The sequence below is a fragment of the Gopherus flavomarginatus genome, chromosome 22, assembly GCF_025201925.1.
Source record: "Gopherus flavomarginatus isolate rGopFla2 chromosome 22, rGopFla2.mat.asm, whole genome shotgun sequence".
In the NCBI taxonomy this organism is placed as follows: domain Eukaryota; kingdom Metazoa; phylum Chordata; order Testudines; family Testudinidae; genus Gopherus; species Gopherus flavomarginatus.
Window position 1 is genome coordinate 3,800,490 of NC_066638.1, and position 233,252 is coordinate 4,033,741.

Here is a 233,252-nt window from a genome sequence, read left to right on the forward strand (position 1 = left end):
GCATTCCATAATTATGGATTAAACCCTACACATGGATTATACAGCCCTGCTGTATGGTAGGTAAGACAGCTCCATTTACTACTAAATAAACTGAAGCACAGCTAGATTAATTGACAGCCATGGGTCACATGGTGTATCAGTGACAGTACCAGGAATCGAACCCAGACGTCTTAATTCCCAATCCCCTGCTCTAGCCAACAGATAACACTGTTTCTAGCCCTATGCTATCCCTGATAAACTAATATGCTTTTGGGGGAGTTTTTGATCAGACTCAAGAGTGTAAAGGTCTGAATTCTATCCCCGTCTCTAATGTAGATGGGCTGTGTAACTTAGAGAGACTCACAACTGCTCTGAGCCTGTTTCCCCATCTACAAAAACTGGTCATGTCTATGTTGCACGACTATTCACATGATACTGCCTGTCCTGGTGGGCACTAGATTCTGCGTAAAATCTGGGAAGGATCCACTGGGGTGGCCTTTGTTAAAGGCTTTGTGATCTACAAATGTAAAAAGTGCTAGAGAAGTGCTCAGTATTACTATTACACCCTGATGTGCGCTATTGCTCACAGGTCTCTTCTGGGATAGCTAGACAGCTGATGGACAGACACTATGGGAAAGACTGCAATCTGATCAGGTTAACTGTTTGCTTGTTGGGTAAGTGTACCAATAACAACTGTAATATTGGGTGGACAACTTGTGAAGGGATAAAAAACGAGCTGCTGGAAAAAACAGTGTATGACTCCATGGACACTATCTTTTTCCAGTTGTTGGTGGAAAGACTTGTCCATGTTTGGCTCTCGGCTGGGGCAATCAGCACCTAGTAAACAGATTTTTATTCCTCCCTTTTCCCCTGCAAATGCCATCTTAAATTAGTAAATACGGGTTTTTGCCCACGTCAGTGGAAGAAGACAAAAGGGCACTCTCTGGGCCAGATCCACAGCTGGTGAAAATCAGAATTGTTCTGCTGGAGCCTTCCTCATATGTGGATCTGCGTTGCATGTTCTTTTTACTGACATTTACTGGTTTATAGCTTTTCCAGTAAAGTCAAATATCCTATCCACCTTGGTGTAGAAGACAACACTACAGTTTTTCATCCTAGCCTACCTTTCTACCCACATTTCACACGTTACACTGATTTATTATTGTAAAGTTCCTTGTCAAAGTTATTGTAGGGTAGCCCTGGTTTGTAATTGCAGGATAGCTCATAAAACCAAGCTGATTTGTTATCATGTAATTACTTGTGAGGGCTAGGTACACACACAGGTTTGTTGAGTCATTCATGATCGCTAAGTCAGTCACACACACACAGGGTTTTTTTTATTGTTGGATTCCTTATAAGAGCAAAGCCGCATGCAGCGCTTCTTACTGGTGCTAGCCTGGACCCAGGAGAGACAAGGTTAAATTCCCTCCTCTGCCACAGACTCCCTGTATGACATAGGGTAAGTCACTTAATCTCTTTGTGTCTCAGTTCCCCATCCCTCCCATGGAGATAATAGCTATTCCCTACCTCACAGGGGTGCTGGGAGGCTAAATACATTAAAAGAATGTGAGACGCTCAGATTCTACATCAGTGGGAAACCAGGTAAGTACCTAAGATATCTACATAGATAGCTGCATATAAATTTTGGACTATTTACAACACCCCTAAAATAAAATAAAAATCCTAAAATATTTGGCTAGAAAATAAAATAAAATCTGCAAATAAGTATAAGGAACAAAATCCAGCCATTCAAATCTTAAAACACACAGTGGCCCTGATAGTGTCCATTTAATTACTGGAGACCTCCATTTCCCAAGTATTCCTTGGCACAAATGCACCATTGTCTTTATCACACCACTACAATTGTTTCTGAAATGCCTTAGCCCCAGAAAGGGATCATAGAATATCAGGATTGGAAGGGACCTCAGGAGGTCATCTAGTCCAACTCCCTGCTCAAAGCAGGACTAATCCCCAGATGCTTAAATGGCCCCCTCAAGGATTGAGCTCACAACCCTGGGTTTAGCAGGCCAATGCCCAAACCACTGAGCTATACCTCCCCCCATGTGAACGTGTGAAGCCTCCATATAGTCCACATACAGGGGAAATAATTATGCAAGGGCAGACATATCACCAATGTGTCAATGAGGCAAGGGCGTGCAAACCCACTGCAGGACAGAGATGATGGTGCAGTGTGTTGGGGCAGCGACAGAGCTGTAGGTATGTAGTGTAGGTATGTGCCTCCTAAACAGGAAAATTCAATCTGTCAAGAAAATTCAATAACAATCTCAACATTTAATTGCACCCAAGGGCACAATAAAAATCAACAAGGATGGTAGTTGTTGATTTTTTGTTAACCTTCTTTAAAAAAACCCCCAAACCTGCTAAGTTAAACCAGGTGGCTGTGTGTATATGTGCAATATGTATAGATACCTATAGGGAAAAATGTTTTTAAAACTTCAAATTGGATCCACACAGGAAAACACTTAAAAACTGGCACAGAGCTTTGCCATTGTTAGGTAAAAGGAAACATCCTGTTTTGATTTATGCACACAGCACTCAATTTAACAAGTGTAGCTATGGGCAATTGGAAAACAGTCAAAATGGTGAATTTGCTGCTTACTCTCATTTATACTTTCCTAAAGACAATTCGCTGTTGCTTTTTGGCATGGTTGGAATTTTTTTAACCCACAAGGACAATGTCCAGTTCTCATCACTGAATGTGAATGTGTTGGCCTAGCTGCAGTCAGGTATATGCCATGCAGCACAGCGTCCGGTATTTTATTTCCTGGGGCAGTTTTCCTTATGGTGACCGGTATGGTGACTAGTGATGGGGTTTTGAAGCGTCAGTGGGCCGGTTCACTAATGGACTGCAAAATATTTATGGAACCACTCTTAGGCTTTGTCTACACTGGCACTTCGTCAGCAAAACTTTTGTCGTTCAAGGGTGTTAAAAAACCACACACACACCCGAGCAACAAAAGATTTACAGATGAAAAGCACCAGTGTGGATAGCGCTTTGTGCGGGGGTAGAAGTTTTTTGTTGTCAGGTCTGCTCTCTCCTGCCGATAAACAGCAGCTACACTGCATGCCTTTTCGAGGCACAGCCATGTCACTTAAAGCCTTGTAGTGTAGCCATAGCCTCAGAGAGCATAATAGATGAGGTCTCAACCTATGGTGGAGTCTAATCAATAAAATAAGTGCCAGTGGGGGTTATTCTGCATGACAAGTCAGTGACTGCTTTTCAGTGGCCAGACAGTTAGAACATTGGTAGTTGTTGTTATTAGTATTAATTATTTATATTACTGTAGCACCTGGAGCCGCCCACGTGCTGGGTGTTGTACAGCCACATAATAAGAGACAGTTTTTGGCCTGAGGAGCTTACAATTTAAATAGACGAAGGGTGGGAGAAAGACAGGAAATATTACGTGGGGTACAATGGAAATTGTCACTTGCTGAAGATCAGCTGTGGCTTTACTTACGGAAACTCAAGCTCAAGCCAATGGAGTGAAACCGACAAATAACCGTCACAGGAGGAAATGTCGCTGGCTCCATCAGTAAACTGTTCAAGTCCATGATCAATAGGAAGCAGACCAGATGCTTTTGACATCTCAAGTTCAGGAGCTTTCCCCTGGTGTCTGGTTTCTGACTCTGACAGAATAATTCTGCAGGAAAATAAAGTTTTGATGAACAACCGGATGGGTCAAAATTTAGGGCCTGTTCCATTCAATCCAAAGGAAACATTACCATTGACTTAAATGAGATCAGGATCAGACCATTATTATATGGACTGTATAATATGGGCTGCTCCGAAAGGTTCCGGGGCTGGGGGGGGGGGAAGAGACGTGTTACTGGGGTCAGATGGGGAGAGTGGCTGACTATCTGAATACACATTTTCAGTTGCTTGCTACATCTCATTCAGCACTCTCACTACTGACTATGCTGAGAGTCACTAAGAGACATGTGCAGACACCTCTAGCTCGGCTCCTGCGTGCAGCTGGCATTGCTGGCTATTTCAGATACAAAGCTGAGCAATAGATAAATTACTCCGTCACTCCTGGAATGATTTCACTGGCTCTCTTCACAGTTCAGTTCCTTTTGACTACAAAGACTGGAGGCTGTGGGGGCAGCAGTCATTTCTTTCAGAAGGAATTCATGCCCAAAGAACTTTTACCTTACAAACAGGGTTCATAATTTTCCTTTCTATTTGGAGTATCAAAAAGCTTCACTAGAAAGTAGGTCTAGTCACTCTCATTAATTGTTTCTAGTAGAGATGACCAAACCTCTTCAGTTTTATGTTGCTAGAAGGGCTGGCAACTCTATATTCGCAGGGAGCAGTGATGTTTAGACAGCACAAATTCAATCACCTCTCTTCTCCTTCTGAGTTTTGCTTTGAGGTTTGTACATTTATACCCCAAAATGCTTGGGGTCAAAGCAACAAGATTTACACAATTTTCATCTTAAACATTAAATCCTTGGGGTTCTCCTGGTACTAAGGCCAGGTTTGCCTGAAAGGTGCATTAGCTTCAGGGCATATATCAGTTATCCTGGACAAGGCTTCAGGTCCACAGCAAAACCAGATACCAGGGGAATTAACTGGTTTTCTATTTCATTCACACAGATCTGCTCCTGACGCAAAAACATTTTCTTCAACGCCACCCTCAGAAAACCTTTGAACATCTTAGAATTTCAGTGTGCCTGGGAGCCTGACCTCAAAGACAGGAAAAGAAATCAGGGAGATATTGAGGCAAATTTACTATTCAGGAATTTAGACACACTCGTCAACATATCACACAACCCACACGTTGATCAACACATCCACCAAAGTGGTCCTTGGACAAAATCTCTTTGCCCTACAGCAAACTGTACACCTGTTAGTTGCCATCCTCCCATCCCAGCCCTTTGGGATGAAAAGTGTTATTAGTGAGAAAAGACAGTCTTGTGGCTTTAGACTGGGACTCAAGAGATCTAGGCTTGGTTCTTGGTTCCACCACAGACACTTTGGGTAAGTCACTTATTCTCTGTCTCAGTTCCCCATCTGTAAAAGAGGTATAATTCTACTCCCTTTGTCTAATTAGTACCTAGCACGATGGGGCCTCGAGCTGCTACATTTATACGAATAATAACAGAAGTGATTTAAAAAAATGTAATTTCCATGAAAAATGATATGGGGGGGAATCACTTTTTCCCCCCAACCAGTTCTAAGTGGTGTGTAAATGTAAGATATTTTATTAAAGTTAAGAGTTGAGTCATTATTGTGAAAAATGCTTCCCTGACCCGGCCTCTTCTATAATTGGAGTCATAATCACTATTTTTTTTTCCAGGATTATCTTGATTTTTGACAAAGTAATTCTATCTCTTGCCTTCAGATCCTGCTGAGCTGACAGCTAGAAACCAAAAAACAAGCTGGGGGCTATCCTGTCTCACATATCACAAAAATTGTCTGCAAGTTTTAATTGCAGTCTTCATTTCTCGGGATGATGTAGGAGACAAACTGAAGAGACACTCAGATCCCAGTTTTCTGCTGTCTTTTTTTTTTTTTCCCAGTGGGAAAAATCTTTTGACTTGTAACCATTGCACATTTGATCTGTAATCACCAAGGGAATCAATAGGGAACGTCACAGTGTGATTTTGTACCTTTTAGAGTATAAGTACACCTCAGCATGACATAGATTTGGCCACATCAGGGACTAGCACTTGACGATGGCATGAGAAGACAGTCGCATACCTGCATGCATAACAGTGTTTAGGGTTACTTGGAAGTTGTGTCTAACTTTATTTAGTGTCCTCATTGTTATGGGTTCCCCTGGGTTCCCTCCCCCGTCCCAGGGTGCTGTCTGGACCTGGGATACCACTAAGCCCGCCTGACCCATCAGCCTGGGCTACTTTTTCACTGTACTGCTGTGACAGGCTCTCAAGCCCCTTCCAGCACACATACAGTCAGGGACACACCCAGCTGCAGGTTCACACAGATCCTGAGATTAGCTCTGCATGGGAAGGCTCAGCTAAGTAACTGCCTAGTTACTCAGGTGCACCCCCACCTTTGAAGGGCAAACCCAAAATTATACCATCTTGCACTGCACAAGGAACTGTACAGCGTAAGCTCATGAAATTCACCCCCTCCCTCAATGTGGAGGAAGATACGCAACAGCTTTCTGCCCCCAATTAGGATTTCCACACACTCGTTTTAGACAAATCAAAACCCAGTTTAACTACAAAAGATAGATTTTAAGTGACTATAAGTGACAGCAAATAGATCAAAGCAGATTACCTTAGTAAATAAACAAAACCACAAACTGAGCTTAACACACTAAATAGATAGGATATGAATTAACAAATTCTCATCCTGAGTGATAAACAGGCTGGCAGATTCTTAAGGCACAAGCTACGTTGGCTTTTCAAGCCTAGGTTTTCCAGGTTTTCATACACAGGCTAGAAATCCCTCTAGCCTGGGACTATCATTTCCCCCAGTTCCATCTTTGTTCCTCAGGTGTTTCCAGGTGTGTTGTTGTAGGGGGAGTGAGGTATCATCATGATGTCATTGTCCCCCCTTTATATCTTCTTCCCACTTGCTGGAAAGCTCTTTTCCTGTGACCTGGGTCAAACAGTTCCCATTGTGCAGTGCTATCTCTGAGAGGTTTCTATTGTACCCAGTTTCTGGGGTAATGCTTGTGCTTGTGTGCATTTTCTCAATGAGCCAGTAACATTGTTTGGCCTTTTTACCGTTGTACCCGAAAGACTGCTTATGGGTGTTTTCAACCTAACATGTTTCAGTAACACATACATAGCTAAACTTCATAACTTCACATATGATAGCACATGCAGTCCAACGAGATATTAATGTCTAGCAGATCAAGATTTTTAGAATGATACCTCACACGGCATACTTTGTACAAAACATATCCTAATTACATGAGAGCAGTGAATATTGGGGTTCCAGGGTGTCACACTGACCAGATTAGTGTGACGTAGGAAAAGATTATTGAGTGGCTATTTCTCCTTTCAGGCTGTGATTGCAGAATACTTTCCTGACCTGAACAGAGTACTCCAGGCTGGCATACAACCGCTGCAGGAAGTGTATTGTTCAGATAAGTTCATAGAGCATAGGTCCATCAATGGGTATTAGCCAAGATGGTCAAAGACATAACCACATGCTCGGAGGTAAACCTCCAACGTCCAGAAAATAGAACTGGACAACTGGGGATGGATCATGCAATAAATTCCCTCGTCTGTACATTCCATATGAAAAACCTGGCACTGGCCAGTGTCGGAAGACAGGATCCTGAGCAAGACGGACGATTGGTCTGACCCAGTCTAGACGTTCTTATTCTCAGAGCAACAGGAGTTTAGTCTAGTGGCTGACTGGGGTGTTGAATGTGGAAATAGGGAGCTGAGATGCCTGCTCAGTATAGGGGATGAGTAGGTGAACGCGATGCCCTCCTAGTCCTGCCACCACGAGCCTGCTTGAAGGAAACCCCTTCGGGTAGGTGCTCCTCCCGGCCTGCCAGGCACCGCCCCGGGGCCCACTGGGAGCCAACACTCCGCAGCCAGCCTGCACCCGAGCCAGGTGCTCAGACACTGCGCGGGGGGATTCGGGGAAGCAAGGGGCCCCCCCGGGCAGGGGACCCAGGCCTCTGTCTCCCGGGGGGAGGGGCGGGCGCAGCAGCACGGAAGCACAGAGACACGGCAGGAAAAAAGGAAAGGCCGGCGGGGGGGGGGGGGAAGTGCAGGCGGAAGAAGGGCAGAAGCCCCAGACCCAGGGTAAAAGGCGGGGTCAGAGGTCGCTGCCTGGAGCGTCTGTGGTCACGTGGCGCGCGTGTGGGCGGGACTCTCGCGAGAGCGGGCGACTGCGTCATCCCCCTGCGCCGGCCGTGCCGCCTCGCTGTGTCACGTCGCGCTGCGGAGGGGGGGGAAGCTGCCGGCGGCCCGGGCCTGAGGAGGAACCGCGCGCGCACCCTCCCACCCACCCCCGCGCCGTAACGCCCCGGCCATGGAGTATCTGATCGGCATCCAGGGCCCCGACTACATCCTGGTGGCTTCCGACACGGTGGCGGCCTCCAGCATCGTCCAGATGAAGCGCGGTGAGAGGCGGGGCCGGGGGCGGTGTGGGGCCGGGGCAGTAGCTGAGGGAGGGGGCAGCTGCTCGGCGGGCGGGGGATGCAAGGATCTCTTTCCCTGCCCCAGGGGTCTGGTAGCTGTCTGCAGCCCGCTGGGAGAGTCCTGCCCCCTTGACTGCGGTTTTCTTTGTGCCCCTGCTGCTGTGTCTCCGTTCACTGTTTATGCACCTTTGCCCCGGGAAACAGAGCCCGAAGGAGCTTGCGTTTTTATTTAAAAAACGAGCTGTTCATCAAGCTGTGTGGTGGCGTGTTGTGAAACCACCCAGGGGCCCTGATGAGAATCAGGGTTCCATTATGCTGCATGCAGTGCAGCCCCCCAGGAGGGCCTGGCCTCTGCCCCAAAAAGTGTATTGTGTAGCTGCCAACTGCCCACTGGAAAGGTATTTTCACAGTGTAGCAAACTTGGCAGAGGGGAAAAGTTTTCAAAAAGCAATTTATCTCCTATTTTCTATACTGTGACTTTAGATATTTTTATTTATTCTCTAGTGGTTCTACAGTGAATTCATGAATTTGTCACCTCAGTCTTTTGCGATAGAGCTTAGAGACCCAGGTTAGGGTTCCCTTGTGCTTGGCACTGCACACGTTTATAAAAGAAAACTCTATCCCAGCACCATAGAGTATTTAAATGCAAGGTGTGTAGGCAACTGGTGGAGAAAAAGAAGCAGCAGGGAGGTCAAGGAATCAGTGAAATTATCATGGTTGGTATAATAAGCAATAGTCACCCTATACCCACTGTTTAGCCATTGTTGAGCATTGCGTAGGCATCACAGCAAAGATGCGTTTTAAGGAGAGATTTAATGGCTAACGTTGTAGTGGTTTTTCTGACTTCTTTTGGCTCTCCTCCCTTCCATGAGGGGCAGCATAGAAGTGAAAAGATACTTGAGAGCTGTTCAGGAAAAATGAGCATCTGTAAAGTGTTAGCTCTTGGCTCTTACATCTTCCAAGAGCTAAGTTGTCAGCCCATTTCCAAGTTTCTTCAACTAGAAAAATCTCCGTAACTGCTCATGTGAGAGAGTTGAGTGAGACCAGAAGAGTTAACTTTGTGTCTCAGATTGTGCATACGTAACAACCAAAGATGAAAAGATATTACAGGGAGCTTTTGCTGATCTTCAGGTTCTATAAAGCACCCATTATTTTGGTCTTTTCACTTTTTTAACTTTTTTCATTATTAAAAAATGTTGCTAGAGTGCTGCGCCAGCTGAACAATAACAGTTACCCAAACATGTGTATCTTCTTATCTACTCAAGTGTTGGAGAATAGTACAGATACTACATTTTCCCAGGTTTTACTTTCTTTCTGAGCCTTTATCCAAAGGAAATTTACTATGTCTACACTTGAAAAATTTATACAATATTTCCCCCAGCAATTACACAGTTTCATTTGAACCAGTGGGGCCCAAGGTTTCCATGGGTGGACCTGTTTTTACTATTGTTTTAGTTAACCCTATTAAAAAGTAAGCCTAACTGAAGGGGGTAGAAAACAAGGGTCCAGACAGAAATCTTCTATACATTAGGGTTTCTACCAACTTTAACTGTGGTTCAGTTGAACTAGTGTTACAGCTGGTGGTGGGGACTCTTTAAAATTTCCCCACTGCACAATGGATTTCAGGGCCTGATCCTGCAAGCACTTACATGTAGTCAGTGGAACTACTCGCATGCACAAAGCTACGCACATGTTTGTGGGACTGAGTTCTACATTAGCAAAGTAAAACAAGTACAGTCAGCTGTTCATGTTCCACATATAATTTTTTCCTCTTAAAAAGTTGTACTAAATCTGTGTTGTCAGCCACAAGCCTGGAGAAGAAGGCCCCCAAAACCATGAGATGAAAAAAAAAAAGTTTTTAATTTGACTTTGGGTTTCAGCCTTCATGTTCACATATGAGCCTTTATGTTAATGCAATTCCACTTCCAAGTGTTTTTCTTCCACGAGGAGGATTAAACTTCCTGTCTTTAAAAATGTATATTCTCACATAATCACATGAATCCAGCGGCTGGGACTTTAAAAATAAAGCAAACTAAACACCACACCTTCCCCCCAAATATTGGGAGCATTTCAATAAAATTGCAAAGGTTGGCTATGCTGCTAGATGAATCTGACCATTATATCTTACTTCATGTCTACAAAAATGAACAGAGGTGGTATTCTTGTTTCATAAACAGGACACCAAGTTAGGGAGAAATCGCTGTAATAAATTGCAGTTTTTACTCTAAATATTACCAAATACAGATAACGTTTTAAAAAAGTTTATTTTTGTAAACTAGCCATGTTTAATCCCTGTTGGAATTTATTTAATCTATTCAGGCAAACATAGTGACATGGGATTTATTAATCCTAATTTGAAAAACAGTAAGATATAGGTATCAGAGTAGCAGCCTTGTTAGGCTGTATCCGCAAAAAGAACAGGAGTAGTTGTGGCACCTTAGAGACTAACACATTTATTTGAGCATAAGCTTTTGTGGGCTAAAATCCACTTCCTTGGATGCCTGCAGTGGAAAATACAGAAGGAAGATATATATATCTATATATCTCTATATATATGTATATATATGTATGTATTAGAGACACACATACATACATACATACGTACACACTCAGAGAACATAAAACAATGAGTGTTTCCATACACACTCTAACGAGAGTGATCGGTTAAGATGAGCTATTACCACCAGGAGAGGGAAAAAAACTTCTTGTAGTGGTAATCAAAATGGCCCATTTCCAGAAGTTGAGAAGAAAGTGTGAGGAACTGTACAGGGGGTAAATAAACATGGGGAAATAGTTTTACTTTGTAATAACAATATTCATATAAAATATTGGTATTTGGTAGTTTTTTTTCCTTCAAATTGTAAACAAATTACAGAGATCAATCTGAATAGCAATCCCTGAACACTCAGAAGCAACTTTTAAAGTATTTAACAACTGCATAATACTCTCCAAATCCTATTAAAGGATTGTGACATTTCAGAAGCTTTCAAGCATGTCTTCCAGGGAAGATTATTCAGCAGTATTTAGTAAATTGAAAGTGAAAGTGAGATTCAGATATGGAGATTTCTGACTGTTGTTCTGTAGATGAAGCCTGAATATGGAGAAGCAGTTTTCCTTAGGCACTAACATCTGCTTGAATATTTATCTATCTTATCTAGTTAAAGCGGACTGGTGGTCAGATAAGATTACAGTATTAGGAGTAGTACAAAATTGTGTTCCTATGGTTTTGTTGTCATAGCTGAGATTTGAAAAATACCTCAGAAAATTACAGTTTTAAAGTTTTGATTTCCAGGACAGAATTCTGGTTTACAATTTAATGATTTTGTTGCTTTTCAATGGGCTATTTTTGCAATTTGTAATTGATATTTATTATTTTTTCTTATTACCAGTGTTCTGATAGAGTTCAGTCATGACACTGACTACCCCTGTATTTTAAATGTGGATTTGCTTGTCAAGCGTTGTCTGTCCAAATTACTCCCTTCTGAAATAGCTGTTAGTGGATCTGGGTATTCTAGGAAAAGGAAGTCTTTTGACATATACTTTGATCCTACATTTTTCATAATTTCTCTTTGCTTAATGTGTTCACATGTTTCAACTCTAACCAGAATTACACTTGCCTTGACACATCATGTATTTATATAAAGTAAAAGCTAATAGCTTATCAAGCAAAATTCTTGAATATTTTATTGATGAGTAAATAATAGAATGAAAGAGCTAATACTTAATTTTTTTAAATGTATTGTTCTGTATTTGTGCAGTTTTAACCAACATTGGTACATGAGTAACACCTTGCATTTCTGTGGCATCTTCCTCCTGAAGAATATCAAAGCACTTATTTTGTCCCAGATTCTGCTCTTGGATCTGCACATGTGGACCCTGGTGTCGAGCTCCATTGTCTCCATGAGTGCTCCCTGTAGGTGCTGGGGCTGTCAGCATGGATCCCATTGCACAACTGGGAACATATACTGATTCAAAGTAGATGTAGGGTGCTATGTTAACCACTGGAATGCACTCACCTCTGAAGTGTGACAGCTTTTAACAGCATATAGGAACACTATGCAACAGATTAAATTGGAAGACTGAGAGAAGCTGAATATTCTAATTTAGTTGGGATGCTTTGATTAGCATAATTGAGTGATTAAAATCCTTTAATTTGGTACTTATTAAATAAATTGTGAAACTACTATGGTATTGGCAGAATAGCATATTCTTGCTGATGACTGTAGTGTTTGTTCTTGTCTCGTTGCCTAGACCATGATAAGATGTTTAAAATGAGTGAGAAGATCTTGCTGTTGTGTGTGGGAGAAGCTGGAGACACTGTGCAGTTTGCAGAGTACATCCAGAAGAATGTTCAGCTCTATAAAATGAGAAATGGTAAGTACAAAACCAGAACTCAGAACAGCTCCTTACTAGGTTTGTTTTAAAGTGTAGTAAGAACAAGAGGTCATGTTTTATAATTATATGAATGAGAACTAATATGCCTGCTTGTTGTTAGAGGCTCAGTATCCTTGATATTGAGAGTTTAAAGGACAGCTGGAAATTTTGTGTGTGCGTTTTTTTTTAATAAAATATATGTGTGAGTATTACACTGTCCCTTAATGACCATGCCAGTTTTTGTGGGTTTATAGTTTATTGCAAACCTTTTTTTAGAAGACCTTTCCTGTTGCTGTGTGAAGAACTGGCACAAACAGGAAAAACTAATAAACAGATTCTCTACAAGGGAAACAGTAAAACTTATATAAAAAGTACTGTGAAATATACTAATTTTTTTAGTTTTAGTAATTTTAGGAGTTGCTTCTAACAAGTAGTTAAAAAAATATTCAGACACAAGGAGTGAGTCTTAATAAAGTTGTTGTCCCTTTAAAGATAACTGTTAGATTATTTCTGGTTGGTGTTGGTGGGGGGGCCTATACTTCATTTTCTTAAAGTCTGTCTAGTTTGTGGGTTTCTGCCTTTTACGGGCTCAGGTAAATATGGTGATGAGGGTAGGATAGGTAGTTAGGGGCTTGAATACTTGGCATTGAATCCACTCAGGTTTATATATTCATAAAAAGTTAATTCCTGCTTTTTTAAATTTCCCTTCCCTATCAACAATATGCCCCAGTATACTTACACACCAGAATTTGTACACTTTGGTCTGTACAAAACAGGGAGGATAGCCTAGCTGTTAGAAAGGGGATAGCTCAGGCTTCAGCTCGAACCCAGATGTCTACATAGCAATTTTATAGCCCCACAGTCCGAGTCAGCTAACCTGGGTCAGCTGTGAATGGTTAATTGGTGTGTAGGCATACCCTGTGATTTAGAGAAATGCAGGAACTTTCCATCTATCTTCAAATCCTGGGTGAAAAACATCTTCTCTATTCCTCTTCGTGTCTCTCCTATTTAACTCCACACCATTTTTGGGATACAGTTTGTGTGAAAAAATATTCAGAATACAGATGTGTAATATTCTGCACTTTTCTAGGGTTTTGTATTTTGAATCCCTGTACAGATATGAGTAATTTGAATCCTTAGCACCCTATTGATATAGGTCAGTATAATTATTTCCAGTTAACATAGGGAAAATGTAGACAGAGGTAAAGGGAACATAATAAATAGGTTGCCAGAGGCAGAATAAGAACTTGGAATTGCCCTCAATCATGTTGCCTTTCGATTTTATTATGAAACGAATAGTGAAAGTATATCAGGAAGAATGATGCATTTGCACTCCAGTTTCCTCATAAATGCATTTGTTTCTTATATAAGGGTATGAGTTGTCTCCTACTGCAGCAGCAAACTTTACACGCAGAAACTTGGCTGACTACCTACGCAGTCGGGTAAGTAATAACTGAGGCATACTAGCAATGACCGGAGTTACTAAGGCCTTCTTGCAAAAATCTAACAATATGTTTGCCCATTTTCCCTCCCTTCGTCCCTTTCTACTGCAACTGCTTTTTTTTCTCAGCAATATTTTTGTTTCACTTTTTCCCCTCGGGTTCACAATTTAAACATGTGCTTACACATGACTGAATGCTTGAGGGCAGAAAACACAAAATAAAAATGAAAATAACATGTGACTGGCCAAGTTTGTCTCTCTTCTTCTGAAACAAGCAAATGATTTGAGTATGGTCTGAGTTAGTGAAGCCACAGACTCCCCACAGTGAGTAGTGAGGAACTGAGACCCTTGAGAGCAGTCAGGTTTTGTTGCTACAAAAGGGGTGGAGAAGACATTTCCCTTTTTTATCAGTTTTTTATATAGTTCACTTTCACTTAGTAATTCCGTGCTCTCTTCTTACGCTTGGTGCAGATCATTTTTAGCTAATTTCTCATTTAGCGTCACTAGATTTTTTACTTCACAGTTGCTTGATGTAACTTGTGTATAGTCAAACCTGATTTTTTTCTTAAACCCAAATTTCTGAAATGCCTTATCTGAAAAATATAAACCTCACAAAGTACCTTAAAAACTACTGCTATTATGAGATACATGTGTTAAGCTCCACCCTGGTGGTTCCTGTATCTTAATTATACAACTGTGCTATATTATGCCCTAAATAATTTCAGTGGTATGAATAAAGAATTACTGTACAACAGTAGTGCCTCCTGTTGTCCATTTTTGTCTGCTTGTGTTTGTTGTTTCATGTTCTCTTTTTAAAAAACCCCTATTGGTTTGGGGACCCTGGAGACATTTGGCAAATTAAAGTTCTCCTGAATTACTAGTTTATAATAGCTACAATAACATTGTGTTCAGTTTTAAGGAGATGACATTGACAACTATTTCCTGTAAAGTGTTATCTGTGAAAGGACTTTTACCTATTTTTATAATAGGCTTGTTTGTGTTTTCATGTTAAGGATACTAAAAACATTAAGTATCATTTAATATCTTTCCCCAAATGGCTACTGTGTTAGCCCTGCTACTATTTATTTTGATTATCTATATCTATGTATTTCCAAATGGAAAATAGATAGAAGCAATATAATGGGGGGTGGGGAGTTTTCAGCTGTGACAAACTTCAGATATTGTTTTGATCATGATCTGATTAATAGTCTTCAAAGCGTGGCATAGGAGTTGGGATATAGCCCAGAATCCAGGGTCTTAGTGACGACCAAATGTCTTCTAACTACCCACTGTGAATTACTGGAGAATCACTTTCACTTGCAGATGGATGAACACTGTAATTGAGAGGTCTCTTCTTTCTTTAACTATGGTTTTTCCTCATCAAAGTGGTCTGTTTTATGGAAATTGTAAGCTATGGTTTGCTTTTTTTTTTTTTTAAGTGCCTGTCACCTCACTTATTGGAAACTAATACAACTACAGTGTTAAGATTCCAGCTTTGGGCCCAGTAAACATTTTGTCATAAATACCAGACAACTAAGTGAATTAAGCCCCTTTAAAATCTAGATAAGACAATCACTTCTCATGCAAATGCATTGAATCCGTTTAATCTTCTCCCAAAATGATTTAATAGAGCAAAGCTATTTGATGTACTTAGCAAAACAAGCCCCTTTTGTAAACAGGAACATGAAGCTTTCAGTAAATATCAAAACCAAGTTGAAGCTGTTTTTTCGAATTAGCAGAATTTAATGACTGACTGACGTAAGGTAATATTTCAGAGCATTGCTAATACGTGCTGTCTTCTCATTCATCATTCAGATGCCTTATATAAGTGCCCTTTGTTGCTTGGCAGTTATAGTGAGGAAGTCAGGACTTCTGGGTTCTACACTTGCTGTTGGCTTGCCATGTGACATGTTTAAGGTCAAATAGCCACCACTATGCCTCACTTTTCCCCAGTTATAAAATGGGTATTGAGTAGAAATATGTAATCCTTGGGTACCTCATAAGGAGAGGAGGCTTAATTCACTGCTTATAAAGTGCTTTAAAATTCTTCACTGGAAGTTGTTACAGAAGGGCAAAGTGATATCTAAATATACAAGTTTAAGGATTTCAACAGTCCTCTTCCTGGCACATGTATATTCTCCACACAAAAGAAAAGACGAAAACAAGAGAATTGATGCTGTGAATTAAGTTGAACAAATACGTTTGTATGGGGAGGAACAGGGGATGAGATATGTTTATTGCTAGGACATTTTATAGAAATTTCCCAGGGAACCTTTTTCAAGCTTGCAATCAGTGTTTATTATTTGTATTAGGGTAGTACCTATGGGCCCCAACCCAGATCAGAGCCCTGTTGTTAGGCCCCGTATGTACATAGAGCCTTCCCCGAAGAGCTTTCTGTCTAAATGAACAAGACAAAAGAGGGGTGGAAGAAGGGGAGACCTGAGGCTCAGCACGGTTTTAACTAGCCCAAGTTCATACAGAGTTGGGAATAAAATACAGGAGTCCTGACTCCCAGTCCTCTGTTTAAACCACACCTCATTTTGTTTAGAAATGAATGTAATATACCTCCTGCAAATTAAATGGATACAAACTGGACTGTAGATGTTAGTTCTATAAAAATTATACTTACTTTAACTTTCATTCAGATGTTCACATTTTGAAAGGCTAGTATGTTTGCATGGAGCTGTTCTGAGTTTCCATGAGTGACATTAGAAGCAGTATTGTCATTCTCCTCCTTCCATTGTGCATATACAGCCTTGTCTGTCAGTTGCGTAAGAGGCTGATTACTTGTCTCAAGGTCACAGGACCCTCATAGCAGATGGCATAGGTGAAATTGACTTTGAACGTCCTGCCTGCTTAAGCACAGACAGCCATTTGTTACATATGATAAAAATATCACTAACGAGGGTAATAATTTAACATGCTTTTTGGCAAATGCGGTTAGCAGGATGTGATATGATGCGGCACTGTCTTCTTCCTCTATGTGCCATATCCCTTGAGGCCTGATCCTCTCTGCATCCCCCCCTCCTCCCTGTGCCTGGGCTTGCCTTCCAGCTCACCTGCTCCAGATGGGCAGCACAGTGGGGAGGACACTGGCAAAGGCAGATGTGTTTATTTACCGGAGACAAAATGTTGTGCTGCTGCAGATGGCAGTGCCCCCGAGCAAACGGCGCACTTTGACACCACTGTCACACTACAGGGATCTCTGTACTGTAGGGAGAACACTATCATCTTTTGAAACTTAGCACTTAGTGCTTGTATGAAAGTGCGGAGCTTTCAATACGAAGCTACAAACATTGGCATCAGAAAGTTATATTCTTTGCTCAATCACTTAGAAGATATCTGTTATATTTCTGTACCTGTTCTGACCCAATTAGAATCAATAAAAATATAGCCAGTAGTGCTTTGTACATAGAAATCATTCACATAGGACTCTGGAAGTCTATTAATCTAATACTGTTGGATATATTATGTTTTATGGCTATATATGCCAAGCTAAATTATACTTTTGTGGGGAAGGGAAGAGGAGGGGACTAGGTTGTTTACCTACAGGTTTAAGTATGTATTTTCATCTTGATGCATAGCATGGTGTGGAAAGTTCCCTGCAAGTTGAGTTGAGCCTAGACCCTTGGCTAATAGCTAATACTTGGCCTGGCCAATATGAAAAGGTTTTTTCAGGTAGCCAAGAATGGAATGTGTAAACCAATTTGCTTTGCCCAACCCCAATTTATTTCTTAACACTGTATTTTGGAAAGTCACTTATGACTGAACCTGAGTCGCATGTGGCTTCTGCTCTGTACTGACATAAGTGGACACTTCAAACTCGGGATCAGGTATCTGCACAGATTATGTAGGTCTGGCAATGGGAAATGTTACCTTAGTGGGCTGAACACCTGAAACTAGAATTTTATAAAGGATGATGACCCTACTAATCTCTGATTATTCCCCTAATTTTGGGGGCAGGGGAGCAGGCAAGTTAGAAAACATCCCCTAATTTGTGTATTGGTATTACCTTACTCCAACTTTTGGGTGTAGTTCATCCATGATCCCTTCTGCCTTTTCCTTCACTTGTACCCTCAAAAGCCTTACCTTTTATGTTGGGCTGGCCTTTAGGAAGAGCCAGGCTATAGAATCACTCTCCTGTTTCAGTAATGCTGTTGGAGGTTGTAGTCTGAGCTATGCTGGTTTAAATTAACTAGAATTTTTTTTAACTTGCTGTTTTGCCCATCACAGCGCTGATACAGTTAGGAGTTTTCAGGTGTAAATCCTCTCTCTCAGGAGGATTGTATGTGAGAAGGTGTTGCTTTCTCACTCCTAGAGAGTGTGTGCTACCCAGTTAGGTGCCTGCTGAGATCAGAAATCCCTGTTTCTGTGCTAAATAGTCCCTTTGGAAGTATAGTGGTTTTATATGAAAGATTTTGGCTTTGAAAAAGACCCTGTAGGTCTACTCGATCCCTAATTTTTCTGAATATCTACTTATTAAGGAGTTTCACACTAACCCCTCACAACTGTCTTAAATCTATAGCTTCAGCTCTAAAACCAGTAGATACACTGATTAGAAAAATTATCTTCAGAATAAACATTATTTGTTTTAGTTATTGAGAATCTGATAATGGAAACTGTCGTAATACCTATGATTTGGCATTGGTAAGTTAAATCCCGAACACTTCTCAACACTGTCTTTCCAAATAGGTTGCGAACTGGCTTCGTGCCGAAAGGTGGTTGGGCCTCATTCACATGTATCTGGGACACCTCAATTATTGGGTTTATTCTGGCTAACCAGTGTTACAAGGTATAAGTCTGAACAGGAAGAAAGTTGAGTATGAGCAGGACTTTTGGGTGTTTAGTCATTAATATGCAGTAGCCTTTAAATCACTTCAGTGGGTTACAAAATCTAGAAGAGTTTACTATATCTGAGCTTGAGCTGTGTGCGTCTGCTGTTTAAGAAACACTTGGTGCTGCTTTGTTGTTGAAGTCTTGGTCTAACTTTATGACAATACTTTGCATCCTCCCAGGGATTTCAGATCACTTTAGGAAGGTGAATAAATAATATCTCCATTTTACAAAAATGGGCAAACTGAGGCACAGAGCAGTGAAGCAACTTGCCCAAGGTCATGGAGTAGTGTCAGTCAGAAATGCAACACAGGGATCCAACTCTCGGTTTCCTGTTATAATTAGTAATTGACACTCCTTCGTGTGGAAAGTAATGGAGGTGGGGGGTAAAACTCACAGAATAGTCCCCTGGGACTGGATATGTGGTTCAACTGTATTCTCCCACTCCCTACTTTGAGGGACCCATAGGTGTTGTATTGCAAGCAGAGGAAAGACAAGAAAATTTCCAGGAGGTCGTTCACTTGTGGAATGCCTTAGTCCCAAAATGCCCTGGCCATAGAAACTCTCCCTGTGTGCTCCATTCAGTTGTTGTTGTTGTTCACAACCCACTCCCCCATGGCAGTTGGTATTGGCAGCTTTTGTGCTCTGACCTGTTCTGTTGGGGTTGCAGATCACAGAGGAGCTGCATTAACGAATCTTCGGTTTGGGGTCCTTTAGTGTGTGGAGGGGGTGGAGCTTGCTGGTTAGGTGGTTGCCCTCCTTTCTGGCCCCTCCCCCTTTTTGCTGAGAGTGTGTTTACAGAAGTGCCAGATGCGGAGGAGAGAGGGGACATCTCATATAATCTTTTCACTTCATAGCTGTTTCCTGGTTTTGTGGCTGTCCATGTTACACAGTGAAGGCAATACAGAGGCCTTGATGTTTTGCACTGGGTCTACTTCAGTGAAATTTCACCAACTGAAATAGATATTTTGATCTTTGTGTGTTATATTGAAACAATATTCTGCAGGATATTTGAGTGTTACAGCTCAACCCAAACTGAGGCATGTTCTACGCTATTAACCACCATCTGTGTCCTTCACCACTTCAGCTAGCTTGAATTCATTGTCTATCTCTGTGAATGATCCAGCATTAATGTAATGCTCTGCAGTCATAGTTATTCATATTTCTAGCACTCGCTGAGTGTTTAGCATTCATAACTTGCTACATTTACCTTGCAGCATGTAATTCTCCTTCAACGTGTAGAGTCTGCTCCAGAATATTGAATATTGCCTGAATTCCCCTTAAAACCACTACTGATTAGCAAACACAGGGGTTACATTTTGCCATTGGACAGTCAGTGATTTTATCTGTGAGTTTTATTTGCTGGGTAGAGACAGCGTTTTGGATTAGCAAGTGAAATGAATGGAGAAAACAAATACTGTGTTAACTAGCTGGTATAATAAGGCATCTGTGCCATGTTACATTTTAAGTCATTAAATTTTGAAACCCCTCTAATTACAATATGGCTGCACCTTTAACAAGAAAGCAGGCAAACTTGGAGCTGCTGCTGGAGTATAAAATCATGTGTAGCAACAAGGAAATGGTCCACCTCTTTGCAGATGGACAACAGCTAATGTTAATTTAAGTCAAGTTTGTGGTGTTGCACTGCAGTCCTGAAGATGCACAGCAATATCTATAACTGGTACTTTTTCAACTCTATAAACCTTACACTCTGACACTTAATAGATTGCAATTAGACTTGGGGCTTGTCTACATGTGCATTTGTGCTGTTTTAGTTTCAGGTGTGATTTAAAAAAAAATCAGTTTCAATTGGGTTAATACTTTGTAGATGCTCTTATTTTGTTTTTAAACCAGGCTTCTCTTGGTTTAGTTTAATTCTGTTAGAAACAGCTGAACTAAGCCATTTTTAAACCAAAATAAGAACCTCCACCTGGGTTTACACCAGTTTAACTAAATGGTGTAAAACTGTGTCTAGACAAGGCCTTAGTTTTCTGTATGGAATGTGAAAATGAAGCCAAATATATCTACACTGCAAAAAAAGGAAAGTGTTCTTAACTCAGGTTAATATAGCAGTGAAGACATGGCAAGTCAGGTTAGCAACTCGAGTTGAATCGTATAGCTTCCCCCACCTCACCCCATCCCAGTGTGGACATACCCTTAGCTTATGGGAGGGGGTCCATGATTTATTTCTGGTGGAACTCTGCCTAAGCTCAGAGTAGAAAGTCAGACTTTCCACTGGGATCATAGAACCTGATTCTTATTTACGGGAAGGGCTCCTCACACTACTCTGGCAATGTTCACTCACTTGAAGGCCCCTTTACATCCCAGGGAGGAGACAAAGGGCTTTATTGTATATGTCTCCCAGGCTGAACTGTTGGCACTGTACTGGTTAGGGAAGTGTTTAATTCCGATTGATCACTTCTGATGTGCAGCACTCCTCATACTGGGTATACACCCTCGCAGGTGAGTACCCACTTTGCCATGATCAGTGTATTTTTTGTGTGTGTCTGAAAAGACCTTTTGTCAGTTCCTGTTTGGCTGCTGCAGCACAAATATACATACATACATCTCTGGTACCATTTTTTAATGGTGCAGAAATTATTGCTATGTTTCATTTCTCAACCTACTGCCTTCCCCAACCTCCCAGATGACTTACCTGCTGGGAATGCCAGTGCCAAGATTGGTACACTTACTAAGTTGCAGCACATTGTTTAAATTAAAAAACCCCAAATTCTAAAGTGCAGCTTCTTATTGTGATGTTATGTTTAATTATAGGTGGCAGGGTCTGGACTGAGTACAAAGGAAGACTGTCAATTCCTCTCTTGCTGTCCACGCTTGGCAGGATGCTTCCTCACGCCCACCTCTCTCCCCCTTGCTGTGACTTTGGCTTCCGCCAGATGTCACACCGCTGCTTGTCGCCGCCCAGCCTCCCGTCACTGATCTTGTTGTTTCAATGTATTTCTCACAACTGTTCTCTTCAGCTGTAAATTCTGAAGAATTTCACGCTCTTCTTAATCACTGCAGTTATTTTAAATCCAACGGCATAGAGTGCAAAGCTAGATGGGGATGGAAAATATTTCCTTTAACTGAAGGGAAAGCTTGTATTTTTTGAGAGATGAAAAAATGCATTGTTTTGACTCAGTCCCAAAGTGTTAGCCCAACATCTCTCATGTTAAACCTTTGTAATCACAGTTGTAATCTAAAAAGTTCAAAGCCCTTGCTCATGGTAATTAGCAACAAAATTCCATGCCTAGTTTGAAATTGATAAACATCCTGCTATTAAAGTTCAATATGGAGAGTATTTAACAAATGTCTGACTTGGTGCTTTTCTGCTCGAAACCTCAGAGTTGGAAGACCAGGCATAGAAGAATTGAGAGTGCAAGAGGACCCGGGTACTAGACTAGCAAGGTTGTTGCTGGTCCATGTTAAAATGCAGCGATGATCTGTTGTAGGGGAAGCTTCCACCATGCCTGCCCATGCTCTGAAAGATTAGAACCATGCACTTTAAAAAGCTTAACATTAATGCTCATATGAAGGTTTTGTTGGGGTTTTGTAATGCTGCCCTTCGCCATAGTATCTGTGGCCTTAATTTTTCCATAGAAAGTGCAAAGTTCCTAGTGAACTTCTGGAGTCTCTGGATCCTCCTCCCTTTTGGGGGTAAATACTATTAGATTTTATTTGTGTGGCTGGTGCTTCTGGTAAATGGGAGTGTCAGCTTGTTGGATACTGGAAAGCTCATTTTGCATGATATTTGCAGCATAACTGAAAAAAGAGTAGGACAAATTTGATTTTAGTATTGTGGGGTTGATGGGTCAGAAGCACATAATTCAACAGATGTGGAGTTTGGTATTTCCTTGTGGTCCAGTGTTTTTAGAAGTTGGTTCCTTAAGCCTTCACAGCAGGAAAAAATTTGCAGTACCTGGTATTAAGAGCACAGCACTTGGGTTAGTGTTTTACCTTTTGCTCCAACTACCAATGCAATTAAAATATTTTAAGGTTAATCAACTTAAACCATTTTAACTTCCATATATGAAAATATATATTTGTTTTAAAACCAGTAAAGTGTTGTGACAAAACAATTCCCCATTAGAGTGCTGCATTCCAAAACGTAGCCTTGCTGGGACCTTGGATTCAAGTCCTGAACTGCTAGATTTGAAACAAATCTTGGCATACTTTAAAATTCTAGCAGTAGGTGAGTGTCGTGGACACTGCAGTGGGAAGCAGAGATAACTTTAGATATCAAGAGAAGATGTAGCTTGAAAAGAGAGCTCTTCCATGGAAGACGTGAATTTTACTCCCCAAAATGTATGAAAATGCCCCTTTAGTATTGCATTTCTTTGTAAGCATAGACTCTGAAACAGGTCAGGAACTATATGCATCCCAAAGGGTGTTAATCAGTTAGAAAGGATGTAGAAATAGTAAATAAAATGTGAAAATAATTATCTAATGTTTGAGCCTCACCTTCCTCGAGTAGTAAACTAGCATAAGATAACTTATTTACATTTGAAATTTTTAAAAAAGCACAAAGAAAAGATGTTTCATGGAGCTTCTGCAGAAGAATTTCAGACACTGCAAGTTGTTACCCAGCTGTATTGATTTAATTAGTCTGTGACACCACTTATTTGTGCTTAAGCTTCTCACACATGCAAAAGTTGGTAATTCGAAGTAGCACAATAATTTGTGAGTTGTCTTCTGTGCTGCGTGTCATGGCTTTTAAATGACAACTTTGGTGTGCATGTGCGATGTTTAAGCATAAATAAATGATAATACACACGCTAATTAAACTAATACATTTGTGTAGCAACTTGATTCTAGAATGACTGAAACAATCTTTCATGAAATATCTTTCAGTAACACTTTTTAAAAGTTTATATTTTTGAGGTAAATGAGGCTGTCTTTTGTTGTCTGTCCTTACTTTTCCTAAAGAAAGGGGAAACCAAAAAGCCTTGTAAAGATATGGTGTGTTGCAGTATTTGGATGCAGCTGGCCCTGTTAAGCTTGAGATGAGCTTGTCTTTGTTAGTTTGATGAACCCTTAAAATGTATATAATAAAAGCAATGAAGTGAAATAAAATGTCCAAAAACAGTCAGTGAATTAATTTGCTAAACTGTTTTATGAGGATATGTTGGTACATGAAGTGGGAAAGATCAGCACCCTGTTCAGTTCCTTTTGTGAGGAGGGCATTCAAACTATAGCACTATAATTTCATTTGAAAAACTATTTCAACTCAAGGTTTTTTGTAATACTTGCATCCAGTGAGGTCCTTTACTGTCACGGTTTTGTGGTCTCAACTTAATGTTATCCCAACCATGTAATACTAATCTATTATTTTGTTAAAAGATTTTTAATAAGTTCTCATTGAAGGAATCAGTGTGACGGAATAACTACAGATAGCAACCTGGGAAGGATGTGTTGGAAGTAATCAGTTTTGCTCCTAAGGATTTAATCACTTTCTAGTTTACATTCTCAATTATATAAGAAACAAGCTCCTACCAACTGCACGGTATCCCAGACTTTCAAAATGAGTTTGCTCTCTGCTCTGGCGCTGGTAGTAGGTGTCATTCTTCCTTACTCTGGCTGGCTGGTTTGTTTGATCTAAACTTTCTGAAAATCTAACGAACACACTGTTTGCAATGACAGTTTCTTATTAATGCTAAGTATTAAAATCAGTATGGAACTACTAAAAGTGTAAAAGTGTTGAGCAGGCAAATGGTGATTCCATGTACTCCTTCTATGAGCCTGTGCTATGCAAACTGGTAATTGTGTGTGTGTGCGCGCGTGCGCAGTATGGAATCATATATAATGTGTTCACATGTGTTTGGAATATCTATAGCTATGTGCTTACACAACCACTTCCCCACTGTGGAAAATGCAATAAGAATACACGGGTTTTTAAAGAAAATGATAACCCATATAAAACATGATGCAGACTCCTGGGGCTTTGCAGAATTACTAGATCTGTATTTATAACCTAGTAAAAGGCACGGTTGTATTAGTGGAAATGGGTGGTCTGTCTTGGCTAAAGAATAAACATGAAAACATCTTTATTTAATGGATTGTGTTTAAAGTCTTAAACAAGAATAGGGAGGAAAGAATTAAACTGGAGCAGACTAACACTTAATTCTCTGCATCTGTCAAACCATTTCTGAAACCTAAAGGACAAAAGTGAAAATATTTATTTCTTAAATGTTTGTGACGGTGGGGGGAAGGGAACTTTGATTATCTTGATCTTACAATAACAAGAAAATGGGCCAGTCTGCAATCTTCGATGGAAGCAAATTTGTTCAGGTTAGCTTAGTGATTTTTAAGTTAAACTTGGTAATAGAATAAAAGTCTAATTGGCAATTAATGTTACAATGTAACATTATATATAAAACTGTTGACACTGTATTCTATTTTCATACTGGCTTAAAATGCTGCATGGTTAACTCAGTGTAACTAAACAAACAGCATATTAAATTAACAAACTTTGTACCAGCCAAAAAAGTCCACATTGTGCTTGCATGATGATAGTCAAAAATTCAAGCATTTTGTTGAGATGAAGGTGGGTGGCTTGAAAGTATTTTAATTATGATTTGTCCCCATAAGATTGAAACACTAACAGTGAAAGGGTCCCAAGGAGTAGATTGAAGGAAAAAAGTAAGAGTCTTACACTTTTGAAAGGAATGCAGTGGGCAAAGAAGTTTGCTTCCCAACAACAAAAAAATTTCAGCCACTCTGGGGTTTTGAATTCAGATGTGTTCCTCAGAAGCGATTTACACAGTTGCTAGAAACACTTTGTGTCCAAAGGAGCACATTGAAACGGGCTGGATTACCGGTCTCTACGTGTTATGGGGGACAGTAGAGGGGAGGCTGGTTAGTATTGCTACATTAATCAAAATTCTGTGTTTCTGGTTGCAGACCCCTTACCATGTCAATCTTCTTTTGGCCGGCTATGATGAACACGAAGGCCCTGCCCTTTATTATATGGATTACCTTGCAGCCCTGGCTAAAGCTCCCTTCGCAGCACATGGATATGGTGCATTCCTAACCCTGAGCATTCTTGACCGCTATTACAAGCCAAGTAAGTATGAAGCCTATGACAAAGAAACAATTCTCTTTCTACTGACTAGTAAATCAGAGGCTTAATAAAGTGGGATCTTGGATTTGTGAATCATATTGAGTCACTCTGCCTGGTTCTGTTGCTGTAGTAGGCACAGAGATTAGATATTCAGGAGTTAAGATCTAAAAATCTATAGATTAGTTTTTCAGCAGAAATGGAGGCTGCAGTGACACTAGACTTTTTTCACGTGCTTGCAGTTCCTGTTTTAAAGTTAGGAAGTTAGATTTTTTTTAATCTGAATTACTGACTTGTTAGTTCCTGGCCATCTTCATCTAATGAATGTTTTGATGGCTTGACTGCAGTATTTTGGGTACTATTGACTTTTTACCCCAGGTGTTGCGCTGATAATTTACTACTTCGTCTCTTGGTATCTGAAGATAGAAATGCTAACAAATGGTAGTTAAATCACGGTGTTCAAAAGTAAAAAGTGAGGCAGGAAGATGTGTTTAACTAGACTCTGCCTCTATAAGCTATAGTTCAAATCTCTCTGCTCCTGCTCTATGTTACCTGGTTTGCTGGCTATGATGTGCATACAACTATCTCCCGAAGGGTCCCTCTTCAGAGTGCAGCCATGTTTCCCGTTTGTCCATAACTTGCATCAGCTCAATTCATAGCATATTAAAAAGACAGAGAAATAAAACGGCACTCTTTTCTAATGTGTTTATCTCATCCTTTTGCAGGTCTGGTGTATGGGGATGCTTTGTTTTGAGTGCTTTGCAGCCTTTTCTGATGTAAACACTAAACAGCAGGAATAATTCATTGCACATCTGTAGCTCTCAGAGCTTTAAAAACATTCAAACTTAGCCTCTCTGATTGCCAGGAGACATTATCCCCATTTTACAGATGAGGAAACTTGAAACACAACTGAAATGACTTGTCCACATTGGAAGTCTGCAGGGCTGGGGATAGAGTTAAGCTTTTTCTGACTTCCTTGTACTTTAGCCACAAAAGCACCTTACCCATTGACAGCAACATTTTGTGTGCAAAGTTTAATTTACTGACTCATAGCAGAGACCTTCCTTTAGCAGTATTTCTGTCTGCCTCCTGCAATCCGTGCAGCAGGAATCTGGCAGTTCTCTTCTAATTGGAGCTCCACCTGAGCAGCAGGTGTGAGATGGAAACAAAAGCCCTTGAACCAAGTAGGCTGCATGCTAAACATGCATCTCTGTAATGTTTTCATTACTTGCATCTCCTGGAAGCGATGCTGCCTTTCTTCTCTTTCCCCACCCCTTCCAAAAGGAAAAAATGAAGTACAATATGTTGTCACAGTTGGCCATCCCCACTGAATGCTGATTTTTTTTATCTTAATGTGTGAGAATAGCAGGAGCATCACACACGTGCCTTTCCCATTATTAAAGCTCAGACCCAGCAGGGAATGTAGCGCTAAAACCAGTCCCCGCCCACTTTCATTGACTTGCAGCCGGCTGTGGACAGATGGAGCTGATTTAAAACTGTAATAAACTCGAGAGAGAGAGACGGCTGGTCTTCACCGAAGCCCAGTCCCTGGCCATGGGAGGCAAAATTCCGTCATGCTTCCCATTGGTATAACAAATCGATTCTCAATGGCTTGTTTGCAGCGCGAGTGCTTCAGTGCAGGGCATCCTCAGTACATATGGAATGTGTTTTCTGTGAACTGGAAAGGAGGGTTTTTTTGGTGCTCAGCTGAAGTTTAAATTTAATAAAAAGATTGACTTGAGAGAGATGGCCTCTAACTAAAGCAATCTGTGGGTGTTTTCTCCTTCAGGTATCACACGCGAGGAGGCAATGGAGCTCCTTAAGAAATGTCTAGAGGAGGTGAGTCGCTAAAGACTTGGGCCTGTGTGATCTTGAGAAAGGAATGTTTGTTTGCCTTCATTTGCTGATATTTTTCCTGTTCCTCTGTCATGTTTTTTTCCTGCCTTTGCCAGAAGGGGTAATAAATATACATTGGCCAGATGTGTATCCAGCTACTGAGGAAAAGGATTTGTGGGTACTTACGTTGTCTTAGCATGGTTCATGTCCTCCAGAATGTAAACTTTAAGCTTAATTGCTTTTCTTTACTTCTGGTCCAACCATACTTAACATAATATTGATGTAGACAGCCCTTGACTTTTGTCTTTTTATGTTATTTCTGCCTAAAATGTTTTTATCCTTCTGATACTTACCCTGTGCTTGTGGTAAGTTTATTTTTCTATTACACATTTTGAAACTGCTTTCACCCCTTAGTTCATAAGTTAAATAACCAAGTTTAACTCTGATAATAACTTGACCTCAGGCACTGAAGTGGTTGATCAGCAACTTTAGCAAAAATATCCTTTTCACACCATAAATCTTTATAAGAGCAGTACTCGGTGCCATTGGCTCTTGGAGGTTAAAGAGTTAAACTGGTGTTACTGGGGAGAAGTCTGCTGCAGAGGGCCTTACAAGCATTTTGGTGATATGTAAGGTTTTTAGTAGATTATTAGCTTTATTGTCAATTGTGGTGTCTAATAGTTAGCAAAATATTTTACAAATTACTTGGGTGTGTGCTGCCCAGCCCTATCCTGACAGAGGTTGTGTTGTATAGTTCTCTGACCATTACATGTCTTACAGCTAGTGAGTTGAAAGGATAGTCTCGCATGGTAACTCAGTAGCTAGATAAGTACACACTAGCTTTGCTGCTGTCGTATGCTGTTGAGCTCATGGTTTCTGGGACGCAACAAAAACTACCAAGTTCAACTAATTTGCTTAACTTTGGATGCCATTGTAAATGTGCTTAAGAAATGTGCATAAATCTAGGGATCCTGCCTTGAATATACCTCAAGAACTGCAGGACCAGTTCTTCTAGAAGTTGGCCTGCTAAGTAACTGTTTGTAAACCAAGAACACACTTGGGGCATGTGAAGAATCATCTTAAAAGAAGGCTAGTCTATTACCATACAGTGCTAGATGGGGCAGGATCTGCTGACATTTTGCCCTCCATGTCTTATTTCAGTCAGTGACCTCAGGATCTCCAATTATCACTACTACTAAAAACGTTAAAACCAAGAATGTCACAAGTGCTCACTATATTTGTGCACCCTTAGTAATCAATGCATGTAACCCAAAAATTCAAAACATACAAATAAACTATAAAAGAAAATAACGTGACAGCAGGGCCTCTTTACTCAATGCAGTTCATCCTAATACAAGGAACAAACAATACCACGTTGTATTTTCTGTAATCAAGGCATCCTGCTCTCAAGCAAGGCAAGAAGTGGTGTTATCCTCCGTATATCAAACTGGCCATTTATTATGAGTTCATAAGTGTCTTACCCTAAAGGTGACTTCAGCATTTGCCTAAGAAGGGGTTTGACCTTAACTCATATGTGTTGGTTATTGGGTGGGGAAGTTTACAAATGTAAATACATCACAAGCAGAGGAGCTCAGGCCCCTCTAAAATGTTTGCCTGTTTGTATCTAAGTGTAATGTAGAAAATGATTGTAGTCTTCTCCACTTTAACTTGAATGAAAAATCTTGTTAGAGAAGGGAGGTAATTCACTCTGAAATAAGAGGCACTGTGGGAGAGGGAGCCCATGCTGCCAGTGTCTCATGCGTGATTGACAAGTTTATATCCCAAGCAGTGCGTACAGTGGGGACCTGTTAAATACTTAGCCCTGGCACACAGTCAAGTGAATTTTTCAACAGAGTTATTCTCTTGTTAGGTACGAGTTTAAGACAAATTCTTTAAGATGTACAACAAGATAAATTTGGGCATGACAAGTTTGTTCTCTTATCGAGTCTAACATATTACGTCACTGGGCGTGCAAGCTCCTTGTTCAGATCCCAAGTCCTGCTTCAAATTTGTTCAAAAGGAATTTTAGATAAATACTAAAACTCATAAGAGCAGAATAAAATATATTTATTTGCTTATGCAAGTTGGTAAGCTTAAAATGTTGCTGCTTGTGGTTTTTTTCCACTTGTAAAATCCATGTAATTCTTTAAGGTGACTATTCAAACCCTCCCATTTCTATTTAATTTCCAAACTGACTTCCACAGAGAACACAGTCAGTTCTAGCTCTCCAGGGTTCCTGAATGTGAAAGGCACTTCTTAGTTTTGGTGTCCGGAAATGTTACAGAAACAAAATGGAAGCAGGACAGAAATTGGAGGACAGAAACTAATGCTTTTAGGACATGCAACAATGTCTCTCTCAAAGACAAGACATGTTTTTCACTTAAGCCTTGAACAAATCTTTCCCCTCTCTCTGTCTGTTAAACAGCTTCAGAAACGCTTCATCCTGAACCTGCCTTCTTTCAGCGTCCGGTTCATTGACAAAGACGGCATCCACGAAGTGGACAACATACCCTTTCCGAAAGTGTCATCCTAACCCCTGGGATCTTTCCTGAGCAGTCTTTCAGTTCATTTTTGGTTTTTTCTACTCTGTTGATGTACACAATTAATGTACTGCACTTGGAGACGTCAAATAAAGATTGACATTGGCTATATCAGTCTTATCACTTTATTCCATTAACCCTTTTCTCCCAAAGTAAATTAAATTGTCATCACTCTGCAGATGGGATTCTGGGATTGTCAATCCATGACTGTGCAGACAGCAACTTCCTTGCTTGCTGTTCTGCGTTCTTATCAGTGGGTCTCTGTGCTTTCTTAGCTTGTTCCAGTTTTGCTGCTCCAATTGTTTTCCCCTTTAAATTCTTGTTTGAATATTAATTTTCCCTTTCAGCAGTTCAGTATCCATCATTTCAGTACATGCTGCAGTCCAGCAAGCAGCTGGTAGAACTTTCCATTTGTCTTAGACAGCTTAACTTGATCTATAGAATAATTACAATAATTTATCCTATTTTATTTTATAGTAAAGGGGTCAACTATGAGAACATCTTAATATACTTCTCTTGGTCTCTTAGTTTTTGTTGTTTAGGCCAAGTTGAAGTTGAGGGAAGAGGTTTTTTGGGAAAAAGTATATGTAGGGGTAGAAAATGAGTATCTGCAGAAACTAGTACCCTTTATGGCTCAGTGGTTGAGGAAGAAATCCAGTTTCTGAAAAGTAATGTTTTGCTTGCCAGTTGGATCTTAGCCATCCTTTAACAGTATAATTTAACAGAATAATTATTTTAGTATGAATCATGAATTAGGAGAGTACCACAAGTCAGGCTGTCCAAAAGAACGTGTGCTAAGCTGCATCCATTTTTAACACTTCTTTTGAATTGGGCTTAATATAATATGCTCAGTAGGAAACTTTTACATGTTACTTGTGCCTCTCATTTATCTTCTGTGACCTATTCCATGCTACATAAAGAGCCTTTCTCATTCCATGAAAACAATCACTAACCTGCCTAGGGTAAGATGGTGCTTCCGTTCTAAAAGCCCCCTATTATCTGTCATGTAACTGCCTCAAATAATTGCCATATAGTGGCTGACATTTGTTCATTCTTGGCCTAGAATTGAACTTTTTTAAAGGCTCAGACTTCACTCAGAAATGTGAGTTACCTGGATCTGGGGCTGAAGCAGTTTTCAGCCATTTCATATGTTCTGTTCAGATGCTTGTTTTGTGCTTGGATAATTAAATACTTTATTAAAATCTTCAGATGGTGCATGTGAGATGTGCTTTTTTTTTTTCAGAAATAAAGGTGAGCATGTGAAAAATTCTTTACAGTGCATAGTATTTTCAGCACTGTGTACCCGTCATGGTCTAGTTCCCAAGTAGAGATATTTGATCCTTCTGAGTGGCTTAGACTTGGCAATCTTAACTTCCAAAGCATTCTTGATCTCCTACAGAAGTGTCCTTTTATGGACATATTTGTATTTCCAGTATGACCTAGAGGGCCTACCTGAGATTGGGGCCTCATCATGGGTGCTCCGCATATGCTTTGGGTGAAATTCTGACTCTATTGAAGTCAATGGCAAAACTTCCAGTGGGGCTAGGATTTCACATTGTGGCAGTGATTCAAAGAGTTCAGTCTAAACAGACAACAGAGAGAGTATTCAATCCCTATCCTTGCATATAGAGAACTTGAGACTTGTCCATGGTCACACAGAGAATCTGTGGCAGAGTTTGAGTCCCAGTCCAGTGCCTTAACCAGGAAACAATTCTTCCTTTCTAGGCCATCCTTAGTTGTATCTAATTTTGACCTCTGGGTTTGCTAGTCTGCACTTATTTATCAGTTTTTTATCATAGTTGTGGCAGCAGCAGCTTTTATTTTTAAGCCAGTGGCTCATACTTTTCTGAAACAATCTTATTCTGAGTTAAGCTCAGCACTTTAAAAAAAACTTTTCATACTTCGTACATTGTAAAGAAACAAGATCTCAACAAAATTATTTTCTCTTGGCAGGTCACATTTAGTGTGATCAGAGGAACCTTAACTTGGAATGTCCTGACTTTTTGGTAGTTGAAATCTCACCCTTACTGTGTTGCATTAATGTCTTTTTTAGCTTTTAGTAAGCAGCATCTCTAATTTATTTTACCACCAATCTTGAATGTTTTTGCATGTTTCCTGTTTGTTTTAGAAGACATCGTTACAGATTGGCTTAGCTGGTATGAGGTTTTCTTCACTGCATACCAAATAGAAAAAGTGTTTAACTATCCCCTGATAGGAGGCTCACTGTTTTAACAGACACCAAAATATGGGTGTGGGGGTTGTGCCATTAAAGCCCTGTTATGTCCTGGCAAAGGATCTGCCTTGAGTTTTTTTTATTACTGGCACCCATCTGCATGCAGGTGATTAATAAACATAAAACAATTATTCCATTCCAAACAGCCTTGGTGGAGTCAGGTTAGAGTGGAACATATGTTTTGCCTGAGGGCAGGGACCAAGCTTTGAATCCCCACTAACTCAGGGATACAAGGAGTTGCATCAAGAGCCAACAGAGCGGCAACTTCCAGTAATAAATATGGACTTCCATTACCCACAAAGCAATTGAAAAGAATCTGCAGAAATTTTTAAAATGCTCCTTCGACTCTGTAATGAAGCACTTCACCCTTCTTGGGGCATCTTAGTTTTACATTTTATAAGGACTCTTACTTTGAAGGAGAGTCATACTGTTTGCTGGATATTTTTCCTATGGTTATGTAGCATTTAACCAGTCATTGCCACCTATCTGAAAGCCAGGCCTAACATTTAATCCCCTAGAACCAAGTGATAACCAAGTCCTAATATAATATACCCCTCATTGAACAAGCCCCGTGTTCATGTCCCAAGGAGAATTGCACCAAGTATATATAAGCACCTGATTTTTCCTACATTTATTTCCAGTTTCCATATGTAGGATTTGATTTCTAAAGCAAATTGAAATTTGTCCTTTCATTAAAAGAATGTGTCCAAAGGTCTGTTTAAAGATCTGCTGGAATGTTTTTAGATTTATATGAATGCTGCAGCTGTAAATCTCTTGATGGTCTTAGCGAATTTCAAGTTGTGAATTGGTCAGTAATGCTTTGGATAGAGTGGATGGAAGGCAAAGATCTCCCACCCCAGTTGTGTGCTGAAAAGGGAAAAAACGAAACTTTTGCATATAAATACTGTCAACTTTAGCTCCAAAGCCCGTGAAACTTCATTTATAAAAAATATCCTAGAGCCTATATTCTTTGACGAAATTAAACTATTGTAGAATAAAATGGTTTCCATTAAAAATGAAAACCTTGATATAAAGAGAAATTATAACGTTGTGACCAGGTTAAAGTATTTCTAACTTATTGCAACATCTACATTGAGCTGTTTGCTTTGCTTTGGCTAATAATCCTGACCATATGTTTTATTACCAAAGCCTCAGGGCCTAAAGAGTTAACAAGGCACTCTTCTCATTTTAGATTTCCTGTTTAAAGATGGTCTTTTCCTGAGGACTGCGTGCATGTAACAGATCAGTGCACCAGCTCATCTCTTTGTGAGCCTAGAGTTTGCCTTAAGATCAGTTTACAAGGGAACTGAATCTGTGCCTTAGGCCATGTCTACACTGAGTGCTTGGGATATGTATATAGATACGCTATACCAGCAGAGCACTCCTCGTGTGGATACAGATTATACTGCCAAAGCTGCTTTTGATCGTATCGTTTATTTCACTCAAAGGGATGGGAATAAGATGTACTTGCAAAAGTGTAGTTTTGTCAGTATAAACTGTATCCACTCTAGGAGCTGCTTCTAGCACAACTGTGTGAGTCAGAGCTAACACCCTGACCCATGTAGCTATGCTGGCAGAAGTTTGTAGTGTAGACATGGCCTTAGGACCATTTTCCTGCCTCGAAAATCACTGGGAGCCCTTCTTTAGTAATAGATTTGTGCATGTGGAATGGGGTATGGCAGTATCTCAGTGACCAGTGGACATACAACAGCTTAGGACAAGTGATAAAAAAGATTCTTACTTAAGTGAAACTATGGTAAGTACCACTTCAAAAGTTATTTTTCCTCCCTTGGTATCCTGCTGTTAATTGAATTATCTCGGTAGACTGACCTCACACTTGGTAAGGCAACTCCCATCCTTTCATGAATTTATACCTGCCCCTGTATTTTCCACTCCGTGCACCTGATGAAGTGGGTTCTAGCCCACTAAAGTTTATGCCCAAATAAATTTGTTAGTCCCTAAGGTGCCACAAGGACTCCTGGTTGGTTTAGGGTAAATAACATAGCTTGTTGTACATTATCATTGAAAATGATGTAGCTGCCCCGTCTTCTGTGCACAGCCATCAAGCTGATTACTGATGGCAAGGCGAGAGTACCACTAAAGGCATCACCAAGGTACTTCATGCAAGTTTTCTGTGGGCCTATCCTATCCAAGTGTTTACTCTGTCTAGCTTGTTAAATACCGTGGGTTCACAGTTCAAACACCTGTGCCTGCAGGTATTGATAACATGGTTTTTAGCTGCACATTAGGAGTAGACAAGGATCCACTATCAACAGGAGCATATACAATAGAACCTCAGAGTTACAAACACTTCGGGAATGGAGGTTGTTTGTAACTGAAATGCTCAGAACTCTGAGCTAAACATTATGGTTGGTCTTTTTAAAAGTTTACAACTGAACATTGACTTAATACAGCTTTGAAACTTCTATGCAGAAGAAAAATGCTGCTTTTAACCATCTTAATTCAAATGAAACAAGTACAGAAACAGTTTCCTTGTCACATCTGTTTTTTACACTTTCCCTTTATTTTTTAGTAGTTTACATTTAACAGAACATGGTACTGTATTTGCTTTTTTTTTTTTTTTTTGGTCTCTGCCACTGCCTGATTGTATACTTCCAGTTCCAAATGAGGCATGTGGTTGACTGGTCTGCTTGTAACTCTGTTGTTTGTAACTCTGAGGTTTACTGTATACAAATCAGCTGGCCTATATAAGGGAATCTGGAACAATCTGATCAAAGTCAAAGAGAATTTGAGAGGTATTGTAATAAAGTGATTTTGGTGCCAGTTCTCATCGAAGGAAAAGAGTGATCCTGGTAATTACTGTCCAACTTCTATCCCTAGTAAAACACTGGACTGTATACTGAAAGATCCTAACATGTCTGGTACACAGTGGAACCATCAGCAATTAGCTTCAGAAGGTAGAAAACAAGGGTAAAGAATGGCAATAGCATCTCTCAAATGCACACAGCTAGGTTTGTTCAGTCACTTCAGTTTCTTGAAAACAAAATGAAGACTAGTTTCTGTAACGTACTAACAGAAGGCAGTGCAATATGCTGCTAGGTAGGACCTGGAGCTAGGGCAGGTGTGTTCTGCTGCTTGTTTTGCCACAGACTTTGTGACTTGGGGCAAGATGCTTCAGCTGTCTGAGGATCAGTTTCCCTAGCTGCAGGGCCGGCGCTTCCATTTAGGCAGCCTAGGCAATTGCCTAGGGCGCCAGGATTATTGGGGGGTGGCATGTTGCCAGGGAGGGGGAGGGCGGCGGCTCCGATGGACCTGCCGCAGTCATGCCTGCGGAGGGTCCCCTGGTCCCGCGGCTCCAGTGGACCTGCCGTAGGCATTCCTGCGGATGGTCCGCTGCTCCAGCAGCTCCGGTGGACCTCCTGCAGGTACGCCTGCGGCAGCTCCACCAAAGCCGCGAACCACCGGACTCTCTCCGCAGGCACGACTGTGGCAGCTCCACCAGAGCCGCGGACCACCGGACTCTCCACAGGCACGACTGCAGCAGGTCCACCGGAGCTGCGGGAGCAGCGCGCGGGGCAGCGAAATGGCTATGTGCCTAGGGTGCTAAAAACACTAGCACCAGTCCTGCCTAGCTGCAGCATGGAGATAAAACTCCCCTTTGTAAAATGTTTTGAGATGTAGGAAATGAAAGGTGCTACATCAGTGCAAAGTCCTATTACTACACATGTGGTGGCTGGGGAGCACATTTCAATCTAGTTGTAAAAATAAGTTTAATCTTTCAAAATGTCATGCGTAATTCCCTCTTCCTACAAGGGTTTAACCGTGTACTGAGGTTCCATGTGTCCTTATCAATCAATGCAATCAACAGTAACTAAGTTCAGGAAATTCACATAGAAGCACCAGTCAAGCTAAACTGAGGGTTTAGTCACTTCAGCAGACTTTTTTTTTTTTAATGGAAATGTGAGTGATGAAATAAAAAAAATCCTATTCCTCTTTCTGCTCTGTTCTACTGACTAGTTTGGGTTTGAACCCCTGCATCCCAATGACCCTCTGTGGACTATGTTAATAATTAAAACAGTTAGTCATCTTGAAAATGTAAAGTGACATTTTAAGGGTTTGGGTTCCGTGCTAATGTGCCATTAGGTAGTTATCCAATAAGCTTATTCATGTAGTCTAACTCAAGACAGCTGTGGAAGGAGCATAGAAAACTCTTTACTGTTTAAGAAGGGTAAGGGGAAAGGAGTGTTTTAGAAGGATCTGTTTTGGAATTATTAGTAAGTGCTTTTCCTTCAGTAAAGTATTATATCATTAAAGATTAGTATCAGTTTAAAAAAAACCACTGTGCTAAATCTATTTCTGCGTAGCGGTGAAACTAAAATATCTTCTGAGTCTGAGCACCCCTAAATGTGGTGGGAGATTGGGCTGATTCTTAACTATAATGGGATGATTACAACTTGGGTACATCTATGAGGTGGCCTGGTTGGGCTGGACTATGAAGAAACTCCTCTTAGTATCTGGCTGAAGGCTGTTGTAGGTTCATTTGTTGTCCTGTATCTTCCTCTTCTTCTGTTTTGCAGCCCAGCTAAACAACTCCGATCTGCAAAAATCTGTAGTTTACAGGGCTCATTTGGCCATTGCCAGATTGTGCTGCTGTCCTAATGATCCCTTTGATCAGATGTAGTGTTGTGTTATAAATCTGACGCATGGACACCATAATGATGGGTGCGTAAGAATAGGTTTGGGCTTGATTCTGATGAGTACCCAGCCAGCGTTAGGGAAGCACAGCCATTTTGCAGGATTGGACACTTTGATAAAGAAGGAAAGGCACAGGCAGCAAGGATTCCTGGAGAAAGCACAGGCACTGTCCTATTGGAATGGAAAACGAAAAGCTTCAAATAGAAGTGATTCAGGTTTGCCTGTTAATATTTGGTTTTATATTTTATTTTAAATAGAAAAATGCAGTTTTGTACTCTGGAAATTTCCTTTGTGTTATTTTTTCAGTCACATTTCTCCCTCCCCTGGGCCAGCTGGTGGTGGGCACAGAACAGTCTGCAATGTGACAGGCTGGAGTCCAATGGCAGAGGTGGCATCTCCAGACTCTTGCTAGGGGAGGCAGGGAAAGTCACTTGAGGGAAAGCATTTATCATAGTTCTGCAGAGGTGGCTGCACTAGTCTTGAGGTCTCTAGCAAGTAATCGGCTGTAGGAGAGCAGGCATCTTGATGTAGTGCAGACTTTCGTGACAGTGGTGGTCTGAGAAGAAAAACAGCTCCCCTCCTATTGCATGATTGCTGCGGGGAGTGGTGGGATATTCCCTGTGAACCACTGGAGTTCTGCTGCAAGAAGTATAATAATTAAATGACTTTTTGGGGGGAGGATGCAGAGATGTTTCCAGAAAGGTCAGTGAAACTAGATAAAACCTTTCAGATTGCTGATTGGCAGGCCTGTAGCATCCTTCCGAAAGCAGCCTCAATGGTGGTAAATATTGAGCAAAGAAACTTCCTCTGTAGCTGGCATACTTTATTAAATAGAAATAAAATGTGAGATCTGATTTATTTTATGGAATTCAAGTACTGATTCTGCTGTCACTCTGGTGTCAAACAGGAGTAACTCATTGCAGACAATAGCATTATGCTGTTGTAAAGATCACAATCAGGACCCTTACAGTGTGCACTTTATTTGCTATTCTGATTGACAAACAGAGCAGAGACCTTCAAACAGAAGTAAAATCAGCAGTCCATCATTAACATACAAGTTGAATAGCATTTTGAAACTATGTAATCGTCTCATTTATATAAGATATCCGGATATTATTTCTATAACAAGTTAAATTTAAAAAAAATCCTGCCTGATCATTTGTCATCTGCCATCTCTTATTAGAATTTTAACAGGGATATGGACCGTTTGATGTCACAGCACCATTAAGCACTGGTGGGCTTGACTGATGCTTTGGTCTCCTGTTGCTAAAAGTGTTTCACTTGAAATGTAACATATGACACTTCCATTCTGTCAGCACGTTTGACTTTGGCTTCACTAGCTCACCCAGCAGAAAGAACCCATCTGCAGCCATGCCTGTTGCGTTCCACAGAGGGGGGTGATCAGACACATGCCCCACCTAGTCTATTACACTCAGAGCTTGTACAGATGATCTGTGGTTCACAGGAATTCAGTCTGACGCCCAAGGCCCTATCTATAATAATCCATTGCCAAATAATTGGGAATTAGAGTTTTTTCTCTTGAATAATTCTCAAGTAATTTTCTTGATTTTTGCAACATTAAGTTGTGCCATAAAGTGGGTAAGAATTATCCCCCTTTTACAGAGAGTTTCTCAGCCTCAGTTTCCCTAAGTGACTTGCCAAACTCAACAAAGGGAGTCATTTTCAGAGCTGGGATCAGGAGTTCCTGGCTACCAGGCCTGCACTTAGACCACTGGACCAAAACAGTCATTTCATTACACAGATGCAACTTACTCAAAACAAAGCCCCTAACCCAAGCCTCTAAAAGCAGGAACAGTTAGTAGAATTATCTTAAGCACAATGTCACGATTCTGAACAGATCTCTATATTCCAACAAGAAGAGATCAAGGATCCATCCTGTTACAGTGCCATAAAGCTACTGGAAGGGAACCTCTGAACAGCATCAGGGTATTGTATAGAAGTAATGGCCAGACAGCAGTGAAGAATGACCTTAATCCTAAAATATCTCAGACGATACCAAACCTACAGATTTTGTGCATAATAGAGTTGGGGATGGGGAGGGGGTTACATTGTACCTCAATTGTGGCAGTTGAAAGAGGCATGAGGAAAGGAAACCCTGTCTAGAACTTGACGGCTTCTGGAACTGAACCTTTGATGTAGGCCCTGCCTACACAGCAAATTCAACCATATCAGGGAACCTGATTGCAACTTGGTTACAAATGCTGGTGGATCCACATACGCAGAACCTTATGGAGTCCCATTGCAGGAGCAGGACCATGGTTACAGTTTGTGCTGTAAACTGGACCTCAGCTCTGTTTCATACCCAAATTAAAGCTTTATTTGACCAAGTGGAGAACTCCTATGTGAATGTATAATAGTGCTTTCTTGGAGCCTGTCTTGTTGATGTAAAACACGAGGGTGGAGTTTTTGGTGCTACAGGAAGTGTGGAACATGGTCATTTATGTTATTCCAGGTAAGGCTGCTCATACAATTGTACACAGTGTATCTGGAAGCATCTCAGAAATGACAGCATCAAGGTTTGAGACAAAGAGAGAAAGAAGAGTTTGCTTTTTGAGAATATACTCCACATTGCAAACGAAGGGACAAGGCCCCAGGGGAACGCTGGCATCGCTCTATGGATCTGTCTAGGATGGAGAACTAGAGTTGGGCTGTATCCTTGTTACATGGGTCAGCTGCCGCAATAATCACTAACTCGCAATGGATTTCAGGGGGAGGGTTGCAGGGCCTATGCGCTGAACAGGAGGTAAGTGAGCAGCATCATATGGCAGGAAACCCCAGGGACTGTTGAAAAATTAGTGACCTAATTGGAAAATTCAGAATTAATATACACGTTGGCAGCAAGGTAATAAAAAAGGAGCCAACCGTAACGATCTCGTAGAAGGCTAGGTGGCATTGGCAGGCATCAAATGTAACTACGCTGGCAAAGATGAATGGTAAAAGGATTTCTGACTCAAGAATTCCATCACGATGTGTCTCGTACTCAGCGGCAGTTTCTGCACCAGTTAGTTCAGCCACAGTGAAAAAATACTGAGCACTTCAGAGCCAAGTCGGCAATGATTAGAGGTAGGACCCTACCCAATTCCCGGCCATGAAAAACATGTCACGGACCGTGAAATCTGGTCTCCCGAGAAACCTAGTCTTTTGTGTGCTTTTCCCCTGTACTATCCAGATTTCACAGGGGAGACCAGCATTTCTCAAATTGGGGATCCTGACCCAAAAGGGAGTTGTGGGGGGGGGGGTCACAGGGTTATTTGGAGGGGGGGGACGGTATTGTCATCCTTCTGCGCTGCCTTAAGAGCTGGGTTGCCAGAGAGCGGCTGCTGTTGTCCAGGTGCTCAGCTCGGAAGGCAGCGCCCCGCCAGCAGCAGTGCAGCTGTAAGGGTAGCAGTACCACAGCCCTCCCTACAATAAGCTTGTGACCCCACCCCGCAGCTCCTTTTTGAGTCAGGACCCCTACAATTACAACACCGTGAAATTTCAGACTTAAATAGCTGAAATCGTGAAACTTATGATTTTTAAAATCCTATGACTGTGAAATTGACCAAAATGGACTGCGAATTTGGTAGAGCCCTAGTCAGAGGTGGAGCTGGTCACCTTAATGCTAGGCAGTGCTATCCCCTGCTTTTCATTATAAGACCCTGTTTTCAGTTGCTTGTAACTTTGCCAGGCTTTAATGGTTTGGGCTGAAATTTTCCATACTTGATATCTGCCTTAGGCTAAATTTTTGGGGGAGGAGGGCAGGAGATGGGGGGAAACTTTCAACTAAAATGGTTCAGCTGTTTCCGAGAACCCGGTTAGGAAAAACACAGTGTCTTGCTAATATTAACAAATGTTTTGCAACTGTTTCATTAAGAAGATCTAGCACCTCCGTGCTTTGATATAGGGACTTGAAATTTGGCATGGGAGGCGTTGCCCTGGTGGCAGGGATGTGCCTTTTGCTGTTCCTGTGAAAAACTTCAGCATGGAGTGTTGTCACTGTTCATCTTCAATGATGTTGCCACGGTACTCCAGCAAAGAAGGAGGGCTTGATGTTTTAAAGTAACCACAGATGCATCTGAGCGTGGTATAGGAGCAGTGCTCATGCAGGAAGCAACAGATCACAACTTCCATCCTGTCATGTTTCTCAGCAAGAAACTGTCTGAGAGGGAAAGTCACTGGTCAGTCAGTGAAAAGGAATGCTATGCCATTGTGTACGCCCTGGAAAAGCTACGCCCATATGTTTGGGGACGGCGGTTCCAACTACAAACTGACCTTGCTGCACTAAAGTGGCTTCATACTGCCAAGGGGAACAACAACAAACTTCTTCGTTGGAGTTTAGCTCTCCAAGATTTTGATTTTAAAATTCAACACATCACAGGAGCTTCTAACAAAGTTGCTGATGCACTCTCCCGAGAGAGTTTCCCAGATTTCAGTAGTTAAAAAGTGTTCTTAAAATGTAGAAGTCTGTTAGTTATATACTTAGTGGTATATGTAAAGGTGCATGTGTTGTATTAATCTGTTTATTTTCAAGTTCTAGAAGGAAATCGCCGCCAGTGAGCTTCCCCACTGTCTGCAATTTGGGGGGCGTGTCATAAACAGATAGCTAAGGGTTAATGTCTCTTTCACCTGAAGCACCTGACCAGAGGACCAATCAGGAAACCGGATTTTTTCAACTCTGGGTGGAGGGAAGTTGGTGTCTGAGTCTTTTGTCTGTCTGCCTGCTTTCTCTGAGCTTTGGAGAAGTAGTTTCTACTTTCTAGTCTTCTGTTTCTAAGTGTAAGGACAAAGAGATCAGATAGTAAGTTATATGGTTTCTTTTCTTTGGTATTTGCATGAATATAAGTGCTGGAGTGCTTTGATTTGTATTCTTTTTGAATAAGGCTGTTTACTCAATATTCTTTTAAGCAATTGACCCTGTATTGTATCATCTTAATACAGAGAGACCATTTGTATGTATTTTTCTTTCTTTTTATATAAAGCTTTCTTTTAAGACCTGTGGAGTTTTTCTTTACTTCAGGGAAATTGAGTCTGTACTCACCAGGGAATTGGTGGGAGGAAGAAATTAGGGGGAGATCTGTGTGTGTTGGATTTGTTAGCCTGATTTTGCATTCCCTCTGGGTGAAGAGGAAAGTACTTTTTGTTTCCAGGATTGGAAACAGAGAGGGGGAGTCACTCTGTGTAGTTTCACAGAGCTTGTGTCTGTGTATCTCTCCAGGAGCACCTGGAGGGGGGAAGGGAAAAAGGATTATTTCCCTTTGTTGTGAGACTCAAGGGATTTGGGTCTTGGGGTCCCCAGGGAAGGTTTTTCAGGGGGACCAGAGTGCCCCAAAACAGTCATAACCTTAGTCCCAGATTTGGACCTTAGCGTCCAAAATATGGGGGTTAGCATGAAAACCTCCAAGCTTAGTTACCAGCTTGGACCTGGTACCTGCTGCCACCACCCAAAAAATTAGAGTGTTTTGGGGGCACTCTGGTCCCCCTGAAAAACCTTCCCTGGGGACCCCAAGACCCAAATCCCTTGAGTCTCACAACAAAGGGAAATAATCCTTTTTCCCTTCCCCCCCTCCAGGTGCTCCTGGAGAGATACACAGACACAAGCTCTGTGAAACTACACAGAGTGACTCCCCCTCTCTGTTTCCAATCCTGGAAACAAAAAGTACTTTCCTCTTCACCCAGAGGGAATGCAAAATCAGGCTAACAAATCCAACACACACAGATCTCCCCCTAATTTCTTCCTCCCACCAATTCCCTGGTGAGTACAGACTCAATTTCCCTGAAGTAAAGAAAAACTCCACAGGTCTTAAAAGAAAGAAAAATACATACAAATGGTCTCTCTGTATTAAGATGATACAATACAGGGTCAATTGCTTAAAAGAATATTGAATAAACAGCCTTATTCAAAAAGAATACAAATCAAAGCACTCCAGCACTTATATTCATGCAAATACCAAAGAAAAGAAACCATATAACTTACTATCTGATCTCTTTGTCCTTACACTTAGAAACAGAAGACTAGAAAGTAGAAACTACTTCTCCAAAGCTCAGAGAAAGCAGGCAGACAGACAAAAGACTCAGACACCAACTTCCCTCCACCCAGAGTTGAAAAAATCCGGTTTCCTGATTGGTCCTCTGGTCAGGTGCTTCAGGTGAAAGAGACATTAACCCTTAGCTATCTGTTTATGACAGGCATATATTTTAAAAGTATGTAGATAAAAACAGTACACACCTTACATGAAGGAATTTTGGATTTTTAAACTGTGTATGTTCATATATTAATGTGTGTGTATAAAAATCCAACCGATAATTGGTCTATGAAGGTCCTTTCCAGAAGAAATCATTATGATAAAGTTTTGTCAGAAAAAGGATTCGACGTTTATATGTGTAGTGAGACTATCTCCAGTTAGCTTACATAGCGTTTTTAAGAAACCAAAATTTGGAAGGGCTGTAAACTCCCCTGATTTGGGGCATAAATGAATGTCTAACTCATGGATGTTAGGAAGAAACTTCCCATATGGTAAATTATTCCACACATGTCAATGGTAGCGTTTCTTGCAACATTTTCTGAAGCATCTAGTAGTGAGCACAGTCAAAGTTAGGATACAGGACGAGTTAGACCAGGAGTCTGATCCATTTCTTTGTTCCTCATGAAGAATCAATAAAGTTCAAAATCTATTTTCTTAAATTTTGCTTTACAATTCATTCTTTTTAAAAAAAAAAAATCTGATTTTGCCCCTTTAAAATCCAGTTACAATTGTTTTCTTTGTAAATCACATGCGTTTTATACTGTTCATGACAGAAAAACATAAAGAAACTCGTCCAAACCCTCTCACTTAGAGTTTTGGTCTGAGTGCATCTGATACAAAAACATTAAGTATTAGTATTTACCTTTGTATTTGTTGCCCACGCTTCAATGGAACATCAGGAAAGCTGGCTGTGAGAATGCTGGCAGGGGTCAGCTTGGCTTCAGCTCTGAAATGTTTACATGAGCTGGCCAAAGACTTGAGGTTAACCTCTGCTCATGTATTTAGGAACTATGAAGCCGTTTGGTTTTCTTTTTTGGTTTCTAGGTGGGTTCTAAAAACTTCAGAGAGCTAAACTAAAAGGCCCTTTATGTTCAAAAGCTGTGAAAAAGATGGCTTTCTTCTATCCCAGAGTAGTACTCACTAAACAAGGTGCATGGTGTTAACAGGGGAAAAAAATTGGACAAAACTGAACTGCACTATTTTCCTTGCTTGTCCTAAGCCCAAATGCTCCTGTAGTTCAGCAGATTCAAAGAGGCTGTGATTGGCGACTTCTAAATAAGAATGGACGTCTCCATACCCGCACAGGAAAAAAAAAAATTTCATCATCCCCAATGCATTCTAGAAGATCTACCAGGAGTAATATACATGGGATTCCTGTGGTGGGGTTAGCAGGTGGACTGCAATTTTTGTGATATTTTCCCCTTTCCATGCCCCCCCCCCCCCCGTGCATGTGCCCTGCAAGGGAAGCTGGCTGCTCCTTCTGTGACTTGGAAAATACCCACCCTACTCTCACAAGAGGGTTTGAGCTACAACCATAATAGGGCTAGCTACGCTGGCCAGAGGCTGCACTGGAGGCAGTGAGGGTACTGTAAATCTCAGATGGGCTTCTGGCTTAAACTCTGCTAGCACCGGTCAGAGAGAGAGGGTACTAAGCTAGTGGACTGCTGGTCTGATCCAGTCTGGCAATTCCTATGCCCTGCTAAAGGCAACCTGTGATGGAAGAGAGCAGAAAGCAGTGAGGTATGTGTTCATTATGGGGGTGGGGTTTTTTAGGGGGGACGGGGAAATGAAATGGAAAATGGGAAGCTGGCTGGAGGGCTAGGCTTGAATTAAAGCAGTCCCTTGTGCTGCTGGAAACTCCAACACAGCAGCAGCCCTGGGAGAACCAAAACAGTGACACTGTCCAGAAATGGGAAATAAAAGTGCCCTGTCTGTGTTCATTGTCCAAAAGGCAGAAAAAGGCAAGAAAAATAAATGAGATGTGTGACTTTCCCTTCCACTTGAATCATCTCTAGCAGTGTTTCTCATAGTAAAGGCCGAGCAGCCTTACACTCAGTCCCTCTGAGCTGCAGGTGTATCACCTTCATAATTTGAGTCAGTGTAGTTACAAGAGAGTCTTATTTTGATACTGTTCTTAAACCAACTCATTTATCACCTGCTTGAAGTCTGTTTCACTAGTGATCCGTGCATCACAGTCTGAAAATCTCTGATCTACAGTGTTATTTGTCACAACAGCAGGTTTCTGAGTTTTATACTGACAGTGAAGGTGAAAATCAGCCTAAATTAAAATGTTTCCTGTGGATAAACAATATCTGTTTGCAAGTATTTTATTGGAACACAAAGGTTCCAAGTTCAGTTACACATGGGTATTACTCATTCTCCTGAAACAGCCTCTGCTGTCAGCCAACTCATCATACTCGTCATTTGCCCATGTACCGATTATCAGAATGAGACTTTTTAAAAACATAAATATTTCTTTGATGATTAGGGATCAGCAATGAATTGAAACATTCTATCTTAACAGGAAATAGAGCTTCCAGCTGTAAAATGTGGATAATAATCTTTCCTTTGTATTGTCTATTTAGACTACAAGTTTTCAGGGAAGGACTATCTCTTATTGTGTATTTGTACAGCACCTAACACAATAGGGCCCCAATCTCTGCTGGGACCTCGAGGTACTACTGGAATATGAATAAATAATCACTGAAAAATAAGTTGCTGTGCAGAGAAATTGACAATATTGATAGCTTAGCTGAAAGTATTTCAAATGCAAAGAGGAAATGTATTGTATGTATCTATATTAGATGTTTTCTGCATGCACAGATGTAAAAATGTCCAAATAAATAAAAAGAGAGAAGTCATCTGAGGATGATATAATCTGCCCAGGAAATACAGCAACGACTCTGTTCACAGTTCCACTTACCTTTCAGAATTAATAAGGCCTCCAAGATTTTTAGTAGCAGCTCTTTCTGTTAAGCAGCCTGGCACATTCCACCATGCAAAAGCAAGAAAGTTCAGCCAAAAATGTCCTCGGCATCTCAAAAAAGTGTTTGTGAAATACTTCACATAAAACTTCTATTTAAAGGGGGTAGCAGGGTGTGGCATATGCCATGGCTAGTCTGCTCCTGCACCACCACTACTAAGCATTTTGAAGGGCTGATATGGCCATAACGGACATTTTCTTATTCAACATATAGCTCCTTGTGCCTCTAGCTCAGACTGGCCCAGTAGTACTCCTGCTAGCCCTGAAAACATTCTCATCACTACTTGAGAGTGAGCTGGATCCTGGTCCTTCGTGTCCATCATCAAGGTGCGAGCTGAGTTCTGGATGCAGGATTTTCTTTGCCTTGGGGGATGCAGATAGACGGGATAACAGGATTTTTCAGAGCCCAGCTTCAGTTTCCAGCACCAGCTAATAGAGGAAGCATCCTCATACAAACCAAGACTATTTTATCTGGACAGCCCCAAGAGAGAGTTAGGTATTGGAAGCCACCAGTTTTCGCCTGACAGTTTTCTCTAATGTAATCCCCTATAAAAGCCATTTAAAAATATTAATGAATCTTGTGGAAAATTTTGCTTCCTGACCCTACGGAGATCCATGCATGATTTTTGCATTTTGGTCAAGAAAACATGAAGGGTACGGTGGGCCATTTTCTCACATGGTGTAAATCAGCATAGCTGTATTGTCTTCTATCAATGTTTCTTGAGACACTTATCTCTGAGGTTGGCACAAAGCAGATCATAAAGAAACTAAAGCTGACTACTTCTCAGTAGGATGAAAGTCCACTGCAACTTTTTAGAAATGCTTCTCCCCAAATTAGGCTGAAATTCACCCCTGTGCAGAGAACCAGCAAAAGGCTCAATGCATTACTGAACCTTAATTATGTCCATAACATGGGACTTAGTGAGGAATTTGGCCATTGGCAGGCCATTAGTAATGCGGGTGATTCACCCTTTAGAGCATAAATTTGAGAAGGGGTAGTTTAAATGAATTTGAGATGCTGCAACAGAATTGGCTGAAGTCTATCTAAAATGCATGGAGCAGGAATGAAATGAGCAGGAGCACACAAGTCACCTGAAATTTTGGACATGGAAAAAAATTGGCAGAGGAACCATTCTATCTGTTTGCAGAATATGGGTCCCAAGACAACTGAGTCATGGCAAGAAAACTTTGCCTGTTGAAGATTCCCAAGTCAGTTTCAGACTGTGCAGTAGAAGATACACTGGGCACACTCCAGTTGTTACCTGTTTGATTTGGAGCAATACTTTGATCTCATTTGACCTCAGCCCTACCATCAAAAGGGAGTGGATAGTTATCTGCATTCAACCAGGCCTTTATGTATGACATCTGCTATATCCTATGCTGCTAAACTGAACGGCATTTTTAAGAGTACACAACTGTATTCCAGGATATGTCTTCAGACTCCTGCTTGCTAGGAAAAATCAAGCAGAAATATCCTGGAGGCATCAGAATAAATATGCTAAGGCTCAGTTTACGGTAAGGAGCTATCAGCTTCATTGAACACCTTCCCCCTAGTAGTGGGGGATAAAGTCTAGGGGTTGGTTTAAAAATATTATTCTCACTTACAGCACCAAGAGTCCCTGGTGGCCCAAGTGATAATGTTTGTGGTATGTACGAAGTCAAACAAGATGATCATAACGGTGCGTCCTGGCTTTAAAATCTATTAAATCTAACTAAACTTCCCCAAAGAGTCCTGATCCCGTGTAGTAAAGGATGAATTCTTCAGGTTTGGTTCTCCAAAAATCTTGAGTCAGGAACAAATACAATTGGGGTGGAACTATGTCTAGGATATTATGCTGTCTAGGCCACTTCCTCCAATTACTTTCCCCCTGAGCTTATTGGTTATATTTGATTATTTTGTTACCACTGGAAGGAGATTTTGGTCCTGCAATTTCACCACATAGATTTGAAGGTGACTCACTCCCCTCCCCCCACCACATCTGATTCAAATCCCATTAAAGTCAACAGAAAGACTCCCATTGATTACTGACTGTCTGACTCCTTTGTGCTCTATCTGTTAAATTGGAGCTTTAAAGACTCTCATAAATGAAAGAACACACCAGGCACAAGTCAGCAACTTGCAAATGTCTATTTATTGTGCTGTTGTACTACAGAATGAGATTACCATCCTGCCATGTTTAAGGTATCTTATTAAGGTGAATTATTCATTCTATTCAAAGCCATGCGGAATAGCAACACATAACTACCGCCTGTTCTTTATGTTAATGATAAAATACAGAGTTGCAGTTCAGTGTTAACCATAGTTAACCCCTGAGATATCTCAGTATTAGGGAACTTAAGAGTCTTAGTCTACGTCACTTTCACTTTTCATGTCAGGGACTGTCTTGCGGTTTCTCTAGATTTGTTGTTTGTACAAAATTAATTCAAACAAGATTTTAGATTGAAATTCCAGAGTGTCCTATAACGGGTAGAAAACATGAGCCGGAATCTATTATGAAATATGCTTTGCCAATGGTAATGTCACATATTTTCCCACGATGATCTATGTAGTCAGCATGGGAACTTATACAAGGGGAGGTCCTGGATTGAGGAAAGGACCCTTGTGGCGTCTCATGATGGGAAGGTGGAGAAAATAACAAGGGGGCCCTACAGGACAGGAGTCCTGGCAGGTGAATTCTAGCACTAATGGGATACTGAATAAATAGAATCCTCCTGACAAACACTTATCTTTTGGATTGCTCTGAGTTGCTGCGCTTGCCTGGGAAAGACATGCCAATGGAGTGAAGTGAAAAGAGAGATGCCAACAGTAAGCACCCAACTGTCACATGTTTTGGGGTGAACACCTTGATTTTATTAGCAAGGTGTAATAGCTTAAGGGAGAGGCATATAACTAAACATTCTCTGTTCTGTGGAGATCAATGAGTTAAAACGGTATTTTCTGTATGTCTAGATATTTATATCGCCCCATCACCAAGTATTTATGGGTTTATCGTCACCCCCACTTCACCCCCAAAGAGGCTGAGAGGTATTACACCCAGTTTCCTGATGTGCCACTGAAGCACAGAAATATTACAGAGGCGTTGAGCGCCGACCTGCCCCATTGATTTCTGCTGCAGTTGTGGGACTCAGGCCTGACTTTTCACAAGTGGTTACTGATTTTAGGTGCCTCCATTTCTGGGTGCCCAACTTGAGGCCATCTTAGGGGCCCTATTTGAAGACTGTGCTGGACATCTGCCTTTTATAAACCAGGCTCTTTTTAGATGTCAAGCTGGGCACCCAAAATCACTAGTCCCTTTGAAAAATGTAGGTCTGGGTGCTTCTGAAAACCAGACCTTGGCTACGTCTAGACTACCTGCCGTATCGGCGGGTTAAAATCGATTGCTCGGGGATCAATATATCGCGTCTCATCTAGATGCGATATATCGATCCCCGAGCGCGTTTATATCGATTCCAGAACTCCACCAACCCCAACGGAGTTGCGGAATCGACAGGGGGAGCCGTGGACATCGATCCCGCACGGTGAGGATGGGTGAGTAATCCGATCTTAGATATTCGACTTCAGCTACGTTATTCACGTAGCTGAAGTTGCGTATCTAAGATCGATTTCCCCCCGTAGTGTAGACCAGCCCCTTATGTGATTTACCCAAAGGCAGCCAGGAAGTCTGGGGCAGAGCCCACAACCTCCCACCCACTTTGCAAAGAAGCAGTTCCCACCTGAGACATTAGCGAGCCAGGCTTTGGCTCATGAAACTTTCAGAGGACTTACCAGCAGCCCAAAGGGGAAAACAGTGGGGGAGGTAGTTTTTCTCCTTGACAAACTGAATAATTACTGTACATTATACCCCAATGTTCATGCTGTCTAATGTATCTCACTGTTGCATTTCAAGAACACTCACCAGAATTAGTTGGTCTATGCAAAGAGTGGCCTATTCATATAAGCAACCCCTGTATAACTATGACTATGAAATGACTTCTCACTCCCCCTATACTCACCTTTGCATGTTTATAGATTATAATTATATATCAGCATCCATATTATATTGTTCTGATACCATGCAGCAGATGCGCCTCCAGTACCCCCAACCAGTTCTTGTAGATTTCCTGTTCTGAAGTCTCTCTCTTAACACGGGCAAGATGATGCAAAGAATGGGACAAAGTCAGGACTCTTTTGGTTTTGCAAAGCGTTGTTTAGGGATTAGTTTTGCAAACTACAAACTCAGTGCTGTTTCTGCTCCACTTTCCATTTGATGTGAATGCCGAACGTTTTGCAGGGATGAGGATTTGGATAAATGGTTCCAGTTTTGGCCCATCTCTAGAGGATTTAAAAAAAAAATCACGTTTCCTTTTAAATTGCCAAACATCTCCCTTTCAAGGGTGTTTGTGTTTGGATCATTTGAGGGTTTCCCTACACTTTCCATCAGTCTCTGCTATGCTCCTAAGGGAAAACTATATGTACAAAGCAGACATAGGCCTGAACCAAGACACCTGAGCCAAAACTCCAGAGTCGAAACACCCTAGAATTTTGCAAGTGTGTGCATAAAATCTGAACCCCAATTCCAGGCTGAATTTCACAATAGTCTTTGTCTCCTGAATCCAAAATCTGGCTCCAAACACCCCAGAACTTTGAGGGGTTCTGGATCCAGATCCTTATTTTGTGAACCCATCTCTGCTCTATTGTCTTCAGTAAAATCAGAGACTTCAATCCTGCAACTGTCTCTGTGCTCTTTGCAGGATCAGGGCATAAATCCTAGCTCCAGTAACTCTCAGTTCATTTCTATTAATCCATAGCTTATTTCAGTCAAATGTCAGCTACACAAAAAAAACAAAAGGGGGTGGGGGACTTCCCCCCCTGGATTTATAGAACTTTTCCTTCTGGCAGCCACAGAAACAGGAGAATCCGAGTGTCACAGAGAACATGAAGGTGTTTTCTTCAAATAAAAAGAGGTTTATTAAGATAATGAGAATGACACTGTGGTGTGTTGTACATCGATTGCAGCTTTCAGAGAAACAACAGCAAGTACAAAACCCTGCAGAACTTCTGTAGTCATTATCATCACAGTCTGTTGCCCATGCTACAGTTTTGTGACTCCAAAACTTCATTCCCATTTCTAATGGCAGAAAATCCAAAGACTTTCCTCTTTCCAAAAGAAAAAAAAATCCCAATTCAATTAGATATAAATAACTTGCACTGGACATTTTAAAACTTTCGGATTTAATTACACATAAATAAATATGTACAGATTTAGAACAGTTCAGTTCAATTTGGCCTGCTTCAAGTTCTGCTCCTTGTGCTTTATTAATTATTAATTATTATTATTAATTTTAGAAACCTGTGTGCTGTTATTTGTAGGTCATGGAGTTTTATTTAGTCCCAGGTGTAACTTAACCTGCTTGACCCCATTGGCTTGCATGTAACATCCCAGAAGGTTCTCGTTGATCAGTTCCCATCGTGGAAAGAAGTCTGAGTGTAAGATTGTTCTCCTGACTTGGCTCAGGGTTCCATAGGCCCTGCAGAAAATCTGTAGTGAGTGTCAGTTTGTTGCAAACTGTAAACAGAGTCTTGAAACCTCTTGAAAATCAAGGCAGGAACGCTGGGGATTTTCCTCTTGTCTTGGGCATAGGACTATTGTGTAGGTGGCATCATTGGAGGATTCCCTGTCTGCCTGTTGAAGGCAGGTTATACATCCAGATCTGCCTGCAATACAAAAAAATCCCACCTGACTTACTTCTGCCTCAGTTTCAAAAACATGTTGAGTGGCTACGGCCTTTCCTCTCTCTTGATTTTTCGGTGTTTCAGTTTGAACAGACTCCTGGAGCACTTCAGTATTTTGTTGTGGGTTAAAAAACAAAACAAAATAAAATTGCACATGACTTGGCTTCCTGCATCCACAATTAAAATAAACAAAAGCCATCAGCCTGTCTTATTCTCTCGATCTCAGTGATATCCATTAAGGTTCTTTTCTTCTTCTTCTTCTTAAATTCTTTAAATCATCTTGTTTATTTGTTTGCTTTAAGAGTTGCGTCCCAAGTTCAAACATTGTAGTTCGGAAAACATTTTGCACTGGGTCTTAATATTTTTTTTCCAACACCAATAAGATCAGACCTCCTATCATGAGCTGGGAAGAGCTCCCCCCAGGGGAGGGGTAGGGAGGCAGCATGTTATTTCCGATGCTTCACTTCTTTCTCTGATGTTTTAGAGTCTCCAGCTGCATGCCCATTCCCTGTGCTGTTCATGAACATTTTATCCAACCCCTTGAGGGACTCCACCAGGTAGTTCTGGAAGGCTGTGAGTGCTGCGCAGATAGCTGGGCCCCCAAAGCCGTGGGTTATCAGGCTGAAGTGAGTCAAGCAGCTTTGGACACCTGGCTCTAAGATGAGAGACGGGCGGCTGTTCCCAAGTGGAGAACGATCCTGGGCCATCAAGTCTGCAAACTCTTTACAAATTTGCCTACAAGAGAAAGGAAGTCATTATGTTTTTAAAGAGCTGGAAATCTATGGTCCTACATTTCCGTTTGTGCTCTGTTTCTGTAATTTATTTAATCTGTTATCACTGGGGGGACTGGCTGAGCCCTGAGCTGATGGGGATTGAAGGTTATTTCCATTGGACAGCTGTTTGCTAGCCTGGACAAGATGAGTTTGATGGGTCTCCAATTTGATTCCCTGTGCATCATTAAGAAGCCCCAGTAAGAATCATGTTTGCACAGGTGTCACTGAGGGCATGATCTGAAAGCAGTGGGGTTGCACAGGTATTACTTAGGGCATAATTTAGCCTGCAGAATCTTTATGATTGGTGATGATGTCCGAGAAGGAAAGAACCTGGCTCGAAGCTCAGATCCCAGGAGGAGTTTGCAGGACTGGCAGTTAAATAAAACTCTCTTTTACTTGTAAACTACGTGAAATGATCTGAAAGTCTCTGAGGCCCAAGAAGCAAGGAACCCCAAGGAATCACTGTTCAGAGCAAAACATCACTTGAAAACAGTTAGCTTAAAACAATCCAACAACAAAAAATCAGAGGAAAGTGTCCGGTGAAGTGATGCATTATCCCCACGGGAGATGTCATGAAAGGCAAACATAAGCCAAATGCATGCAGACTCAGTGAGCATGTCCTTTCAATGTTCATGTTCGTCCTTCCCATGTGAGTGCATGAGGCATTTCACTGTGTTGTGTATCCATTGGATATGAGTGTGTGCAGCACATTCCCGTGAGTGTGTCCTCCTTGCGAGACTAGAGCTCTTTGGGGCAGAGACTCTCTTTCCATGATATGTATATGCAGTGCCTAGCACAAGGGGGCCTCGATGCTGCTGGGGATTCATACTCACTTGGTAGCCAGAAGCATGTTTTTCCGGGTGTGGAGTTCGCTGGGATCGGAGTGCTGACGGCACAGGTATTCCGCTGCTGCCTTCGCTGGGAACTCTGTTTCACACACGTAACCAAAATCCCGGGCCAGGTGAACCGCTTCGCCTAGAAGGAGGACAAATTAATGAGCTGGGTCTGTACTTGTGTAACAACAAGGGAGCATTTTCTGCAGAAGTCTCCACATATCTTATTGGGATACCTGGCTCATTTCTGTTGGGGCTGGATGCCCTTTTTCTCAGATCTCTAGGAAAGGGGAGAACAACTCTGGACTCTTCATGGTTGGCTCTAGCATTCTGGGAGTAGCTGTGTCACACAGTGGCTAACCCCTGTGAAGTAGGTCCAGCTCTCCTGTGCCAGGACAAGTGCTCGCATTTGGCCAATTAAGAAGGCAGGGCACCACTAGGGGCTATAAAGGACCAGGGAGGATCAGAGACAGAAGGGGAGTGAGGGATGCTCCCCTGGTAAAGGTGATCTCCCAGCGGAGAGGCTGTGGGGTCTCTGCTGGGAAGAGTGGAGCTGTTCTCTGGATGTGGAAGGGCTGCACTGGCTGTCGTGGTACAAGGACAGGTGCGGACTGGGCTGGAGAGCTGGGACATGAGGAGGGATGCTAGGGCAATATGTTGTGGGTGCTGTTTTGGATTATGCTGGGGAAGTTCTAGACTAAGGTTGTGGCACTTTGTTAAGGTTTACATGCATAGGACTTCTGTAATAAATGGAACCCACAAGGGCTATATTTATACTTGGGAAGATGCTTTGGACTCTTTCTGGAGATGCTCCAGGAGGGAAACTGAGGCAGACAGGCCTGTCACGTTGCATCTGCCACAAGGGGGCCCTTCTGGAGGTGCTGTGCTATGTCAAGCTCCCACCGAAAGCAATGGGAGTTTTTCATACCCTGCTGTGGTAGAATCATGCCTCAGGAGTCCTGACTGACAGTGCCTGGCTCTAAGAACAAAATCCCTCCCTCCCTCCCTCCCTTCTTTGCTGGCTCAGAAAATAACACGCCAAAGTCAATGTGGCTGAAGGTATATCTGGGTGGAATCTGCTCCATTGTGCTGTGTTCTTGAAGGAGGAAGAGTAACAGAGACATCTCTGTCCCTCCCATCTCCCCCATCCTCTCTCTCTTTCTCTCATCTGTTTTCTCCTGCTATCTTTTCCTACTAGCTCTCCTATTTCAGAATCAGAGTATGATCCCATTGCATTAGGGAACCACGCTGCCTTACCACAAACCCAGTCTATCAAAGAGGACTGACTTCTTTTTTGGCAGGGGGACACCCTAAGATGGTGATTACTCCAGAACAGGGGAAGGGGGGAAGCACAGGAGGAATAGAAGGAAGATAGGTTCTTGTTTGTATCCCTCCTCACTGAACCGAAAGGCCTAAGGGGAGAGTGCTCAGCCTGGGTATCCATCATTCCATGGAACTGCCCTCTCATTGATGAAATTGATCCATCTTCAGGCATCCCCATGGAAATAATCAGAGCTGATAGCAATTGATCATGCCCAAACCCCCGGTTAGGCAGACAGAGCTAATTTGATTCTCCCCCCGCTGTTCATACGTATTCGGCCATCCATCCTAATAGCATTAACCTAGTTCCCATAGCTGCCACCCCAGCTCCGAGAATCATGCAGTGAAGCCTTGTTTGGGCTTCCCGTATGAAGCTTCTCAATTTCCTTTCCCTCCTCACTCCTTCAGCCATAATTATATAATGAAATGCTAGGAAATTAGAGTTGGGGCAGTTTTGTGTGGGTGGGCGCATGGGCGCAACATGAATGAAAATATATTCACTTCTGTGGAACAGGGAGACGGTGGCTATGAAAGGGGGGTGTAACAAAGGACTGGAAGTTGGGACTTCTTGGCTCTGTCCTTGGTGCTTGGTGGAAGCATGGGCTAGTGGCTAAAGCTCAGTGTTTTGAAGGTGACTAGTGATTTGGGTGCCCAACTTGAGATATTGTAAAGGGGCTTGACTCGAGGGTCAGTACTCATAACATTCTTCACATGTTTTTAAAGTGCTTTGCCGACTCAGGGCCTGGTGGAGCAGGGGCTTCCTTACCTGTTGTAATGAAATAGACTGGGGCACCAGCAGGCCGGTGTGGCGCAAGAGGGCACATGGCAGAGATGGCCATGAAGGAGAGCTGTCAAGTGACTTTACACAGGTAATGCCCTAATTCAGCTGACATTTCACCCCGTGTGTTTCTTTCAGTGCCTGAGCAGTTCCAGTAAAGTCTTTGGGCCAGAAGCCTGCATTAGCCACATTCTTTTCACACATCTCTTTTCTGGAGTATTTGAGAGTGTTTTGAAAGTTGGAATGTGCCCTGGTATCTTGTGCAGAATTAAGACCAAATTCATCCCTGGTGTAACCCCAGTAAAGCCTGCACCCAACACGCCAGAGTGCAGACCGCCAAAAATCCCATGAAAAATTCCAAACACCAATTTCTATTTCTACCAACTTGCCCATGTGACTCTCTCAGATATTTCTAACGTGTCTATCATTGCAATATCTAAGTACTAAATATTGTCATTGGGATTTGCATAGTATATTCATGGAGGACATCACGGTAGCTTCTGCTCTTCCCTTTCCCCTGTTTCTAGCATACCTTGCTTCTTTTTTATAAGAAGATAATAAGACTGGCACATGAGACTCAAAAGAGACAAATCTTAAAAACTGGCTGAACCTTAGCACAGGAGAAGCAGCGTGTGAGTTCTACCTGAAGCAAAGCTCTGGAAGCAAACAAACTGTCCACTAAGCACTGGAGACATCCCTCCAGTTCAGCCTTACGTGACTAATGTTCTTCTTTTGCTATTTTAGGTGATGCTTTTTGTTCCCCTGTCTCATTTACCCACAGACACCAGTTCTCCCTCCATCTATATTTATGAACAGCTGTGCGTCAATATAAAAATATAATTAACTCTAAAAAACACCCAGTAATAAATTAAAAAATGGATAAATAAAAAGTACAGAGGCTGAAGAGTCAAAGGGGAGCAAACAGATTAAAATAAGACAGCAAATGTCCAAGCAAAAAGGGCCTGAGGCATAGCAGGGCAAGCTAGTTTCTGTCTGCTGAAAAATTGCAAAGCAATAGCACCTTCCCCTGGGTGAACCATCTTCCAATACCATAACACTGCGTTTCAAGAGGAAACCATATCCATCAAGCACACATGGCACCACTCTTCTATTTACTATGAGCCATTAAGCAACAACCAAAAAGTCAGCAGCTTCGTGAAATCAAAATGTATATTTCTTCCTTTCTTCCATTCTTTTCTTTCTTTTCTTCTAATGGAAATCAGCCTGTCATTCAGCACGCACCGACTGCCCTTGGTAACAACCTCAGCCTAATGAAGCGGGTCATTTAATTTGCTGGCAACAATGGAGACGATTTTCTATTCAAAAACTGCAGGCAGCTGCCTCCAACACGCTGGGCGCAAATACAATGGATTCCGAAGCTGGAAGGGAGTTGAAGCCACCATTTCATTTGTCTCCTTCCTGTCTCCTTTGGTCCATAGATGCGGTAGCGACATCATCATTGCCACAGTGTGAAGGCTGGGAGTAGAACTACTAAACATGCAGCTTTAAGCAAGGGGACTTCATGCTTGAAGGCAAGTTATATGTTGAATATGGAGGCCCTTCATAGCATGTTTCCCATAGCCTCACTCAGCATCCACCACATTCACAGATCAGCCACTACAGACTATCTCCCTCCACACTCCCTTGAAGGCTGTGTTTCCTCCAGCTTCTCTTTTGGGAATTGAACCTTTCTGTCTCACACGGCAGAGCCACTGAGTCAACCTCAAGCATATTTTTATGGACTGTACAGAGCACTAGTGTATCATGGATCCATACATGGGGGCAGCTAGGACTGGAAGTGCATTTGACCTATTTCAAAGGCAAGTCAAGGGAACATGTGGAGATCTACACAAGTCTGAGTCCCAACAAAATAGGTCTGTTTGGGCCAAGGACACAACATTTTCAGTAGTGCAGTAAGTTTACAATAGAAGTGAGTTCATATTTGTGAATCGGTTGCTGAATATTTGTGATAATTTCTTAATGAGTTTGCTTTGACCACGTTCCTGCTCCTTTTGTGTTTTCTTTCTGTGAATCTTCATGTGAGTGAGTTTTACTTGTAATAATTCACAAAAGTGAATTTTAAGCTCAAATAGTCATTGATAGCACATTTCAAACTTGTGCTGCAAATTTGGTTAGGAGAGTTAAGCTCATGCAATGAGGGAGCAGAAAGAATAAAATGTGACTTATGTGAACCACACATAGCTAAGCAACACAGGTTGGGTTTCAGATTTCAGTGGTTCTAAATTCTAGATCCCATGATGTTCTAAAGGACCCAAAAGCATTGGTTGCCATGTGTAAGCACTGCAACATTTGGTCTGACAGGTCTGCAGCTACAGAGTCCTACCTCGTTCCGATTGCGAGTGCCTTCTCCAAACTATGCTCTTGTTAGCCCAGCAGAAGACGTGCTTGGGCCAAGATGGAGAATTACATGCACACCCTACTCTGGATTAATGGTGGCTGCTGCATAATCTGGTCTGTTTTAGGCCCTCTGGCAAATTGCAAATGGAGGATTTAGAATGAGCAAAGATTGGGAACCCTAGTCTGATGTTAAATCACAGAATGACTTACCTTCCACCAATGACGTCAGCAAAGTGACATTGGCAGCTTTACGCCTTCCTGCAGGTAGATTTAAGCCTATTTTCTCTAATCTTTCCCTTAAACACCTTCCGCCATTTTTTGATTTTGCCCTGCAAGAGGGAAACAAGGAGGGAAAAAGTTTTAGTTGAAAGGAAAGAAAAAGAAGCACACAAACTGCTGTTTCTCAGCCCGTTGTAACTGAGCAGTCTCTTGATCTGGCATAAAATATACAATGAGCGTCACAAATCTTAATTGTAAGGAGGACTGATAACAGAATATAAAGTTTGTTAAAATCAATTTCTATATTCCAAATGACGTGGTAGTCCTGGATTTTTTTATAGCCATGAAAAGAACTGCTGTTCAGTGAATGAAACAGATATGAGAATAAAAAAAACCTTCATCCAGTCACTAGTTTTATTGTTTCAAATTCTCAACAATAGCAATCCTCAGTGATGCCTTTGTTCCAACAAACAGCAGCTCATCTAAGTTTGTGCAGGAGACTCGCAAATTCATTAACAAAGAAGCATTTGGGCTGCAAGCTTGTAGGAACTTGCAAGGCGATGTGCTGTATTGCAAAAATACCCATGTGCCCAGGAGTGCACAGAGACCTGCTGGGCTTTAATGTTGTTCTTAGGGAGTCCCACCTCCAAAAGATGGGTCTTACTGGAGTGACAACAGCAACAGCCAACCAGTGAGCTTCCCATGCAGAAAACATCATTGCAGGTTTGGGGCAGAATCTCTGCAAAAAGTAATAAAATTGACTATCACCCAGAGCAGCAGCAAAACACATGGCCTGTTACTGGAATAATTTAATCCAGCACCTTTGCAGCCTTTGCTATTCTGAGATAAACATCCTGGACTGGGACTTCTCTATCCGATGACAAGTTATAAGAATAACCACTTGGTAGAGCTGAACAAAGCACTCGCAATGGATCCCAGAACTAGGGCACAAGCTGCAAAATTCATACTTGGATCCAGATATTGAGCACCCCTGAAGTTTGGCAAGGAGTTTGGGACAGGGCTTTGGCTTGGCCTGTTACAGACTTAGGGGGCAGCTGCTCAATTTGGATCAGGATTTGAACTTTCCCAGATTCAGATCTAGGGGGTTGAAATTGTAACCAGACCTGTACATCACACCAAATCGGAAGGACCCGCAGGTGCCATCTGAAGTCAGTGGGACGGTCACAAGGGCATTCCCTAGACTGTAAGCTGTTTGGGACAGGGTTTATCTTTTTGTTCTGTGTTTGACTGGGGCTCCTAGGCTCTACTACATGCAGATAATTAATAATGACAAGGGTTCATCACTGGAAAATAGCACAGATACTTTGACCTGAAGGAAGCAGAGGAGAGACAAAATCAGAAAAAGATAAATATGGTGTGATGCCTACCTTCTGAGGACTCCTCCGAGAAGAGAGGCATTGAGACACTCTGGTGGGGAGAGCCTTCTCTGCACCTCCCCGACGGTCACCTTGTACTTAGAGGTGGAGCTGAGAAGGGAGAGCCGGCCAGGCACGGAGCAGAAGACCTCGTTGGGATTTGTCACCCCACCAATCAAACTGTCTTTGTTCATCGACAGGGCAGAGATGGTGGTGCCGTTTGCCTTTGAGGGGATGGGCACTGGAAGGAAAAGCAGCACCAGAGAAAGAATGTCACTGGAAAGGGTCTAAAGCAGAGGAAGCAGATACCTGGTGATGCTCGGGGCCACTCTGGCAACATTCCAGGAGCTCAATGCACAGGCATTTCCATTGTAAGAAGTAAACAGACATGACCATGGTGTTTCCCTTGGTCTTGTATGTTTCTTAATGGAGAAAGAGAAACTGCCTGAGGGGTGGTTTGAAAACCAGGCAAGATGCAGATCTGTAACTTATCCCTCCAAATTCAGGGGTGCTAGGACCCGGGGTTCCTGTTTGGCCTCTAGGAAAGGACCAGGTACATAATTTTGACCAGATCCCCAATCCCGCCTTCCTCTGTCTGCCTTAGGGGTGCTTAGGGATCCAAGATTTTGGTTTGGCCTGTCACAGAGAAAGGGGCCATTTGCAAAATTCAGATCTGAATCCTGTTTCAAGATTTCCAGCGCTGCTGATTTTTTGAGGGGTTTTGGATTTGGGATTTTCATTGGGGCCCATGTTCACACAGCACCATTAAGGAGGAACAAAAGTCCTGGATTCTGTTCCTAGCACTCTGCTATCTGAGACTCAGCGAACCCCAGGGGAGCTAAGGGCTGTGTGTGTGGACATGGAAAAACTCCCATTAACTTCATCTGGCTTTGGATCAGGCCCACAGCAAGTGGGAGCTCCACACTTGGGTCAGCCTGGTCTAAAGTTAACTGAAAAGATCAGTTCACCAAACAACCCAGAACAAACTGCCTTGTACTTAATGGGGAAAATGCCAATTAAAAGCAGAACGGTGGTGAACAGCAGACACCACACAGGGCCCGTGGTCTTACACCAGGAGTGAAACTGGCTTATTTTCCCCCACTAAGAAACCTCTTTGGACACAATAAAGGTTTCTCAGTTAGAGCCATGGCAGAGGCTTGTGCCAAGTGACTTTGGGTTTTATATTTTGAAATTAATACCCAACTTAACTCTGAATCCATGGTTTTCAAAGACTCCATAGCTAACTGCAAATGCAATCACTCCAGATTGTTTAAACCCTGGCATTCTTTGTGGTTACTGAGTAATGGTCACTCCATGATGTACATTCAAACGCTACACGTCTAATACTTAGAGCAACAAATAACAGGGTGAGATCCAGGTTTTATAAAGGAAATAAACATGCCCAAAATGAAACGGCAAACCCAACAGTTAATCGGAAAGGGCAAGTACACTGAGCCCATTAAGGGGGTCTGACAATCAGCATATTGTAAATACAGCTCAACAACTTGTTAGCATGGCAATAAAAGAGCAGCACATGTTACATAAAAATGGCTAATGTGTTAGGGCTCAAAGATGAATGGAAATAAGCTCAGGTCTATTAAATTCCCTCTCAGTGTGAAACTCTGACAGTGTTGGGGACTGGAGGACACGTTGCATGGGGTTTCCCTTCGGAACTGACTAGCAAAGGGGAAAGTTCTGACACTTGTGACACTTGAGATTGTGGCTGATTAAGAGGTTCTAAGGGAAGAACAGAGGCTAAAAGATTCAAGAACATCACCGTATGGGCTAGGAAAGCAGAGCTGCTTCCAGACAGCAGCGACGTCAGGGCTTTCTTTCACATTCCCAGGATGGTTAATATTTATCCCTTGGCACATTCCTAAAATAAAAAGCCAGAGCATGTTTTTAAAATGTCCACGTATCACTGCAAAGATATGTCTCACTGCAGATCCATGCATTCTTACATTTTTGGACATCATTGAGACATCCATCCATGCATCCATGCAGTCCCATGCATCCCTGGAGAGCTGTGTATGTCTTGTGGTTTCGTGTGTTTTGTTCATCACTGTGTATCCATGTGTTTTCATGCATTCATGTGTCAGTGAAGAGCTGTGCATTACTTGTAGGTTCATACTTCATCACGCATTTGGGCATCCCTGTGGATTCATGCATCAATGTGTATTCATGCTTCCACGTACCACTTGGCAGCTATGTATCTGTGTGTCTGACTACATAACCATGCAACATGGTCGAACCATGCAGCACCATTCATCCACATGTCACAGCAATTAGTTTCCCCTGGTCCTGGATGAGAGAGCGAATCCATTTGGACTTGGTGTGGTGTAATGCTAGACACTGTTGGAAAGCTCACCTTGCAGACCAAAAAGGTAAAATGCAGACATGTGTTTGGGAGGCATTCCATGCCGTGACAGAGTGCTGGGCAGCCAGGCGCTGTGGTGCATAGCAGCAGAGTGAAGGGCAGATGAACAGGGCATGATGAGGCACTGACACATGGTGTGTCACTATGACAGTTTTAAAACATGTGCTGACTTTTTTTTAGGAATATGCACACTGCAGAAAACCAATCCACCTAGAGAAGACTAAACTAGTCCCTGCCACTCCCAGAGCCACAGTCCAGAACCAGTTAGGCAGTCTCTATTACATATAATGACTTTCTGAATTTTATAGGTGCTGTGACAAGGAGAACCCATAGCAGACAATTTATTTGAATAATGATCTGGATTTCAGTAGTACCTAGAAACCCCAACTGAGACCAGGGCCCTATTGTGCTAGGTGCTGTACATACACAGAAGGAGAGAGAGTCCTGTCCCAAAGTGTTTGCAATCTAAATAGACAAGAAGGTGGAAGGGGAAACAGAGGCACAGAGAGGGGAAATAACTTGTCCAAGGTCACAGAGCAGGCCAATGATAGCACTGGGAATAGACTCCAAATCTCCTGACTCGAAGATCACTACCTTATCCACTAGATCAGGCTACCTCAATCCAATCAGACAGTCAAACATAACTACATGAACCATTTTCTTTTTGGCGTTGCTTTCTGTTTGCCTGGTCTGATCTGCAGCTTTTTTACCAATAAACCTGCTGCAAGTCAGAGACAAAACTATCATCAGAGACTGGGAGTTTGGTTTCTTTGGCTTTTTCGGAACCAAAATTGGCTCTTGCCATGAGCAAACCAAAATGTCCCCCTGATCTGCAGAACAGCTGCTTTCCTGTTCCCTCAAGAGGCGATCAGAACACCTGAGCCAGCCTGCAGGCAAGACTAGCACAAGACTATCGGAGGTTTGCCTAATACTCAGCAGGCAAAACGAAACCCTGCCTGCACTAGTGCTGGGTTTGCTTTGTTTCCGATGCAGTTTGAAAGAGCAGAGTCTCACTTTCCAGGCCATGTTGGTGCTTCCAGATGACTGACCCTCTGGGAAGTGCTGAGTTGGTCTAAGCAAAGAACATTTCTGAGATTTAGATCTGGGCCCCAGAGCAGCAGGAAGAACTACTATAGCAAGATTTAAAGTTACATACCGGGGACAAGGTTTTCATGGCAAAATGGCTGGACTTCAGGCCGTTGGATGGTTCTCAGCAGGAAACGTTCCGTTACTCCATGTGCTAAGCAAAGAGGGCAGTGGGATGCACGATTTGTAGACAAGTCTAGATCGGAACATTTGCAGTGTTCAGGGGCGTTTGCCTCCAGAGTTAAGGCTGTGATATAAAAATTTAAGCAGGCTGTATTGTACTGGGCTTTCTCTTCTAAAGTCTCCTTGGTTTAGGCCACCTGAGATGTCCTGTCTGGGGTTTGACCCACCTTTGAACACTGGGGGTATTGCCTTCCCATCGGTGGGCTTATTCTTCCATTAGGCTAGATGAGAAATAGATGTGTATATCAAAGGATGAATTGACCCTACCGCAGATGGATAACCCTAGAAATATAGGACCCTAGTTAGGAATTTTGGTGAGCTGAGCCATCTGTCCTTGTATTATATGGAGACTGTACTGTCAGCGTGAATATTACAGGGACACGCCCAAGGTACTGCTCCTCTGTGTAACGGTGACTATAAACCCAGTCACTGGGTGGCAAAGGAGGAGTTAAATACTCTCCTGGATGCAGAACTCACCACAGGTGTTTCTCTCCTCACTGCAGGGATTGCCAGGCAGCCAGGCTGGGGAGGAGAGGTAATTGGATAGGGCTCAGCTGGAGGGAGTTACTCCAGGAGGAGGGCTACAAAAGGATGCAGCAAGAAGTGGTGGGTTTCTCTTTCTCTGTGTGTCTCTGTTTGTGTTGAGCTGAGCTCGGGGAGCGGCAAGGGATCTGATTTAAGTTAGTGAGCATCATCTCCACCTGCCAGAGCTACAGAACTCAGTGGGCTGGGGAGAATAGGGAAGATGATAAAATACGGCTAGGTGGCACTGTCTGCTTAGCGTAGCTTAGTTTAGCTTCTGTGGATTTAAGTCCTTGCCCTCTTGACTCACCTGCCCCTCCCCAGTCATATTTAAAATGATACTTTTATTGCGTGTTTTTAGTAACTGCCTGGAGAACTTGAAACCTGTTTCTCTCCTGATGCTTTCTGCTTCACTATGCACAATTATTATTACTTAATTATTTCTATGGAAACAGTTACCCAGATCAGAGACCCATTTAGCTCCAGCATTGAAAGACAGCCCCTGCCCCGGAGAGTTTACAGACTATGCAATAGCTGAATAATCAGCTCAGACAAGGGGAGGACCTGGAAGCATTAAAGATGTGGCTTGGGGGGTGTTCCCAGAGGTCGGCAGTTGCAGGGAGCCTACAGTCCAGGCAGTGCTAGAAAACAGGGCTTTGCAAAGCAAAAGGGGGTTTAAGGAGGGATTTAAAAGATGTGGCTTGTGTGCTGGGTGACTGGCGCTGGTTTATTTTTAAGCAAGGAACATTGAGTTCCCATTTTGGGGGGGAAGCTCACGGAGTCTGCAGACAGTTTTAGGCAGATGGATGGATTGTGTTTTGGGGCTACCTATCTTTAGCTCTGTCCCTTTGGAAATCCCAAGTTAAACCAGGGGCTTAAAGACTATAAATGGCAGGGTGTCATTAATGAATAGCATTTACTTGTGTTGTGGTTGTGCCAAAAGGCCCTGATTGAGAAGCAGGGCCCATAGTATTGAGTGCTGAACAGACACATAGTGAGAGGCAGTCCCTGCCCCAAGGAAATTACAGCAAAAATAGACAAGGAGTATTATCTCCATTTTATAGCTGGAGAACCAAGGCCCAGCTTCACAAAGGTACTTAGACATCTAGCTCCTACTGAAATAAATGGGAGTCGGGTGAATCTAGCCCTACAGACTTGCCCATGGTTTGAAATGCTTTGAACTTGCTTTGAAATGGCGTCCTGAAATATCAGGGGATTTTTTCACATAGTCTCTGATCTGTTATCCTCTCTCATATAATAAATTTAGCCATTAAAAATACTGCAGTGTCAGTAATAAATGTGCAAGTAGTGGGCGGATGTTGGAAGGGAAGTTGCCTCTGTGTTTCTGCAATATCGTGTTGCCAGGTGCGTTTCCATCAGGCAGAGCTCGGGATCTCACTGTCTGGTTTACCCTCCCAGGGGAGGCACTGGTTGCTACATGTTACACGTTTTGTGTGTGCTGAACAGCAGTGTAAATGGGGACCTAAAATCCCCTGGGAGCATCCAGCCATGGTGCTAGAGGGCACATGCTGTTTTGTCTTCTCTTTGAACGAGAGAAACGTGTGATTTCCAACCAAAAATGCCGCGTGTGTGTGTGGTGTGTTGACTTGAATCTCTTTTGTCCGCTGCACACACCTTGGGCGTAGCTGTCTAAGATGGTGAAACTCACACGCTGAGACAGAACTCAATTAATCTGAGAGAGGGACTTTCACACAAGGGCAGAGAGAGATTTCAAAATGAGTCCCAGTTTCTAAGAACAGACAGCCACGTGGCTGTTCTGTGTACCTTTGCTCACGGCTTTCAACAGGGTTGGGCTAGCTTTTATCACCCCACGCTCATCATGCTGGATCATGCAGTGGAGCTGCTATAAACCCACAAATGCTGCGGGGTGGCCTGGTGGTAAGAGCTGAAAGACTGGGAGTCAGGACTCTGGGCACTATTCCAGCTCTGCTCTGGACATACTTTGTGTCATTTCTTCTCTGTGTGCCTGGGTTTCATCATCTGCAAAAGGGGGATAAAGATACCTTGGAGGAATGTTGTGATGTTTAATTAAAGCTTGTCAAGTGCTTTGAGATCCTTGGATGAAAGATCCCATAGGTGAAAGTGCTGGGATGGTAGATGTAGCCAGGGGGAGTAGATACAGTGCCTAGATAGGAGACTGATTGATGCTTTGTAGATAGACAGAAGGGAGCTGAAAGACCAACCTGGGAGGGGCCTGGCATTTCCAGTGTGATGCTGCAGTTTTCTCAAAATATAATAAAAGGTAGGTGCCCGGGTTCTGTGCTGCATCTCAAGCGATATAGCCCAGGATGGTGAGGGGAAAGATGGCTTTAAGCCATCTCTGTACTCCCTGGATTCTGGGTTCGGGGGGGCTGCACAGCCCCCTCTTTAAGTTAGGTCCAAGGGATGTTCTAACGTGTGGCCGTTCTACAGCCCAGATTAACTGGAGTGCAGAGCTCCCTGGCCACATCCCCTCCTCCCATCAGGATGCCCTGGTGCCAGAGGCTGCTCAGGGAGACTGCCCAGAGTCCTTTTGCCAGCTCTAGGCCATCTCTGCCTGCTATCTACCCCCGACCTCATATTACAAACACAGCCCCAGCCAGAGCAGAGGGAAATGAGAGCTCCACCAGATCCACTTTTGCCTACAGTTTGCTGGAAAAAAAAATCTTTACACATTTACTCCGGTATCAAAATCCTTCCTTGGAAAGCATCTGCACCCAGCACTTGACTTTCCCCAAGCAGCTGCCTCAGCCCCCCATAATAAATGGTACATCACACTCCCTGCAACTGAGAGCTTTAATTGTCACCTTACAATCTGCAAACTGATTATTCCCGGCAGCACTGAGAGCTTGGCTGGAGGAGGGTTTCTCTTTTGCTCCCTTGGAAGAATAATGCATTGGCTGCTACCAATGGCCCTGATTCTGATCTCACTTATCCTGAGACCTCCATGGGCTTCGCTGCAGTCCCCTCTGACTCACTCAGGGTGCGTGAGAGCAGGGCCAAGGTTTGAAAATGTACAGATCGGTGTTTACAAAATATAGCAGAAGAAAGGAAGCTTGGAGTTTGGGTTTGGTTCTGGTTTGGGGAAGCATCCAAACTCCTGGTCATTTTTCTGAATGTCTTGGGACTGGTTCTCACCGACAATTGACATCAGTGTAAATCAGGAGTCACTCCACTGAGCCAATGGAACTAGATGGGTGTAAAACCAGTGCCAGGGAGAACAGAGTAAGGCCTGTTTCTGTAGAACTGGGCTGGAGATCTCCCAAGACTAGGAAGCGTAAGCAGGAGGTTTCTAGCACGTTTGCTCCTAGTCCCAGCTAGGAGTCCCCTGCGCACAGAAGCCTTTGCTTTGGATTCAGTTTCCAGGTGCAGAGAGAAACCAGAAAGGGAAGGGGAAATGTATCCAAGAGGTTCCTCTCAAAAAGTGAGGAAGGGCTTGGGGAGTTTCCTATTTGTCCCTGTCTGGTTTGTCCCATCCCACTCAACCTCAGTGTCTGTTAGAAAGCAGACACCTCTGTATCCCCAGCTCCCACTGTACATCAAGCAGAATAAGCTTTCATCTGTCCGGAATGGGTTCGGATTGCAGCACTGACAGATTTGTAACCCTATGGTGCTGTTGCCTCTGGAGATACCCTCCACCCTTTGTCCTGAGTGTTTGGTGTTTTGGTGGCAATGACATTCCACCTCCAGGCATCCATGGTGCTGTCTTTGCAACAGGTGGATATTCGAGCTTGTGAATGTATAAAAACTCGCAGTGCTGGGATCTCCAAACTCTACTGTCCAAATACTGTCCTTAGAGACTAGTCAATTGGTTCCTGATGTACATTTGAAAATGGTGACTCTCTTCCCTGTTCTTTCATTAGAAAATTGCATTCTTAGCCCCTGGCACCCACCAGTATGTAGCAAAGAGAGCTTTAAAAGGAAATTGGACTGGATGGAGGGAGTCTTGTAGCCCTTGGCTTTGGTATTTCTGAGGCTTAAATGTTTCATCTTGTTCCCTGCAGCTGGCTTTATTCCCACTGACATGCCAACCTGATGAGGAGGGGTTAAGAATCACTGAATTTTGCTAGAAGAAGTTTCAAACACGATCTGGATGTAAATCAGGAAAGAAGCCCTCTGCAAATCTTCATTTGAATTCAAAAGTGAATTTCAATTCTGCTGTGTTTGCAATACGCTTGCGTTTGATTTCCACAAACATCTGAGCCTTCAAGCTTCTGTAGGTGACTTGTAAACAGCAATTTTTAAGCAGGAATATTCACCACAAGCAAACTTTGAAGCGTTTGTTTAATTGACAAATTAGCAGTGTGCACAGTGGTGGTCAGGTACTGTACATATGGCATCCAATCAAATTACAGGAAAAATACCGTGTGATTTTTGTAGCTAGCCACCAGCCACTCCGATACCATGATGAGGAGCATGATGGACACATTTTGAGGTTCAAATATTGGCTCTTCACAGTTAACTGTTCTTACAGGAGAAAATATTTTACAACAAAAATGTGCACATGCTTTTTCATTTGAGGAATGTTTTATTCAGCTTTATTTCCAACTCAATCACTGGGCATGGTGAAGAAGAAACAAGTCCACAGGGAGTATGTAGATCAATAAACTTCACCCTTCCTACCAGCCTGTTTTTGCCTTCTCTCTGACACATGCCTGTCGAACCCTAGACCCCAGCTACACCAAACCTGTGTGTAATGCAGCTGTTATAGCAACAGATCTTCAGGAAGTCAGAATGTTAACACTTGGCTGGGTGTTTTAAAGAGGTATTCAGTGAAACCTGTATAGGAGACCAACCCTATAAAACAGTCTCGAGTCTTAAGATACAGCCCCCAGAAGTATCCTTAGGCACACTGGTCCTGGTTCTTTCTCCTCTCACTGGTTACACACTGGTGTCAGCTCCACTGAGTTTAATGGAGTCACTCTAGATTTATAACCAGTTCTGCTCCACCTTTAAAAGGACACCTGCACTGAATAATCTATTTTTGTCAGTCCTTTGAAAGGTTGCTTAAAAGACAAGTTTCACTGTGTGTGACAGAATTCTAGATGCTAGCACAAAGGAACCTTTTGTGTAAGCTAGTCCAGCCCCTTGCAGCGGAAACAGCAATGCCTAGTGATTAGAGCAGGGGACAGCCAGGGAATCAAGATTCCTGGATTCGATTCCTTGGCACAAAGTGGGATGTTGGGTATATCACTTAAGCTCTCTCTGCCTCATTTTGCTCACTGGTAAGATGTATTTATGTAGACAGGGTTGAGAGGCTTTAGTTAATTAATGTTTGTAAACATTAAGAAGGGCAAAGGATTATCATCATCCATCAAGGAGGACTAATCTAACCTCAGTTTGAATGTCTCCAGTTGTAAATTACATACTGTAGATACCCAGATATACAAGAAGTGACTGTGTATGGGTGTGAGCGAGAGGCAGTGGCTCCTACTGTACCTTTGAAAGCCCTTCTTTTCAATCAGATTGTACTTCAGAGTTCAGATTGTTCAATTTCCTGGTGTTTCAGCAGGGAGGTATTTATTGATGGTCCTGGGAAGGAGGTCAGTGCCATCAGCTATATTTCAAACCTGCAGTCTGTAATTATCCTTTCTTCCCAGAGGGGATTATACAGGTATTTTCCTTATCTTAAATGCACAACCTGAACCAAGTCCCCAAGTCAATGAGTCTCTCTAGGAAACGCTGCAATCTGCTTACAGGCCTTTTCAAATGGAAGGATCGAAAGAATCTTGTTTTTATCTTTCGGCTTTCAAGATTCCTGGATGCTGATCGGTAAATGGAACTTAGAATCTCAAAGCGAAAATGGAGTACAGGGCAGAAGCCTCCAGACTGTTCCCACGAGATCGTTAACACGAAGAGACCCTGTGCTTAGGCAAGATCTTTATACTAAAATTTTCTTTCCAAATGCAAATTACTATAGCAGATTATGCCCCAAAGCTGACCAGTTACATATATTTGACCAAAGTCATACTGGAGTAGTTTGAAGGAATCCCTCTCACTTGAGGTTTTTAAGAGCATATTACACAACACCTGTCAGGTATGGTGTAGGTATACTTGGTCTTGCCTCAGCCCAGGGGCTGGACTACATGACCTTGCAAAGACCCTGCCAGCCCTATATTTCTATGCGATTCTACATTCAACCCACTTATATTTGCCCTGTGATTTCTGTTGAATATAGATTCTTTACTTCCCACTCAAACTGTTGTCTACTGTTGCTGTGAATCATTAAACATATCCTGTGTTTAATTCGAAAGGTATCTGAATGTCTGTGGTGGGTTTCATGATCAGCTTATAACATTTATGAGAGCAGTTGAGTATTCTTTGGACTGAAAGATGCTAGTTAAGTTAAAAATGAAACCTGAATACTGTATTGTCTCCTTAGAAAACAGACAATCAATAGGATAACAAAAACTATTCAAACACATGAACATAAAGTCTTTTCATTTTCAGGTTTGGGAAAGAGAAGAGAGCAAGTAATTTTCAATTAATAATTGTATTGAATTAATTTTGCCTTCTTTAATGTTCATGAATTGTCTACAAAAGGATCACAAAATGCTCAAATGTATTTGTTATTCAGAATCGTTCATGCATTTCTGCAGCTAATACACAAACAATTCATTGTGAATATTCACAATATGCACAGTCTTGGTTAGTTTCATAAATCACATGGAATTGTTTCAGTTCTCTGATTGGATGACTTAGGTAACAGCCTGAATTGCAAATTGTGCAATTCAAAATTAGCAAATATTCAAGGTTAAAATTCACTCTTTGCTATTGAAATTCAAACGATCACAGAAAGTGAATACAAATAGGTCACACACACAGTCCCTTAGAAATGTGCTTTCGAATTTCAATTAATATTTCTGATATTTTTTTCCACCATTCACTCAGCCCTAGAAATAACTATCCACGTAACGCTCTCCACAATGCTGTCTGTTGTCTATAGTGAACAACATTGCAATGTTTATTTTCAGCTTTATATCTCTGTTGAAAAGGTAGGGTTTATTACAACAATTTAGCTCCTTCCATTTTTCCTTCCTAATTAAACATAGTCTTCCTTTAAGTCATGAAACTGAACCCTTTCTTCATGCCTATATTAGCAAAAATAAAATAAAATATAACAATAAATAAAATCCTTAATTCATTTATTACCAGCTCACTATAATTCAATAGCTACTGTCCATTTTCATAAATAATGTTTTCGCTTCACATTAATTTAGAAAAATAGATAGTTGGAAGGGTGTGTAAAGGATAATAAAATGGAGAGTGGAAAAGAATGAAAAGATAAATGAAGGTTTGTGAGTTTCCTAAAGTTTAAATGAAAGGAATTTGAAATGAGTTCGGTGCCAATGACAAAGAAAGTTTCTTAATATCAAACTAGATCAGCCCAGTTTCAGATGTGTAACACAGTAGCAAACTCTTACACACACACACACACACACACACACACACACACACACACACACACACACACACACCATTCTGCCCTGTAACATTAAGCATCACAGGTTTATTCATTTAGCAGCACAAACTCCTATTACTTTTTGGCAACGGGTATATGGGATCTTTATGTGTTTAATCCATTTTATAGTAATATGCTTGAGAGGTTTTCACTGTATTTCCTATAGAAATGCCTGAATTTGTGTGGCTTGGATCTACATAATCTAAAAGGAGAGAACAAAGATGCAGTGTCTTTTAGAAATGGCTGTGGATCCTATATAAGCCATGTTAATGTTGCTATCAATTTGTTAAAATGTATTTAGATTACAGAAGGGCGAAAGACCCTTCAGCAAAGATTAGACTGGAATAGTAATACAAAAAAATACTTCTCTTTGTGTAGAACTTGCTGCCAATCCACAGAACATTTGGGGAGGGCTTTAATTTGAGCTTCAAACCACAGTCATGTAAATATGCCAGTCCACCTGCCATTTTGGAGTTGGTGGGTAGCTTGGAGATACCTCTAGGGGAAAGACACCAGTACCACTGATCTCCATCAGACACCAGTGTCACAATGGAAAGAGCCCTGATTTTTCTAGTTCAAAAGCCTGCACACTGGCAAAATCACATAGGATGCCAGGCATTTTTCAGTATAATTGAAACCTTACTTAAAGGAGCAATGGGCATTTTCTACAGGGCTAAGCTGCCACGGTTTTCATGGGTGGGATTCTAGACATCTCATACAAATGGATACACTGCAAAAATCTTTTATCGTAGGCCCACCATGCTTTAGAAACTGCTTTAAGATGAATCCCTTATAAGAGCCTGATTCTGGAACTCTGCACCCATGCAGAGCGCTCCTTTGACATCAGTGGGGCTCTGCACAGACATAGGGGATTTGCTCACATGGGTCCTTGCTGGACTGGGGTCTTGCTCCAGACGAGGGGGGAGTTGGCAGATCTGTGTGTAATACTGACATGTGTTAAGATAAATTGTTTTGCTGAACAACCAATCTCAAGAAATTGATTCCTTCTGGTATTTTTGGTGGCAATTATTAATCAATTAGATCTGACTGAAAAACGTCCATCCACATGGTTTTTTAGTATAAAATGGCTTTTCAGCAAAACAGGAACATTCATAGAAAAAAAATCCATTTTCCTCAACATTTTCTACAAGAGAAAAAAAATCCCAACCAGCTCTAATAATAAGTGTCAGATTGAATCCAATGCTCCACATGGAACGGGGAGTTATCCTTACGAAAGAGTTATTTTAACTGTAGCTGTTAACGTAGCTATACATTCTTGTTACTTTTATAATTGTTCTGATCACTTCTTGATTTGAATGGCCCTTCCTGTTTGTGACAATGAGTCGTGCGCTTAGAGCAATCCTGAATATTTTTGGGAAAAGACAGGCAGTGTCTCCTGCTAATACCACACAAAGTTCCGCTTTCTCTCACATGTTGCATGCAGCATTGTCAAAATCTCTACCTTTGGTATTTGCCAAGCACAGAAAATTTAGCAGGGATTTTTATGCATCTGATTACTGTCTATCTGTAATGAGCCTGCAGGGAGTCAATGGTGTCTAGTGGTTAGAGGAGGAGACTGCAGATCAGGAGGCCTGAGTTCTGTTGCCAGCTATCATTGGCTCACTGAATGACTTTGAGCAACTCTCTTAACCAGCTACTTTACTCTCCATCTCTGCTACTTATGTGGTCTCAACAACACAGTATCTGAGCGCTTCCCAGTCTTTAATGGATTTATCCTCACAACACTCCTCTAAGGCAGGGAAGAGGTGTTATTTCCATTGCTCAGATGGGAAATTGAGGCACAAAGAGACTAGGGCCTGGATCCACAAAGGTATTTAGGCCCCTAGATTCCATTGATTTCAGTGGGAGTTAGGAGCCTAAATACCCTTGAGGATCTGGCCCTAAGTGACTCACTCAAGGTCAGAGAGTAAGTCTGTGGCAGAGCTGGGAATTAAATGGACATCTCCCAAGTCCCAGGCTAGTACTCTAACCTGTCCTCTCTGTGCCTCTGTTTTCCCATCTGTAAAGTTGGGACTTTCTGATCTTTTGCAAACCCCAAGGGGCTCACTAGATGAGATGAGATCTTTGGCTGCCATGTATTGTTCTCATTTACACGCAGTTCATCAGAAGCAATTTTTGCTTTTGTTTTTAGAGGATATCGTGCTAAATAAAACCAGTGTGAGCTTTTAGCCAGACATGAAAAAATCCCTCTGGTCACTGCTCAGAAAGGAAATCGGGTCAGTGCAATACTGAAGCAGTCCAGAACAAGACAAGAGAAAATGTATCTGAGTGGTGGGGGAGTGTCTGATCACGGCTAGTGGAGACTGTGGAACATGAAGCACCAGAGAGATGAGAATTGCCTGGAAGGATGTGTCTCCATCTAGTCATCTCCCATTTGGAGACGGAGCTCATGCAGCTCAGGACCCGTCCAGTTCATCCGGATGGAACAAGGACTGACCGGATCCTTCATAACCCAGCCCCTAAGTACTCTGGGGACTGCGGCTAGATAAATAGCTGAGATAGAGCAGGGGAGGATTCAAACCAAACCAGAATTCCAAGCAAGCTGGATGTTGGATACGTCTGGCAAGGAACTGAAGCTGCAGAGTTCAGCTCCAGGGCTGACTGCTCGTGTACCCCGCCATCCAGCAATAGACCTGACCCCTCAGGAACCCTGATATCCTACTCTAGACTTGCCGTCAGTTACAGGGATTTCATTTGGGTTCATCTCTAGCAATTTATTGTGCTTCTCCACCCTGGGCAAGCCTGAGGGACACATCAACTGGCACTTGCTTGGTCAAAGCCTCTTCCCAGTGGGCATGTATGACCCCTCTCACCATGGAGAATGAACCTGGAGCTCAGATTGCCCCAGACCTACCGTGACTGATCCCCCTCCCCACCCACCCCTAAACCTGCTCTACCTGTTCCCAAAGCTTCTGCCTGAGGCCCTTTCACCTCTCACTGACTCCAGGGCCCTGCAAGTGTCAGCTCTGCCTACGCGTCCTGGTTTTGTCTTGGGGTTGCAAAGCCCAAATAGCCTGGGAGAGGCTCTTTAAAGTATGCCCAGTTGAGCCCAGGTGTTCTCAAGGGCCCTCCAGCCCAGCTGTGCAGGTCCTGGCAATGCAGAGGAGTATCCTGGCTTTTTGGAGTTTCACTGAACTGAACTTTATGGGCAAATGTAGACCTGGTCCTAAGATCCTAAGATCAAGAGTGTCTGGCATCAGGGTATTGGTTTGGTCCGCTCTGCACAGCAGGTCATGAAGCCAGACACTGAGAAGAAAGAACCTTTGCAAATCTACTCAAGCATGTGGATTCTTTTTCCAGCAGGAACTCTCTCTCTGGGTGATTCAGAGCCTCTATTGGATCCATTTGAGCCAACACTGGTACCCAGATGCCGCAGGGATTGAGGTGGTAAAAGAATCTGAATAGAGTAGAATTTAGCACAGAGCATCTCCAAAGCATTTTACCCACTTTGGCTAATTAATCTCCATTTTAAAAAGAAAAAAAAACCCCTGAGGTACAGAGAGATCAAGGTCCACATCCTCAAACGCATTTAGGCCCCTAACTTCCATTGATTTCCTTTGATTTCAGTGGGAGCTAGGAGTCTAAATACCTTTGAGGATCTGGGCCTAAGAGATCCGCCAAAGGTCGCAGAGGAAGAGGAGAGATGGGCCAGCGGTTAGGGAACAATCTGTGACTCAAAGACCTGGGATCTTTAGGTAATTAAGGCTTTGTACATTTTCATCTGAGACTGGGGATCTTGGATTATCACTTAGCAAGCAAGTGATGAAGGAGGAAGGAGGGTCTAGTGGTTAGGGAGATTTGGGCTGTGGAGACCTGGGTTTGATTCCCAGCTCTGCCAAAGATGTCCTGTGTGACCTTGGGTAAGTAACATAGCCTCACTGTGCCTCAGTTCTCCATCTTACAATAGGGATAACAGCAATACCTAGGCAGTATGAAGAGAATACGTTAAATATTGTGAGGCATCCAGATACTACAGGGAGGGGGCCAGATAAGTACCTAGATCAAAAGCAAGTCAGTAGCTGAGCCAGGAATAGAACCTGGGATTTCCTGGCTCCCTCTGCTAGATGTTGCTGCCTGTCTGCTGAGATAGAGCAAAGAGCAGAATTTTGCTTCAAGGCTCTGAGTACTAATGTCAGTAGAGCTGGGCGGTCTGGGGAGGTTAAATGACTCTTGTGAAACAAAGCCAAGCATGCAGGGCAAGACGACGCTTGGAGTAGGCAAATCTGGCCTGCTGTAGCTGAGGAAGTTTCCCAGGCATGTGTGTTTCCAGATAAGTATCATTTCTGAGCTGAGTGCCAGCATCCTGGGTATTTGCAGCACGAGGACGTTACTGAGCTCCCCAGGTTTATGACTGTGCAGATATGCTGACAATCTCATTATGTTCCAGTTGGGGCGGCAGCTTCTTAGAGCACATAGCAAGGGGATATTACACCAGAAATATACCGTGGCAAGACCTTTTGCTAGGTAAAACAAGTGCTCCTGGCAGTGAGGACATGCCTGACCTGAGAGCACCCAGCCTGCTGCCTACAGCACCACACAGCAAAATTCCGGTGCGTAATGGGATGCTGGGGTTTGTTAAACTGCATTTCGGTACTCGGCGTTCTCTGCCAGTTCCCGGCTGCTAGGGTCTGAGCTCTGCTGGGAACAGGCTGCAAAGGCTTGGCTGGGCTCGCGGGCACTTGACGTACTTTCCAGCCTGCCTTTCTCTTGTATTTAGTCTCTGGGCATGTATGGAGGGTGAGACAGACATACAGAAAACTGTCATTCAGAAGTTGGTTTTGCAGAGCGTGTGGATTTGAATGGCTGTTCTTAAGCATTTTCATAGATTCCAAGGCCAGAAGGGACCACTGTGATCATCTAGTTAGCTCTCCTGTACAACACAGGCCAGAGAACTTCCCAAATTAATTCCCAGAGCAGATCTGTTAGAAAAACAGCCAATCTTGATTTAAAAATTGTCAGTGATGGAGAATCCACCAGGACCCTTGGTAAATTGTTCCGATGGTTAATGAGTCTCTCTGTTAAAAATGTGCACCTTATTTCCACTCTGAATTTGTCTAGCTTCAACGTGCAGCCATTGGATCATGTTGTACCTTTCTCTGCTAGACTGAAGAGCCCTCTATTAAATATTTGTTCTCCATAGCCTGTACTCATATCACCCCTTAACCTTCTCTTTATTAAGGTAAATAGATTGAGCTCCTTGAGTCTATCACTATAAAGCAGGTTTCTAACCCTGTAATCATTCTGTGGCTCTTCTCTGAATCTCCTCCAATTTATCAACATCCTTCTTGAATTGTGGGCACCAGAACTGGACACAGGACTCCAGCAGTGGTTGCACCATTGCTCAATGCAGATGGAAAATAACCTCCTCGCTCCTACTTGAGATTACTGTTTATGTTTATTTTGGGTGTCTTACTCATGAATAGGAATAGCCAGACTGGATCAGATCAGGGCTCTTGGTAGTCCAGTGTCCTGTCTCCAGCAGTGACCAAAACTGGTTATTTCAGAGACAAATGCAAGGCACTTCACAATAAAATAAGCTGCCTATAGGGGAAGTTTCCTCCTACACTCAGGCAGGTAGCAGTTGGCTTCTGCCCTGAAGTGTAAGAGCATTTATAACCCACATATTTCTATCCTGTATAATGTAACTCTGGTTGTTCTCATTAGCCATGTAAGCATCTGTTCCTTTTTTGAATCCTGATAAACTCTTGGAATCAAAGCTATCTAGTGGCAATGAGATCCACAGGCTGACTATGTGCTATGTTAAAAAAAAGCTTTTAATTGGTTTAAAATTTGCTGCCTATTCGTCCCCTTGAGAAAGGGTAAATACAGCCTGATTTATGTTCTCTATACCATCCATTAGTTTGTAAACTTCTCTCACGTCTCCTCTCTGACCAGTCTGTCTTTTCAGTCTCTCCTCGTAAGGGAGTCTTTCTTTCCATGTATCTAATAATTTTCCCTACCCATCTCTGCATCCCCTCTATTTTGGCTGTATCCTTTTTTGGAGATGGAGCAACCAGACCTGGACTCCAGGTGAAAACGTCCAAATGAGTCCCAGAATGGTGTTAGAGTGTTCTCAGCTCCACCCTGTTGCTTGTGCATCATAACATTTAGCTTGCTTTGGGGGCTGCTGCTGGGCTGTTCATAGAGGTTCTCATGGAGTTGCCCAGGACACCACTCAAGTCATTTCAGGTTTTTGTTCATGGCCTTGTCCCGTTGGAGTGTGGATACGTTTGTGGAGGGAGGATGTGGTTTATCAATGAGTTTGTTATTAAAACTGCATTTAATTTAAACTCATCTAAGCAGATCCTCACTGCTGCCAGCAATTCACAGGCAGAATTCACAATGGAGTCAACAGATGGGCTGGGTGCAGACTGTCAGCATGTTCAGGAAACTCTAATGAACTAACCTCAAATCCTGCCCTCTCCTCCTTGGACACAGTGGGACTTGTGTGGCTAAACTGCACCAGGAGCAGAGGCAGGACCAGGGTGGAGGCAGGGAGCCCCAGCATGCCACCAAACCAAGCTTCTTGGGGCACCTTCCCAACCACCACTGAGGGACCATAGAGGGGATCTGGTGGTCAGAGGAAAGGCTTGTGGACTCTTGGCTTTAAAGATCTGTAAACCATTCTCCCTTGACAAAGGGATGTGCATCTGCGCTGGAGGCTAGTGCAAGGATAAGGTGGCAGTAGCCCCCACTGAGCACATCACATCCTAGGGCAGGGACATTCTGTACCTTACCAAGCTCAGTTACTCAGAGGGAAGGTCTGTGCCCCATAAGCAATGAAGTTTTGCCCACTAAGCTTGTTAGCTCCATGTCAGGCACTTAAAGAAGAGTTTGTCATTAGCAAGAATAGTCAATTAACAGCATAAATGTGTTAATAATTTTTTTTAAAAGCTTGTATCAAGTTCATGTTGCTGCTGTGAACTGAGCTTGCCTGGTGGCTTTCTTGGTTTGTTTAGATTTATTCACACACACACAGAGTTCCCGCTCCATGGGCTGTGGGAGCCCCTGCCTTGACGTAACTAGAACTGCAGTCTTTAATTCAAAAATTGTTTTTGATGAAAAATGGCCTTTGATAAAAAAGAAAACAAGAAAATTGTTTGGATTTAAAAAAAAATTCCAATTTTTGGATGGAAAAAACTAAATCAGAAAAGTTTTGCGTTTTCAATTGTCCCTCCTTTTGCTCCAATTTCCAGTCCCTTCTCCTCACCTCCCCCTTCAGGGACAGATGATAAAAAGGAGAAGGGGGGGAGGAAAAACCAAAATCCAAACAATTTCAGGTTTTCGGGGTTGATGGGGGGTGTTAAAATCTGAACATTGTCACAAGAATTTTCAAGAAAATGAAATTTTTAAAAACATTTGCAAAACATAATTAGTCTTTTTGGACCAGCTCCAGGCATAACTCCAGTCCGACAGCACGAATGCCCAAACCGAACGCCGGGACAGCAGCACAATGCGATAGAATTCGGCAGCAGCCAGGAGGCCACGCAAAAGCTCAACTCGCCCTGCTCTGCAACAAACATCTGTAGAAAAAAAGGGGGTCTGTCGAGGTATGCGGGAGAGAGGCATCCTGGGCTCTGTCGGCCAGTGCTCTGGCTAAGCAATGTGCAATAGATCAACTCAGAGCAAAAGAAGGGGATGTTGGAGGTTCCTTTAGAATCTATGAATTGGGCCTGACCCACTGCCAGTCTTACCTACCACCTTATCCTCTCTCCATTTCCCATTCCTGGGTCATCCTTGAAACAGCCTCCCATCCTCCTCTCAATCCCTGTTTCACGCTTGTCCCATAGAGTCTCCCACACACATCTCCTCTCCTTTAAAGAGCATTTGTATGTGATTGGGTATGTAGCTGCTTGAGTTACAGCTCCAGTAGGCGCAGTGACTTGACCAAGGCAGTAGGCAGTGATGGAACCTGAAACAGAACCCAGGGGGCCTGATGCCAAATCTATTCTAATCTTAGGATCATGTGGGGTGGCCGTTGTCTTGGCCAATACCAGAGACTGAACTGGAGACTTCCAGAGCTGAAAGCATGACTCTCAACAGCTTGTACTAAAAAGCCAAGCTCTGCAGCTGTGGCCAGTGGGTCATGCACACTCTCTCCGAGGCATCGACTCATGAGGAACAATCCACATTCCGAATTCACATCTCCCCAAAGGGAAGGCCCTGTCGGTGTAACTTTTAAAGAACACACCCAAGGAGCAGCCCAGTAACCTTCTCTGAACCTGGCTTTTCAAAAAAGCTTTTCCACTTCCAACAAAGGGAAAAGAATTCAGTTAAAAACATCTAATTAAGCAGTAAGTCATGACAAGGTGCATGAAACTCAGAGATAACACATGCCTGGGAGGCGTTCTGAAGGCTGAGACAAAAAACAAGGCCTTCCACCTTGCCTGCCGTATGTTATCTCACATTAACACACACCTTGTTGTATCCTGCTGCAGTTATAAGACATTAAAAATATCAGTTTAATGAAGGGATGTCTATGCAGGCACGGGTCAGAGTAAAAAAACTTAATTTTAATCTGTGTGTGTGTGTGTGTGTGTGTGTGTGTGTGTGTGTGTGTGTGTGTGTGTGTGTGTGTTTACACACTAGAGGGAAACACCACCTCACCCAAATACTGGATACAGCCTTACAACTGCAGGTCTTTGTGGCCTTGTAATTTACAGAATGACATCACATCTTCCCTTTCTCATTGCAGAATATGCTGTTACACTAATCTCTTATGAATATACTTAATTCATTAACTGTATTTTCCCCCTGCCATATCAGGCTTCATGTTGTATTAATTACAACTGAATTCTTACATATACCGAAATTAACAAAAAATAAAACCACTCCCCTACCACCAACAACATAAAACTCTACCAAGGCCCCGTCCTACCACTGTCCTACACACAAAGCTCCCACTGAAAATTCTGCATGTTAATCAGGGCTTTTAATTTTGCGGTAGGATTATTTTTTATCTTGCAACCTGAAAATTGTGCGCAGGACTAGTCTGTGTAACTACCTATTTCTCATTCTCCCTCCTTCATTCCATCCATTAGTTTGTTCCACCACTTGTTGCATTTAGACTTTAAGCTCTTTGGGATATGAACTGTTTGTTACTATGGGTCTGCAAAGCACAATGGGGTCCTGATCCTGATTGGAGCTAGAACACTACCACCATTGACCGCAAAATATCCTCAGCTGACAAATCAAACAAATCAAAATACATGAATAAAGACAGCAAGAGCCTGAGCCTGCTGCTGCTCAAATCAAAGGAAGATTTGCCACTTCCTTCAAAGCAAGCAGGATTGGGCCCTAAGTCTGTAAATGCATTAGATGCAAATTGCTATTTACATTTGGTGCATGTTTTATTTTGCTGATACTTAAGAATTATGAAGCCAAATTAAATTATTTATAGGGTTGCCTTGTGGACATCTAATCCATCGCTCTCTTTCTAGGTACTCATCTGATCCTCCTGACTGTTGCATCTAAGCACCCACTGCCATACCATCATGACCATGCACGTGATTTTTGAGCAGACATGCCCTCTGCTGCTGTCACAATGAATATGTGTCTTAAAGGCACTAAGGTACCCAAGAGATTTTTATTTTCTTTCGAACAAAAAGGCTTTATCAGAAAGTTTCAAACATTCTAGAAAGGGTGTAAATGCAACAATCAAATAAACCTCCTTATTTCTGAGATCAAACTGTAAAACTCAGTGGCACCATGCTCAATTTCACATACCAAAGAAAACTTCCCTCCACCTTCTAAAAGCCAGCAAAGTGAGGACGCTTTAAGCTACCCCCATTTTGAGTTCCAACTGATTGTTTTTGGAAACCGTGTTGTTATAGCTGTTTGTCTGAAGATGCTTTTTAATGTCAGAGTGTGAGCAACTGTCTCACACCTCAAAGACACGACAACAGCAGGTGAAAGAGAGCAGAAAATGCCATTTAGCGGAATCTATCAGGACAGCCAAGCCCTAAACTGAATTTTCATTGTGAGCTCAGAGGCATTGTTTGACTCTTCTAGTTAAATTATGAAGTTGAGAAAAATATATTCCCCTTTCAGTTAAGGCTTGATCTGAAAAATGGTTATGGGAAAGAGGCATTTCTAAAGCACTTTCCAACAACAGAATGAATAAACAGGCTTGTTGGCGGGCGTGTGGGTGTGGGATAGTCACAATATCTGTATCACCCAGCTTTACCTGCTTAAGATTTTATACATTTTCTTCTGAAGCTAAAAATTTCTAATCACTTACCATGTTAGTAATGGGGAGGACAGATGGTCCAGTGGTTAGGTCACTAGCCTGCGACTCAGAAGACCCAGCTTTAACTCCTGTCACAGGCTCCCAGTGTGATCTTGGGCAAGTCTGTCTACACTGCAAATCAAGGTGTGACTGCAGCAGGGTTCGACATACTTCAGTCTAGCTGGTGTAGGGAACAGTGGTGGATGCAGCTTTGGCTTAGGCTAGCCACCACAGTACAAGCCTGCTGGGGACTGTGGGTACATACCCAGGGTCTGTGCTGCCATATCCTCATTGGTATTGTTACCTGTGCTAGCTAGATTAAAGCTAGAGCGGGGATGCTGCAATGACACCTTCGTTTGCAGTGTAGATGTGCCTGTAATCTCTGTGTCTGAGCTAAAGCCCACTGAAGTCAGGCTATGCCAGCACCTACATTAGGCTTTAGTAAATGCCTCACAATGTTCTCTGGATATTCACTTGACTAAAACACAGAGTTTTGTTAGCTTATGTTCGTCCTCCATCCCACAAAGATTCTAGCAAACCTGTTTACTGGGACAAATGATCATGGAAACAGTGAATTTAAGCCAATTATAAGAATATTTGTGGAAAGTGAAGTATGAATGCATATTTGCAACTAAAATCTGGCTAAGAGTTATGCTCATCCAATCAGGGACTAGAAACAATCCTATATGATCTTATAGGACCCATCAAAACTACCCTACACAGCGACTTCTGAATAGTCACAACAACAAAGTGCTCTTCAACAATCTGCAGACCAAGAATTATCCATAGAAATTACCCAGGGAATAATAACAAATGCAGGATAAATCTGAGAACATTGTAAATTGCTCAGAGACGATTTGTGAAAAACAAAGAGGCTCCTCCATTCACTGAGTAAATTGTTCATTCTGCAATAATATCTCCACAAACCGTGGAACCTTCTTGCCGGCGCAAACCCCCAGCCTGCTGCCATGCTTAAGGAGCTGGATAAGAACCAAATCTGGCCCTAAATTCTCTAGCCCTGACTATCTGTGCTACATAGTGTGGAGCACGTCGATGTGTCATTCAAAGAAATAGTGTTGTTTTGCTTTATGTACGCTGCACCTTTAAATGTAAAGGAGCCTCCCTGTCTGCTGCTTGGCAGCTGTCATTTTGTGTTTCCCTTCAGATGCAGAATGTTAGCAGTGAGTCTCACACTCTGGACTGATCCCTCCCCCTCTCTTTCCACTCTGTGCAATCCAGTAAATCTGTGCAAAGTGTGTGCAATTGGGGGTAGGAAATGCCAGCAGATCAAACAGCAGTGTTTTACACTTGCTGTGCACGGGGTAAACCACTACACAAGGTGCAGGGCTATCGGCTTATTTTCTTCCCCCCCCCCGCCCCGATACTTAATATTTGTTTGTTCTTTGCTGCTTTTCTTGATCTTAAATAAAAGCCACTTAGACAGAAGGAGCCATGGTTAGCTCTGTGAGTCTGGAAAAACATAACAGAGACATATCAAACCACCTACTTCATCTCAAAGCTACACAGAAATGGTCTATGATGACACTAGCTACCAAAACTACTGATGTTAAAAAAAAAACCAAATATTTTGGCAATAAACTCTCAGACTACATGAAATCTCCTCGGTTGTGACCATACCTGCTGTTGCGAGTATCTCAACAAGATGTCTGCAATATTGAATAACCACCCTCTGCTGCAGCTTTGAAACTGTTTTACTCCATTGCCAAACAGATTGCATTAAATTTCAGTCACTCAATGTTAGTATCAATTTGTGCAAAGGGAATATGGATCTTCTCCAGCCAGATCTATAATTACAGTCGCTGTACTAAAGAGACGCAGCATAATGCACCCTAGGGATTCCCAAGGTGACAGACAATACAGGCAGAGCTACTGTTTACAGGCATCAGAGGTCTTTGTTTGGAAAGTTATAGAGGTCTCTTAATATTTTGCTGCCATTTTTTGGCTCAAGTTTTCTGTAGTTGGCTTCAGAAAAATGGTTTCATAGCTTGGGACATGAGAATCTTTCAGGTAAAGATGGGAAAAGGTCAGTTTAGAGTTTATGGGGTGAATGATGGAAGTTTTTTTGACCAAGTGAGTTAGCCATATCTCAGCACTTAGGAGTTTTTTTCCATTTTCACCTGCAAAGATTTATATTAGATTTGTGTCAAGGAAATGCATTAAGATTAAAGTGCAATTTATTGCAATACTGGGTACTTTTTACATTTACCCATAACATCTAGTAGAGAGAAACATACTCAGAAATCCTCCCTATAAATGGGTTCAACTCGTAACTTTTACTCCCTGACTGTAAATTGCTTAGAATTTGCCTATGTGGGTTGTTTTTGTTTTTAAATTGAAATTCATTCATTCGGTGATGCCAGGGCAGGGAAGGGTGGATTCCTCAGAGAAAATGCAACAATACATGCCTTGGTGTCTAGTGAATAAAAATAGCAACCCCAGTCTGGAGCAAATCCTGAGGGTCCTTATTTGTTTCTCACTTAGTGCTCACTTAGGTAGAACTCCCAGTTAAGTCTATGGGAGCCAGGGCTTCCAGATTTGACCCTGAAGTAAGCAAGGTGAGTGAAGAAAGAATGATGCAATATCACATCAAAATAAATAAGGTTGCAAGGTAATTAATTCTGCCTACTTCCAGTTAAAGGCTCCACTGTTTATTTACTATTGACTAGCAACTCCTGGCTTACAATGCAAAAACATACCTTCCCTTCAGACATGCAGAGCAGAACGGCCAGTTATTTGAGGATTAACATACCATTAACCATTGCTATAGATATAAACTCTGGACAACTTTAAGGGCCTGATTGGCTCCCACTGATGAGAATGAGATCTTGGCCACTGACTTTAATCAGAGAAGAATCAGGCTCTGGTTTCTTTTTAAGTGAAAATATGCCTACTCTTATAGGTATTGCAGAGTTGTTAATTAAAAAAGGGGAAACAGACATTATGGAAACATGCCTCACAGGCCTCCTGTGACCAGCTAGGAGTTACTGAGTCCAACCCACCAAGTGTAAAGGGACCGAGTACCAAGAGAGAAGTATAGGGTCTGATCCTGCAAATATTAACTAGGGAGCTGTCAGAAACCCCACTGGCTAGTCATGGTAAAGCACTGCACTCTATAGTAAGGGGTTTCAAGATCTGGCCCTTACGGTGACCTCCACCCCAGAGCAGGATGCACAGGCACCATTTAAGGCCCATAGGCCTCTTGCTGGCTGGCTGTCCCGGAGGGAATTCCATCCTCACTACCTTAAAAATGAGGGACACCTTTCTGTGATTTAAAAACTTGCCCACGAAACATGCCATGGGCCCAATCCTGAGGTTCTTACTCTGGCAGAACTCTGCTTTGCTAAGGAAGGCAGGATTGGGCCCCTGGTTTAGAAGGCTGGTTGACTTTCTTTTGCTCTAGAAAAATATGGTTCCTGGGCAGAAGTAAAGCTCCCTGTTACATTAGGGACATGGAGGAGAGCTGGGGATTATTTTGTTTTTTGTTTCCACAAAGTAGATCTTTTTCAGATACACGTTTGCAGCTATTGCTCATGTAAAAGTTTCCTCAACTGCCTTCTTTCATCATAACGCAACAATTTGGACTGTGTTATTTCTGAGCCACCAGACTGGTTTGGAATGCATGGTTAGAGATGATCTGTTTCATTTGCACACTCCACACGCTCATTTCCTAACTTCACAAGCTTCTCCAATACAATCAGATTCCGCTTGCACATACGGAGAGAGCTGGAAATTGTGTGCAAGGCTTTAAAGATACCATACTGGGGAAAACAAAAAAATCTGATTACTCTCCAAAACATATTGTGTATCTTTATTCTAAACGTAGCAGTTTGCTCTACGAGAAACCCGAATGGAAATTATCTACGGGCACTGAGGTTGCAGAAGACTTGTATCTACTTGCCTCTGCTCTTCAGACTTTTTTTTTTCCCCTTGAGACACTGCAAAATCTTCAGGATGCAAGCCTATCTTTGTAACAATAATGATAATTCCAATTTGGGAGAGAGAGATTTTCTAAATAATCATAAATTTTAACAAGGGAAGAGGGGAACACCCTCCCTTCACACACTGTAATTACACCCAAACTTTCCAGACTGGTATTCTCATTGCAGCATATTTTAAACCTGTTATCTCTGATGCTTTTGGCACACAAAAAAAAGCAAATGTACAGCAAACACTTATGTGTAATGAGAGCGCAAACACACACTGGAGCCTTTTGGAACGATTTCTCATGCAATGGTATTTAATGAAATGCCTCCTATGTGTTCTAATTAAAGCTAAAATAATTATGGTTGTTAATGCTTCTCTGAAATGCCTTCTGTAATGAAATTTTATTCTTGGAATAACAATTTTCCTGTAAAGGGCACTGTAACATACCACGGTTTTTCTTTTCTTTTCTTTTTTACTATGTAATGACTACCAGCAGTGCAGCACCGATGTCGATTGGAGCTTTGCCTGAATAAAGATTGCAAGATTAGACCCAGTAAGAAGGGATTCTGATCTCTGCTAATTTCAGTGAGTTACTCTAGATTTCAGCTGGTGAAATTAAGATCAGAAGTTGGGTCCAAAAGGTTTACCCTCACCCTTCACAGGCTTTCTTCTTAAAACCAGTATAAATAATAGAGAGGCCTGATTTCTCTATTGCTTTGTGCTTTGTATAATATAAGCATTTACACCAGTGCAAAGTTAGTGCAAGCTACTATCACTCTGATTTCGTAGAGGTTTACACACCCACTTTGCCCTAGTGCAAATGATTGTACGAAGTGGAGGGCAATAGTGAAGCAGGCCCCAATTCTGCAGTCTTCACTCAGGCAAAAGGCTGCTTGACTTTACTGGTGTTTTGTTCGAGCAGGAGGACTGCGGCGCCAGGTCTCTCATTATTAACCTGCTTCACGTGTCACTCAGGTGTTATCAGGTGTAGTTATCTCAGGAGCCTTTGCATCCATCTGAACGTCAGAAACCTAAAACTGCCCATATTAACCCTCACCACTAAACGTTTAAAGAGGCCTGCGGTTCTGCCGCTGTGCTTGTGTTTAATGGCCACACTTATCAGTGGTTAAACAGCTCTTTCTAGCTGCACGTTTGCTCTCTTCGAAACGTTAAGGGAAGCCAAGAGCAGGGTTTGAATATTTCATACGAGGTATTAGCCCAGGCAGCCGCATAAATCGATCATGGTCTTAACGCGCTCAAGGATACTCCCATGGAGTTTTTATTAGATAAATATTTTACAGCGTTGAGCTATTTGAATCACGGGGTTTTGTTTTCAAGCAGATGGGGGCGTTTAACAGGTAGAGGAGAATCGGTCGTAAATTATGAAAGACACTTTCAGTGACACCAGAGACTGTCAGCTGCCGGCGTGTGTGTGTGTGGGGGGGGGGGGGGTGTACACACACTTTGTGCTGCGCTATATTTATAGCTCAAGTTTTTTTGACTCATTATTGCAACCCGTTCTCCTGAACATCAGAAATAGGGAATAAACTAAAGGAAAAATGTCGGGTTACCATTGCGGGCGTTCGTAGTCTGCGGGTTCCATTCCGCTGTCAGTCCCTGGGATTCACGCTGGTGACACGGGGTTGAAAATGAGTTGCAGCGGGGTAAGGAAGAGCACACTGCGGCGGGAGTTTCGGGCAGGGAGGAGGTGTTGGGGGTTCACCTAGGAGGCTGATTTTGATTCTTGCTTTAACTGGGGGGCGGTAGTCATGGCTTATCTTCCAGGCGTGGGGGAACGGAGCGATCTTTAGCAGAAGCGGGCAGTAGAAAGATTTTGCACAGAATGAGATGAATGCGACTCGCCCTGTTTCGTAAAAAAGTGTTTTCAGCGAGAGAACTAGACCTCAGGACGATCAGTAAATACACAGTTCTAAGCAAACCTCCTTAGAGTTCAGACGCGTTTTATCTCCCGGGTCTCGGGGCATGTTTCCAAAGTGACTGTTTAAAACATTTGAAACAACCTGCTATTAACCTCCCCCAAATGCTCAGCCTGGTTGATTTGGAGTCGAATTTAGTTTGGGAAGGTTAAAAATAATTCGCTCAGGTGGGGCTCCCAAGTTATCTTCAACCCTCGTTAGGATCAAATGTGCTCCGATGAGGTCAACTCCATTTCCTGACATCAGCTCGCTTCGCTTTTCCGAGTTCTCCCCAACAGGGATTTGGTTTTTACAGGGTCAGGGAGCGACTGGAGTCTGGGACAAGACAGCAAATTCTGCATTTGCTTTCTCTGGTTATTATTCATTCGGATGTCGGGACCGATCCGGAACCCTTTGTCGAATTAAAAACGAAACAAAATTGAAGTCAGGGCAGGATCTGGCCCTTGGCTTTTGTAAGGTTACAGATAAATGCGCTCCGTAGTGGGAAGCAGCATCCGAATCAGTGAGAACCGACGGCGGGGAAAGGAGGTCGGGATCCGAATCAAAGGGGTTGGAGAAGCTGTGAAATGGCTGAGATCAAACTGTGGAGCCCCCGAGAGAAACCAGCGGGAATGGGCTGTAAGCGCCTGGGAATCCCCCGCCGAGGGGAGCAGCAGTGACACCCCTCCAAGACTCAGTTTCCCCTGACCTGATCTTTAATCCCAGGCTCTGGAAATAACACGGGGTTTACAACGCGCCTTTAAATCGTTTAAAAATCAAGTTTAACGTAAGAGCGTCAATGGATAAATATCTCCGGGCCCATCAAGATCCGGGGGGTTTCTATTTAAAAGCTCCCCGCTTTCGGGGCTTCTCTCTTTCCAGAAGAGCTGGAAGGCTGGCCGGGTTCACAGACGTGCCGTTAATTCGCAGATGAGCTAAGCGGCATCAGTCACCGCATTAGGGGGAGTTTGTTTTTCCTCTGAACTGTTCTCTGGGACTGGGACTTGCCGGCCAGGCGCACCACAGCCCTGCGCGGCCTCCGGGGCGTTTTTGTTTTGCAAAACAAGACGAGAAAATAGTCTGGAAGCTGCATTTTATTAGAGCCCTTTCCGGGGGGGTCGGGGGCGTCCCGCCCTCCCCTCCCAGCCCCCCCTGGGAGAAGAAAATCCAGGTGACGCATTGATTCCTCACTGTCTTCTACTGAACGGGGCGCCGGGCAATAAAGCAAAGAAAGAAGCAACCTGAATCAGGACCTGAGCCGTGTGAAACGCACCACGCCGCGGCTGGAGAGTCCTGAGACCTGCCGGCCCGGCCTGCCCGGGGAACTGCCTGGTGGCAAACCACCTCCGCGTTTCCCCTTGGCCGGAGAGACCCGCCACGGACCGGGCTTGCTTTGGGGCTGATCAGTTCCTAGGAGCGGCTGCGCCCCCAGTTCAATGGCGGAACTAGCGGGAATTCCCCGTGTCCTGCAGCCCCCCCGAGCCCCGCAGAGGATGTTCCCCCCAGTCAGCGGGGACTCGCGGAGAGGGGAGATTGAAAGCGACTCCTCACGCAGCTGGGAGACTGATCCATCATAGCGACATCCAGCCCCATCCTTTTCTGCCCCGATATTAACACTATTCGTCACGCTTCACTTCAGCCCGTTTGGCTGCGGTATCCTCAGCCTGTTACCCGTTTGCGTTTCTCTCTCTCCCAGCCTAACCCACAGCAGCGGGGCTGCAAACAGCCCGAAGAACCTCTCTTTGCGTTGCCTGGATCCGGTGTAACGCTCAGGCCTGGATCGTTTCATGAACAAGAGAAACTATTTTCTAGTCTTGAGAAAACACCACCACACGGTTCTTCATGTAACACACTCATTCCCCTGGGGCTCTGTCTGCGTTAATGCTCCCCAGACACCTTTCTAAGCCCCTGTTTAGTCCGAAATCAACATAAACTCTCCCATACAAATGTTTTGTTGCAGACGGGGACTTGGCATAACTAGTTTTTCCAAGAGTAAGTTTACAACAACAACAACAACAACCAAAAGAGGGAAAAGCCGGTGCATTCGGTGCTGCATAAAGCATTCAAGTTTTAACAGCCGACCGAAGAACTTTGCCGTCTAAAATCAAAGCGGGGCGCTTTGCAGTCACAGCTGCAAACGCCTTTTCTTTTGCGTTAGTCGAGAAAGGCTCGTTCCAAAATACAGCGCGGTCATTAAGTGTCTCTGGTCTTTGTTTTCTATTCAAATGGCTTCCTGGGAATTCCTCCCGCTTTGGGCCCTACTTTAAGCTGGTTTGGGGGGAGCTGCGGGGGGAGAGAGGAGTTGTGTAGAGTGTGACCCAGATGCGGTGATCTGGAAATCAATTGCTCTGTGCTCGGGGGGTAACTTTTGACAGCAAACTCTGTTAGGCATCCTGGCTGCGCAGTGCCATCAGCGCGCAGGGAATGTTTGAAAATCTGCGCTGACTTTTTTGGGAACCTGCCTCGCGATTTTGAAGCCAACCCCTGAAGTTCCTAGGGTCGCGGCTGGAACCAGGGTTTTGCTGCCTGTTACTGGGCAGTGACTTTTGGGGAGATTGTTGCTGTTTGGGGGGGGGGGGGAGGGCGAGGGATGTAGACGCGGAACTTTATTTTGAAAAGTGCTTAACCCCAGGTTTGCCCATTTCTCCATAACCCCAGGGAGCTGTGACGCTCCATTGGGGAAATGCGGTTTCCAGAATGGGAGCACAGACCAGCTCTCCTGTTTGGAAACGCGGCTCCGGGGCTATTCCAGTCTGCGGGGTAAGTAACCCGTGAGATCACTGCCTGGTCTGATGGGAGCTGCTCTCTCCAGCTCCAGCCGCGTGCGGGGCTCGAGAGAAGGACATGTTCCCGGAACGCGCCCCGTCCTGCATGTCTGTACCGGCCCGGCCTGAGCCTGCATTTCCCGGCCACGCAAACCTGGCGGGTGATGCAGCAGGCGGGGTTGGCCAGCACCTCTGCCCAGGTTGCTCCTCCGAGACAGGCTCTCCTGGGCCAGGCCTTCCGCCGGTTCAGTAGCGGAGCCAGCCAGCCTGCAGGTAACTCACCCCCTACCCACCCCCCGGCCCTGCACAAACGGCTTGGCTCTGATTTTCTTTAAAGCGTAATAACCTGGGGGGTTGCCGCCCACCCCTGGCTGGGATTCCAGGCTCTGGGCTGCTTTCCCGTCCCCAGCCCAGCGAGGGGGGTGTAGTGACATTGGCCATGAGGGCGACTCTGAGGGGGCCATACTCTGCCCAGAATCCAGGAGCCCGACCCTGACTGAGCAGCAGCCTACACTGTACAGCGCTGATCGGCCCAGGAGGGTCCCCCCAGTCTGAGCAGCACGTTTCAATGGGCCGTAGCCTGCCCTGGACTCCTGTGCGGAGAGCGACCTGGGAAGTTGTATGTGTGGGGGCAGGGGTTACTGGGGGGGGGGGTACAAGGACTTGCCCTGGTGTCTGGGTCCCATCCTGGCTTTGCCAATGACCCGCTGCTTGGCCGAGGTTAGGGCCCAGACCCAACGCGCACAGGGCCAGCAGCTGGATTCTTCCCGTGGCCCGGCAAGGCAGGGTACCAGTCCCCTGCCCAGGCGCTGCGCGTTATGGAAGGAGGTTTGGGCTGGAGAAGGACAATTAGACACAACGCCGCTGCTCAAAGCCCTCCCCCCGGAGACGCGTTTCTCCTTCTCCCCACTTGTAAATCGGACCTGGGTTTTACTGCGCTTTGCTGGAGTTTTACTGCTCTGGCTCCCGGGCCATCCCCGGGCCCAGCAATGACACGTATCACTCTGGGCTCCAGCCGCCCCTAGGACCCACGGGCCGTTTTCATGTGGGGCTGGCTGGACAGCTCTGACACAACAGCGGGGGCTTGCTAGCTCTTGTGCCTCTCTCCTTCCCCCCCAGCGATTTCAACCCAGCAGGTCTCGTGTTAACACACAAACGCGCTATTTTTGACCGTTGCTAAAGTTATTTTACTGACCCAACGCAAACGGGGCATTTTGATTTTATGCGTGACTTAAAAAAAAAAGGCAAATGTAATTTTGTCTGCGATGAGCACAGAGTGTAAGAACCCTCCCACCCCCAGTCCGGCAGTGAACCCAAGGACTTTCCATGCTGAGCGGCGAGCGCTGATGGGATCCCAACCAAAGACAGAGTCTATTTTTAAAAATATTTTCCTAATTATATTTACTCTCCTGGGGAGGGGACCGGAGAGAGACTCTTCCCCCGTCCCTCTCAGCTTCGGGAACTCGCCAAGCTTTCACTTAGCCAATCAATCGGGTGAAGTGCAATCGATCGGGAGCTGCCGGCCAGGACAGTAAATAATCAATAGTAGATAATCACCCCCGAACTCTCCCGCTTTCTGCAGGATCGCGGCTGCTCTGATGAGGAGCTGGGATTGGTGCATAGTTTAAAAACACCCCCTCCCCCCATCCCTGCTCCACACTGGTTTATTGTGCCACTCCTGTTCCCGGCTGCTGAAGGCGCCGATCCAAAGCCAACTGAAATCCATGGAAGTCCTTCCATTGGCTTCCTTCGGCTTTGGATCAGGCCCCGTGTCCACAAGCTTGGGGCCTCTCCGGAGAGGGTTGTAGAGACGTTTTTTGGTCTCACCCTCCTCCGCACCCTTACGTAGGAATCAAGAGACCCAGGCAGTCCCGAGGCGCCCCGACATGTTAGCCCCAGCCGGTCCGGATCTGGAGCAACGGCGGATCGCTGCGAAATAGCCTCAGCGCCAGGACTGAGCAGCAGAGTCCATCCTTGGGCCGGATGGGTTTGGTGGGGTGGGGGGATTCCAGTTATTCAGCGCCCTCCCCGCCCCCATGTATTTCTCCTGCCCCTCCGAGCGCTGACATTGTTAGTGCTTTATGAGGCAGTAAATATCCAGAGGCAGGGAGGATGCATTTGAACGCCGGGCAGGCCCTAAGTAATTACTTTTAACAGGGGGAAAAAAAACCCAGGGTCTCTGCGAGAAACCGGAGATTGGACCAGGCCCTTAGTCCGGAAATGGGCGCAGGCAGTCCGGATGGGCAGCTTGTCTCTGAGCCGCTGTGAAATGTGGTTAGGGGTTTAGTGAACACCAAGAAATGCTGGAACCGGACCCCATAAAGAGGAGAGGGACCCGGAACTGGTGTTCGGAGCAAGCCAGGGGCTTCAAAACCTGGGCAGCGCCGGAGATTGCGGGCTCCCCCCTTCCCAGAGGGAACTGGGGTCCCGCAGAGCCGGCCCACTCCCCAGAGGCGGCTGGGCTAATAAGGGCTTTCCTTGCAGCCCTGTTTTCAGAGGCGATCTCCTTACCTTTCTTGATCACCGACTGATCCAGTAAATTCAGCCCAGCCTCATCCACTGCCTGAAAACAGCAAGGCACAAATATTAGGGTGCAGCACTGGGCGGGGGAGAATGTCTCCATTTTTAAATGGGCCACATCAACACCCCTCCCCAACAGCAGAGCTCTAGGCTTGTATTTAAATAAAGATCGAATGAGATAAATTAGATCCTACAAATATTAGGCTTGCAAATGGATTCGTGCAGCTCCTCTGAACAGTCACCCCAGGTTATTTCATCGGACAGCTTTAAACCTACTTTGTGCTTGCCTTCATACCGAGGGCGAAAACCTAGAGCTGTTCTTTTTCGTTAGCAACGCGCAGACTTTCCTGTTCGAATTTCTAGCCTCAGTCGCTGGGGGGGGGGAGTGTCGTTCAAGTTAACTCCTGAGCTAATTCCTAGCTGGGGGGGGGGGGGATAGTTTGCAATTGCCTCCAAGCGGCAAACAAAAATATTCCCAGATTTGAGAGGACAGAGGAATGGGTTGTTCGCAGTGTGGTTCTCCCCGTTGGTCCCAGGATGTGGAGAGAGACCAGAAAGGCGAGGAAATATTTTTTATTGGACCAACTTCTGTTCATGGAATAGATTTTTCCTTACAATGGGGGGGGGAGATTGTTTGAGCTGGGGATTAAATATTGTTCCGGTTGGTTTTTTTATTCTTTGCGCATAATGTTTCTTGCTCCATATTTCCTTTGCTAGAGAGTTCACAAATCCGGAATAAAAAGCACGTTAACAAAACACGACCAGGGTTTTAGTCATTGAAGTTCTCTGCAAAACTCCTGCCCCTCTGCTAGCCACTGTCTTCACGCGGTAAACAAATAAAATGATACGAAAATACAAATAAAACTTGAACTACTTCGATACACTTGGGAGGGCGAATAAAACGCCAATAAAAATTCCCGTCCTGGGCTCTTCGTTACCAGTTTGTCTTTGCTGGCTCCGATAAAAGCATCGCTGGAATATAATTGAATCAAACTCAAGGGAAAGTCTCGGTTTCTGTCCTTGAGAACGAGGATCGCATTTTGCTCCTTCTTTGAGAACAGTGAAATGGTGTTTTGTAAATATCTGCGCGCTCCCTTTCCCCCGAGTCCTTCTGCGGCTAATGTCCCGATCGAAAATGAAAACAAGAGAGGAGACCACGCGTGGCTAGAAAGTTATCAAACCTTCCACATTCGGGGCAATTTGGATCGCAGAGGAAATCTAGGTTCTTGGCGGGACAAGCGAGGAAAGGATCTGAACGGAGGCGCAAATGGGGGGAAAGCGATTCGGAAGGAGAATCTCGAATTTGCAGCAAATCCAGAATTTACCGCAAAGACCCAACCAATAAAATTGCACATTTATAAAACAACAAAACGAATCTATCCAGCGGCCCGGTTTGAAAGGGAAAATGTCTCCCTCGAGCCTCCCGGAAACCAAAACCCCCCAACCAGGTCAAGTCCAATCTCCCCACCCGGGGCCTTGGCATGTTCTGATTTTAGTGTTTAAATGAAGCACCATCGAAAACGAAGGAGTTAAGGAGCAAGGAGAGCTGCACTTTTAGAAGCGACCCGGCCTTTCGGAAAACGAACCATCTTCACAGCCTGAGTGCGAAGGTCCCAACTCTCCCCCGCCTGTTCCCACAGAACCGAGGGGCTTTTCGGCTCCGAAAGCGCCGCAGGGCCTGTTCCGGATCCCGTTTTGGTTTCACTCTCGGGACGGAGCTTTGGCTGGAGCAGCGAGGGGCCGTTTTATGATTAACTGCCCCCACTGAACAGCTTCTCTCAAACAAAGGGGCTCCCCCTTTAGCCCCCCCCACAATTAAAATAACCCCCTTCCCATCTAACCGCTTTGTTCCACCCCCTTCCCCCTGGGGCTGCCCCGGAAAGCCCCTTCCGAAGGACTGGACACAGCACGTGCCTACGCCGGGGGACCCCTCCAGCAATGCAAACAGGACGGGGGGCTCCGGGCTTTGCGCCTCCAGGGCAGACAGCTGGGATCTGGGCACCGGGGGAACGGAGCCCGGCCGGAGAAAGGCTGCTCACTCCTCGCCAGCCCGGCCTCCTGGGGTGCCCCCTTCAGTCCCCCGCCTGGCAGGCCTTGGGTCACTACTCAGCCCCCCGCCCCCCAGGGAGCCCGCCAGGTACCTGGATGTCCTCGAGGCTGGGATGTCCGAGTCCGTGGAGGCCCAGCGGCCCGTCTCCAAGCCCGTGGCCCCCATCGGCCAGCCCGTGCAGCAGGCGGGGGACCCCCGGGTATTCCCGGCGGGGATCCAGGCTCAGCGCCCGGTGGGTCTGGGAGAGCAGCCCCGCTTCCTCCTGCCGGGTCCGCTGCGAGTGCCAGCCGGGCTGCTGGTGCTGGTGGATGGGGTTGATGGCGCTGTACGGGTCCCCGAGGTGCGGGTAGCCGGCCTCCTGGCTCTGCGAGTAGGGCATGGGGGGCTGCGGGTAGGGCGGCGGGAAGTAGGGGGGCTGGAAGTCCGAGGCCGGCGTGTGGCAGAGCGGGGGGGCCGAGGAATAAGCCGCCTGGTTCAGGGAGGAGAGCTGGGAGAGGCGGCCTCCCGTGGAGCTCCCGTTCAGCCCATCAGGACGGTCCTGCGGAGGCAGAGAGAGAAGAAAGACGACGGTCAGGCGGAGCTGGGGGCCGGGCTCCAGGGCCGGGCTCCAGGGCCAGCTGGCTTCCCAGCGGCGCAGGGAAAGTCACCAAGCCCTGGGCAAAGCCCCCAGCTCCAGCGCCTGACACAGCCCAGCCACCTCCCCCGTCACGGGGCTAGGAATCCGCTTTGCCCCCCGGCTCAGCGCTCCAGCCCGCAAACACCTTCCTACCTGCACTTCCCTCCTCCGCCGGGATCCTCCCAGCGTTAGCCGGGGACCCCCGAGCTCTGCCGTCTGGCCGAAAGCAGAAGCTGAAATCCCGGGCCATTTGCAGGGACACGGCTGCCTTAACTACATTTCTCTGGGGTGCGCCTTAGAAAAGTGGCTCCCGAGGGTGGCCCCCTAGGAGTCCCCCCCAAAAAAAAACTTACCATGGCTGAATAAGTGTGAACTAACATCTGTGCAGAAGGGGAGGGGGACCCTACAGGAAGGTGCCAACGCAGAGATGTGGAGGAGTAAAAGAAACCCCGGTAACAATCCTTTAAAATCGGGTGCAGCCCAGCAGCTCCATGGAGGAAGTTCCCAGATCCAGAGGGGGGAGTTACGCGGATGGCTTTGTTCCTTCAATTACAAAATAGTTCAGTTTCAGAGTATTTCAGATGGTTCCCATCTCCCACTCCTCCTCCCTCTGAGCCCAAACCAACTCCATGCACTCCAGTTATAGAGCCGGGGGCGCGCAGGCAGCGCCGGGAGCGCGCGTTAAAGAGACAGAGCCTGAATCTCGCCTTTTTTGCAGTATTATTATTTAATGGCCAGGGGAGAGGTTTGTGTCTCTTTCTGGGGAGGGTTTTTTCTTTTTTTCTTTTTAAACCACTGCGTTCAGGGAAAGAATCTTTAAAAAAATCCATGTGAATCCGTTTACATTTAAACAGGGGCGGCTCTAGCCATTTCGCCGCCCCAAGCAGGGCGGCATGCAGCGGGGAGCGCTCTGCCACGCCTGCGGGAGGTCCACCGGAGCCGCCTGCCGCCCCCCGCGGCATGCCGCCCCAAGCACGAGCTTGGCTTGCTGGGGCCTGGAGCCGCCACTGCATTTAAAGGACTCTGGATTAAAAACACACACACACACAAACATTTAGAGAGATGGAAACCGTTTGGCAAAAATCAAATTTGTTGGTAGGATTTTTCTTAGCGGTTTCTTTCAGACTAGATTGGTCTCTTTTCTGCTGAATACGCATGAGGCATCAAAGGGCGGGGGGGGGGGTTGATTCCGCTCCCACGGAAAATTCAGAGGGAATTTTAACTCGCGAGACCTCATTAACTATTCCCCAATCTGGATTTGTAACAATTGTGTTTTGTCCTGCTCTGCTTTGCTGGATGTTTGTGCCTTTCTGCGGGGGGGGGGGGCACCGCTTTCTAGGGGGTCCATTTCTTACATTTTTGTTTCATTCTTGCATGTTTGTGTCCAGCACAGACTCATTTAAAAAGAAAAGTCCTCCCCTTTCACAAACCAACCCAAGCCCGCATTTTAGGGTGGGAGTCGGTAAATCCCAACCGTTGCAGGCTGCAAAAATCTTGGAAATTCCGGGGTTTTTGCCCCCCCCCCTGAAGTCCACCGTTGTCGGCTCTGTATCCCGCGGGCTGATGGGCGGGGGACTGTTTCAAATGGCTGAGTCGTGGCTGTGCTGAGGGAGGGAAGATGGGTGTGGAGGGGGAGCGCGGTTTAAAGGAAACGTTTGTGTTGCTCTAAGGTTTCAGTTTATTAGCCTGAGCAAGGTGTTAATTCTTCTCTTGTAAAAAAAAGGGAATTTCCCAGTAGCAGCCTCGGAAATCAATAGATTCTCTCCTCCCTCCCCGCCCTTAACCCAGTGCAAAGCGGCTTCCTCTGCGCCCAGCAGCGACCCGCGGGGGTTACTTTGAAATTTACGAATTAACTCTGGAAATGGCAAGAATCAAAATAAGCAGGAAACTTCAGAGCAGCAGCCAGAGACTCCAAATCCCGTCGCCCCCGTTCGCTCCCCGCGGTGAACCCCGGCAGGGGGAGAGAACCCTCCTGCTGCTGAAATCCGCCCCGGGGAAGGAGCAGGGCCTGGGATCGCCAGTCGCGACCGAATCCCGGTTATCATTTTAGACAATTATCTCCAGGCTCATCCCCCAGCCCCTCTGGATCCCGATCGGATGGGCCGGCGGGCGGGTGGGCCGAGCCCAGACAGGCTGGGGAGCTCTGGGGAGCCTGTCCCGGGCAGGTTTCACCGGGTTAGCGGGGTCTCTGCCAGGTGCTTAGGGCGAGGATAGAGGCTGGCCCGCTCCGCAGATGTTTTGTGGTTCAGAGCCCCGGCCAGCACTCAGCTAGGGCTGAGGAGAGGTGGTGGTTGGGCAGGGGGAGGTGTGAGTTTCTGTGTGAATTAAAAACAACGAAATCACTTTGTAAACCCCCCCAATGCGGAATCCAACGCTAAGCTGCGATCCCTGCCCAAGCCTGCTGCCCCTGAGCTTCAAAATCCGTCAGCAAATCCGAAGTGATAAAGTTCAGGAGACTTGGAGTTTGAATCTCGGATAGGTGCCACTTTAGCGCAGGCACCCACAAGCGCATCTGTGCAAAACCCACCCCAACAGATGTGCACACATGTATCACCACACGCATACACACACATAAGTACATCTGTACAAAAACCACACAAACGGATCTGCACACACACACCCAGACCAGTCACACACGAACGAATCGATCTCTGGAGCTCCACACGGACTTTTTGTAACTACCCAGAAGTCAATCTAGCGACACAACCAAGATCTCGTTAACTCCACGGACACACAAATCTCTCGCTAGAGCTGGGCACACAAGTAGCTTCTGTTTTTAGAATTATCCACCCGCCGAAAGAGAATTACACACCCACTCTAGCAATGCACAGCCGGATATTAACACCTGCATCACACACCATGCCGTTGTCAAGGCATGGCTGCACACACCCAGTTAGCTACCCTAAGCCAACACCGTGTGCATCCCAGACACACACGCTGCCATGCCGTGATCAGTACCTACAGACGGACACAAACAGCTCCCGGGAGCGAACACGCCGAGAAATACACATCTGGGGACACCCGGGCTTGCCCCACAGCCCTCTGAAATAACACAACGCTGGGCACCGCGGAGATTGCTCCCAATTTCCTTGGTTGGAGAAACCGGATCAACTTTGCTTAACACCCGCACGCCAGCCCCAGACAGCACAGAACCCCCTCCCCTGCCATCCCCCCCAGGACCAGAAGGAGCCCCCGGAGCAAAGCCGACCTGCAATTCTCCCACCTCCTGCGGGACATCGCCTAGGCAGGGACTCGGTTCAGGCAGAGCAGAACAACCCACAGAAAACGCACAAATATTGCCCCGAAGGAAGGTACCGAGTCGGAAAGTGGCGAATTAAGCTGTTTATTGCTGAGTGGAAAATAACAATAATCAAGTAATCGGCGTATTTCCCTAGCACTAAAGATATTGTGGATTTGTAAAAAAAAAAAAAAAACAAAAAGTAAAATACTGAAGGGGAAAATCCAGTTCCTTAGATGGCTGGTGAAATGAACGTGTTCTACAGACAGATGCGCCGGCTCCTTTTCCCCTTCCCAAACAGACTGAATGATCGGCCCTTTTCCGCTAGTGCTTCAAGGGCAGCGCCTAGCGCCCCACTCCACCGCTGCGCCCCCCAGAGGGGGCAGAGAGCCGGGGGCAACGTCGGATTTCAACAAAGTTGGATCCATCGCTTTGTTTTTGCGCTTTAGCAAATTCCTCGCCTCAGTCGCTGCTGAAATGCTGAGCGCCCCTCTCTCTGTGTCTCACACACACACACACACACACACACACTGTTCCCCCTTGAGAAAGACTGAGGAATCCGTTGTTGTTGTTGTTACACAACAGACTTGAAGGGCCATCAGAAAACAAGACTCTTTCGGGTTCTGCTGCCTCCCTCCCTGCTGTGGCTGGTCCCGCAGTCCAGAGCCTCATTCTGCCGGCCCCATAACTCATTGCCCAGCCCCGGGACGAAGCCATGTGGCATTTCCCGGCACCGGGGGCAAACCACACGAAAAGGAGGCGAGCGGAGACTCCCCCGCCCCGGCACAGCTGCGAGGCTCCAGCCCAGCCGGGGCTGAAAGCCGGAGCGCGGCCAGGCTGCAGCAGAGGGGAGCCGCCCGCAGCCGGCGCGCTGTGTCCAGACACCGTCGCTCCCCGGCCGGCCCCCAGAGCGCCCGTGTCCTCACCTGCAGGTACAAACATTCCTCCTTCACCTTCTCGGCTCTCCAGGGCATCTCGGGCCCCAAGGGGGCTCGCGGCGCTTTTGTAAAGAGATGGAACAAACAATCAAATCCCCTGGGCCGAGCCCAATTCTTCTCCGGCCCCCGGGGCCCTTCTGCCCAGCCGGGGGCTCGCGTTCGGGGCGGCGGGGGGCAAACTCTAGTGCAGGTTGCAGGAAACCCGCCCCCCCGGGGGAGCCCGTGGCCCATGACCCGGCGCAGGTTTAAACTCCAGCCGGGCCACAATCCCGGGGCAGGGGCAGCTGGGCGGGTTTGAAGATTGAGCTGCAGGGAGGCTGCTCGGTATCAGAATCATCGAATCCGGGGTCTCCGAGTTCATCGGGAACTTCCCGGAGACGCGCCAGGCTGAGCCCCGGGAGGGGCGAGAGGAGCCGTGTCAGGAACAGAACTAAAGGCAAATACCCCCCCCCCCGAGTGTCAGGTAAACCCGCTATCCGCGGAGACATGGGGCCCTCCCCGCGTGGGACTGGCCGGTGCCTGCCGGGCAGCGGGAATCGATCGCGTCTGGACCCAGGCGAGGGCAGAATTAGTTTGACAAAACTTTCATTTCATTCTTTGGGTGAGTGTGTGTCAGGGTGTGTGTGAGTGTGGGGGGATGAGTGTGCGTTTGGGAGTGGGGGGTGAGTGTGTGTCGGAGTGTGTGTGCGGGGGATGAGTGTCTGTTGGGGTATGGGGGGGTGAGTGTGTGTTGGGATGTGGGTGTGGGGGGGTGAGTGTGTTGGGGTGTGGGGGAGGTGAGTGTGTGTTGGGGTGCGTATGTGTCGGGGGGATGAGTGTGTGTTGGGGTGTGTGTATGTGGGTGGGTGAGTGTGTGTTGGGATGTGTGTATGTGTGTCGGGATGTGGGTGGGTGTGTGTTGGGGTGCGTATGTGTCGGGGGGATGAGTGTGTGTTGGGGTGTGTGGGGGTGAGTGTGTGTTGGGGTGTGTGTATGTGTGTCGGGGTGTGTGGGGGGTGAGTGTGTGTGGGATAAGTGTGTGTGTTGGGGTGAGGGTGGGGAGATGAGTGTGTTGGGGTATGGGAGGGTGAGTGTGCGTTGGGGTGTGGGGAGTGAGTGTGTATTGGGGTGTGTGTATGTGTGTCGGGGTGTGTGTGGGGGTGAGTGTGTGTTGGGGTGTGTATGTGTCGGGGGGTGAGTGTGCGTTGGGGTGTGTGTATGTGTGTCGGGGAGAGTGTGTGTTGGGGTGTGTATGTGTCAGGGGGGTGAGTGTGCGTTGGGGTATGTGTATGTGTGTCGGGGGGTGAGTGTGTGTTGGGGTGTGTATGTGTCGGGGGGTGAGTGTGTGTTGGGGTGTGTATGTGTGTCGGGGTGAGTGTGTGTCGGTGAGTGTGCGTAGGGGTGTGTGAGTGTGTGTTGGGGTGTGTATGTGTCGGGGGGGTGAGTGTGCGTGGGGGGTGTATGTGTTGGGGTGTGTATGTGTCGGGGGGTGAGTGTGCGTTGGGGTGTGTGTCTGTGTGTCGGGGTGAGTGTGTGTTGGGGTGTGTATGTGTCGGGGGGATGAGTGTGTGTTGGGGTGTGTATGTGTCGGGGGGTGAGTGTGCGTTGGGGTGTGTGTATGTGTGTCGGGGTGAGTGTGCGTTGGGGTGTGTATGTGTCGGGGGGGTGAGTGTGCGTGGGGGGGTGTATGTGTTGGGGTGTGTATGTGTCGGGGGGGTGAGTGTGCGTTGGGGTGTGTGTATGTGTGTCGGGGTGTGTATGTGTCGGGGGGGTGAGTGTGTGTTGGGGTGTGTATGTGTCGGGGGGGTGAGTGTGCGTGGGGGGGTGTATGTGTTGGGGTGTGTGTATGTGTGTCGGGGTGAGTGTGTGTTGGGGTGTGTATGTGTCGGGGGGGTGAATGTGCGTTGGGGTGTGTATGTGTCGGGGGGGTGAGTGTGTGTTGGGGTGTGTATGTGTCGGGGTGGTGAGTGTGTGTTGGGGTGTGTATGTGTCGGGGGGGTGAGTGTGCGTTGGGGTGTGTCGGGGGGTCTAGGAGGAGAACTCAATTAAAGCTGCTCCCAGCGCACCATGTAAACCAACCTAGAAAGAGGCGTGAGGTTCTTCCCGTGGGGCTCTGCCTGCAGCAGGGTGGATGGGGCTCACCCAGCCGCTTTCTTTACCAAATCCTCCCCCTTCTCCTGCTGTCTTCTATTTGTTCGCTTGTTAGCACCGTCTTCCATTTCCCTTCTGCCTTCCGGAGCCCAGCCAGCGCCCGAGACGCGGAGGAGGGGGCGGCAGAGGAAGGCCTTAGTGGCAGACAATCGGAGGTGCGGGGCTCTCCCCCCTCCAGCTCGGTTTATTCAGTGAGGTGTCTCTGCTGAACGCTTTGGGAGCTGAGCAACCTCTGCCCCACACTGAAGGTTCTTTTTATTTTCCTTCCCTCCAAGCCGCGGAAGGCCAGTGGGCAGAGTCCTGGCCCAGGACACCTGGGTTCTGTTCCCAGCTCTGTCACAGCCCTTGGGCAAGCCACTTCCCTGATCTGTGCCTCAGTTTCCTCTCCCGCCCTTTGTCTTTTAAGATGGTCAGTGCTTCAGCTTGTCTCCTGGTCTGTGTTTGTGCAGCACCTGGCACAATGGGGCCTTGATCCCCTTTGATGTGACTGTCATACCCATAATAAACAGCCAGAAAGTCTTTGCGAGGACCAGACTGTCCACTGTTGTGCAGAAGTTTCCATTCCTGGCAGGGTGTAATTTGTGCATGAGCAGAGAAGAAACACTTTAGCCTAAACTGTAATACACTGTGATGTGTGATAGACATTAGCAAACAGAATCCCACATTACATTTAATTTAATTCCACTCTTCCTGCCCCGAGCTACAGCTCCCTTCATTTTCATTTTCCCTCTGAATTCCCACAACTCAGTCCTCTTTGATTTCCAGGTTTAATTAACAATGCTCATTAAGTGAATTTTTATTCCTTTCTTTTAATATTACTCCGCCACCTGTCTGTAGGAGGCAAAGGCTGATCATTTATTCTAATTTATTTCTATTAAAGATGGCATTTAAGGGAGGGAGGAGGGATGTGCAGAGGTGTGAAGGGCTGATCTCTGCATACGCTCTTCAATTCCTCTCCCCACTCTCCTTCCAAAAATGCTTTTCAAGGACATTGACCCTGAAAGTTGTCTGGAGCTGTATTTATTTGCTGCCAGATCCGTTTCATTTGCTAAGAAAAATTGGATTGGCCACGCTGTATTTTGCAGTTATGTTCCAGTTCATTCTTCAAGCCCCTCGCCCGTCTAGTCCGTATAATGTTGATTCTTTATTCATCTGAAAGAGGCGCAACTGTGCAAAATGCTAGTGGTGAACACAGCTAACTCGCTTGCCCACGGGATCGCAACACAATGGGGGAGGCTGGGATCTAAGCTGGGAGCATCAGAGAGGAAGCTGTGGTTCCACAGGAAAACAAAACAAAACAAAAAAGCACAAAGCTACCACGTTGTTACCAAATATCTCTGGTTAACTTGTTTGGTGACAAATCCCTATGGGCACCTGGGAGAATAATTCTCAGCGGAGCGGCTCTCCGCTCTCCTCTGCATGGAGGTGTAGGAGGGTAGGACTTGCCGGGATGGATGAGACCCGGGGCTCATCCAGCACAGGGTCCTGTCTCGGACAGTGGCCGGCACCAGCTGCTTCAGAGGAAGGTGCAATACCTTTTAAAAGTGTGAGTGTATGTTGGTGCTTTGGGGATGTGTGTTTGTGAGACTGTGTCTGTCTGCCTCAGTGTAGGAACCCACCGCCACAGCAGGCCCAGCTCTCTAAGATGAGAGGTTCTCCCTCCACCAAACCCCCTTTTGCTGGGTATTCAACTCTCCCTCCCTTGTTCTCACCTAATGATCAGGGCCCAAGCTGGCTTCCATTGAAGCCAAGAGGACATTTGCCATTGATTTCGACAGGGGTAAGATGAGGCCTTTTTGCTTCCTTGCTGCCGTGATCAGGGTCAGTCTATGAGTTTGCTTTATCATGAGCACCTACAACTTCCAGTCATGCGCTAGGTGCTGTACAAACAGAACAAAAAGATAGTCCCTGCTCCAACCAGCTTACGATTTAAGTACAAGATACAGCCTACCACACTGTCCAGGCACTTCCATTGCTGCGCGCGCGCACACACACACACACACACACACACACACACAACCTGTAGTCATTTTTGCATTGGAAAATTTCCCTATAAGCAAAGGTTTCACTAATAAACACAACTGCAACGTGCATGTCATGATACATTGAACCAGCTGGGACTTTGATCCTACCAGTTTCAAATTCACTGTACACATGGATTCATGGATACACCAGTGAAAATGTGTCATCCTCTGCTGAGCCCACCATTTACCAAGGGTGAGACCCTGGCCCCATCGAAGTGAACTGGAATCTTGTTCACTTGTGAATATTGACAGCCAAACTAGCAATCCCTGAAAAACTGGTCACATAGTGGAAGTGACAGAAATGTATCCCCAGCCAGGTCTCTTTACCCTTGATCATGTATCACCATTTATATAACACCATGCATGTGTGTGGTGCTTTATGCAGTCTCTGCTGTAGGGCGTTTGCAGCCTAAGTTTAGACATGTCATCACCAGTGAAAATAACTGGCTGAAATTGGGTGTTAGGGGCACATAAATAAGGTTATATGGTTGCTTGGCTTTTCCCCACATTGATTCTCTGCCATTAGGAATCCTGTCCCAGCTCTCATCAAATACTTGGGTGAGTCATGGACTGTTCCCACAGTGTTCATTTAAAAGAAATACAGAGAACAAACAAAGCTAAATAATGACAAAGTTCATATGGGGCTTGAGAGGACTGAAAAGGGTTCAGACGAGAGGCACTTCCTTAACATGAGAGCTACCTCTAGAGGTGCGCTGGAATCAGTGCAACTCCTGGCACCACTGAGCCTAGCCAGACTAACCAACTTCATCACAGTCTGCAGCAGGCCATCTGAACAAATGCCCTGGATGATTTCTGAGGCAGTGCAGCCGCCAAATAACAACCTTATGAAATATTTAGTTTAATCACCAGTGCTTCTAGGGTGAGATGATCTGACGTGTCGGCTAACGGCTGTTACTGCAGAACTGGCGCTGCACCTTAAGCTATAAACATAAAACAAAACGAAATATGCAGCAGCCCACTTGAGACCTTACCCCGTGTGATGGGGCCTTTAGAGTGCTCCGATCATACAAAGATTCCTGACTCCGCCCCCTGTGCTGCAACCACTAGAAAACACTCCCTTTGCATCATCAGAGCACACTGGGCCAGGGAGGAAAAGAGCCACCTTTACAGGCGTATTGCATCCAAACCCGTGTGATAGAAAGCCAGATCCTGGGTGAAGCTGCAATGGCATTTCACATACAGCCCAGTTCCTTATGCAATGCGTTTGCCCTGTGAAATAAGTCACTGTCAGGTATTTAGTCCCATCTCCCTCTAACCCCCAAATGACTACCGGGGATCGCTCTCTTTGCCTGTCGGCTCATGGAAAGCAAGGGGGGTATAGTCACTCTTACGCATGCATGAAGAAACATGTATCTTTTAAGCAAATGGGGGACTGCCAATGGCTTGAGCTATCACCCACTTCTGTCCAGCAATGGACATTCATTCCCACATCCTGCCAGAGCAAAAGTGTGCTTTCCCTGAGCTGCGGAGTACAGGAATCAGGAGTTTAGGGACTCAGACATGGAGTTTAGCAGGCTACTTCTAATCTAACGGGACTGATAGTTCCTCAAAGTCATTGCCCTTGGATGGAGCAGTTAAAAGGCTGATCTGAATGGAGACTGTGGCTCTTAGTATTTTTCCAGATGACACAAGTGTCCATATCGCAGACATCACTGTTGCTGCTAGCTACTGCCCTGGTTGGCCTGAAAGGTCAAGGATCAAATGGGTCACAGGGACTGGATTCCCCTCGCCCTCTTAGAAGGGAAGCCCACTAGCACCCACCTAGGGCTCTGTCCAGGCATTGTGCATGGGAAGTTTCCAGTCTCTAGGGTCATCAGGCTGGCACTGCTCAGGAGCAGGGAGGTGGAGAATTCCAGTGCTGAGCCGAGGGGTCCTGTCTGCTGTGGGTGCAGGCACATATCTCCTATTGATTATATCCTCTGCTAATGGGTGATCCAGGCCTAGTGACCAAAGGTGGAATAGCACAAGGAGTCTGGAGCAGGGGCCACCTTTATTAAATAATTTGGCAGGTTTTGATGATCTGAAGTGCATTTTAAAATATTTCAATTCCTTTTGCCGGTCCCCTTGTTTGCCGAGGGCCAGGCTTTCTTGGCAGGATGGGGAGCTTCACCTAATCAGCAGGAAGGATGCTGATGGGCCCACGCTAACACAGTGATGTACCGTCTTTAACCCTGGCAGAGTCATCCACTTGCTTGGCTTGGACGATCATTCCTAGTGCCGCTTGCCTTTGTTTTGACTTGCATTCGGTTCCAAGCTAGGGAGATCAGAAAGATACACCTCTGAACACCAGGCGACTCCAGGCAGCAGACGCCATTGCTCTGATTATGATTGCCTTACATAAGATTGGGAGTTTGGAAAAAAACAATCTAGCTAAGAGCTTCGTCCAGGGAAGCTCCTCTCTCTGCATCCTCTCTGTCCCAGGAATCTGACAGTGCCCCCTCACCAGGGGTTTTCAGGGCATAGCCACCCTGAACAGTTTGCTCTCTCCTCTTTGAGAGTGGCAAACGCTAGCTGAAGAACTTTTTTGTTAAAAGCTCTTAGGGTGACCCCTGGTGGTCATGCCTCAGAGTAGCTGGCTGGCTGGCTCCTGAACAGAGAGCTTATCTTCGCTAGTGAATTTTCTTTGGATAAAATTGGATTTAACTGGTCCATCTAGGCTATAGGTTTTTTATCCCTGGACTGATATGGTTATATCAGGTTAAGCAGAAGCATGGTGTACTCTAACAGTAACAGCATAGAACCGAGCACCAGGAGAGCTGTACTCCTGGCTCTTCCATAGCCTTACCTTGCTTCTGTGCCCCTTAGTTTCCACTTCTGTAAAATGGGTACAATACATTCCTCACCTCAGAGGGAAGCCCTGAGGCTAAATTCACTGATGTCTATAAAGTTCTTTGAAATCTGTATCTGGGGGAGCGAAAGAAGGATAAAGGACCTGCTGGTCCAAAAGCCCCTCCCTTAGCATGTAGAGAAAAGATCCCATCATCATAGATATTTAGATGGAGCCAAACAAGTAGCACACTCTCCTGCCTGTAAGTAGCACTGGGGTTTTACAGGGAGCGCCTACATGATGGCATAGGGTGCAGTAAAGGTTTTACTGGTAGGAGTTTGGGACAACCTTAGTCGTGAGCCATGAAGCTGTGAATTATGCAAGTCACCTGACAGGGTGTCTATAAACCCTTTGTCCTGCTTCACAGTAGCAGGGATTTGGGTTGTGTCACATTAGAGAGAGAAGTTATGAGGATTTTTGAGTTTTAAAAAAACTTTTGTCGTTCCTAGTTTTCATCTCCTTCTGCCGTAAGGTCAAATGACCTCAGTAACATGTACAGGCCCTGGAGCTACAGAAACATGAGGACACATGTTTAAACAGACGTCTCAATGTAGGAAGCTATTTAGGTGGGCTGAATGTTTTTGAGTGCGAGGTCTGCTATTGAGCTTTGCTAGTTACAGATAACACTCCCCCCGCCCCCCAGGAAGCCCCTTTTTCCATAAGGCTAGAGCAGGTGGTTTTATCACATCAGCCTTTAAAAGTCACTGGTCCAGCACGGAACAGGGGGTGCTTGTGGGGGCAGGGGGAGGGGAGTTTCAATATTTGGTTGGGAAGGAAATTTTTCTTTGGTATCAGAAGTGCAGCTATCTGAAATGGGATGTCAGAAGCAGCACTAGCAGAGATGAAGCAGAGGGCAGATGAGACGGCAAAACAAATAGAACTTATCTAATGGCTGCAGAAATATCGTACAAGCATTTGTCCCATAAATATCATTATCACGCCAGTAACATAAAACACACACACACACACACACACCCCTTTACCTACCTACCTCTGAATTCAGCCTTGAGTAAATTTAATCATCTAATTTTATCAAACAGCCAGGAAGCAAATCATTTGAACTAACAGTCACACCACTCCCACTCTTCACATCGATCACTCTTGAACAGCATTGTTGGATCACTCAGTTACTACCAGGCGTTTCACTACTCAGGGGCCAATAGAACGAAGAAAAGATAAGCAGGGAGCTTCATGTTAGTAAAAACACCACCTGTGCACTGGGCTATTCACACGGTTAGTAGTAGTCTTGTCTGCTATGAAGTTGTGCTCTGCATCCTAGTGGATAAAAAGAGCAGCTGCTTATTTCAATGAAGACAGGAATAGGTGAAACTGAGAGAGACGCACAGTACTATCTGTTCAGGGAAGCCCCCCACAGAACAGGAAACATGCAGTAATAAAGAGATTATTTATTAGCTCAGAGAAGCAGCTCTGCTCCGCTGTGGATATACAGCTAGATTGTGTCGAGGGTTTCTGGGGATAAATGGATCTTAAGGCCAGAAGGGACCATTCCAATCATCTCATGCGGCCAATGACAGAAAACAGATCAGAGAATTCACCCGGTGATTCCTGCATCCAGCCCACAACTTCTGGGGGGAGCTAGAGTGCATCTTTCAGCTCTGGATTTAAAGATGCCACATGATGGAGAATCCACCATATACCCTAGAAAAGTTGTTCCAATGATTAATTACCCTCAGGGTTAAAAATAGGCTCCTTTTACAGGCCCCAAGGTGGTAAGAGGCTCTGTGTGGCATAGGAGTCCATCAGCGTAATGGCCCTTCCAAGATTGGGTCCATACTTGGTTAGGCGGCCTAGTGAGGTCATCAGAGCCTTGGAAATGTTTGAGGGGTAAAGGGAAGGTGATCTTTGGGGCTCCCTTGCCTTACTCATCTTTGGAGCTCTCCAGTCCTCTTTCTGATCTGCTGCTGTAATCACAAGCGTGGTGACTTTAGGAGACCCAGCAAAGTGAGTACAAAGGAGAAAGGACGAGAGAAGCTCACATACTTTCATAGAATTAAACCTCATTAGCAAAGGGGTTTGCAAACTGAAGCAACAAACAAATTCTTCTGTTGCAATTGGACTTTTACTAAAACACTTTATTTAACATTTGAAATGCCAACAGAACGAGAGAAGGTCAAGCTTTTCCTTGGTTCTTTTGGAAACAGCAAAGCTATCCCGCACATGGGAACACAGGATTTATAGGCTGCATTCAAGAGCCAAGGGAGAGACAAATAAAAATCCTTTGGTCAAGATGAGAAAATATAAAATCAACATCCTGGGAAGTTTAAATCCCAGGATTCCATCTGTACATGGCCTGGGGGTGCTCTCCAGTGTAGTGCCTGGTTTAATGGGGAGATAAACGTCCATTCTTATAACAACGAAAGAGACCTGCCAACAATGACAGACCAAAATTAACTGCAGCTTTGACCCTTTTGAAACAAAAGCTCAGCTGCACTATGTACAATCACGCTGCTTGATCTGACAGCATGCAGTCATTTCACCTCCAGCTCACCAGCTCCCAGTGCAAGGCAGGCTCAGGTCACAAGGGAACTGACTTTTGGCAGTCTTGGATCTAGGCCCTAGTGAAATTTTGCTCACATTGCACCATGGAACCATCAGACAATTTGACACAGGGTTGTCCCTGTTTCTCAGCTGAGACCTCAGGACTAGATAGCAGGGGTGCGGCAGATCAGGACTGAAATCCATTCATAAAGCTGGTGGGGGAGAGGGCTTCATTTTAGGAATGAGGTGCATTGGTAGGGGAGCCCCACCCAAACTGGCAGATCAGGGGAGGGCTGCAGTTCAGGATGGCGGTATGCTAAGAGAGCTGTGTGAGAGCCCAGATTTGACCAGCAGGGGGTGCTGCTGGTCACAGGAGAGGTAAAGCCGAGCCATGGCCCAGGACTGGAAGCTGTAGGCCTGCACTGACATATGCTAGCAGAGCTCTGCAGACCAAGCTTGCTCAGTTCCTGGCTCAGGCCTGAGAGAAGCAAATGCTTCTGCTTTCATTAGCCTTATACACAAACTTCCTTGGAAACCACGCCCAGAACATGGAATCCAGGGAGGGTTGGTCAGCGGGCCACTTTCCCAGCAACGCCAGAGCCTCATTAGTCCTCAACAGAACGCATTTGTAAGGGGCACCCTCACGCCAGCCCTCTCTCCCGTTGGGACCCAACTCCTCCCCCCCCCCCCTCCCCGCCTGAATCTGGTGAATGCAGAGAGCCAAAACGCAGCCAAGCAGCAATTATTCTGAACAGCAGGTGCCAGGCAGAGCAAACCCTGCTCCTCCGGGCCCTGCTGAGCTCTGACTGCACCCCTCTAATCTTATGAGGTGTTTGGCTACTTAAACGCCTCTTGCCCACGTCTTGGCAGTAAACGGTTGAAAGGTGTGTGAGGAGCTAGGAAAACACCCGGATTTATTCCCCGCAGCTGTGGGAGGCCGGGCCCTTCACCACTCACAAAGGCACTGTTCTAATGCTGCCATGCCATAATGGTTGGCCAGCTCCTTGCCCTGCTGTAAGACGATCACCTCTCTGCATTGCTGGTTGGCTCTGGCCAGCTCCAGCAACACACCCTGCAATGCCGTAACGAGTTCAAAGTCCACTGAGACTGGGGTAACTTGGCCCAATAACCGCAAGAGGTCGTCTAGCCAACGTGACCGGAGAACTGTTTGGGGCAGCCAGGGAAAGAGCGGCACACAGCTGGCAAAGGCCTGCATCCCCAGGAACCACAGCTCACTGAGGTCCGCCCAGGCTGCCTCATAGGCTGGTGACACAGCCACGACCAGGCACTGGCTGGCGGGATCCACCCGGGCAGTGTGGGCCTGAGAAAGGAAACAGATAGCAGCTTCGAAGAAGTTCTTGGCTGGTGGCGTTCCCTGGAGACCTGAAAAAATGGGAAATGAATTAATTCACCAGGCCGGCCTTGGCAGGCTCCCAGGAGTCAGCTTGCTGCAGGGCTTTCTTCAGCAGGTGAAGAATAGGTGACAGGGGAGTTCCTTAATCCATGTCTTTCCAGCACGCCACAAGCGTACCCCATGTTCTTTGCTCCACGAGGTTTTGGTTTGTTCACTCAACACACCTTTCCAGTAACAGGGCTCCTGACCCCAAACTGGGCAGGTCACCCCTGCTGTGCAATCTCCCCCAAACCCAGTCCCATCCTATTGACAACAAAAATGCTCAGCTTCGTCACCAGGATCACTTCTTACCTGGAGAAGTGTCAAGGATCCTGGCCATCATCAAGCCCAGCGTGGTAACGTTGGCTGCTAGAACAAGGCGATCTCTCCGGGGCAGCAGAGCAGGGAGAGACTTCAGCAGCGCATCCATCAAGGAGGAAAAGCATCGGTCTCGCCTAGAGAGAAAACCAACTCAGAGAGACGTGCGCTGAGTAGGGCCAGAAGTACCCAGAGGTGCCAGGCTTAACCCCGAGGCAGGGAAGTAACACTGTCATAGTGGGAAAGTCCCCATCCTAAACCCTGGAGTCGTGGGCAAACTGGATGCATGTTTTACAGCAAAGCTGGTGTCAGAAAGTGGCTGCAATCAGGACTCCGGAGGGTGGCGACAACTCTTTCTCTCAGTGATGTCCCAAACGATCACACTCCTGTTACAGGTCAAAAGGCAATTTCTCTCCATCCTGGCACCACAAACTGCACCTGGGACCCGAAGTGCCATCAGAGCTCTTTCTACTCAGAAATACCCTGATCCTTGTCAGTGATGTGTAAGGAAGAACAGACTCTGGCTTGCTCCCAGTGGCTGGGTCTGGTCTGCAGGGCTAACACGAGCCCACGCCTGTTGATGGCTGTTCTGATTCACACATGCAGAATGTAGAAACCTGAGTAATGAGGCACCCTTCTAAAAAATCCCTTTTGGACCAGATCTGCATTTTGAGGACCCAACTCCTGCCCAGAAGGGCTGGATTCAGCTTTCTCTAATGCAGCTCAAAGCACTGGGCGGTGTAAGGGAAATCCTAGCTCTACCACCATGCCTCCAGCCCGATCTGAGAGGGCAATTCAGTGCCATGGCACATGCAGTTCTGGCCTCTCTTCTGAGCCTGCCAGCGGGGAGCCAATTAGTGACATGTTGGCAACTAGCCTGAAACCCACCAAACTCCTCTCTCCTGGCACCTTCGTTCTTCTTACTAAAGACCTTAAAGCAAGCGGATTCCTGCAGTTCCGGGTTTGTTACCTGACCAAGTCTGGAGCAGTCACCACAAGGTTAAGGAAAACTCCACAGGTGGTTTGCAAACTGATTTCTGTGCTGTCTGGAGGAGCAGAGATCTGGGGGTCAGAGGCCAACAACACCCACTGGTGCAGGAAATATTGACACAGCAATGCTGGAGCCCCCTCTGAGATAAGGATTTCCCGAGGTCGGTCCTCTGCCGTCAAATGGCACAAACCAGGTAGCAGAAATCTGGAGAGGGGACGGGGCGGGAAATACGGCAAAGGAGATGTAGTTAGCTGGTTACAGGCTGACATTTCAATCTGGTAAAAAGGAGTGCATGGGAGAATGGAACATAGGAATTATCAGACTGGATCAGACTGGATCAACCCACAGGCTATCTACTCCAGTGTCCTGTCTCCAACGGGATGCTTCAGAGTAACATGCAAGAAACCTCACAGCAGGCAGATGTGGGAAATCTGCTCCTAGGAAGGTCTTACCCTAACATCTAACAGCTAAGCTCTGGTGCAGGAGGTTCTGTAAGCCTTCCAGAACTCTTTGTTGTATTAACCGTTACCACTCTGGCTAGTCTCATTATCAGCATAATCAATCAATCAATCCTGGATTCTTACAAAGGGAGTTCCAACTGCCTCTTGAACAGCAAACGAGGAATCCATGTATACCGCTGAACTACAGTCAAGCTGTGAAACACAAGGCTAGAAGCCTGGTGTGTGCACTGCGCTGCCGTCCAGGAGACCACGGTTCAACTCCCTGTCCTGCCCCTAGCAATCACAGATTGGCTAGAAGTACTGTCGAGTTCACGGCATTCTGCCAGAACACAGCAGAAGGTCCCCATCCCCGTGTGCGAGCTGAGCTCCGAGTGCTAGGATCACACTGGTAGAATTATTCAGCTCAGAAAGAAAAGGTGCTTTGAGGCTACAGTGGCATGCTCTGTACAAACCCTACGACTGAAGGAGTGGGGTTAACAAGAGTGAAAAATACAAAATTTGATCAGGCCCCTATGCTGTCAACAAGGGGACACTTGATATGAATGGCTGGTAAGTTTAGAACGGAATGCTAGTTCCCACTGAATGTAGTCAACTCGGGGAACACTATGTTGCAGGAGGGGATGAAATCAAATATTGTGGCAGGACTCCTAAAAACACATGAATGATGATCTACTGCAGTTCTGCTAAGACAAGAAGTGTCAGCTGTCATGCTCCAAGACACTGGCTGTTACCATGGGGCTCAAGAAGGGATTTCTCTAGCCACCTCATGCAGAGTTGCACAAGTACGTAGATGTATTATGGGTTTTTTCCTTCCTCAGGAAGGCTGTGGGCTGCTGCTGGAAGCAAGATACAGACTCGATGGCCCCCCAGTCTGATGTAATATATGTTTCTGTGCCAAGATGTAGGAGTAACTCAGGCAGTAGCATAACTGTGTCTATCCTGTGCTTGAGATACTCACCTTAGAGCGTCTCTGGGCCACACAGAGCCCTGAGGGCTATCCAGTCCAGCTAGCTCTGCCGCATGCTGGGATGGGCTCCTGGCTTTGTCCCCCTCTTGGAAAAGCGTCTTTGCGTAATGAATGAGGAAAGGCAGGAGGTCGCAGATTTCCTGCTTGAGGGAGGAGGTCTCTTCAGCCAGCCAGGCGCCGAGGATTCGAACAGAGGCAAATATGAAAGGATCCTTCAACTTCTCCTCTCCCACCTACCCAGAGAAGAAAACAGGCATGAGATGACGCAGCAGAGGAGAGGTCTCAGAGCAGAGGCTTTTCCTCATTTCAGCCTCCCCTATGAAGTGGGGTCAAAGGCAGGAAACCCTGGATGGCCCTTCCCCTCAGCACTGAGCAGTTTGTAAAGGCAGGAAAACACTGCAGGAAAAGCTGGGCTCTGCAGCTCACTCCAGTGAGGTAAACTGATAAATGCACTCCAGTGGGACATTCGTCCTTTCAGTGTTAAGTCTTGACACTCCCCCGAAAGCTAGTGAACTGGGCCACCTAGCCCTTCAGCTACACAGGGAATGAAAATTACACTGGTCCCAGGTCCAGGACTTGCTGTATTCAGTCCTGGACCACAGCTGAGTCAGCACTGCTTGACCAATGGACCAGGGACAGGTTTCCAACCTCCTGGGATTTCTGATGCTAGAAAGCATTGATTCCTGATTCTGGCTGGTCTCTAGAGAGCATCTGACAAATATCTTTTTTCCTTTGCAGGGAAAATGGTGTCACCAACATGAGGATAATCACAGTGTTCATGATTCTGAACGTCTCGTGACCAGTCAGATCTGAAAACATCTTGAGAAGACCAGTACAGATGTTTCTGGAATCAGTGAGAACTGTTCCAAGCATCTGGGTGATGGGAACAGGGAGCAGAAAGGAGCACCTGGGGAGGGGATTGTGTCAGTCTGCGGATACAGCTGTTAAAACTACACAGAAGAAAGAAACGCATAGAGGCCAAAGCAATCTCTCCCTGACTTCCATGGAAACAGGCATGGGCCGGTGTGCATTTGGGATCTCCCAAAACCCAGCAACTGCGAGATCTCCCAGTGACTGACCCCACAAGGCAGGCATCATGCCAGGGAGGGGGCTATTTCCACTCATAGCTTTACCTGTCTCAGGTAGTGTATTACAGCCCCAAACGCCTCCTCCATGATCCTCACTAGTTGCATTTTCTGCGTCTCCCTCAGCCGTGGTTTCTCTTCTTTCATGCACTCCAGGATCCCCAGCTCAATAAGGGTGTAGCAGCCTGTTACCACCTCCTGCTTCCCATCCACATCTGCCGGGTCCAGCTCCTCCAGGGACAGACGGACCTCCACACAAGCCAGGTTCACCAGCAGGGCCAGGAACTTGCTCCCGGCCCTCTCCGTTGGGATCCATTCTGAGCCACAGGCCTGTGTGAGGCAGGCAGCAAGCTTCAGTGCAGGGTCTCGCTGGGACTGGCTCAGTTTGCTGCTCAGGATGCTAACCAGGCCTCTGTAAAGGTTGCAGAGGCACTCGGAACCCTGTCGGTCCCGGGTGAGCAGTAGCGTTGGAGATACAAAGTGAGGCAGAACATCACACAGCTGGAATTTGGTCATGTCTTCAGCCTGGTGGAATTCCTCACTGAGCTTGCTCAGCACAGCCATGAGGTCAGGGGTGGCTCTCTGCCAGCACTTAGTCTCTGCTGTGGCTAGAAGCCCCAGGAGCAGCTCAAGGGCGTGGTCACAGCCGTAACTGTGATTCACATAAGCCTGGCACAGAGCTGACACGGTTCCCTGGGACACCAACTCTTTGGGGCCCCTGGGAGTGCCCATGACAGCGCCCAGACACTGGTAGACATCATCGATCATGAAGCTCACGGACATATCGTCTGGATCAGATGGGGAAGCCAGGATGTTGTTGAAGGTCGGGATTTTGTTAAGGATCTGGGAATGGCTGGCTAACTCCGGATCAGTGCAGAAACATGCCAGCAGGGTGAGGCCAAGTCCTTGGAACATGTGCTGTGGACAGCCAGCTGGGGGCTCCCTGGATGCAAGAAGCCGGTTTGGGAACGTGAATCCAACTGCATCAAAGATCCGGCGACGGGTTCTGGAGTCGATGTCTCCCGCTCTGACCGCTTTGGTCACCTGCCAGACAAACCAGGGATCTGTGAGCAGCACAAGCACCTGGGCAGAGGTCTTGCTAGGAGCTCTTTTTACATGGCGGAGTAGTTCACAAGAGGCCCGAGGAACCCATTCATTTATACAGTGAAGTGGACCCCCAACCATCCAGCTGCCCCCAGATCTGCACAGCAGCCTGGGCACCTGGACAAAGGTACAGCTGTGAACACTCACAGCATCTTGCAGCTGAGCATCTCAGAGTGCTCTGCTAACACCAATTAACTCTCACAACTACCCCATGGGGACGTGTTTTACCTCCATTTTACTAACAGGAAGGTCAAGGCATAGAGATTTGGAGGAACTTGCCCAAAGTCTCATTGCATGTCAGTGGCAGAACTGGAAATAGAACCCAGGAATTCTGACTCCCAGTCCCCTGCACTAACAATTCTCCCTGCAGGGACACCTAACCGATGGTGGCTGTTCCTACGTTTATTTTGGAAGTGGTTGCACTCTATTGTGCCAGCCGGAAATGGACTCTTACCAAGAGCAGGGCTGCAAACTGCTCACTGTCATGTTTTGCGTCTCTGAGCACACACAGGCACCGCTCCAGCGTTACATTCCTTGTGCTTTCACTGGCCTCGGAAGCAGCTCCTGAATGGGAAGTCATGATGCCAAGTCCACCTGTGAACACAGAAAGGCAGCGTTTACCAGACCAGAAAGCACTGGGATGGGACGGGGCTGCCAGTCCCAATGGAGAAATCCGGTATGATGGAGAGACGCTCTAAGTAAGAAGAACAGTCAGAAGGGAACGTGACAGAGATGTTTAAGATCACTGAGAACTAATCAGAGCCCCGTCATCACCCTGCCCCATAATCAGAGAACAATTAAATTAATAACCAAAAAGATCTAAAAGAAAAAGAAAATGTTCCTGCCCATGTGCTCAGCCTGTAGAATTCCCCACCGCAGATAGTCAGCATCTCAAATACAGTGGCTGGATTTTAAAAGGAGCTGGGTTATTTTATGGCCCATAATAAAATCTGTAGTTATGTAAGCTACCATAAGAGTAATCAAACATCAGGCTTCAGGGCATAAGCTGATGAATGTAGGAATCAGGAAGGAATCTGCATCATGGTAAAATTGGCCAGGTGTCATGGTTGTTACTTTGTGCATTTATTTGAAGAATCAAATATTAATCACTGCCAGATCAATGGACTGATTTGGACTACACGGTCTAGTCTTATTTAAATAAAGAGAGACGAAATTATTAAAAACCATTTCAAACTAAGGGATGCCAACTCTTGATCATTTCGAGTCAAATTTATTTCTAGTTTAAATTGTAGGGTAGCGCCTTTCTCAAATGTGTATTCCACGCAGGCTGCTGGCAGCTTTCTTTTGTTTGGATAATTACATACCAGCAAGCTTCCTTAATTCTAGCACGTATTCATGTGGCTGGGCTCAAGAATCTATCATCAGTATTTCCATTACAAACCACAGTTTCAGAGAAGTTTATTATTCGGCTATAAACATTTGTTCCAGCGTCAAACATGGTACAGTGCGTACAAATCCACCCATGAAAAAAGCTTTTAAACCAACTTTGGTTTAAAGTGTTGAGGCTATTTTAAAATTACAGAAGCACTAGACAAATAGAAAACAAGAGTGTGGACATTTTGTATGTGTGCTTCCACTGCTCAACAACAAAGTTTGTTTTTTCACAAGGATATTTTGCAGAGTTGGATTCTTTTTAGCATTTCACATCAAAACAGCCACGATATTTGGGGGATGAATTCTGTAATTGTACCCTAGTCACTCTGCATAAAGCTTTTTAAATAGCCATTTGGTATTATGGTGCCACAATAGGTAAATACAGCACATACTAACATGAATGTGTATTTGCATATTACAGATATGCTTCCTGAGTCATAAATCTGCCTATTAGACTAAATGAAGGAGTCCTGAAACTACAAATTACTGGAAGCCCGACTATATTACAGTGTGGGGATGGGTGAGAGCAGGCTAGTTTTAGCAGTTACATTTCCAGAGCTCCTCTCCTTCTGGAACAATGCACATCACTTTATAAACTATTATATAGACAAGGATCACTCCATGCACCACAGAAATGCAACCACCTCTGGGATGGCAGACAGCCAGCATTTCACAGCGCACAGCAATGCTATAGAACGGTGTCATAGTAGTAGAAGAATCCAAACCAAGGGGGTGACATTGTGAGAAACCATAAAACAATAGCTTGTATTGAAATTAGACCAGCTCTATGGATCTTAATAAGCACAAGCAGCCAGGGCCTCCGCTTAGTGTCCTCCCAGAACAGTGGCACTCCCAGCTGCACAGAGTCCCTTGCCCCATCCAGCAGAGATTCAGAGGGGAAGGCAGTGCAATGACACACCAACACCACGTCTGCAGCCCCCGGATCTCCTGCACCCTGCAAGTTTGGGCATCATGACCAAGGGCTTTATGCATTGCCATGTGGCGGCATTTCCCAGGGCACTATTAGTGGGCTTCTGGGAGTCAGTCGCCCTGTCAGTCGCACGATCCCCAAAGAAACAGTGACCAAGGTTGACTGCCTGGTGAGATGGGCTCCTGTCCTCCCTGGGGGTATCCTGCCTGCCCTCCCCGCCGAACACATCCCCCCATCCAGATGTGCCTGTCAACTCGCTTACATCCATGCCCCCCATTCACCCCACAGGCCCTGGCCACCTCCCCCCCCCCAACAAGGAACCCTGGGCAGCCCCCCCCCCGGGATCTGGTCTCAGAGGGGCTGACTCAGAGGCTCCCTCCACCCCCCCAAAGTTCCCCTCATTCACAGCTATGACAGCCTGACCATGCTGCCCTCACATCAGCCGCCTGCGTCCGGGCCCTCACCTCACCACCTTCAGCCTCTCCCTCCAGCCAATCAGGGAGCCCCACGCCCCCGCTCTAGCCAATCGCGTGCTGGATTGTTAGGCGGCGGGTGTAGCAGCCGCCGCCATGCCGAATATGGGCAGAGTCCGGCGGTAGGACACCCCCGCCGCTCTCCGGAGGCAAGATGATCCCCCGAAGCCCTTCTCTAACCGGGTGGCTCCTACGGGGCAGAGGCGGCCAGGCCACGCTAGATACGCAGAAACCACCGCTCTCTGGCGTAGCCCCGCCTGTTTCCGCTTCCGGGTACCTGGGGGTTGCCTTTCCGGGTCAGAGGTGAACAAGTGCCCGCCCCCCGCCTGCTGCTGAGTGAAGCCGAGAGAAGGCGTCTCGAGCCCGCGCACGCCCAGTTCCTCGGGGCTCTCCCCTGACGACAGGGGCAGCCCCGGCCCCAGGCCCCCATGGAAGCGGGGGTGGAGGCTGCGCGGCCCCCCGGCGAGAGGCCTGAGCCCCCCCTGAGGTGAGGTCGCGGGGGCCGCGTCTGGGGCGCTTGGCCCCGCTGTCGGCGTCCCGCGCGCAGCCCGGGCCCGGCCCCAGCGAGAGAGCCGCCCGTGGAGCTCCCCCGTCATGTGCCCGTGGTAGGTACCTGCTCGTTAGGAGAGCCGCGGTCCCGTGCTCGGCGCTGCGCAGAGCCAGTGGCCGGGAGTTCCGCAGGCAGCAGCTGCTGCGCCCCCTCCCGCCCCCTGGCTGGCGGGTTGGGCTGGGGGCCGTTTCGGTTGGAACTTGGCGGTGGGAGACAGACCGCGTGGCTGCGTTAGCCACCTCAGAGCGGCCTGGGCGCTTCTTGTAATCCGAGCGGAGCCCGAGCCGCTCCTGGGCCGCCTGGGTGCTAGCCGCGGGGAATCGTTGCCAGTCGGGACGCTGAATTTTTTATTTTTTTTAGTCCCTGCCTGAGATTAACTCTTTCCAGGACAGACGACTAGTGTCAGTGTCAACTGATCAGCTCCCCATTACTCTCATCTGGTTCTCCATTTTTTTCAGGAAACGACTTTCTCCTGTACAAATCCAAACTGGCTTTCGCAGTGCTAAGAGTTAGCTGTGCTATCTAGAGCTGCATGCAGGCGAGAGGGGAAAAGAGCAAACGTTTGTTTTGTTTCCCTTCGCAGTTTGGGGTGGGGGAGAAAGCACTGCAAGGGAGATAAATTCAGGCTTATTTGAAGAAGTGTTGTATTTTATTGTGTGTGTGTGTCTGTGTTACTTTATTTTGTACAACAACTTTAGGATGTACTGTTCCTAAATGTTATACGATGGCATAGTGGAAGGATAAAAAGAAATCAAGAGAGATAATAATGGGATAAAGACTTTGTCGGATAAAAGTAGACATAGTAGATATTTTCATTGTTGAACTCCGTGTCTGTGTGACTGCCCAGACAAAGCTCACCTTACAATGTTTTGTAAAGGGGTTTGTTTTATTTTATGCTCTTTCATCGGTTAAGAATAAGTTGCAGTTACAAACTCCCCCTGAAACATAACATTTTAAATATATATGCAAGTGAAATGTATACTTTTAAATGTCATCTAGTCAGTAGGTTTATTAGGTTGTCTGAGTTTTAACTTAAAAAAAAAAAAGTCCTGATTACTGAGACTGTGTCTCATTTCACTGCTGTTACGGATGCTGATCAAACACACCTTATCGCTGTGTACACGAACAGACTGCTACGTAGCTTGCAGACCGGATTATAATACATCTTCATCGATCTAAAGACATTTCAAGTTAACATTGTCCCGTGATCCATGCAGAAAGCTGCAGCAGCAGAAATGGAATGTTTGGTTTTGGGTGTGCTTGGAACACGCAGGACAGAAGTGTTGCAAACTTTCTTAGCTTCCTAATGGTTAAATTCCCTCCCTCCAACTCCCTTTTCCCGTTAGTTACCTTGTGAAATTTTTTTGTTGTCATAGACTATGTTGGCATCAACAAGAATTATTTACTGTCCATATTCTTGTCTGCTGCTATTGGCCAAAATTCTCTCCCTAATTCTATGAATTTCCTTAAGAATATACTTATACTCAACTCTCTGATGATGATAATACTACTGAATCTCATCTGAGGAACTTGAGGTGGCTTGCAGACATAAACTACATGAGCGTCACAATGCCCACATTCTGCCTTGTAAGGTAGATATTTGGTATTAGATCATTAACTTTTCATGTCATTCACATTTCTGAGCAGTATATCTGATAGCTCCTTCCATCGATTTGGACTTTGATAACACATGATGTTATGAAAGGACTTGTGACAGATCTCTTCAGAGCTAGGTAATGTTACATCTGGACTCTTATTCTCAGTCTGAGAATGAGACTAATCAGGGATCAGAAGGAAAACTGGTCAAACTCCAGTTATAACTTTTTTTTGTTTGTTTTGATGCCACCCTCACTCTTGGCACAGATGAGACCTGGAAATTCAAAAAGATTAAACTTCTTGTTTGACCATTAGTGCCACCATCTGTGTCCTTAGAAGCAAAATTAGCTTTTAATTGTTTGTTTTATCAATGCTGCTGAACTTTTGTCTGTTTCTGGCTGGTACCAGCCAGCACAAACAGCCAAATGATGACATTTTGTGCCGCCTGCCTAGCAGATGTTCTGGGCTTATTGGTGTTTGTCTTATCCAAGCAGCTCTGGCTGGGTGTCAGCTGCATGTTGCAGATTTGAAAGGGAAGTTTCCAGAGTGCGCACACAGAATCAAATGGATTATAACGACACTATTGGGGATTTTGCTTTTCATGCTTCAAAGATGTAAGTGATGGTGTCTAAAGGGATTGTGAAGGAAACCAAATTTCCTGACTTACTGCAGTACAAACACAAGAAATGAACTTTTCTGCTACTGTTGGTTTCATTTTAGATCTCATAATACTGGCAGTTACTTCTCTGCAGTTAGTCTGAGTCATGATAGATAAGACTGAACACTCCTTTTTCCCTCTAGCTTCTTTAGCCCTTTCACGTTGTCAGCTTCCTGAAGAACCACCTATATGTTGTTTGGTGCATGATTTCTCTTTCTTGTGTGTGTATAGAGCCCTGGTTCTGCCCACGAAGGCCATGGAGAAGAGGTTGGAAGCCAAGTTCAGCATTAGCTTCTGGATTTTATCAAGACATTGGCTGGGAAGTTTTCACTTGTTCTACATGTGTGCCTGCCTCTGTGCCCTCTCTTCATCTACAGGTGACTGACTATTCAATTCTCTCTCTGAGCTATTTCTGTGCCTCAGTCTAGATTTAGCCCCTTGATTCATTTTAAATGTTTGAAGGGTGGGGTGTGTGAAATCTGTTAATTACCAGCCAGACATCCTAGCTAGTGAAATAGCCAAAAAAAACAACAGCAGCAAAACAGCTGACACACAAGTACCTGTGATGAAGTGGGGTTAACCATGGATTTTCCTAGCAAAGTATGTCTCTAAGCTGTTAGAAAGATAGGCTGACCAACACATTTTATAGTAAAATCACCATTTTACTAACCCTTTCTGCAGCACTATTTTACTACCCTAAGGGCTTGTCTGCAATTAAAATGCTACAGCAACACAGCTGATCCACTGCAGCACTTCGGTGTAGACGCTATCTGTACCAACTGGAAGGGTTTTCCCTTTTGGCATAGGTAATCCAAAGACAGTAAATCAGTTCACTGACCTGAATTTGCTTACAGAATCAAAGCAATGTAAGTTTGGAAGGGACCTCCAGAGGGCATCAGGTCCAACCCACTGTATTAAGGCAGAACCAAAGATACCAAGATCATCTCTGACAGTTGTTTGTCCAGCCTATTCTTAAAAACCTCCAGTGGCAGGTGTTCTACAACTTCTATGGAAGCCTATTCCAGTACTTAACTATCCTTGTAGTTAGAAAGTTTTCCCTATAATCTAACCAAAGGCTCCCTTTCTGCAGATGAAGCCCATTACTATTTGTCCTACTTTCAGTGGACAGGGAGAACAAGATCGCTCTCCTCTTTATAACAGCCCTTAACTTATCTGAAGACTGTGATCAGCTCCCTCATCAGTCTTCTTTTCTCTAGAGTAAACATGCCCAGTTTCTTTAACCTTTCCTCAGAGGTCAGGTTTTCTAAACCTTTTATCATTTTTGTTTCTCTCCTGTGGACTCTCTTCAGTTTGTCTATATCTTTCCTGAAGCGTGGTACCCGTATTGGACACAGTACTCCAGTTGAGGTCTCATCACGTGCCAAGTAGAACAGGACATTTACCTTCCTTGTCCTACATCTAACACTACTGATAATACACCCCAGAATTATATCAGCTTTTTTTGCACCTGCATCACATTGTTGGCTCATGTTCAGTTTGTGAACCGCTATAACGTCCAGAACCTTTTCTGCAGCTCTGCCACCTGTTTTGTAGTTGTGCATTTGATTTTTTTTCCTTCCGAAGTGAAGTATTTTGCACTTAACCTTTATTGAATTTCATTTTGTTGATTTCAGACCAGTTTCTAATTTGTCAAAGTCATTTTGAATACTAATCCTGTCCTCCAAAGTACTTGCAGCCGCTCCCAGCTTGGTGTCATCTGTGAATTGTATAGGCATACTCTCCACTCCATTATCCAAGTCATTAATAAAAATATTGAACAGTATCTGACCTAGGACTGATGCTTGAGGGACCCCATTACATATGCCCTCCCAGTTGATAGTAACCCATTGATAACTACTCTTTGAGTATGGTATTTCAAACAATTGTGCACCAATCTTATAGTAATTTTATCTAGATCATATTTCACTATTCTGCCTATGAGAATGTCATGTGGGACTGTGTCAAAAACCTTGCTGAAATCAAGATACATCACGTCTACAGTTTACCCCCTATTGGTTAGGCCAGTAACCCTGTCAAAGAAGAAAATTAGATTGGTTTGACAGTATTTGTCCTTAACAATACCATGCTGGCTATTCCTTATAACCCTATTATACTTTAGATGTTTACAAATTGATTGTTTAATAGTTGGTTCTAATATCTTTCCAGCTATGGTTAAGGGTTTTTGTTCTTATTTCCTGTTCAGACTTCAGCCTCCCAAAACCCTGAAAATGAAAACTAAATTAGTTACTTGTGCAGGAGGCAGGCAAGGCCAGGGAACACATGTTGTGTTTTCACTCACCGTTAAAAGCCAAGTAAGAGCCCAGTTTAGCCTGACTCCTTCCACCATCCACACAGAAACCTCTAAACTGGGTTTGCAGGTAAGTTCCACTATTCCCAACTGGGGAGGAGGGGGCTAGAGCCTGAGCTTCACTTTAATTCAAGCTGGAACCTGCCCATTTTGCAGAGAGCAGGCCAAGTCACGCATGTGTTGATAGTCCTCCAGGGCCCCTTCCACAGTTCCCCTGAAGGCCAGACACATTCTCCCACAACTGACTTGGAAAGAGTCCTAGGAAGTCTAAGCACAAAGGACCCTGGGATATGCCTCCAGACACCACAGCAAGTGCAGAAACAGTGAAGACACAGTGACATGTAGGGTTGTGCTGGGGGAACACTTGTACCTGGGCTAGGGTAACGGGTGCCAGTCACCTAAGTTAACTGCATTGAGGACACACCCACAGAAACAGCGAGAGCCCCTTCTGCGAGCACAACAGTCTTTCCCAGCCAGAGATGAGATTAGCTGGGCTGAGGGGAATTTAAAAAATCTGTTGAGGAAAGATCAAGGTGTAAGGAAGACCCTGGTGTATTGGCCTTTTATTGTTTTTATCCTTTGCTCTACAAGCTTTGTACCTTTGTACAATGCTTTGTTTTGAAGGCACTGTTTTTGAATCATTTTAATCAACTCCCTGGTCATAGGTCCCTGGAGTGAAAGGGCTGACCAATACCAAATGCAGTTGGGCAGGTGACATTAACACAGTTAGGAAACTGGGGTTGTTGCCTAGAGACCCAGTCCCAGAGTGGGTGGACTGCATAGATCTGCTAGAGTGAGGTGCAGGAAGCCCTAATCTGTCACCTAAGAGGTGCACTTGAGAGGGGCTAAAAGTGATCTAAGGTACAGGTTATCTTGTAACCATGACAGATGTAATTTCTTATGCTGAGGCTATAAATCAACCTCCAACTAGTGGGGGAATGGAGAAAAACTGCAGGGTTTCTTGTCTCTTTCTCTGAAGCAGCTAGTGCTGGCCACTGTCAGAGATAAGATACTGGGCAGATGCACCCCCAGTCTGATCCAGTCTGGCACTTCCTATGTTCCAGTATTCCTCTACTGGTGCCTAGTCTTGCATGGCAATCAGCATAAGAAAACGCAGGAGAGCATTACCAGTAACAGTTTTGCCTGAAAACAGCTGGGTGAATGCAAACATTTCCTATCCTTTCCTCCGCTTTTCCAAATTTGGCAATAATGTTATCACTTGCTGAGTGATGCTATAATGAGGCTTTACTCATTTGCACAACAAAATGGTCACAAAACTCTGTCAATATCAAACTCCAGTAACGGTCCAAAACTTGTTATGCCACAATTTAAATTGGCTGTTTAGGTATAATATGTGCAAGAGACTCTGTCTGAAAAAATCACTGAGATCTTTTGAAATGAACCATAAAAGCTGGCCATCAGCCCTCTCCGTTCAAGACCTATGTTGTCTAAGTGCACTTCAGGAAAAGCTTCAGCTATTAAGTCTTTATTGTAGTTACCATAAAAACACTAAAATTCCATTTTCAGTAGAAATACCAGAGCTTGCTCAAAGATGCCAGTGCATTTGTGTGTCATACAGAGGTGTCATGATAACTTTGTGCTATGGGTAATGAGTCTAATTTCATTTAAAGCTTGTTTTAAATTACCAGCACCTCAGTTTCTTTCCAGGAGCTCCCACAAAAAAGAAAATGGGTTAATGAGAGAGCCTTTTAATAGTACAATTTACTTCATTGGATAATGCGTTTTATATTTTAAAGGACCGGGTGACCTTTTGGGGGAGATACCCAGAAAATATTCTGCAGGACATAATCCTGCATTTGCCACACAAAGCTGGACTAGACAGGATCTAATAGATCACTTCTTTGATTCTATAAACCCCATCTTATAACATGACATGTTGCTTGTGTGCATGAGTTTTGTGAGTCCCATCAAAGATCATGAGAATTGTATAGTTAAAAACCCAGTATATTTCTATATGCCCATTACGCTGCATAGAGTACTGTAAATGCCCTACTTCATAAATGCAAGCTCTTTCCATGAGCTGAGTAAAATATGGTGCAGGTGAATATTAATAGAGCTCTGAAAATTAAACCTCAACCAAATGGAGTTTTAATCTCTGCTTTGTATTTCTACACCTTCCATATGCCAACCAATTAAAAGGAGAAAGGAAATGCTCTATATGCAGTGCCCTGGGGTCATCTATGCTGACGTGATTGCACTGGTGTATCTAAGAGACGTTTATTAGGATTCAGACACGAATTCTTAGAGGAATGTAAAATTTTTTTTTTTAGGGTGATTTGCCAGGGGAGATGTTTTCTCAGGAACTGTTTTTGTTATGTATGTTTGTTTTTAAACACCTACTATTCATTCAGCTTTGGATCAGGCACACACAGGAGACTATGGACAGATACCCATGGATTTTTTCAGTGGGCTTTGGATAAAGCCTTAAATTCCTAAGCACAAATTTTCCCCTACAGAAGTCACAGTGAGCTGGGGATAAGATCATCCCAGGATAGGGACAGGTGAGCAATGTAAAAAGGGGATGTGGTGGAGGGGTATAGTCTTCCAGAGGCAGGGAAAATCCATTGCTGCCCTGCTTTCAATTCACTTTATAGTTCTTTGACTTCATTAGATTGCGTTCTTGGCTTCCAACAGCAAGTATATTTTACACAGTCAAATAAACAAAACCTCAAGACAGGCAAAATTCCTCTTGATATTCACAATGACGGTGTTAGTCTTTAATCTCTGTAGTACAAATCAAAGGACTGAAAGCTTTGCACTCGCAATAAACATGCGAGCACTGAGAATTGTCAATTTCAGATTTTAAATGTGCATCTGATCACCAGCCTCTTCTCCCTCCCCCTGCCCCCATTTAAAAATATGTATTTTTGTGCTCCCACCCTTATAACATGATGAACACTTCAGGTTACAGCAGGGTCATTTCCCGTGCTAGACTCGCATGATGCCCTGTCACTGTGATCACAATCCAAACACTTCAAAGTGTAATGAGGTCATATGTTTCCCCCAGGCAGGCGGCTGGTCTGCTTGCTCTTTGAGAAGGGGCTTTATGATGATAAAGTGTGACAACAATGATGCTGGTTTAAAAGGTACTGTTGTCAACTTAGCCTTCTGTTGCATTTATTCAGTGTTTTATTTAAAAATAGCAATTGGACTCTGCTTTGTTAGAAGAGGGGAGGTGAAGGTTTCTATCTTCTAAATGGAGGGTTAACCCGGAGTTGCTGCCAAAACAGATTTAGAGCAAATTCTGTTGTCTGATGTTTTCCTTCACTAGTTGTGCTGCCCATTTATTTTCAATTTGCATTTGCCGGGTAGACATTAAAAATAAGTTGGAAATAAAACAGCATCTTCATTCCTCCCTGCCTTTGGAGAACAAAATCACCTTTCAGTTGGGTTGTTTTTAGATTAAAGTAACTATTTTGGGGGAATGGACTATTTGTTTGGAGTAACACATCCTTTGAATAAAACATTAACATCTTTAGAGCAGAATTTAACTTCACTTGGTTTGCCTGCAAGTCCCTGTTTAGATTGTGTGGAAGTCATTGTGACCAGACGCTTTCAATGATTGATATTATAACTGCAGAGTTGCTGCATCGTTGCAAAACTGCACGCACCCAATTAACTGGGACAGTTGAGAAAAATATAATATCCTTTATCATTGGAATAAGGCTTGCCAAGGAGACTCTGTGCCTAGCTGCTAGATTTTCATGTAAAAGCAGCAAAGAATCCTGTGGCACCTTATAGACTAACAGACGTTTTGGAGCACTATAAGGTGCCACAGGATTCTTTGCTGCTTTTACAGATCCAGACTAACACGGCTACTCCTCTGAAACTAGATTTTCATGGTGATTTTGCAAGGCTGGGTTACTAGCCCTCTCAGTTAAACTGTAGTTCAGGACAGAGGTACGTTTCAAATTTTAGCACCAAAAAAAAAAAAAAAATCCCCTTCTCACACACTTGAGTAACTTTGGTGGCTGTCCAGTATGTGGAATTTAGGTTTCCCTATACTTGTGGCTTTGAACATGACCCAGGTCAGCAGAAGGCATCAAAGAATTATAGTTAGAACAAAGAAACACATGACACTTCATGTTTGTTTGCCTCTCTCATGCAAGGATCATAGAGCATTTTACAAAGGTAGATAAGAATTATTTTCATTTAATAGCTAGGGAAAGAGAGGCACTGAAACTTGAACTCTCCTTCTCCCTTGCCTCAACACACACACACACTCTACCTGAAAAATCTTTGCCAAATGTAGAATCCTTGTTTTCTTTGGAGTGGAGAAGGAAGGAGAATGAACATTTTACATGGGGGAGAGGGAGAAAATTTTTCTAACCATTCCCTTTTAAGGGAAGCTGAAAGCAATGTTAAGGATGGAGTAGTAGCCTTCTGCTTGTTGCAACTATAACAAGCATCACTGAGTCTAATGCAGTAGGACCCTTTCTCATTTGCAAAGTGTCCATCCCTGTAGTAGCTACACACTGTGCAGAATCATTAGACTATTAATATGTAACTCACACTCTTGTGTTCATATTTTAGGGAAAAACACAGAATTTGTCATCCATTAAAAGAAACAAGTTATAAAGTTTCCAGCAGTCAAGAGGACCTTGCCAGAGAGGCAGGGAGCCTGCTTTTTGGGGTGTGTCAGTCTGTGCACAGTGACATGGTTTGTAAGGTAATCTCCCAGTGACCTATTATCTCTGAGGCATTATAACAATCCCTTAGGCCATTAGTCTATTTTAGGGACTCCTGAATCTGCAGAGCTCTAGGTATAGGGAGCCTTTAATCCATTGATCTATGCATGCACTCTTAAATTTTTCATGCAAAAAAAATCCTTAGGCAAGGTAGTTTGTTGTTTGAGCTGTGTGTACCTGATCTAAGTGTAAAATAACTTGTCTTTTTAAAAACACTTGAAAAAACTGCAGTAGTTTACAATGTGGAATAATCACCTGTACAATCCAAGTCACATAACTGCAATAAATAAACCCTGAAACTAGAAAAGAGATTTTTTTTTTCTCTGCTCAGACTGAAAATTGGTCAAACTGACTTTTTTCCCCCTCCAAAATTTGATGATAAAGTTTTGCTCCAGTGGTTTAAACATCACAAGTCAGGTCTCAGCATAAGGCAAATTCTTTTTGTGACACAGAACAGTCTGAAATGACAGGTTTATAATGGATAAGCTGACATAACCTTTACTATAGTGACTCTAGCTGCTGGAATCACACTTCATGTTACCCTCTGAGTTATTTCCTGTATATTCCAATTTACTGCCACTTCATTTAATCCAAAAGTCCTATAAATGGGCCCATTAAATAAATAGTTTTCAAACAAGAAGTCTTACAGCCATTCATTCTCAAACTTTTTAGTTGTAATGTGCAATTATAATGTACACCTATGGCTTTTATCTGCCCTTTATAACGGGGAGATTAACAACCTGTTTTGGCTAGTGGGTAACTCCTAATAAAAGCTAGAGATGACAGATGATAGTTTATTAGGATTTCTTAAATCATCCTTGTATTTCCTTCTCTGCAAGATTTAGGGTTGGTTTGTTTTTTAAACAACAATTCAACACTTTCTTTAATTTGAAAGTTGATATTTATTTATCTTTTTTGGCACATTACCAATGCCCCGTCTTCACCATTCAGTTTTCATTGCAAGTAGGTCATTGAAAAAACTTTTGTTCATAACTGGTTTCTAGTCTTTCTTTTTGTGGTTCACAGTGCTTCAGTGGTTAGGTTTCTGGTTGCTGTTTGAGAGAGGTTAACATCCAAGAAAGCTGTATTCATTGAATTAAAAAATGTAATTCAAAACCTACTAGTAATATCTGCAGAATGTATTGTTTAAATCTAAATTTTAGCTGTAAATTTGTGTCCTTTTACACTCATAGTTGTCGTCATGTAGGTTATTTTTTTAAAAGTGCTCTTACTAGAAGCCATCATATTGCGTAGTACCTCGGACCCTCTCACTTTAGAATTCATCCGTTTTTTTGTTTTTTGGCAAAATCTTGTGTTTGAAATCTCTGTGGTTTAGATTCTTTAACAAATGACATTTTAATCATGCTTATTACAGCAGCGTCTAAGGGACAACCAAGAAAGGGGCCCCATAGTGCTGAGTGGCGTACAAATTAGAGTCCTAAGTGGTCCTTGCCCTGAGGAACTTGCAGTCTAATCAGACAAGGCAGACGTGGGTTGCAGGAAGGACTAGAACACGCAAGCAGCATGAACTATGTGATAGTAGCAAACCTCATGTTAGTTTTGGATGTGGCTTGAACTAATGGAGTTGTATGTGAAATAGAGGTGAAAACCATGATGGACTGTCCCCCTCAGTGCATAGCCTCAAGAAAATCCCACCTCCTTTAATCATTGCCCTCTGAAGCTGCTTTAAACGTTGTAGAGTCCTCAAGGTTTAAACAGGCAGCTTTCTTAAAACATAGCTGATACAAGTCATTTCCATTCAAAAACCTCTAGTTATAAGTTAGTCATTTTAAAAAAAACATGCTTCAGATTGAAATGTGAAAAACAAGGTCTCAGGCAGATGCATTCTTTATATTAATTTTTTCACCTTACCAGAATAAATATTTGTTGTTTTTAAATTGCATGAAGGGGAAGAGGGACAGCCTCAGAGACCTGTTGGTGGCAGGGAAGCTTTACAGTTTGTGATCACCAAGTTATGAAGTTCTCTGGGCACACTGCTGGAGAGGGATGTTGCCCCAAGTGGTGAGTGGACCAGTCACAGAGAGACAATGAGGACTTGTTCCTAAGGCTAGTTTGAGTGATGGTGTGGGGTCAAAGCTTGAGTCTAAATCTTCTGTTTCCCATAGAGGTGGCGAGTATGCAGAAGGCAGTGCCTTGTCCCAGCTGAGAAGAGGAGTGTTTCATGTTGCTACTGTGGTGACGGGCATGCTGTCCAAATGGGGGAAGAATCAGACTCCCAAGGGTCCTCCGCATAGACATTGTGTTACGAATAGCCTGATACAAAGTGGGACAACAGTGCTGATACTGTTCCAGGTCAGGAAGGAGTAATATGTTAGGAAGGGGGAAGATGGAATGTATAGCCCATTAAAAGCTGCTCCCTTGCAACCTAAATGATATGTTGTCCAAACAGGAGGACATAGAGAAGTGGAAATCAGTTTGGGGAGGCCTTGTCTCCCAAAAAAGTGAAAATTCCAGATATCAGACATTTTCCCCACTTTGCTCATTTGTTTCCCTAGCATTGACCTGAATTTGATGGGTTACTTGTTATGGCTCGCCACTGATCGCATCCGACCAGAAGATTTATAGGTTCTTGTCCAATTCAGACTACTGGGTCCAAGAACTCAGAGTTCTATATTGGGAGAGGACTCTCAGGGTGCTTGGTAAAAACACTTACACGGAGGACAATACCAAACTGATAAAACCTTTGAGATTAACTAAAGAATAATGCTATGAAACTTATGACTGCAAAGCAGTAAAAGAATTCCAAACTCCTGTTTGGTAACATTCCTATTCTAAGTACCTTAACCTGACAAACTCTCACCCTTCCTTGAGGAGGTGAAGGACCAGCCTCACTCATGGCATGCCCGATAACACGATGGTGCTGGCTTCCCCAATGGTTAGGAATGTTGAGTAGTTCTACTATACTGCACAAGCTGAGCTGATAGCGTGATAGAAGATAGAATGATAGGTAGATAAAAATATGGTCTATTGAATATAGGAGAAGAAAAAGCCCCTTAAGATATCCTTACATGGTATTTTACAGGATTCTGACACTATATAATTCAGGCCCAACCTACTGTACCCAAACGTTATTTCTGTACCCTAAGAAGTTTATGGATGCACCTACCCTATAGGTTAGTGGATTATGACACTTACTTTCTACATATTAATAAGGATTATTTTACTCTAAAAACTGCCGACCTAGGCTTTCCTGGCGACTTCCAGGTTTGTGGTATACCCTGCGGTTACCAACTGATTGCAGACACTGGATAAACCTGTTCAGTGTTGTGTGTAGTTCCTCTCTTTGGTTCCCCGAAGTTCAGGGACCACTTCTATCTGTGCCAAAGATTGCCAGACTTACTGTTAACTGATTAAACTTTTAGCTGTTTAGCAGATCTTACCGGATACAGGCTGGTAGGCTTTTTGCGTTTCAGCAAAACATATTCTGTGTATAATTATTAGAAAACACATCATATGCCTCAACACATCCTAAGTTCATAGGAATTACTACTGATAAAATACAAGAATCATGTAAGAAATGGATTAATTCAGAAAGAGAAACGTATTACATGATACAGCCGGCTGGATTAGTAGGATATAATAGCTAGCAGAATAATCCTATAGGCTATACTAGTTAAAGCCAAAGTGGTTTTAATCAACTTCCATGAGGCAATCTTGCCTCTTTTTTTCAGGGAAGCACAGTTGGGTGACTGTGCTAAAAATACTCAGTCCGACTCAAACCACCCATATCCGAGAAATTCCAAGTATCGATTCACACGCTACTCATGTTCTTGATTTTATTACTTTGTGTCAAGGAGGGGTCTGAGTCTTTGCTTAGGATTTTTTCCAAATCAGACGTTCTGAATGCAGGTTTCTCACATTGAAGTTCTGCTTACAAGTCTTCTGTTCTCCCTATAAAAGTCTTAGTAAAAGTATCCACCTGCAGCTGTAGTGTGTTGGAAATATTCCAACATGGCTTAGATGTGAATTGATATACACTGGTGTGTCTGCAGCAACTTTTTTTTTTTTTAACTTTGCGTAGTATGTTTGTTTCAAGGGAAGTGAAAGTCTGCGAGGACTTGGATAAATGGATTGAAATGGATTATTTTTGTTGTACCTGCTGCAGCTCCTTTGTATCAAATCAGAATCTTAGTTATCTTCAGTACTAAGTTCTGCCACAACACCTGAGGGACTAGCGTAGGGTTGTTCCCTATCCTATATTTTCTAGTAGATTATCCATTTTACTATTAAGAAAGAAAAGAAAGGTGTATCTCAGAGAGCTGGAAAGGACCCTGAAAGGTCATCAAGTCCAGCCCCCTGCCTTCACTAGCAGGACCAAGTACCGATTTTGCCCCAGATCCCTATGTGGCCCCCTCAGGGATTGAACTCACAACTCTGGGTTTAGCAGGCCAATGCTCAAACCACTGAGCTATCCCAACAAGAGGTCTGGGCCTTCCCTTGTGCGGAACTGTTCTGGATGTACTTGATTTTCCCCTTTCTCAATTTCATTCCATTACTGTTTGTTATGCTCCCTTGTATCACCCTATATAATTCCTCTCCATTCTCTTCAAATATATTCAGCTGGCTGTCGGCTCTCCCTTTGCATGCCTTAACTATGCTGTTGCTAATTGACATGCACGTTGAGTCCCTGAGATGCATTTTTGTAAGAAGCTAGGTCCCCTTGCCATTTTTTAGCAATATTATATGATGTAAATGGTACACTAGAGGAAGCTATTTCCTCTTCGGTGAGGGAAGCATGTTGGTGTTCCAAGACCGTGACAAGTTTCTGGCCCTCTGTACATGATGTCAACCTATGTTGGAGATCTAGTTCAGCAAAGAATGTTGCCTGGCAGTCTTTACCCTGATCCCAAAACCTGGAAATCCATACACATTACCAGGAAACAATGCACTCTCTAAACCTTTTCAGCTGCTGGTGGCTTTCTGAAAGTATTTGGTCCTTTCCCCATAGCAGCAAACTGTGCATGATCCTCCGTCATAAGTGAATAGCTGGCATATGGGGATCCATGTATAAATTTCTCTGTATGTGTAGACTGCAGAGCCTGCTCATTTAAATCTAATAGACTATTGTCTTACAGAAAGTGCCTTCTAGGCAGGCTAGTATATTGTGTTTGAGTCCTACCATGATATTTTAATCTTCAGTTTTAATCATTGTTCTGCATGAAGAAACGCAGACTTCAAGCTGTTGACTCAACTGTTGTCACCGTCCTCCCATACAGGAAACCGTGACCGTCCTTTGATAACAATTGATACACAACCATACCACATCCTTCTGGGATTACCAAGCGACTTTGTTTAGACAGTGGAACCTGCGCTTGCTCTGAGGAGCAGTGATTGTTTCACATGACTTTGTAGCTGGGATTCCTGTGGTTTTATTTAATTGAAATTTCACATAAATGTGCATGCAATAAAGCGGCAACCACTTACTACAAGAGAATACACATCCTAGAAGAAGACGACAGCATGAATGCCAAGCTACCTTGTGTGTGGGGGAGAGGAGGTGAGGGAGGAGGTGTAGAAGTAATATTCACCACAAATGCATCTGCTCCAGTAATCATCCAGAAACTGCTTCCAAAATTAAATCATAACTGTCTGTTTTATCACCTTTCCTAAAAGGGATTTTTCTCACCATCTTGGCCTTGTCTAATGGATCATTAATCAGCACCTCTATACAACATGTCTTCTCTACCTACCTCCTTCATCAGAATAGACCTTGACGCTCTAAATTAAAACGTTTGCTTCTGTGAAAGCGTAAATCTTTGCAACATTTCTGCAAGTAATAGCTCCCCTGTGGGGAACCTGAGCCACAGATAAATGAAGCGATTTCCCACAGACCACAAAGAGTCATGGCACAGCCAGAATTAGGACTTTGGGAATCTGACTTCCAGTCCCATTCTGAGTCCACTAAAGCACATGACCTCTCCTGGATAAATTTTTATGCGTCATGTATTTCTCATGTTAGCTGTAACTTTTTTTTCTTTCTTTTTTTTTTTTTAAGAAGCTATATAGTAAAGCTTATTTTGATTAGAAAAAATTAGCAAGTGTCTCCTTGTGTTACTTATGGTTGATGATGTCACTGTACTGCAAAGTGGTATAGTGGATGGACTGAATATTTTGCACCTATTGTACTTGTCAAGTGGATTCAGTGGGACTGACAATGGGGAAAGGACTCAGTGGCCCAAGGTGCATTGCACAGCTGATAACCTAAACTTAAAATATTTAGTCTCTTCAGTACAAGGTTAGAACATCTCATTAGCCAAGGCTTGTGCTGCCGTCAGCCAAGCTAAACATTCTTTATGCAAAGTTTCTGCAGCAGGAAAGCAACTTTGCATTGACTTGGGCTTCAGAGCCCTAGTACACTGAGCTACCGTAGATAAGCATGCAGGCAAATCTGGATATAGAAGAGCCTCCATGTGTTTAAAATGTTTACAGTGCTATTGCCAGAACTGAATCTGTTTGCAACAGGTCATGCACGTCAGAAGGTGAGGGACATGAGTGTGTTCGTCTTCATTTCAAGATGCAGAAAAGAGTATTAATCTATGTGATGCTTTACAAACATTATTAAAGCCTTAATGCACCTGTGACCTCGGTAAACTCTAATGCTGTTTTGCAGAAGCGTATACTGAGGCACCGAGACTGAGCAGTGAATCCAAGGTTATGCAGCAAGTTAATAGCAGATACAGGAATGGAACCCAAGATTCCTGACTTTAGTCTAACCACTAGACAACACTGCTTCTCATAACTCAACTGTCCACATTTTTACTCAAAGCAGATCTCAACTGGCCCCCTCAGGGATTGAACTCACAACTCTGGGTTTAGCAGGCCAATGCTCAAACCACTGAGCTATCCCAACAAGAGGTCTGGGCCTTCCCTTGTGCGGAACTGTTCTGGATGTACTTGATGTTCCCCTTTCTCAATTTCTGAGAATGGAAGGTCATTTCAATTTTCTACCCCATGCTATGCTGAAGTCTCAGAGCTCAGTGCTAGTTAATGTGGTTGAAGTACCCTCATTCTGACAAGAATCTCTAGAACATGGCTGCATCCTCCACGGAGCAGTGGCTTGGCCAGGTTATGCCCCCAGCTTGGTTTGCCACCATGTTGCCTGACATGACGATTTATAAAATCCCCTTCTGACTTCTAACTTTAAGTAAAATGGTCTTTTAGAAAATCAAAAGTGATGTACTCAAATTTGCTCAATCTACTGGTTTTGCTGTTATGTTGGTGCAGCCCATAGCTGATGGTGGAACGCTTGATTCTGTGCCTTTGGTGACAAATAAAATTTGTATCTCTGTGCTGTGGGAGTTTTTTAATCCAAAAGGGGCCTCAGTGTAGAGAGATGGACTTACCAGCCCAAAGTGAGCACTGAGGCAACTCCAGCCTCTATCAGAAACTAGCCGTGCTGCCTAGTATTACTTTGCTCTTCTGTGATACCTTCCAGAGAGTTACAAGCAAGGGAATTTAACCTCATGATGACCCTATGAATTGGGTAAGTTGCCGTTTTGATTTAGAGAGGGAAACTGAGGCACAGATGAAGTGACTTGCCTAAGGTCATATGCAGTCAGTGGAGAAGGTTCTGGAACCCAGGAGTCCTGCCTTCTGGTTCCTTGCTCTGACCCCACTCCTGTACTCTGAATACTCCTTGGCAGTGCTAAGGATTAACTGTTTACAGCATTTTGAATTGTCTTTTCTTTTCCACTCTGCCTCCTTCCCAGATGCAAACTGGAATCAAGCCGTGTGCCAGCCAGAGAAGATCCTGCTTGGTGGCCATTTGAGATCATGGGGAGATCGCCAGCTACAGCTTGTGGAGGGATTTCACTCTGCCCAGTCATGTCAGGCTGCTTGCTGCCAGAGCCCCAGCTGTGATGCCTTTTGGCTGTTGGAAAAGATGTGTATCCAGGTGAACTGCATGGTTCCCCACCAGTGTCAGGCAAGCAGGACTGACTCCTCAGATTCCATTTTGGTGTTTCTAAAGAAGTCGAAAACTACAGAGCGCTCCTTAAGCTCTCAATGTGAAGGTGAAGTGGAGACTCTGCTTCACAAGTTGTTGGATTGGTGCACGCCAGTCCAAGCCAAAAAGAGACTGCGAAGATCCTTCCGGGAGCTGTTGACCCAAAAACAGAATTTGGCAAATGACAAGAGGGACTTGCTGAAAAGGGATACAAGAGATCTCCTCCCCACCAGGGGGAATGCTGAAAATCTGTCAGCCAGTACCTTGGACAGCACATCTAAGAGCGGCTTGAGTAATATTGGTCTAAAGGATAACCCAGAACCTGGGCCTTCATTGAGGAAGGGGTATGTTCTCAGTGACCATGCAACTCAAGAGAAAACTTCACTGCAAAATGGAACGGACTCAAGAGAAGAGAAAAACCGAAGCCCTGCCTCTCCTGAGAGCCATAGTGTGAGTGAACTGAGTGATCCAGCTGGTAGCGGCTCTCTAGGGGTAAGTGTATGGTACGAAATGGCGACATGAATGGACTGTCTGTTGCTAGTATCAATCTTAACTTTCATCAGTTGAACATTCTTCTGGTTGTCATTTATTATGCAGGCTTTATATTAAGAACACTTAGAAGGCACTTCAGAAATGTGCTCTCAGTCTCCTTGCCGGGAGACGAGGCAGTAGTTTGACTCTGAATTGGGGTAGGATTTGATTTGATTTCTTTAGCCCTTTGGCTTTTGGAAAAAAGATGACAGGCAGACTGCTTCCTGTCCCATATAATACGCACCATAAAAGTGAGAGATAAGGAGAGATGTCTGGTGGGTGTGAAGTAACCAGCAAAAGGTAGGGGAGTGCATGGGTGTTGGAGTCAGTTACCCATAATATATCTGGTTGACCCACAAAATAAAATAAGTAGCTTTCTGTAAGAAGATTGCTGAATTGCTCCAGAATTCAACATGTTACTCTACAGATCTATACTATTTTGTCATGTATCTTCAGATCAGCTTTGCTCTGTAACTGATATGAAATCGTAATTTTTATTTTTAAGACTCATTCTTTCATACTCTGAAGTCCATAAGGGTTTGCATTAGCAGTGGATGAATGAGGATCATTTGGGCTTCTATTCCCAAACAAATAGGAAGTCAGTACAGTATTTCCAGTTGTCAGATCTAAACAGAAATAGACGTGTTTGAAATACTAGGTGTTCGTCATATATGCAAAGAGTCTGATCATAGGCATTGAAGAGTCCCTAATAGGAGTGGCATTGCAAAGTGAATCATGCATTAGGAAGCTACGTTGCTTGAAGATCTCCTGTCATATTGTAAGGATGTGGGATTATTCCAGTGGGCTCCTTTCTCCTGTAGTAACATTCTGGCTTTGGAAAATTAAGAGGATCTGTTCCTCTCCAGCTATGCAAATCTTATGGTGCTAGGTAGTGCTGTGATTGATATCAGCCACCAGCTTGCAGAGCAGGATGTGGAGTGGAGCCAAAGGACACCACTGAGAATTCCAGAGCCAGGTGTGTGTGGAACAACATTGTGGTTTAACTTAGCATGTGCAAATGTTTGTTCTTCCAGAACCTCATGCTACTTAAGAGTGACTCATGAGTTTCTTTGTTTTCTCTCTCTCCTGCAATATTGCAGTATTTCTGGTCTGCCTGAAACATTTCCTTCATCTAGCATTTCATAAGAGATTGAGATTTAAACAGAGATCTCATTCTAACACTCCATATGCACCTGACTTCTGGGGAGACTTCACTATAGCTGACCTTAAACTCTTCTTACCTCTCTCAAGCCTTGTCTACAATGACAAGTTTCTGTATGCACTGCCAAGCCACTTAGTGCGCAGAAACTGCGCAGTTGCAATACAGTAAAAAAAACACCCCTATGAGACGCGTACAGCTTTCTGCGCCTGGGCTACAGTGCTGTGGTGCCAGTGTAGACACCCTTGTCGATTACAGCACTGCAGTTGGCCTCCGGCAGGTGTCCCACAATGCCTGTTCTCACCTCCCTGGTCATCGGTTTGAACTCTACTGCCCTGCCCTCAGGTGACCAACCAGGAGCTCCATGCTGTAAATTCCTTGAGAATTTTGAAAGTCTCCTTCCTGTTTGCTCGGTGACACATACAGTGGTTTCAGCCCATCTTTCCAGGTGACCATGCCTGGTCCACCCACCAGGCAATCTCCCACTTGGAGCAATGCTGAGCTGCTAGACCTCATCAGCATTTGGGGAGAGGAGGCTGTCCAGTCCCAGCTGCGCTCCAGTCATAGGAATTATGATACCTACAGACATGTTATGATGCATGACAGAAAGGGGCCATGACCAGGACACACAGCAGTGCAGGGTCAAAGTGAAGAAGCTGTGGAACGTCTACCACAAGGCCCAGGAGGCAAACCACTGCTCCAGTGCTACGCCCATGAACTGCCGGTTCTACGAAGAGCTGGACGTGATACTTGGTGGCAACCCCACCTCCACTGCGAAGGCCACTGTGGTTACTTCGGTGGCTCACGTGCCAGTTGAGAGGAACCGAGCCAGGAGAGGAAATCTTGGACAAGGAAGGGGAGGGGAGCCCAGAGGCAGAGGATGACTCGGAGGTCAGAGATGCATGTAGCCAGGAGCTCTTCTCTACCCCAGAGGACGCTAGCCAGTGTCGGATCTTGGCAAAGTGCAAACAGGAGAGGAGGCTCTGGTAAGTGGCTTTGGTTTTTGGGAATCACTGAAGTGAGTTGTTGGGGGCAGGAGGGTTGCAGAAAGTAGGCTTGTGTCTGTATGATGCGCGTACCTCCACATACCTAGTCTGAGCAGTGGAACAGGGTGTTGACTGACTCCCTCACTTCATGGGAATCTGCCAAATATTTCCACAAAACTCTCGTGGAGATACTGGGCAATCCACTGCCGCGGGTTCTTTGGCAGAGCTCCTTTGTTTCTTGCCCCATTAAGGGTAACTTTCACACCCTATTGTACCATCACTGGGAGGGGGACCATTGCGGCACACAGGCGAGTCGCATAAGGGCCAGGGCGGAAGCCGCAGTCTTGGAGAAGACCCTCCCTTGATAGCTTGCTGCTGAGAGTGAGCAAGGAATCATCTTCCATAATGAACACAGCCTGTGGAAAATGTGGGGACAGTAATGATTGTAAAGAACCCCTACAGTGCTGGCTCTCCCCAAGAGCCATGTGCCCAGTGTACAGTACAGTCCTGGAACACTGATTTCCCCTGCCCCTGCAGTTACTCACCGTTTTGGGGGTCTTGTGGCTCATGTGTGCATGTCTGGGGTAAGCCAGTTAGTGACAGGTATGGGAATAGTGGCTGTGTTTTAAATCACTGACTCAGTGGTCTGTGTGTTGCAGACAATACTGCTTCTGTAAAATTGTTGCATTTTGGCTTCACAGGTATGACCTTGGAAGCCCAGCCTCCCACTTTATCGCTGGCTGAACGGCTGCACAGAATTAGAAAGCGGCCACGAAGAACTAAAGAAGACTTTCTGCATGATGTCATGATGCGCTCCACGGATGAAAAACAAGAATTGAAGGAGTGGCAGGACAGCGAGAAGGGGGACCAAAAGGAGAATGTGGCGCACCAGAACGAAGCCACGGAGCGGCTCTTAAAGATTATGGAGCGCCAAGCGGACACATTCCAGGCACCACTAGCATTGCAAACTGAGCTGCTCCGTGCCCGCCGTCCCCTAAATCTGCTGTCACAAAACTCTCCCGTGCATCCCCCAGACACCACCAACACACTCTTATCAACCTCCTGACTCGGGTCTATACCCACTTCATTCCACTCCTGCCCCATCACAGTCCAGCCCTGTGGACTCCCAGTAGCCATTGCACTCAACACCCATCCCTCTGCAGGTTAGCCCTGCTGAAGTACAGTACCTGCTGCACTGTACTCCAGAGGACAAGGTTGCATATGATACATGGATATGCACAAATCTTCCAGGGACCCCACCTCCTACTGGGACCCTCCCTTCCTCCTGTCCCCCACAGTGCTGATGTGCTTTTGTTTGTCTCTCTCCTCCAGTGGTTGTTTTTTTAATAAAATTGTTTTGGTTTGAAAGCAATCTTTATGCCATTAATTGAAAGAAAACAGAGCCTTGCAAAGCAAAAGGCAATTTTCTTTAAACCTTCACAGTGCATTGTTTGCACCAATCACAGTTACCTCCTAGCATTACAAGCACTGCATTCCCAAGCATAGCAAAAAATATTAGTGGCTTTCAGCTTCAAATTGCTGCCTCAAGGCATCCTTGATCCTCATGGCCCCACACTGCGCCCCTCTAAAAGCCCTGGTCTCTTGTTCAAATTCAGTCTCCAGGCACTGAACCTCAGTGGTCCAGTCCTGAGTGAACTTTCACCCTTCCCTTCACAAATATTGTGGAGCATACAGCATGTGGCCATATGCATAGGTATGTTGTCATTGGCCTGGTCCAGCCTCCCATAGAGGCAGCGCCAGCATGCCTTTAAATGGCCAAAAGCACGCTCAATGATCATTCTGCATTTGCTCAGCCTGTTGAACCGCTCCTTGCTGCTGTCAAGGTTCTCCGTGTATGGCTTCGTAAGCCACAGCATTAAGGGGTAGGCAGGGTCTTCCAGGATCACAATGGGCATTTCGACTTCCCCTACGGTCCGGGAAGAAAGTCCCTGCTTGCAGCTTCCTGAACAGGCCAGTGTTCTGAAAGATGTGTGTGTCATGCACCTTTCCAGACCAGCCTGTGTTAATGTCTGTGAAATGCCCACAGTGATCCACAAGTGCCTGGAGAACCATCAGAAATACCCCTTCCGATGAATGTACTAGGTGGTCTGGTGCCAGAATTGGAATATGCATGCCATCTGTCACACCACATGCACGCACGCACGCAGTTAGGGAAGCCTATTTGAGCATGTTAACAGAAGCTCCTGCTGGTTATGTTCAGACTGTTAATGAGGATTGCTACTGAGTAGCATGTCCCAAGATTTGCCTGCTTCTTTAGTGCACAGAGTCTATAGCTTCACCAAAGCATGAGAGCCCATTAACTGATAAAGTGGAGAGAATCCTCCTATGTGCATAATAGTGCTTTACCCTTGTATCTTCTGTCAGTGGAGCTGAAAGTACTTTAAACGCCTGAACAAATATAGTTCTTCACCCTTGCATTGAGGGAGAAAACACTGAGACAGAGCAGGTACAAGTGACCTACTCAACACTGCAAGGAGAGAGCGTTTTGCAGAAAAGCCTGAACCCCAAGGCCCAGCTTCCTCCCTGGTATTAGCATTGGCTGGCTGTTTCTGTGTGTATGTTCAAGGGCTTTGATTTTACCAGTGGTGTTAAAATGTGCTCTATAGTCTAATCGAGCTACTAGGACATGTGGCAATGCAGCATCCATTGCCTAGACTGAATGCCAGTAGCATGGTATTAAAGTCATGAATGCCTTTCTTTGGTTTGACCTTTTGACCCAACTCTACCAGTAGAGTCCGTGATGGGGTAATTCAGTTACAAAACCGGTTCCAAATCAAAGATGGAGAAGTGCAACATTTTAAGTGTTCAGCAGATATTATTGAAACAGGATTTGCTCAACAAAATACGCAATGCAGATGTACTCTACAGATAAACCCAGTTAAAGCTGAAATGTCCGGGCTACTAACCAGAGTGGAGCTAGGTGCTATAGAAGGAATTTCTGATGAAAGAGAGGAAATTCTTTTTGTCTGCTTTGATTATTTGTAATAAACTGACTCATGCTGCATGATATGCAGAGGGGGGATGTGTACAAGCTTTCTGATCCCTTTCCCCAAATAGTTTGTGCTGTGACATACACTCATAGAGCTGTTTGACTGCCAGTCATTCAAGGCCTGGGTTGTCTCTTTTAGGGGCAATCTAAAATTAATAACTCCCTGCTGCAGTGAGGGATTCTTAAATAAAAAAGATGCCGGTAGAATCCTCTTCCTTCATACCTGCCCACATCGCAGCTTCAGAAATAGGAATAAGTGACTGACAAATTACCAGTGGGAAATCTGGTTCCCTGCTTTAGTGTCTTTGGCATACTCTACTGTCGCTCTGCCCATTTAAGTGTTGCAAGCACCCCAGCATCTTCTATGGAGCCTGCTATAGCACCTGATATGCCACAATAGCTGATGTATTTAGATCTAAGGGGACTGAGCTGTATGCAGCTGAGCTGTTCTGGAGAAAGAGCCAGGGAGAGGGGGGGCGCGGAAATGCAGGGGAAGCAAAAACAGATAGTAGTCATGTTGGAAGAAAGGAGAGGGAGCTGCAAAGCTTCCTATCAATAGGAGAATAGGTATGGGGGGCTTTGTTCCTCCCTAATTTTAGGAGGAATGTGTGAATATCTTGTAGACATTTGATGCAGTGCAGAACTGAGGGGAATTTGGGGTCAGTTTGAGTTTAAAAAGTAAATCAGCATCCAGTTTCAGACTGAGACATTCTCTTCTTTCCAGGTTCATGCAGGAACATCCATGTCAGAACTCCCAGTGCTGGCTACGTTCTCCAGCCCCATAGCACAGGGTTTGACTGCCACTGGCAAAGCTGAGAAACTCAAGCAGTCAAACAACACTTCCGTCCAGCCTCTTTCCTTAGAGGAGATTCTCCCTACGATCAGTGCTCTGCAGGGGAAAAACACGATGAAGATGCAGACCATTACCGCTATGCCTACTGGTGTTCCCACCAATGACAGCGGTACCACAGTCCAGACTATCCCTGCCACGTCATCAAGCACCTCTACACCAGTGCCAGGTGAGTGTGTACTCCACAGCACCTTCCAGAACCAGACTATCCCACTGAGAGACTGATGAGACATTAAAGCATAGTAAACCCACCACCATGGGACAGTACCTAAATACAGTTTCTCCAGGAGAGTATTGAGGGGGCCTCTTCCAACATGTATGTCGGTTGGGGCCTTTGGCCCATCCTGGGGGTCATGACGTGGGCTGGGATGGGTCCTATACCATAAACCAGGGGTCAGCAGCCTTTCAGAGGTGGTGTGCCAAGTCTTCATTTATTCACTCTAATTTAAAGTTTTGTGTGCCAGTAATACATTTTAACGTTTTTAGAAGGTCTCTTTCTATAAGGCTATAATATGTAACTAAACTATTGTATGTAAAGTAAATAACATTTTTTAAAATGTTTGAAAAGCTTCATTTAAAATTAAATTAAAATTCAGAGCCCCCCGGACCAGTGGCCAGGACCTGGGCAATGTAAGTGCCACTGAAGATCAGGTCACGTGCCACAGGCTGCCTGTCTCTGCCATAAACCACCCCGAGGGCTTCTGGTATAGGCCCATGACAGTCCCTGGCAGAGACCTTGAGGCTGTGGGATTGGATCCTGTATTTGAAATTGCAAATCTCTATATGTCTAGTGAATTTGTTCTCCAAGTACAGCTCAGAAGGAGTGATAATGTCTCCAGTACTGTGATGGTATTAGAGATCTGGCACAAGATGTAATGGCATGAAACCTTGTTTCAGCAACTATCTACAGTACATTGCCCTCCACCAAGCTGAGTGAAAATCCCTCATTTTATTTTGTAAGGTGGTTGCCCATAATGGGGTATGACTCTTCCCCTCCCCCCTTCCCGGAAATGTCAATGTATAGTTCAGTCACACAGAAGCAGTACACTTGGCCATTAGCCATGTCTCACTCTGCAGCAGAGTGTCATGTTTCTATTCACACAGGTGTTCCTAATGGTGATCATTACAGAATGTGTAAAATAACAAAATAACCACAAACAACACTAGGATAAACCAAACTTCACTCACTAGCTTCCTCTATGAGAATCTGTGCATATACACAAGGCACTGTGTGTTGCTCGCCTGATATGACTAGCTGCAGTATAACACAATTCACTAAATTCAGTTCTTGGAAAGACCCAAACTGAATTCTTGTAAATTTAGGATATATTTTGCCCCTGAAAATGGAACAGATGGCTCAGTGGAAAGGAAATGATATGTACTTTGACACTTGGCAGAAAGCCAATCGGCTATCTGAACTAACCAGTTTGCTAGTTTTTTTTAATAAATTCCTCCCCCCGCTAATGTTGGAATTTATATATTATTAAATGTCTTAAAAGTGACTTTCATAGGCAAACATTTGGCTAGTGTCTCACTGCTCCTTTATGAAGTATAAAAAAGACCTGAAAAGTTATTTTCAAAAAAGGATTAGAGATTTTATCTACTTGTTTTTTTTCTGTTAGAAATCCAGATCTCCTTTTCCTTTGGGACACCCTCTGTGTGCTTGGAGCACTAGTGGAATTATGATATTGCAAGAGGTTGAGTAATTGAGAGGGGAAGGAAGTTTTAATCACTCTTTTAGAACTTTTGTTCTGATTTTCTTTGGTTAACTATTTAACTAATAAACAGATGGGAGTTTAAATATTCAGCTTTCCTAACTTTTTAAAGTAGCTCACAGTATACCTCTCTGAGATCCCAGTAAGGTCTCGGGGAAGAACAGACTTCTTCTTTTTCTTAATGTTTTTTCTCACCCCCCTGCCCCTCCGGATTTAAAAAAAAAAGGGTGGGGAAAGCAAAAAATACTCTGAGAAAAGTAATTGCCTTTCAGGTCTTTGTACATAGTAAAGAACCAGAAAAGGCCCCAAATCCCATTTTTCCCCTACCTTTATCAAGTCACCTTTAAGAACAAAATTACTCCTCTCTCTTCATCTCTCTATACATATAAAATGATAGGGTCTAAATTAGATGTTACCACTCAAGGAAGAGATCTTGGAGTCATTGTGGATAGTTCTCTGAAAACATCCACTCAGTGTGCAGCAGCAGTCAAAAAAGCAGACAGAATGTTGGGAATCATTATCTATCCCTTTTTTAAAAAGACAGAAAATATCATATTGCCTCTATATAAATCCACGGTACGCCCACATCTTGAATTCTGCATGGAGATGTGGTCGCCCCATCTCAAAAAAGATATATTGAGATTGGAAAAGGTTTAGAAAAGGGAAACAAATATTATTAGGGGTATGGAATGGCTACCATATAAGGAGTGATTAATAAGATTCTGACCTTTCAGCTTGGAAGAGAGACAACTAAGGGGGGATATGATAGAGGTCTATAAAATCATGACTGGTGTGGAGAAAGTAAATAAGGAAGTGTTATTTGCTCCTCATAACACTCAGGATCACCAAATGAAATTAATAGGCAGCAGGTTTAAAACAAACAAAAGGAAGTATTTTTTCACACAATGCACAGTCAACTTGTGGAACTCCTTGCCAGAGGATGTTGTGAAGACCAAGGCTATAACAGGGTTCAAAAAAGAACTAGACCAGTTCATGGAGGATAGGCCCATCAATAGCTACTAGCCAGGATGGGCAGGAATGGTGTCTCTAGCCTCTGTTTGCCAGAAAGTGAGAATGGGCAACGGGATGAATCACTTGATGTTTACCTGTTCTGTTCATTCCCTCTGGGGCACCTGGCGTTGGCCACCGTCGGAGACAGAATACTGAGATAGATGGACCTTTGGTCTGATTCAGTAAGGCCATTCTTATGAGTCAGCATTAGAAAGAAATGGATAAGAAATGCTACTGATCTTTTCTTCCTGATCAGGAAATAAGAGGAAAAATCAAAGTAAGTGGAACACCCTTCTATTTAAGATTAGAACAGCGTGAAAGTGGAAGGTGTGCAGCTTGTTTTAGAAAATCTGTTAGCCTCCAAGAAGCTGTTATTTTTCAGCTAAGAATACGTTGAATTCTTCATATATTTGTAAAGATCTGAAATTGCAGTTTAGTAAATAGCAGCCCTTGTCTTCCCCCTTCCATACAAGAGCAGCTAGGTTTTCAGGAAAGAATCCATCTGCTGCGTCTTTCTCATCCCTGCCAGACCGGGTTGATAGAGGCCTGTGTACAGGGCAAGAGGGTTCCATTTCAGCTCTTCAGAAACGCAGAAGAAGTTACACAGCCTCTCCAAAGAGAGGGAGGTAACTGAATAATTCTAGGCTTCCCTCACAATTGTGAAATCCTGTTAGTGTTTTAACATTCAGTACTAGACAGAAACCCAAAACGGCACTGACTGATGGGATATTAGCAAAATACAACCATTTTATTCCATAAGCTCAGCAGCCAAAGTTTTCTTTATGTATGTAATTTTTTCGCTGTTCCTTTTAACGCTGTAATTCTCCCTCCCTCACAGTTATGAAGGAGCTGGTAGTTTCCGCAGGAAACAATGTCCAAGTGACCCTGCCAAAAAATGAAGTTCAGTTAAATGCATTTGTCCTTCCTGAACCACCAACAGGTAAGACTTCATTGGGAGCTCTAAATGTGCGGGATGATGAAGTGACAAACAAGAGAGAGGTCCCTTGTTATATAGGGAAAATCTTGAAAGTCTCTCGCATCCAAATGTAGTCCTTCTCTCTAGTTCACATGGCAGTGTGCTCTGGGTCAGAAATGAGGAGCTGAATGCAGTATGTTCTGCTGAGACTTGTTTTTGCTCAGCAAAAATGAGGACATTCTTCTTTCCCATGAATGCGTGACAACCTCTCAGAGAAGACCATTGTTTTAAAGAACTGTTGTGCAGGCTAGGAAAACCGGGTTTCAGATTAATATTTTTCCCCTTCGAAGGACAACATGGTTGTAAACTTTTGCTGTTTGACACACAGATATGGCTGTCACAATTTTCTCTTGTATCCATACAGACTTAGGCACGAGAAGGAGCAAATAGCAGAGCTGAACCTTAGGAGTAATTCAGTGGCATGACAGGGTTTGTTATTTACAAGAAAGAGAAGGCAAGATGCCACGTCTCATTTTCAGCTTAAGATCTGATGTACTGGTCAGGAATTTTTAATACAGGTCAGCAGTTTACCCTGTGGGCTGTGAAGATATTTTACTTGTCTGGACTGAATTTATGTTGTCCTGGTCTGCGAAACTGTAGGCCTTCCCCTAGCTGACCGCTGACATATTACAGAAAACTCTGGAAAACCATTAATCCAGAGAGTATTTTGCTGTTCACTGAGATGGAAGTTTTGCACGGAAATGGAATCTTGCTTTCTTCAGAACTCATTCTCCACTATACTGAATTCCTAAGTCTCCGAGGACATAACTTTTACAGAAATCTGCTGTGACACTGCATTACAGTGTTTGCGAACAGATAAGAGACTTGCTCCTTGAACTCAACTGTTCTTGTTTATTTTCCCCACCTGAAATACAAACATCCTTTGTCCTAATAATAATAATGCTTTGCGCAGACATATTGTGCTTCAGCTGAGAGTCTGAAAATTCTAATGAAAGGTGATGAAGTTTCCTCTCCATTTTATAGGGGAGTTAGCTGAGGCACAGAAAAATACAATTTGACCATGGTCTCCCAGTGAGTCCCTTGTCCTAACCATTAGACCTTGCTGCCTCCTATAATAGCAAGGGGCAGAAATACAGACACTACAAGTGTATAGTCCCCAGAGAGATCAGGTTTGGGAGCACTTGTAACTTTAAAGTTTTCCATGAGTTAGTGGGTCTTCAATGCTAGTTGATGACATGTGCAGTTAGGAATTGTACCAGCTTGTAGCAACTGACTTCTGATTTGCTGGACAAGGCTTTGACTTTTAGGGATTGCTACACTGAGAAGGGGGAAACAGAGAAACCAAAAAGCTGGAGAGTTTGTTCAGTTGTGTGTTGGATCTAAGAAATGCAAATTCTTCAGAGTTTGCTTGTGATATGCTCATGTCTAGCCCTACCCACAATGACCACAGGGAACCTTGAAGCAGAAATAGAGGGGGACTTTGTGTGACATGTGAAATGGAAAATGTTTCTTGTTTGATGCAGAGGGTCAACTTTTCAGACAGGTGCCTACAAGATTTGAGAGCAATAAGTCTTTCTCCTTCCCTAGTACTCTGGAGCTGTGATTGTTCCAAACCGCTTTAACCCCTTAAAAAGGTGTGAGGTATCGCTGGCTCCCAGAATGAGTGTGGTGGTGAAGTGCAGACCAGCATTTCCCCATAGTGCAGCTGCAGCAGGGGCTGATGGGAATCTGAGCACCTGCTCGTCTCTGTTTTTTTAAATGCTCCTTTAATTGTGTGGCCTCTGAAATTCTCCTTTCTTTAGGAACCAGCTACACCTATGACTGGGGGCTGATTACTCACCCAAAAGACTACAGTGGAGAGATGGAAGGCAAACACTCCCAGACCCTCAAGTTATCTAAGGTGAAGCTCTGACTGCTTAGCATCCTGCTGTGTGTCATGCAGGGTGACTCTCTAGCAGAGAAGGCAGAGACCTTGTCTGCCACCAAGGACTTGCATGCTATTTCAGAATAAACAGGAAATTGCATGACAGGCAGGCTGCGGGTGTTTCAGCCAAAAACTTTTAGATAAATGTTTTATAAAGAACTGAATGTAGTGCAGTAAAACCTGTGATAAAGAATGGACAGACGAACGAGCCTCAGTGCTGTCTACAAGCAGCATATAAAACCCTAAAATGGCAGCTAACAATAAAATTCAGGAGAACGCCTTGATTGCTTTTCCCCTGAAGCTGGTCTGTGGTTAGATTATTTTTAAAGCTCCCTTTTACACACTCCCTCATCTTGCCAGGATTTGGGGTGCTGCACAGTTGTTATTAATGACACTAGCTCCCTGGCCTTTGCTTTTAAGGTGTTTTTATAGCAGATTGAGAAGATGGCTCTTTTCCACAGAGATGTGGGGAATTTTTAACAAGAGGGTGAAAATGTAACACTACTTTTACTGCTCCAACACTGCGCTCAGAAAGACCAGAGCTTTAACCATACAGCATGCAGGGACCCCCCCCCCCCCTCAGCCCCATGGTTCCATCCAGCATATAGCCTCAGCATTCAGCCATCTCTTCTCCACACGCACATGCAATTCCAGACTTCTGGGGGTTTAGAGAAGTGAAGGGACCCTTGGCTGAGCCGTATTATGGGCAAAATCCATTTGTCCATGAAGGCTAAGTGGAGGAGATCCTCTATGTGAACTTTTTTCTCTCCTCTTAAACAGGCCCTGGGTTTTGGCCAGGAGACCTGAACTGAGCTCTGTAATGCCTCTTCTGTTGGCCATCAGGTATTGCTAGAAAATCTAGCCTGTCTGACAGCCCTGTGTCATCTGTAGCAATGGGAAATATCAGTCTTTTAATTTATGATGGAGTTGCTGAGACAAAAGATGCCTCAGGTTGCCTTGGAGTAGAAACCCTCTGCCTCACATGTGTGGACCAGAACAGAGTTTCCTCTGCTAAAAGTGTATCAGGATCCAAGGTGATAGTCTGACCTCTTAATGGCTCCTGACAGATTGTCACTGCCTTGAAATTGTGTAACTTCTTCCATTTCCTTTCCAGCTCACCGTTGGTCTGTATGAATTTAAAGTGATAGTTGATGGAGGAAAAGCACATGGGGAAGGTTATGTGAATGTGACAGTTAACCCAAGTAAGTTCAGTGGCTGGATTGTGTCCCTGCAGGTTTAATTCAGCAGCTGTATCATGGTATTTTGTTTGCTGGTCTTGGTTTGGCTTAATATAGTAAGGGGTGTGTGTGTGTGTGTGTGTGTGTGTGTGTGTGTGTGTGTGAAATTACTTTCTGAAATGAAAAATGACCTTCTGTATACTTAGCTTTGCTATACTGAGTGCAAACCTATTGAAAACACAACACTGTCTGAATGCCTGATGCTCTAGAGGTGACAGTGACAAGACAGTATCATCATCCCTGTGTGAGCACTGGCTTGGTGTTATAGTCTGCTTGTTCCCTTCTTTACTTTAAAACCCTCCACCTGTAGCACAACACCTCAGGTTGATGTGTAACTAATTGGACAGAGCAGTGTCCAATCCCAAGGAAGATCAGGGTTGGGAGCTGTAATCATTGCAGGATTATCATCAGCAATCTAGGGGAGTGACCATGCCTCACAACTGTACTTTGGACCTCTCTTCTCTTGGTCTTTCTGAGGCTGGACCATAGAGGCAATTCTGTTCGCAAACTGAGTGGATTGGGCATGGGGTTGCAAAGAGTGGAAGGAATGTGCTGCATGCATTACTTTAGCAACCTCTAGTGGGCAATCTGAACAGTTTTGCAGAGTTCCTTATCTTATGTATGTACCATTGAGCTGCCTGTAAACGTTGTCACAGCGCTGTTGTTGTTGCAGAGCCTCGTGTGAATCAGCCTCCTGTGGCTATTGTGTCACCACAATCCCAAGAGATTTCACTGCCAACCACCTCTACTGTCATTGATGGCAGCCGTGAGTACCCTAATCACATGTAATCCAGCGAGCTGAGGCTGCCTGTCCACCCTGGCAATGATCAGACTCTGTGTCACATTAAGATGGAATAGATGTGACCCTTTGTGCCACATTTCTGTGGAAAAAAACAGTTCATAACCTGGGGACTTGGATAACTCATCCCATTTATTTTTTAGGCTTTCCCTATAATTCCTGTTAGCTTGTGGCAAGGACAGCACAGCTACTGGTCTTTATTGCCAATTTCTCTCTCCATTCTGCACACACCAGCTTAAATACAAGGTCCCCCTCCTGAGGGCACGTGCCCTGATATGTCCCCAGAAACAGGAAGACCCAGAAGAGTTGCAGCCCAACTAGATTTGTTGGTTTTGACTAAAGTACAAAGAATCAAATGAGTCTTTTCAAAATTGGTGGCCCTGTGTGCTAAGCTGCAAGCATATCAATTAACCAGCATAAGATCTATTGATTTTTGTTGTTGTTGTTGTTGTTGAAGCTCTGCCAAGCTTTTTTTTTTAAACTTGTTGAGTTTTGTCTCATTGTCTGCCCAAAACCAGTATCTTTTTCCTGGGAAAGGTGGGATATGTGTGTCTGCAAAAACAGTGTACGGCAGGGGTGGGCAAACTTTTTGGGCTGAGGCCCTCATCTGGATGGGAAAATTGTATGCAGGTCGAGGGCAGGGGGTTGGGGTGCGGGAGGGAGTACGGAGTGTGGGAGGGGGTCCAGTGTGAAGGAATGGGCTTAGGGTAAGGGATTGTGGCAGAGGAGGGGTGCAGGGTGTATGAGGGGACTCAGGGAAGGGGGTTGGGGTGCAGGTGCAGGAGGGGCTCAGGGCAGGGGTGCAGGAGGGTTGTGAACTGCAGGAGAGAACTCAGGGCAGGGGGTTGGGGTGCAGGAGGGGTGTGGGGTGTATGAGAGGGCTCAGAGCAGGGAGTTGGGGTGCAGGCAGCAGGCTTAGGGCAGGGAGTTGGGAGACAGGGCGCAGGCAGGATTTGGGCACTGGCCTGGCGCCGCTTACTTAAAGCGGCTCTGGGGTGTCAGTGGCGCACACCAGGGCCAGGGAAGGCTGCTTGCATGCCTGCCTGGCCCCGGCCCTGCACCCCTCAAGGAAGTGCTGCAGCCCCTGGGGGAGGGCGGGGCAGAGGGCTCCGCATGGGCTGCCCTTGCTGAGCCTCCTGGTACCTCCCCTGAAGCTCCCATTGGCCGCAGTTCCCTGTTCCCAGCCAATGGGAGCTGCGGTGGGGGGGGTGCCTGGAGGTAAGGGCAAGGCACGGAGCCCTCTGTGTCCTCCCCACCACCACCACCCAGGAGCCACAGGGAAATGGTGCCAGCCACTTCTGAGAGCGTCTTGGGGCCTGTGGCGCCACGCGGGGCAATCCCACGGGCCAGATCCGGCCCCTCAGGGCTTTGGGCCGTAGTTTGCCCATTTCTGGTGTACGGCATACACAATTTGACCAAACCAGCATAATAGAGAGAGATCTGCAGCTGGGGACTGGGATAAGAAGCTCCACTCTCCAAACTTATGTGTAAAGAACAAATTAAAGCTCTTTATTTGAAATGTGGCTTCATAAAACCAGACTCCTAACGCATATTTTTTTAATTGAATTAGAAAGCACTGATGATTATAAAATAGTCAGTTTCCATTGGGAAGAATTGAAGGGGCCACTACGGGAGGAGAAGGTATCGACTGACACTGCCATATTGAAACTGACCAACTTAGTACCTGGGAATTACACATTCAGGTAAATTTTGCATATAGTAGTTCCTTAGTCTAAGTTCCATGTGAATCTCTTTACTTTATACCTGATTACATCAGTCTGGGGTGCAAAAGATAGCAGAACAAATCCTATTTTGTGGTCTCTTGCTCCAGGAACTTTCTGGTCAGTTACTAATAGAGGTTTATACTATGTTTCACTTGAGTAAAGTTTTAAAAAAAAAAAAAAGTCAGCCAGTTATTTTTTAAACTTTGTAGAATCAATATAAGACAATGGCAGAAAAAGGATAATTTAGTATAACAGAGCTACTAAAATGTCTTTTAAAATACCAAAAATAGATTATTCTACATTCAGGAGGAAATTGAGTGTTTAAATATTCTACTCTCTATATGCAATGTGTTCACCACCAGTGAAATTGTTTTTAGAATTAAGTATTTATACAAATCTCTGGATAGCTGCATAGCATTTGAGTTTATTTTGACATCTGCTTGGAAAAAGGAGGGTATATTTATTTCCTTTGATCTGTAATTTGCTGTGGTGTCTGTGCTAAACACAGCAGTGGATCAGATTAATTAAATGACATATGCTATAACTCATGCACACGTGATCAGAACAATACCTTTTATATACAGCGGTGTAATGTGTTACCTGGTACAAACTGGGATTGGAGGTTTAGTAGAAGACTGTCCCACTTTGTGCCTTTTTTTCTGCTTAAGAAGGAATGCTGTCACCACAGGATTAATGAGGGGGTGTAATGACAGATACCTGAAATGAACTTTCTGTCAGGAGCTCTGGATTTTCGGTATAATGGGTATGACTTTAACAGGGAGTTGGAAAAATCTTGTTTCATGGGGATTTCTTTGCATTTGTAACTACCTGATAGATGTTAGGAAGGGGATGGATTTGGTTGTGGAATGCCTTGCTCTGCCCTTACAACTACACGCTTTTTTGATGCACATTTTGCAAGTGCACAGTTGACTTAAACTGTGTTTACTTCCCCTCCCCCTCCCCCCAAGGGCAAACACTTCAATCCCATACCAAAGTAATTCTAGATTTCTAGCCCCTCAGTTAAATCCAGACTGTTTCATTCCTTTGCATTTGAGCTCTTCGCTCATAGCCCTAACCTTTCTGTTTTTCCTTTTTGGTCTTTAGCCTAACAGTTGTGGATTCAGATGGTGCCAGCAACTCTACCACAGCCAGCTTGACTGTGAATAAAGAAGTGGATTATCCTCCAGTGGCAAATGCAGGCCCAAACCAAGTGATCACGCTTCCCCAAAACTCTATCACCTTGTACGGGAACCAGAGCACTGATGATCATAGCATTGTCAGCTACGAATGGTTACTCAGCCCCAGTAGCAAAGGAAAGGTGATGGAGATGCAGGTAAGTGGAGGTTTCCCACTAATGCCCTACATGATGCTTATCCATTGTGCTGTGATGTTTGCTATAGCCATTTAAAGGGCTGGTTTGTATGCTGAAATGTCTCTCATAATCTGTGTAAGCCTGTGTGTTGATTAAATATTAATAGATGTTTAAACCTGCATAGCCATTTTAAGATCACGTCAGGTTCCGTGATTGAACAAACAGCCAAGTTTAGCCTTAATCAAGTCTTCCCTGTTTCCTCTTGGTATGTCGCTCCACTACTCTCCCATCGTGCTCCAAGGAGTTGAGGTTATGTTCACTTATAATTTGGACACTACATATCCTTGGACACTACATCTGTGTTTGATACCATGCATACCTATGGTCCCATATATGTGATTAATGATAATAAGCAGCCAGTTTCTACCCAGGATCGTTAGTACTGGTTCTGGCCCTTCATATCTCTGATCCCTTCAGTGTAAGGAGTCGTCATAATGCATTAACTTGTTTTCTCAAAGGGTGTGAGGACACCAATATTACAGCTCTCTGCAATGCAAGAAGGTGATTACACCTATCAGCTAACAGTGACTGATTCTGCAGGCCAGCAGTCCACCGCTGAGGTCACGGTGATAGTGCAGCCTGGTAAGTTCCCTTTATTACTAAGCAGTGCTGTTGCAAGGCATGGCAGGCAAGATTGTTGTTGCTAACTCTTACCTCTACCGACATACTTGTGATTTGACTGTGCTGCACTTTCTCCTTTGTCAGATGGGGATAATACTATCTATCTGGCTAGCTTGTCTGAGGCTTCTATTCAACTGGGTATTTATGGGGAAACAATCCTAAACTTTGCCTCACAGAACAAGCCACATGTTTAATTCCATCTCCTCTTCTTTTGTTGTTCACAATCCTTTTCCAGAGAATAATAAGCCCCCCAAAGCAGATGCTGGCCCAGATAAAGAACTCACCCTCCCTGTGGACAGCACCACTCTAGATGGCAGCAAGAGCTCAGACGACCAGAAAATAGTCTCCTTCCTGTGGGAGAAAACACGGTCGGTATCACATCCCAGATCCTTCTGTTGGTAGTAGCTGTGCCTTTAAACTTTAGTTTAAAAAAAAATAGCGGGGTCAAAATCTTGGTCCCATTGAATTCAGTGGGAGTTTTGCCAGTAACTACAATGGGAACCAGGATTTGGCTATTAATTGGAGGAGAGCCCCAATATAGGCCTTGCTGGAGCCCTGAGCCTAAGTAACATACGAACCAAAGGACTCCAGCAAGGCCTGCGCCCAGTTTTATTTAAGCATTGGAAATATCCTGGCCTGGGCATTAAACTCTTTAAGGCCAATTCTCATTTATACTACGGTTCTGGTAGTGCAAAGGGACCTCACCCACTTCAAAAAGCCCCTTTACACCGACAGCTGGGATAACAAGCTCCTTTTTATTTTAAACGGGGTCCTCTTGCAACACAGGCGTGAGTGGAGATAACACTTCTTCTCCTGCGGCCCTCTGAATTCTGATCATTGTGTCAGGCTTCCCTTCAGAGGCGTTGCAATTCAGGGCAGAGCCTATGGACAACTTTTAAATGTAACTTTTGGTTTTGCATTAGCCCAACAATGCAAGCTGTGTGCTACTGTAAAAAGTTTCTACTGTACAGAGCTGTAATTGCTATAATATTTTCATTGTTTACTCATTGTGAAATTACCATGAAGCTGTTTTTTTTTTCTAGCAGTCATCTGCATTCAGTAAATAGTAATAAAGCACTTTTGGCCTAGGGGGTGTTTGGCGCAACTTTTAATTTGCGCTAGACCCTCAGAGACTGTGCAGAATATACTGTATGTAGGATTTACCCATTTTAGTGTCTTATTGCCTGAGTTTGGAAGAAATACATTTTCTTTATATGCTCGGGTATCTTGTCTCCTTCTGAGGAGCAGGGATATAACCTGCTGACTACTCTTACTGTTATTAGTTTAACTCCCCTGTTCATTGGTAGGAGACCCCATCCCAGGTCCATGGGCACAGACTAATGCTCTTCTGTTTTGGCTAGGGGCCCGGATGGTGTAAAACTGGAGAATGCCAACAGCAGCATTGCCACTGTAACTGGGCTTCAGGTTGGAATGTACGAATTCACGCTGACTGTCAAAGATGAAAGGAGCTTGCAAAGCCAGAGCTCAGTTAATGTCATTGTCAAAGAAGGTGTGTCCAGTTATACTCAAAAGTGAACTGTAACATCAGAAGAAAGACCTATGCAATCACGGAGAGCAGTCAGTGCAGACCACTGCCCAGTGTGCAGCTGTGCTAAAAAAAGAAAAGGCAAAGAAAGTGCCTAAGGAACAGGATGGAGAATAATACAGGAAGTGTTCTAATGTCATTATACAAAGCAGTGGTTTGCCCTCACCTGGCATACTGTAGGCAGCACTAGTTACCCCATGTCAGAAAGGATATTGGAGTTGGAGAGGATTCAGAGAAGGGCAAAAACTTTTTTTGTTCTGTTTGTACAGCACCTAGCACAGTGGAGTCCTGGTCCCTCTTAGTCACTATGATAATACAAATAAATAAAAATAGTGAGAAGAAGAAAAGCTAGGGGGCTTGGAAAACTCTCATTTGAAGAGAGATTGAAAAACATGGGAGTGTTTAGTTTAGAGAGGACTATAAGGGGAGCCTATAAAATAACGAATGGCGTAGAGAAAGGGAGAGCAGGAACTTCCTGTTCTCCCTGTCTCCAATGCAAGAATGAGGGGACTTCAACTGAAATGAAAAGGACTCAAATTCAAGCCTGTTAGAATGTTTTTTTCGCACAAGGCATAATGAGACCGGAATTCATTGGCACGGGATGTCATTGATCCCAAAAACTTAGTAAGAGCCAAAGAAGGATTTATACAGATAACAAGAATATCCCATTAAAATAGTTAATGCTATAATGAGAGGTTTGGAAGGGTAATGAAATCTCATGCTTGGTCTTAAGCCAGTGTCTACCTGTTAGGGGTTAGGATGAGATCTTTATGGGGCAGATTGTCATCTGCCTGCTGGGGGGTTTCCAGCATCTTCCTCATAAGCATCTGGTGCTGGCATCTGTCTGAGACAAGATACTGCTCTAGATGAACCATTGGTCTGATCCAGTATGGTAATTCCTGTTCCTGTAAATCAGTATCAGTTTCTCTTGCTACTACTTAACAGAATTCACTTTCACAAGACATAATATCTGGTTCAGAATTTGGCCAGGACCTTGAGGTTAACACTTATTCTTACAAAAATTGCCATGGGATCATTAATGTGAGCATAGTCGGAAACTCCTGTGTGTCATGTGAGCAGCACAGTGCCCCCTCCCAGCACCATACTGGGGTACAGATTCAAATGTGACTGAAGGAAGAACAAACTGCACTGAATCCCGTAGTATCTGGGTGGACCCCCATTTAAGCCTGTGTCCCGCCAGACCCTGCAAGATAATGGATTCCTGGATTACAGCACAGTTCCCGGTGCTATATTTAAGTTCTAACAAATTCTTGTAACAATTTTTCATCTACTTGTTTAGAGATGAACAAGCCACCAGTGGCAAAGATTGCTGGGAATGTTGTCGTCACCCTGCCTACAGACACAGCAGCCTTGGATGGGTCCAAATCCTGGGATGATAAGGGAATTGTCAGCTACCTGTGGACCCGAGACGAGGGGAGTCCTGCGGCTGGGGTGAGTGCTGGAAACATGGTCTCTGTAATGGGAATATGCAGCATTGCACAGATATGGAAGATGCAGTGAGGTTTAGCTAGACTCTTTGGCAAATACCTCCTGGGAGAGTATAACATTGGTTCCTGCACACTGATTGCTGTGTGGCGTGATGCAGCTCAGTATGTTGTATAGGAGTCAAATCTGCAGCGACCTTGTTTGTTTCTTAATATTAGTTTTGTTCAAATTTCCAGGAGGTGTTAAATAATTCAGACCACCACCCTCTGCTTTTCCTCTCCAACCTGGTGGAGGGGACATACACGTTCCATCTGAAAGTGACAGATGCCAAAGGAGAGAGTGATGCAGATAGGACCACTGTGGAAGTCAAAGCTGGTGAGTCCTCTTGTTCTCTGCACCATGGAGATTCTTTCTAAACTGGAGTATCCTGCCATGAATGCACCTTTCCTGGCAATGGCAAAAGCAGGTTGCAATACCCAGGATCTTAGTAACAGTGAAGGATTCTCTTTGTAAATTGTGTTTAGTGACTTTGTACTCTGATGCATGCTCTGAAATGACAGAATTGGCTGCAGGAAAGTTGTGTGTCTGTGTTTGGAATGTGCCGAAATCCATCAAGAGCAGGAAAAGTCTTAACGTAAAGTTAGAGGGAGCTGATTAAATTATGTAGAACATTATGCCTGATGAACAGTAGGCTCTGGACAAGCTATTTCAACTCAGTCTCTAGTCTGTTGATCTGTAAAGTGTAACATGTAAAGTGTAGCTTTCGGGCGTAGATAATGTGCTACTGCTTTGAGGGGCTTTCAGATGAAAAGTGATATAACAGTGCAAACTGTACTTATGCCATATACCCAGTTGAATGACGTGGGTTGTCTTTTTTAAAAATAAACTCGTATATCCTGGTGAGCTGAGAAGTTGTTTTCAATTACTTTCTGTAACGTACTGGACATCTGATGGAAAATTCACTGGTCTTCTATGCTCAGGGAAAGTACAAGTGTCATAAATTATGGGAGGGAAACAATTATGGTTTCCTAGAGTCTTTAAAGATGTTGGTCCATTCTCCATGTGGAGAGCCCCACTGCAGAGAGCCTTACTACCTGCCATTGTGTCTAAAGATCATGTCATCTCTATGATCTCCTTGCTGTTAGACGCTGCACTTTGTGTCCCAAATAAGTGTTCTAGGGAGGTACTGAAAATTAAGATTTTTTCACCCACGCTGTCATTTGGAAGCCCGTAAGGATCTGCATGTGCTTGTTCTGTGTTCTGCGTAGATCCAAGGAAAAACAATCTTGTGGAGATGATACTGGATGTTAATGTCAGCCAGCTGACGGAAAGGCAGAAGGGTATGTTAATCCGTCAGATAGGCGTTCTGCTGGGCGTCCTGGACTCGGACATTACTGTACAAAAGATCCAGCCATACACAGAGCAGAGGTAGGTGCGATGGAGGGGGCTGCCCGAGGGGTACTAAAGCAACATCCATTTTCCAGTGGGAATCAGAATGGATAATGATGGCATGCTGAGATGCTGCTTAAATGTCTGTGTACTCTCCCTTTCTGGAATGTAGTGATGACCAGTTGACATGTAATGGTGGTCAGATTCTCTTGGTGACATTTTCTCGTGTTTGATTTGCAGCACAAAGATGGTGTTCTTTGTGCAGAACCAACCACCCCATCAGATCTTCAAAGGGCACGATGTAGCATGGACGCTCAAAAGTGAACTCCGGAAACAGCCGTCAGGCTTCCTCATCTTCCGAGCACTAGAAATTAATTCAGTCAGTAAGTAGGAGTAATGGTGGAAGGAGCTAATACCTGTTCCTTTCCCTTTACAGATGCTTGTGGGGCCAGGGGGCCTGACACAGGTTGTTACCCCTTCTATCACCTCTCCCCTAAGAAAATATTCTAGCTCTAGTGCCAATAGTAAATCAAAGTGTACCCACTGGGCAGTGAGGGTAATGTCCCGCCCCCACACACACACCTGTGTCTGCTCCACAAAGCCTATTACAGTTCTCAGCTTGAGAGCCTGGCTCTTTAGCTGAAATTTGTAGACACTTGTGCTTTTAGATCTGGAGCTGCCAGGTTCAGTCCCCGGTGTTGGCCAAGAGCGTGATCATCACAAATGTATCCCCATTCCTACTCCAGGTGAGCTGTGCTGGGAACCTGCCACTTTCCTTTTGTCCTGTTTATGGGAGAGCACTGCAGCACCACAGGGCAGCTTTGTTCTCTGCTTAACGTGCTTGAAATAGAAGACATGCTTGGCATCCATCTCCACTAAAGCCACCTAGGGAGAGGGTTAATTATCCTTAACTTTATCAGTGGGTCTGGAGCAGCTCAGACACAGCTGATCTGTTTGCAGCTCTAGCTGTCTGATCTAGAGAGAAATTTAGCTCAGTTTTCTTAAGAAATGAAAACCAGAAATGAGAAATCAGGTTGGTTTCACAGGCTGGTGAGAAAAGGAAAAGATACTTAATTGGGTGAATGGATTCAAGTTTGATCCCCATGGGGGCTGGGCAGCTCAGGAACTTTGTTATATTCACCGTTTTTTTTCCCTTTTGTGCTATTCCAGTTCTAAATCATGTGCTGTCTGTTGCTTAAGTCTCAATCTAACCTCACTCTCAGCCATTCCTATCCACAGCATGCCAGCTGAATTGCTCCGAGCATGGGCGCTGCGACTCCTTCACCAAGCGCTGCATCTGTGACCCATTCTGGATGGAGAACTTCATCAAAGTGCAGATGGGGGAGGGCGAGAGTAACTGTGGTATGTGCAATCTGGGGTGGGGGGTGATCTCCTTTCTGCAGAGGGCTGTGTGGAAGGAGTGGAGGGCTCCTTGTTAACAGATGCATGAAGCCCCTGGCCGTACTGAAGAGCAGTTATCTGCTAGCATTAATTCAGCTGTTTTTTTCTTAACATCCAGTTACTGGATTTGAGGCCCAGTGCTGTTAATGCAAAACTCTCATTGATTTTAAGGGGAGCAGGAGCAGAGTCCTTATCCGGGTCAGTGAATGTTTGGTAGGGAAACTGATCTCCAGAGCCCTCAGATGATAAACTCTGACGAGAAGAGTTGAGTCAATTTCAGCATACAGCTAGCACCCCGGTCCTTTCCCTGGCTCACACAGCAAAGTGGACTCGCTGCCCATGCTTCTGCCTCCATTAAAGGAAGTCTAATGCTCACCTTTTGTGTGATTATGCTACAGAAGCAGAATTCAGTGTTAAACCAAACTGATGTGTCCCTGCACAGAGGAGTAACTTTTTACATAGTGTTAGAAGTGTCTTGCAAGTGGCATGGGCAACAGACACACGAGCAAAGAGAGGGACTGGAAAATCAGTTCTGAAATTGTAGGCTCCCTAGAGAAGGGAGCACTAGAGCTGGCAATAGAATGCTGGTCTCCTGAATGCTATTAAGTGATGAGGCTCCTTTTTGTTATGATTGACCTGCTACAGGAGGGTCACCTAAAGTCCCAGCCAGGAACTGTGTGAGATACTAAGTTGTGTATCTCTTGGGTTTTTTTGGTCACAGAATGGAGTGTGCTGTATGTGATCATTGCGTCTTTTGTCATTGTGGTTGCCTTTGGAATCTTATCCTGGACTGTGGTCTGCTGTTGTAAGAGGTAATAACCTGAGCCCTTCAACCAGGGGTCTCAAACTCAGTTTACCTTAGGGCCAGTGCCAGTCCTCATATCCTCCCAGCCAGCCAATAATGTCACTCCACCCCCCAAAAACTCTGCCCCCCCCCACCTGCCTAAGGCTCTGGGAGGGAGTTTGACTAGGGGAGGAGATCTGGGGTAGGGGATTGGGGTGCAGGCTCTGGGAGGGAGTTTGGGTGCAGAAGGGGTGAGAGGTTGGGCTCTGGGAGGGAGTTTGGGTAGGAGAAGGGGTGGGGTTGCAGGATCTGGGAGGAATGAGGGGGGAGAGGTGCAGGCTCTGGGAGGGGGTCGGGTGTGGTGCTTACCTGGGGCTCCAAGGCGGGACGGGACGGGGGACCTCCTCGTGCTGCTGCCCCCAGGCACTGCCCCTACAGCTTCCCATTGGCCGCAGCATGCAGAGGCACAGCCTCGCCCAACCCCGGGGCCGCAGGCAGACACATGGAGCTCTGCTGTGCTACTGGGGCCCCTAGCCATTTTAAATCACCTGTGGGGGAGTGCCCAGGGGCAGCAGGTGGGGCCAAGGGAGAGACATGGCCCCAAAACTTCTAGAGCCATTGGGGAGGTTCGCTGGCCACAGGTGGCCAGTGGGCCGTGAGTTTGAGACCCCTGCCTTAAACCCTTGTCTCTAATACTTTAATACATGTAGCTGCCTCCTGAAACCGAGGTCATGCAAACAGATAGTCTAAGCAGGTCACTTTACATAGGCTCTGTTATTCCCGTATCTAAAAGTGTGTCATTTGTTGCCAGTTTAGAAAGAATGGAGTATGAACAATGATGTAATGAGGGGAGAGTAGGGTGGAGGGGTACAGGTGAAACATAAAGGTCCTAGAACTCTAAGTTCAATTTGGATGCAAGATTTTGATTTATAATAAAAGTGTGCGCCCAAAGGAACTTTTTTAATATAGTGTCCTTTCCTATGGATAAAACTGGAAACAAGTTACACAGCTCTTACGTTTAGATCTTTTCCTATCTGGGTTTGTCTAAATATGCATTTCAGACTAACTTTTTTCCTCTTCCTCATCCCCCTCCAGACGAAAAGGAAAACCCAAAAGGAAAAGCAAATACAAGATTTTGGATGCCACAGATCAGGAGAGTCTGGAGTTAAAACCAAACCTCAAAGCAGGTAAAACATGAGAGAAGATGTTAACGCTTGCAGAATTCTGACACAGGAAATCCCGCTCCTGCAGCTGTAAAATTGCAGTGTGAATCTAGCATGGTATTGAATGATGATGACAAGGCTAAGAAGGTCTGGGCTCTTGCTTCATATCTAAAACCTGGTCACTTAGTTAAAGCATCGAAACCTCTTTGGTCTAGAAGGGAGGCTGGAGACTGCCTAAGAATAGTCTCTGTCCTGGTATTTCCAGCTTCTGTCACATTAGAAAAAGCACATGTACAGCCACTCCTGGTATTGTGGTACTTCCGGTTCTGAACCCAGCCAGATCCAAGCAGTGAAGAGATGGGCAAAACCATAACCAAAAGCTATTTCTGTAAAGAGTTTGGGGCTCATTTCTTGGGCCTTTGTTGAATATGTTTACTCATATCTAGCAGGATAAAAACCCATTGCCCTCATTAAACCTCTCAGCTGGATTCCAGAGCTGAGCCTCTGACACATATGCGTTGCAGCTGAGAAATGGAGCAGCATACTGGGTTGGACTTGCCAATGAACAGCAGGACGTAGTTTGACTTCTCAAAACGCACTGGGGACCGTGCTCCTGCGCAGCCTGGTCTGTTCTTCTGACGATAGGCTCTGTGATTTTTTTCTCTCCTCCCGCCTAAAACGTCCATCTAAAAATATCCCAAGAGTCTATGTGAGAGTTAATTGTTCCCTCTTGTCGCTGCCATAGGACAACTAGGCAATGGGCTGTGTGCAGAGAGGTTCTTGTAATTGTAGTGTGAGTTTGAACTGAGATGGGTGGGAAGAGTCCTAAGCAAAGTGTTTGTAAATGTCTAGATTCCTTGGGATCACAGGTTTGAACGCCTGCCATGCTGGCTAGGAAGACTTGATATCCCCCATGGGAGCAAGAGCTTTTAAAAACCTAGGTTGTGCATGCTCTGTGTAAACACGGAATCCATTGGCCTTTTCCACCAGGACAGGGTTTGTCCCTGTGTCCCGGGCCAGTATTTCCCTCCCCTCTCTCACCTGGTGTATCCTGCTGGTTGTCACCCTCCACCCCAGAGATGGCTGCATTTGTTATACAGGATGTAGGTAATCTAGAAATGGTGTGTTTGTATCTGTAGAACACCTGCACCAAATCATTGCTGGTGGAGAATATGACTGAGGGTAGGAGGAAGAGGTTGCAAAGCATGTGTAGAACTTACACACACACTCCAAAGAGTGAGAGAGATTTAGCTCTTAAAATAATTCTTGCTAATGAGACTCTTCACCTACTGTTCGTGTGAAAGGGAGAGGTTGTTTTAACGGTGCATGGAAAATAGTCCTTAATTTTTATTTGCTAGCTGAAAATAATTGCTCATCCTAGTATTATCCTACTTAATGATGTTCCAGCAAAGTGAACAGTACCTAATGACGCAGTGGAGGGCATTGCCATGACTGTGCTGATGAGATAATTCCTTTGGGAGCAACGCATCCTGAAAGCCCAAGTCTGAATGCCATTGAAGAAAGGGGGTTCTTCCCCCTCCCATAACATGCCCACCCTAGTTAAGTCTGACCCTCTGGCAACTAGCACCGAAGAGCCTGACCACCAAACAAAGGGGTTATTGTGCCACCATCAGTCTGTGGCAAATGTACCTCAAACTCTCACTTTTCACTGGTAACTAAATTCCCTCCTTGATGCTTCAGATAGTGTCTGCTAAGCAGAGTGTCCCTTTGCCCAGTTACACATGGGAACATTCCTACTTCCAGAGCAAATGTTGCATTTCACGATAAAATAAAAGCTGAAATCTAAATTACTTCCTCTGTTGACAGTATCAGTAAACATGTCTCTCCTCCGCCCTTGTGAATTTAATCTTAATTCAGCCCGTTAATTTACCTTCCTTCCCTTGCAGGCCAGAGGAGAAGCAGTGATGCTAGAGAAGGTGAATAGTAAGAGTGTGCAGTGATATTCTGTCACACCCCTGCCTACTCTTTACTACAGCCTCTAACCCCAATAGAACTAAATGTAGGGCAGTGAGGTGTGACAGCCCCAAACACCTCTCATCCACCCTGACAACCGCACCAGATTCTCTGCAGGTTGTTCTGGAGATCAACATGAATGTGTGACCCTGATTGTGTCACAATGCCTGAAACACATTCAGGGGTGGTTTGTTGTCTCGCAGGCTCGGTGGCTCTTGGAGGGAGTTGGGGGATAGCTCCAGGAGATTCAGCTGAGTTCTGGACGGATGACATGTGCCTAATAGCAGCGCCGAGTGAGCCTGCGGTCCCTTCTCCTGTTCGCTCTAGTGTATGTTACTGAGAACGTTGAAAGTGTTTCTAATGTGGGATTCTCTTTGGCTTCCTTCAAGGCAGCAGACAGAAAGCTCAGGTCCTTAACACCAGCCTGATGCATTCCGAATCTGAACTGGACAGCGACGAAGCCATCTTCACATGGCCAGACCGAGAGAAAGGGAGACTACTGCGGAGTCAGAATGGCTCCCTGCGCAATGGGCAGGTGCTGCCCAAACCGAAGAACCAGAGGGAAGAAATCTTGTAGCCAAGCGCTAAGTTGCCTTTAGCTAGGGGACCGAGTGAAAAGGGAGGCGACTCCATTCCCCTGTCCCAGGGGGGCCCTTGGAGACCAGTTGGATCGTTTTAGGACAAAGCTGCTAACTTATTTCATGGAAACTACCTTTGTTTTTGTGGGTTTCTTTTCGTTCGACTAGAACTGGCTGTACTTGAATCCTGACTTCAAGGGAAATCAAAGGGAGGAAAAGGACCTGTGAAATACAGACTATCTGGCATCTGGAATGCCACAGGACAGAACCACTTACCACAGCTGTGAAAGCACAGACCCACCCACCTCCTACTGCAATGGAGGCAAAATTCCCATGGACCTTCAGTCTACTCCCTACTGGAGGATTCTTCTCTCTGAAGGAGGGTCAGGGTCGGGCTTGTGAGAGCCGTGCTTTGGGCTCCCATCAGACCACCGCAGCCTCCAACAGTGATGGCACACTGACTGACTGACTTTTTAAAAAAGAAAAACAAACCTAGCTCACATGCTACTTCAGCTGCAGAAAAAGCTTTCCCCCCCCCCCCCCACCCCACCCCGCTCCACTGATTAAGCACCATTTTCTAAGAAATTAACCTTGTCCTTTCACACCAGCTAACCGCGTGGGGTGGGGGACATTCAAAATACTGTGCTCACCCAGAATGGCCTGCATCAGTTCACAGCTATGAAGGGGTTGTAATTGTTTTAAATCGTTAGTCTTATCACTGGGAATGGAGATAAAATGGCACCTAATCAGATGCCAAAAACTTAGCTGGAGTGAACAGCCCAGCTCCAGAGTCTGTGCTAGCCAGCTGAACGGGGCGCCCCCATCCCTGCACCCAGCCCTTCCGGGTTTGTACCAGACCCAGGGGATCATTTGCCAGTGCGAAGGAGAGTGCCTGCCTTTCTGGTATCTGTGACTAATAGCTTAATTCCAAAGCCCTGGGAAGCTTGTTCAGCTCCACGGCACACTGTCGATTCTGAAACACTTCAGTGTGTGCTCAGTGACACTGTAGAATATCAGTACTGCCCTCCCTACTGTACGATGCCATGATGCTGTCCTTTCTTCAAACACTTACACACGTCAAAGACAAACATGGGTGGATACCTTCACTCCCCGATGGCTGGACATCCCCCTCCAGCTGGCACATCAGTAGCCTTTTGTTGCGCTGTCATTGAGTAGCCCTGTGTATGCTCCTAGCATGGAATTGTTTTGACTGATGGCTGACATGCACACGTCAAATTTATTAACTGACTGAAACAGGGACCATTCAGATCCTCTTTGCCCAAATACCTGCAGGTGGCTCCCAGAGGCACATCCCCATAGGGAGTGTGTCCTCGCTGGGCAGCGTGGTTCTGAACTACATGCCCCTTTCAGTCGATGACAACGTGGAGTCGAGTGATTGTGTGTGACGCTCCCTCCCCATTGCCATGTCTGTCTCAGCATGCTGCTTTCTTGAGCCAAACCTCCATCTTTGGCAAGTGTTTGCCCTTTTCAATGGGGTGTCAGATGCCTCAGCCCCTCTAGGGTGAGTACTTAGTTTTTGGCCTTTCTTTGTGTTTAATTAAACTGGTAACTTGTTTCATTGGCTTCCTTTTTTGGATACTGAAAGACAAAAGGCTTTAAACTCCGAAGTTGTATTTATGTTGCTGCACTACTGATTTGTGTTGAACCAGATGAAGATTAAAGACACTATTTAATTTGAGGGAGTGTTCCCCTCTGAATGTAGTCATGGCTGCTGCTAATTTAATGTTTCCGTGCAATGAGATGTCTTCCTTAGGCACAAGTGTTGGATTCTGTGTTTATTTCTACTTGGCTAATAAGACATGAGGATTTTCGCAATTGACTTAGGCCAGCTGTAGTTCTTGACCTCATGTGATAGTGCCTGTTCCTCTCTCCAGACTCCTGTGGTGGGCTCAGCCTGGCTGGTCTCCCCCTAGGTGATGGGACCACCAACATGTTGCCATAATCCCACATGCACTCCTGCCTTACCCCCGCCCCCCATGCAGGGCGAAGGTAACACCAGACTTCTCCATTTAAAGGGACACAGTCAAGTTAAAAATCACACTTCGGTCTGAAATTTACTGTTGTAAGTAGCACTGAAACCTGTGGGCAGGGTGTCATCCATGAAACTCTTTTAAACTGATGGTAGGTAACCCTTTAATCTTCTCCTCCCTTAGGCACATACTTTAAGCTGGTCACTCCCCTTCTGTCCTGGGGAGGTTCTCCCTGCAAGGAATTCTCAGCCTGTTTGCAGCAGTGAGGCTTTTAGGGATTCTTTTCCTGCAGAGATCAGTACCTCTCACAGGAGATGCACGCTGTGCCTTTACACTGGCGCTCTGCCTTCCTGTTACAGAAGGGGGAAGCATTAAAACCTGTCCAGCTATTACTCGACAGCACCTTTGTTTAGCTGAGGGGTTGTTTTTTTCCTTCCTCCTGTTTCACTATGGGAACTGATCACTTACACCGAAGTGCTTTAGTTGGCTGACTGCACTGCTGTCGATAGAATAGTTGTTTCCTGCCTGGCATGGAGACGACTTGCATTTTGCAGAAGGCGATAGGCCTTCTACAGACTCCTTGCTAACCAGTTTTGGTAGGAGAGCTTCCTGTCCTTAGTCATTTGTCATCTCAAAATGCAGGCTTATAACCGCAGATCACAAGTCCCGAAGTTAGATTTCCTGCTTGCCATTAGTATTCTTTTATTGTGCAACATTCTGCATCTGCATGAAACACCCCCTCAGCTACCTCCCAAAAAAACCCTGTTCTGCACTTCAGATATTAACCCTTTGTGCCTCTAAATTGTTTCACCCTAACAGAGGTTATGAAGAAGTATGTCCAGTATATACACCTGCCCTCACTGTGCACTGATAAGTATGAGAAGCTTTTCATAAATGAATTTGGAATCTAGGAGACTCTAATGTCAATCAAGGGACAAGAGGTCAGTGAAAAACCCTGACAAGCAGAAGATGAAAGCATTAGTTGCCTTGATGTGAAAATCTCCATTAGGGTGGAAGAGGGTGTGGGCAGATTGTCTGCTTGGAAAAAGACAACAGCCCATGTTAGAGACGATCCTCCTCTGATGTAGGAGTGTGTACAATGAAAGCATTAGTTTAAAATCCTGTAACTCCCTTTCCTCCTCCTCCCCCCAGGGTATTATTAATATCATTGCTCATTTGTTACCTAAGTACCCTGATCCTGGTTTGACCTTGCAATAAGATGTTTTCTGCATGGGTATGCATTATGATTTCACAGTTAGAGACTCTATGGCTACAAGTTACCCATGTGTGGAAGTTAAAAGCCGAGACATCTGTTAGATGAACCATCAGCTGAATTTGATTTTGTTTTCCTCACTCTTCAGTGTAAATGTATTTCAGACACACACTTCTGTTTAGTAAAGATGTTTGAGTCAGAGGCCAGAATCTCTTGCAATGCTGAGATCCAGTTTTAAATAGTTTTTGTTAATTTTTCCTTGTTCTGTACACTGGGGTGGCCCAACCTGTCTGACCTTTAATTTCATGATGTTTGTTTGATTGCAGTGTTACTTGGATCAAGACTGGAAAATGATTTTTTTAAAAACCACATTTCTTGCAAATAAAAGGGGAAGTTGTTTTGCTGCTGCTTATCTTACTTCTGGCTCCTGTTTCTCTCTAGATATACTTTGGTGGGGTGTCTAAACCAGGCATCCCAAATGTGGGGCTCTTCCACTTGGAAAATACGCTGCCTACAGTCAGTCAAATATCCTTTTGTTCCCTTTTCCCTATCCTCAGTGTCTGCAAACCACTTTGGAACCATTGACTTGCCCAGCTGAGTGTTGCATTTGCAACTTGTCAGGAGCTGGGTCCAATATTCTAAATGTGTAGATGGTTGAAACATGCTTCACCTAGAACTCAGAGGCTGCTCGAGACTGGCTGGAGCATCCTGTGCTGGATCTTGTCAATCTTGCCTAGACACAGTTCTCTGTGTTAGCTAGGGATGGCCCAGGATCCGCAATATAAAACTTCATGGGTTTTATGAGACCTACCAAAGATGCTTTGAGTGGGTGCCCCTGCTTTAGTGCCAGTAGCTGTCTGTGCATGAGCTTGACAGAGCTGTTGAGAATGATCTCTTCAGCTCCCACCTCCTGTGCTAACTTTCCAGCCATTTCATGGCGATTACCTTGCGAGACAACCCCACTAACTGCTCTTGACCTGACTTCTTGCTTTTCAGGCTAGGACCGAAGAGGAAGTTCAATAAAGACAAATGCAAGCTACTACTTCACTTGGGAAGGAAAAATCAAATGCACAACTACAAAATGGGGAATAACCGTCTTAAGTGGTAGAACTGCTGGCAGAGAGCTGGGGGGTTATAATGGATCACAAACCGAATATGAGTCGTCAGTGTGATGCAGCTGCAAAAAAAAAAAGTGAATATGATTCTGGGGTGTATTAACGGGAATGTTGTGTGTAAGACATAGGAGGTAATGGTCCCGCTCTACTCGGCACTGGTGAGGCCCTAGCTGGAGTAGTGTGTCCAATTCTAGTGCCACTCTTTAGGAAGGACATGGACACTTTGGAAAGAGTTCAGAGGACAGCAACAACCGTGATAAAAGGCTTATAAAACCTGACCTATGAGGAGAATGTTTAGAAAAAGGTTGGGCTTGAGAAAACAGTCACCCCTCTGTCTTAAAGGCTGTTATAAGAGGACCGTGATTAATTGTTCTCCCTGTCCATGGGAGGTAGGACAAGAAGTATTGGGCTTAAGCTGCAGCCAGGGAGATTTAGGTTAGATGTTAGGACAAACTTTCTAATTCTAGGGATAGTTTGGCTCTGGAACAGGCTTCCAGTGGGGTTGTGGAATCCCCGTCATTGGAGGGTTCTAAGAACAGGTTGGAGAAACACGTATCAGGGCCAGTCTGGGTTTACTTGGTGCTGCCCCTGTGCAGGGGGCTGGACTTGCTGACTTCTTGAGGTCCCTCCCAGCCCCACGGTTCTGAGTCTGTGATTGCTCAGTCCTCTGCTGTGTGCCTTGTCTGTTGGAGGACACTGCTGAGCCACCCCAAAGGCAGCCTCTGTGCTGGTGAGCAATACAGTGGGAGTTGGTGCTGGGGGCACACAGGACCCCCCCCCCACACACACACACACACATACCCCATCTCTGACATCCAGCCACGTGCTTTAGCCGCAGAACCAGCCCTAAGTGCAAAGGCTGCCGCAGTCCCTGGCAAAAAATCTCTGACAACTAAGATTTCCGAGGCTGGGCGTGGAGAGAGAGAGCTTCATGTGCATCCGCTGAGGGCTGCTCTAAGGAAGCAGGAGATGCAAATGTGGACTATTGATTTCACTGGAAAGCAAAATTGCTGAAGCTTCAGGGATTGAGCTTCAGCAAAGTGCCCCAGCGCACGGGCTGTCTGTACCTCCTAATGAAGCTGAGGAACGTTTATTAATTAGTGCAGTCCTTGAAAGAGATTCACAGGGGCTGCCCTGCTGTCAGTTAAAGGAGTTGCTAGAGAGATTGCACATTAGCACTGCAGCTGCCAGAAGGAGCCTGTGTAACATTAGGGTGCTGGTTTGTTTCAACAAGTGGAGGGAACTCATCTCTTTCCCCCACGCCAGCCCGGTTACTGTACAATTTATAAACCATGCACTGGCGTATAGGCAGCTGCTGCTGCTAGCAGTCACTCCAGGAGATGACCCGGCCGTGCACTGTGCTACCTGCGCATAGCCCCTGCTGCTCAGGGCAGCCTCTTCCCTCCCTTTGCTGGCTTACGCTCAATTTCTAGTTGGCTCAAAAAAAAAAACAATCTTAAATTTCTCTGATTGTCTAATGGCTCCAAATGGCACCATCTGCCCCAAGCCCCCTTTGCTATCCCCATCTCTTAGCCCCTTGTGCCTGCTGCTATTGGGCAGGATCTGGCCACCTGAGAGCCAGATTGTTACAATGTCCCAACAGCCCTACCGCTTTTTAATCGTTTTTAAGTTACAGCTTCCTAAAATGGCCACGTCTCAACTTTTTCTAGTCCAGGATCTTCCCTGCCCATCTAGCCAGGATCCCCCACCCACTTAGGGATGGCCGTGACCCCAAGGCTATGAGTTCATGTTCTTACTCAACCCTCACCTGGGGGCCTGGCTTTTTATTTTAGGTGGGGAACAAGCCACCCGTTAGCTCTGGGGCTAAAGGTTTGTAGCCAGCACTGCCCCTAGTGGAGATTCATCAGCATTGCACCCAGTGAGATCACAGGTGGGGTCCAGTGGTTGCCTGCTGGATGAATCCCAATCCTGTCCTCTGCATTAGGCCATGCGGCCTCTCCCTAATCTAAGTGTCCAATGAGGCAGCAGGTGGCTCCTGCTGATGAAAAGAGCTAGGTATTAGTATCATTAGCTTGTGGTGTGCTTTGGGGCAGGTACTGACACTGTTCTGTGTTTGTACAGGGCCTAGCGCAATGGAGCATGGATCTCTGATGGGGGTCCCTATGAGCAACCTCAACACAAAGGAAGAATGATTAACCCTGAGGCTCTGATGCCTTCTCTGCTGGACTGTTCATTGCACCAGTGCGGCCCCATTGATAGAGCTGCACCCTGTGCGAACCCTCGGGATGAGGGTCAGCTGCAAATTGCAGGTTATCTTTTGCCCCAAGGCAGCAGCGCTGCACAAGGGGTCTGCACTGGCCTCAGCCCTCCTCCTCTCGGGACCTTCAACTCAGCATCTGCTCTCTCCTCTTTCGAGAGGCAGCTGCAGCTCATATGGGGGTGCAGGGGCTGCCGTTAGCCAAGTCCTCCAGAGACCCTGCCATGGTCCTGAAGCACCAAGCCTGCCTCTTCTGATGTACCAGGCAAGGGGAGAAGCTACACAAGGCCCAAACTATCCCTGAGGGGGCTGCACCATGGTTCTGTCACCAAAACAAAAACCACCCCCGGGCCCTGTCCCTCAGGGGCCAGTCCAGGGTCCTCCTCTGCAGCATGTTTGCTGGGTGTCATAAACAGATAGCTAAGGGTTAATGTCTCTTTCACCTGAAGCACCTGACCAGAGGACCAATCAGGAAACCGGATTTTTTCAACTTTGGGTGGAGGGAATTGAGTGTCTGAGGTCTTTGTTTTCTGGCTGCCTGCTTTCTCTGAGCTTTGGAGAAGTAGCTCTACTTTCTAGTCTTCTGTTTCTAAGTAAAAGGACAAAGAGATCAGATAGTAAGTTCTATGGTTTTCTTTTCTTTGGTATTTGCATGAATATAAGTGCTGGAGTGCTTTGATTTGTATTCTTTTTGAATAAGGCTGTTTATTCAATATTCTTTTAAGAAATTGCCCTGTATTGTGTCATCTTAATACAGAGAGACTATTTGTATTTTTTCTTTCTTTTTTTATATAAAGCTTTCTTTTAAGACCTGTTGGAGTTTTTCTTTACTGCAGGGAAATTGAGTCTGTACTCACCAGGGAATTGGTGGGAGGAAGAAATCAGGGGAGATCTGTGTGTGTTGAAGTGGCTAGCCTGATTTTGCATTCCCTCTGGGTGAAGAGGAAAGTACTTTTTGTTTCCAGGATTGGGAACAGAGAGGGAGATTCACTCTGTTTGGATTCACAGAGCTTGTGTCTGTGTATCTCTCCAGGAGCACCTGGAGGGGGGAAGGGAAAAAGGATTATTTCCCTTTGTTGTGAGACTCAAGGGATTTGGGTCTTGGGGTCCCCAGGGAAGGTTTTTCAGAGGGACCAGAGTGCCCCAAAACACTCTAATTTTTTGGGTGGTGGCAGCAGGTACCAGGTCCAAGCTGGTAACTAAGCTTGGAGGTTTTCATGCTAACCCCCATATTTTGGACGCTAAGGTCCAAATCTGGGACTAGGTTATTACATGAGTGGCAGCTGGTGGGAGACAGAATCCAGAAGCCAGTAGAAATATTATATTTTTCTTTTCTCTGCTAAGGGCTTTTTAGCAGAGAGAAGCAGTTGGTTTTAAAAGGGAACCAGAGAGAATTTTTTTTTCTGCTCTCTCTCGCAGTTTGTGGCTTGCATGTTAAGCGAGAAGCCATTAAGAACCTGTTAAGGGTCTTTTGTCATGCAATAGCCCTCCCATTAGGAGGCAAGACCAGCACTTATAGGCATGCAAATAAAGTGGTTTTTCTGGTTTCCCTTCATTGAACATTAGCTAGAGAGAGAAAAGGACAAAAAACACTGTTGCTAGGCAGACTTCAGGAGGCAACAGAGAACCTGCAGTTCAGAAGATAAACACCGGAGGGCACCCCAACACAAGAAAACAGGAATCATGACTTCTAAGGCAAAAATTGAGGCCCAAGAGCAAGTCAGAGAAGCTGAACACAGGCGACAACTGGAAATAAAACAAACAGAGATGGAAATAAGAGAAAGAGAAAGAGAGGCGGCCCACCGCCGAGAAATGGAAAAACAACAAAAAGAAAATGAAGAGAAGGAAAAACAGAGAAAACATGAACTGGAGTTGGCAAAAGCTGGGCTGCATGTGCCAGCCAACCCTAACAACCCGGCGCCAAATATTGCTCCACAGCACAGGAAATTTCCCACCTACAAGGCAGGTGATGACACCGAGGCCTTCTTGGAAAATTTTGAAAGAGCCTGTCTTGGGTACAGCATCCCCGAAGACCAGTACATGGTAGAATTGAGGTCACAGCTCAGTGGACCTTTAGCAGAGGTGGCAGCTGAAATGCCTAAGCACCAAATGAATGACTATAAACTTTTTCTAACCAAGGCCAGATACAGGATGGGGATAACCCCAGATCATGCCCGTCGGCGTTTCAGAAACCAAAAGTGGAAACCAGAGGAGTCATTTCCCAAACACGCCTACTACATTGCAAAAAACTATGAGGCCTGGCTAACAGGAAACAACATTCAAACCTTGGAAGAACTGAACCTCCTCATACAAATGGAGCAGTTCTTGGATGGTGTTCCTGAAGACATCACGCGGTACATACAAGATGGAAACCCCAAGAATATCGCTGAGGCGGGGGAGATTGAAGCCAAATGGATGGAACTGGCAAAAAGCAAAAAAGCTACTGTCAAGGGGAACGATTACCCCAGGGGGCACACAGACCATAAACCCTACCACCGAGGACAGCCAAAGACCCCACATACCACCCAAGTAAAGCCACAGATACCCTACCCTTCAACCTCACCAGTCTCCAGTAACTCACCTCGGCCCAGTGACCCATCAGATGGAAGATGCTTTAAGTGTAATGAACTGGGACATATCAAGGCCAAGTGTCCCAAGAACACCATGCGAGTGCAATTCATTACACCACCATCACACCCAAGATCCCCAGGCCCGGATGCCTCTCAAATACCCTTGGAGCGAAGGGAAAATTTGAGAGTGGGCGGAAAGAAGGTTACGGCGTGGAGAGACACGGGGGCACAAGTGTCAGCTATCCACCAATCCTTCGTTGACCCTAAATTCATCAACCCAAAGGCCAAAGTTACAATTTACCCCTTCATGTCACAAGCTGTAGACTTGCCTACAGCTCAACTGCCTGTCTAGTACAAAGGCTGGTCAGGAATGTGGACTTGGGCTCCCTTGCTCTGCTTCTAGGCCTGTGCATGGTGCTGACAGCCCTGCGTTTAGGGTAAGGTCTGCCACCAGCCCCTTCCCGTTTTGCAGGGAGGCCAGGCCAGGAGAAAGCCAAAGGCCTGGCACTGAAGCAGGTTCAAAGACTTTTCTTTCCCTGAGGGAAAGTTTAGACAAAAATTGAAACATCTTTGTACCTACAAGAGCTGCAGTGATCACCTTGTTAGCAAGGTTCAATGTACCATCCCCCCTGCCCAGTTTGGGGGTGTCCAGCTGCATTTCAGACTCATCCTGGTTTCCGCAGTCCAGGATTGCCTTGCTATTCCCTTGGACACTAGGTGGTGATTTAGCTGCACTTGCTAATGAATTTGCACTGATGCCATTAAGGTTAACTACCTGCTCGTTAACAAGAGAAGATGGCTTTGAAGGGGAAATTGTTCTAATAATTCTTGTAGTCAACACCTATGAATGACACCAGCCTGGTTGTACTGCACCAGCTCCCACCTGCATGTTACATTAACAGCAGGGTAACACCTGCACTGCCACCTGCTTTTGGAGCTCATCAGATCCAGGGGCCGGTTGCTGGCATGTCTGTTCTGCAGGGGCCACAGGCTGCATGGGACACAGCCGCGCTCAGGAATGGCTCTGCAAGCTGGGGCAGAGTGGGACACTGGCCTGATATGGGGGGAGCAGCCTGCAAGGGTGGGGCCAGCTGAGGTGCTGAGTAGGGGGGTGTTGAAGCTGCTCCGCAGATCCGGCTGCCCTGAGCCCATTTGCGCTGGGCAGCACATCTAGGCAGGTGGTTACTCAGCGTGGATAAAGGCCAGGCTTTATGCTGCTTGCTGTCGAATCTCAGGGCCTTGATTTAAGGAGAACCCGTCTCTCAGGGGCAGAGCCTGCCCAGTTTCTCCAGGAGACCTCTGGCCAATTACTGTTGTTTGCATTATGGTAGCAATGAGAGTCCCCGGCTGAGACAGGTTCCCCAGTGCGCCAGGCACTGCCTGAGCCTTGACCAAGACATGGGCCCCTGCACAGAGAGGCCTCTAGGAAGAGGCAGCTCATCCTCCAAAGAGGGTACAACTGAAGGGCGCAAGGGTGGGACACAAGAAGTGCCGTTATCCCAACTGCATAGATGGGACGCAAGGCCCAGAGAGACGCAGCTTTTGGGGGCTAGTACCTCCCCTTCCGTTCCAGCCCCGGGTTCTGCTTGGAGCCCAGGGCTGGAATTACGAATCCCTCTTAGTTTCAATGCAAAACCATCAACCAGCCGAATGCAGGCCAGGCCGGGTCCCGCCTCCCTCTAACCCCGCGCGGCCCTTCCTGGCCACCCTGGCGAGGAGCCTGCATTTGCAGCAAGTCTCTGAAGTGGAGAGATTTGGACTTTGCTGCCCCAGGATGCCCCCAGCAGCACCCGCCAGATTCACCCCTCGCTTGGGGAGATTCTGCTGCCCGGTGAAGCTTTTCCCTGCATGTCCTCCTGGCAGCACAGCTCTCAATGAGCTGCCCTATCTGCTGCAGCAGCCAGTCTTGCACTGAGGGGGGGCTGGACTCATATGCACAAGGCTTCCCTGGCTGCAGATTCCAGCACTGGGAGAAGCTCCCCTTAAATTCCTGCTGAGCAGGGCAGCAGGAAGGGAGAGGCCCTGAGAAATGCTGGGGTGGGGAAGGTGCATCTTGGTGTTTAACTTTAATTCATTAGAGCTCCAGTCCTAGTTGTCCGTTATCTGCTCCCCTCTCCGCTCAGCCTGACAGGTGCTGAGACCCCCCACAGCTCAGTCCCCGCTCCCAGGAGCGTGCCTGTGGTGCAACCAATGCAGCATCATGCCCCTTCTGCTGCCCCCTGGCTTGCAGTGGCTCTGACCCCTCTGCTTGGTGCTTCCCAAAGCCTTCCCATGGCTGCTCCAAAGCCAGGACCCTCTGCCAGCATCCCCTGCCCCAGACATGCTGGATGTGTCACACCCTGGTGTGGTCAGCCTCTGGCTGCGACCATCCACCCACTGCATATTAGCTGCCCTCCAGGGGCAACTCTGGGCTTAGGAAGAGGGAGCTCATCACCAGCCTTGGCAGAGAGAACCCCCAGGTCCCTGCTCTGCATAGTGGAGACACTGGACTCAAGCAGCTGCAGAGGCAGCTTTCCACTAGCCAATACATCCCACGGGGCCCCTCTGAGTAAGTCTGGATTGTAATGAACTGGAGTTCAGGGGAGCTCATGTGCCTGTGCACTGTGGCCCTCTACTGGAGGGAATCAGACTGTGCCACTGTGTCTCATAGGCCCCGTACTGCAAACAGAGTCTCCTTTAGCCCTGGGGCCTGTGCTTTAGGGACAGGAGGATCTGAGGTCTCTCCACCCTTCTCTGTTGCTGTGATGTCCTGAGCGGTTGTGATGTGAGTACAGGTCACGTCGTAAGGGGACATGAGGTTGGCTGTGAGCATGGGACATGACTCACATGCAGATGCTTTGCCATGCAGAGGGGGAGGCCAAGCAGGGTATTGGGGCAGGGCGGAGGCATCCTGCTTCTGGGGATGTTTCACTGGCTGCCTGGGCAGGTGCAGATAATGCTAGTGATCAATACAGCCCTGGCTCCCCTATTCTGTGTGAGTCCCATGCTCCTTAAAGACCTGAGCTGGGGCTGCCGGCCCATGGGATAGCACAAGGGGTCTGGTGACCCAGGCCTGTGAAACTATCCCCATCTCCTGGGCTAACGTGGACCCTGGAATTAACCCTATAGCAGGTTTCAAAGCCCTTTAATTTCCTGGCGTGTTTGCTGTAGTTTAATCTGGTATTTCAGGTGACTTTTGTTATGTTCACAACCCCATACAGAGAAATTAGAGAAAGGCCTACACGCACTGGCTGGAAGGCTGCAGCAGCCCACTAGATTTCTTAGAATTCAGAATGATGATACTCGGGAACCCCAAAACAGAGAGAGACAAAGCAGGCTGCTCCCTAGGCAGAGAGGCCAGCTACTCTGATCACAGGTTTCTCTACAGAGTCCCATACTTTGCAAGCAGGACCAGGAACACACCCAGGTCTTAAAGTGAGCTTGCAATTCCAAGACAGCCCTCCACCTCACAGCTGTAGCTGGTTATCGGCCTAGTTTTCAAGCCCAGGACCCCAGCTTCCCCTACTGCACGTGTACACAAGTACCCAGTGTGTGTGTGCATGAGCACCTGCCTGAATCCTTGTACATCCGGATGCAGGCAGGACATGGGTAAACATTGCTCAGCCGGGAGGTCTGCCTGGGGTCTGCACATCTGCCTTTGCTGCCTGCCCTGACTACCTCCACTATGGAAACCAAACAGGGTGTTAATTTCTGGGTACGGTTTGGGACTAGGAGTTAAGGCCAGAATCTCCAACAGGGCCCAGAGCTGGGGCCCAATTCCACAGCCTGTTGGGTGCTGAGCGCACCTGGGGGAATCCAGCCCTCGTTTGGGTTCCTGAAGGGGAGCCAGGCGGTGTGGATAATCTCTCATTAAGCCCTCACAAGCCACAGGCGTGCCCACAGCATGGTGAGCAGCCCAGGGGCCTGGCAGGGCCTGTGCAGCCCCTGAGCAATGTCACCTTCCCATGTGCCAAGGCCCCACGCTAGCTAGCACTGAGACCGTCTTTCCATTGTTCAAAACAATCTCTTTTCCACACTTGCTGCCAAAGCTTTCCCGCTTTCCCCAGTTCTGCACACTCCAGTATATTTAGCTGCCTCTAGCCTGCTACCTTTCCTTATATAGCAGAGGCCAAACGAATTTCTCACTCTCATTATTAATAGCCTGTGAGGAGTTCTGAGGAGGCTGCCAAAAATAGCAGGCAAACACTGCACGGCCGGCCGGGAAGCGGGGCATTACTGCTGAGGGACGGGAGTGAAGGGCCCTGCCAAGAAAGTGCATTCTGCCAGGAGGAGGCCTGGGGGGGACTCCTTGTTTTTTTCCTTTTCCAGCTGGTCACTAGAACAAGGTGTCGTGTGTCCCCCACCCGCTGACCTCCCCAATACTCCACCTCATGCCTCCGGGTGGCTGCAAAGCCGCCTCTTGCGTCTGGGACATTCTGCAGATCGGAGGATCCACGCTCAAAGCCCAGAGGATTCTGCTGCCGAAGGGACCCGGTGGAGGGAGAGCTGGGAGGTAGGAGCTTGGTTTTAGAGTCTCTCTAATCACTTTGCAGGCACGAGGCTTTTCACAAATTGTGGGGGGGGGGGGGGGCGGTGTTCAATATACTAAGAGCAACCTGCATGGCCTGGGACAACTTTGAGATGGAGGGGTCAAGTCCTTTCCACAGCCCCTCCCCATTCCTCCTTCTCCCCACTGCTTTTCTGCTGAAGGCCGATGGAGCCCTGATCAGTGGGGTTTTGGCATGTCACAAATGAGGGGTATTTGGCCTCCCCACATCTCCCAGAGTCTGGGTGTCAGGGACTCCGAAAGTCACCCCAGCCCCAGGTGAGCAGGCGGCCCCAGTGCCTGAGGAGTGCAGGCAGAGGGGACCGCGGGGGACCCAAACCATCGACACATTGCTGTGCACGCCAACTTGGAAAAGCCAAACTGAAGTCCAGAGCCACTGGCGAGAGGCGAATGCTCCTTGCAGCAGGGTCAGGAGAGTGGCAGCGCATGGCGGGTTCCCTTCTGGGCCTTGCCAGCACGTGCCCTGACAGAGAGCCCGGCTACACCGCTAGACCCAGACAAATCCCCACATCCAAACCGACCGAACCCTCATGTCTCCCCAGCGCTGATGAGCCAAAGGTTTTGGATGTCCTAAGACAAGCAACCACCTGAGCTCCCCTCTGACATTCCCTGGAAACAACCTGGACCTGAAGTCCTGGCTGCTTTTTGCCTTTTGTGCCATGGGTTGGTTTGATGGCAGCGTCTCTGAGCCCCTGTGGCTGCTTGCGGCCAGGGTCTCCTAGGGCTGCTTCCTGGCCTGCTTCAGCTGGCGAAAGGGGAGAGGCAGAGGCCTCTTGCAATTTGTGCACACGCAACAATATTTACTGGTAAATAAAGAGGCTGGAGGATTCATTAGCGTAGATCTGTGCAGCTCCCTCGCCGTCTGCCTTGCAGCCGGGCATGGTTGTGTGGTGTGGAAGGGGTGGGACTCGTCTTGGGATGGGGAGGTGAAATCTGCCTGCAGCAGCAGGGGAGGGGGAAGCCCCAGCAAGGAACCAGTCTCCTTTATAAAGAAGAGGGGAGCATCTTTCTCTCCATGCACCTGGAGGTGTCTGCAAGCCAGGCAGGGTCTGCCTTTACATCTCCTCTCTCCCCTCCCCTCCCTCACAAGGAACTTCTCAAGCTGAACCGCGAGGATGCTGCATGCTCCTCGGGAACAGAATGCAGACAAGCTGAAGGAGTTCTGTGGCAAAGTCAAGATGAGCAGGCAAGTGCCGGGAACTGGCAGGCGACACCACCGCTCCCGGGTGCCGGCGCTCCAGCCCCAGACAGAAGTGGAATCACCTTCAGGACAGTAAGTGGCTCAGCACTGGGGAGGGGGCCAGAAATCAGGATGCTGGGGACTGCAGGGCTGGGCGAGCTGGGTTTCCCTGTGCTGAGTGTTTAACCTTCACTAGTACAAGGCTGGTGCCTGGGCTCCCATCTCCCACGCCGGAGAAGCCTTTTGTTATTTGCAGCCTCTGCGCTAGACACTGATAATCAGAACCGTAATCAGCATTTTATTTGGGCTTTGGCTCCTTGCAGCAGCTTTGCAGAGTGTGTGTGTGGGGGGCTGAGTTTCAGCCGAGCGTGGGAGGAGAAGGGGCTTGTAGTCTCAGCAAATGTCCTGCAGGGTTAAGGGTGGCTGTGGTCCTCCTGCTACCCCACCCCCTCATCTGCTTGGGCCCAGCGGAGGTGCCCTGGGATTGTCACCCCTGGCAAAAGCAGAGAAGCAGGGTCATCGGCAAACTCTCCACAGGGACGGGGGGCTGCAGGGCAGCACGAAGCAGGCTCCGCACCACCCTGGCACCCCCACAGTGTCTGCACGGAGTGGGTGATAATGGTGCCCTGGGCAATGCTGCTGTGGGGCTGGCAGCCTAGCAGGGTCTCTCTCTTTAGAGCCCTGCGCCCGCTGTGGGGGAGAGAGCCTGAGCCGTAAATCACCAGCCTGCAGGCAGCAACGTGGCAGGGGCCTCCCAGAATGGGGTGCAGGGCTCTCCTGCTGCTGGGCAAATCCTCTGGGGGCCAGGACAAGGAGGAGCATCCCCTGCATTAGTGGGGGGTGGGAGCGAAGAGATCCCAGCTCTAACTTCTGGGCTCCTGATCCCCATTTTCTGCACATGCCCACGGAGGATTGTCGTGGCAGGATGGGGCTCCTCCGGGCTAGCTGTCAATCAGGCCCCACCTTCGCATTGTCACCTTGATTTGAAGCAGGGGGAGGAGGGGTCACATCACAATTTCCTAGCTAGCTGGTTTCTTCGGGGTGGGGGCAGAGGGCCCTGAAGCAAGTGTGGGGGAGGAGGGTGCACCTTGGAAGGAGCTGCCCTCTCCCCCTGCACCCAGCCTGGCTGTGTGTCTCTCTTTAGCCGCTTGCTCTGATAAAGTGGCTAATGCAGTTGGTTTGCTCTGGATCAATGGCCGGGGGAGGTGGGGAGCGGGGCCAAGCCGGAGCCACAAACGGTACAACTTGGAAGCGGCTGTGTTAGGAGCGCCTGCCGAGCACAGCCGGGCCGCACTGGGGAGAGAACAGAAAAAAGACACTTCCTTTTATAGGCCGGCTGGGGCTGTGCTGGCCCTGCCGGTTGCATGTAAATCCCCACATCAAAGCCACTCTTGGCAGCCTCCCCGGCCTCCATTGCTCTGGCTTGTTGTTGTTCTGCCTGTGCAATGGAAGCCTCAGGAACCCCCAGGGGCCAGCTGCTAGCTGGGGATGTGGGGAGAGCTCCATGGAGGGGCAGCAGCCGACAGGGGCTGAAGATCTGGCCCACGTATGGGGGTTGGGGTCACTCAGCGATGGCTCCCCCGGCCCAGAATCACAGGCTTGGCACCCAGGTGTGCCAGCTTCCCCCTCCAGTGAGTGGCCAGATATGTTTAGAGGGTCAAATAAAAGGCACTTGGGAGCAGTGGACCTGGTCCCAGCCCCCTGATTTATCAGAGGGGGTTTAAATCTTGCCATGGGGCTGCAGCCTCCTGCGAGTTTCCCCTAGCACAGTGCACAGCTGAGCAGCTGCTGGCTCAGAAACTCATCTGCACCCGTCAAGGGCGGCTCCAGCCCGGGAGGAACGATGCCACCCCAGAGGGGCTCTGGCAGGAGCTCTGGCCAGAGGGAGGTTTGCAGAGAGGGCTAGGGTTGGGGCAGTTGAAGGCTGCCAGATGCAAACATCTGGTTTTGCAGGGTGGGAGAGTTCTCTGCTTAAGTCTAGGCAAGACCTGCCTTGGGGCCAGCCCCCTGCAAAGGATGCCACATCCGTGAAAGGAAGCGAAGAGCCCGGGCTGCTCCTCAGCTTCCCATCTCAGCTCTCCTAAGCCACTCGGCTCAGGCTGCCGGGAGACAGGCTCCTGTACCCTCCAAGGTCACCAGGGCTCACCCCTGCACCCACAGCCAAGGTCAGAGCAGGATTCCTCTGCATGGTTGGTGCTGGGCTCCAAGGGATAGCGGCAAAGCTAGGGTGTGGGGTCTGGGACCGCAGGCGGGAGTGAAGGGCACCGCAGAGCCGTGGGGGGCGAGTCAGGACTGAAATGCACTGAGCTGTGGGGGGAGCCCATGACTGGAATGAGAGGGGATGCGGCTGTGGATCAGGAGTGAGGGGCTGGGGGATATGGAGGCCTTGTCTGCAGGTTGTGGGGGAGGCTGTGGGGCAGGAGGGAGGGGCATTGCCACAGCTGCCAGGAGGAAGCTCAGCCTGGCCCTGCCCAAAGCGCGCCTGGCTCCCCAGCTCTGGCTGCTCCCCACGTAACAAATCAGGTGGGGAACAGGGTTCAGCCCCAGTGCCTGTCAGTGACACCCAGGCACCTCCATCCCTGTGGCTTTCCTGGGCCCCTTCCAGAGCTGGGTCGAAGGGCCCAGGCCCGCAGGAAGTCTGTGCCAGACCTGGGACTTGAATCCAGGGCTCCCAGCTCAGCCCCTAACCCTTGTTCCTCCTTGAGCCAGGCACCTGATTGTGGTGTCACAGTCCCCTAGGCACCTGCTGGCCATCTAGCCAGAGCCCCCTCAGGGCAGGGGCAGGGGCATGGCAGAGATTCCTGTGGGGGGGTGGGGGCAGCCATCCCTTTAGCAAAACAACCGTGATCAGCTGGGAGACGGAGCGGTGAACAAATGCAAAGGAATAGCAGAGCTCCCCAGACCAGGCTCCGGGCTGTCAGGGCCAGTTCCTGTACCAGCTGGGCCATTTCAGAGCCTCTCTGCTGGGGGTGCTGTTGTGAGCAGACAGAGACCCTGTCCAGAGATCCCTGCCGTGCACTGCGCACACAGCGTCACACGCAGGCAGGTACACAGACCTGGCCACTCACAGTGCACGACCACCTGCATCCACTATTCCACTAGTGCACGCAAACGCCCCGGGCTGGTTCCCCTTGCACTCACACCGGAGGAGACCTGCTGCTCACTTGCGTGTGCCCTGTCCTAGGCATTCTGGTATCACACCCTCCTCTTCCTCGGCCTTTGCAGCCCTTCTCTCCTGGGGGAAGGCAATGAACCCTGGGGTGAGCTGAGGGCCTGATCCGGCCTGCTCTCGGGGCGTGAATGGCTGTACTGAGGTGGAGGGCGCTCCTTGGGTAGAGGGGAGGGTCTGGCACTGAGCCTGCCGCCAGAGCAGTGCCAAACTCCAAGGAGATGGCTGCAGGCAGAAGAGAGCTCAGCACAGGGAGGAGAGGGGGTGGGACGGATTGCACGGGGTTTGCTGCAGGCTGCCCTCCAGCCCTCTGTGTGTGTGTGTGTGTGTGTGTGTGTGTGTGTGTGTGTGTTGTGGGAGCGAGGCCCACCCAGGGTGCTGGCGATGCAGGGCAGGAGGTGCTCTCCTGTCTGAGGGGTACTGCAGAGGCAGGCCAGCGGGAAGGGTTAAGCTCCTGCTGTCTGGGCAGAATCAGGCCCAGGGGCCGCTCCAAGGGACACACAGTCACAGTGTGGATCTCTGCCTGTGGGGTAGGGTGACCATAGGCCCCGTTTTGGCCACGACAGTCCCTTTTTTAATCCCTGTCCCGGCCACCCTGACTTCTGGCAAAAGTGGTCATTTGTCCCCTCGATCAGTTGGCAAGAGCAAACAGGACAAATGCCCCTTTTTATCAAAACAGTGGGGTGTGGTGGAACGGGGGAAGCGGTGATGCCAGCCCTGTGCAGGGGGAGGCAAGGCTCAGGGGGTGGGGCAGGTAGGGCTCCTGCAAGCAGCGATATCAGCCCCAGCCTCACGCAGGGGGCAGGCAGAGCTTTGGCAAGCAGTGACGCCTGTCCCGTGTAGAAGGAGGGCTTGGGCCAGCCCTGTGGTGGTGAGGGAGACCACAGGCCAGTCCCAAGGTGGGGGGCTCGGGCCAGCCCCACCACGGTGTCCTGTTTTCCCTTTGGGAAATACGGTCACCTCCTGTGAAGGCAAGAGAGGGGGATCCTGGAGTGTGCAGGGTACACCAGTCCCTTGTCTGGTGCAGGAGGAGCTGCCCAACCCCTCTGCTGCTGGGGCTTGGGCCAGGCCCAGATTTCAGTCCTGGGAGCCAGCAGCCCAAGGACCACAGAGGACCAGGGCTGGATTGCAGCCAGAGGGAGCCAGGTCCCTCCCTGGGGTACCGCCAGCCGCTTGGGTGGGGTGCACTGTAGGGATGGCCCTGGCTCCAGAGGCCGAGCAGCGTCTTGTCTGCTGAAAGCTGCTGCTCTCCCAAGCTCCCGGAAACCGGGTCAGTCGCGCAGTAAGTGCATATTTGGCACCCGGCAGCTCCTTGCAGAGAGATGCAGCACGTGCGGTCGCTGTCTGCCCGGTGCTGAGTCATTGCTCGCCTGAGGCCACACCGCCTGCTCTGGAGAATGGGCCACTGGGACCAAATGGTCTCCTGGGCCCAGCCTGCCCTGTCCCCAGAGCCCAGAGGGCTATGGCCCTGGCTCTGGGCCCAGGGGGCTGTGCTCTGCCCATCTTCCTCAGCCAGAGCCACTGCTGCTCCTCATGGCTTGCTTGAAAACCAGCCCCATCAGACACGGGCCCGGCCAGGCCTCTTCGCAGGGGGAGGAGAGGGGCCTGTGTTTGGCTTGGACCCAGCGCTCCAAGGGTTCATTCTCCAGCTCTGGTTCAGTGCAGCTCAGGAGAATGGGTGTTTGGGGGAAAGCTCCCCCGTTTTGGTGCCATTGACTCAATCTCCCCTCCCTCTAATTCCGCCTTGATTCTGGACCCCGTTCTGTGGCCTCCCCCAGACCCGAAACCCCCCTGCTTGGCCCCTCCAGGCTGGGGCTCAGACAACAATCCCCAGGCACCCAACTCCACAGCTGGGGCTCTCAGCAGCAGCCGGAGAGCCCAGCTCCTCCTGTTCCAAGGGTGGGGGCTGGGAATCAGGATGTCTGGGTTCTATCCTTGGCTCTGGAAGGAAGTAGGGTCTAGTGGTTAGAGTAGTGGGGGCTGGGAGTCGAGACTCCTAGGTTCTATTCCCAGCTCTAGCACCAATTTGATATGTGACCTTGGGCAAGTCACTTCCCGTTCTTGGGAGATACAATGGCCAAAGAGGGGCCTGGCCCAGCAGCTGGTATTGCCAGAGGCTCCGCTCTGCCCAGCCTCTGTGAAGAGCCAGCTTCTGCTCAGCACCACAGCTGAGAGCAGGAACTGGGGTGCGGGGGCATGCGGCTCTCGCTCAGTGACCTCGGGCAGCATGGCGCGCGCTGAGGTGGCGAGCCGTCCTCCAACCTAGAATGGCTCTGCAGCCCTCCCAGCCTCTCCACTACCTGTGGCCCATCCAGCATCCCTGACCCCAGAGTGCCTGAGACCAGGGCTAATGGCGCTGTTGGGGCCTGTAATGAGCAGGCCAAATTCACCCCTGCACTGATGCAGGGAATGGGTGGGGACGCGTGTATCTCTTATGCCGTCGTCTCCAGCCCCTCCTGGCCCATGGGGAATAACAGAGGGGCAGGACTGCCCCAGCAACCCCTCCCCCCATCCCTGACCTACCCATGCTGGGGAGCGGGGGCTCTTGCAGGGGGATCGCAGGCAGCTCCAGGCCAGGCTTGGGGGAGCCCACTCTGCACAGCTTTGCACCTCGTGCCAGCCAGGAAAACAGGGCGAAACGCTGCCCTGAGCAGGGAACACGGAGCCAAGGGCCCTCTGCATCCACTGTGCACAAGTGGAATGGGGTGCCAAGGGGAAAGGAGGGGGGCAGTGGGCCCAGCTACAGCAACCCCTTCCAGAGAGAGAGAGAGAGAGACACACACACACACGCACACACTCTCTCACAGAGCTCTGCAGAGGCAAGTGCAGTCTGCTCTGACTTTCCCTTGCTCCAAAGTCATCTGTGCCCTTTGCTCAGCGCCGGCAGGGCCCTTGGGGGACTGGCTCGGGACAATGCGCTGTGTGACGTAAGTGGCACCTAAGCCTCTGTGCGGGGGCTAACGTCACCCATCGTGCCTTGGAGCCAGGGATTTATTTGCAAGGGGGGAGAGCTGGGGTAGGGGGGTCCATTCCAGCCATCCATTCCCTAGGTCCAAACATTCCCAGCCCAATGGGCCCAAATCTCCCCTGCAACCAGTGCAACCTCATTGGCTCCAGCAGCGTTATTCCTGATTTACACCAGGGTGGGAACAGAATTGGAGCCAGGGAGCAGGTCCCTCCCCCAGTGATTTCCAGCAAGTTGCATGAGGCCCCCTCCCCCTTGACCCTGCTCTGTGGCTCCAAACCCCCACCAGGTGGCAGCTCCCGCTCCAGGAGTTTAATGAGCTTGTCCGTGCTCAAACAAATCCAGCAAGTGGCCCCTGGGCCTGATCCTTGGCTGGTGTAAATCAGTGCGATTCGGTGGATTGCAGTGGAGCAATGCAGATTTACACCCACTGAGGTTCTGGCCCTTAGGGAGTAGGAGGCGTGTGAGTCCCTGGGATCTTCCAGCGCCTGATTGTCCTTGTGGCTGAACCCCAAAAGGCCGCACTGGGTCTGCAGAGGCAGGGGGGCCCAGTGGTTAGACTCTAGCCTGCACGTGGCAGCGCAGCAGTCAGGGCCCTGCTCTGGCCTGTGCTATGGGGTAATAGCACTTCCCAGCCTCACGAGGGGATGGGGGTTGGGAGGCAAAGGTTGGGAGGTGCTCAGATATTACAGTGATGGGCGCCACATTGGGACCTTGGCTAGAGCGGGATGGGGGGGGGAGCATGAGCATCCGGTGTCGTTCCCAGCCTCAGTATTGAACTCCAAATGTTGCTTTGACAGGGAGAACACTCGAGAGGCTGAGTGAGTGGGGCCATGGTGCTCTCGTCCCAGCTGTAAGAGGATCCCACAGCATTGGAACAGAAGCCTCAAGTCATCCTTGAGAGGTAGGTGTTTAAGTCATTCCACCACCACCCCACCCATTTTACCCCTGGGGAAACTGAGGCACAGGACAGTGGCTGGGGCACAGGGTGACACAGCGAGTGGAGGCAAGGGATGGATCTAGAAAGGCTGTTGTGAAACTGACCAATTTTTAAAATGAAGAGTGGGTGGGACAGTGTGACACCAAGGTCCGGGGTTTGAGTCTATGACAAGGCATGGAGGTCTATTGGCTACACAAAAGTTAGGGGTAAAAGGTGCAGCCGGTTTTCTCTGGAACAAAGAGTCTCTCGATTTGTCTGTCTGGAGGGTCACAGGGTGCTGTGGATTTCATACCTAGTTCCCAAGGCTCAGCACAGATTTTTGCGAAAAGGGTAATAGACTTTGGGGTGGGGAGGTGGAGAAAGCCACAAGGATTGCAAACGCCTCCAGCTGTTATTTGTATTACAGTTGTGATCAGGGCCCCATTGTGCTAGGTGCTGTACAGACAGACAGTGCCTGCCCTGAAGTGCTTACAAGACAAAGGAGGAACTAATATCCCTGTTTAATGATGGGAGAAACTGAGGCAGAGAGAGACTAAGTGACTGGCACAGGGTGACACAGAGAGGCAGTGGCGGAGCTGGGAATTGAGCCCTGATCTCCTGAGTCCCCAGGCAGTGCCTTAAGCACCAGCCCAGCCTCTGAGCTAACACAGTTCTAGGTCTGAGCCAGGTGACTCACAGGCACATTTGTTGTGCTCCCGGCAGACAGCACTTGGCCAGACTGAGGCAGGAGCTCACAGAGTTACCAACTGCAGCAGAAAAAATGACCTGCACTAGGAGTTAATTGTGCAAAGAAAGAGGAAATGGTTTGGGGCTTTGAATTCTGTTCTGGCCTGAGCACCCCAGCTGGCAGAGCCAAGGTCTGTGTTAGGGTAATAAACACACAGTTATTGGGGGGTCTGGTTTGTATAATCTCACAGCTAGGGGAAGCTAGAAATAAGTCCCCATCCCTGTTAAATGTGTGCCTTTCACCTCACTAAGGCAGCCTTAAGAAAGATGAAATATTTCCTGCACAACAACCTGAATAAAACAGAGCTGGGGTGGGGGTTCTTGTTTTTTTACTTTTAACCTTGCAAGCAGTGAAAGAAAGAAGGCAAATGAATCTCCCCACCCCATGTGCCCCACCTGGGTGTGATGTCAAAGAGAGAATTCAGACTCAGTATTTCAAACCTTCCTAGACTGTGGAAGCAAGAAGAGCTGGTTTAACACATGAGTCTTGAGTTTCTAGCGGTTCAGGAGTCTCGGTGATTTGCACGGCTCAGACTGTAGATTTCTATCTAGCTGGGCTCTGATTTAAGGCCAGCAGAGATCATTAGATCTTGTCTGATCTCCTGCATAACCCAGGCCAGAGAATGGATCTGACCCTCACCACTGTAGTATCTGAGCACCTCACAATCATGCCCAGCTTTCACTCTCCCAGCAGCATCCTCCCCACGTTACAGACAGGGAACCCTGACACAGAGGTGAAATGACTTGCCCAAGGTCACACTCAAGAGTCTGTGGCAGAGGTAGGAACTGGCGCCACATTTCTTGAATGCCCCTCTGGTGCTTTCATGACTAGCCCATCCAGCCTGGCCAACAAGAGATAAACCTGGGTTGTTGGTGCAGTTTGGCAAACCAGTCTTCTGCTCGGGGTTGAAAGCAGAAAGCGGGGCGGAGGTTGGGTTGCTTTTCAGCATGATGCATGTATCTGAAACAGCCTTATAAGGAGGTGCAAATTTCAGTTAACAGAAACCTTTCGGTATGCAACATGCCAGGAGTATGCTACTAATAGCCCATGTAGTAAATCTTTGGCTGGGTCTAGACTACAGACACGGGATGTGACTGGAGTGCAGGGTGACAGACCCACGCTAGCGTTAATCTAGTGAGCTCAGGTCCTGGAGCAGCAAAGCCACAGCTGCGCGGGCCGTCCCACAAGTTATTATCCAGGGTTCCGGGTGGGTTGAATCTCCTGCTGCTGCAGCTTCACTGCTCCGGGCCCTGAGCTAATAGGATTAAAGCTAGTTCGGGTACGTCCCACCCCGTGACCCCAGTGTAGGCGTGCTCGTGTTTTCCTTCTGTCTACACTGCAAGCAGTGGATAGATCTGGGGTCTTTGTTCTGTGGAACACTGACCCTAGTGCATTAGCACGTGGGCCAGATTTCCCAAAGAGTCCAGCACGTTGGGCGCACGCCGGGCATGAGGCTCTTGTGAAAATCTGCCCCAAAGTATCACGACAGGAGCGTCTGGCTGCTGAGGGCATCAAAACTCAGCCCAGAGGAAGAGATACGCAGTGCAGCTCCACCGGCTCCGATGGAACTCGGCTGATTCACTCCCGCCGAGGATCCAGTCCATAAATCTGCCTATAACGCCTAGAGAGTCAGCCAGGGGGTTCAGCAGACAGTGACGCTGAGGTTGGATCCTGGAGGGGAGGGATTTGCTCACCTGGCCTTTCCCCTGGGCTGTTGTGTGACATTGTCCGATTGGTCGTCTCAGCCTCTGGGTTACAACTAGGTACCTCTATGGAGCTAAATATCCTAAGGGCTCTGTCTGCTCCACACAGGAGAACCCAGTTCCCTGCTCCAGCTATTAAGCTTCCCTCCTTCCCTGAGCCAGAAAAAAGAACCCAGGAGTCCTAGCTCCCAGATCTGTGTTTTAAGCACCAGACTGGCCTTCCCCTTTATGAATAAGCAGCAGTGAGACTGGATGAATCCTGAGTGAAAACATCCAGGAGAAACCCAGTGGCCTTGCCACCAGGCTGGGGAGCTCGCTACAGCTCTGCTTCGGCCAGCGGTTCCCGACCCAGGATGCAAATGACACACGGTACAAAGATTCCTGAGCCAGAAGGGGAACGTGGAGAAGCTTGTCAGCTCCGAGCTGGGTCAGAGACAATTTGGGGTCCAGTCAAACAGGTGTAAACTGGCTCATTACTGGAACCAGGGAAAACCCCTCCCCACTCCTGCCTCCACTGCACAACAGGAGCCCCCAAGTCACCTCCAGCTCCTGATTGAAACAGAGCCTGTTTCTGTGAAGTTTAGTAGTTCCCAGGCCTTTCCGTGCTCCCTTGCTCGCCCTCCCCAGCTGGATTTCGCTTGCTCTGTGCATTAGGGAAACGAGGGAGCAGTTCTGCTGGGTCAATGTTTTTGTCCTGCTCTCCTTTGCTTCAGGGAGAGGAGGTCTCGTGTGGGGATTAGGCCATGCGGGGGCAAGGTTATCGGCAGCCGTGTATGATAGCAGAGGGCATTTGCCAGGCTAGTGGTGGGTTTCTCCCACAGTTCTGCAGGATTCAAGCAGTGCCCTGAGAGGCTCTGGGTTGGAATAGCAGGGGGCTGTAGGTCAGGACTGAGGGGTATCAGCAGAGCGGGGGGGGGCACAGGACTGGGGTTGCAGGGGGTTGTAGGTCAGGACTGAGGGGTATCAGCAGAGCGGGGGGGGGCCAGGACTGGGGTTGCAGGGGGTTGTAGGTCAGGACTGAGGGGTATCAGCAGAGCGGGGGGGGGCCAGGACTGGGGTTGCAGGGGGCTGTAGGTCAGGACTGAGAGGTATCAGCAGAGCTGGCGGGGGCCAGGACTGGGGTCGCAGGAGCACTGTGGCTCAGGGCTGAGGGATATCAGCAGAACTGGGGTGCACAGGACTGGGGTTGCAGGGGGCTGTAGGTCAGGGCTGAGGGGTATCAGCAAAGCATGAGGGGCCAGGACTGGGGTTGCAGGGGGCTGTAGGTCAGGGCTGAGGGGTATCAGCAAAGCATGGGGGGCCAGGACTGGGGTTGCAGGGGGCTGTAGGTCAGGGCTGAGGGGTATCAGCAGAGCTGGGGGGGACCAGGACTGGAGTCGCAGGGGCACTGTGGCTCAGCGCTGAGGGGTATCAGTAGAGCTGGGGGGGACACGCGACGGGGGTCACAGGGGCACTGTGGCTCAGGGCTGAGGGGCATTGGCAGAACTGGGGGTGAGGGGAGCCCAGGGGCTGGACTAGTGGTTGGGATTGAGGGGAATCAGCAGAGCTTGCCATACACCCCTGCTCTGTAGCTGGCTCTGTCCCTTGCTTTCAGGAGAACTGAATTCACCCCTTTGCTTTCCCGGGGGTCACACTAGCCCCTGCTCTAGCCCCTGGCTCCCTGGCTGCGCAGCTTCCTCGCACTGTGTGTCCTCCCCTGACTATATCTGCTGCCCCTTAACCCTGGCCTGCCCCTGCATTCTGTAAGGAGCCACAAAGAGAGAGCAAGGCCTGGAACGGAGGGAGCCCAGCTAATGGCAGGGGCAGGGCTCCCCGTTCTCTCCCTGGCTTGGAGGAGCAGCTCCTTCTCCTGCTGTGGGGAGAGACAATTTGCTTGGACCCTCAGCCAGCCCAACGGCAACCCTGAGCCGTCGAGCCTCCAGGAGTCTCTTTGGCTGCCCAAGCTGTTCATCTGCCATTTGAGTCAAATGCAGCCAAGGCCCCTCGGCCGCCCCCGGCCCTGGAATCTGGGTCTGGACAGAAATGGAGGAGGTTTGTTTTTCATGCTGATGAGCAGTGCCAGCCCTGCAACCCCAGATCTGCAGGTGCAGTCGTGCCAGGGACAGTGCAGGCCACTTGCCCCTGGGCCAGGAGGCAGGAAGTCCAGTCTCTGGCTCAGTAAATTCACAGCCTCTCTGCTGTGGCAGCCAACAGATGGGATGGGCCACTAGGAATTGCATCAAGCGCCTCCAGCTCATCTCAGAGAGCCACGGCAGCTCCCGGCTCCCCTGCAGTTTCTAGAAAGTCCATCTCTTTACTCCCTGTTCTAAACCACTGAGTGGGGGTGCCCTGTATTGCCAAGCTGTTGCTGTGTTCTGCCCCAGAGGTGGCTGCACTCACTGCAGTGTTGGGTGAGGCCTACATCTTCCTGGCAGGTGTGCTGCAAAGCTTAGTTAGTTAATGACACAGGCAAAGTGCTTCCAGCTGCTCCCATGAAAGGCAGAGAATTTGCATGAATGACAGTGAAACAGGCATGCGAGAACACCCTGAAAGTAACTGGGTGTCTGTTGGGAGTCCCCGCTCGTTATATCAGCACCTAAGGGGCCCGACGGCAAGTCTGATTGGCCCCCAAAACCCAGGCACCAGACTGCATGTTCCAGAGTGCCATCTGCTGGCACCGTGTCTATTTACGGCTGGGCAGACGGAGCCCCCCTGTAACACTAGCATGACCCACCTGCCCAGAGCCCAGTTAGGACGACTCTCCTGTCTCCACTAAGCGCTTCATTTTTCATGCTCTCTGGAGTGGTACAATGTTTCAAGCTGCAGCCCACTGTTGCATTTGAACTCATGACCGAGAGGGTCTCTGTAGCCAGTCATTCCCCACCACTAAGCCCTTCACCCCTGGCCTCTCCCGCAGGCAAACATCAGACTCCAAGCACATCTCACCGTCGTTGTTTCAGCCAGGCCCATCCTGCCCCCCTCGTCCCCAGGTGGGCAACATAATCGTCTTGATGTAGCTCCAGTTACAGTCAGTGCCGCTCGGGCCAGCGGTGCCCTAGCAGCCCGGAGAGGTTACGCAGGAGACATTCCCTCTTTCTCTGCCTTTACAGCCCAACTCGCTTGTCCTCCCCGCTCCGCCGCCAGGAAGGAATCAATAACATTTAGCGCTGACAAATGAATAACATTTCTGAGCAGAGAGGAGCTGGTGGGACGTGGAGCTTTTAGCGTGGTTGGTAAAAACATGTCGTTGTCCCATGAAAAATGAGGCTGGTTCGGGGAAGGGTTTTAATGCAGCCGGATCACTTTGGGGAAGTTACTTTTAATGGAGATGGTGGGGAGAAGGTGATACATGCTGCAACGAATCTCTGACCGGTTCAGGATCTTTGACGCCATCCTGTGCATTGCAGCCGCTCTCAGGGTCGGGAGTAGAACTCAATCTTGCTCTGAAAGCGGGGGCCTAAACATCTTTAAGTGTTAGCACTATAGGGACAATGAAACACATTGCAGCAGTCTGATTCTATTCAACGGAGGGCAGCGGTGCACATTTTATACACATACATGCACACGTGTGTGCACATACTGACACACCCACACCCACGGCAGCAGCCAGGTGGTAGAACTACTTTGCATTTGTATAGCACCTGCCAGCAGAGGATCCCATAGTGCTTTGCAAACATTGAATGAAGTCTGACAAAATGCTACTTGGGACCGCGAGAAATCTGTGATCCTCATTTTACAGATAGATAAAGTGAGGCACTGAGAGAGGACCGGCTGGTCTCAGTGGGCAGACAGACAGGAGCATGAGATGGAGAATGGGAACGAGAGATGGGCAAAATTGGCACCGCAAAGCTCCCTAAACACAAGTAGTTTGGGAGGAGTTTGGCGAGGGTCTCCAGGGCCGATTCATAGACCTGGACTCTCTGCAGCTCCACCATCCTCCCTAGTGCATCCTGGAGGCTGGCAGCCTGGCAGAGTGAATCAGCATCACAGGCTGGAGTGTGATCAGCCTGCAGCCAGAGATGCGCAAGAGCCAGATCTGAGGGGCACAGGCCCTGGGTTTGCCCCTCAGTCTCCCATGTGGCTTTGCTGAGAGCTTTGTGCCCCAAAGGGAGATAAAGCAACCCCAACACCCCCAGCATGAGCCACAGCTGAACTCCCCAAGGGCACTCGCCATTTCAGGGTGGAGGGTGGCCCTGCCATCAGGCACTCCCGGCTTCCTCCTGCCTAGGGGGTGCTCACAAAACAGGGCAAGGGGACAGAGCTCCCCCCTCCCCACAGTCTCTAAAGCCGCTGTTTCGTTACATTCTCTTTTCAGGGTCCAGAACCAGCCTCCCAGGGCAGGAGCTGGAGCAGGGGGGAACTGGGAGCAGCAGCCTCGGAGTCTCCAGGAGCCGGGGTTTGTTCAGTCCAGGAGGATCACTGGAAGGCAGCCTTGAGATGGTGGTAGGTGCTGATCCTGGCTGGCGAGCCCCGTGCATGCTGCAGGGAGCTGGTACACATGGGGGCTTGCCCCTCAAGGCCTCAGCACCCCAGCAAGGGCCAGCAAATGATTTTCATACACACACCCCATCCTGTCCGCGCAGCTAGAGGCCCGACTCACCCAGCTTAGGGGATGACAACAGCAAACCAAGCACCAACGGGGGCTGCTGGGTGCATGGCCTGGAGGAGCAGCCCCTCCCTCCCAACCCTACATACTTCTTCATATGCCCATAGGGAGTCAGCCGGCGTTATGGAATGTTTAGAAGTATGTATCTTTGGGCTGGGGTCCTCACGTCCTGCAGGTACTAGCTCAGGACAGGGTCTGCACCCGTTCACTGGAGGAAGACATGGGCTCATACTCGTCTAGTGGGGACGGAAGCCCCGACGTGGGACTGGGCCCTGGAGAGAGTGTGTCCCTGGGGCTGGTAAAAAGGAACCAGATCAACTTGGAACTGGATTTGGTCCCCTTCAACCAGCTGCAGTGGCGCATAAGCCAGCCTCACCAGGCGATGGACAACACGCGTGTGCGGCATGCTATGTACATGTGTCTTACGTGCCTGCTATGCTTGGGAAGAACGAGACGTGGGAGAATGGGGCAGCTTGGAGCCACCAGGGTATTTTAATAGGATCCAGCTCGTTCGCCTTCCCCTAGGGCAGGAAGACAGGAGCTCCCAGAGTCATTGGAGGACAGTGGTTTTGGGTAAGATCTCTCCCTTTGCCAAGGGACCCCTCCTCTGGGACTCCTTACAAAAGCTAAACCTATGTTGATGGGTGTGTGCAGGATCAGGGTTAGAAGGGAGCTTCAGCTTTTGGCCTGGGAGCTTGGTTTACCCAGGATCTCAAACAGGAAAAGCTCTAAGGGAATTTAATTGTGACCTGCAAAGAGAGTTTCAAAGTTTGATTTATGTTCCTTTTTCAATTCTTGACGATGGATAGAGATGGCCTGAAAGGTTCTCCCCTACCTTGTCTGCCCACTTTTTATTTTGAACCTTAGAAATATCAGCCAGGTCAAGATTGGCTGTGATGGTATCACTGGAGGACTCCCCAGGGCTCTCAGGGATATATGCTGGGAACTGCGTCGTGTCTTTCGTTCAAACCTTAATTGGTTGTGGAACTCACTGCCACAGGAGTTTATTGGGACGAGGACCCTCACAAAGGAGGATTGAAACAGAAATCTACAGAGCTAACATAGATAATGCTAAAACAGAGAGTTTTGATATGAAAACCTCCTGCTTCAGGGCTCAAGCTAGTCTCTAACTATTAGGGGTTAGGATGAGGACTTCCTGTGGAGTAGCGTATCCCACAGAGCCTGTACAGGGTTTCTTGTCCCTTTCTCTGAGGAATCTGGGGCTCCTTACTGTTGGAGACAGGCTACTGGATGAGATGGACCTGGAGCCTACATTTAACTGAAGGGGGCGGGGTGCTGAATCTTTAAAGATGTCCTTTCTCCAAAGTGCTTATTGAACAATAGAGTTAAATAGAGAACTAACATCAAACGAAGTCTTAAACAGTGTGACTTGAAATCTTTTCCTCTCTTGATTGCTAAACGCTTGCCCTCTTGCACTGTCACCATTTCACTCATTTTCCAGTTGCACATAGGCTAAACAAGACCTTAATTTCTAACATTAAAAAAAACCTCATGCAGAATTTGTAACCCTCTCAGCTTTTTTTATCCACCATAAAGAACGAAAACAAAGCACTATGTTCTTTTCGCTTTGCAGGCCACCTTTGCACTATGTTTATTGGGCCAACAGCTATTGCCTTAATCACTCTATAGTGCCCAACCTTGGAATTAAACACCTGATCAGAACATATATGGGCTATACCATCTGGTCATGAGGGGAGAGGTTCGGGGGGGGGGAAGTTTTGTGTGCTAAGGACATTAATGATAAATAAGTCCTGCTAATTCTGTGTAAGGCATGGGAGAGGTTAAAGGGGCGGGGTTCCCTAATGATTTACCTGGCCTTTGGGATGGGTTGCATATTCCTTTGTCCATGGACACCCACATAAAAGCTGACTCCCTGTAGCTGGGTGCTGGGCTCCTGTACATAGCTGGAGTGTTTTCTCTTTAGTGACCAGATGCTCTAGGGTTAAGTGAAATTTGCAATGATCAAGTGGCCTTGCTAATTCCATCTTGGGCTGAGACATCTTCTGAGCAAGGCTGTTTGGAAGAGACTATTTTAAACAGAAATGGCAGGAGAACTAACTGTCTTGTGTGAAAGGGACCCTCTTACGCCTTATTTTAAGCAGACAGATTTTCTTATCCAAAGTTACTAATGCTCCCTTTAATTGTTAAACCTGAAACAGCTTTTTGAATCCAGTTCTGCCTTGCATTGGCTGTGCCATTTCCTACGTGTGTTCACCCCTGAGATGGGCTGGGAAGCAGGAGCTAATACAGTCAGGCTTGCTATCAAGGCTGTAGAGTCTGTGCAAACTTCTCCAATGGGCCTGGGTTTTGTAGCAGACTCTGGTGTCCACCCTTGAGGCCAAACCTGAGTTGTGACGCATTTGAAGGATCCTTGTGCTCTTACAGCATGTCTGTCTCCTACACCCACCTGTCCACCTCTGGCTTTTGGCGTGGACTGGTTGTCCGTGTTTCACTTGCCCTGATGAAACTGGGTTGTGGAGGGTTATTTTTACTCCATGTGGATTGCAGGCAGTTTGCAAATTTCATCTTAAAGGCATGACTTCATGCTGTCCCTTTAAAGTGCCAGAAGCAGGTGTCACTTCCCTAGCCATCTAGCCAAAGCATTTAATCTTGGGATGCCTACATGGAGTCACTCCACTAAGGGGCTGACCCCACAGCTCCCTTGGCCTCAGGGGGAGCAGAAGTCAAACCTATGCAATCCACACAAAAAAAAAAAGCTTCTGCAGCCACCTTAAAGCTCCTTGTTCCAGCCTTGCTGGGCGTGTGAGAGACCTGGCACAGCTGAGTCATGTACCCAGGGCTGAGAGGGGGCCAAGTGCCGCCCTGGTTGCACAGTTGAGATGTCATGAGCAATGTGCCCAGTTCACGCACCTGCTGCTACAGAGGTGGAGCCGCCCGTGGATGGGAGTGGGGGTCATTCCTTCCTCTTGGGCTGCCCCGCCGAAGACCTGGAGTGAGTGAAGGATCCACCGCTGAAGTGCCACAGAAGACTCGGAGCACCGCCCGGTGAGTACAAGCCCCGAGTGTTTTTATATTTATGTAACAGTCATCCCTGCCGGGGCCCTGTCCAAACTGTTCAGATAGGGCCCCGCACTTCCTAAAGCCGGCCCTGTGCACAGGGAATGTGTGCGGCGGCTGCCATGCGTCTATTGCAGGGGTTGGCACCCGATGGCACTGAAAATCATGCCGATGCGGCGAGCTGCAGGGTCCGCGCTCCCCGGCCCGAGCGCAGCAAGGTGCCACCCCCGCCTTCCCGAGAGCTCTGCCGCGGCGCTGCGCTCTGAGCGTCGGGGCGGGGCGGCCACAGGGCTCCGGGTGAGCGAGCAGCCTCATGATAAGGGGGGCTGGGGGGCAGTCAAGGGACAGGGAGTGGGGTGGGATCCCGGGGGGTGGTTAGGGGTGGGGGTCTCTGGAGGGGGCAGTCAGGGAGGTGGGGGTTGGATGGGGGGGTGAGATCCTGGGGGGGTGGTTAGGGGTGGGGGTCTCTGGAGGGGGCACTCAGGGAGAGGGGTGGGTTGGATGGGGGGGTGCGATCCCGGGGGCGGTGGTTACGGGGTGGGGGTTTCTGGAGGGGGCAGTCAGGGAACAGGGGGGGTGGGATCCCAGGGGGTGGTTAGGGGTGGGGGTCTCTGGAGGGGGCAGTCAGGGAGCGGGGGGGTGGGATCCCGGGGGGTGGTTAGAGGCTGGGGGTCTCTGGAGGGGGCAGTCAGGGAGCGGGGGGGGTTGGATGGGGGGTGGGATCCTGGGGGGTTGGTTAGGGTTGAGGGTCTCTGGAGGGGGCACTCAGGGAGTGGGGTGGGTTGGATGGAGGGGTGGGATCCCAGGGGGTGGTTAGGGGTGGGGGTCTTTGGAGGGGGCAGTCATGGAGCAGGGTGAGTTGGATGGGGGGGTGGGATCCTGGGGGGTGGTTCGGGGTGGGGGTCTCTGGAGGGGGCAGTCAGGGAGCGGGGTGGGTTGGATGGGGGGGTGCGATCCCGGGGGGGTGGTTAGGGGTGGGGGTCTCTGGAGGGGGCAGTCAGGGAGCAGGGGGGGTGGGATCCCGGGGGGTGGTTAGGGGCCGGGGGTCTCTGGAGGGGGCAGTCAGGGAGCGGGGGGGCGGGTTTGATGGATGGGGGGTGGTATCCCGGGGGAGTGGTTAGGGTTGGGGGTCTCTGGAGGAGGCAGTCAGGGAGTGGGGTGGGTTGGATGGAGGGGTGGGATCCCAGGGGGTGGTTAGGGGTGGGGGTCTCTGGAGGGGGCAGTCAGGGAGCAGGGTGGGTTGGATGGGGGGGTGCGATCCCAGGGGGTGGTTAGGGGTGGGGGTCTTTGGAGGGGGCAGTCAGGGAGCAGGGTGAGTTGGATGGGGGGGTGGGATCCTGGGGGGTGGTTAGGGGTGGGGGTCTCTGGAGGGGGCAGTCAGGGAGCGGGGTGGGTTGGATGGGGGGGTGCGATCCCAGGGGGGTGGTTAGGGGTGGGGGTCTCTGGAGGGGGCAGTCAGGGAGCGGGGTGGGTTGGATGGAGGGGTGGGATCCTGGGGGGTGGTTAGGGGTGGGGGTCTCTGGAGGAGGCAGTCAGGGAGCGGGGTGGGTTGGATGGAGGGGTGAGATCCCAGGGGGGTGGTTAGGAGTGAGAGTCTCTGGAGGAGGCAGTCAGGGAGTAGGGGGGGCTTGGATGGGACATGGAGTCCCGGGGTCTCTTTGGGGGGGTGGATAGGGGTCAGGGGACAGGGAGCACGGAGGGTCCTGGGGGAGCAGTTAGGGTTGGGGGGTGGTCTCTGGAGGGGGTGGTCAGGGGACAAGGAGCTGGGGGGGTTGGATGAGTCGGGAGTTCTGGGGGGTCCTGTCAGGAGGTAGGAGTGTGGAGAGGGGTTGGGGCAGGCAGGGAGCAGGGGAGGGGATTGTATAGGTCCAGAGTTCGGGAGTCCTGTCAGGAGGTAGGGGTGTGGAGAGGGGTTGGGGCAGGCTGGGAATGGGGGGGGGCTTTGGATGGGTCCAGAGTTCCGGGGGTCCTGTCAGGGGGCGAGGAGCGGTTAGATAGGCAGGGAGTCCAGGGGGTCTATCTGGGTGCAGGGGTGTGGATAAGAGTTGGGGCAGTCAGGGGACAGGTAGCGGGTAGGGTCCTAGGGGGGCAGTCAGGGGATAAGGGGCAGGGGTCCCAGGAGGGGGTAGTCGGGACAAGGGGGGGGTTGGGGGTTCTGGGGGGGGGCTGTCAGCCCTCTGCCCTGAGCCCTGACCCCCCCCCACACACACACACAGCCCTCTGCCCTGAGCCCTGCACCTCCACACACCCCCAGGTGCCTGCCCTGAGCCCTGTACCACCCAGCCCTCTGTTGACTCTTTCACCCCCTCATGACCCCAGCCCTGACTGGCACCCCCACACATACCCAGCCCCCCTACCCTGACACCTTCACCCCCCTCACGTCCCCAGCCCTCTGCCCTGACTCTTGGACCCCCCACATCCCATGCACCCTACACATCCCCATCCCAACCCTGAGCACCAAATGGGAGCCCCTGCACCCCTCACACTCCCACCTGCACCCCTCACACCACATGGGAGCTGCCCAGGTGAGTGCCCCCACACCCAAACCTCCTGCCCCAACCCTGAGCTCCCTCCTTCATTCTAGCTTCTGGTCAGACCCTTCACCCCCAGCCCTGTGCTCGGTCCACTCCCACCCTCAGCTCAGTGCAGAAAGAGGAAGAGAATGGGCCAGAACCAGGGAGAAGGTAGGTACCCACTGTATGTGGGCAGGGCTGGGACCCCAGACCGGCACCGGGCTGAGCGGGTCCGGCAGCTGGGATCTCGGCTGGCAGGAGCCGGAGGATGGAACCCCTGAGCGGCAGTAGGCTGAGCCGCTCAGCCTACTGCCGGTCTGGGGTCCCGGCTGCTGGCCCCGCACAGCCCGCTGCTGGTCTGGGGTTCTAGCTGCCAGACCCTTCCCAGCTGGAGTCCTGGCCACAGGTCCCACTCAGCCCACTGCCAGCCTAGGTGAACAGAACCCCAGACCAGCAGCGGGCTGAGCGGGCTGGTGGCATAAGATCATTTTAATTTAATTTTAAATTAAGCTTCTTAAACATTTTGAAAACCTTGTTTATTTTACAATACAACACTAGTTTAGTTACATAATATATAGACTTGTAGAGAGAGACCTTCTGAAAAACATTAAAATGTATGACTGGCACGCAAAACCTTAAATTAGAGTGGATAAATGAAGACCGCTTCTGAAAGGTTGCCGACCCCTGGTCTATTGTGTCCTCTCCCTCCATTCGTGCTGCCTTGTTGAGTGTGAGGCCACATTAACAACGTGTTAACCCTTGAGGGCTCAGCCGAGTGCTAGTTCATCCTTTAGCAGCAAGGCATGTCCTGGGAAATATCCCTCCCTCTTCCACTCTCTGACTCCACCACCTCAACCAAGCTTCACAATCAGCATTGCTGTGTACAGTATTAAATTGTTTGTTTAAAACTTATACAGTGTGTGTGTGTGTATACACACACACACACTGTATTTTGTCTGGCGAAAAAAATTTCCCTGGAACATAACCTCCCCACCCCCCAATTACAGTAATTCTTATGGGGAGATTGGATTCACTTAACATTGTTTTGCTTAAAGTCGCATTTCTCAGGAATGTAACTACAACATTAAGTGAGGAGTTACTGTAGTTTGTAGGCGGCCAGGATGCCTGTGGGCCCAGCAGAGCATCAGTGTTGCCAAAGATTATCACCAGAACTTAGCCATTGATGCAAAGCAGTCCTCCCATGCCTTCCTACAATCCCGCTGGAATCTCCCCACTGGCCTCCACTGACTCCCATTTGCAAGCGGTGACCCTGCCTTGAAATTCACAACCAGGTCATGTTGGCCATGCAGGTCCTCGATCCTCAGCTGCCAGTTCTGGTTTCTGATCCAGAGATGGAGGCCAAGGCAAGTGAATCACCATGTGCGGAACTGGCACCTGCTGCTTTGGCCCTGCCTTGGCCTGAGACGGGATCACCTCCAGTTGGAGAGCCGGCCCAAGAAGAGCAGGCTGAGATGGACATAGAGGAGGAACCAGAATCAGAACCAGAGCCCAGTAAGTCCCCTTGCTGACCTTGCCTATGGGTGATGTGCACTGCATTACTTGTTATGGGGTATGGGGGGGCGACACTATGAACAAAAAGGTGGGAATAATGACTAATGACAGATACAGCTTCCCTGGTGGGCACTAACTTCCAGCTTTCACCCTCTCCCCCTCCAGCACGCACATCCCCAGATGGATTTGAAGTGGGGTGGGTGAAAAACCATTACCAGACTGCAGAGGGCAAAGGAGCTCTGATTCAGCCACAGTATCCTGTTGTGACATGAGCCCCTTTCAAAAGCAGGACACAGTTGGATTGTCTCTTTATAGCACACTAAGCAAACAGTGCAGGATTTTTGCATGTTTGCCAGTGCACAGTTAGTTATTTAATCTCTGCTCATAAACCAGGCATCCATCATGTATCCACATGGTACCGTAAGCATCCAAGGTTAGCCAAGCAGGCAGCAGAAGGGAGCATGCCCAAAGATCAGGAATGAGGCAACACCTCACTGGTGCACAACATGTTATTCCTGCTCTTATGACGTCCCCTCTCTGCTATGAGGAAGGCATATGTGCTAATGTCACAGCAGTGGTACCCCATGCATTCAAGCCCAGTGCAGGGGGTGGAGAACTGATTCTGATGTGTAATTTCACTACCTGTATCTGATTAGAACACCTACTTTCTGTCACATGCCCCATGCCACTTGGTCTTGAGAGCCATGTGGGTTTCTCAGTATCCTGGCAATTCAAAAACTCCCCTCCCCCCTTTTTTTTTTGCTTTGGGAGAAGGGTTTGAGCCAAAATCCAGATGGTGTGTGGTTTGTTTTTCTTTTGTTTGTTTTTGTTTTTGTTTTAAAATATCAGTGAATTTAAAAGTTGCAAAAAATTTGTTTTTGGGGTGAATGAGACATTTGTTCTGATTGAGTTTTCTTTACATTTTTAAACAAAATTGTGTGGAACTAAAAAGTCAAAACATCTTTGACTCTTGAAATTTTGATACACGCAATTCTGTGAAAGCCACACAAATCTACGCATTTTAGCATTGCCAATTCTGCTGCTTTTTAATTTTTTTTTGTAAAATAAATAATCTTTGGCTGAAAGGTCTGCCAGCTGCATTTAGCACACCAGAACCTGTCTAGAGCTTGACTTGCAGAATTCAGCAAGAGCATTTGCATTGCTGCTGTCAGTGAGTAACCACCACTAACATTTAAACTGTTCCTTCCTTTTCATCCAGTCATACTGAACTGCCTGGCACTTTTCAAGTTCTGTTGCATACTGACGATAACAATCTGGCTGCTAATCCTTCACTAGAAAGGGTTTTGAAATATCCCTCTCTTGGAAGACCTCACGTTTTAGAAAAAAATAATTGGCTTTTGCATGTATTCAAGTAATGAGCTTTCTTATGCTGGTTTGTTGACGAAATGTACCAAAATAGAGCCATTTGCCCCAGCATCTACACGTTGCTATTGTCTCCGTCATACAAAGCAAACGTGAGAGTACAGGTCACCTCTCATTGCCAGGCTCTGGCACAGGTCTAGTACAAAGTAGCCTGTAAAGGTTCAGATTCTTGAACCCACTCAGTCTAAAACATTCCCCTTTATCTTCTTAGTTCTCTCCTGAAGCTCTGCATGTAGCTGACACATTCTCCTGTCAACATCTCACCTTGCCATTCTGTGCTGCTGGGACACCTACTGCTGCTTTCTGCTGTACCTGCTTCTCTTGCCTCTCGTCAGTAGCTCCATAAAAACTGCTACTAGCAGCAGTGCGTCGTTTCTCTGTGCAGGATCCATGCCACCACACCTGCTGGCTTCCTGAAACTGGGTGGATTGTGGGAGTTTCCAGGTTTTAGATCTTTGCAGTCTCCAATCCCCACCTGGCGGGGAGCAGAGTTCTCTCACAATGCCTAGGGAGAGTGGTGCAGTTTGTAGTGATGCTGTGAACCCTGGGACACACTCCCAGAAGCCTTAGCATAACACAAGTGGATGCAGTGCTAGTGCGGACACAGGGAGTCATAGCCCGCCACAGCACACACTTGTTGGGTTATGGCATGGTCATGCTGTTGCATGTTAGCCTGACTCAGGAGAAGTTTGCTGAGATAGGGTCAATCAAGGCAGCTCTGTAGAGTAGATACGCTTCCACAGAAGAAACCAGTGGTGGGGGGAATTTGTTGGGACAGCTGGAAGAAAAACCATTCTAAGCTGATCTAAGTGAATGGTTACTTCACCCCTCAGAGCAGACAATACTGAGGCAAATCTGCTTTAAATGTGTAAGGACAGAAGGCCTCTGCTCCGAGTGATGTTCATGGAGAATGTGCTCAGTATGGGTTAGAATCCAGTGCTACTGGTAATGTATTTTCTGCAGCACCTGAAACTGCCTCTTTCCTCTACTGCTCTTACCTGGACCGCCGTTTCTGGAATGCCAGTAGAGTACAATCTTCCCACTCCTGCTGCTCCAGTCTCCTCCTCTGGGCTGGTCAGAGACCTTGCTAAACAAAGAGGACAAAGGAACCCTTCGGGAAGTGGATCTGCTGGGTAAATGTGGCCTGTTGGCAGGAGCCTGCTTTGTGTGGAAGTACTTGCAAGAGCAAAATCCATCAAATTCAGACAGCGATTTAGAAACAAGCCTGGACCCTGGCGGTGGCTGCACCAGGATCTGGCTTCCTCCTCCATGTGTATGTGTTTAAAATTTGCTGATTTCACTGTAGTGATGCAAATCTTCTCCTTCCCTAGAATCCAGCAGCAAAGCAATGAAGGCCGCAATTGGAGCAGGTATCGGAATAGGTAAGGGGCTAATTCAAAGTACTTAATTCATCCAAGTATTAGAGGGGTAGCCATGTTAGTCTGGATCTGTAAAAGCAGCAAAGAATCCTGTGGCACCTTATAGACTAACAGACGTTTTGGAGCATGAGCTTTCGTGGGTGAATACCCACTTCGTCAGATGCATCTGACGAAGTGGGTATTCACCCACGAAAGCTCATGCTCCAAAACGTCTGTTAGTCTATAAGGTGCCACAGGATTCTTTGCTGTTAATTCATCCAGAGTTTTGTGGCACAGCTTCTCCCCTGCAGACAGAGCAGGTGTCATGCTGAGTGATGACAAAGAGACTTCAGATGAGTGAACATGCTGGCCTGTTGGGAGCAAGGACACTTCATTGGCTACTTGACTCTGTCCCAGTGAGTCGGCAGTGGCTCCAGCGGAAGAGTGGGGTCACTGGCCTGGTGAGCAGAAATCTGCATTTGAACTCATGTGTGCGCCCATGGGGGCTGAGCCTATTCTGCAGAACTGGACAGCCCTTCAGGCATGGGGTGTCCTAGCCATGGTTGTTCCAGTGATCTGCCTTGCCTGGGATGACTCGCCCTGTAGCCCTTCCTGGGAGCCTAGGTCAGGACATGCAGCTCTGTGGGAGCTGGTTCATGGACGTTCTGGCTGGAGCCACGCTAAGGGCTTGGCTACACGTACACCGGTCCTGCTGTAGCGCTTTAGTGAAGTTGCTACTACACCGACAGGACAGCTTCTCCCATTGCTGTGGTTCATCCACCTCCACAAGAGGCAAGAGCTGTGTCGACGGGAGAAGCTCCCCTCTTGACATAGTGCTGTCTACAGAGCTGGCGTTAGGGGGTGGCAAGCAGGGCAGTTGCCTGGGGCCCCACGCCACAGGGGGCCCGGCAAAGCTAAGTTACATGATCGAGTTTCGGCTTCAGCCCCACATGGCAGAACTCGGGGTTCGGCTCCTTCGCTTCTGCCCGGGGCTCTGGCAAGTCTAATGCAGCCCTGACTGTCTACACTGGGGGGTTAGGTCAATAGAAGTATGTTGCTCAGAGTGTGAATTTTTCACACCCCTAGGTGATGTGGTTACACCCATTGTCAGGATGTAGTGCGGACCTGGCCTAACCGCAATGCTGTGCTTGACAAGGCAGTATCTCTAATGCAGGAGTTGCAGTCATTGGAGCCCCACTAGCACTCGGGGCAGCAGGCTTTACTGGAGCAGGCATTGCAGCTGGGTCGATGGCTGGCAAGATGATGTCAGCAGCTGCCATAGCCAATGGAGGAGGGGTAGCCGCTGGGAGTCTTGTGGCAACACTGCAATCAGTGGGTAAGCCTATGGGGCATCAGGAGGCGAAGCCTCATTCAGACCCGGGTCTGGTGCTCTCCTGCCTTGCGATCCTGCCACTGCCACACAAACTCTGATTTTCCTTTAGAAGGAAGAGCAACGTCTCTATATTGTTAGACCAAATGTGTTGCTAACCAACCTTGCTAACGTGTGACCTGCAGGGGCAATGGTGCATGTACTCCACAATATGCTGCTGATGGTGGTGGTCTGGGTAGCCTGGGCCTGACCTCATCGAAATAAGTGGCATTGATCACATTGTGTATTCAGTATTTTACCAAGTATAGCTTTATAACTTCTGCTAAACTGTCAGGCCAGGCCCCAGTGCTCCATGCTTCCAGCATTTGCATCTAAAGGTGGAAGTCCTGATTATCATGGGTGGGATGGGAGGGAGGTGCTTTCTTGAATCCATAGCTCATGCCATCAGAAATTAAGGCAAGGATGCTGTACATATCCCACTATTGCACTGGGGTGCATGCTCAGCTCACTGCAGGAACCAGAACTAACTCACATGTTTGGGTTTAAATGTTCAAAGGATTTATTTCCTCTAGGAAGGAGTCATGAGGGGGAGAGGTGAGAGCTGGTACAACTTCAAACCTAAAACCCTGGCAGATGCATAATAAATACAGTATTGGGTTCACTGTGCCTCTGATCAGGGACTCATCCAATAATGGATGATGCAAGTGAACCAAGGCCGAGGTGCACAGATCAACAGGTGATCACCTCACAAGTGGCTTGCAGCTCCTGGTAAGAAAGAAGACTGCACCCAGCAGCCTTAAAATAGCAGAGTCCATTATGTCAGTGCCAAAAGCATTAAGGGTTAATTCTCAGATTTCACTGGCAGGCTATCCCTTATCAGCAGAGGCCAGTGGCAGGGCTTAGCTGGTGGCTCTGGGCTAGATTCTATTCTCAGTCATGCTGGTGCAAATCCAGAGTGACTCTGCTGATCTCTGGATTTACACTACTAAGAGCAGATTTCCCTCCTCTAGGCAAGTCAAAGGACTAGTGCAATGTAGTGATACTGACTAGCTGTTCCTCTGATTCTTTGCAGGTGCTGTAGGACTCTCGCTAGGAGCTAAAGTTGGCCTGGGCACTGCACTGGGATCTGTAGGTGCAGCTGTTGGCTCCTGGTTCTCTAAGAATAACTGAAAGCTGTGCAAGCCCTGCTGGCATCAGAAGTAAACACTGACCAGTGCTGGAAACCATTAAGCTGCAAAGCAGGACCAAAGTAGCAAGCTATGTGATATGGGTCGGCGATTACTTTGTTGTTGCCTGGGAAAAGCTACTGCAAACGTGTCGCTTGTTTTACCTTCTCTTTAACAGGTGTTGAGCTGCTCTGATTATGGTGGGGGTGTGTGTGTGAAAACAATAAAGCTGGTTTTAAATGGACAAACTTGTCAGTTTGAAATTGATGTGGGGAGAGTCAAAGCCCTAGGGAGCGTCGGAGGTTCTTATAAGCATCTCCCTTGGAGAGGCTTTGGAGTGAATTCTGTGTCTAATCCTAACTGGGTAGTGGATTGTTGTATCAGCTGATCCTCCCTGTATCTTTTCCCTCAAGCACGCATAGGGTGACCAGACAGCAAGTGTGAAAAATCGGGACAGGGGTGAGGAGTTAATAGGAGCCTATATAAGAAAAAGCCTCAAATATCGGGACTGTCCCTATACAATCAGAACATCTGGTCACCCTAAGCACCCATATGCCTGTCCCCTGTGGGGTTTTTGAGAAGATACAATATGCTGAATAGAGAAATCTCATATCAGATGCATTGTCTGCTCCTGAGTGTGGATGCTGCCAATCCCATCCACCCGGGCTAAGTGACAACACAATTTCTAGCTAGCCCTATCCCTCTCTCTCAGCCAGGCCTTCAGTTGCCCTCCTGGGTTTCTATCAGTTTTACTCTCTTGCTGCAATTGAGTCAGCTATTTAACCCTCCTTCTGAAATGCTGATAACTCTGTTCTTGTCAGTAGCCTGCCAAGATCAAATCAGTCTGAGTGCCTGAAAACTGCTCCGAGCCCTTGTTAAATTGGCTGAACCAGAAGTCTCTAGCCTCTTGAGCACTGGCATGAGAGAAGAGAAGCACTAGCCCTGATTTGCAGGTAGAAGTTAGTTCTGTGATGTAAACAGCCTTTGTCAGATGCGTTCATCGTGGCTGATGCGAGAAACCTTCCTCTGAAGCAGGAACTGTTGCCTAGCTCGTGCAGCTGTCCAACGTGGCAATAGCAACGTTATAGTTGCAGTTAGTTGTGTCTGCAGACTGGACTATGTGAAAGTGGCTCCTTGCACACGAGGACCTCGTGTGAATATTCAGCCATTGCAGCTTGCTTCCTTCTGGCTTTAATCCCACTAGTCCGACAGCTCCACGGCGCAATGGGAGAAGGAGCTAGATTCCATCTCCACCTTGCGCGTCCACAGACTTGCTTGCTGCGGTCCAAAGGGTTAAAGATGGACGGGCTGCATAGGTGTCACTGGGGGCAGAAACGCCACGTGTGGCAGCAGTTGCTGGTGAGGATGCAGGAGGAATCCCATCCAAAGCAAGTGAGGTGCAATTACTCCAGAACCGGTGCTGTTACGCTGGTGGGTGCAGAAGAAGCGCCAGGCTCAGCCTCTCGATGCTAGCGCCTCGCCTTCGGTTGGCTTTAGTGCCCAATATCCAGTGAGGTTTAGCCTCAGTTCAGATCCCAATGGACCAGTTCCCTGCATCCTGCAACCTCATTTAACTGGCTCCTAGCCCTGTCCTTTGAGGGTAGTCGCAGCAGAGAAACAAAGGACTGAACAGACCTCAGACTACGCTTCCCTCTCCCTCCAGCCCAGGCATGTTGGCAGAGGGTCTGCTAGGTGAGGACAGCTTCCAAGCCAGGGCTGCCAAGCCACTAACCTGCCTTTTTACAAAGAGCCCCTTTTCCTGTCAGGGGAAGAGAAAAGAGGATGGGGCGGACGACTGTTCAGGGAGACTCAGGTAAGTTTCCGTTTTAATTCTAATCCATTTCTCTTGAGGATCACCATGAGGCCGGGAGGAGTCACGCCAACAGCCCATAGAATAATCTTTTAAAAAGTGTTTTGGGCCCTTGGTTATGCACCAGGAAGCAGCAAAAATAAATAAAGAGGCAGAACCCGAGTGGCGTGTTTGCTCTGGGCCTTCTCTGGATAACCTTTGTCAGGCAGGCAGACCCGTGATCAGTAGAACAGGACTGGAAACTTTCAACAAAATGTTTTTCATTTTGCACGCAGACTGTACCATCTGGCTCCGAATCGCAGGGGCTAGGATTTGGAGGGGGGCGGGGGTTGAGCACACTTTGACTGCTCACAAGTGAATCCTCCCTAACCCTGTGTTTAACGGGGAGTGAGGGGACCCTGGCATTTTCCCTGCCTTTGAGGTGGGCTGCTTGTCCTGCGCTCTAGACACCCACCCAAAAGCTGGTTCACTGTAGGTAGCTGGGTCCAGCGCTCCCTATATATAGCGACACTCCTTGGAGAGGGACCATGCTTCTGCCCCAAGGCTGACGGTAAGTTGCTGCTCTGTTGATAAGAGAATTTTACCCTGCAATGGTGGGAAGTAGCATTTGCTAAAAACAAACACATTGAAAATGACAGGAACATGCAGCTCTGGCAATTGTACTCCTTCCCCCCGTAACATTTTTAGCTTTGCCTGGGCTTCAGGTACTTTCTAATTAGGATTGAAAGCGTTAGATTTGTACTGGTAAATGTGGATTGCCTCATACGCACCCCCACAAAAAATATTTCCAATAACTGAAGTTTATGGATAGGCAAAGTAAGACAAATGCTGCTGGATAACTTAGAGTTTGAATGAAGGATATTTATTTACTTTGTATATTTTGATATGTGATGCTGACAATTCATCATAATGGTTATAAGGCTTCTGCCATTAAATAATTATTCACAACCCCCAAACAGCCCTACCCCAGTTGCCTGCCCATCCCCAATAATTTCCTGCAATGGTGAAAATTTAAATCTATAAAAATGCTTAAAACCCACAGTTTTGCACAACTGTGACAATTTAAATAGATAATATTTTTTTTAAATGTATCTGTTAATTTATTTTAAAAACATTAATTCTGCCAACCTTATCTCTGGGAGGCTTTCCCTGGAGCGGACAATATTCACAACAGATGTGGAAGGAAGGCTTCCAACAAAGTAACCTCCCCATTAGCAAGATCCTTTTTAATCTGATTTCCTTCCCGTGCTTAGCCGCACGTCTAATTCAGAAACCTCGTACAGTAGAACCTCAGAGTTACGAGCTGACCAGTCAACCGCACGCTTCGTTTGGAACCAGAGCAGGCAGTCGGGCAGCAGCAGAGGCAAACAAAAGCCAGTACAGTGCAGTGCTGTTACATGTAAATACTAACAGAAAGGGAACGTTTTAAAAAAAAAAAAGATTTGACAAGATAAAGAAGCTGTTTCTGTGCTTGTTTCATTTAAATTAAGATGGTTAAAAGCAGCAATTTTCTTCTGCGTAGTGAAGTTTCAAAGCTGGATTAAGTCAATGTTCAGCTGTAAACGTTGGAAAGACCAAGCATAACGTTCTGGTTAGGGTTAGGAACATGTCAGCGTTACACATGACCCCCATTCCCAGGGGTTCGGAATTCTGAGGTTCTACTGTATTTTTTAAGTCCAAGTTTGCTTTTACTTTCGTTTCTCCCAGCTAGGGCTGGGAAATTGAAACCTAGAGACCTTCTTGCACCTGCCTGTCATCAGTGATTATGCAAACTTCTCTAATGCACTTGAATTGTGAGGTTTGATTTGGTTTGGGGTTTTTTTTTGGGGGGGATGGGGGTGGAAGGGAAGGGTTGTCTTTGATTTTGAGCCAAATTTCACAAGTACCCCTTGAAGAGCCTCCCAAGTCTAACTTCTGTGCAGAGAGCTTTGAAAATTCTTAGTGGACGCATTTGAATTGGTCTCAGACAATCTTCTGGGACTGGGTGGGGGCAGTGAACAACACTTTTAAAAAATATTCTGGAAGGGTTCAAGGCAGGAGGATCTGAAAGCTGTTTCCTTTCAGGCTCTCGCTAATGCACAGTGGAGGGAGAGCACGGATGGAGGAGGCTAGTACAGTGAAATTTCAGGGCAGTTAGGGCAGGGGGAGCAAACTATGGCCCGCGGGCTGAATCTGGCCCACCAGCTGCTTTAAGCTGGCCCTCAAACTCCCACTGGGGAGCGGGGTCTGGGGCTGCTTCACACGGCTCCCAGAAGCCTCGGCATGGCCCCCCTCTAGCTCCTACACGCTCCAATGGCCCCACTCCAATGGCCACTCCAGTGCTCCAATGGGAGCTGCAGGGGCGGTGCCTGTGGAGGGGCAATGCGCAGAGCCACCTGGCTGCGCCTGCACATAGGAGCTAGAGAAAGGACATGCTGCTGCTTCCAGGAGCTGCTTGAGGTAAGCGCCACCCAGAGCCTGCACCCCTGAGCCTCTCCCCATGCTCCAATCCCTTGCCCCAGCCCTGATCCCCTCCTGCCCTCCGAACCCCTCGATCCCAGCCCAAAGCACCCTCCTGCACCCCAAACTCCTCATTCCCAGCCCTACCCCAGAGCCCGCACCCCCAAATGGAGCCTGCATCCCTTCCCACACCCCAAAGCCCTGCCCCGATCCCCCACCTGCCTTCTGAACCCCTCAATCCCAGCTAGAGCACCCTTCTACATCCCAACCTCCTCATCCCCAGCCCTACCCCAGAGCCCGCACCCCCAAATGGAGCCTGCATCCCTTCCCACACCCCAAAGCCCTGCCCCGATCCCCCACCTGCCTTCTGAACCCCTCAGTCCCAGCTAGAGCACCCTTCTACATCCCAACCTCCTCATCCCCAGCCCTACCCCAGAGCCCGCACCCCCAAATGGAGCCTGCATCCCTTCCCACACCCCAAAGCCCTGCCCTGATCCCCCACCTGCCTTCTGAACCCCTCAATCCCAGCTAGAGCACCCTTCTACACCCCAACCTCCTCATCCCCAGCCCTACTCCAGAGCCGCACCCCCCAGCCAGAGGGGAAATGTTCAGCAAGAATTTAAATTACAATCTGCCCAAGAATGAGAGGGGTAAGAGACAACCCCCTTAGCATGGCAATGCAAGGTCTTGCGTGGGCGGGGACAGTCTGGGCAGAGAGCGAGGCTGGATGTGTGCTAGCACAGAGCGATGCATCCCCCACGTGCAATTGGAAGGGTGCTGAGCACTCACCAGAGTGGAGCGGGGGGGGAGGTGGCTAGAAGGGCGATGAGGTTTGGTGAGACATCTTGCAGATCAGCTATGAGGATGAGTTACCCCTGGACACTAGCTCAGGCTGCACAAGGGTAAGGAGCTGAGGGCTAGTTCGTGACACTTGGGCATGTACAAACACCAGCAATTACATGTGTGCTGGCTTGTGCAGCCAGTGGTGTAGCCCCACACCCGTGGCACCGGCCCCCAGGGGCTGTATTTGGGAGGATGCTTGGAACTGGACTAACTGCATTTCCCACTTTCTGTCCAGGGCTAACGATACTCAGGTGACAGACTCAGAGCCACACGCAGCAAACATGCTTGGTAAGAGCCTTTTATTTACCTGCACCTTGAACAAGAATTGGCCCCCGACAAAGTCACTATGCCATGCTGGCAGCCAGCCACCCCTCGAAACCCAGAACAGGGGGAGGCCCTGGACACTTCCTGTGCAGCCCCAGCGCTCCCTTCCTGCAGCGGGGCGTGCGTGAGGAAGGGTCTGCCTGTGGCAGTGAAGAGAACAATTCAGAACTAGCCTCTCTGGCTGGGTTCCTTCTACCTGGCGCTGGCAGTACTGAGGTGAATCTGCTTTGGACTCGTCACCACCATAGAGCAAACAGCCTCCTGGGTGGCCCTGCTCCCATGGGTAGCTGGGATGGGGCCAGGATGTGGTGGAGACTTCAGAGCTACTTTTGTTTTTCTTTTTTAAATGTTCCTTTTGCAACAGACTGGAGCATCCCCAAATCCCTTCCCTCTTACTCTGCTATTCTGACCCTCGCTGAGGCTCGTCATGGCCTCCCTGGCCTCAGCTGCAGCCTCCTGGCCAGTGAGATGCTGCTTTACAGAGACAGGGAAACCATCAGGTAAATCCCCAGGTTGAGTAAGTGTCACTCTCCTTACCAAACACTTCACATCGGAAACAGGCACTGCAGCTGCTTTAGATGCATAGGTGCGGAAAAAAAAAATCCTGGGGCTCACTAAGGGCACGACCTCCCCAGCTTTGCATGGTTACATGTTTATAGCATGCGAATGTCTTTGCTGGGTCACTAACATCAGATTCTCATTCCCCAGACAGTCTTGTTACTCTGGCTGGAGCAGGCATTGCAGCAGGTAAGGGGCTAACCCATGGCACTGATTAGTTGACACGTAACATCTGTACTTATCAAAGACTTATTGAAGGGGGTTGGACTAGATGACCTCCTGAGGTCCCTTCCAACCCTGAGATTCTCTGATTCTATTCAGCCAGGGACTCTCCTGGTTCACCAGCTGCCCCTGCAGTGCAAGGATCCTTCCTAGTGTGAATGAACCTCAGGAGAGTCAGGCATCCTGTGGGGAGCAAGAACTCTGCCCCTGTCTGCTTGACTTCTTCCCCAGCCCACATGAGGCTGCAGGGTCACCATGGGAGCAGGGAAAGGGGCTGGAGACAAGCCCTTTGAAACTCTGCAAGCCCACAGTGCATTTTGCTGGTGTGAAAACGGGGAGCTTGTACCCACTGGGCTATACTGGGCATAGGCCTTCCTTGGACTGTACGTGCCCTCGGTGAGAGCTCCATCCCAGCCATTGCCCTGCCGCTGTCCTTCCAGGGGGCGACCAGCCCCAGAGGAATGCAGCAAGGTCCTGTAGCATCAATGCACTCCACTGAGCAGAGCTAGGAAGGCAAGATGCTGCTTCTGAGCTCCACTTGTGCACCCTGCTCGGGCTTGCTTTGCAGATTAGCGAAAAGTTCAGTTCAGGGAGTGGTTCTCAGATGGCTCTGACCCTGTCGCCCTTCCTGGTTGCTAACCACACGATCCATTAGACCACCCAAGAGAGGAGCTGGGCGGGTGGACGGATGCAGGTCCATGGAGGGCTGGCTCTGCTGCAGAAGCAATTGCTGTAGGAGCCTGGACTGTGCTTAACCTCGCTGTCTCATGAATGCAGGCGTGGCATTCGTTGGGATCCCGGTAGTAGTTGGGGCAGCAGGCTTTACTGGAGCAGGCATTGCAGCTGGGACACTTGCTGCCAAGATGATGTCAGCAGCGGCCATAGCCAATGGAGGAGGGGTAGCCGCTGGAAGTACTGTGGCAGTGCTGCAATCCATTGGTAAGTAATGGGGAGCTCATCTATCATTGAAATGCATGTGTCTCTGGTAGTGCTCTCCTGCCTTATGAACAACCCTGCATGGAGAGAGTCCGTCATTTCTGTGGTGCTTCTGATTTCTCTGGCATGTAATGAGGAATAAGCCTCTCCCCTGACTGGCCAAACCTGCTCCCCACAGATCCTGTTAATAAACTGCTAAGCACTTAGATGCAACGTGCTCTAGCTCAGAGGCAGGCAACCTATGGCACATGTGCCGAAGGTGGCATGCGAGCTGATTTTCAGTGGCACTCACACTGCCCAGGTCCTGGCCACCAGTCCAGAGGGCTCTGCATTTTAATTTAATTTTAAATGAAGCTTTTTTAACATTTTAAAAACCTTATTTACTTTACATACAACAACAGTTTAGTTATGTATTATAGACATAGAAAGAGACCTTCTAAAACGTTAAAATGTATGATTGGCACGCGAAACCTTAAATTAGAGTGAATAAATGAAGACTTGGCACAGCACTTCTGCAAGGTTGCCGACTCCTGCTCTAGGTCCTCTGTTCACTATCCCACTGGCTAGGCGCTCACTCCATACCGTGGCTTGCTTCCATTCTTGTAGAGGAACAGATGGGATCTTCAGAAGCACTCAGGGTTCACCCACCTCCCTCTGTTCTCACTGGGGATGTGCCTCATTGACTTTAAGGGGAATAGAATTAGTGCCCTGTTTGAAAATCCCACTCCTGTTCAAGGCTGCACCATCAAGGCAGCTCAGCAAAGTACCAAACTGGCCTCTTGGCTCCTGGTAAAAGGGACTCTACCAAGCAACAGTGTAACCTATTGCATCCATACAAAAAAGAGTCACGACTTCTATAGTGCCAGGTCATGGGAAGGGGATAACTGGCCTGCTAGTATAACATCGTGATACTGACTAGCTGATTCTCTGTTTCCTCTCAGGTGCCGCAGGCCTCCCTGCAGCTGCCAAAGCTGTGATCGTAAGTGTTGGGGCAGCAGTTGGTGCCTTACTTTGAAAGCTCAACTGCTCTTTTACGCTCTGGAAGACACACTGATTCGTCTGCTGCAGTTTCTCAATTGCACCATCAGGCTAATGCAACAAGTAGCAAGTTAGCGAAATGGCTCTTAGTTGAATACAAAAGCAAGTGGCCTGTAGAAACAGTTCCCACACATCTGTTGCTTGTTCTACCTTCTCAACAACAGACGTCGAGTTCTGTTGGGATTCTGGCTGAATTATTGCTGTTGGCTGAAATGTGACAAATCAATAAACTTTTGCAAATTTAAATGCCCCGAGTTGTTATGGTTGAAAATAGTTGATTGTGTGTCAGTGAAAAATAGCTCACTGAATGTGCACACACACCTTCATGCCAGTGTATTGTCAGAACCAAAGGAAAGTGTTGTCAAAGTGAACAAAGAACTAGAATCTCTTGGCCTCTGCCAGAGGTAGATCCATCCAATATCCTCCTCCGAGCCAGCTTTGCAATAAGCCTGGGGTTTAATCTTGTGGCCAAGCAACGTGGCTCTGGCTAGCCATTCCTCGCTCAGTGGCGGGTTACTCGGTAGACTGCTGCCACCTCTGCTGACTGTCCTTACTATTTCTTGATGACTCAGCTCCAAGACACACAATAAAGCTCTAACAAAAGCAACCCCTGCTACTAGGGCCCTCGTGGCGTGGATTGCTGCAGCTGGGCCTCCAGGCTCCCCATTACTGTGATAGTCTAAAGGATTAAACCATTCTCTGTCTAGCCCAGGCATTAAAGTTACGTGGCTATTAAAATCAAACAGAAAACAGAGTTTTGGGCCATGTCTCTAAAAAGCCCTCCCTCCTTTCAGCCTCTTGTGATGTCGCCATTTCACTAGTTCACCTTGACCACTGAATCGTCTAGGCTAATGTAACAAGCAAAAAAAAAACCCAACCAAGCAGAATTTCAAACCACAGAGGTCCCCTCTATCCTCTCTACAGCAGCACAGAAGAGGGTGGAACCCCAGGGGGTTGGTTGTTTTGCAGCTTATATCTACAGACTGTTTCTTGGGCAAGGAGATGGGTGGGTGGGACTCTGCCCGGCTAAGATGTGGCAAGGACGTCACAGGGTTTACTGTCTTGGCATAGAAGGACTGTACCATCTGGGTCTGGATCACAAGGGGAGGCACTTCAAGGGTTTTTATCTGTTTGTGCCCTAAGAATGCTAACATGCAGATGCTCCAGCGGCAGGGAGGCTAAGCGAGAGCAGGGCGTGGGATCTTGCCATCCCTGCTAGTGGTGGGGGATGCTTCGTCCTCTCTGCACACACACCCATGTAGTAGCAGGCACCTGGAAACTGGGCTCCTGATATAGCTGCATTGCACAGCAATCAATTCATTCTGCTCACCAGACGTGGGAGGTAAGTTGCTGCTGTTCTGAGGGCAAGAGACCCTTCACTGTAACAGCACTGACCTACCTCTTCTAACTCTGCCCAGGGCTAGGGAATTTGCATGCAGTGGGCGATGAGTCAAGGAGAAGTGAGGGGCAGTCTATAAATTACATAAAGTATTGGGGGGTCGGGGGGGGGGCTTAATTTTGCTTATCTGTTTCAGTGTTACAAGGGGTGGATGGATCAGTGGGTCTTGGCAAAAATCACCGAACTATGTTATGTCATTTATACACAGTCCCTGAAAGACAAACTGCAGTGAAGTGACTGATGCCTTTAAATGAAATCCTACTTTGAAGGCCCAGCCAGCGTTGCTGATTCATGTTACTAATTGGGCTTTGGGAGAAAGATTCTTTCAGGGTGAATAAAGTCCAACTTGGGCTGGAAAATAGAAACCTAAGAAATCAGTTTCGTTTCCTATGTTGTTTGGCACACAGCTGTAAACGGGCCTTCTGTTTGGGCCAATCAGCGCAGAGAAGCCCTGGGACCACGGTCCTGTTAGAGCTTGCATAGCTACAGCCGAGAGGGGGGCAAATCCTTCTTCAAAGCTTCTGAATCTCTGTCTTCTACCAGCTTTTAGGGGAGACGAGGTGGGCGAGGTAATAGCTCTTACTGCACCAACTGTTGGTGTGAGAGATGAGCTCTCAAGCTACACAGGCTCTTGGTCAGGTCTGGGACAGGGATGCCGAGTGTCACAGCTACAGGCAAGGTGGCACAGATTGTTTAGAATACGGAGTTGACACCTAGTCGAAGGGACCAGTCCAGGTGACGTGGCCTGTTTAACACCCCTGCAGTCGTGGGACAAAGGGGTGTGTGGGTTACGGATTGTTGTCATAAGCCAGAAATCCAGTGTCTTTATTAAGCCCAGGATTTTTAGTATCAAACAAAATTTAAGCTTCCAGGCTTGTCTTTTGAGGGTGCTGGTTTCCTTTGAGGGCAAGGCCTGAGAGATCACAACAGAGTGAGCCTCTGGTCAGAAGCGTTCGCCCCCCGAGTGACAGAGTGTTTTGTCTTTTATCATTTTCATGCGTGAGTCCATCTGAGAGCGCAGCGATTATCTGGCTTCACCCACATAGGGACCAGCAGGGCTTTTACCCCCAGCTGGCTGATTATATGGTTTTCAGAAGCCTCATCCCAGTTTACACGGCAGCTGCTATAGAAGGGGAGGAATTCACACATGCTGGGGTGTGGGGGGGAGGGAGGAAGATGGGCAAAGACGACTCTGTGCTGAGGTGGTGACAGTCCAGGCAGGGGAAGGGAAGAGCAGACAGAGGGGCTGGGATGTGGTTGTTACCCTAGAATTTTTTGATGCATGTGCTGCTCCCCAACAGATCTGTACTCCTCACACATGCACTGGGCATGACTCCTTGCAGCTAGGAGTTCAGTTGTCCGTGAGAAGGTCCCACACACTCCATGTGGGGACCAGCTATGCAGGAGGAGGATAGGGTGCAGGTGGGTTACTCCATCTATTAGCCCAGGCTCCGCAAAGGAAGGGGCCTGTGCTGATGCTCTCTTTTGTTAGTGGCTTTGGGACACCTTCCCAGAGCTGTACTGGGCGTTTGCTAGGAGGGAGCTACCCTATGCTGATGCAGACATAACCCCAGGCCTCTGGCACCGGCCCCGAGGCATGGGGCATGGGTGGAGTCTCAGAACTGATCTAAGTGTATTTCTGGCTTTTTGCTCAGGGCTGACGAAGCGGAGCCGCTATCCCAGTGATCAGGGCGTGTGGGTCAGAGTCTCAGTCATGGTTGGTAAGGTCCTTCTCTTGCACTAACTGAGCTTTGACCAGGAACGGCCTCCGTCACAGGCACCACTAACGTGTCCGTGTATTGTACTGGGGGTAGCCGTGTTAGTCTGCATCCACAAAAACAACAAGGAGTCTGGTGGCACCGTAAAGACTAAAAGACTAACCTCACATCTTCCCCAAATAAATCCATTAGTCTTTAAGGTGCCACCAGACTCCTTGTTGTTTTTGTATCTGTGTATTGTGCAGGCAGCCAGTAACCCCGCAGTCCAGAACTAGGGTTCTTGCACTGTCCTCTCACCCATCTGGCTCCAGCCCCTGTAAGAGACACGATTCTGGATGGAGATGGACCTCAGGTCTGCTCCAGTTTATCAATTCCTATGTTCATGGCAGGCCTAGGAAAGTTGCTCTTCTAATGCAGCCCAGTGGTCTGTTCATACAGCGCGGCTTGCGTGAGGATCTATTTGCCATTGAACTTAGGCAGAGAAAGGCTTCCTGTGACAAGCATTAGCTTGGACAGACCGGAAGGGGGCCAGATTCTGGCGAGGTACAGCAGTGTAAATCAGGAGTCTTTCCACTGATCTCACTGCTCCCTTGGGTCTCCTTTTAAATATCCCGTTTGGAGCAGCTGAAACTTTGTTGCCCTTTTCACTGCTGTGCCGACATGGCATGAGGATCCCAGAAGCCACCTTCCCAGCTTTGCTGGCCCCACCGGGAGCTAGGGTGACCAGATGTCCTGATTTTATAGGGACAGTCCAGATTTTGGGGCCTTTGTCTTACATAGGTACCTATTACCCCCCACCCCTGTCCCCATTTTTCATACTTGCTGTCTGGTCACCCTACCAGGAGCCCTGGGGCTGGTCAGTGCTCTTAAATCAAGAGAATGAAAGAGCCTTTGTGAGAGAGGACCACTGAGCACATGGCTCATTATCGAGTAGAAAGGCTCAAAGACGATGGCACAGTGGAATCCAGCATGTTTAGAGGCAGAGAACTTTCAAACAAAATCCAGGTCACTCATGCTAAGCAGCGGCACAGGCCTCTCCCCCTTTCTATTCTTATTTGCTGATCGTCTGCTAAGGTCTTTGATAGCTCACTACTATAAACATTTCTTTGACTAGGATTTATCCCTATTGCTGTTGGAGCAACTGTTGGATTAGGTAAGTTGCAAGCTCAGGACAGTGGGTCAATATTGAAAAATACTTGAGATTGTAACTGAGATTTATTTTGCCTTGGGTTTACTTGGCTCATCTGCTCTCCCGAAGCACAGGGGTCTCGCCTGCTGAGGATATGTTGGCCCTTATGATCTGTGCGGAGCAGAACACTGCAGCACTTGGCTGGCTGATGCCTGCCCCAAGCCTCACGAAGCTGCAGGTGCTCACAGGAGAGCAGGTGGAGTGGCTGGAGACAAGTCCTTCGGACTTCTGCTTGCAGCAAGTTTGCCTGAAAATGTACAAGCCCTGTACTGAATTTTGCCACTGCAAAAATGGAGCCCTGGGTGGTGGTTTAGAGCATGAGCAATTGAAGCAGCGAGGGAGTCGGTCTGGGGGTGGCTCCGGGGACCGAAGCTGGAGATGCGGTGCTCTGGGATCCCATTTTGTGATTAACATCGCAGCGCTTTTTGTCATGCAGGCGTTGTCACCGTTGCTGTCCCAGCAGCACTCGGGGCAGCAGGCTTTACTGGAGCAGGCATTGCAGCTGGGACCCTTGCTTCCAAGATGATGTCAGCAGCGGCCGTAGCCAATGGAGGAGGGGTAGCCGCTGGGAGTACTGTGGCAGTGCTGCAATCTGTGGGTAAGTCTTGCAGGCGTTAGGAGCTGAGCTTCATTCGTACGCACCAGTCTCTGATCTTATGACTGGCAAACAATTCTGCAGTGAAAGATGATCTTAGTATTTCCACATTTGCTCTCACTTCTCTTGCACGTAAAGAAGACTGGCTCTCCACTGTCTTGGCAAATGAGCTCTGCTCCTCCTGGCAGGTATGGTCCTCCATACTATACTGTTATCGGTGGTCTCACTAGTGGGGACCTGGGCTCACTGCCTAACTAGCGCTGGCCTTATCCTGTACTCACCTAGGATCCTGTTCACGATCTTCTTATGAAGTGTAAACTCTCCGATGTAGGGCCTCTAGCTGCAAATGCTGTCAGGCAAGAGGTGGAATTCCACATTGCCGTGGGGGATGCTTCCCCAAACTCACAACTCTGGCCGGCCATGAGGCTATTAAGCCAGGGACGCTAGCCATTTCCCAACACTGACCCGGGTGTACGTGCAATTCCAGTCAGCAGCCACGACAGCGCAGAGGAACACAAACAAACAGATGCTTGGAAATCTTTTGGTTTTCTCAGTGCCCAGGAGAAGGGAGTGAGGGGAAGGGGAACAGATTAGACAGTAGCTGCTGTTACTCATATAAATCCACAGAAAGCCCTTAAAGGTTATGGCAAAAGGAAGCCAGACATGAACTCCACTCTATTCTACATTACACATAAATGACCCACACAAGAGGAACGCGGATTCCAATGTGTTCTGTGAAGACAGGTGAGCAAAGCACACAGTCTTTGCGTGTCTTACCAGTGCTGGGTGACGGGAGGCCGATTTAAGAGCGTAATCCATTACATCCATGCCAAAAACTAAGGAGGGTTATTTATTTGTTTTGTTGCGCCCCTGTCAGATTGTGCTGGCAGGAGCTTTGCTGGAAATTGACGCACCAATGGCAGGGGTTAACTGGCCTGCTAGGAGAGCTAATGACCTGGGGTAAAATTTCCTCTGTTTCCTTTCAGGTGCTGCAGGTCTTTCTCTTGCTACAAAAGGGGCGGTGACAGCTGTTGGGGGAGTACTTGGATTCTTCTTTCCAAAGTGAGAGCTACGACTGTTCTTCCCTCTTCCTCCTGCAGGAACAGCCGCTGCAACCTGCCTCTTGCTTCTTCTGCCTTCTCAACAAAGAGCCCTTACAATCTGTTTGGCTGGTGGCTGAAATGTGAGAAAACAATAAAAGCTTTTTGCTGATTTAAATGCATCCGCTCCTTACGTAGCTGACAGCTGTTGATTGTGTGGCAGAGTGGAAGTTAACCACTGAGGTTGTACACGCGCGTCTGTGTCACACACACACACACACACACACACACACACACACACAAGCTGAGTGTTGTCAAAGTGTGACTACAGCCCCGCTCATTTGGAGTCTGCTCCTGCCCAGCATCTTCCCAGAAGAGGGCGCTGCAGGGCATTTGGGGTTCCCGCTCGTGTCCATTCCTGACTCAGGGTGCTGGAGAGCACGATGCTACTTCTCTTTCCGGTCTCATGGGCGTCTTTTCTTTTGTTCAGCGCAGTCCACCTATGTGCAAAGCCCCAGAAGGGGAAAGCTCCAACAAGAACTAGCATCTGCCAATAAGGCCCCTGTGGAGTGGAGATCACAAATGGTCCCCTGCGTCCAGGCCAGTGTGCTGGTGTCTCCAATGGCACACAACCCATTTCGCATCCTGATTGCTAGGGGCACTGGAACAATGTGTATCATGGAGGTGCTGAGAGCCATTGAACCAACTGTAAACCCTGGATATCATGGAAACCACTTCAAGCCGGGAGGTGCAGCAGCACCTCCAGCACCCCTAGTTCCAGCACCTGTGTTGAGCTCTGTTCACCTGCCGAACCACGGGAACAAAGCTTAATCTGATCATCAATGCTGGTCATCTGCATCTTGTGCTTTCACTTGCTGCAGCTGAATCAGAAACCGCTGCCTGACTTAGGACTCCCACCCCCACCCCCTTGCTGAAATGCTGATACTCCCACTCTTTGTGTGTAGCTGGATAAGATCAAACAGTCTGAGAGCTTAATGCTCATGTAAGACAGCTCCCAGTATCTGTGACATGGATTCAAGCCAGTCATGATGCTAAGGAGCTTCTCTGGGGAACCAGAGATCTGATTCAAAGGTAAAAACTAGTTCTACTGTCATATAAAAACATTCTCCACCAGCTGTCTCAGAGAGAGATTAATCTACACTCCCATGGTGACCATTAGCCTCCAACACAGAAGCTGAGTTTGCTCAGCTCATGCAGCTGGCCCTGGCGTGCACAGAAAAATGAATGGTTGCTGCAGTTTTAATTCAAGAGGCCAGTTCAATGGAGAGTGACGGGATGAACCAACCCCACCCTGGGCCAGAAGGGGTTAATGAGAGCCTGGAGGAGCTCAATCAACTCTGCCCTGCTACACCTGCTGTGTGTGTCAAGCCAAGAGGGTGCCATTAAAGGGCTGAACGTGGTGCAGGTGTGGCTGGTTATGAGGGAGAGCAGGTGCTTGGCTCTCACTCAAGGAGGGAAGCTTGGCTGGAGCCAGAGTCTCCATGAAGGTAGCCAGGCCTGCAACAGGGAGCCCAAGGCAGTTGGGAAGGACAGTGGCAGGGAGTGAGTCTGCCTAGGGTTGCTTGCTGGGTCAGAGACTGCCCTTCCAGGGGGAGAGAACTCCCCTCCTGCAGAATCAGCTGGCAGATCTGCAGGCAGTCTGGGGAAGAGGCTTGGCGAGAGTGGACCTGGTGCCCCAAGAGTCTGGGGAAAGGCTGGGAGAGAGGCCCAAGACACAGCAACGTAGGAAGAGATTCCACAGAGACAGCAAGGGGGATGCGTAGTCAGGCCTTGACCGCTGATTCAAGGCTCCCTGGACCAGGACCCAGTGGAGAAGCAGAGCCTGGGTTCCCCTGTCTGCCCACTGAGGAAGATGGAGCAGAGACCCCCCAACAAGGGGTGAGAACCGATGAAGTCCCCTGATGCCGTAAGGACTAGTGGGACTGGAGTCAGACCCTGGGACTGCTTGTCGGACCCTGGGTTTACCATAGAAGGAGTAGGACTATGCATGACCCAGCCAGAGGCCAAGCCACAAGCAGACCCGGACCAGGGCCCCAGTGGCTGTCAGCAAGGGGTGCCGAAGGAGAGCCTGCTGTCCCAGGAGCAGCTCCCAGGGGATGGGCTGGCTGGTGAGTCTCACTTGTACCTGCTGTTTTATACAAACGTGGCTCCCTTCCCCACGTTAGCTCCCTGGGTGAGCTCAGAGTCACATGCACTAGCTGTGGTGGCCATGTCTTTTATATGGCTTTTACTCTGAGCTCTGCATCCCCAGCCAAACTGCCAATGTATGAGCAGGATTCAGGTCCTTCTGATATGTCCTCAGTGGAACTGTATACCAGGCTCCAAGCCTGTGTGCGACTACACAGGTGTTGCTGTGAGTTGAATTTGGCCAGTAAAACCTCTTGCAGGAGACTGCACATGAGGAAAGCCACCAGCTCCACTCTCTGATCTGGGATGGGGGGTTGCAGGGCTGGAAGTTAGATAAAGGCACCTCTTTAACTTGCAGCCTGACCACATTTAGTCTTGGAGTCTCCTAGACTAACTGCCTCGGACCCCAAAAGGCCAGTTTTGCAGAGTAACACCCCACTTGAAATCCCCTTTTTCCTTGTATAAAAGAAAAGCATTTTCCCTGTTGCCTGGGGTGGTTCTGTGGGTAAGTGGCTCCCACTGCTTACTGCTTGGCCACTGCCTGTTCTGTAACTAGTATTCCATGCAGTGACTTTAATGAAAGATGCATTTCAAACAGCAAGCCAGGAGCTCTGCTGGGAGTCCACTCCAGGTTAGCCCCTGGCCTTCCACCCTCTAGCTCTTGCTTAGAGAGAGAACATACAGCCTCCACAGCACTCTGCATATTTGGGCTTTACTTCAGGCAGACTCCTCCTTAGAGAGGGTCTCTGGTAAACACCCTCCCAAAATACAGAGATGTGACCAGTCAGCTGCCCTTCCCCAGGGAACTGATAGGTTTACTGATGCTGCAGAACACTCATCGGTCACCTGTCACCAGTCTACTTCTAAATGTATCAGAGCCTAGTTCTCCAATGCATACACTAAGATACCAGCCTGGGGCCAGAACCAGATCCTCAGCTGGTGTAATTAGAGGTGAATGACAGAACTCTGATCTACACCAGCTGAGGAGTTGGCCCATGCCATTTCATCTCTTTGACCTTTTATGGACAATGGTGCCTGGTCATAGCCTGTGTTTAGCAAAGCAGGAACTACTGTTTTGGTGCAAAACCTTGTTACTTGCATTACTGCATACCAGAGCTCTCTGTGCTAGGCACTGTACAAATGCAACACAGAGGATCCCTGCCCCAAAGAGCAACAAGAGACAACACATGGATACAGACAGACACAAGGAGATAATATTGGGCTGCATGATAAGCAGTGGTCTCAGCACACCAGAGGTTGAACTTAAGGTTTTTTTTTCATAGGCATCACAGAAAAGGAGAGTTTTAAGGGAGGCACTCAAGGCGGACAATGATTTAGCACTGTCTATATTTAGGGGGAGCAACTCCAAACCTGAGGGGGCAGTAGGGGGGAGGAGCACAAAGTGGCTTGTTTGAAAATGTAACAAGTGGCCAATGGAGGCAGAGCTGATCTCCCAGTAGCAAATGACTGATGATGAGTGGGGTGGGGAGAGACTGTCAAGGGATTTGAAAGCAAAGACAAGTAGCTTGTGGGGAGGAGCTGGAGAAAAGGATGTTTTTAAAATGCATCTATGCTAATCGCTGTTACTGAATGGCAGAGCATTGCAATGACGGGGGAACCCCACACTGCCGAGCTGAGGGCGAAGCATTACAGCTTTGAGCACGTGTAGGAGGCTGGTTTGTTGCCAGTGTGAGATTCTCTCTGTCACGGAGTCACCGGGCGATGCTCTGGAACTGCTCCCCACAAAGCCAGTCAGGACTTTGGGGAGCCTCCTCTCCCTTGGAGCAGACTTGTTCAGGGCAAGAAGCTCACACGGCTTCACCTCCTGGGTCTCTCCTTGGAGCATTCAGCATCCTCTGCCCCTCCGTGCGCTTCCCACAGCGAGTCCACCCCAGCGGGGTCCTGGGGAAGCCACCGGGTCCTGCACCCCCACTTTGCAGTCAGACGTGACTCTTAGCCAGCCAGTAACACAGAGGTTTATTCAATGACAGGAACAGGGTCTAAAACAGAGCTTGTAGGTACAGAGAACCGGACCCCTCGGCCGGGTCCATTCTGGGGGTCAGTGAGCCAGACCCCCAGGTCTGCCCTCCACCCTTGACCCCAGCCAGCTCCAGACTCACAACCCCTCCCAGCCCCTCCTCTCTCCTCAGCCCCTTTCCCGGGCCAGGAGGTCACCTGATCCCTTTGTCTCCAACACCTTCAGCTGGCACCTTTGCAGAGGAGGGGCCCAGGCCATTAGTTGCTAGGAGACAGAGTGTCAGGCATTTAGGTGCACTGGCCCTTTGCTCTGCCAGATACTTAAGAACTGCCATGGGGACACTGAGGCACCAACACAGTACTCAGAGAAAACATTAAGAACTTTCCCAGTTCGTCACACTCTCCCACACCCACAATCTAATATTTGCATAAGTCTCAGTTGCATTTGGTGCCCCAAGTATGGAAAGCTGCTGACTCAAACTACTACTCTGATTAACCCCAGGGCCGGGGGTCCAGCAAGGTCATGCCGACTCTCTCTAGAGAGAGCCAGGGTTTCCTTCCGCTGGCAGCACCTCCCTCTGGGTGATTAGAGGTTGGGTGAGAGCAGAGACCCCAGCACCTGTTCAGGCTTTAAGACTAAGAACGGTTTCTCAGGGACACCGCTCGACTGACCCTCATTTTATGGGATGTCGCTTGTTTTTGGTCTCAAATTGCTCCATGCAGATTTGGTGTTTTCTCACTCTTAGCACTGGAAGTGATTTGCGTCTGCCCTGTAGAATCATGAGGCTGCTGGTGGTGGCAGTAGCTCTTTCTGTAAGAGAAGGCGTCCCTGCAGCACTTTGTCCTACATGAATATATTTTCAGGTCTGTCATTCAGTGTCCCATGTTTGCTTACAAACAAGCGAGTTATCCAGCAGCACAACACCTCCCCATCTCTTACTTCACTGTGTGTGTGACCAATTCATTTTTAAAAAGTTTGATGCTGACTTTCCCAGTGTCACGAAGCTCTTCACCCCCAAGTAACTGGAGCTATTTTAAAATGAGGCAAATTGTGGTGTGTGTGTGTGTGTGTGTTGTATATTCAGTTAAAAAACAAAGTTTTACATGATTGCATGAAAATGGAACATCTGTTCCTTACCATAATTTATCCAGAATAAGAGGAGGACAGTATTTAATTGGCGGCCAGATGCCAGGGCTACCCTAATCTGCTCGCTCCAATCCATGAGTTCAGTCCATAGGCCGCTGTTTGTGCCAGAAGATCTGTTCTTCTGATTTGGAAGCAGCAGACATCAGCTACATGTTTAAAAACCACCAAAAAGTCAAATTCAGTCCTTTCCATCTTACAGTACCCAGCAGGTTTCAGCCAGTGATCGCTCCATAAAGCACCTTACTCCCCAGGGACAGACATAGAAGCAATAGAATGAAATTAAGGGAGAGTTAGGCTCAATAGCAATAAAATCTTCTCCATGGAGAGAGTAGCAGCTTAGGAACTAGTCTCTGACTGCTCTTCAAGAATCTCTGCCCCTCAAGCCTCACCCAGTACGCCGGAGAAACCACAGCAGCTCCCCAGCTCTCACTGCTCACCACCACTACACAAGTTACAGGTTGACTGAGTGCAGCCTATTGTATTGTTGGGTGTGTAGAGAGCAAGGGGCCAGATGGATGGCACAGGGCATTTGGCACTGAGGTTATTCCAGGGCATTTGTATTAGGGCAGCATATAGAGGATTCCAAACAGAGATCAGGGCCTCATTGTGCTTGGCCCTGAACTGACATAATGAAAAGGCAGGTCCTGGCCCAAACAGTTTATTTAGAATCCAGCCTGGGTCAGCAGTGACCAGAAGTCATTATCAGCAGTCTCTGAGCAATGCTTTAAGATCAGGTCAGTTCCTGATGCACAGATGTCCACAAGAGTTAGTCTCTGGGACCCTCAGGACAGAGCAGGGAGACTGTCACTTTACCATGTGCTTGGATTAGGGTGGCTGCCGATTTAAAGCTTCACTTTAATTTCATGCAGGATATGGGGGACCTGTTTTGGGGCACTCCCAGCCACTCGTAAACTGGCCCATGGGCACGCTCTATACTGCATTCAAGAGGGCAGCTGAGTGTAGCCCGCTCCTGCAGCAGTGCGGGGAAAGCCTATAGATCATTGCCAGGTCTGTTGCCTTCGTTCATGCCCTACAAACAAGCTGGCACATCAGCTTGTTCCCTTTTCACCCCAACCCCTTATTGTTGGACTCCCTGCCAAGGAGACAGGGCTGAGACAGAAAGGAGTGAAGGGGCCGTGGTTTTGTTCTGCAAACAAGTGGTGGGTGGGTGTAAATATATATAAAAAGGAACCTTCCCACGTTTTCATCGGAAGGTACTTTGCTCACCCACTCATCTGCCCCCCTACCAAATCCTCCCTCCAACCCTGTTTTTTAATTCTTAAAAAGACAAGCCCGTCAACCAGCCTTATGATGTTAACAAAGCAGTATTTGCACACTCTGCTGTCAAGTGACCCTCCAAAATCAAAGCACAACCTCCCAGCCCTTGCAGACCAGCTCTGTTACAGCAGCAAACTGGGATGGGACCAGATTTCAATGCTAAGCTTCTAGGGGAAGCCTGTAAAAGATAACATCCCATTGGTCAATGTGCCGGTCAATGGTAGCACGATACTCTGATGCAGAGAAAAAACAAGTTTACTTCCAGACTCCACAGCCCTGGGGGGCTGAAAGGACCCCAGGCTGCAACCCTCTGCCTCTGTGTGGGATACACCTCATCTTTATTACCCACTTGGTTTTCACCCCAACAGTAGAGAGCACTCGGGGCCCCGTCTGAGCCTTGTTGTACAGTTAAGCATATTCACGTGAGACAAGATGTAAAGAATCTTGAAGCAGGACCATCTTGCCTCATCACGTTCACACCAGCTCAGGCAGCTTCCCCGGGCTGTGCAAGCAGAAGGTCCAGTATGTCACGCTAGCAGTAGGGTCTCTCCAGTGTGTCCGCCGGCTTGACCTTCATATTGGCAAAGGTCACCTTTACCAAGCAGCAAAGCTTTACAGGCTGCAGAATATAAAGTTCTTCCTTTGTTACTGTCCCTAAAAATGGCTGACCTCCCGCTGAAACTTTCTCTGTGCACCGCCAAAGCTCACCCGCTAACATAAGGCACTTGGGGGAGAAGTAAAGGCTACTTAAGCACCATTTAGAAACAAATTCCTTTCAGGTGGGCTTAAGAAAAGGCTCTTTCCCCTTTTCCTACCCAGACTAAGTCAACGTAGGGCTGACATACAAATGAATGTTAACTTGTACAAAGCACTCTCTATGCAACCTCAAGACAATAATTCGGAAGTGGTCTGCATGATTCCGTCAGACACAGCTTTCGGGGTGGAATGGGTGGGGAGATATGGTTGGCTGGACACATGTTAAACATGCAGGGTAAATGGGGAAGAATATTTGGGGCCAGATTCTGCACTGAGTTACATCAGTGTAAATCCTGAATTCCTCAGCATTCATATTGGTGTAAGAGCAGAATCTGACCAGCTCGTTTCCTTTTAAAACTTTCCACAGACACAGATGAGACACTGACAAAGATGTAGGTAATTTTATTATAAACAGTGTTTAATTCAAAGTGTACATGGCGACAGATGACCGACTGGACTGATATGTGAAATGAGAATTTTATCGGAACAATATTAAAAAAAAATACAAATGCAGTAGGTGCTTAATATACACATGTACTTAAACCTGCTACTTTCCCCATAACCTCCCCACCCCACTGCAATTCCTCAAAACAGCCACTACACACATGGAGAGCAAAGACCAGACATACAACTGTTGGTTATTTAAAAAAAAAAAAAAAAAATTTACTGCAATAATATGGACCAGCCCAAGAAGTTGAATGGATTTATCGTTTAATTGCCTAACCGCTTTGTTATAAAGAAAGTAGACTAATGCCTACATCATATTTGTATATACTTAAGGCTCTGATCCTGTAAACACTTGTGCTGGAAGTTGAGCATGTGCATATGAATAATCTCATTCATGTCCAGGGTTTTATTCACAAGTTTAAAGTGAAATCCATGAGTATCTCTGGGATTTGAGCCAAAATCCTGAGGAAAAGAAAAATATCATTGCAAGAGCAATGATAAAAATGTACTACATAGAACGGATTTGCTAAAGTATCTTAAATACATTTTATATTAATGTGAAACTTTTCCCCGGGGCAGAAAAACGTCACTTGCGTTCCCTTTGAAATAGAGTTCAGGGTAGTTCTGCCTCTGAGGTCAGGAATGTGTTTCTGGGCCTTCACACCAAGACTGATGCCCTCCCTAATGTCTAGGTGTAGCAAGCACGGGATTCCTCTTTAAAAAACACAAAAAACTCCAAATTGTTTGTATTTTGAAGCATGTAGAAAAAGAGCCTTATCCAGTGTTAAACACTTATAATACATTAGTGTACAAGGCTTTCTACTGTGAACATTTGTATTCCAGTTACTAATCTTCTACGATAAACTATCTAGACTAAATGCCTTAAGCAACAGTACTGATCGTCGAGCTGCCAGTCCCATAGTTTCACTACTATCTTTTCAAACCACCTGCCATTATTTTTAACAGAAGTCTTAGTTTAACTTTTTCTGTCTCCTTAGGTGAACACCAGTTGTTAATGCTCATGTCTGGCTCCCTTACAATGACACAACAAAGATACCAAAAAAATCATGCAGAGTTTCCATAACTTGTCTTGATAGATTTGGCTTCATAAGAACCCCAGGTTACAGCTTTGGAAGAGGGTCTAAAATATCTGGTCACTCTTTCTTTGGTCTACGTAGAGAGAAATCCTGTGGTTCAGTAGTTTGCCACTAAACAGTATTAGTGCAATATTTAGTGCTAAAACAAGGATGCGTGTATATAAATACTACACATACTTTATCAGGACAGTTATTTGGGGTGGCAAATGTTAACTGCACTGTTATAAATTTATCTATAAACAGAAACGTGACCAGTGGTGTATCATTTCTCAAACCTATTGCGGCACTTAGTCATGTTCAGCAAGTTTAAATTGAACAGTCCTTTGACTTTAAGATGCCTTCTGTGAACCAGGAAGGGTTGCTAGTAGGCTGCAAACATACCATGTAGGTCCCAATCCTGCAACCACTTATAGACATGCTTATGCATACTCGTGTGAGTGCACCCACAGAAGTCAGTGGGACTATTCACGTCTCTCAGGTTAAGTACATGCAAGTTTTTGCAGAATCAGGGCCTTAAAAACATTCCCACTCACCTCTCACCCCCAGTGTATCCAAATACAAAGGAGAAATTGGAATCTAATCAGAAAAACAGGAGAATTTCACTGCACACATTAGAGGGCAGAAACCACATTTTGGATTGATTTTTTTTTTTCCAGCTAAAGTGATGTTAATATCAGAATGTAAGAATGGCCAGACTGGGTCAGAACAAAGGTCCATGCAGCCCAGTATCCTGTCAACTGACAGTGGCCAATGCCAGGTGCCCCAGAGGGAATGAACAGAGCAGGCAATTATCAAGTGATACCTCCCCTGTCATCCATCCCCAGCTTCATGACAGCTGTGTTATCAAGCTGATAAGATAAACTGTAATTGTGGATTTTCAGGGTCAACAGCTAAATTCAGTTGTCCTGTACCAAGGAATCTAGCTGGCCGTTAAGGATTATTACATCATTCATAGCAGCAGACCAATAATGCCAATTGTGCTCACACGCAGCTGTTGCACGTATGTCATCAGTAACTTTATTTTTACAGTTACCATCAAGCAAAGTGATTGATGGCTTATTACAATGGCAGGTGGCCTTGTTCTTTTGTAAATCTGCCCACATAAGTAGTGTAAAGGTCCCCAAAGCCTTCAGGAACAGAAGTTAGTTGTTATAATAGGATGTATATGAAAATTCTTTTGTAAAGCAGGGAAATGGAAAAGGAAAATCAGGACTTGGGCTTAGCTGTATGTAGTTATAGAAGAATAGGGGGAACAAAGTGATTTTTTTCCCCTCAAGTTTTGCTGGTGCGTGCCACAATTTTTGAAGTTTCTCAGTATAATTATGGTAGCAATCGGACATCAAACAGAATCGAGTCCTGCTGCGTTAGGTCCTGTACAATACACATACGAAAACATGGTCCCTGCCCTGAAGAGCTTAAATTTTGGATTTTTTAAAATAAAAACAGGTTACAAGACAAAACTGGGATCCTGCCATTATATGTGTAACAAGGATTTAACCTTTCAGCCAGGTTGAAAAATGTTTAGTCATTTTTCCAGAATACAGATATTGCGGATTAAAAAAAACATCCTTACCCAGCCAGCCCATCTGGCGAGTGAATCACCTGTCTTTTAGGTGCCACACATTTATCTACACCAATCAACATTTTTTTAAAAAGCTGATTTTTATAAGAGATATTTTATTCACTACCTACTCATTTAGGCCTTTTAACGTAATGCTTTGCAGTTGCATAGCACCTTTCATCAGAGGCCTGCAAAGCACTTTACAGAGTTTAGTCTTGTAACACTCATGAGGTAGGAAATTATATCTAATTTACAGATGGGGAAACAGGTACAGAGGGGCAAGTGACTCAAATAAGGCTTTCATCTACATGACAGGAGCGGTTTTTATAATGTAGCCAGGTCTAGGGCTACATAATGAGTCAATTGCAGAGCTGGGAATGGACTGCAGGAGTCCTGTCTCTGTCCTTTTGTCAAACCTAGAGAATTCTGTTAAAGTCACTAGCTGCCCAACAGATCCAGACTGTGCCCTTTGGTGTATTCTGGTTGTTAGCGTTATAAACACATGTAGGAACTACTAAAACGTGAAGCAGTTCCACCCAAGATAGTCTGTTCATTTGTGGATAAGCTATGAGAGCCATCTAATCCATACCCAATCCAGCTGCTGTACACACGTAGTCTAGACACCAAGAATGCAGGCTGGATTTTGGTCAGTGAAATGGACTGTACCTTTATGATGATCTGATTTTCAGTGTTTTAAAACTTGACCACTTTTCAAGAGCTGCCCTTTGCATTGTATTGTTCACCCCCCAGTCAAGAGTGAGGTTGGGAAATTCCAGTTGTTAAACATAAACCTCCAGCAATTAGCACCGAAAAAGCCTTAGCTGAATGTTACCATCTTATCAGTGTTTAAGAACTAGGCATCGGAGAATCCAAGGGGTCTGGATTTTATGAAACTGTTAAAATGTTTAAAACCATTCTAGAATTTTTCAACATATTGGGCCAGATCTAGAGTTGGTATTAAGAAGTGTAGTTCCATTGATTTCAATAGATATGGACTCTTTTATAACTTTTAAAAAAAAATTGTTGGCCAGAACACCATCATAACTCTCTTCCTCAAATCTAAATAGCAAAAAATCTTGTTAGACTGAGCTTGGAATTCTAGACCTATGAATTTGTAAATTAGGGCTACCATAGACTTGTCCCATCTCTCCTCGAAGTGCATGTGCACATCATGTTGTTGATTAGGTTGGATCTTCTTTGAATAAGAAACACTGCATGTGGAATGATGGAACGCATACACCTTAAGCCTATCTAACATTATTCACCTGCTATACAAAAATCACTTGTCTGCATAAACTGACCCCAAAACCAAACATAATAAGGGATTTGCAACGCAGAGCTCGTGGGAATACAGTACAGCAGCTGCAGATTCTCTACTTTTATTTAAATATTCCATTACCCCTTGGCAAGTGCAAAATAACTTCCTTCTAAGGCAAAACAAAGCCCCCCCCCCCACACACACACAAAAAAGTATCGAGAGACTTTGTTGAAAATAACACAGAAGATTTTACACCTGCTCAACCAGACACGGTGGGCTTGGGGGGGAATTGCTGGGTGAAATTCTGTGGGCTGTGTTAAAGCAGGTGGTCAGACTAGATGATCATAATGTTCCCTTTTAAACTCTCATCTTTGAGATTTACAGCTGGAAATCCCAGCTGTAAAAGCAAACTAATCAAAACAGTCATAATACAACCCTATTGTGCACAAAGTGTGTACCCTCTGTTTTCCAGGTCACTTTTCCCTGAGCAAAAAGTATTCATATTTCTGGTACATGCATTGGTAGGGCTAACTCCTGAACAAGCTTTCCTTGGCTTTACTGAGCTACAGATGGTTCTCAAGCTACTAACCATAATAAAATGAGGGATTAAAATTATTATGTAAAATCTTGTCCTGCTCTTTCAATGAATCTATGAGCAGAGACATAAAATGGCAATAGACTGCTTGTCTTTGAGTATGCCTACAGTTAAACAGCCACAATGCTTCAGTGGAGACATAGGTCATCCCTCTCTGAAAGGCAGTAGCTTGGTTGACAGAAGAATTCTTCTGCCAATCTAGCGCTAGCTAGGTCAGTTTAACAATCTCAGGGGTGTGGATTTTTCAGAACCCTGAGAAAGATGGAGCTATGCCAGTGTAAATTCCCACAGTACATCCAATAAGAAACCAGCAGCTGGTCTGCCACTTCTCACCCAGTAATCCATAATCCAGTATGAAATTGCCATGCCTTGACATTGGCTGCACAATTTCTCTTGAGAACTGAGAAAAGCCTGATTCATGTTGCTCTTTGGACACACGATGCAATTTACAACTAGAGAAGGATTCAAATAGGCTTCAACTGTTTGTAAGGATTCGTCCTGGGAATTAAAAAGTTTTGGGACTCCCAAAAAGGATTTACAGTGGGCTGGTCTATGCTGGGAATTTACACTGGCATAACTATGGCTCTCAAAATCCACACCCCTGAGCAATGTAACTATGCCATCTTAACCCCCAAGGTATAAACAGCACTAGGCTAATGGCAGAACTCTTCTGTTGACTCTACCTATGAAGGGAGAACCCCTCCCATGAGGGTAGGTAGTGTCTACACTGCACTGCTGCTGTAGTGGTTGAGGTATAAATATGCCTAGTATATACAGTGAACATAGGTAGATTCCATCAGTTTTCTGCAACTTGTCTGCTAAGTTGGCTGCTCAAAACTAGCTCCTTCTTTCAGGTCTGCAAAGATGTTCCCTTCTACTTGGAACGTACTGTAGAGCAGCAGCTGAGCAGAGCAAATCCAGATTCTGAATCCACTGGATTGATCAAGAACATTAAACAGGGTAACCTATAAGGCTCTATGTATACACAGAGAATGCAACCATCCTTTGGCAAGGCCAGCCAGATGCCAAATGCCTTCATTTTATACATAGAGCATGGAGACGGGGAATGAAAAGAGCACAGTACATAAGGTTTTATACACAGTAGCTGTTTTGTAAGGCAACAGTTCATAACCCTGCTTCTAAAGCCTCCTCAGTACTGCTTGGCCATTATACTACCGTACCCCTTATGAAATAAGAAATTGATACCACTGCTGCCATTTTATTTTAAGCTTGTGAGGAGACATTACCAAACTGGAGACTGTTGCCAGATGAATGCAGATTTTTTTCTTGTTGATTAGTGCCTAATGAAGTCAATGGAATAATTAATACAACATGCATCTTTCCTTTGTGCCTGATTCTGAAGTCAATGGAAGTTGATGGAGATCAGCACATACAGTATGCTCAGAATATTTCAGGATCCATCCCACTAGAAAATGTCAGAATTGTGCAGAGGAAAACCACGCCCCAAAAAGGCATTTTTAAAATCTTTGCAAAATCGAGTCTCAAAATTACTGGCTCTAGCTGTAATTCACCATGCAATATACCCTGTAATATATAACCGGGCAGCCTGGTTTCCGGGCCCTCAAGCTAAACAATCTTAACAGCTTTGCTGGCCTATCTGTGCCCAGAAAAGAAACACTTGAAAATCGAAAGTGTCATTGGATTAGAAGGCCTAAAAATAAGCAAAGAAATCCTATTGGCAGGAAGTAGCACCTTCTGTTTGTCCTGCTTGCACTCGCCCCTGTCATTTCTTTGCCCCGTGCAGACTAAAAAAGTGATTTGTTTTCTCCTTAAATAGAACA

At 46.8% G+C, this 233,252-nt stretch overlaps 6 protein-coding genes and 1 long non-coding RNA gene across 23 annotated transcripts; 4 read left to right on the forward strand and 3 right to left on the reverse strand.

Annotated features, from left to right (window-relative positions):
• Positions 1-7,854: 7,854 nt before the first annotated feature.
• On the forward strand, positions 7,855-30,265 carry PSMB2 (proteasome 20S subunit beta 2). Of its 2 annotated transcripts, XM_050932562.1 has the most exons (7): positions 7,965-8,057; positions 11,834-11,988; positions 12,327-12,449; positions 13,821-13,891; positions 25,624-25,786; positions 27,570-27,619; positions 30,042-30,265. In XM_050932562.1, exons 2-7 carry the CDS (start codon positions 11,853-11,855, stop codon positions 30,147-30,149), a joined length of 651 nt encoding a protein of 216 aa, XP_050788519.1. In that variant the 5' UTR covers positions 7,965-8,057; positions 11,834-11,852; the 3' UTR covers positions 30,150-30,265. The 2 variants fall into 2 exon arrangements, with proteins under 2 accessions (XP_050788520.1, XP_050788519.1); XM_050932563.1 differs by lacking the exon at positions 11,834-11,988 and having other exon boundaries at positions 7,855-8,057.
• A 21,945-nt stretch (positions 30,266-52,210) lies between these two features.
• TFAP2E (transcription factor AP-2 epsilon) lies at positions 52,211-95,502 on the reverse strand. Its single transcript, XM_050932557.1, has 7 exons — positions 95,466-95,502; positions 94,588-95,034; positions 92,438-92,489; positions 59,434-59,662; positions 58,037-58,155; positions 53,371-53,512; positions 52,211-52,499 (listed from the first exon to the last, which is right to left on the reverse strand). Exons 1-7 carry the CDS (start codon positions 95,490-95,492, stop codon positions 52,211-52,213), a joined length of 1,305 nt encoding a protein of 434 aa, XP_050788514.1. The 5' UTR covers positions 95,493-95,502.
• A 12,179-nt stretch (positions 95,503-107,681) lies between these two features.
• On the reverse strand, positions 107,682-118,165 carry NCDN (neurochondrin). The gene is made up of 7 exons (XM_050932553.1): positions 117,899-118,165; positions 115,563-115,702; positions 114,053-115,048; positions 112,911-113,152; positions 111,471-111,695; positions 110,495-110,637; positions 107,682-110,172 (listed from the first exon to the last, which is right to left on the reverse strand). The coding sequence occupies exons 2-7, from the start codon at positions 115,686-115,688 to the stop codon at positions 109,736-109,738; spliced, it is 2,169 nt and encodes a 722-aa protein (XP_050788510.1). The 5' UTR covers positions 115,689-115,702; positions 117,899-118,165; the 3' UTR covers positions 107,682-109,735.
• Positions 118,166-118,239: 74 nt separating this feature from the next.
• KIAA0319L (KIAA0319 like) lies at positions 118,240-167,473 on the forward strand. Of its 5 annotated transcripts, none has more exons than XM_050932542.1 (22): positions 118,240-118,394; positions 120,943-121,088; positions 135,459-136,186; positions 142,105-142,399; positions 145,795-145,896; positions 147,696-147,793; positions 148,932-149,019; positions 149,729-149,821; positions 151,425-151,557; positions 152,683-152,911; positions 153,409-153,532; positions 153,807-153,939; positions 154,933-155,081; positions 156,418-156,569; positions 156,800-156,938; positions 157,832-157,991; positions 158,193-158,335; positions 159,192-159,314; positions 160,075-160,165; positions 161,233-161,324; positions 163,208-163,237; positions 163,664-167,473. In XM_050932542.1, the coding sequence occupies exons 1-22, from the start codon at positions 118,336-118,338 to the stop codon at positions 163,849-163,851; spliced, it is 3,495 nt and encodes a 1,164-aa protein (XP_050788499.1). In that variant the 5' UTR covers positions 118,240-118,335; the 3' UTR covers positions 163,852-167,473. The 5 variants fall into 5 exon arrangements, with proteins under 5 accessions (XP_050788499.1, XP_050788500.1, XP_050788497.1 ...); XM_050932543.1 differs by lacking the exon at positions 118,240-118,394 and adding an exon at positions 118,406-118,512; XM_050932540.1 differs by lacking the exon at positions 118,240-118,394 and adding an exon at positions 120,601-120,667.
• Positions 167,474-177,068: 9,595 nt separating this feature from the next.
• On the forward strand, positions 177,069-205,323 carry LOC127039232 (interferon alpha-inducible protein 27-like protein 2A). Of its 5 annotated transcripts, XM_050932575.1 has the most exons (8): positions 177,069-177,451; positions 178,596-178,778; positions 185,620-185,723; positions 192,484-192,611; positions 199,637-199,838; positions 202,553-202,603; positions 203,754-203,915; positions 204,982-205,323. In XM_050932575.1, exons 4-8 carry the CDS (start codon positions 192,606-192,608, stop codon positions 205,077-205,079), a joined length of 519 nt encoding a protein of 172 aa, XP_050788532.1. In that variant the 5' UTR covers positions 177,069-177,451; positions 178,596-178,778; positions 185,620-185,723; positions 192,484-192,605; the 3' UTR covers positions 205,080-205,323. The 5 variants fall into 5 exon arrangements, with proteins under 5 accessions (XP_050788532.1, XP_050788533.1, XP_050788531.1 ...); XM_050932576.1 differs by lacking the exons at positions 177,069-177,451; positions 178,596-178,778; positions 185,620-185,723; positions 192,484-192,611 and adding an exon at positions 193,140-195,801; XM_050932574.1 differs by lacking the exons at positions 177,069-177,451; positions 178,596-178,778; positions 185,620-185,723; positions 192,484-192,611 and adding an exon at positions 193,140-193,347 and having other exon boundaries at positions 199,382-199,838.
• LOC127039233 (uncharacterized) lies at positions 199,832-208,159 on the reverse strand. Its single transcript, XR_007770924.1, has 3 exons — positions 208,014-208,159; positions 207,340-207,495; positions 199,832-202,308 (listed from the first exon to the last, which is right to left on the reverse strand). It is a non-coding gene; the product is annotated as an uncharacterized LOC127039233 (long non-coding RNA).
• LOC127039231 (interferon alpha-inducible protein 27-like protein 2A) lies at positions 207,341-219,364 on the forward strand. Of its 8 annotated transcripts, none has more exons than XM_050932572.1 (7): positions 207,341-207,435; positions 210,403-210,455; positions 211,200-211,238; positions 216,300-216,365; positions 217,477-217,515; positions 217,988-218,149; positions 219,133-219,364. In XM_050932572.1, the coding sequence occupies exons 2-7, from the start codon at positions 210,449-210,451 to the stop codon at positions 219,210-219,212; spliced, it is 393 nt and encodes a 130-aa protein (XP_050788529.1). In that variant the 5' UTR covers positions 207,341-207,435; positions 210,403-210,448; the 3' UTR covers positions 219,213-219,364. The 8 variants fall into 8 exon arrangements, with proteins under 8 accessions (XP_050788529.1, XP_050788526.1, XP_050788527.1 ...); XM_050932569.1 differs by lacking the exon at positions 207,341-207,435 and adding an exon at positions 208,199-208,284; XM_050932570.1 differs by lacking the exon at positions 207,341-207,435 and adding an exon at positions 208,365-208,678.
• The last annotated feature ends 13,888 nt before the right edge of the window (positions 219,365-233,252 follow it).

What these genes read in the sequence shown, in the direction of transcription:
- PSMB2 (XM_050932562.1), top strand. Translation starts at nt 11,853, where the DNA reads ATGAGTAACACCTTGCATTTCTGTGGCATCTTCCTCCTGAAGAATATC. An exon ending in CTGACTACCTACGCAGTCGG is followed by an intron (nt 13,892 to 25,623) that starts GTAAGTAATAAC and finishes TTCTGGTTGCAG; the next exon opens with ACCCCTTACCATGTCAATCT. An exon ending in TTAAGAAATGTCTAGAGGAG is followed by an intron (nt 27,620 to 30,041) that starts GTGAGTCGCTAA and finishes TCTGTTAAACAG; the next exon opens with CTTCAGAAACGCTTCATCCT.
- LOC127039232 (XM_050932574.1), top strand. Translation starts at nt 199,622, where the DNA reads ATGTTGGCCATGCAGGTCCTCGATCCTCAGCTGCCAGTTCTGGTTTCT. An exon ending in TGGAGCAGGTATCGGAATAG is followed by an intron (nt 202,604 to 203,753) that starts GTAAGGGGCTAA and finishes TCTCTAATGCAG; the next exon opens with GAGTTGCAGTCATTGGAGCC. An exon ending in GGCAACACTGCAATCAGTGG is followed by an intron (nt 203,916 to 204,981) that starts GTAAGCCTATGG and finishes GATTCTTTGCAG; the next exon opens with GTGCTGTAGGACTCTCGCTA.
- TFAP2E (XM_050932557.1), bottom strand. Translation starts at nt 95,492, where the DNA reads ATGTTAGTTCACACTTATTCAGCCATG. An exon ending in TTCACACTTATTCAGCCATG is followed by an intron (nt 95,035 to 95,465) that starts GTAAGTTTTTTT and finishes CTGCCTCCGCAG; the next exon opens with GACCGTCCTGATGGGCTGAA. An exon ending in TCAGTCGGTGATCAAGAAAG is followed by an intron (nt 59,663 to 92,437) that starts GTAAGGAGATCG and finishes TTTTCCTTCCAG; the next exon opens with TGCCCATCCCCTCAAAGGCA.
- NCDN (XM_050932553.1), bottom strand. Translation starts at nt 115,688, where the DNA reads ATGACTTCCCATTCAGGAGCTGCTTCCGAGGCCAGTGAAAGCACAAGG. An exon ending in TAATACACTACCTGAGACAG is followed by an intron (nt 113,153 to 114,052) that starts GTAAAGCTATGA and finishes TTCTCTGGGTAG; the next exon opens with GTGGGAGAGGAGAAGTTGAA. An exon ending in TGGCCCAGAGACGCTCTAAG is followed by an intron (nt 111,696 to 112,910) that starts GTGAGTATCTCA and finishes TCCCCTCTCCAG; the next exon opens with ATTTCTGCTACCTGGTTTGT.
- KIAA0319L (XM_050932542.1), top strand. Translation starts at nt 118,336, where the DNA reads ATGGAAGCGGGGGTGGAGGCTGCGCGGCCCCCCGGCGAGAGGCCTGAG. An exon ending in AGGCCTGAGCCCCCCCTGAG is followed by an intron (nt 118,395 to 120,942) that starts GTGAGGTCGCGG and finishes GTGTGTGTATAG; the next exon opens with AGCCCTGGTTCTGCCCACGA. An exon ending in AGGGGAGTCCTGCGGCTGGG is followed by an intron (nt 156,570 to 156,799) that starts GTGAGTGCTGGA and finishes TCAAATTTCCAG; the next exon opens with GAGGTGTTAAATAATTCAGA.
- LOC127039231 (XM_050932564.1), top strand. Translation starts at nt 210,072, where the DNA reads ATGCATCCCCCACGTGCAATTGGAAGGGTGCTGAGCACTCACCAGAGT. An exon ending in CTAGCTCAGGCTGCACAAGG is followed by an intron (nt 210,227 to 210,402) that starts GTAAGGAGCTGA and finishes CTTTCTGTCCAG; the next exon opens with GGCTAACGATACTCAGGTGA. An exon ending in CAGAGTCTCAGTCATGGTTG is followed by an intron (nt 216,366 to 217,476) that starts GTAAGGTCCTTC and finishes TTCTTTGACTAG; the next exon opens with GATTTATCCCTATTGCTGTT.